The sequence below is a fragment of the Xenopus tropicalis genome, chromosome 7 (genome assembly GCF_000004195.4).
Source record: "Xenopus tropicalis strain Nigerian chromosome 7, UCB_Xtro_10.0, whole genome shotgun sequence".
In the NCBI taxonomy this organism is placed as follows: Eukaryota; Metazoa; Chordata; class Amphibia; order Anura; family Pipidae; genus Xenopus; species Xenopus tropicalis.
Window position 1 is genome coordinate 86,065,074 of NC_030683.2, and position 288,358 is coordinate 86,353,431.

The 288,358-nt window shown below is 36.7% G+C and overlaps 1 protein-coding gene across 1 annotated transcript; it reads left to right on the forward strand.

The window, feature by feature from the left end:
- The first annotated feature begins 87,093 nt into the window (after positions 1-87,093).
- drd2 (dopamine receptor D2) lies at positions 87,094-233,866 on the forward strand. The gene is made up of 8 exons (XM_031906502.1): positions 87,094-88,027; positions 180,105-180,402; positions 199,571-199,680; positions 205,254-205,390; positions 225,903-226,084; positions 227,203-227,289; positions 230,297-230,636; positions 232,922-233,866. Exons 2-8 carry the CDS (start codon positions 180,136-180,138, stop codon positions 233,113-233,115), a joined length of 1,317 nt encoding a protein of 438 aa, XP_031762362.1. The 5' UTR covers positions 87,094-88,027; positions 180,105-180,135; the 3' UTR covers positions 233,116-233,866.
- Positions 233,867-288,358: the final 54,492 nt, after the last annotated feature.

The following is a 288,358-nucleotide window of genomic DNA, read 5'->3' on the forward strand; positions in this document are numbered from 1 at the left end:
TAATCTGGCGAATTGTCAAATTCGGATTTTTAGCCATTTCGACGGGTAGTAAATCTTGGAAAAGTCGCAGTGTTTTTTCTCTGCAACTTTTTTAAAAAAAAAATCTGAATCGAGTTTAAAATAAAAAATCAGTGGTAAGTAAATGAGCCCCTATATGTGGAGCAATATTCTTCACCCTATTATACATCACTGATATATATATATATATATATATATATATATATATATATATATATATAATATTTCATATATAGGATCTGTTATCCGCAAACCCATTAAGAAAAAAGCTTTGAATTACAGGAAAGCTATCTCCCATATTTTAATTAAATAATTTAAATGTAATTTTTTTCTTGGTAATAATGAAACATTACCTTGTATTTGATCCCAACTAAGATATAATTAAACCTTACTGGAGGCAAAATAATCGGGTTTATTTAATGATATAACAAAATAAAGCAGCAGAAAAATCACACTTCTTTCTTAAAGAGATACTTTGATACTTTATGTTGCATGGTTCCCATAAACTATAATAGGTACTGTGGATAAAAATAACTAGAATAAAGCAGTGTTTATATAATTCATATAATTTAGGGGTAATGCAACCCAGAGAAACAGACCATGACAAGTAAATCCCACCTGCTTATTGGCTGCAATGGGCTACTAGTCCTTGTGCTTTTTACTACATTAGTCACTAAGTGGCTCACAGCCTCCTTGCACCTCTGCTTAATGGTTTAAAATTTAGTGGTGAGCACAACTTTCCCCTAGTAGGTGAACCCTTAACCCACCCCCCCAAAATATCTCTACAGTAGTGTAACAGATCTCTGTTATATTCGTGATACCTGCTATTCAGTTCCCATTCTATTACTACCTTAAAGGAGAAGCAAAGGCAAAGTCACTTGGGGGTGCCAAAATGTTAGGCAAAAAGTACGGGATAGATCGACTGTAAATACAGGTAATACAACCCTTCCTGTATCTAGGCATTGTCTGAAAATGGGACATACATCAGAAGATCTAAAATTTCGGGTTCTACAACATGTTCCGCCCCCTAGGTGGGTGGCGACCGTGTTTCTAAAAAAACTGAAGTTGAATGTATACACCGATTGGATGCATTGGCCCCCAAAGGATTGAATAGGGACTTTGATTTACATTTGTTCTTGTGATAGTAATTGGGTCACAATGCCATTACTCTATTGTACAATGGTTTGCAGAAATACCTTTGTATATGCTTCAAGAAAACTGTGTGCACCGCAAGTTGGATTGTTTATATATATATATATATATATATATATATATATAACATAATAAGGAGAGGGTACACACCATCAAAAAAGCTGCCTGGGTGCCGGGTAAGGTAGCCACCATGTAAAGAAACAAAGGACTCAGCACTCACAGGATTTGCAGAAAAAATCTCTAATGTGCAAAATCAATGTTTCGGTCACATCTTGAGTTTTTTTGTCTATTTTGTCAGATGCAAAATACCATGAATAACTACCCCTGCCAATTGCTTAGGGAAATGCATGTGTTCATTAGCATCCTGTATTTTGTTCTTCTGTTGAGAAACTAAGCACAGTCAACACCTCACTGAAAAAAATATATTACTTGAATGATTAAAAAAACAAAACATCAACAACAGATACAGTATTACATGATTAATAGTAATACCAATGTGGAATCCCTCTGTTAAATCTTAGGATTTATGTACTCGAGATAACAATAAAACATTCCCCAAATGATGCAAACATTTTATTTATTATGACAAAAACATCCCATTAATTTAAACAGAGCAAGCACTGAGTGTGAGGTAAGTGTGATGCGGTTCCTCTCATTTAAGAGAAACAATCACATATGGAGGGGTATTTTAAGGGAATCACTTTTTCCTGTGAATGATATTACCTAGCTTTTCACCTCCTAATTTCTTTTAATTATTTGGTCCTGGCAAGAGACTGTAGTGGTGCAATAAGCAGTTTAGTGGACATAAACAATTCCTTTGCTAGCAAGAAGCATGCAAATAGCTGTGACTACCACAAAAACTCCAGACATATTATTTAGATGTGTAATTTGAACAATCAAAAAAGCTTATTCGAATTTGTGTTGTTCACAAGAAACAGTGGTTCAGCCTTTGGTAAGGGCCTACCTTCAAGGTCAGGAACATGAGAACATATATAGGAAAATATTTTAGTATCAGCCATCGTTATAAGAATATCTAGCCTGCAAAAATACATTCCAGGCATATCTATGAGACCCAATGACCATTTTCCCCAAACAATTCAGCGGTTTCCAGAAAAACAGTGGTTCAGGCAGGAACCACTGGTGTAAGTTAAGTGTTATAGAGTTTAATATTTGACTAAATTGGCCCAAAAAATGTTGAGCCAATTCAACAGGAATGCCAGTAAAAGCATTCAATTATCCTGTGGCCCATGCAGAGCCATGAAAGACCTTATGTAAGGTATGATACTGTACTCCATTTCCCAGCTTTCTTAATCAATATCTAGTCAGATAACATTGTTTGGGAAAACCATTATTTTTACCCCAGTTGTGGGCCAATAATCTGCTGATTGAAAAGAATTGCTGAAGAAAAGAATTGTAGTGAATACAGGAATGGGGCCCATTATCCAGAATGCTTGGGACCTGGGGTTTTCCGGATAAGTGGTCTTTCTGTAATTCAGATCTCCTACCTTAAGTCTGCTAATAAAATTATTTAAACAGTAATTAAACTCAATAGGATTGTTTTGGCCTCAATAAGGATTAATTATATCTTCGTTGGAATCAAGTACAAGGTACTGTTTTATTATTCCAGAGAAACAGGAAATCATTTTTAAAAATGTGAATTTGATTAAAATGGAGTCTATGGCAGATGGCCTTTGCGTAATTCGGAGCTTTCTGGATAATGGGTTTCCAGGTAAGGGGTCCGATACCTACAGTATATAGTGATTTGTCTGCCAATCAATCTCTTACTGGAACTATACATAGATTATTTCAGGTTTTATAACCAACTTTCATTTATTCTAATGAGGTCTAGAGTCTACAGTAATAAGGGGAATAATTTAAAACCTAAGGAAGACAAAAACAAAACATTAATAAAGATCAGCACCATCTGTAGGGCTGTGCAAATGTCAGTGCTTAATGTGGGGTGGCGTATACCATTGGCACATTGCTTGCTAAACATGCAACTAAAGATAAAAGCTTCCATAATATTTAATTGACATAGATTTCTGTTTAGCATAACAGCAGGGGGTTATATCCTCTTATATATGTTATGCTTTTATGCCTTTCTTGTAATATGGATAATAAAGCATATGGTTTAAGTATGAGATCAGTCATTTAGGAGATCAGTACAGGAAGTGTCTAATATGTTAACGGAGTGCTTAATTCACAATTCTTTGTGAAATGTGCAAGATATTTCAAGAATATATTTCATTTTTCATACATGCACAAATTATGCAAATTTGTTTGATTTTTCTTAAAACAACACACTAACAATTTCAGAACTTTAATCAATATTTGATATTGTTTAGTAAAGATTTTAGAACTCACCAAAGAGTTCCTTGACCATATAAAGGCACAAAATCGAAGGTTAAGTGCCTTTATAAAGGTCATGGAACTTTGAGGTGACATTTTTATTATCCTTATATCTTACATGGGGGGTACATTATTATAATACACAAGTTTCAGTCATGTGACAGAAATTTCTTCATCAATTATAACTGATACTATCCCTATGCATTGTTTATATAGTAAATAATGTAAACCTTATTGTAAAAAATAAGGATATTATACATCACCAAGGAGTACCGAGACCATACCAAGACACAAGGCTGAAGGCCAACTACTGTTGTACAGGCTGTGGAACTCCGAGGTGGCTTCTAACATCCTCATATTTTACAGTAGGTGGTACATTATTTATTATTATTATACACAAGTTTCAGTGAGTCATGTGACAGTTATTACATCACTAAGTGGCAAATTTAATTGACAACATAACCAAGCACCGTTCATAAGGATATCATTTACAGGATATTCATGGCTCTTATGTATTATGATGATAAAACATGAGTAGGAGGCACAAGCATATGCAGCAGACACTTAGCTGACCGTCTTCACAGTCAGGGAGTAGAGCTCACAAAAAGGGGGCGGAGCTTCACGCTAGACTAGGAAGTAGCTAAAATGAGTTGCACTTTAGCTGCTTGTGCTGTAGACATGATACTCAATGCAGGGAGAAGATTATGTTTTTCTGGGGCTTACTTATCCAAATTGCAAAGTTACCATTTATATAAATAAGAATGCAATTAAACAATGAATATAAATACCAAATACATTTCTGTTTTGATGATAGTAAACTATCCTCATGTAGGAAAATGAGATAAGGAGAAATAAATAGTTAAGCATTGTTAAAGTGTCTGGTCATTTGTAATTACTGCAGCTGCCATTGACTAATCAAATCACTTCTCAGTTTGTTGCTGGAAGCATTCCCATATATGTGCCAGCAAATTGGATCAAAACCATATATTTTTGTTTTGTGATTGGAGATCACCCAAATTCTTCTCATTCTGTCCACATTACTGAATCTGAATAATCCCCTATGCATCTACTGCCTGGATGAATCTATCTAGTTTGGTCATCACAAGTATTTAAGGGGGTAGCTTATCTTTACAAAATGAATGTTTCAAATAATACACAGTAAATAACACAAGTAATTACTTTTTGTTTATTATTTTGTACTGTTTTTACACTTTAGAAATCGATTATTAATGGTTTTCCCTCTAATGTTTCCCAGTAGCAGCTGACTAAGCCGGTCTTCCACTCTCTAAACTCTTGCAGTTCAAAACATTAGTTGTACTCGTTTTCATTTTACATGATCCCCACCCAAAAACTGTTCTTACATAATGAAAAAAATGCATTTCTAAACAGTTATCAACTATAGATCACTAATACATTTTCAATGGGTTTTAAGTTATTTGTAAATGTAATTGTAATTAAAGCATTGTTCGGACTCTTCAAACAATGTACAATAACTTAAAAAACACTGAAAATTGTTTGTTTAGGATTACATTTTCTTTCTTCATGCAAAAACTGCTTTTGGGTTAAGCGTTACTTACAGAGTAAGTCCTTTTTTTGTATTTTGCAATTCAGTTCTGAATTTGACTCATGAGATTGGGTGATTAAATGTTGCTTCTAAAACAAAGGGATTGAAGATATGAATCTTAAGAAGAAATTTCACATTAAAAATCCTTTCAGCTGATCAATGAGTCAAGTCACATAGAACATCATAAGTAATAACCTCCAACAAGAAGACTCCCTTATCTACTTACTGTATATTGTGTCCAAGACACAGTGCTACATTAATGACCTTTTCTGACTGAAATGATTCATAGATCTTTGTCTGGCTATACAATAACATTGACATCAAGTATTCTGCAAGCAACAGCTATGGTAGGACAGAGATGACAGGGTGTTTATCTATGGTCCTTGGCCCCAGGTAACCCATTAGTTAGAAGTGCATAATAACAATTTATGCAATGCTCCATTAGCATTGTATAAATTGCTTCACACCTATAGTATTCCTTGTTTTGTGCCATTATATTCACCTTGAATGCACATAGTTTTTAACCTGCTTAACATAATAAAATATGCATTCTCGATAGAAAATCATAAAATCATAAAGCAGCAAAATGCCCCACTGCAGAAAAAGGAGTAATTTGAATAAAACAAGGCATGGGAGGTTAATAATTGTGGACAAGCCCTTCAGTGTAACACACTTGAAGAATAATTTCTGCACTCCCTAAAACACACATGTTTAAATGGGAAAGGTTGGGGATATGAAGGTGTCTGTCTTCCCCATCTGATCATGAATACAGTGCTGAAGAACATAAGCAAAGCTGTATTTACAGGGCATTTGCAGGTCTCTGAGTTCTGCTTTGCAGTGCAATGACCTGTGGCAATTCCTGCGCAGCACAGGGTGCATAGGGCAAAAACATGTCAAACTGCGCTAATTTTTTTCACTTTGTACCCTGCCCTGCTTGTAGTAAATGACCCCACTGTCTTCGCTAAAATTCATTCGGTATCATCTGTCTCTGGAACGATTGTTTCTCACATAATGCTGAACATCTCTCCAGAACCTTTCTGCTAATTTAGATTTTCTATCAGCTAATTCAGTATAAACAGAATTTTTTTGGATTATATTTAATCTATTTATCTACAACTACTGTATATATCAGTGTTGAACCTCTTCATTTGATTTGTCCTACATGCCCTAAATTTAGATAATCATTACTGGAAGAAATGTAAACAAACAACCCAAGATACAAAAATGTATTTGTGATAAATAAAGATTATGTCTTGGTTAGAAAATCAAACTGGGTCAAGCAACCACTGATGTTCTTCTGGGGAAAGAAAGTCTCATTTGTAATTATTTACATGACAATCAGTAGGTTGTGGAAAGCTTTTTGTGTGAGAAATGAATTATCCATGTGATCCTTAAACATCAAAACATCATCTACAGCCAGAAACCTTTTGTCATACATTAGTTGATTTAAAGCATGTGCTCATTGCACTTTCATTTCTTCAACGAGGCATACTGTTTATTTATCTGTGCAATAAAGTAGAGGATTATGTATTTTATGAAGATTATTCGATTTGCCGTTTTGAAATATGATATAGATCTATAAAAAATAAATGAGAAATTTATATTATATCCAATATACATATAAATCAAAAATATATGAGAAATATCAGTGCCATAGATAAGATCCCAATTTTCCACATGACTGTGCTATGCTAGGGATATTTCTTGGATACCAGTGATCTAGGTATTTTAGTGCAAGGTGCTCTGGTTAAAGGGCCAGGAGCAGCAAAACAATTAAAGGTTTCTGTAGACATTTAAGTATAAAGGAAAGCCCTAGAGCTGTAAGCGCATTGGCTGCATGACATAGGATCCAAATGACCAGCAGCTATATTACACTGGTTTATTTAAGGGACTGGTAGAATCAGATGTAGCTGTGATTAGGTGAGAAGGAAAGAGTTAAGGCAGGAGAAAGCTGGGCTGGGGGTGGAGAAAGAGGGGGATGTGATGTCAAGGGAAGAAACAGTTCACTTTCTTCTTCTGAGCAGGTAGAAACATCCTACCCTCCCCCCCTTTTTGCATATTTTGCGAAAATGTCAGGAGTTTCCTCTTTTTTTATGTTCTCATATTATTTATTAATAACTGAATGTGTATTTTTTTCTGAATGCACTATTATATGGTGGTTTCTGTACCGAAAGTCTGCATTGTTTGCATTATGTTACATGACTGTCAAATGCTATCCTATCGCGATTGGCATCAGGAAGGAATTTTCCCCTTTTGAGGCATAATTAGAACTGGCTTCAGGCTGGGTTTTTAGCCTTCCTCTGGATCAAAGCAGTGCATATATGATATTGTATTTTTATTTGTCACAGCAGCGGTACTGCAAAGGTAATTTTGGAAGAGGGAGAAAGGAGGTTCTCTCCTGTGACTGTACGGTGGGTTGATAGATTGATAGATACAGACGCTACTACTGCTTGTGCTAGGTGACAGCCTGCTTGGAATTCCTATCATCGACACACTGCAGATTCATGACAAAGGGACTCCTCAATTGACACTTTGCCTTGAGGCACCCCACTGAACTCCCTTGTTACATACCTTAATGAAACACCAGGAGACAGAGGTGGAGAAAATGACCACAGCATTTATTCACATTTTATCAAATAGGACCTTGCCAACCTAACCCAAGGCAATATTCTAAAGCCATAATTCCATAAGAGGTCGCTACTATGCTCTGCCGTTCCTCACTGAAGACTTGAATGAGTATTAGACTAGCTAAAATGACCTGTGCAGTACTCTGGCAAGGTCCTACCTCTGCTGTGACAAATAAAACTTAAAATATATTATCATATATCCACTGTTTTGATCCAGAGGAAAGCAAAAAAAAACAACCTGAAGCTAGTGCCAATTATGCTTCAAGAGGGAAAAAATTTCTTCCTGACCCCCTTGGCTTTTGGAAACATTCACTGGATCAAGCAATCGTCGTTAACATGAATTAAATACAATGCTGACTCTCAAGTTTATACCGTATAAAGATACAGAAAGCACAATATAACAATGCATTCAGGAAAACATCCACATTCAGTTATTAATAGATAATATGAATACAAAAAGAAGAGAAACGCCTGACATTTTGCAAAATATGCAAAAAGGGGGAGGGTGGCTGCGATATATCTACCTGCTCAGAAGATACGGAAGTGAGTGCTTCTTTTTCTGACATCCCATCCCTCTCATTTTCTCCGCCCCCCCAGGCCAGCTTTCTCCTGCCTTAACTCTTTCCTTCTCACCTAATCACAGTTGAACCTAGTTCTGCCAATCTCTAAACATAAACCAGTGTAATCTGGCTGCTGGTTATTCAGATCCCTTGTCATGCAGCCCCTGTGCTTATAGCTCCAGGGTTTTCCTGGACCGGCAACAGGGCTGCTGAACTTCACTCATGGTGGGAGATACAGCTCCTGCACGTAGCAGAGTATTACAGGCAGTCTAATACTCAGTGGTGAATATAATGACATAGTGCTGATCTCAAGTGTTCAGTGAAGAACAGCAGAGCATAGTAGCGATCTATTATGGAATTCTGGCTTTAGAATATTGCCTTGGGATAGACTGGCAAAGTCCTATTTGTTTGATAAAATGTTGTCCCATTTCTGGCTCCAGGTGTTTCATTAAGGTGTGTAACAATGGGGTTTAGTGGGATGGGTAAGATGAAGGGTCAGTTGAGGAGTTCCCTTGTCACGCACTTTAACTCTGCAAAGATTATAAACAGTGTCCTGTAGAAAAACTACTTCTGTTTATAGAAATACGCTGTTGTAAAGTCATGGAGGTAGTACTTCAAATTTAAATTGCACTGAAGGGCACACATTTTGTAGAATACAATTTTTTATTTCTCACTCAGGAAGAAGGGAGGATTTATTAAATTATTATTAAATTCAGACAGGGAATCATAATGGTTTTCCAACAGTTTGATTCACCTTTGAGCTAACTTTTAGTATGATGTAATAAGACAATTTACAATTGATCTTCATTTTTTGAGTTTTTTTGTTTAGTAACTCTGCAGTCTGTAATTGTAGCAGTTGCTAAGGTTCAAAATACCCTAGTGACCAGGGAGTGGTTTGAATGAGAGACAGGAATATAAATAGGAGAGGACCTGAATAGAAAAATAAATAATAAAAAGTAACAATAACAATAAAACTATAGCCTCAGAGAGCAATCATTTGAAAGTTTGCAAAAGTCAGCAGATGAAGGCAAATAATTAAAAAAAATATATAACAAAGTAAATAATGAAGACTAAATTAAAAGTTACTTAGAAATGGTCTTTCTATATACAAGAAGTTAAAGTAACGGTGAACCATCCCTTTAACACTCTCCAGATAACAAGAAAAGGAATTTACACAGAAAACAGGTTGTAAGGCCTTGAATTATAACGTTTTCAGGGTCCCTTTATTACAAATGTTGAATTGCGCTCAGTACAAGCCTCTTTTACTTCTTTACTTTAAACAAGTGCAATGTTTCTAAAAAGTAGCTTTCATATGGGGTTAAGTACATATCCTCAGATATAAAGCCATCTTCATAGTTTGGCTCATCCTAACCGTTCTAACCATCTGCAAAGCACACACGGATGAAAATTCTTCTGCTGCAGCATATGATGCCTTCATGGTGCAGGGGATTTTATTATATTATTGATGATATTTCTTTTTTGCCAGTCACTCTTGGCTGACACTGTAGCCTTTGTGATATGGACCTGTACATACTGTAGATCATTTAAGTAAATAAAAGTGCCTAAGAACATTGTCTCCCTTAAACTTAAATTCCCATAGCTTAACCTTGGTTATCTATTTCAACATGGAGGATTTCAGGAGAAACATATTAACTGAAGAATCTACATGATAAGAAGGTGCATACACCAGAATTTAAAGCAGTTTTACAAAATGGTAATCAAGAGGTATTTATCAATGTTTTGTGCATGACAGCCATACTAGATCAAAATTAGAGTATGGTTACACCTCCAGCATTCAAATGCAAAAATATGGACTTGTTTAGAAGTGATAATGAAAAGACCTTTCATGGTCTAAACCAGTGCTGTCCAACTTCTGTGAGATGAATGAGAATGAATATAAGTTGGTATGGAGAAGGTACCAGGGCTTGGAGAGACATCCCCTGCACAGATACCAGAGTCCTCTGTAATGGCTCTTTGTAGCTCTCCTTGTTAAAGGAGAAAGAAAGGTAAAAACTAAGTAAGCTTTATCAGAAAGGCCTATGTAAATACAGCCATAAGCACTCACAGAAACGCTGCACTGACTTCTCTGTAAAAAGATTAGTAGTGTCTGTTTTCCTCTGCCACAGACACGCAGCTTTCAGCTTCCTGCTCTCTCCTGCTCCCCCCTCCCTCAAGAATGCTAAGAACTCACTCCCCCCCCCTTAGAAATGTGGATCTGAGCCAATCAGCAGGAAGCTGACTCATAGTCTAACTAACTGAGCATGTGCAATTGGTCCCGATGTCTGTGCAGGAGTGAGGCATTATGGGAACTTTCTTTACACAGCTCAGCGTTTTTTCTTCCTGGTAGGCTTCTGATCATCTGAATGGGAGAAATATGGGGCGACTTAAGGGCACTACTGAGACAACTAAAGGTATGCCTGCAGCTTGAGATTAACTCTTTACTAGCCTTTCCTTCTCCTTTAAACTAATTCAGATCACTCGTAAACTAATGACTTTGGAACAAATCACCATTGCAAATGCCGACCCCCAGCAAATGCTCTCCAATAAGGATTTCTTAATAAATAGTGAGAGGGAAACCCAAGTACTGCTGCAAACAAGTCTGGGGAATTACAACTGATTGTAATTGCTCAAGCATCAAACTAATCACCCAACTGGGAAAGAGGAGAGAGCAGAGCAGAAGTGAAGATGACCACTGAGATAAAGTGACTTACAAAGTTTGCTTATAGAGGAGTTTATGGGGGTGGTCTACAGGGACTACAGGGAGAACTGATCATCAGAATGATTTTAAGATTAGATTAGAAAGTAAAAAAAGTACACTATGGACTTATAGCACATATAAACAGAGTTGTCAAAGGTGAATGCAGATCACAAATTTACCAATAAAGGTGCAAAAATGCAGACAACAGGGCCACATCAATGATGGAGGGGAATGTAGATAGCATATTTACGAATAAAAGTGCCAAAAATGCAGACATTAGGGCCATAGCAATGATCGAAGTGAATGTAGATAGCATATTTACCAATAAAATTGCAAAAATGCAGACAAACAGGGCCACAGCAATAGTGGAAGTGAATGTAGATATCATATTTACCAATAAAAGTGCAAAAATGCAGACATCAGGGCCACAGCACAGCAAGCAGACAGGCACCATTTGGTGGACACTATTATTAAGGTAAATTTTTGCATTATGTCAAAATCTTGCATATGCCCCAGAAAGGGGGACCCATGCACAGGCTACACAATTATAGGCTGTGATCAGGGGAAAGCTTGGAGCACAGTGATATCTAGGAAGTGCTGAATGAAAACTGAAAGTATTTGACAGCTCAGATTTTCAAATATGTTAATAACAGGTATAAATGTTTCAATTTATGGCACAAATGGGACAGGGGTGCATATGAAGTTACAAGGGTCAAATGTCCATCAAAGTACCCCTCTAATGACAAATGCTTGCATAAAGATATATCTAAAAATATCTAAATCAGTCAAATTTTGTCAATCAGTACTCTGTATTTCTGTTATATCTAGGTGCATTAAATTCTCTTGACTGCTGGATGTTTCTAGGTCACTTGTTTCTCCTTCCCTCTTCCTACTGCCATACCATCGATTTGCTGCATTTTTTTTTTATTCAGCTTAAGTTCTTGAAGGTGTTGATACTGTAAGTTTATTGATGGCAGCTGAAACAGCAGTCACTTTGTTTGCATACACAACACTATAAATTTCTTTTAACAAATAACATATTACATCACACAGCAGGTAATAAAAAACAAAGTGATGATTGCAGCAAGGATCAATAAAGTGTAATATCCATTATAAACACAACATGTGGTGCAGGGCAGGTGAAAATGAGGCATAGAACTCTGTCACCTTTGGTCTACAGTTGTGCTTTTAGCAGAAATAAGTATTTCATATTTGCATCACTCTTTGTTATTTATATGCTCAATGTTCTTTTTATACAGTGTTGTAGCTCTGGATACAGTTCATTTCCCAATGAATGTTTCTTCTGAACCCTATAATAATCCACTGAGTGTCAGTCGCTGCCCTACTGTTCATTGAAATTTCAGTAGCATGAAGCAAAAATACATTTTCTACAGTAGTGCAGTAGATTCACTGTTGCATAAATAGAGGACAATGATTGCATATTTTAGTGCCATATTTAATTGAGAAGCAGTTGTGTTGTAAAGCAGTGAGCTGATTCTATATCGCTGTGCTCATCCTTAATATCTATTTAAATATCTATTGTAAAATAATGTGAGATGGACACCCTATGTGAAGGTGAAAGAAACAAATTTTTTTGCTAATTAACATATCAGTAGTTAAAAAAATAAACATAACTATATATTTATATATATACTTTGACAAAAGCTGAGGACCCAGCTGAAATATTAGTCTCCCAAATAGATGCAGGTTTAAAATCTTATAAGCCCTGTGAATGTGTATCTTTTTTGAAACACTGGAGTATATATATGTATATATATATATATATAAAATAGTCGATAGGGTGCACACCATTTGCAGCAACAAAACCTGGGTGCTAGTACAAAAAAATGCACTGGAACAAGGACTCCAGATGAAGGTTTCTGTGTAAGACCGAAACGTTGAGTAATAAACCTTTCTATTTTTGCATTTATATTTTGCTCACAATTCTTTAAATCCTAGGAGTGCTGTCCTTGTTCCAGTATATATATATATATATATATATATATATACAGTATATATAGTAGGAAAAATGGATCGCATCTCCTACTATCTACACCGATGAGGACTGCACCCAGGCATTCGTTGATTATTGGTTTCGTGAGTGCTGATCATTCTGAACTGTATATATATATATATATATATATATATATATATAGAGTCCAGATATCGGCACTCACCAAAATAATAGCCACTGTCCGGGTGCTAACCCTATGTTCATGCACCTTCTCCAAGAAAGCACTCACGGACCAATATAAAAATAAAATAATTTATTAAACAAAAAAGTCTACGCGTTTCAATCCATATAGGATCGTCATCAGGACGATCCTATATGGATTGAAACGCGTAGACTTTTTTGTTTAATAAATTATTTTATTTTTATATTGGTCCGTGAGTGCTTTCTTGGAGAAGGTATATATATATATATATATATATATATATATATATATATATATAGAGTTTTTGTTGTTGTTCTGAATATAAAGCTGTGGCCTTTCAAATTCATCCTGGACTTGTGTGAATTTATTTTGTGATGAGCAAGACCAAAAGGGTACTTATTTTGGTTTAGTTCTGAGACCAGAGATCTCAATGCTGCCCTGGTTATGTTTTTTTTTTTTTAATGAAAGCGGCTGCATCTTTCAGTAGCATCCACAAGGAGATGAATTGGTACTGCACTGCCTAATGACTAAAGCAGGATCCCAAGGAAAATGAGTTGATGTGTTTATAAAGATGTCTTTTAAAACTCCTTCATGTAACATTTGTAATGATGATGCAAAACATATATGGACAGTTTCTGGAAAACCCATGCTGCTTATACAGGAGACAAGAGAACAGACATTTAAGACCCAGAGTCATCCCCTCCTCATTATTGTCGGAGTGACATTGGTGAAACAAAAAAAAAACAAAAAAAACCTAATGACTTCTATAGGCAAAAGACATGCTTTTAAATAAATATGTGATATTATATATTAAATATAAAATTGCTTGATACTAGGGGGCTGATTTACTTACCCACGAACGGGTCGAATGGAGTCCGATTGCGTTTTTTTCGTAATGATCGGTACTTTGCGATTTTTTCGTATGTTTTGCGATTTTTTCGGATTCTTTACGAATTTTTCGGATCCAATACGATTTTTGCGTAAAAACGCGAGTTTTCCTATCCATTACGAAAGTTGGATCCGAAAAATTCGTACAGAATCCGAAAAAATCGCAAAACATACGAAAAAGTCGCAAAATATTCGTTTTCAAGTCGGAACTTTTCCAATTCGGGTCGGATTCGTGGGTTAGTAAATCAGCCCCTAGGTTTCCTTTAAAAAAATGACAAACAATTTTTCTATCAAGTGCAATGTGCTTGTTAAAATGGTAAGGTATTTACAAATGTACAGTGGGTTAAATCTTTTGGTAAAAAAACCCTGAATTATTCTAAATTTGCCATCCCTCAACCACGATGAACGCAATTGCCCTTCAGACCCTCTGTAGAATGGATTAATGTGCCCTGTGTTTAGGCATATCCAATTGTTCTGCTCATGCTCACTTCGTAGCAGAAAGCACGACCATGAAATTGTTAGAAGATTAAGTCCTTGTCAGCTTAACACCAGATGTTTAACACCTTCATTGAAAGGTGGTCCAAAGGAAAATTTAAATCTAAATTCTAAAAAGGGAAGTGAGAGGTTTTAGATGTGATGTGTTTTGTGCAGGTAAGGCATATCATTGTGATTGTGATGTTCCCAGACAATCAGCACATACTGTATCTCACCAAGGGAGCTAAATCAGCAGCAACAGAACAGCTCAAGTACACTTGTCTGCCAAAACGCACTTCTTGATCTGTATTTTAGAATTGCTCTATAGTGTAGTTAAATAGTAGTGCTCACTGTATTAAAGGAAAGGTCAGTAACTCTAAAGCCAACTCTCCAGCACCCTCAAATAAATACTGTATCAGCAGCGACAGTAATATTTAATGAAAAAAAAGCCTTTCATCCTGCATGTTTTTGTGCCAGATACCATCTGTTTCTGATGGTGACACTGGTTTTGACAGAGCACAATGGGGTTTCAAGTAATTCTCACTGGTATAAAATGTGCTGATGGACACCAAGCATGCCTTTAACTGAACAGCTCATCTGTTATCAGCTATGCAAATGTGGGTGAATTAATGCATATTAATATTCCAAATATTAATGGTTTGATAAAAGTTTAATGAATAATAGGAATTTAAAGCCTTTTGGCTTTGAAGAATGCTTAGGTGTACACATGGCAGTAGCAATTTGTTTTCCTCCTGTTTTACTGGTATGCTATTATTATTTGTGTGTAGATTTTATTTAATGTAAATCTTGTATTCATTGTTTGATTACTGTTAAACCTAGTGCATTAAGATCAATGGGAGAGGTAGGCTGGTTGACTTGCAATATACATGACAGTGGCAATGTGTTTCTGTGCTATAGAATATATATATATATATATAAAAACTAAGTAACGTTTATCAGAAAGGTCTATGTAACTACAGCCTCTTACAGTAATGATGCACTCTATCAAAAGAAATACAGGATTTCTTGTCTCTTTTTTGTAGACATGATGTTTCATTGTCTGACTTGTTCTCTCAGAAACATCCTTAATTCCTGTGGCCAGAGTCTGTGCAGCTCTCTCCCCTCTCCTGCTCCCCCCTCCCACCAGAATGCTAAGAACCTCCCCCATCTGAGCTATAATGGCTAGACTGCAGGAAGGAAGCTACTTAAAATGGCAGCTGCTATCTTAAGCAAAGGTAGAAAGCTTCTAAAGCTGTTTACTCAGGTATGGTAATGGTTTCTGCAGAATAAATATATTGTTCTAGGTGGCACTAATGTGGCAAATCTATTGGCAGTAAAATGCCAGAATTACTTTCCTTCTCCTTTAAAGGATTGCAGTCAAGTACCTTAATAAAAGTGCTGGAAACCCAAAATATGTCTGCTTACGCCTCAAGTGCTTTCATTAGCAGCTGTGTGCCTATATGTTGATTAAGGGTATCAGGTAGCCGCACAGGCTGGTGTAAGAAAAGGTGAAGTACATGGGCACTACAGCCATACGGGGTCTCGAACGGCGGCTTATAATTTGAACAGGCCTTTTCCTTTTGCCTGTATGCACTTACATACCTATAGCATACTATGTTATATTGTATTTCAAAGGCTTAGTGGTTTAAACTGAGTCCTAGGTTCATTTGCAGTCATGGCACTGTATCTGTGTGTATCCTCCAGGTACTGGAGTTTTCCTCTATGCAGAAGCATACAAACAGGTTAAATGCCTCAGAATTGTCTATAGTCTGTGTGAATGTGATAGGGAGCATAGATCAGATTAAGTAGGGTAGCTACTGATTTGAATGATGTATGATCTCTGTAAACCCGATGTACAATACATTAACACTATAACTAAGGTAAATAATGTACATTATTTTTCCTTCAATTGATTTTAAGCAGGTTCTTGAAATGTAACCAAAGGTAAGATTATAATTCCACAAAACACTCAAGTAGCCAATACATTTAAAAGTGTAAATGTTACTGGATAGATGTCTTTATTTTACTCTTTGATAAATGTGCCTTAGTTGCTGTGCTAGTCCTTGGCTCACTCTTGTCATTTATTTTACTTATAGGATTTGCTTACACATCGTATTTCTGTAGTTGTAAGTTTCTGCTTTAGCTCATGCAGTTTTATTCATGACAAAACAGCCATGGGAAAAATGTTCCTTGGGCAATACACTAAAACTGAAAATTTTATTTATGCTTGCTCATTTTTTTTCAACCTTTCCTGTCATGTTTTTGATAAAGGAGTTTATAAAGGACAGTGCAGCTTTCTTTGAAAATCCACCTAAACAAATTACATAATATGTGAACGCTTTTAACTTTATTTAAGGAGATTTACACAACTTTAGGGAGAAAACTGAAGAAACTGCAGTATAAGCAGTTGCATGACTTGAAATATTAAAGGATACATAGTGAATAAATGGAAAAAACCCTAATTTTGTAGGCAATTATGAATAATATATGGTGCTGGTTTTACTTCAGGCTAAACATTAATCCTATCTGTAAAAATGACCCCTTTATTGGAGCTCCCTATAGATCCTATCTATTCTCTGTCTGTGTTTCAAATGAAGGGTGGGTGTGTCCTAACAGTCCCTGCCAGAAGCACAGCAGGAGGGGGATAGCCAATGACAGCCTTGCACAGTTCCTATCAGGGCAGGCTAGCTGCTGATTGGTTCCTATCCTACAGGGCCATGTACTGAGATCCGCCGCCCCCCCTGCACATCCAGAGAATTCAGCCAGCAGGAAGTGGAACAGATGGGCGGGACTAGTGAGGTTTTAGGGGTCCTTAATCATACTGTATTTTATAAACTGAACGTGGTCACTGAGTACCCGGCAACAAAAAAAGGATGCCCAAAACACTACATAATGCCAGCTCATAGAAACTGAAAATGATATATGTATCACTAATGGCATGTCCCTATTGTAAAGCCCAATTAAGCATGATAACATAAAGTGCACAGAACAACAAATGAATCAATGTAAGAGTGACAAAAATACAAATGACCCATATATCAAAGAAAATAAATCTCTACAAAAATTTTGATTAGGCTGAACATTAACCTTCACTGAATCTCACCATCATCAAAAATAAATAAATTAGTTAGGTTCCATCAATCCCATTAAGAAACAATAGCCCAATGCGCATTTTGCCCATTAACACAGACATCCTCAGGGGTACTGCTAGCTAATAGGCGCATACTGTAAGCGGAAGAGGAAGCAATGTATCATCAAGGGATGATTCATCAAGTTGCTGTCCATCACCAATGACATCACAGTGAGGCAGCCTCTTAGGTTTGTGACACCGTCATCTCCATGGTCACATATTCTTATTCACAGGGGTGGCAAAAAGATAACATGTTGGGGAACTAAGTATTAATCCCAAAAATCCATTTCAGACCACTGAGACAATTTTTTACCAGATGGCAGGAGAAATTCCAAACAAATTAATATGTACACATTCATACCATCTGGAGGGTCATTATCACTAGTACTGTTACAGGTGATCCATCTAGGAGTCAAAAGACACAATGGACCTGATTCACTAAAGTGCGATAAAACGTGCGCTATTTTTAGCGTGTGCTAAAAATTTTACCGCATCTTAATTTTGGCGACTTTTTTGCACGATTCACTATAAGCATACTTGCGCTTTTTTACGCGCGATATTGCATGCGTTATTTAACTCGCGAAGACTATTTCAATGCGGTATTTGCCGGTACATGCGCTAAATTACACACGCGAATAGTCACCGCATATGAATGGTAGCTTAAAAATAGTGTATAAAAATTGTCGCCGCATATAAATGGTGTATATAAATATTAGCCACATATAAATGGTAGCATATAAATGGTATCATATAAATAGTAGATGCTTATAAATAGTAGCCACTAGTGATGAGCAAATGTGTTCTGGTTATCTTTAGTGAAAAATTAGCAAATCTTTCGAAAGATCCACAAAACGGCAAAAATGTTGTGCGGGCAAAAAAATGAATGCCCGTGACTATTATTTTTTGACGCTTGTATAAATTTTTGGATGTGCGGTGAATTTTTGCGTGGCAAATTTTTTCATGCGTTTTGCCATTGGCGGATTGTTTTGCGAAACGCATGAAAAAATCCGCTGCGAAAAAATTCAACGCACCTCCAAAAATTCGCTGCGAATCCATGCCTGGCGAAACATTTCATCACTTGTAGCCAAATATAAATAGTCGCGCAAATGAACGCACGCCATGTTAGCCATACACGCCAATACTTGCGGAAAATTACTGTTTTAAAAATGAACATTTCGCTGCAAACTGGCGGCTGCATTACTCTAGGGGAAACACAGACTTCAATAAATAACACTGCAAAGTCCATATTTTATTGCAAAAAACTCATTTACTGTACTTTTCTATAATTATCGCCTGTCTGTAGTAGGTGTTAATTTTCGCATAGCCGAATGCGATATTTAGTAAGTTATAGTGAATCATGCTATCGTATTCTTTTCAGCGTGGAAATTAACGCATGCGGTAAAACCAGCGCAAGAAATACCGCATGCGAAAATGGCGATTTATCGCACGCGATAATACTATGGTGAATCGCGCGCAAATTATTTTTTTTACCGCAAAAAAGCGTGCGATAATTTTTCTCGCACTTTAGTGAATCAGGCCCAATGTAACACAAATACCAATATTATGAAACTAGTTAGTGAGTAAATAAAAAAAAAATAATTGTCTGACCAAAAAGTTTGGTAAATAATGCTAACCCAAGAACCCTTAAAGGAGCTCCTCATTCAAATGTGGAGCAACTTGAAGCCCTCAAACTGAAAATCCATTGACTTTCTTCCTGCATCAAATTGCATTGCAAATTACTACCCTTAAGGCTACAACTTACTTTATCCAAAGCCACCACACTCACGAGCATCTCATTGCTTGCATAGGTTAAATAAAAAATCTTTGGCTAAGAGAGACTAATTCCATTTAACCTTTTTGACATCATATCTAGTGATGAGCGAATGTTTTCGCCATGCATGGATTTGCAGCGAATTTCCGCATTTCGCCATTGGCAAATTGATTTGCAAAACCTCCGTGAAAATTCTCCGCAGAAAAATTAGTCGCGCTGAAATGTTTTGTTCCAATCCTCCACTGACGTTCAGGGCTGAATCGTCAGATATGGAGGTAGAAACAGTAGGATTTCTATCTCCTTCTGCCGATTCATCCCTGAAGGCAGATTTTGCTCACGCGCCTTCTATCAAAATTTTTAACCTGCCCGATCGGCGAGTTGACTGATATCAGCAGCCTCCATATTCGCCATACACGCACCGAATATCGTACGAAAGAAGGTTTTGTACGATATTATCGGAGCGTGTATGGCCAGCTTTAGAAAGATACAGATTGGTGTATTAAAATAGAAACAAATTCACATACTTCACTGGCAGCTGCCATGTGTGAAATCCTTTGATAAGACCAATAGAATTTTGCAAGGACTACATTGTGGCTTACTCCATGAATTCATGTGTTCAAAAGATATTCTTGAAGAAATTAATTATTGATTTCTAAAAAGAAAACAAATGTCAGCAAAAACTATTGTGTTTGCTTTTAGTTTCCCTTTACTGCTCACTAAAAATATAGCAAAAATATAGCATGAATATAGCATGAAACCTTAAATACTTTTTCAGATTGTTTTTCACCAATATATTTATTTCTAATGTTGCTAGTGTCCTGTATGTCTGCAACTTGTTCTCTGTGCTATCCCTAAGAAAGGATTACACAGTATACTTCTGGTGCTCATCTGTTGGCATTTAGGCAAACATGGAGATACTTCAAAAGGGAAACCTAGTTACTGTTTATATGGTGCTGCTGCTTAATGGGTTCTAGGTGATACATCTTGAGAAGTCCCATTAGTAATACAGCTATGGGACCTGTTATCCAGAATGTGCTTTGGACCTGGGGTTTTCCAGATAAAGGATATTTCTGTAATTTGGATACTTTGTGGGGTAGATTTCTCAAAATGTGAGATTAGAGTTCACCTCAGAAAAACTGACCCACTTTCTATTCATTTCTACGTGGTGTCCAAGTCTCCTTCTGGCCATGCTCAGAAGGGGTACCTTCTTCCCTATTTCCTCTGACATTAATTTTTTGAGACTCTTTTATCAACAAGTTAAACCTAGGCAGCAATTCATAGCAACCGCTCAGGGAATATTTTTAATCAGTCGCTTTCCATGTGCATACTTACCCATTGTTGACGCATAATCAAATTTTTCTTATTTTTCCTGTTTCTACAGGATGGCTGCTTTAAATCATCTGGGGGTACCTTCCTACTACTCATTCTGATTCGCCTCACTTCAGCAGGGGGTAAGAATTATTGACCATTTAAGAAACTTCTAACCAAAAATTTGTACTCAGAATGATTAAATACAAATTTAAAACTCTACATTTACAACGTACGTTAAAATGTGTAATTTTGTTGCTGTTAAAATAAGTGCTTTATTTTTGATTTTGCTTATGTAAGTCTATTTTGAATAACTGAAGTGAAGCAACACATAAGGGTGTCTTTGAAATGTTTTAATTTTTACTTTAGGGACTAATTAAGCCAGCAAATATTAAATAGTTTACAGGCATCCGAGAACAAAAGCATCTGATTTTCCGTAAATATTTGTATCGCTAGTCCTTCGGTAAACATGTGGCCTGTGTATATGAATCCCAAGTCAGAAACTACCGGGATGAAGCAAAAATTCAGTAAGAATCAAGTGTACGTGGTTATTAGGAAACAGTTGCTCTGAGCATACCTGTGGGATGTTTAAAGCAGAATGCTGCTACTTTCACTTGTCTCTGCTGAGATATTTGGAACAAACAGCACAGAAAAGAAAGAGGTGAAAATTAAAATTCTATGATTTAACTCACATTGCACAACATTTGATTGCATACTCTGTCAATTGTATACAAATAGTATGTTTTAGCTGACTAAAAGGAAACAAAAAAGCAAATAAAAAGGACCTGTGACCACACTCTGATGCTGAAGGAAGCAAAAATCATTTATTACCCAGAAGCTAAATGTGTTCATCAGGGACTTTTGCTGTAGATTGAGAAAAGTTATTTAATGCAACAAGGATCAGTGCAGTTTCTTTTATTCAAGCGTTTGTGAGAAGAGGCTGAAAGTGAATAAGATGCTTAGGAAAAGAGAGGCTCCCACCAACTTTGTGTTAAGATAAATTTCACTGTAAAAGATTTAGGTCTCATTTAAGCAAATGCAAGTACAGCTTAGCTAAACTTTATGGAATGCTGTGCATATATTTGATGTTACCATACTTGCATCCAAGCAAGCGCTTGCACTGTCACATAGATGAGTGTCCATTTGTATGTTATCGCTGCTTTAACCCTGCATGCCACAACTCTACATTATGGTTAAAAAACTCAGCTATGTGAACAAAACATTAGCATACTTTGCAAACTACACTCTCACTCATAAATTACCATTCTTCTGGGACCATGATTAAGTGTATAGATGTCTGCTATGAGCAATCAATTGGTCCTGGGCTTTAGAACAACGACAGTACTATTGCTACACCTGCATTACTACCTCATGCAACATGCCTTATTATTATTTGTACTGTTGTCCTTTTGTTATTTTGCACCTACATGTTAGACGTCACTTTAGACATCTGGTCATCATTACATTATTCCCTTTCCTACGAAGCTTAACACATTCATGTACAACAAAACCTCTTAATCTGCTTTTATGTTTTCGGAAAGTGAAAGGCATATCAGCTAGTCACAACACACAAAAACACAGGGAGAACCAAAAAACTTCTTGCAGACAGAACCCTGGAGAGGATTTAACTCAGAACTCAATGCATCCCTCAGTAAGAATAGGTATGTACTGGTTTACAAATCAAAAACTAAATAAATCCATAATTAATAATTCTAAAATAACTCAATCATTATTTTCCAACAATTCAGTCGGGAATAATTTCAATAAACAACGTATGTATTCTTTACTGTTCTGCTGTATTGTGCCTTTCTTGCTAGAATACTGTATAGGGGTCTGCAAAGTACGAGGTAAAGGTTACCCTTAGGGTGAATTTAACAGCTTCCTACTAAGAAATTCATAGTGTGTCACCAGTCACCAAAATGTATTTATTTTTAGCAGCTTTTATAGCTTAAACCTATAAATCATCAACATCATAAATCTAATGAGGGGGGAAAGATCTCCTTTGTCCTTTTTTGCACTAACAACAAAGATAAATATTCACCTTTGTTCCTGATTCCAAGTAAAACACTAAAAATACTTAAGGGCTCTGGCACACGGGGGAGATTAGTCGCCCGCGACAAAACTCCCTGTTCGCGGGCGACTAATCTCCCCGAGTTGCCATGACCCGCCATCCCGCCGGCGAACATGTAAGTTGCCGGCGGGATGGCACACGCGGTGGCGCGATTTCCCGAAATCGCAGGAAAAGACTCGCGTGTCTTTTTCGGCAATTTCGGGAAATCGCGCTGCCACGTGTGCCATCCCACCGGCGACTTACATGTTTGCCGGCGGGATGGCGGGTTATGGCAACTCGGGGAGATTAGTCGCCCGCGAACAGGGAGTTTTGTCGCGGGCGACTAATCTCCCCGAGTTGCCTGACCCGCCATCCCGCCGGCGAACATGTAAGTCGCCGGCGGGATGGCACACGTGGCAGCGCGATTTCCCGAAATCGCCGAAAAAGACACGCGAGTCTTTTTCGGCGATTTCGGGAAATCGCGCCACCGCGTGTGCCATCCCGCCGGCAACTTACATGTTCGCCGGCGGGTCATGGCAACTCGGGGAGATTAGTCGCCCGCGAACAGGGAGTTTTGTCGCGGGCTACTAATCTCCCCCGTGTGCCAGAGCCCTAAAGGACATCTAAAATCCTGTAGGCAATTAAAGCACAGACAGATTTAATCTTACATTGCTTCAGTACAACACTGGGGTACAGCAGACACACAAAAGTATTGTAGGTATAGATTGTGCTTCAGTACTGCAGTGGGGTACATTGACCACAGTAGGTATAAAACGTTATTGTGGGTTTTCCCTTCTAGTATGCCAAATGTTCTAGTAATTTCTTCTCTACTGAGCTGCCCCTTCATATAAAGAAACACTGATATCAACTATTCATTTCTGGGAACTCACATACGCAAGAAGCAGAAGTCCACTTTCTTAATTACTTGTTGCTTTAACTATAACAAAGTAGGAATGAGCCAACTTTTTTACCTAGTACATTTTCATGCAAAATTCATGTTCTCACTAGTAGCAAATATTTTTGGGAATCCACACTAGAATTTTGCCATGGATTTTGTTTCATTGGAAAGGAAACACAGCTATTATCACTGGAGGAATGCAGAAAAAGACATTGTTAGAATTTATGGAAAAAGTGCATGAAAAAACACCGGTAGTAACATTAGAATTTCTCCATGTGTTTTGTTTTATTGGGAAAATTTTTTTTTTTGTGATCTGACAAACACAGAAAAAAACATTGATTGCAAGGCATTTGACGATTTTTTTTCTGCAGTTTTGCACATTTTTTTGAGAAGTGACAAACAAGTTTCTCTCAAAAATTCTGCAAGAGAAAACATCCAATGCAGGTTGCCAGTACAGAGGCAGAAAGGATGCTACACGTTGTATATTTATAAATGATTAATATTGGCTGATATATTATCCACAGACTTAGCACTAAATGTAAAAGGAATATCAGTCAAACAAGCCAATTATTATGGTACTTATAGGATATCCTGTTACATTATGCTGGTTTGGCTTCAGTGTAATATCAACAAAGAAGCTGCTTCTACAGTTGTCCTAGATATGTTTTATTGATTTTTTTTTACTATGCAAGTACGCAGTTTAATCAAAGTCTGTCAAGGCTTCCTTTTTATTAAATACTTCCAATTATGAATAAAAGAAGGAAATGTCTGTGTGTACATGCATTTTTTTTTCAACTGGTAAAATTGTAATGTAGAATACATACTGTACATAAATATAAACACACATAACTCAGAACCCTCATTAGATCCCTTATATTTCAGGCTGGTCTGGAAGCAAGTAAGTCTGCTGTCCCTCTGTCTTTGTTGCTATGTATTGTTAGCAACTTCTCCTTGCATCTGATATTTTTTCTTTTGCAAATGAGATCTTGTCATAAAAAGCACAACATTTTTTTGCAATTTGCTCCAAGCCAGTTGCAAGATTGAGCTCAAATTTATAATAGAATCTGAAGAGCTTGTGGATGATAATGGAGTTTGTGAATGAGAAGCGCCAGCAGCATTTACTTGTATTGCATATATATGGGCATACAGAAAAAAGTCCAGAGGGCAAGGTGCATAGCAGAGACATTGCATCAGATGCACTTAACAACACTTAATAGTAAAACTGCTAAGTGTGAGACAATTTTAATTTTAGACTACATCCAAGCTACACTTGATATGACTCACTAACATATACCTTATGCCTCAGTCACCTTCTGTTTCAGACTGTAAGCTCTTTGAGTAGAGCCGTCCCCTGTGTCCTTAATACTGTGCAAATTCTCAAGTATGTAGATGTCATTGTTTGTCATTCTAAATTATTAGAGTTGTTTTTCTATCCCCTTGCTCTGTATAAAGCACTGCAGGAGACAATGACACCAAATAAACACTAGTAATGAGCTCATTTACAAATGGTAGCACAACAGAAATATGTTAAAATGCACAGAAAAGTGAATGCTCATTGACGCAATTCATTTTTACCGTGTCTATGCACTCAGCCTGCTCTAATTAATTGTATGCAGTAGTGTCCATGGATACAAGGGAAACCTGGAATTAACACCAGCAAGGTTCTGCTTCTAATTCAAAAGATAACCAAGGGAATCAAACACTAATGCTATTATTGACACTACAGACTAAGGGGCACATTTACTTACTCACGAACGGGCCGAATGCGTCCGATTGCGTTTTTTTTTCGCAATGATCGGTATTTGGCGATTTTTCGGAAAATTGTCACGACTTTTTCGTAGCCATTCCGAATGTTGTGCAAAATGTTGCGATTTTTTCGTAGCGTTACTACTTGCGCGAAAAGTCGCAACTTTTTCGCAGCTTTCGTGCCGAGTAAGAAAGATTCGGATTCATTCAAGCTTCAGTATGGTGACTTTTCTTGGGCCAGGTTGGAGCTGCAGGGTGCCATTGAGTCCTATGGGAGGCTTCCAAAATCATGCTAAGTCTGAAAGTTTCGCCCGCCGCTTCCGAGCGCTCAATACGAAAAAGTCGCGACAAGATACGAGCGAATCGTAATGGCTACGAAAAACTCAAGTTTTTTCGCGCAAATCGTATTGGTAACTAAAAAGTCGCGACAATTTCCGAAAAGTCGTAAAGGCAACGAAAAAAATCGCAAAAAATACGAAAAAGTCGCAAAATGTTCGTTTTCGAATCGGAATTTTTCCAATTTGGATTCGTGGGTTAGTAAATGTGCCCCTAAGGGTAAGATTTATCATACAGTGTAAAAAATGGCAACAAAAGTCACCACACATCACCTGGCTTAGTCTTGTAAAAAAACTGTATAATTTTTTTACACATTTTTTCTTAGAGCAACTTCCTCCGGAAATAACAAAATCTGACGTTCGGACACCAGATTCTGCAAATATTTTTACACAGCATAATAAATAATGAATATACAATAAGCAAAATACTTTTAATTTTATTTATACTGAAGATTTTAAAGTAACCAAAACACCATTAATTATGGTGATGTTGTTTTCAGGCATTATTTACTCTTGTTACTAAATGTAAAAGACTTTGAATGTCTATAAACTGTCTTGTGACAACAAGCAAAATGCCTGGCCCAGGGGACTCAAATGACATGGACCTATTAATGAGGTGCAATGCTAAAAAACTTAATAGCTTTTTTCTTTTTCATTTTCTTGTGTTTATGGTACTACAGGTAAGTGAGCTCTTATCCAGAATGCTAGGGGCCTGGAGTTATAAAGGGGTCTTTATGTTATTTAGCTCTCCATACCTAAAAAATATTTTAAACATTCGTTAAACTCAATAGGACAGATTTCCAATAGCCTCCAAGGCCTCCAATAATGATTAATCAAAACTTAGTTGGGATTCAGTTCAAGCTACTGTCTTATCATTACAAAGAAAAAGGAAATCAAAAATTATTTAATTAAAATGGAGTCTCTGGGAGATGGCCTTCCTGTAATATGGAGCATTCTAGATAACAGGTTTCCGAATAATGGATCCCATACATGTATTTGTAAGTGGCTTACACCATTAATCATTTCCCTTTTAAAATTCTAGTGTCTCAAATGAGGGCTAAGGGCATGGTTATACTTCAATTTGTAATTGGCTAACACCATTGATCTCATCCTTTCCAAACTCTAGTGCAGGGGCCCCTAACCTTTCTGAGCCATAGTCAAATGTAATGACTTGGAGAGCATCACAAGCATCATAAAAGTTCATGAAGGTGCCAAATAAGGGCTAAGATTGGCTATTAGGCAGCCTCTATGCACACTATCAGCTTACGGGAGGCTTTATTTGGTACTAAATCTTGTTTTTATTCAACCAAAACTTGCCACCAAGTCAGGAATTCAAAAATAACTACCTGGTTTGGGGGCTCTGAGAGCAACATCCAAGGGGTTGATGAGAAACATGTTGCCCCCGAGCCACTGGTTAGGGATCACTGCTCTAGTGTCTTTTAAAATAATAACCTATGCTGTGTCCTGCACAATGGTTAGCAATAGATACTTGCGTATTTGCTTCTTACCAAGTCGCCATCAACTTGGATATGATATAGGGTAGCTGCCACAGTAACATTGTTACATAGTTACATAGTTACATACGGTTGAAAAAAGACCAGTGTCCATCAAGTTCAACCCATCCAAGTAAACCCAGCACACCTAACCCCCACCTACCAATCTATACACTCACATACATAAACTATAAATACAACCACTAATACTAACTGTAGATATTAGTATCACAATAGCCTTGGATATTCTGATTGTTCAAGAACTCATCTAGGCCCCTCTTAAAGGCATTAACAGAATCTGCCATTACCACATCTCTAGGAAGGGCATTCCACAACCTCACTGCCCTCACCGTGAAAAACCACCTACGCTGCTTCAAATGGAAGCTCCGTTCCTCTAATCTAAAGGAGTGACCTCAGGTGCGCTGATCATTTTTATGGGAAAAAAGAACACCCCCTATCTGCCTATAATCCCCTCTAATGTACTTGTACAGAGTAATCATGTCCCCTCGCAAGCGCCTCTTTTCCAGAGAAAACAACCTCAACCTCGACAGTCTCACCTCATAGTTTAAATCTTCCATCCCCTTTACCAGTTTAGTTGCAGTCTCTGCACTCTCTCCAGCTCATTAATATCATTCTTAAGGACTGGAGCCCAAAACTGCACTGCATACTCAAGGTGAGGCCTTACCAGGGACCTATAAAGGGGCAAAATTATGTTCTCATCCCTTGAGTCAATGCCCTTTTTTATACAAGACAGCACTTTATTTGCTTTAGTAGCCACAGAATGACACTGCCTGGAATTAGACAATTTGTTATCAACAAAAACCCCTAGCACACTTGATCTAGTCCTAAATTCAAATATGGCAGTACAATAGGTTAAGAATTTCAAAGTATTCTGTAATTATAACAAATTGATATGATGCAGAACAATGCTGTTCTACATTAAAAGAAAAACTATTTTAATAGTTATACAGGTATGAGACCTGTTGTCAAAATACTCAGGATCTGGGTTTTCTTCAAGTAAGGAATCCTTCTATAATTTAGATTGCCATACCTTGTGTACTAAAAAAAATTGAAACATTAAATAAACCCAATAAGATTGCATAGCCTCCAATAATGATTCATTTTATCTTAGTTGGGATCAAGTACAATGTACTAGTTGATTATTACAGAGAAAAAGGAAAATGTGAATTATTTTCCTAAAATGAAGTCTATGGGGGGGGGGGGTGGAGTGATATAATTTGGAGCTTTCTAGATAACAGGTTTCTGCATAATGGAGCCCATACCTGTACTTTTGTAATGCGATCCAAGGGCTTGGTTTATCTAATAACTCTGCATACAAATCTAAAGCCAGCATAAGGGAAAAAAAAAATCTTGTTCTCCCTTCAGAAATGCTAATAGTTGAAACATGGAACAGTTCCAGAATAAATCTATAAATCAGATTTGCTTGTCAGTGAATACATTTATAGAAATATTAAACATGCCTTGATTCATTTTCATATCATTGGCACCAATACCTATTTCTTCTCTCACCACCCACCCCCAAGAATGTTCTGGATTTCTTAATTTAAATGAGTAAAAATTTCTATTTTATGTTTTGAGAGTTTTTAAAACCTTTACGCTAGACTAGAAAGACGGAAAGCCCAATTTCTCAAAATCAATGAAGTTTGACCCACCAGTATGTTGGCTCATATCTTGACAAAGTAAGAAGAAAAATTACACAAAACAAATTATTTCATGGTAGTCTGCTTCCATATTGCCATGTTACAGGCAGAAGAAAAATGTTGACATTCCCAACTGGAGAGCTGTACTATTGAGTTTTGAGTCACAGTATGTGTCCAAACGACCATCCTGCTGTTAAATCTTCACGAAAACTGCAGCTAGTGGGATTTAAATCATTTTATATATATTTGACTGTTAGAAAAATAAATTGTATATCTTTTAACATTTATCATTTACATGTTTTTTACCAAAATCATTAGACGAGGGTCCCACCACAGACAAAATAGTAGTACACAGAGTTCATTATTCTAGGCAAACCCTACTGTAGGCATGTTCACTTTTTGATGGAGATCCAAATTATGGAAAGACCATTTATCCAGAAAACCCCAGGTTCCAAGCATTCTAGATAACAGGTCCTATACCAGTATCCGTAAAGTAGTCCAAAAGGTGCACACCATATACAGGAACAAGGCCTGGGTGCTAATATAAAAAAAAGACACAGGAACAAGACAGCACTTATAGGATTTAAAGAATTATCAAACAAAGAAAAGAATGATATAAACTATAAAACTGAACAGTGACACAGTGACTATAACAAGCAAAATACATATTCTAGTAGTCAAAAGTGCTAATTTATGACAGTAAGCTCAGTGTGCAAATTGCAATTTTGGATGCAATTCACAGTTCACAATACTCTGATTTCTACAGTGTCAAAATGGGCAACATTGCAAATGCATTTCTTTATGTATTTATTTCTCAGAGTGCAGATTGTGTCTTTTCCGGTGCTTAACATTGATATAACATTTGCGTGTTTGTCACTGCTGTGCCTGTTAATGAAGCCCAAAGAGGGAGACATGGTATAGTGATAGCTCCAGGGTTCTGAAGTGTCAATAGACGCAATAGGTGGAAAGGCATCAATAGGTGCATAATTCATAAGAGGACGGACGCAGTAGTGCTGAGTAGTGGGCAAATTTTTTCACCCGTGATGGATTTGCAATGAAAGTCTGCATTTCGCCATTGGCGAATTGTTTCACAAAGCTTGTGTGAAAATTTGTTGCACGGAATTTTTTGTCGCGCGTCAATTTGGGCGCAGTCGCAGCAAAATTAGGCACGGTCCCGTCAAAAAAGTGCGGGCAACAAAAAAATAGAAGCAGGGGGCAAAAAAGACACGAGAGACCAAAAAATTGCGTGACAAATGCGCTTTGCAAATTTTTCGGCAATTTTATGGTGAAGCGACAGATTTGGGACAGATTCGCTCATCACTAGTGCTGAGCACTACTATAAAGATGTGCATTAAGGACCTTTCGACCACGTACCTTGAGCACTAATGAATTGTGTCAATGCATGAAAAAAATTGTTTTTGTTCTACTCCAACTGCAAATTATTGGTAAATGAATCATAGAGACTGTGAAAGTGGACATTTCATTTAAAGCCATTCCAATAAAAAAAATCAAAATGCCACATAATCAGTCCATTTGATGTTGGCCATTTCAGAATTGTTGATTAAACGGTGAATACTACAAGCAAAACTGATAAAACAAACATGGTGGTTTTTAAGAAAAACAATCAATTACTATTTTATCCCAAACTGGCTTACTTTAAGCATTCTATTAATTTCCTTTTGACATGGCCAGCATGGTGAATTTTAAATTTGATCTATCGGAAGGAAATAATTAAACAACATAAAAGCCATCAGGATACAGCTAATGGGAGAATCTTATGACTAATAAGAGGAACAAATTGATTATCTACTTGTTTTCAGTACATTCAGAAAATTAAATATATACTTTTGTAGCTGGAGAATGATGTTGCTAGATTGAACACTAAAATAGAATTCTAAATACCAAAACAAGGCCCACAATAATCAAGTCATAGTCATAGCCCTAAGGCGAATAATGCTATAGAAAAATGCACCAGGGAGGTTGGCTGGATAAACTGCAGTGGGAACAAATACAACATGAGAACATGAATTGCCCACATAAAGGCACACATTATCCATTAATGCTATATACTGAATTGCTTAAACAAAGAATTATTCATTTGAATAAATCAATTTACCTGTGCAATATTAAGACAATCATTTAAAATCTGATGTTTAAATTAAATGTTGAGGGCATAAAATAATTTTTACTAATTCAAAATAGATGCTCCTGGGCGTTCTGTTATTTGTTATTATCCAGTGCCTGACCCTTCAGCCTGATTCTGACTATTCTGATAGCTGCCAGTCTCTAATATTTTCTGCATATTGACCAGGGGACTTTTTAACTTTAACCCCAAAACAAATGTGTGGTCCTGACAATATAATCAGAGCATAGAATCTTTAGAGGAAGCACCGTCTGGCCTGAAGGCACATTGGTCAGGTTTTGAAGCCAATACTTGCCTACCTGCCAATTGTTGCTTTGGCATTTGTAAATCCTGCTGTACCTGCTTAGACCCATAGGGGCATATTTATTAAAGTGCGGTAAAAACGGCGTTATAACACAGAAAACTTACGTACTGGCGGCTATTTCTGCATTGCGTAAAACCACCGTGTATATGGCGTTCTTTCTTAGGCGATGACCGCGAACGCATGAATGTAATTTAGCGCATGCGCATTCTATTTCTTCAAGCTATTGTTTTCATTTATAGGTTGGTTAAAAACGGCGTTATTTATTAAAGTTTCCTCAAGTTGTTTTCATTGGTTGGTTAAAAACAGCATTATTAATTTAATTTATATAAAACGTGATAATTACGCCCATTGAAATGAATGGGCTTTGATGATTACAGCGGAAAAGATTACGGCCGCTGGCGGACGTGTGTAAATGAATAAGATCGCCGTGCTATTTTCCGCGATGGCGAATAACGGCGGGAAAAGAAGTGGTAGAAGAACGGAGGAACCAATGGCGTAAGTTTAGGTTTACGCCGCGTTTAACACCGAAAAAACGGCGTAAATCATTTTACGCGCTTTAATAAATATGCCCCTAAGTCTTTCAGGGGTTTCACCAATCATGTCTTATTTAATTGTAACTTTAGTCATCTCATTATGTGTCTGAACCTGCCAAAGTGGTCTATATTAATGCTATGTTAATAGGCAGAGAATCTCCATTATGGGAATGTATGAACCCCCTGCTAAAAATATTCTAAACTTTTTGCCCTGTCTCTAGTGTACCCAGCCCTGTGGTGGTGAGCTCTTTTTGCCCCCTGCAGGTCAGTTAAGGCAGTTGTAGAGCCAGACAGTATGCCATTGAGTTCCTCATCCTTTCTTCTGGAACTGTCTGGAACAATGGTGGTTTAGCTGCAGAATTCTTGGTTGAGGATGACCAAATATCCAGAAACTTGTTTAAAAGGTGGATGGCTTGATTGATCTTATCATAAAATTTGAGCCACCTCTTTGAAAGCCAGAATAAAAAATAAATCATGGTAAACTATTTTAAGCTATACGGGCCCCATGATTTCAAAGGCAGATGATCCCATCTCTAGCAACACCTCCTTCCACCAAATGTAAAAACCCATTGGGCCTAATCAAAAAAAGCTTTACAGATACTCTGTGGATTTATGTCTATACTGTGGAGGTAAAGCTCACTTTACCTATAATTTCCCTGAGCGTACGAGTCAGTGGTACTCCATAAATGCACACCAAGGTTTCCTATATGGCAGCACCCTGGTTTATTTCTTGATTGTAGAAATTACTTAGTAAGTTACTGGGTGCTCTTTTATTTGTGACTAATGCCTGACTAATGGCCAAAAGTCTCTTCTGGTAATTTATGTTTCTGCTTGCTATCCAAGTGTCAGACTTTCACCCTAAAATATCCCTAAAGAACAGACACCAATATATGAATAAGTTGTAATGGTATCACACGTTTATTTATCTATTTCTGAAACAAATACAACAGTGTATACATTAACAATTAGAGATGTAGCGAACCTCGCAAAAAAAGTTCGCGAACCGGTTCGCGAACTTCCGCCAAAAAGTGCGAACGTTCGCGAACTTTGCAAACCCCATAGACTTCAATGGGAAGGCGAACTTTAAAACCTAGAAAAGCCATTTCTGCCCAGAAAACTGATTTTAAAGTTGTTTAAAGGGTGCCACGACCTGGACAGTGACATGCCGGAGGGGGATCAAGGGCAAAAATGTCTCTGAAAAATACGTTTTTGACATAGCATTGCGTTTTGTGCTGTAAAGGGCACAAATCACACTACATTCCTAAACTTGTGTAATAAACTGCTTTAAAACGTCCGGATACATGGTATCACAACCATACCGCAGGCAGAACCTTTAAAATATACTAAGATAGCGTACCAAGCACTGATCAACCATGTTTTAACAGCGACTCGAATTTCGATAGCTGCACATTGGAAAACTCCAACGCCAGCCTGACTGTCCCTTCTCAGCCTGTCAGTTACAGCTTCTAATGCTAACAGACATCTACTGCACAAATATGGCCACCCCCTCATAGAGGGACATGGGGGATCAGATAGGGAATGTAAAAGCTTGGACAAATATATGTTAGATAAATGTTGAAAATATTTGTTTTTTTGTTGTCGCAGCCACTGAAGCACAGAGGCCAGAAAAACTCAGGATTTACCTGTTCAAAAAGGAGGACGCTAAAGGACAGCTGTGTGTGGAGTCATGCGGCGTGCAGAGAAGGTCAGCTGCATGGGGAGTCAGAACAAGTCTTCCGGCGTGCAGTAACCCTCTGAGATCCATGCCTCAAACCAGTAGGATTTGCACCCTAGTTTGTACGGTGGCGGAAGAGGACGCTAAAGGACAGCTGTGAGTGGTGTCAAGCGACTTGCAGAGAAGGACAGCTGCATGGGCAGTCAGAACAAGTCTTCCAGCGTGCAGTAACCCTCTGAGATCCATGCCTCAAACCAGTAGGATTTGCACCCTAGTTTGTACGGTGGAGGAGGAGGACGCTAAAGGACAGCTGTGAGTGGTGTCAAGCGACTTGCAGAGAAGGACAGCTGCATGGGCAGTCAGAACAAGTCTTCCGGCGTGCAGTAACCCTCCGAGATCCATGCCTCATTCATTTTAATAAAGGTCAGGTAATCCACACTTTTGTGACCTAGGCGAGTTCTCTTCTCAGTTACAATCCCTCCTGCTGCACTGAAGGTCCTTTCTGAGAGGACACTTGAGGCGGGGCAAGACAAGAGGTTTATGGCAAATTGTGACAGCTCTGGCCACAGATCAAGCCTGCGCACCCAGTAGTCCAGGGGTTCATCGCTCCTCAGAGTGTCGATATCTGCAGTTAATGCCAGGTAGTCCGCTACCTGCCGGTCGAGGCGTTCTCTGAGGTTGGATCCAGAAGGGTTCTGGCGCTGCCTTGGACTGAAAAAACTTTGCATGTCTGATGTTACAGAGTGGCCAAAGTGCATTGTCCTTGCAGGTGTGCTCGTGGGAGGATTACCGGCAGCCCTGCCCCTGGAATGTGGAGTGACATCACCCTTAAAAGCATTGTACAACATGTTTTGCAGGCTGGTTTGGAAATGCAGCATCCTTTCGGACTTGTGGTACGTTGGTAACATTTCTGCCACTTTATGCTTGTAACGAGGGTCTAGTAGCGTTGCCACCCAGTACAGGTCCTTCTCCTTAAGCCTCTTGATACGGGGGTCCTTCAACAGGCATGACAGCATGAAAGACCCCATTCTCACAAGGTTGGATGCAGAGGTATCCATCTCCCCTTCCTCGTTATCAAGGACTACGTCCTCATCCACCACCGTCTCCTCCCCCCAGCCACGTACAAGACCAGGGCTCCCCAAAAGGTGACCACAAGCCCCCCGGGAAGCCTGCTCCTGTTGGTCTTCCACCTCCACAAAGCCACCTTCCTCCTCTGACTCCACTTCTGACAGCTCTCCCTGCGTTGCAGCAGGTGCCTGGGAACGTTCTGGTGATTCCGCCCAGAAATCATGCTCTTCCTGCTCCTGGTCATGCTGGTCTACGGCCTCATCTGTCACTCGTCGCACGGCACGCTCCAGGAAGAACACAAAGGGTACTAGGTCGCTGATGGTGCCTTCAGTGCGACTAACCATATTTGTGACCTCGTCAAAAGGGCGCATGAGCCTGCAGGCATCACGCATAAGCACCCAGTAATGGGGGAAAAAAATCCCCAGCTCTGCAGATCCAGTCCTACCACCCAGTTCAAATGGATATTCGTTAATGGCTCTTTGTTGTTGCAGCAGACGTTCAAACATGAGGAGCGTTGAATTCCAGCGAGTCTGGCTGTCACAAATTAAACGCCTGACTGGCAAGTTGTGCCGCCGCTGAATGTCATGCCATGGCTGTGTAGGAACGTCTGAAATGGCCAGACACCTTCCTGGACTGCCTGAGAATGTCCTGCAATCCTGGGTACTTTGAGACAAACCGTTGGACTATTAAATTTAGAACATGTGCCATGCAGGGCACATGTGTTAAATTGCCCAGTCTAAGTGCTGCCAACAGATTGCTTCCGTTGTCACACACCACTTTTCCAATTTTCAGTTGGTGTGGGGCCAGCCACCGATCGGCCTGTGAGTGCAGAGATGACAGGAGTGCAGATCCAGTATGGTTTTTGCTTTCCAGGCACGTCATGCCCAAGACAGCATGACAACGGCGTACCTGGCACGTCGAATAGCCTATGGGAAGCTGGGGGTGCACAGGTGTGAAGGAGGACACAGCAGCAGAGGAGGAAGAAGCCGAGGAAGAAGCCAAGTTAGAAGACGAGTTAGAAGATGACTTAGAAGACGAGTTAGAGAGCAAAGGAGGAGTAGAGGTGGTGGCAGACCCGCATGCAACCCGTGGCGGTGACACCAACTCCACTGTTGTTGAACCACGTGTAGGGAGGTAGTGCTGGGTCCCTGCACTTACCCCCCTCCTGCTGCTGTTCCCTGTAGGGGAGCTGGCACTGAGACTTTGTGCTGTGAGCTGCTGCCTAGCAACAAGGTGAACAGCAAGCTCAGGGCTGCCGGAAGTTGCAAAGCAGCCTGGGAGAGGAAGCCAGAGGGAGGAGACAGAAAGTCCCAGAGCTCCAGAAGCTGCACGTGGGCTCAGAGAGAGGAGCTGCACAAAGAGAAGCTGGCCTTTGGAACAGGCTGGTACAGGGAAGGCAGACCCTGTACCTGGAGAGACAGAGATCCTGTGAGGAGTCCTGACTGGAGGAACAAACACCTGCAGGGGAGTCCCATCTGAGCACCTAAAGGGGCTAGTAGTCGCACTGCATGGCTGTAAGTGCTGGACTCGCCTGAAGATTCTGTGTGAATCACCCAAAGAGATCCCTGGAGGGAGTATCATTAAAGTGAAACTAATAAAGGAGCGCTTGAAGATTTAAAGTATATAAACTTTCCTTTGGACTGAGCTAAAGGACTGTACATAGTTAGTGAGACAGCTTGCGCTGGCAAAGCTAGTTAGTAAGGCCCTTATTGCCACTTTGATAGGAGTGTTATATGTATTAGTTTCCCCTTTATTTCAGATAAAAGTTATTTCGTTTATCAAGTACTGTGTGTGCATTATTATTGTTCCTAGTGGGGCCACCCGTAGGTGCACTCCCGGATCCCACTAGGTGGAGGCACTGCGCTAATAAGTACCAGGTACCCAGTCTCTCCCAATACCACTGCGGAGTGATTCAGGTTTGTCCCGTGCCATCAGGTAAGCACCACACGTGGAGTGTAACACTGTCAAAAGTGCCAGAAGTGGTGAGGATAGGGTTACACACGCATTCCCTGCTTCCCAGCCATAACCAGATTCACCCAGTGGGCAGTGTAGGTGACATACCTGCCCTGACCATGCTTGGAGGACCATGTGTCAGTAGTCATATGGACCTTTGCCCCAACACTAAATGACAGAGATTCGGTGACTTGGCTCTGCACATGCTGGTACAGGTGTGGTATTCCCTTCTGGGAAAAAAAATTGCGGCTGGGTACCTTCCACTGCGGTGTCCCAATTGCTACAAATTTGTGGAAGGCCTCAGAGTCCACCAGCTGGTATGGTAAAAGCTGGCGGGCTAAGAGCGCAGACAAGCCAGCTGTCAGACGCCGGGCAAGGGGGTGACTCGGAGGCATTGGCTTTTTACGCTCAAACATGGCCCTCAAAGAAACTTGGCTAGGGGCAGATGAGCAAGAACTTGTGGTCAAGGTGGAAGGCGGAGTGGAGGGTGGTTGAGACGGGTCAAGGACAGCAGAGGTAGAGCAGTAAGATGCTGGACCAGAAGGAGGGTGGCTTTGAGTTTGGCTGCTGCCTTTGAGGTGTTGCTCCCATAGTGCTTTGTGTTTGGCGTTCATGTGCCTTCGCATAGCAGTTGTACCTATGTGGGTGTTGGGCTTCCCAAGACTCAGTTTCTGACTGCACTCATTGCAAATTACAGCGCTTTTGTCAGAGGCACAAACATTAAAAAAATGCCACACTGCTGAGCCTTTTGATGCGGGCTTTCTAGCGGTAACACAGCGGGTGTGTTGGCTGGCTGACCACAGGTGCCGATTCATGTTGTTGCCCTACTGTTCCCTGCGAGCTGTCCTTGCTTCTTCTAAGTCTTATTCTCCTCCTGCCTCTCTGACTCTCCATCTCTCCATCTGAACTATCCTCCTCTTGCTCTCTTCTTGTGGGCACCCACAAAACATCAATCTCCTCATCATCATTCTCCTCAGATGCATCAATTTCTTCTGACAGCTCACAGAAGGCAGCAGCAGCGGGGACCTCATCACACCTTATGTCCATCTCTGTTGTGTTGCCCGCCTGAGTTATATCTGGTGTAACGTCCTCATCTCCTTCATCTTCTTCTGGCAATAATGGTTGTGCATCACTCATTTCAACAAACTCATGAGTAAATAACTCCTCTGACTCCAGTGAAGAAGGGGCGGCGGTGGTGGAGGAAGTGGTAGGTGGGGTGTCCATAGCAGAGGAGGATGAGGATGTTGTGGCAAAGTTAGAGGAGAAACGGTAGAGGATGGGGTGTGCTGTGTAAGCCAGTCAACTACCTCTTCAGCATTTTGGGAGTTCAGGGTAAGTGCCTTCGGAACACTGGGCAATTTCCTAGGGCCACAGGATATCATAGCAGCACGGCCCCTAGTGCCTCTGCGTGGCGGCCTGCCTTTGCCTGGCATTTTTTTTATTTTTACAAAACAACAACAACTTGGGTGATGTTTCTGGACACGGAAGTATTATTGTTATTTAGACAAATTGTGAAAAAGATCACACAGCTAGGTGGCACTTGGTTGCAGACACCGGGCAACAAGGCCTGCAAGGGCAACGTATACAGTAGTGGATACGGAATATTTTATTGCTGGTGGAAAACCGTCACTCAGGTAATGTTTCTGGACACGGAATTATTATTGTTATTTAGACAAATTGTGAAAAAGATCACACAGCTAGGTGGCACTTGGTTGCAGACACCGGGCAACAAGGCCTGCAAGGGCAACGTATACAGTAGTGGATACGGAATATTTTATTGCTGGTGGAAAACCGTCACTCAGGTGATGTTTCTGGACACGGAATTATTATTGTTATTTAGACAAATTGTTATTTAGACAAAAAATACAGAGCAGTAGAAAGTAGATTACTAGCCAGAAAACCTACTTAAACTCTCCCTCAAATCAATACACACAGCTCTCTCCCCACACAAATACAGAGCAGTAGAAAGTAGATTACTATCCAGAAATCCTACTTAAACTCTCCCTCAAATCAATACACACAGCTCTCTCCCCACACAAATACAGAGCAGTAGAAAGTAGATTACTATCCAGAAATCCTACTTAAACTCTGCCTCACATCAATGCACAGCTCCTATCCCCACACAAATACAGAGCAGTAGTAGATTACTAGCCAGAAAACCTACTTAAACTCTCCCTCAAATCAATACACAGCTCCTCTCCCCACACAAATACAGAGCAGTAGAAAGTAGATTACTATCCAGAAATCCTACTTAAACTCTGCCTCACATCAATGCACAGCTCCTATCCCCACACAAATACAGAGCAGTAGTAGATTACTAGCCAGAAAACCTACTTAAACTCTCCCTCAAATCAATACACAGCTCTCTCCCTACACTATCTCTTCAAGCACACACAGGCAGAATGTAAAATGGCTGCTGGGCTTCGGTTTATATATGGAAGGGAGTGGTCCAAGGGGGGGGGTGGCCCAGGAGGGAGAGCTGCCTGATTGGCTGACATGTATCTGCTGGTCTGGGGTGAGAGGTCAAAATTTGGCGCCAGCTAAGGCGAACCCAAATGGCGAACATCGCCAAAAGTTCGCGAATTTGCGGACTTGCGAACACACGATGTTCGTGCGAATTAGTTCGCCGGCAAACAGTTCGCTACATCCCTATTAACAATTTGAATTAAAAATGTTTAAGTGAGCCTTCGTCACAATAATTTACATTTATACTTAGAAATAATGGAGCAAAATACACAGAGGAAATGAACAATAATTGCAAAATTGTCTAATAAATTATTCATATCTAACTAATATTTAGTGATGAGTGAATCTGTTCCAATTTGCCTCAGCGAAAAATATGTGAAACTGCTTAAAAAGTTGCAAAATGGTGGAAAATTTGAGAAACACGGCTACCTCACAACTTTTTTGACGAGCACAACTTTTTTTTTTTACAACACAACTTTTTTGACGCAACCGTAATTTATTTTCTCACTCTACAAATTGTTGTTGCTGCAAATTTTTGCACCCAATTCCGGAAAATATTTGCCAATGGCGAAATGCAGAATTTTGCTGCAAATCCATGCCTGGTGAAACATTTTGCTCATCATTGCATTATTATTAATGTGCAAAATGGTACAGAAAATATCAAAATACAACAAAAATACTATTACAAACTAATTTTTGACAATATGGTTGCCAGTTTGTTCTTAAGGCAGTTGAAAACATTCTGACAAAACACTAACCGCCTGGAAAGTGTTAATAAAATTGATAAAAATACAAACTGCTGGAAATATGCCTCTTGGACTAAAAAAGATATTGTTAGTCCCACATATGGATACAATATTGGGCTTATTTATCAGTTTTCGGATTTGTGAATTCGAGAGTGTTTTCTAATTTGAAAATACTCACATTTTAAAAAAAATCAAAGGCTTACTTATTTATTAATATGGAAACACAATCATATAACAAAACTCGAATAACTCGAATTTGCGAGTTTACAAACTTGAATAAAACTCGAACAACTCTTGAATTGAAAATAGGGCTTGACAGCTTCCATTGACTTCTACAAGTCATAAAATAAATATCAGGCATTCAAAATTTTTAACCATAATTCAAATTTAGTAAATTTTAGTGCAAAAAACTCAAATTGTGAACAAAATTAAACATTGATAAAGCACCCCCTATGTGTGCTACCAATGCCAAAGCATACTATCAGAAACTGATATCATAGAATACCATATTCATAACAAAATATTGTTTTTTAATTATTGTTGTTGATATTTTTACATCTATCATAACATTGTCTTTGCATGAGCTTTATAATTTTGCCATCGAAGTACTTGCTGATGCTTTTACATTCCCTATCTGATCCCCCATGTTCCTCTATGAGGGTGCTGCCATATTTGTGCAGCAGGAGGCCGTTAGCATTAGAAGCTATAACTGACAGGCTGAGAAGGGACAGTCAGGTTGGCTAAACAGTCAGGTTTTGGGATTTCAAGTAACAATTACTTACAAAAGCAAACCTATCAGTGAAAAATGATCAACATGACCTATAGATAACTTTTTATGTTGATTCATAATTTAAAAAGTAGTTTTTTTCGTGTCAATATCACTTTAAAATTCCTACATCCCACCCTATCCCTTCACCCTAAAACATTTCTAGATTTCTACATTTAACTAAGTGAAAAGTTTTAAAACGATTTTTGCTTGACTACAAAGACACACAAGCCCAATTTCTCAAACCCAATGAAGTTTGACTCACCAATATGCTGCCTCATATCTTGACAAAGTAAGAAGAGAAATTACACAAAACAAATGATTTCATGGTATTCTGCCTCCATATTGCCATGTTACAGGGGTCAAAAATCTTGGCATCCCAAACTAGAGATCCTCTCCAGTTCTAAATGTGTTGGCAGGTACAATTTTAACTAAAGGAAGAACAGTAAGGAGAAACTAAATGGGCACAAAAACAGGTGCCTGGGAATGCTTTTTAGACATTATACTTGAAATAATCAATTGTGTTTTATTTTTCATGTGCTTTAAGGTGCCACATAAAATATATACGTAGAAAAGGCAATTTTCTTTGTGATGAGGAATTTTCATCTAAATGTTCTTATGCAGCTGTGTACTCCAGAAAAATAATATTCATTGTCTGCTTGTTTTTTCCAAGTAATAATGGTATATAATGGTATACAGTCATTTCAGCTTCTGCAAAATCAACACATTTACATCATTATATGTGGGATAACGCTAGTAAAAAGTACATTCCCCCCAAGAAAGTCATATATTTTTGGAAAGTGCTCTATTTGCTTTTACCAGGGGGTAATCTTAATCACTCTTAGCACTTCCCACATTCCAGAAACATACAGATAAGGCAGCAGTGTCAAAGTGGACCCCCTACTGTGCACGTTACTTTCCAGGCACCACCTGCTGTCTGAAAACAGAATCACAGCCTAATAAGGCTTTTTTTCTCCTGACACAGCAAGGAGATGGCACGAGATAACACAACAGGATAGCCTGTGTTATCTTGTAACTAGTTAAGTTTTGGGAAAACCTGCGCTTCATCTGTAGTTCTGGCCAGCTAAGTTGTGATAAGCGAATCTGTCCCATTTAGCTTCGCTGAGAAACTTGCAAAATTTTGGAAAAATTTGCAAAACGCATCTGTTTTTTTTTACATAACCGCAACTTTTTTTTAATGCAACTGTGATTTTTTTTGACGTGACCATAAATTCTCCGTGGCGAATTTCAGTGCAGATGCATGCCTGCTGAAAAAGTTTGCTCATCACTACAGCTAAGCCTTATGGGATGTTTTCAGTGCAGCTGCATTCTGTTGGAGAAAAGCAGGTTCAAATTCACTTATTTGTCTGTCAGGGCTCTTTTCTTTAGCAGTAGTAGGAGAGGTGACAGGCAGGCAGGCATTGTTTTCCACCACTTCCTTCTGCCAGAGGACAGCAGTGGACAAAAAGCTCTGTGTAGCACTGGCCTAACTCATGAACTGCTGAGTAATAAACATGGATAAAAAAAAACAAAATGCTGAAATACTTTTTAATGACATCTTCACGCTCTGCCATTTATTCATTTGATTCACTGCCAGTAACATTTAAGATGAAGGTGGCGGGTTTAATTTTGTTTCAGACATGGATTAAAAGTGAATTTCTTTCTATATGCTTCATCATAGCCCTTTCATGTTTTAAAACTTAAAAAATCCTTGAATGAAATCTTATAATCTTTTTTTATTTTTAGACACAACTTTAACTAACGCAGTTGCATAGCTACATCCATGAGATTAGATTGTATTAAATGAACTGTAGCACAGACTGAAACAGAAAAATGCTAATTTGACATTTGATTACAGGAGGATTTTGTACATGAAAGTATTTGAAAATATATTTATAATGAATCTTTTTCTGCAATTCTAAATACATAGTGCAAATACTGAACTGTGGTCATCTCTTTTACCAGAATGAATGGTGACTGACCAACCTCAGGATCAGATCTGCTGTGACTTGTGTGCTATGTAGGCTTAATTAATTGCCTAATGACAAGGTTGTAATACATGGATCATATCGGTATAATTAATAGATCAAACATTAGACAGGAAACACATCATGGCTACCTCCTGGGCATGTGCACAAACCCTACATTTAATTACAAAAATAGAAAAAAAACATTTCAGCATTGTCACAGGTGAAAAAAGAGGGTGCTTAAAGTTCACTTACTTTAACCATTCCTCTTGTCAATAAAGTCTATACAATAAGGCAAAGTTTATACATAAAATGGTAGGCCTCAATCCGTGTAACTAATGGCTATAAGAACACTACATAGCTGCTTACGGATTTCTGTATAAGACTTGGGAGTGATATGTGACAGCGTGTTGGGTAGTCTATATTCCTTGAATAAGCAATGTACTCGGTAAGCAAGATGCATGCATGCAGTGCAATTCTTATTGGCTTCATTAACCTACAACCACAGCAATGGCTGATAAATTCTCATCCACAACCATTATTAAAACCCAGTGTCTTGTTGTATGAAAAATATTAGTGACAACATAAACTTTTTTGTATTAATGTTGTTTACGCTTTACAAGCATCAGAATCTTAAAAAAAATCAGGAATGCAGGAAGAAGAGGGGGCAGGTGGGAAAAGGCAAAGATAATTTCCTGCCAATAAAATAAATAAATAGTAAAGACAGAAACATCTTAATAAGTTTAAAAGTTTTGCTCTACATTACATGTGTTTAACTGTACAAGTGTGCATTTAATTCTTGCTATATATTTAACTAAACTGGTAAAGGGGATGGAAGATTTAAACTATGAGGTTAGACTGTCGAGGTTGGGGTTGTTTTCTCTGGAAAAGAGGCGCTTGCGAGGGGACATGATTACTCTGTACAAGTACATTAGAGGGGATTATAGGCAGATAGGGGATGTTCTTTTTTTCCCATTAATACAATCAAGGCACCAATCAACAACCCTTTAGATTAGAGGAGTGGAATTTTTATTTGCAAAAGTGTAGGTGTTTTTTATGGTGAGGGCAGTGAGGTTGTGGAATGCCCTTCCTAGTGATGTAATGGCAGATTCTGTTAATGCCTTTAAAGGACAAGGAAAGGTTAATATAAATTAAAAGTAAGTCTAAAGGCATTCTTTTTAAGTACTTACTGCATATCTAAATTCCCAGATCCCTGCTTGCTTCTCTGAGATATGGTGCTGGCAGCCTACAGCAGTGTGAAGACTACAGTGACATCACTGAAATCTCTCTCCCCTTCCTGTAGGCTTCAGTAGCAATGCACATGTGTGTAACTTGATCCTGTCTCCTGTTCTGATCTACACATGCACAGGGAGGGAATGAAACACATGTGCAGTATGAAGCAAGGAGGGAAAGGAAGGGAAAATACCTTTTTAAAGATGGCTGCCTGTTCTAGAAAACAGATTGAAAATGTGATGTAAGTTTGAAGTGTGAAGTAAATAAAGTAAATATTTAATTAGGTGAGCCCCTGCTCACCTGCTGCCTTCCTTCTGGATTGGTCGCCTTGATTGCCTGCCTGCATTGTGTGAGCTGAACTACAACTCTCTAACCACTGTTTATTTTGCTTATTTCTATCTCAACTGTCTAAAAATTTTTTTTTTTTCCCATTTCTTCTTCTATCTTTGTCATTATTACACTTTTACACACATACACACTTATTTACAACTTTCCCAAGCACACACAGACACTTACACACACACTTACACTTAGAAAAAAAAAAAAAAAATCTTTCTTTCTTTTCTTTTCTTTCTTTCTTTGCTTTCTTTGGCAGTCTTTTTTTTTACTAAAACTTTATTTCTGATCTTGCTCTATAATTATCTGATTTATTTGGTTGCATTTTAGTGTTTTTTTTGCATTTTCATAATTGATTTCTGTTTTTGAATTATTCTATTGCACTGTAACTTTTTTATTGCTATTGGGTGCTGAATTTGCAGTGACGTTGGTGGATCCAGGGCTCTGGCCACTGATTTCATTGCAATAATTGTTCTTCTGTTGGTTTGAGTGGTTTTATTTGAATTTACTGATTTTATGGTGTTTTATCTTTCCATTGTTCTTTATTGTGTATTTAGTGCCCCTAAAAGGTTGCTTTTGCAGTGACATTGGTGGATCCAGGGCTCTGACCACCGATTTCATTGCAATTATTGTTCTTTTGTAGGTTTGGGTGGTTTTATTTGAATTTACTGATTTTATGGTGTTTTATCTTTGCATTGTTCTTTATTGTGTATTTAGTGCCCCTAAAAGGTTGCTTTTGCAGTGACATTGGTGGATCCAGGGCTCTGACCACCGATTTCATTGCAATTATTGTTCTTTTGTAGGTTTGGGTGGTTTTATTTGAATTTACTGATTTTATGGTGTTTTATCTTTGCATTGTTCTTTATTGTGTATTTAGTGCCCCTAAAAGGTTGCTTTTGCAGTGACATTGGTGGATCCAGGGCTCTGACCACCGATTTCATTGCAATTATTGTTCTTTTGTAGGTTTGGGTGGTTTTATTTGAATTTACTGATTTTATGGTGTTTTATCTTTGCATTGTTCTTTATTGTGTATTTAGTGCCCCTAAAAGGTTGCTTTTGTAGTGACATTGGTGGATCCAGGGCTCTGACCACCAATTTCATTGCAATTATTGTTCTTTTGTAGGTTTGGGTGGTTTTATTTGAATTTATTGATTTTATGGTGTTTTATCTTTGCATTGTTCTTTATTGTGTATTTAGTGCCCCTAAAAGGTTGCTTTTGCAGTGACATTGGTGGATCCAGGGCTCTGACCACCGATTTCATTGCAATTATTGTTCTTTTGTTGGTTTGGGTGGTTTTATTGGAATTTACTGATTTTATGGTGTTTTATCTTTGCATTGTTCTTTATTGTGTATTTAGTGCCCCTAAAAGGTTGCTTTTGCAGTGACATTGGTGGATCCAGGGCTCTGACCACCGATTTCATTGTAATTATTGTTCTTTGATTGCTTTTAGTGGTTTTATTCCATTTGGTTTCAGTTGTTCTAGAAAGATCCAGAGGTGCTAAGTTCAGATTGTTCTAGTAGTTTCTATTGCCAAAGGTTAACTCCTGGTCATCCCTTGCTGGCTTGAGTTTATCAAAAGGTTACAGTGAGGTTTTTTTTTCTAGCTTCTCCTATTACAAGTGTTGTCTTGCTTGCTGCTTTTTTTTTTTTTTTTTTTTTTTGCTTGCTTGTTTTCACTTTGCCTGCTGATTGCTAGATTTGCAGTTGTCGGTATATTTCTGGCACAATGGCCAAACGGTTTTACAGCACCGAGGAAGCTGCTAGGTATTGCATGGACTCCAGCTCAGAAGAATTTAGCGATTCTGGGTCTGAGTATGTGCCATCTGACCACTCTACTGAGGAATCAGAGATAGACGATAGTGACACGGTTAGCGCAGAGGTTAGTAGTGGTGGCACGCTTACTGCTGAAGAGGCAGAGGCTGGTGGTAGTGCCCAAGATGTACCCATGGAAGTAGAAGAGGGTGAGGGTAGCACTGATGCAGCAGTTGGAGAGCCTGCGTGGGGGCCTCCCTGTAATTATGTCCCTGAAATTCCCCCTTTCACTGCAGTCCCTGGCATCAGTGTGGACACCACTAATTTTGAAATTATAGATTTTTTTAATCTCTATATTACAGAGGCCATCCTACAGGACATGGTCCGTTACACAAATTTGTATGCTGAGCAGTATCTTGCCAGCAAACCTTTACCGGGTTTTTCAAGAGCCCAGGCATGGTATCCCACAAATATAAACGAAATAAAAGATTCCTGGCTCTTACATTGGCAATGGGACTCGTAGAACGTAATTCTTTAGCTTCCTACTGGGATACCAATACAGTCCTTTCCATCCCTCTTTTTTCAGCCGTTATGCCAAGAAACCGTTATCAAATTTTATTGCGGTTTCTTCACTTTAACGACAACACAACGGCTGTTGCCCCTAATGAGCCCGGTTATGACAGGCTTTATAAATTGAGGCCCCTTATAGATAGCCTGTCTCAGCGCTTCGCAGAGGTTTACACCCCCTCCCAAAATGTCTGTGTTGATGAGTCCCTTTTGCTCTTCAAAGGGCGCCTAAAATTTCGCCAATATATCCCAAGTAAGCGTTCTCGCTATGGGATGAAATTTTACAAACTCTGTGAAAGCAGCACGGGCTACACTAGTTATTTCATGCTGTATGAGGGAAAGGACACTAATTTGGACCCCCCCGGTTGTCCCACTGACTTGACTACCAGTGGTAAAATTGTTTGGGAGCTCATAACTCCACTGCTGGGCCGAGGTTACCACTTATACGTGGATAACTTTTACACAAGCATCCCTTTATTTAGAGCCCTAAATTCTTTGGACACCCCAGCCTGCGGCACAGTCAACCGTAACCGCAAAGGACTGCCCAGGGAATTGCTGGATAAGAAACTGAAGCGTGGAGAAGTACATGCTCTAAGAAGCAATGAGCTCTTGGCCATAAAATATTCAGACACCAAAGTTGTTTTTATGCTTACTACTATCCACGATGAGACCATGATTGTCCAACACAGAAGTGGCGGTAGGCCCTCAAAAACAAAGCCACTGTGTAGTAAAGAATATAGTAAGCATATGGGTGGTGTTGAAAAATCCGACCAAATACAACATTATTATAATGCCACCCGAAAAACCAGGGCCTGGTACAAAAAAGCAGCAATTTATATGATCCAAATGGCCCTTTATAATTCTTATGTCGTTTACAAGGCGGCAGTACCAGGCCCCAGATTGTCTTATTACAATTATTTGCTGCAGTTGCTCCCTGCCTTGTTGTTTGGTGATGTAGAGGAGGTTCCTGACATGCCAGGTAACGACAATGTTGCCCGAATGGTGGGTAAGCATTTTATAGCACAAATTCCACCAACACCTAAAAAAACATATGCCCAGAGAAAATGTAAGGTTTGCCGTTCCAAGGGTGTTAGGCGAGATGTCCGGTATTATTGTCCCAAGTGTCCTAGCAAGCCTGCTTTGTGTTTCCACCCATGTTTTGAAGTGTACCATACTGTGGTACACTATGAGAGGACTTGAATTTTGTGTTTTTATAGGTAGGTTATGGTTCTCTGGGTTTGTTGGTGGAATAAGGATTTAGCATATCAGAATAGTGAACTTGGCATGTTCTAGGTTTTTATGCACAAGGTTTCAGGACTCCAAACTTAGCTGTGCTGGCAAAGTGACGCTGTTTTTTATTTATTGAGTTTATCTATTCTGGCAGGTCCGTACTTTACTTATAACTAGGTTATAGATATATGTGATGAAAAGTTTGGTAAGGTGTGTCATATTGGCAAAAATGTTGTTTTTTTTTTAGTAAAGTAGGGATTTATGGTGTGTGATTTTGTTTTTTGCACAGATTGTCAGAAAAACAAAGTGTGCTTGTAGCTTGTGGTTGTTTAGACTTGTTCTTGGGCATTCAGATTTTTGTGTTTGAGCTATGGTTATTCAGGCTAGTTGCAGTGTTTCTTTGGTTATGGGGTAGGACTTATATTGTGCTGTTGGTATAGCGAACTGAGGTGCTGGGTGACTGACAGGGCGCATGATAAAACTTGTGGTGTGTGATGAATCAATGAGATGTTTTTATCTCTAAAGCTGATGCCACAAGTCCTTTTACTGGCACCTCAAAAGCTTGCCTGTCAGCGCAGTTATCTGTGCATAGTTTTGTATATTACTTTGTATTTCTGGGCAGCATTTAACTACTGTAAGTGTAGGCCTTGAGTTTTTTGCAAAGGTTCTTGAGCACAGGATGACAGATACATTATGGTTTTTTGTGCTTGTAGTACAAATTGAATATCTACTGTATGTTCTGGTTAGGTTACACAAGTTGCAGTGGCTCTCTAAATATAAAAACTTTGCGTAATACTGGTGTGCCACTGGTGACTGCTGCACGGCACGTAATGGTGCACATAATTTTATCTCTGATGCTAATGCCCCAAGCTTTATTGTTGGCACCTAAATTCCTAACCTTTAGTGCAACTTCTAAGGACATTTGCATCATTTATGGGCCAAATTACTATGGATTTTTTGGCAAATATCCTTCTAAATGTGGTGCAGATTTTGTCATTTCTAAAGTAGTGTAGGAAGAAGCAAAAAACTGGTATCATAACACCACAGGAAAGATGGAACTCAAATCAAAGATGCTCCACAAAACAGAAATAGGTGAGTAAAGTACAATTTAGGGGTTTATTTGGGGGGGGGGTAAAGTAAAAAACTGCAAGGGGTGCATAGAGTGCATTTTCAGGTTTGGCGGCCATGTACTTATGTGCAACCAGACATATGGGGTGTAATTTTATTCAGGGTAACTTGCTAATTGATACTGAGCAAGTTTTTTGATAGTTGCCGTTGAGATTTTGGGGAGAAATCTAACTTTATATTTTTTTTCAGACCAAGAATGGTGTCTCTAAATAGCTGAAGTTGTCTATTTTTAATCAATGTATAGTTTATATGGGTTTTTTTACAGTTAAGGGGCAATTTTGTCTGAAAAACTTTGAGATGTGCACATAAATTGCAGCCCCATTATTATGCATTGCCCCTGTTTTGGGGCATTTGGTGGCCACGTCTTTATGTGCACCCATACATATGGGGTATCGTTTTATTCAGGGAAACTTGCAGATTGATGTTTAGTAAGTTTTTGGTAGTTGCCATAGAGATTTTGGGGAGAAATCTAGGTTTGTATCTGTTTTTTCCTTGATTTCTGACCAAAGCACCGACTTCTGCAAGGGACTGCGGCCGCAATTTTCCATGTAGAAAGAGGAGAGTGGTGTCTCTGAATAGCTGATGGTGTGCACTTTTCAGAAATATATAGTTTGTGGGGGTTATTTAACAGGTATGGTGGGTTAACACTGAAAAACTGCAGGAAGTGCACATAGAGCTCAGTGAAATTGCCCTTTTGCATTGCCCCTGTTTTGGGGCATTTGGTGGCCACGTCTTTATGTGCACCCATACATATGGGGTATCGTTTTATTCAGGGGAACTTGCAAATTGATGTTTAGTAAGTTTTTGGTAGTTGCTATAGAGATTTTGGGGAGAAATCTAGGTTTGTATCTGTTTTTTCCTTGATTTCTGACCAAAGCGCTGACTTCTGCAAGGTACTGCGGCCGCAATTTTCCATGTAGAAAGAGGAGAGTGGCATCTCTGAATAGCTAATGGTGTGCACTTTTCAGAAATATATAGTTTGTGGGGGGTTTTTTACAGGTATGGGGGGTTAACACTGAAAAACTGCAGGAAGTGCACATAGAGCGCAGCCCCCAAAATTTCAACTGAAATTGCCCTTTTGCATTGCCCCTGTTTTGGGGCATTTGGTGGCCACGTCTTTATGTGCACCCATACATAGGGGGTATCGTTTTATTCAGGAGAACTTGCAGATTGATGTTTAGTAAGTTTTTGGTAGTTGCCATAGAGATTTTGGGGAGAAATCTAGGTTTGTATCTGTTTTTTCCTTGATTTCTGACCAAAGCGCTGACTTCTGCAAGGGACTGCGGCCGCAATTTTCCATGTAGAAAGAGGAGAGTGGCGTCTCTGAATAGCTAATGGTGTGCACTTTTCAGAAATATATAGTTTGTGGGGGTTTTTTTTACAGGTATGGGGGGTTAACATTGAAAAACTGCAGGAAGTGCACATAGAGCGCAGCCCCCAAAATTTCAACTGAAATTGCCCTTTTGCATTGCCCCTGTTTTGGGGCATTTGGTGGCCACGTCTTTATGTGCACCCATACATAGGGGGTATCGTTTTATTCAGGGGAACTTGCAGATTGATGTTTAGTAAGTTTTTGGTAGTTGCCATAGAGATTTTGGGGAGAAATCTAGGTTTGTATCTGTTTTTTCCTTGATTTCTGACCAAAGCGCTGACTTCTGCAAGGAACTACGGCCACAATTTTCCATGTAGAAAGAGGAGAGTGGCGTCTCTGAATAGCTGAAGGTGTGCACTTTTCAGAAATATATAGTTTGTGAGGGTTATTTCACAATTAGGGGGGGTTAACACTGAAAAACTGCAGGTAGTGCACATAGAGCGCAGCCCCCAAAATTTCAACTGAAATTGCCCTTTTGCATTGCCCCTGTTTTGGGGCATTTAGTGGCCACGTCTTTATGTGCACCCATACATATGGGGTATCGTTTTATTCAGGGGAACTTGCAGATTGATGTTTAGTAAGTTTTTGGTAGTTGCCATGGAGATTTTGGGGAGAAATCTAGGTTTTTTATCTGTTTTTTCCTTGATTTCTGACCAAAGCGCTGACTTCTGCAAGGGACTGCGGCCACAATTTTCCATGTAGAAAGAGAAGAGTGGTGTCTCTGAATAGCTGAAGGTGTGCACTTTTCAGAAATATATAGTTTGTGGGGATTATTTCACAGGTAGGGGGGGTTAACACTGAAAAACTGCAGGAAGTACACATAGAGCGCAGCCCCCACATTTTTAGCTGTAATTGCCCTTGTGCATTGCCCCTGCTTTGGAGTGTTTGGTGCCCATGTCTTTATGTGCACCCATACATATGGGGCATCATTTTATTCAGGAGAAGTTTGTCTTTCAAATATGCCTTTGTTAGAAAATTTTTATGAGATTTTTTTTTGTCAAATCCACATTTGATCATGCGTCCAAGTTTACGTTTTAGAAAAAAAAAAAAATTTCATAAAAAGTTCCAAATTTCACAATGCACTGACAAAAGGTATTTGGCTTTTGAGTGAAAACTACATTGCACCTAGAAACCTGAAGGTCTGTAGTTTCTAAAGATACCAAACATGAGGGGATATTTTAGATTTACATATAAGTTATGCTGCATTAACTGTTACAAGCGCTTTTCTGCTTTGTTCTGGTGTGATATTGTACAAAGTATTGCTTTAGTTTGGGGGTTAGTTCTGGACAGGAACTGTGGGGTACCACCACATATTTGGTATCGTTGGACTTGGGAGTATCAGGGCTTTTACAAACAACAAAAAAAAGTGTGTAAAATTAACTTTTCTATGGAAAAAAAACTCAAAATATACAGAAATTTTTCATAATTTTATTTTTTTTTACATATTTCACCCAAAATACACATCATATCTCCAGAAAAGTTATAAAATTTGGTATGTATGTCGAAGCCCAATTAGTGACGAAAAAAACGATATATAATTTCCCTAGTTTCATGGAGGTTTTCCTACCAAAAAACATTGTTAAAGTGAATGAGTACAAAATGCTTAAAAAACGTCTGGCACTGGGAGGAACCGAAATGACGAATTCGGCTGGCACTTAAAGGGTTAATCGATGAAAGAGGAATCTCCTACTTTGTCAGATATCTGATCTTTTCTAAGAGGCCTTTGTCTTAAAGAGGCTGTTAGATTTATATATGGTAATCTAACATTAAGAGAATTTTTCTTAAATAACTGGTCTTTATATGGGTATTTAATTTAAAATTTTATTTTTTCTCCATTTTGGAGGCATGGAGGCTTGGATTTGATTGCTTTCCATTGTGAAATTTTATGATACATAAATGTCATAACATTGTACATGTATGATTTTATTATATTTCTTAAATTATATATTTAGGATAAATACAACATTTGTTTCCTATTATCACACAATTCATGTCTGGTCATGTTTTTTATAGACTGGTGCCTCCCTACTATATGGTTTAGAAAATGAATGATGGTCCCGTTTTGGAATATTTGCTTGAACCTGCAAAGAGCTAGTGTTTGCACTGATAAATACCTTTTGTGTTTTTAATCAAAACTTTACTTTGGAAAATATCCCAACCCTGGTACTTTGTAACTAGAGGATGAGGAGTCATAATGAAGTCTTCTATGCTGAGCAGTGTAAACATACATTGGGAATCATTCATAAATAATAGTAGAATGCAAACAATTAGTTATGTTAATCAGTCAATATTTCTATGCAATCTGTATATTCACCCATCAATTCTACAGCACTGCTCATTATAAATAAGTTTTTAATATAATAATAGTGACAATTTTAATTTTTATTGACAGATCATAATTCCCCATTGCATAAATTAATTTGTGACTACCACAAAAGGTGCACGCTGCCATGTTAAAAGCACACTGTAACTATTATGTAGTTAGTTATAAAGAAACAACTGAAAGTTATAATGATAGTACCCTCCTGGGATACAACAAAGCCAGCAGTCTTGACTGAATTGGTTTAATAAAGATCTCTTTCCATCAAAAAACAGAAATTCATTACCAAAAAAAAAATTGTAAATCAAGTGCTCAGTGTGTTGTATGAAGGTCATTCTATAATTGTTCTTTGTATTATATTTTATATCTTTGTATTCTGAAACCCACAAGAGGGATGAGAAAAATATCCTTATCCACCTTTGGTATAAAAATGCATTTTATATTGCAGAGATCAAATATCAGTGCTTTTTGACATGAATATCAACAATTCTTCAACGAAAGCTTAAAGTGCTTGCCTATGGTAATTTCTCAAACTCTTTCTATTTACAATTGTGGTATGAGGTATAATATTATAATTCTCATGATTTTTTTTCACAGACTAAAAAAATGTCCTTTGACAGTCTAAATTCCTTTGACTTTTAAAATTCTACAATGAATGTACAATATATATTTCAATAACAAGGTCTCTTTATTCTGCATTATTACCGTATATACTAGAGTATAAGCCAATCAAAATATAAGCCGAGGTACCTAATTTTACCTAAGAAAACTGGAAAAACTTATTGTCACAAGTATAAACCTAGGGTGGGAAATGCAGCAGCTTCTGCTTTCAAAATAAATACCAATAAAATGACATTAATCTAGGCATCAGTGGGGTATATGTTTTTAAATATTTCTTTCAAATAAAAACAGTAAACTAGCTCTGTGGAGAAGAGGGTCAACAAATCAATATGGTATAAACAATGATACCTTAAGAGTACTACCCCCTTAGCTCAATCAGCAACCAAGCTAAAACACAAAGAGTTAAAATCCTTCAAATCTATATATAGTTTATATAGAATATAAAGTGCAATGTCTAGTGCAGAATGGGACAGGTGAGGATGGTACATGCAGCAACTGTAGGTGAAAAAGTTGCAGCCAGTGTCTATAGAAGGATGCCTGTGGGTAGAGCATAGAGAGAAGGGGACAGTTCAGGCATAAAGATTAAAAAAAAAATGTGGGACAGCAAACTAGACTTTTGGGGTTTAAAAATAAAATTGAATTAAAGAAGCTGCCTGGTAAAGAAGGTGGCCGTAGGTCATGGGCATTATGGAATACTAAACCCCCCACCCCCAAAGTTTGCTGCAGCATGTTAGGTTAGCTCACCAAAGCAGCAGCAAGAAGATCCACCAGCAGACTTCAGATTAGAAGGCCCTGCCCTGCCTACAGTAAGGGATGATGTAGAAGGGAGTACTAGAAGGATGGAAGGCAGGCAGCGACTCCCTCCCTCCCTTAAGCATCAGCACCTCTGTGTCCAACACGAAGGACGCCAGCATCACGTGAGTGATGTCATCACGCTCATTGCGCATCGGCATATTGGCACCAGATCTGATCCCGGAGGACAAGTAAGGGTAAATAAGTATTGTGACTGGGAGCGGGCCAGGGCACTGGAGGGTCTGGTTACGGGTGGCCTTATTTGCACTCAAAGGAAGGACCCATGGCACCTGACTCGAGTATAAGCCGAGGGTGACTTTTTTTTTTATGCACATTTTGGGTGCTGAAAAAATTAGGCTTATACTTGAGTATATACAGTAAGTATTATGTTTATTATATTTAAATAGAAAATGGCAAAATATGCCAAGATTATGTAACAGAAAAAGGATGTATTAATTAGGTTATGCAGATTGCATACAAATATAGGCCAATACAGGAGTTAAAGGAGCACTGCCGCTTACAATGTAAAAAAAAAAGGATATTTGAGGTGCAAATGTAAAAACAGGTGTCTCATAAAGTATTGGAAACAAAACAAAAAAAATAATGGTAAGGTTTGCTGAAGAAATTCTTCTTAATGATTATTTGATTAGAATTGCTGTCTTCATTCTAACTGAAGATATTCCATTTTGTAGGCCATGCTTGAAAAATGTACAAAAGTCACACTGCATAATCTAAATAATGAACAATATTACAGGATAGTATTGGCCAACTACCTGATTTGCTGGTCTCGAAAAGGAAAAGAAAAGCTGTATATATAAAATTGCATATGCTTTTTGTGGGTATATATGTACGTATGTAAGTATAAAAAAAAGTTACATTTAGAATAATGTGTCTGTTTTCCAAGATATGGCAGAAGGAGAGGAGGGCCATATATATTATATATATATATATATATATATAGGACACCACGCCGCGAGTCCTCCTTCAGAGCGTTACCAAAACTATTCTCTGAGTGTCGGGTGCTGGGAAATATCTCGATATTTAATATAAGCAAATAGCGCACTTTACAGACTTTCCATAAAATTCCGTCTTTATTCCATTCTTGCCATATGATCAACGTTTCAGCTCTGTTCTAGAGCCTTTCTCAAGATAAAATGGCTACTAAAACAGATTGCATTTAATAGACGTATACACATGGGTGTGTCCCAACCACTCCACCAATCACTTCCCCCTCTATGTGATATCATCACCTATTATAACAAAAATATGTAGATTCATGTATATTTATGTACATTTATACTATTTTTTGAAACATTTTTTAATTATTACAGGTATGGGACCTGTTATCTAAAATGCTTGGTTAATTTGGATATCCATACCTTAAGTCTACTAAAAAACATTTAAACATCATTTAAACCCAATAGGATTGTTTAAACTCCAATAAGGATTAATTATATATCTTAGTTGGGATCAAGTACAAGGTACTGTTTTATTAATACAGAAAAAAAGGAAATCATTTTTAAAAATTAGAATTATTTTTTTATAATGGAGCCTATGGGAGATGGCCTTTCTGTAATTCGGAACTTTCTGCATAATGGGTTTCCGGATAACAGATCCCATACCTGTACAATGAAATTTCTAAAATTCATTTTGATTTTGATTCTATTTTAAAAAATCCCTTCAAGAGAAGGTTGTGCAAGTAACGTACAGCAGCATTATAGTGAATCCAAATGGTTTATAAAATGCAAAGCTTGTAAGAAGTTTCAGTATAGCAGCGTTTAAATTTCAATATGCTCAAAATACTAAAATTCCTCTGTGTCAGTGGATACAGCAATAACAGGTCTTTAGACAATGCAGTTCTGTATAACTGGTTTATATATGTGAGTGTATAGATTGGTTAGTATAGGTTGTGTGCTGGGTTTACTCGGATGGGTTGAACTTGATGGACAATGGTCTTTTTTCAACCCTATGTAACTCTGTAACTATGTAACTATGTAACTGGTGCCTACTTCATTTGTACTGAGTCCACGGATGGACCCTTTAACAAGAATTAAGTACTTAGAACTTCATTTTATTCTAGACATGGAAAGATTTTTTTTATGCGTGACAACCCTCTGTATTTAAGCAACTGAAAAAGTCAAGCAGAAGAACTGCCCTTCATTATATAATAGAGAAAAAAATCCTCTTTTCTTTAACTTAATTAGCTAGTCACTCATAACAAAGAGCAAGTGAAAAGCCTTATTTATCTGATGCCTTAATGTGCAATTTAAATAGCACATTTTCTTCCACCCACCTTTTTAATAAACTACTCAGTTAAAAGTATTACAACAAAAGCTTTATTGTTCCAAAGTAAATCTTTCTCATTACATTGATTTTAATTTGTTTTCTGCTCAAAGACACTGCATCTAAAGTGCCTGAAGGACTACCACAATGCAAAATTAGCAGTTGAGCCTTGCAATTTCTATAGATACAATTGTTATATAAACAAAAAAACTGTTGAACAAAAGAACCACAAATAAAAGGATCAAAATAGTCCCTATTTCATTATGCAGGACATGCTCATCATCCAGATAACTGAATGAACCTGGGGTAATAGAGCACACGTCTCATCTCTTCCCAGTCCTTCCTGCCTTCCATTTCCAAACTGAGCGGTGCTATGCCTATTGTCACAGGGAACCTTGGAGCTACAGGCACTTCCTGATCAGGCAGTAAGTTCCCTCAGTGACCAGCTCAATTGCTGCAGTTGCACAGAATAATTGGGCGGACACGTCACTTGCACACCAAACACCAGAAATGACAGGCAAACTTCAAAAATATTTGCCTCAGCTACACCTGATTTGCATTAATTTTGTTGCATTGGACACACTTTTGGTAGGCACAGTACAACTGCATTAACTGCACTGCCCCTGCAATTAGCATTGTGACCACAATAATACTGGAATTCTGGGGAAAAATTTTGGAGAGAAAACATGGCAACGTGGCTTGAAATTGCACTTGATTTACTGCACTTGCGGATGGGGATATTTAAAACAGCTGAGATTTTACTTGTTTATTGCTTTTTTATTTGCTTTTTAACTTTGCATAGAAAGTACTGTTTCTATTTTTGCTGACAATACTGAATTGTGCAAAACTATAAGTTCCATGCCGGATGCTTCCAATTCTTGTATAAAAAAGGGCATTGACTCAAGGGATGAAACCAAAATTTTACCTCTTTATAGGTCCCTGGTAAGGCCTCACCTTGAGTATGCAGTGCAGTTTTGGGCTCCAGTCCTTAAGAAGGATATTAATGAGCTGGAGAGAGTGCAGAGACGTGCAACTAAACTGGTTAAGGGGATGGAAGATTTAAACTATGAGGTTAGACTGTCGAGGTTGCGGTTGTTTTCTCTGTAAAAGAGGCGCTTGCGAGGGGACATGATTACTCTGTACCAGTACATTAGAGGGGATTATAGGCAGATAGGGGGTGTTCTTTTTTCCAGTAAAAACGATCAACGCACCAGAGGTCACCCCTTTAGATTAGAGGAACGGAGCTTCCATTTGAAGCAGCCTTGGTGGTTTTTCACGGCGAGGGCAGTGAGGTTGGGGAATGCCCTTCCTAGAGATGTGGTAATGGCAGATTCTGTTATTGCCTTTAAGAGGGGCCTGGATGAGTTCTTGAACAAGCATAATATCCAAGGCTATTGTGATACTAATATCTACAGTAAGTATTGATGTTAGTATATATAGTTTATATATGTGAGTATTTAGATAGGTCAGTATAGGTTTGTGTGTGCTGGGTTCACTTGAAAGGGTTGAACTTGATTGACTTTTTCAACCCAACTTAACTATGTAATGGAACAATGATTACCATTGGCAGTCAAAAATGTATTACCCAATTGCTTTTGATACAATCATAACATGAAAGAAGTGGAGATGGGTAAAACTGCAACTGTATTTTTTGTGGGATATTGCCACCCTACAATACTATTTGTCTTTAGAAACTTTGCTTAATTGAAAGAATTTGTTTAGCTCATATCATGGAATCTTTTCAGCACTGATGTACCTTAATAAATAAATTAAGTAACTGGATCATCCTGCAAGTCATTTAAGAATGGCCAATGCAGGCCGTAGCCGTATTGTCACATAGATAAGTGCTTTCATAAATGTCATAAGCTATTCTACAGCCTCATCACCCTCACCATAAAGATACATTTGAATTGATTCAGGTGAAAATTCTGTTATATAGTATAGTAATATAAAATGGTTACCTTTTTGTTCTCTTCTTCATACAAATCAAACCTCCCACTATCTGGCTATAAATATAAAGAGCAATCATTAAATGTTTTAGCAAAATCCAGATTGCATCAACTGCCAAAGGCTGAGGGTGTTTTTTGTATTTGAGAAGGCTGGATATTGCCTCAGAATACAACACATGGTAGATTATCAAATGAATGAGATAAATCCTAGCTTCATGTGGTAGGCACCTGGTTAAATAAATACAGTCCAAAGCTCATGGGTGAAGAAATGCAGTGCCAGCTTCTATTTATACAGCATAATAAACTCAGTTTCAGTCCAATGTATAAAACCATGGGACCGTGACATATTAATTGCAGAGCCTGTAGGTATATATATATATATATATATATATATATATATATATATACATATACATATATATATATATATACATACAGTATATATATATATATTGCTTAAATAACATGGCATCCAAAACATATAACTGCAAAGATAGGTAAAATGGGGAATTTATAAAGGTGCATATTTTCTATTTACACTGCCCAATTACCACATTTAATTCAGCTATATTCTGCCACTTTTTTTTGTTGTAACCCATTAAATCAAAGAAAATAGTACAAATGGGAAATAAATTCATGCTTTTTTTTAAAAAGCATTAAGCAGCTGGAAATTTTACATGTCTCATCCTAAATGAATGCACAGCTTGATAAATATGAAGTCTGTAAAAAAAACAGTATTGCCTAATAAGTAGTGATGAGCGAATTTTTTCACCAGGCATGGATTTACAGCGGATTTCACACAAATCACAAATAGATAATCTGCATGCTGACTTACGGTGTTCCTGCTCCATGACTTATCTCTAAAAATATGGCTTTCCTCTAGGGCTCAATGCTTCTGGGCCTAGTTGGTCAAGGCTCCCTGTATCACAACCTTCTGCTGGAAAGAGGAAGGCCAAAGAGAAAGTGATCACCCTCTGTCTGACACTATATTACAGTGTGCAGGAAGTGGTCATCCCATCTAAGGGCCAATAAATAGAATTGGTAACATGTACTTCTGCATAGTAACAGCAAACTAGGAAGTGGTAGGGAATAAGGCCATGGAGATTGCCAACCCTATGGGTCCCTACATGTCCTTTGTGTAATAAAAATATACTTGCATTGCTAGACTATTGGTTAAGCCATGTGCATAGGTTAAATACTAAATGTGATTCAGTAACTCACTTATACAGCACACACTGATACACATCCCAGTGTGTCTCTGCACTTGTTCGTCTCTGCACTTGTTCCCTGACTTCCTGTGCTTTGGTGTGAACAGGTTTTCCAAGGCTTAACATGTTGGTGGTTCTTGTTCTTGGCATCTCATTCACTGTACACATTTTTCCCACTTGAAATTTATCTTTTCAGCAATTTCTCCTCTTTGCCCAACACACCCTGTACTGTGCAGAGCCTTGAAGGGCTTGTCCACCTTTTCCTGCTACTTCTCCTTCTTCTCTTCACAGTATGAGTTCCTTATTCCTTGGTCAGCTGTTCTAGATTCAAGGTATAAACCCAGCTGTTGTTTTGAGCACAGTGAAGTAGCATTTGTCTGCTGGTCATTGAAAACTTAGCTGAAACCTTTATTCAAATCTGCCCATGTGAACTCCAAGGTCTGTTTTTTTTTTCATCTACTCACAGAAAGCAATAAAAATAGGCTTTACCTTTACTGTTTGTAAAAATGAGGCATTTTCATTTTATAGTTTATATGCAAGTAACTAACAATATCACCATCTGCTGAAAATATGTTTGGTATTACTGATTCAAAGGTAGTTTAGGATATGAACTGTGATTTAAGATCATACTGACGTGTTGGAACAGTAAATATTACATCTGCTAAAAGTGCATTAAAGTCTTACAGTATTTTTATTTTTGTTAATATTCCCATCTGCAAATGCAAGCTTCCAGTGCAGCTGATCTGATAAGTAGCACTACACTAGCACTTGCCTCCTATACACAGTTGGAAACTGCCTACATATTTAATAAAACAATGAAATAAACAGTAGTTAAACTGTCAGAGAAGATTCCTTGGGCAGAGAGCTTGTTTTTAACATTTTGAGTAATTACGCCAGTTGAAAATTTGACATTTATTGCTGCTTTACTACACGAACAGTTTTTTCTTTCCAAATAGACATAGTGAACCATCCAGTAGTATTTAGTGTGCTATGATGTGATTTAAAGGTCTACATAAACAGCCACTTATAAATGCTGAAACCCTAAGATCCATTCACGAAGTACTTGTGCCAAAGGGATTTCAGCACAGGCACTTTGCACATTGAAATGAATCCAGTTAGAAACAAAAGAGCTTTTTGCTTCTTGCACCAATTGAGCCCCCAGCATGCACATACTGTATAAAGCACCGAGGAGCCGAAAGTGTCCATCAAATGTTCTTGCAATGCAGGTATCCCATTTTTACTTGTAATTTTGTTTATATCCCCTTATCAAAAAGGGATCAATTAAAAGCTTATAAGTAATATATATTAGACCCTTCTGTGGGAGACCATGGGCAGCAAAGTGTTTAAAAGGAGTGATAAGGTCTTCCCTATCTGCTAGCAGTATAGGAATAAAATAATATCCTAGTTACAGATATTTGTACCACAGTAGAGAAAGGCCCAGGGCTTTATCATTCAGGGCTTCTCATGTTAAAAAGGTACCACAAGCCCAGTTGGTCATGTCTCCCAGTGTAAAAAAGTGGTATGTTTCCAGCATTGCAAATATTGTAAAGTTAGAACTGGTTTAAAATAGGGGATTACATAAATGGGATATTAGCATAGAATGGGCTGACTATAGCTTAAATTTAATCTAAGCTTCTGCAAAAGTTTTAAGGTATGCTTTGATGCCTTAAAGGAAAAGTAACTCTAACATTTTTTAGGTGAAAAAGCTATTCTACCCTGCACCAATAACTGCCCTACCCTGCAAACCCCTTAATATTTTGAATGCTTTAAAAGAAAATACCTGTTAAAACTTGGCTTCCTGTCAATTAAACTAAAGAGATATGATGAAGGAAGGAGCAGGCATCAACTATGCGACGATCGATTGATCGAGTCTAGGCTGACTCCTTCCTATACAGAAGAAAGGCTAGACTCTATCAATCGATCGTTGCATAGTGATTGCTGCTCCTTCCTTCGCCGTATCGCCTTAGTTCAATTAACAGGAAGCCAAGTTTTAACAGGTATTTTCTTTTAAAGCATTCAAAATACTAAGGGGTTTGCAGGATAGGGCAGCTATTGGTGCAGGGTAGAATAGCTTTTTCACTTAAAAAATAAAAATCTTTCCCCAGAGCAGACCAAACTCATGGATTGGATTGGTAAGGCAGGAACTGCTGTTCCTCAAAGTTCCCCAATATAATATTGGAGAATTATGTCAGTATTTGGCAGATCTGAAGTGCTGAAGGTTTGGGAGCCAGACGGTTGGCTAGAATTTTAGAAAATAACTACAGATCTGTGTTCTCTAAAGCAATAGGTCTGTACTTTGTTCAGATAGTTGAATCCTACCTTGGGGATATAAGTGAGGAAAGATATAAGGTTTGTAGAGGGAATCAAGGTTCCTTGGAGATACCTATTGTAAAGTTTGGTAAAATAAGGTAGAAGAGTGTGTGAAACTGTTTATTGTACTGCTAGGGGAGACCATCTGGGCCAGGGGCCTAGCCATTGGGAAGATTTTGCTAGGGGGGGTTCATATTGTGATTCTGCCTTAAATTGTATAGAGTAATGTAGTATTTATGGAATTGAGCAGCTATGTGGTCGTGGTTGTAGACTAAATCTCCAATGATTGTGAAATGAGCCTGTTGCATGCTAGGAGGTTTGTACTGTGTGTCTACTTTTTCATTATAGATTTGCTTACTCCATATCAGTGCTATTTCAACTTCCTGTGCTTTTTGAGCTTAAAGTTGATTGCGTGTGTCTATGATCTGATTAAGTATTGTATCTGATTGGTTCTTGTGGGATTCTAGGTTTCCTAGTTGTGACAACAAATTTTGTTGTTCTTGAATTTGTTGTCTTTTCCTGGCAGAGAATAAAGCTATAAGCTAAGTGTCCTTTAATAGCAGCCTTGTGGGTTTCCCAGAGAGAAATAAGACATTAAACTGGATTTTCATTCATAGTAAAATATTTTTTTAGCAGTGCTTCCATTTTGTTAAAATTTTCTGGATCATGTAATGTAGATTCATTAAGTCTCCAGTGTGGTGTTTTAGGGGGAATGGTGCATAGATCAAGGTTCACTGTGACCAGTGAGTGGTATGACCATGCTATTGCTGATATGTCAGAAGTATAGCAAAGTCTGAGGGAAGGCTGAGAGATAAAGATGTAGTCCAAATGGGTGCAGACCTTGTACATGGCAGAATAGAATGTGCATTGCCAACCAATTGGGTAATCAATTCACCAGGAGTCATATAAGGCTACATTTTGTATTAGCTGTCTAAAATACAATATATGAGAAGTATTGTCAGGTGAAGGGCATGATCAGCAAATAGAAAGGCAGTCTCCTTCAACAATTTTGTAAAGGGCTGTTTAAACAGAGATTACTGTATATACTTGAGTACAAGCCTAGTTTTTCAGCACCCAAAATGTGCTGAAAAAGTAACCCTCGGCTTATACTCGAGTCGGGTGCCATGGGTCCCTCTAGACTAGCACCCTCTCTTCTTTGTGTGAAAATTAAGCCACCTGCAACCAGACCCTCCAGTGCCCTGGCCTAGGCTCCCACTAGCAATACTTATTTCCCCTTACATCTCCTCTGGGACTGGGTCTGCTGCCAGTTTGCCAATGTGCAATGAGCGTGGGGTAGTACTCATATTGTTTTTGTTGACCCTCTTCTCCGCTTACAGAGATAGTTTACTGTTTTTCTTTCAAATGAATATTGAAAAACATATACCCCACTGATGCCTCAATTAATGTAATTTTATTGGTATTTATTTTGATTGTTAAAACTTAGCAGTAGCTGCTGCATTTCCCACCCTAGGCTTATACTCGAGTCAATAAGTTTTTCTAATTTTCTTAGGTAAAATTAGGTACCTCGGCTTATATTCGAATCGGCTTATACTCGAGTATATACGGTATGTTAAAAACCTTTTTAAGAAGTAAGGTATCTTTACGTCTTTCGGGTGCTAAGTAACCGGCTTCTGTTCTCTCCATTTACTCAGAGTGAATATTTGCATCTTGTGATTTAGGTAAATGATTTCTGTAGTAGAGCAGGCATAAGTTAGGATCAACTCTTCCTGTGAGGCTTAATTGAAGGAGATTTTTGGCCTAGAGACCAATACTCTCCATTGAGCCAGATGCAAGTTGAGGCATTTTGTAGAGAAAAGCCTGCTAAGATAGTTTGGTATGTCCTCTGCCAGTATATCCTCAGGTACTCCCTGAAATCTAAGATATTGCCTTCCAGACCTTTTCCAATTCCTCACATATATTTTGCAGTTTTTGTAGTTTATCTTTTAAAGAATGAATTATCTTCCTTTAGTGTATATTGTCTCTGTATGAGATCATCAGTGAGGGATTCTAATTCCTCTGTGTGGCTGCCTAATTTGAAAAGATCAGTATGGATTTCTTTATCAGCCAAGGCAACAGTGTCTTTGTTTAGGCCTGCCTTAAAGTTGCTTTTTAGTGTAGGTGCGCTTTAAGAGTATAAGTAGTAACTGGGTCAGAGTCAATAACAAGCTCTAATAAGAATTGTAGAGATGTGTCAGAGGTGTGTGTGTGCAGGGGCTGGGGACATGGTAGCTTCTGACCGGAAGGTGATCTTTGAGAGAGTTGCCATCGCATTGTGAAGAAGCTGGGGAAGAGTGTGGGGACAGTTCACCAAATGCATCTCCATCATCGGTGCCATTGACTGTGTCAATGAAGTGGGTTTTGGGGCTAGTTGTTGGAGATATTGTACACCCGAGGCACAAAGCACTCAGCAATAGTGATGAGCGAATCTGTTCCGCTTCGCTTTGCTGAAAAATTTGCGAATGTTTCAAAAGATCCGCGAAACGGCAAAAAATTCGAAAATATCATGCGGCAAAAAAAATGTCGCCTGTGGCTATTATTTTGTCGCCCTTGGCTATTATTTTGTCGCGCGGCTATTCTTTTGACGTCCGCGACTATTCTTTTTTGATGTCCGCGACAATTTTTGGACGTTTGGCAAATTTTTCTGCAGCAAATTTTTTCATCTGTTTCGCAAAACAGTCTGCCAATGGCGTCTGGCGCATCACTACTCAGCAAACAAGTGCTCCACCAGTGCTCCACAATGTCAGGCCACACCACACTCATGTCTATACATTATTAAGCTTACGGACCTAGAGAAAACATAATTTATTTAGCAACACCTTAAGTGGAGATTACATTACATGTCACACTATGGAGATATTAAAGGCAATTATAGTATAAGTATAAAGGCATAATCCTTTAGTCACCCTATCACTATTACTTAATGATATTTACATAAAATGTGTTGTTGTAAACTTTTACAATCTAGAATTAGATTTCCCTCTTAGCTCAGTGTGTTGGACCATAACAAACTGTTCCCATTCACTGCATCGGTTTAAGGTGGAGAACCTTAAAGAGTGAGTTCAGGGATCTAGGCTCTAAGATTAAAGAAAGGTCCTCCAATGTCATTTTTTCAGAAGTTTTGTCGGTGCCACGTGCAAGTTTAGGAAGACAGCGGGAGCTTAGGGAGCTAAATGCATGGCTAAAGTCTTGGTGTAGGAAGGAAGGGTTTGGGTTCCTAGAGCACTAAGCTGACTCTTCTTTGGGGTACAATCCATACAGCCATGACGGATTGCACCTCAATGGAAGGGGGTCTGCTGTGCTAGGGGAGAGAATGGCTGGAGGAGTGTTTAAACTAGACAAGGGGGGTGGGTGAGCTAGAGAGTTTTATGGGAAAGCTAGTGTAGACTGGGCAGTGGGATTAGAAAAGGGTTGTGGGGGAGGAGTGAGGGGGCATATAGTTTATCAGATAAGGAGCTTCCGTTGTTACAAGGGAAACAGACTAATATTCACCTTAGCTCTTAAGGTCCCCATACACATTGAGTTTCGCTCGCTTGGTGAGATATCGGTTAGGCGGCCCCCTCGTTTCTGCCCCTACACGGGCCGATAAGCTGCCGAAGTTGGTAAGAAAAAAATGTGCTTTTAAAGCATTCAAGTAAGCTGGGACAGCGGAAACTTTCATCAGGTACAAGGAAGCAAATAAAGCATGCAAAAAAGCTACCAGGCAAGCTAGAATAGAGATGGAAAGGGATATTGCAGCTAGGAGTAAAAAGAATCCAAAATTTTTTTTTAATTATGTGGATAGTAAAAAAAATTAAGCAAGAAGGGGTGGGAACCTTATTATCACACGGGGGGGGGGGTAAGTTGGTTGATAAGAACTGGGAAAAAGCAGAAATTTTGAACTCTTATTTTTCATCTGTCTATACATCTAGGAGTCAGCTAATGAAGGCTTCACTTTTAATATGCCCAGTTCTAGTAATTTAGCTACTGACGCATGGGCTACTCAGGAGGAAATTCAAAAGAGACTTAAGCTGGCCATACACGTGGCGATCTCACGATGTTTCGTACGACCGTCGGTCGCACGAAACATCGTCAGATCCGCCACACACCATTCAGGGCTGAATCGGCAGGTAAGGAGGTAGAAACAATAGGATTTCTACCTCCTTCTGCCGATTCAGCTCTGAAGGGAGAATTTTGGTCAGGCGCCTTCTATGGCGCCCGATCAAAATTTTCTAACCTGGCCGATCGGCGAGTCGACCGATATCAGCAGCTTCCTGCGATATCGGTCGGCTCGCTGACATGCCATACACGCACCGATTATCGTACGAAACGAGGTTTCGTACGATAATATCGGTGCGTGTATGGCCACCTTTAGACATGTAAAGGTAAACAAAGGTCCAGGACCGGATGGGATTAATCTCAGGGTATTAAATGAGCTGAGCGCTGTGATTGCCAAACCTCTTCAATTAATTTTTCAGGATTCGTTGAGGTCTGGCATGGTGCCGAGAGACTGCCGAATTGCTAATGTGGTGCCGTTATTTAAAAAGGGATCCCGTTCTCAGCCTGAAAAATATAGGCTTGTTAGTCATCATCAGTAGTAGGAAAGCTTTTGGAAGGGGTAATAAGGGATAGGGTACTTGAATACATTGCAGTTCACAATACTATTAGTTTGTGCCAGGACGGTTTTATGCGTAACAGATCTTGCCAGACTAATTTAGTCGCCTTTTATGAGGAGGTGAGCAGGAACCTCAATGCTGGAATGGCAGTTGATGTCATCTACTTGGACTTTGCTAAAGCGTTTGATACAGTACCTCACAGAAGGTTAATGATCAAATTGAGGAATATTGGCCTAGAACATATTTGTAATTGGATAGAGAGCTGGCTGAAGGATAGAGTACAAAGAGTGGTGGTAAAAGGAAAATCTTCTAATTGGACCAGTGTTGTTAGTGGAGTACCGCAGGGGTCAGTCCTTGGTCCTTTGCTTTTTAACTTGTTTATTAATGACCTGGAGGTGGGCATAGAGAGTATTGTTTCTATTTTTGCTGATGACACTAAATTGTGCAAAACTGTAAGTTCCATGCAGGATGCTGCCGCTTTGCAGAGCGATTTGACAAAATTGGAAAACTGGGCAGCAAACTGGAAAATGAGGTTCAATGTTGATAAGTTATGCATTTTGGTAGAAATAATATAAACGCAAACTATCTACTGAATGGTAGTATGTTGTTATAGATAACAAATTGTCTAATTCCAGGCAGTGTCATTCAGTGGCAACTAAAGCAAAAAAAGTGCTGTCTTGTATAAAAAAGGGCATTGACTCGAGGGATGAAAACATAATTTTGCCCCTTTATAGGTCCCTGGTAAGGCCTCACCTTGAGTATACAGTGCAGTTTTGGGCTCCAGTCCTTAAGAAGGATATTAATGAGCTGGAGACAGTGCAGAGACGTGCAACTAAACTGGTAAAGGGAATGGAAGATTTAAGCTATGAGGTGAGACTGTCGAGGTTGGGGTTGTTTTCTCTGGAAAAGAGGAGCTTGCAAGAGGACATGATTACTCTGTACAAGTACATTAGAGGGGATTATAGGCAGATGGGGGATTTTCTTTTTTCCCATAAAAACTATCAATGCACCAGAGGCTCCCCCTTTAGATTAGTGGAATGGAGCTTCCATTTGAAGCAGCGTAGGTGGTTTTTCACGGTGAGGGCAGTGAGGTTGGGGAATGCCCTTCCTAGAGATGTTGTAATGGCAGATTCTGTTAATGCCTTTAAGAGGGGCCTGGATGAGTTCTTGAACAAGCATAGTATGCAAGGCTATTGTGATACTAATATCTACAGTTAGTATTAGTTGTTGTATAAATAGTTTATGTATGTGTGTGTATAGATTGGTAAGTATAGGTTGTGTGTGCTGGGTTTACTTGGAGGGGTTGAACTTGATGGACTCTGGTCTTTTTTCATCCCTATGTAACCTCAGCTCTTAGCATGGAAGAATCGCAGCAGCCATGCTGTTACAAGCATTATGACATTTTATTTAAAAAATCTCCCAGATAAAAAGCTGCATCTTTACATTTCTCATCCACTCACAAATATTTCTTTTTAACTGCCAAACGATTAGAATTCCCTTACTCCCCAAACAATCCATTCAGTTACCTTCTTATCTGGCTGTTATACTTGCTTGAAACTGAAGGTTAATTTCACCTTTGTATATAGAATATTTTCAACAGTATATGATATTTCCATTTTAAAGATATATTTCAACTATTTTCCAAGCCACTCAAACCCTTACTGCATTATTAGAGAGTTTAAGTTGACCTGAAATTTATCAAGCAGTAAACAGCTAGTCCAGGATTCAAAAGTTGTCAAGAAATCACACAATACTTTTGCATTTGACTTACAAATAACTGCTTTGTTTTGATCACTTCTCATTTTTGATAAAAGAGATAACAAAGATTAGGAGACTACAAATATCCAGATTTTAGGGTTTATTTATTAATATCATGCACATTTGCAAAGCAATTCCTTTCAAATGGGAAGGACAAAACAACTTGATAATATAAACATGTATGATGAATGCAATACAATGCAATGGAAAATATTAATTACAAAATCAAAACTTGCAGGACAAGGATAAATACAAACACTAACAGTCTTCTATGTAGATTTTGCTAAAACATTTGATACAGTACTGCATCAAGTATGTGATTACTGATTAGATTACAAAGGGTGGTGATAAACTGAGAGTTTTCCAGGTACCATTATTGTTAGTGGAGTACTGCACAAATCTGTCCTTCACTCTTTGCTTTTGAAGCATAGAGTCAGGGGCAACAAGTCTTTTGGCAAAAACACAGGTTTATTTTAGGCAAACTCCCAATGTAAAGGTCACTTGAACACAGTTCAATAGCATTTCAACAAAACTTATTCATGACTTGTCTGTGACTCTTACCATACAGGGTAAGTTTCATACTCTGGAACCTTTCGGGGCTTATAACCATCCCTAGTAATCTTCACACATCCACGGTGACTCTCACACTCATGAACGCTCAGGCTTCTCATTAAGCCGTGCTGACTCTACCCTCCAGGGATACCAGCTCTCCAGCCTTTGGCCAGGCTCACCTGCTGGCAGCACCACACCCCCATCCAACAACAAGGGGTGTCTGTAAAGCCTCACACCTCCCTCCAACAGGCAGCTACCGACAGCTGGGCAACTGAAAACAAAAACTGGAGTACAGAATGGAAGGCCCATGCTGCTCTCCTTCATCCACTCCAGGAACACATGCATCCAGCTTACTTGCTGCAAACCAGGCATTTTCTCTGGAGCTAATTGTGTATCAACTTCAACACTGGTGAAAATACACCTAACAATGATCTTTTCCATTGCATCTCTTACAGTGTCCTAAGCACAAAAACAGGGAGCACTCACCGGATAGGTTCCGCGTACATAGTGTTCCGTGCTAACACATCCAAAAATGCCCCCGATCCAGGCGTGGTGGGATGCAACACAATAGGTATAGTAGGATGGAGCACGCCAGGACAGCTATGTTAGTAAAAATAAAATAAACTTTTATTTCTAGCTTCCATTAAAAACATATTACAAAAATAGAAGAACTGAAACCCCCCACCTTGACGCGTTTCTTGGCTCAAGGCCACTTGAGCCACATAGCTTCTGATGAAGTTGCCTTGAGCCATGAAACGCGTCAAGCTGGGGGGTTTCAGTTCTTCTATTTTTGTAATATGTTTTTAATGGAAGCTATAAATAAAAGTTTATTTTATTTTTACTAACATAGCTGTCCTGGCGTGCTCCATCCTACTATACCTATTGTGTTGCATCTCTTACAGTGTAAAAGTCCACAAGTTGCATGACAGTGTGTTTGTGTGTACATAAGTGCGTAAAATAAAAAAACACATTTTGTTAAAATGTGTGTGTGTGTTTAAATAAGAGCCACTTACCATTACTGGAGCAGAAGGGAGCCTGCTGTGCAAAGGGAATAGCTCTAACTGTGGAGAAAGCATTAGATATTTGCTTGGCAGGGAAGGATTAAACACCGGGTGTGCTAACATACATACAGTATCTACAGGAATATCTATCCATTACATACATAACTAGAAAAAGGGTTTGATCAATGCATATTTCCTGGACCCCTGTTTTATTAGTAATTAATTTTTTACAAGAGCATACATTTTTAAAAACAGGGGTTTTATTAACAAATGTATAATATTATATTTGCCTAGTCTATATATCAAGTCAATGTAAAACCCATATGGTGGTCCTTACTATTGCCCATATTTGTCATAGGCAGGTATCTTCCTGCCTGGTTGCATTCCTTTAAAAAAGTGTCTCTTAACCATATTTTGGTCTTACAAGCTGAACCTCCCCATTACAAAGGGGAAGATCTCCAAGACCAAAACCCATGTATAAAGACCTGTGACAAAGGGACATGGGTGTTATAGGCATAAAAATTTCTCAACCAGGGGTTTTACTGGGGCATGTTGTTCTTATTAATATATCTTCCTTGTCTATTCAAGAATTCTTGATACCCACTGGCACAAGCCTTCTTATTAAACCAAAAACCCTTCCTTTATTGTAAAGGACCATCAGTGTAATCTGTGATCTATCATGAGTCAGGCATAAAGTGTGCAATTTGGTAACCAAGAATGCATTATACAAATGCAATATGTAATTTTTATTTCAGTGTCTAGCAGAGAGGACCAAACAGAATTTACAATACACTATACTAAAAATTCCAAGCCTTCTGGCTACATCTAGCATAAATCAGAAGTACAGATGATGAAAAATATATATCTTTACATAATAAGTACCTCTTTTAAAACACTGAGCATGGATAGCTCTGACTGACATTTTCCCTGGGACTCAGTATATGATTTTGCGAACTAATATTTCCACGTTTTTTCATGTAACATCTTTATGGAACAGCTTGCCAGCTATGACACTGTTTGAAAAAAGTGCATAAAATATTCGTGATTTGCATAGCCTTACTCATATTTTCTCTTTCATATCTGAAGTTAGCATACACTCATACTTAAAGATTGACTGGTGCCTTAAAAACGAGAAAATCATCATGTGTAACATATTCCAAACCTAAGAGACATGCATTATATGTTTCAGTTTTGTAATACAATGTTAAAAGAAATAGTTCCCATTTAGAATAATCAAATCCCATTAAGTTACAATGAGTGTCTTCATTTTGAAAATATAGGTATGGGTCCTGTTATCCAGAATGCTCGGGACCTGGTGTTTTCTGGATAAGGGATCTTTCCATAATTTGGATTTCCATAACTTAAGTCTGTTAAAAATCATTTAAGTATTGAATCAACCCAATGGGCTTGTTTTGCCTACAATAAGGATTAATTATATCTTAGTTTGGATCAAGCACAAGGTTCTGATTTTTTATAACAGCGAAAAAGGAAATCATTTTTAAAAATGAGTATTATTTGCTTATAATGGAGTCTATGGGCCTTTCCGTAATTCAGAATTTTCTGGATAACGGTTTCCGGATAAGGGATACCATACCTGTACTTTACTTATGTAATCATTTGTACTTTTTTAGTCATTGAGCGGATTATGTAATAAAATGTGGAAGTTTGTTACAGCACTAGTCACCTATGCCAGCCAATCAGCAGGTAACATTTACTGGTCACCTGTTTAAAAGCAAACATCTCATTGGTAGCTATGGGTTACTGCACCTGGGCAAACTCTGTGTTCTTATTACATAATAATCTTTATGGCTTTTTAAATTATAAATAATGCTTTTTGTATTAACTATGGAGAAGACTCAGTCCTCCCCAAATCTATATCCACAAGTGGGAAACAATAGGTTAAGTAAGAATTAATAGGGGACAAGAGCACCATTTATACCTGGTGCTCATTTCAAATGTACAGTATGTTTGTGATTTTGCAGGTAATCTTGCATAATATGTGCAAGTCATAATGATTTTGTGGGATTAAAGAACCTTTAGTTTCACTACTGCCCAAGTACGACTAGTAGAGGGAAAGCTAGGAAACTTGCATTTGCTTCATACAAATCATTTTAATCCATTAAACTGGGGTCTTATTATGCATCAAGGAACCTGCTGAATCTTCCAAAGCTTTGGTCTTCTTCTAGTATCCCCATCTTCTTCCTCATTGTAAATGAGCCCTCTTGTCTCTGTAGCTTATGCAGAGTTAAATATTGGTGGAGCAAAAGGTGTTTATGCACAGGTAAAGACATGGTAAGTGCATACCAAGTAAAAAAACAGTGTGACCTGCAGTATCACTGTGTGGCATCAGTTCTTTGTATCAGCCTGTTCCAGAGCATACTGCGGTCACATTCAAAAATATCAATTATGGCTGCTGAATTACCATTCAGATCATCCAGACTCTTTTGTATAGATGTTAGTAGAGTGGCTGCCAACGTCTTTTCACTGGGGACAGTGAGATGCCTTTTAGATGCTGTAACCATGAGGGCAACTCTCAGGTGACCAAGGATTCCTAAAAGTATACTGTATATGCCTAGGCTATTACACATTGCTTAATTTAACACTGAGGGAACATTCATTAAAGTACGACAGGGATTACAAAAAATGTGTATTTTTTCTAAAGTTTACAACTTTTGCGTATTTTCTCTGAGTACAAAAGTTCCGGATTAATTTAAGCTTCATTATTGTGACTTTCCTTGGGCCAGGTTGGAGCTGCAGAGTGCGATTGAGTCCTATGGGAGGCTTCCAAAATCATGCACAGAAGGATCAAAGTCAGAAAGGTTGTCCTGCCGTTTACGAGATTTCAGATCGCCATTCGCAAACGATCGTTTCGATATGAAAGTTTCAGAACATTCGGATCATAAGTACAAAATTTTCGTATTCAAACGAACAGAATTTTCGTGACTTTTGCAATCATCAGAAATGATCGGATTTTGTGATTCGGATTCGTACTTTTATGAATGTGTCCCTTGGACTAGAAATGATGTACTGTACCTAATACACAGGGCTGTTGTACCAGAGGAAAAATGCCTACTCACATGCCTATTTATGTTTACACTTCTTCAGTAAGATTCATACAAATTATTCAGGCTTTAAATTTGCCATTTACATTTCATTGGCTTATTGAAATGTATGTATGTTATTGTACATACTATCAGTTCTCTCATCCAAATGCAACATGTACTGCTGATTAATCCAAAGCACCATTTTATTATATTGCAACTTTTGTTTTTTCATATATGGACCCCGAGGCCATGTTGATTGAAATAGACACTGCGAGAAAGTGTTTTTGAAGATAACAACAAAATGACCTGAAATAAAATATTGAAAATACACATTGTGTTTCATACGAAGCAAAAAGAAAGAGTCAGATAATCTGCTCGCAAATAAAAGAGAAGCTGATTTCTGAAAATGTTCTGGAAATAAATCATTGTCTTTTCTACATTGTATGTACCAGCTTTACATATATACCTGACAGTTGGCAATGGGTCACTTTCCATAATTTCAAGGAATTTTTCTTAATGCTTTAATTTAGAAAAAATGTTCAATTTATAAACAAAATTCTGTGTAGTTATATCCTCAACAATTTTACCACATGGTTAGTAACTAGCACAGCTGTTCCATGCACAAGCAACAAGTGAAAAGCATAAACTTGTGTTTACATTCATCATTTTCATTTGAAAAACTAGTGATAAGACGCCAATGGCTGCGGAATGGAAAAAGTCACCACAAAAAATCGACTTCAAAGCAATATGGGACAGATTTGCTTGTCACTATGGAGAAAAGTTTACTTAACCATATAGTCCTGATTTCCATCAGTCAACAATAATACATTGCATGCTACTTATTACTAGAGTTAATTGTCTGCCAAGCAATTATCATATGGACATGATGCTACAATAAAAAAAATAGATTACTTGACATATTAAATGTGAGGCCAAATCTATAATTTCTTTTTAAAATACAGCCTGCTCCTATGATCTTAGTCATATTTCATGAACAGTTGATATTGATTTTTAGCAATCTTTAAAGCGCTCTTACAAAGTGTAGCAAAACATAAATCAGCATTTACTAGAGTTTAGAGTTTATCTGGGTGATTATCTGGCTAGGTGCAAGTGCAGAAGTGTTAATGACCACAAAATCATAGTCTTCAGAGCCTACACGTGTACCTAAACTTTCCAGTGCTTCCATCTGTCGTATGCAACTTGTGCCAAATGAAAAGACTGTGGGGAGGCAGGTGCAGCTCATATAAATTAATAAATCTTAATAAACAGCACTAAGTGGTAAAAAGAAATATGAAAAAGACACTGAGACCAGAGTTTCCTTTTGTATGGGTTGAGGTGCGCCAGAGCTTTATTGAACTGTTATTAATATTAAACCAGATAACCTGCCTTTGCCATGCTGTAACAAAATCATCAAATACACAACTGCCAGCCTCTTCAGCCACAGTGGGCATGTAAAGTAAACCATGTTAGGCAATACCAAATGGCAAGGACATAATTCGCTGTGACATATTGCTGAAATTACCAAATGTGAAAATACAGTACAAGTAAAGCACAAGTTATGAGCCATGGTTGCCTTAACAGTATACAATAATCATAATCAGAGGAGGGTGGGAGAAGGACCAGAGTGGTGTTCCAGTGCCCAAATGGGGGAAAAGCAACAGGGTAAAAGAGAAGTGTTTTAGTGCCCAGATGGGGAAAACAGCGACAGGGTAAGGTGCTTCCTGTGGGCCAATCCCTGCATAATTTACATTTCTCGCCCACCAAAATACCTCCCATTAGTGATGAGTGAATTTTTTCTGCAGGCATTGATTTGCTGTGAATTTTCCGCATTTTGCCATTGGCAAATTGTTTTGAGAAACCCCAGCAAAAATTCAGAAAGGAAAAATTTGTCACATGTAAAAAGAAGTCGCGGGCATGTCAAAAAAAAAGATGCATGCCCTGGGCCAGGCATTATGTTTGATTTAAACGTGCTCAAAAAAAAGTTGCGCAACAAACGCATTTCGTGGATTTTTCATTGTTTTTTTCCTGTCGTTTCAGCGAAGCGAAACGGGACAGATTCACTTATCACTACTCCCCATAGTTACAGACACCTTCATTAACCACTTTGGTAGAAAATCTGACAGGTGCAGGAACGCCCTTTACTAAAATCTTGCCATAAGCAGGCAGTACGCACAGGGATACTTGTGCCTTGCATCCTCCAATGTCCAAACTAGGAACATGCCAGGGATGTATCTTGAAGCTCAAAGGGACAGAAACCTATAAAGGAAGCTACTGTGCAACCTTGAGCAACCATGAGTAGGAAGCTGTTTGCCATTACTGTGTGTGTGGATATTTGTCTAGATGATCAGCTTCATCACCATTATTACCATTATTATTAGATAAACTTCTTATTGACTTAATTACTGCAGTCTGCCTCAATAGGTGCAATAAAGCTTGACACAAAATAGAAGGCAAACAAAAGGCAGTGGTGTAGACTGCAAACTATGTACCCATGTGCTATGTGAAATATTAATTGTAGTAAATGCAAGTGAGCTTGTTTTGCCCGACAACAATGCTCAAAGCATGATAATAAACCCATTCAAGTCCTAGTTGAGATTATCATTAGAAATTCTAGCTACAATTTAAAAGAAAAAGAAAACCCACAGTGAAACAGCTTCAGTGCAGTAATTTTCTTTTCAGCAGAAGATCCAGACCATGAATAGCTGTAGCTATCTGCCCTTTGAGCATAGCGCTCTGCCTTTCCAATTATGAGCCGCTGAAAATGATTTAGGAAATCAGTTAACATTCAGCTAGAGAATTGCTTCCAAGTGATATAGTAGGTACACATACATAACTGTGCCGTTTATGCAAAGCATTTCTATTTGGCTTGTTGCCCTGAAACCACATTTTATTTTAAGTTGCCTAAGGATGTCTTAGTCCTGGTGAGTTTATTAAAAAAGAGGGGAACTGTATTTAACTGCCTGGAATGTAATTAACCATTAAATTATGTTGAGTGTTTAATTATAATATGCATATAACAGAGAATATATGTTAATATAATGATGTCACATCAACCTATAATTGTCCTTTAATATGGCTATTAAAGGAACCAGACAGGAGAAACAGTCTCTCTGTAGGGATGAGGAATAACTTAGCTGATTGCAGCTGGAAAGTCAAACTCATAATATGATGGTGTAACTTGGACAAACAATTTGTAAAGATATTTGCCCATTTAGCTCCTGTGCCAGCCCCAGTCTGTTTAACAAGTGGCATACACAAATCTAGCTGTACATACATCTAGCTGTACATAAATCTAGCTGTAAACTGCTTGTCAATGCATCAAAAGTGCAGTTCAGTGTAAAAGAAGTAATTGTAACTCTCTGGAGTCTAATCATCCCTAACATTTCATTCATATGATACATTTATAAAAAAAGACCCTATACATTTTTATTTTAACTGATGCAAAGGATTGTAAAATCAGCCTGACAAAAAGCCTCTTGTAGAGGAAACAGGAAGTGGAAGTGACATATACATATTCCTCGCAGGTATTTTAGTGCTTACACAGTCAGAAAAGCAGCAGTTCTTGTATTTATTTAAAGAATGGGGCCTATTTATTAAACTCTCTAAAAAAAAAAAATTGACCGCACACAGAACACATCAGGCATCGGTGTTTAAAGGAGAAGGAAAGGCTAATAAAGAGTTAATCTCAAGCTGCAGGCATACCTTTAGTTCTCTCAATAGTGCCCTTAAGTCTCCCCATATTTCACCTGTTCAGATGATCAGAAGCAAAACAGGAAGAAAAAACGCTGAGCTGTGTAAAGAAAGTTCCCATAATGCCTCACTCCTGCACCAAAAGCAAGACCGGTGTACATGCTCAGTTAGTTAGACTATGGGGCCGATATACTAATCCATGAACGGATCGAAAGCATCCAAATGTGTTTTTTCCGTAATGATCGGTATTTTGCGATTTTTTTTCGTCGCCGCCGCGACTTTTGCGTAAATTGTCGCCACTTTTTAGTAGCCGTTACGACTTGCACGAATTGTCACAACTTTTTCGTAGCCCTTTGCCCGCCGTTTACTAGAGCTCAATACGAAAAAGTTGCGACAATTCGCGCAAGTTGTAACGGCAAGTCGCATAAAATACAAAAAAGTCGCAAAATGTTCGTTTCCAATCCGATTTTTTCCCATTCGGGATTCGGAATGGGAGTCAGCTTCCTGCTGATTGGCTCAGATCCACATTCCTAAGGGGGGGAGTGAGTTTTAAGTGAGTTTTAAGCATTCTTGAGGGAAGGGGGAGCAGGAGAGCTGTGAGGAGAGAACAGAGAGCTGTGTGTCTCTGGCAGAGGAAAACAGACACAACAAATCTTTTGACAGAGAAGTCAGTGCAGCATTTCTGGAGTGCTTATGGCTGTATTTACATAGACCTTTCTGATAAAGCTTACTTAGTTTTTACCTTTCTTTCTCCTTTAAATACAGCATATTTATCAAACTGTATATTTTTTTTTTTCTACTTAAAATTCTGGCATGAAAACCAATGCACACTTAAAATGAAAAAGGGCTATCATCCATCATTAGTTTTGTATGCCTTCTAACTGGTGAATATTTAAACTTTAAATAGTTTAAGTTTGCAAAAAAGTATGTACATTGGGGCTCAAGCCATATTGCAGCTATCCATTTTCTGCCAATGTAAATGCGTATATATTTCATTGCTTTTATCCCGTCAAGGTTAGATAAATTGAATGTAATGTGTGTGTAAATGTTCATTACTGTATTATTACTTCTCCCTCACTTTAAAAAGCCCAATAGTTCTATGAATGGGTTGTTCTGCCCTTATGCTGATTAAGATCCTAAAGAACAATTTAAGATAAATGCTGATCTTTTGTCTTTCACTAGTGTTGTGTCAGATTTTAGATACAAAAGTGAATGTGTTTCAAGTCTAATTAGAGGGGAACTCCGGCTTCCGAACCAAAATTTGTTAAAGAGCCCCACACAACACAGAAACCCCAATATACCTATCACTGTAATCTGTTCCTTCAAAAAGTATGAATAAATACCATTTTTATATGCTGACAGGTCTTCTCTTCCTGTATCATTTTAAATCCAGCAAGAGGAGGAGGGACTAAAATAGTGATGTTAAAAATTGTAACAATTTTCCACAGCTTACAGACAGCATGCAGGATCTACATAACCCACAATGCATTGCACTGTAATGTTACTTTCCTTATGGACTTCACATGTCCAGGGTGAGTAAGATCAGCAGGGGAACAGGGGGCCAGGCTTAGGTAACTGTTCAAAACCATATTATTACATTAAAATAATTAAAAGGCTGCATATTTTTTGATTGATATATATTGTAAAGTTGCTTGAAATTATATTTACTTTTCAAAAAGCTTAAAGGAGTGGTTCACCTTTAAGTTGACTTTTAGTATAATCTATTCCTAGCAACTTTGCTTCTGGTTTTCATTATTTATTTTTTATAGTTTTTGAATTATTTGCCTTTCTCTTTTGCCTCCTTCCAGCATATAAGGGGGGTCACTGACTGGAACTATTGCTCTGTAAGGCTACAAATGTATTATTATTGTTACTTTGTATTACTTATCGTTTTATGCAGGCCCTCTACTATTCATATTCACATCTCTTGTTTAAACCACTGTCTGGTTGCTAGGGTAAATAAGACCATAGCAACCACATATCTGGTAAAATAACAAAGGGATAGCTGCTGGACAAAACTCTAAATAAAACCATAAAAAATGAAGACCAATTGTAAATTGTCTCAGAATATCAATGTCTACATCATATTAAAAGCTATTTTAAATTATTTTTGGATGGCATTTCCCCTTTAAGTATATGCAGGTGAATTGGGGTGGGATTCAGTGGGATGCTATTCGGTGTCTGATTTGTAAAAACATGCAACCATACTTTAAGTCGGTTTGACTCCATTCTGGAGTAAAAAAACTGCATTGTGGATAAAAGGCAATACAATATTTTTATATTTTTAAATGGCCCTTTTGAACTGAGGGGGCACTCCTGTTTAGCACTGTTTTGTGAAAAGTGAATACTTTTTTAACTGGAAGTTGGCGCATTTGGCGCATTTAATGTGCAAACAGAATTGCAAAATTTTATTCACAGGGTGATTGTCCTCAAGAGCTTTTTAAATATGGGATAATTGCAAGTTGTGAATATTTATGCAAACACTTTGGGCCACACTTATTTGAAGTAACCACGATTATTTCTGATGTGCGTAAATTGTGCGAAAATTGTGTTGTGGTCGTATAAAAATATTGTCGTTGCGTTCCAAAAGTTACAAAATTTTCGTATCCGAACGATTGTAAAAGGCTAGTGATGAGCGGGAGACAAAAAAAAAAAGACACGGGCAACAAATAAGACACGGGCGACAAAAAAAATCGCACAACAAATGTGTTTCACAAATTTTTCGCTGTTTCGCGAAACGGGACAGATTCGCTCATCACTATAAATGGCACAAAAACCTTTCTGACTTGAAACTTCAATGCATGACTTTGGAAGCCTTCCATAGGACTCAATGGCACTCTGCGGCTTCAACCTGGCCAAAAGATAGTCACAATATGAAAGCTTGAATGAATTTCGAAATGTTCTTAGTCATTATGAAAAATACGACTTTTTTGTGCAAATTTACTCAAAAAGTGAAAATGTCGTGTAATTTTAACGATATTTTTCGTGGTCTGTACGAAAAGTTCTAAAAATTAGAAAACCTAGTTTATTTTTGGCCAGACTCACGCTTTCTCAGCCTCTGAGAGCAATGCCGGTAGTTTATGGGCTGCTGGGGTCTGTGACCCACATTTGAGAGGCACCAAAATAGGATAGTTAAAGGCCCAAGACAGAAGTCAGGGCATAATTAGGAACAAACAGGAACAATTTAATAAAACTAAATAACTGACAAACATACACACTTATGGCACTGTCAGTCTGTCTGGACTCAGGACTTGCTGTTTTGCTTTGCCGTAAAATTAGCGAAACTTTTCAAAATTCGGGAAACAGCTGAAAATTTCGGAAATGTGTAAAATGACGCACATAAAAAAATGACATGCGTGGCAATTTTTTTGTCGACAAACTTATTTTTTTTGATGCTCACCAGTAGATTTTTGTGGCCATTTTGCAAGGCAATCCACTAATGGCGAAATGCAGAAATTCCCTGCAAAAAATTTCGCTCATCCCTAAAAACTACTCAAAAATCATATTTTGTATTACATTAACAAAGCTTCCATACAGTATATCTATGTACTTGTACACATCTATATCAAGTGAAATTCAATAGAGAGAAGATATTAACAGGAATAAAGCAAAATGCATTCTTTGTACTTGGTTAATCCCAGCATGGACCTCAAACATATCGAATATCCACCCTACAAATGTTTCCAGTATTAACAAACCGTCTCAGATCCACCTTCAGCAGTCTGTACACATTTATTACCTTTTTATTATTTATTTACAGGATTTCCTGCTGTCTTATACAGTATTATATTGATTCTGTATTCACCCCTCTACAATGCATATTGATTCATCTAATGCACATTGCCTTTTGGTTAGCACCTTGTTTTTGTATGAATAAAATATTTACTTGCTTTCTGAATAAAATATTATTTAGATAAACTTTCCCTTAGGCTGGCTCTACATCATTTTATCATTCATGTCAGCAGCACTGCACAAAGTAATTTTCCAAACCTTTGTCTGCATGGCCTCATCTTCTGTTCCACACAGTTATATGCAGAAAGGAGAATGGCAGCATGTATGTACTGTATTAGAGCACATCACGTTACACAATACATGGTTCTTACCTAGACTGGTATAGGTATAGTGAAGTTACTTATTGCCTGTTTGTTTCGGAAGAAAATAAATCTAATTCTTCTCTCCACGCAGACTCTCTTAAAAAAACAACAAGGGAGAAACCTCAGGCAGAAAAGCTTACTTAGAATTAGGATCTTTCCAGATTTTTAGCCATTAGCCAAGTGCAGAATTTTATAGCTATCTAAATCATTCTGCTCTATAATTATTACAAGTAGCGATGAGTGAGTTGTTCCCCTAAAAAATTAGCAGAAACACAGGAAGATTTCACAACACATTGAAGTCAATGGACATTTTTTCTTGGTGGCTTTTTTTGTGGCAGCTTTTCCCATGCATTGGAGTCTACAGGCTACAGAGATTTTTTAATGTCACACATTTTTGCAGCAAAATTTTCCTGAAGTTGTGCAAAAATATTCCTCTAAGGTCTTTTATCTGAAGATTTTTTTGTTTGTGTAGTGCTTGGTGGCGTCACCTGTTGTTTTTTGTGTACCCCACCTTTAAAAATGAGCATATTAGAAGTCATGACCTGTATATAAGCACCTGTATATAAGCACTCGTATATACTCACAGTTTATCCTTATATTTTACATGCTCGATTATGTGTATATTATAGTGAATAGGGGTACTCTATTCACTATATTATACACATAATCGAGCATGAGTGTGTTAGTTAATGTTATTCAGTAAGGGGCACTTCCATGTCTAACATTGCTTATAGACTGACAATGCTAATATAACATGTAATTACTGCTTGCACATGAGTTTGTTGATCTGTGTTTGAAAGGAAATTTATCAAATCTGCAACCATTCCCTCTGTTCCTTCTAATGATTCATTTAGACTGAGCTATTATCAGTGGCAGGTATTGAAAACATTTCATCTGCAGATGTAGTCACGTTTATCTTCTAACTAAATATGCCTTGTGGGATAGTCAAAATTTCCTGTCATCCTGAGTTACCTGATGTAATTAACACGCCAGGATAAATGGAATTTTACACAAAAGTGTGTTGAGATAACACTATGGATCAATATATATCATTCACTAAATAAACATCTACCATAATTATATAGAATGTAAATAAACAATGGCAACGTATATACAAGTACCTATCTCTTCATGGACAGAACTTGGTTTTGCCATTATGAAATATATGATATGTTAAAGCAATAAATTCCAGAGAACATGGAGTGAAAATAGCTTATCACTATTGGGAAACGGTATAGGATCAGTTATCCTGAATGGTTGAGACCTGGAGTTTTCCGGATAAGGGATCTTTCTGTAATTTGGATTACCATACTTTGTCTGCTAAAAACAATGAAATAAACCCAATAGGATTGTTTTTCCACCAATATGAATTCTTGCAGAATATTTACGATCAAGTACAAGCTACTGTTTTATTATTTCAGAAAAAAATTAAATCATTTTTAAAAATTAGAATTACTGGCTTAAAATAAACTCTATGGGAGATGGTCTTCTTGTAATTTGGAGCTTTCTTGATAAAGGAAAGCCCTGGAGCTATAAGCACAGGGGCTTCATGACAAGGGATCTGAATGACCAGCAGCCAGATTACACTGGTTAATGTTCAGAGATTGGCAGAATTGGGTGTAGCTGAGATAAGGTGAGAAGGAAAGAGTTAAGGCAGAAGATAGCTGGGCCAGGGGGTGGAGAAAGGGAGGGATGTGATGTCAGAGGAAGAAACACTCACTTCCTTATTGTCTGAGCAGGTAGATACCCAACCTCCCCTTTTTTGCTTATTTTGCAAAAATGTCAGGATTTATTTTTTTATGTTCTCATATTATCTATTAACTGAATGTGGATGTTTTCCTGAATACATTGATTTATTGTGGTTTCTGCATCTCTATACAGTATAAACTTGCGAGTCAGCATTGTTAATGTTTCTGATTGCCATTGGGGTCAGGAATTTTTTTCCCTTTTGAGGCATAATTGGCACTGGCTTCAGGTTGCATTTTTTGCCTTCCTCTGGATCACAACAGTAGATATATGATAATGTATTTAAAGTTTTATTTGTCACAGCAATGGTAGGACCTTGGCAAAGTACTGCAGAGGGAGAAAGGAGGTTCTCTTCTGTGACTGCACGGCAGACTGATAGATACAGATTTATAGATACTACTGCTTATGCTAGGTGACAGCCTGCTTGGATTTCCTATCATAGAGACGCTGCAGATTCAGGGCCAGCAGCAGGGCTGCTGAACTTCTCAAATGGTGGGAGATGCAGCTCCTGCTGGTAGCAGAGTTTGGGGCCATCCTCTCTGTAGTTATAGGCAATCTAATACTCAGTGGTTTATATAATGACATAGTGCTGATTTAAAATGGCAACTATGGAAGTAAACTTCAAGTCTTCAGTGAGGAATGGAAGAGCAAAAGTAGCGATCTCTTATGAAATTCTAGCTTTAAAATGTTACCTTGAGTTATGCTGTCATTGTCCTATTTATTTGAGAAAATGTGAATAAATGTTGTGGCCATTTTACCCCATCTTTGTCTCCTGTTGTTTCATTAAGGCATATAACAAGGCTTTCAGTGGGCTGGCTCAAGGTAAAGAGTCAATTGAGGAGTCCCTTTCTCATGGGATTCCTGAAGGTATCCCACTTCATGCAGATTGCTGCAACTCTCCAAACTATTTTCTTTATGTCTCTTTGTCTATCCAAGGACCTTTTAGTCCAAGAAGCACAATGGTCTTACAAAACAATGTATATGTTGTGTTTCTGTGAGTGTGTGGCAGATACTGTAGACTATGGGCAGAATATGAGAGAATGTGAGATTATATTGTATGAACAGCCAGAAACTGTATTTCTCTTTGGCCCTGGGTTAATCATTCCTTATTTCCCATGATCTGTTTACATCTCTATAAAGGCATTTTAACTGCCATTTTATGCAATATATGAGAAGTTAAAAACAAAAATCTATTTAGAAAAAAAATGTTTTTGCTGCTTTTAAAAATTAAGGTATTTCTTTTAGCTATGCCAAATTATACAATTATTTTGGGTTTTAAAACAACATAGGAAAATGTAATGCACAATACTTTGTATATTAGTAAAAAAAATAATTGATTTACTGGAAAAAGAAAATAGTTATCTAGATGGCTAATCATTACCATGACCCTGACTGTTAGCCTGATGTTTATATTTTATAAGAGGTATAAAAAAATCTTTGTTGACTGGATACTTCCTCTGGATTACACACTCTATAGAGAATGCATGGATTTTTGCCTAAGAGCATTGTGCATGTACAGTATACAATTTGCTGTGAAGGCTAAGCAATGTCATTAGATTACTGAAAACTTCTACATACCACTGCCTACTGTTATGCTGGATGTTGCTATATGTGCACTGTTATATACTTCAATTTCAAACATTTATATAGTATAGTGACAACAAATTCCATAATGCTTTTCAGAGATTGTTACAATCTATTTTCTTGACAACACAGACAGGCAAACACTGGTTGTTTTTATAAAAAGTGAATTAACCTGCCTGTATGTTTTTCAGAGTAGAAAGAAATCCTTTAGACATGTCTAGCTCCTCACAGATAGGAACTGGCTGGACTGCACCCTTGGACCACAGTGAAAAAGGGCAGAGATACTAAACATTGCACCACTGTGTATATATGTGTGTTATAAATGGAGTACAGTACGCAAGTCTATAATACATTGTAGGTATGCACCAAACCCAGTTTTTCAGGTTCGGCCGAACTCCCGAATCCATGCTAAGGGATTCGGCCGAATACTGAACCGAATCCTGATTAGCATATGCTAATTAGGATTTGGAAGGGTTAAATCTCGTTGGAAGGGTTAAATCTCACAGCAAAAAATGTTACACTTCTGTGATTATACGGCGACATTAACCCGAATCCGAGCCATGCCAAAAAATTCAGAATCCTGGCCAAATACCGAACCAAATTCTGGATTCGGTACATCCCTAATACATTGTATCAGATTGTATTGACAGGAAATCTTGGCCGCTATTTATGGTAACACTTTTGTTCAAGGATTGTGCATCTAGGAAAGCTGTTCAAAATTCATTGACCAGCTTCACACTATATTATGTGTGTGTGTGTAACATGTATTCTTTGTGCATTTTAGTAACCATAACACAGGGCCTATACAGAAATCGGGAACAGAGGTCAGGGCCTTGTAAACGCAGGGAAATTTTATTGCCACCAAATGTATACTGACAAAGCTAGCAACATCCAGATGCAGGTTCAGAATGTTTCCTGCATTCCCAATATGCTTGGCGTTTGTTACTATTATGGAGTCTGGATTTTGTTGTGGATTTTTGGACTACTTAATTTTAGAGAGCTGAGTTACATATTATATTATTATTACATATTATATTTATATACTACATTGCATTGGAACACAAAATGATATTGAAATGAACACCCAGTTAGCATTGGATACATAGCTAGTGGCAACTTTTTAGGGCTGCCAAACTGTCACTCTGTATGTCAATAAACACTGTTATATACAAAGGAAGCAGCTTCTGACTTCCTAACCACCTGGTACCAAAAAGTACATAGTCAATGTAATATAACGCTAAACCCTACAAAATGATACAGGGGTTGCCAGATGCCAAATTATCAAGTTAAACCAGGAGTTTTCTAACCCCATTTATTATAGTCTGCACATAAGCCTTATACATTTGACAAACCATTCCCAGGTGTCTGCAAACATTACTGGTATATTAGATTTGAAATTGCCCCAAAAACAGGTTTGTAACCAGAAAAATTGGAATTCAATGTTAAAATTGTCTGCAGGGGACTACCTACATGGGAAAGTGTATTAAAAGTACAGAAACTAATAACTTCACTGATAGGTGAGGATAACCTTAATATCTGAGAACATTTGATTCTGGTCTAGACAACAATCCCTGTAGTGGGTCATTTCTATCAATAATGTTGGTATGAATTAGAATCCCAGACTAATTAGATGCATTACTTATAAACAATAAATATTTTTAACACAATATTATAGAAAAGTACTATATTAACATAAATATGCCTGATGATGATAATGCTGATGTTCACAAAATGAGAATGCAGCTATTTCCTTTTTCCTATATTCCATGGCTTTGGGTGAGATTGGAAAAGTCTTGATATTCCTATACACACCGGATTTCCTAAAATTGGGGTGTTTTGTGTTGCTGCAATAGCTGCTTTAAATTCCTTGTTGCAGTTTACTCTGTATGATGTTTGTCAGAGTTGTGGGATCTGGGGCTTTCCATCTGCTAGATATTGCTACTCTAGCTTTAATAAGGATTTGGTTGCCCAAGCCTGTGATTTTTTTTGAAAGTTCTGGAAATGACTGCCAAAGGATTGGATTGAGGGATAGTTCCAGAATGTATAGTCAAAAGTGCCTCATGCTTCACAGTTTGGGTAGCATTTGGATGGATAGGGAAAAGCTTATGTAGTTTATCAGGGGTATGATATCATCACATCATAGTCTTATAGACATGGTTCTTATGTTTAGTACATGTAACCATTTTTTCTTGCATTAGTCCAGATTAATGATGAATGAATCTGTCTTTTGCCAAAAAAAATTGTAAAACAACAACTGTGGACTTATTTTTGTGCTACTTTTTCGTCACTCAGCAAATTTTTTCGAATACATGTCAGAGTTGTTTTGGAGCTTTCTGGATATCGGGTTTTTAGATAAAAGTTCATATGCTTGTACTAATGAAAATATCAGGGTTCCTAGTTTTACAATATATAAATAGGTCTGTGATAATAAACCTTTACCCTTTTAAATGCTGCAATAATAAAAATGAGGTAAAAAAAAACCTCCTTTCACTGTGAGGCAGATTTACTAAAACTCAAATATTTCCAGGGAAAGGAAGGGACATCTGCCATTGACGTTTACATGATCTTGACAGGTTATAGATGGAGTATTGTTGGATTCTGAATTGTTGCAACTTTTTTCTGTGACTTTTTCAATTTTTAGCACAAAATAATTTGAGCTGAAAAATATGCATGTTAGTAAATTCTTCCCTTTGGAATAAAGCATGAGGGAAATGTATTTTTAGTGTGTATAACACTACATTATTAACCTAGCTGGCTGTTATAGTGCAATTAATATATTTACACTATTGCTGCAGTTAATGGAAATACATGGTTTAAATTCTGCTGCAAATAAAGTATACACAATGACACATTGCTCTGAAATAGTCAGTAATTCACTTGACTATAACAGAGTGGTGCTGTTCCTGCCATGATTTTAACCAGTTGTATCTGTTTAGCCTCGAGTAATCCAATCTGTTCCTATTATAGTGTATATAATTGGACATCCTCCTTACTGCATTTAACTACAGGGCTTTATTGTACAGATAATCAAAGGAGAAAGGGTTTAAAGCAATATTTGGTACTGTGCTGGTGTTGTGAACAGTGGGATCATGATGATGATGAAGAAGCAGCAGCAGCAAGAGGGTAAGTTCAAATAAATATTATTTTGTTTATAATTTTATAATTTTGCAATTCACTAAACAAAATTAAATAGTGTACAAATGACTAATTAATGTAGAGGTAGACCAATACCTGTTGAGATTATAAAATAATAATATAAACATCTATGCAGGAAAGGTATATAAAGCAATGCATGAAAGGGAGACTGGCTGAACAGAGAGGGGGAGAACAAGCCAGGAGGGGGAGTGCTGATGACAAGGAAACCAGAAGCATAGAATCAGTGTATAAAATCATGAGTACAACACATTGATCAAGCTCAACAGCAAACATTTTGCTTACAGTAGAAAGGACAGATAACAATACAGAAATAGAAAGTGCAAGGCTTAATTGTTAATCACTGCTGAGGGTGTAATACATTCCAGAAGAATAAAACTAAGTGAAAGAGAAGAATGAGGATTGCATAAAGACTAACAGGAGTAACTAGCAAAGAGCATGAGTGAGCTGGGAAGATAGATGGAGTGCCTACTGAAGCCAGACTCCACCTCTGCTGCACCTGAGGGCTTAAGGGAGCTGTCCATCCCTCAGTGCTGGATGTTCATTCTGCTAGTAACACTCAAGAGCTCCTGCCTGATTCTGTAAATTCATATAATCCCCAAATCTCCAGAGAAGAGCAACTTCCTAACCTACTGAATTTAATGAAGAATATAACACCAGAACCACTGAGAAAAATCTGTCTGAAAAGGATCTTTGCTGCATGAAAATTGTAACTGGAATTCAGAGCAAGAGTACCACATCTAACCCAGTTCCGAACAGATCTGCTGCTTTTCAAGATTCAGACTCTGAAAGAAACTTTGATGAGGTTGGCTGAACTGACACAGATAAATCAGCCACAGGGAAAAAAAACTGACGTTGGATTGTCAGGTATTTATTTTTAGTCAGAACACAGAGGAAATTGCATTGCTGACACAGCGTAGTGTTAAATGTCCTACAGAGACTTCTAATAGGATAATTGGAATGTGCACCTTTTAATCTACAGGACACTGGTCATATCCAAATTTAAGCTTAAAAAACAGTCACTTATTTTAACCATTTACCTAGAAACCTAATTTGAAGGTATATAAGTTGTAAGGTTGTGCTCACATTTGCCTACAAGGACCATGGAAACTCTCTAAAGAAGGTGCTGAACTTAAAGATCAGGAAAACAGTTGTGGATCTACCGGTGGCTTTACTGTAAAGCAATATATCAGATGAGTCTTATGGCTTGAAGGTAAGAAAACATACTGCTGATGAGCTAATGTTTCTTTGCATGATAAAAAATGCTACTTATGTGTTAATGCTAAAAATTTGCAGCATTCTATAAATGTATGCCATTAAACAATAAATTAAGTTCATCTTCACTAATCAAATGATAAATTATTTATCTGTAATGCTGCTTCTTTTCATTAAATACCTTGATATGTTTAAAAACCATTACTTCTAGTTGTGGAAAGGGTCAGAATGTCTTAAATGAGGTTCATCTCCATCATCTCACAATAAGTAAACATAAAGCATTAACAGTAAGTGACTCATTGTCATTTAGTGAGGAAAACATTCTCACTGAATAGTTTACTACTGGGTCATACATTATCACATCCAGATGCACACAAATCACACTCAGACAGATTTTTTTTAAATCTCCTTCTCTCTTTCCTCGATGTGTATGTCTCTCCCTGTGTCTGTCTGTCTCTGTTCATAGATCAAGTTTGACAAGAGATCAAAGTGGATGGATTATTCCTAAAATTATATGCGTTGTAAAAATGTCACTTATACACACACACACACACACACATGCCTTAAATAGATTGCATTGGTGTGTTGTTGCTTCAGTTACTCTAATAAATGACAAATATATAGACAGGCTCATAATTATGTGTGTCTGTGTGCGATGTGCAAAGAGAAATGTTAATAAGACATGGAGGTGAACTGACAGTGAGGAAGTGAGTTAATTTAAAAACAACGGTTTCTATAGCAATAGGAACTGTGGCTCTTTTATGTTGGTGGAAGATGCAAAGAATGCAAATGGCTTTTGTCTCGTATAACAACCTTTCAATGAACTCTAATTAATAGGGCAAAGTGTGTTTCCTGTGATGATAATTGAGCACTGATTCCTTTGGGGTGGATAACCGATATAGTATAAGCATTTCTAAATGCAGCTATTAAAAATAATCCAAAGTTTTATCAAACCATGAATGCCTGATTCTGATTCTTTACCCTGATTTTAAAAATACCATGTTTATAAAGTCAAGTTTTCCTGAATCAGCAAGGTACCCTATTTCATATAACACATGATTAAGCATGTACTTTAGTTTTGTGCTGTATTGTAATCAATGTTTGCTTTAAAATGGTAATTATGCCTAGTTATTTATGTAAATGTTAGAGGTAACAATAGTAATAACAGTAACAACAACAGGGATGTTATCCTTGTTAATTGAGTTCATTTTAATGCAATGCTGGGGCTTAACAATTCAGAAGGGTGTTAGACCAAACACTGCCACCAAGCACTAACACCAGAGAGAATAAAGTTCAACTGCTTTGCCCATTAAGGCTAATTGACACACCAATCAAAGCAGTGGTGGTTTGATATATGTATGAATTCATTAAACACTTGCCTGTCAGAAAAATGTTCCTTTCTGTCAGGAAAGTGTTAACATAAAAATGCTGAGAATTCTTCTGGGTTCACCAGTTTAACATATAATATGTCTGCCATAATTCAACAAACAAAACATATTATGTCACGTTGTTCTTTGTATGAAGATTACGTTGAATTTACATTAATGATTTGGACATGGAGCTATTAGGAGATAAATAATAAAGGGGAAGTTTAATTGCAGGAACATAGATTGCTAACCCTTTGTTTTCAAACAGCAGGGGATACTAGGACAACATAGGCAGTCAAAATAAGTGTTCTTTTAAGTGGTAGTTTGTCTGTCAACCCACCATGTGCTTCACTCACAGCTCTTCAGTAGCATTAGCAGCAGTGACAGGCTGACACAGGTACATTGACTGTTACTGTTTTCTGCTGGGCGACAGTGGAGGTCAAGCAGCTCAGGTGCCACAGGGCAAATTATACTGTTGCTCAAGTTGTGGCGCAGTTTTACATGTAACATGTACTACAGAAGATATCATGTTAGGCCAAGTTATATCGAGTTGGCTTTCCCCAGTGTACCCTGTAAAGCATTAGCTTTGATTGCAAATTTAAAGAAATGAAATTGTTGGTGAGCTCATTTATCTTTCTCTTGAGACTTTCTCACTTCTATTAGAATGAGGTGGTGAAACTGTTCTTGAATACCTAAGGGAGATTTTTATAATGCTGCCTCAGTTAACTCTACTTGTTTTACTTCTGTCCTATATTGAAATGGAGTCACTAGCATAAACAAGCACACACATAAACAATGTTATGTTGTGTTATTATATGTGAAAAGAAGCAAATACATTTTACAAAACCAGAGTACTGGCATAGCTGCCTATCGATCAAACTATTTCTAGAAACTGCAAAAAATATTCTCCTAAGGGCATATTAAACAGTCTATTAATTTTGTATTGTACAAAACAGCTAGCAAGCAGGTTTGTTAATACTTTGCTAAATTAGGACTGGAAGAGAAATCTTGGGCAAGGAGCAATATCAGGAACAAACTTTTTTTTTTTTTAAGCTTATGGTTATAGGTGGTACCCTACATTCTTCTTCAGCATCTCATTGTTAATCAAATAACTTTTGTCCTGCATCTACAAAGAGGTCCAAATAGTGCTCACAGTTCTATTTGCTATGAACCCTAACATCTTTGAAACAGTATATGTTTGCTATAGGAAATTAAATTACTGTATATCTTCTTTTATTTTTTGTACAGTGTATTCTTTATTGATTGCAGTTCCAAAATATACAATTAATGTGCATTATTCTAAGGCAGTTATACCTTACATTAAAGTATATGAAAAAAGTATTTAATTGGTTGTAATGTGCTGTTTTATTATTCATTTATCCCTATAAAAATATAAATCATATACATGTATGGGATTCCTTATACACTATCCAGAAAGCTTTGAATATATTAAAGCCCAACTCCTACAGATCAAATAATCTTAATTTTATAAAATTGTTCCCAAGTATCTTGAACTTGAGGGTAACTAAGTGGTATGAATCCAAAACTATCCTGTTAGGGCTTAAGGTATGGTGATCCAAATTATGCAAAGATCCCTTATCCAGAAAATCCTTGGTCCCAAGTATTCTTGATAATAAAGGCTATACTTTACCTTATAAATGGCATTTCTAGGTATAAGCAATAATATATATTATATTTTTCACTTGAAAATTGTGATAGGTAATAGGTTTTGTAAACTGCAGCCTGAATAATGCTGTGAGCCTGTTTTTTGCAGTTTTGTAGTTTTTAAAATTATTTTGCAGGAAACAGTTATACTCTAGACTGAATGATACCTTCTTTGAATTAACATATGGATGCTTTTGAACCCTTAAAACATGAAGAGGAGCACTGTGGTGTTTGGAACAGCATTCCACCTCCCAACATTACAAATATTGTTAAACCCTCCATAAAACTACTTCTCTACAGGATGTAACCAAAAGCGTAATTACCGATGTAAGAGAATGCTGCATGTCAGTCATCTTACTGTTATCTTACATACAAAGATTATTTTGTAATTTTTATCTTATGTATATTACACTTCAATCAGACATGAGATGAAAAACCATTTAACTGTTAATGATTCAAACTTCAAATGTAGAAATGAAGACCATGAAACCAGATTTTCATTTATCAGGAGGGGTTTTCATTGGAGGACTTTTTTACATTTGAATGCAACTCCTGGCTGTGGAGATCTGGAGGCAAGTTTTGTTGAGCTACAGTATATTGCTTTAAAGGGGTTGTTCACCTTAAAGTTAACTATTAGTATGATGTAGAGAGTGATATTCCATGACAATTTGCAATTGCTCTTTCTATTATTTGAGATTTTTGAATTATTTAGCTTCAGTGCAGCAACTATTCAGTTTGGAATTTCAGCACCTATCTGGTTGCTATGGTTTGAATGAAAACTGCAATATGAATAATCAAAATAAAGAAAATGACCAAGCTTATCTCATACACAACTGTATCTGGCATACTCAAACTCTATTTACAGGCAATGAAAATAATAGCATCTAGTCAATGCCAAATCATGGCCCTTCAAATTTAACATCAGTCTTACTTACGCCTCTGTGGTGCTTCAAAATGGTTCAAATAGAAACACTCGCTTGTATTAAATGTCAAGAGCAAGAAACCACCATGGTTCACTGTCTATGGCTTTGTCCAATTAATTGTTTTTGGCTGGAAATTTACAATACTGGGAAACATTAACAAGTCACGACCTGCTCTAAAGCTTGACTTACTATATAAATTATGGACAGAGTTTCAGTAACAAATTAATATGTCCTCATGTATTACATCGGTGAACCCCAACCAGTGGCTCATGAGCAACGTTTTTTTTCCCCAACCCCTTGGATGTTGCTCTCAGTCTCCCCAAACCAGGTAGTTATTTTTGAATTCCTGACTTGGGGGCAAGTTTTGGTTGAATAAAAACAAGATTTACTACCAAATAAAAGCCCCCTGTAATCAGATAGTGTGCATAGAGGCTGCCTAATAGCCAATCTTAGCCCTTATTTAGCACCTCCATGAGCTTTTATGATGCTTGTGTTGCTCTCCAAGTTTTTTTACAATTAACTGTGGCTCATGAGTAAGAAAGGTTGGGGATTACATCTAACTTACATCTATGTTTTTATGTATATGTAGCCACTATATTTAATGCAGTATGGAAACCGCTCACACAGGACTTAGAATTCATTTTTAGTGCTTTATTGAAGTGAACAGGCAACTGTAGTAGTCTGTTCACTTCAATAAAGCACAAAAATGAATTCTAAGTCCTGTGTATCTAACCATTTGATTCTATTCATTCAAAAATCTTCGGGGACTGCACCCAGGCGAAGTATACCGATGTAACGTGAGTGCTGGCTACCTATGTAGCCATATATATATAGTTTTCAAAAATGGAATAAATAAAGAGCTTGAGCTACCCATGTAAATATAAGAAGACACATTTGAAACACTTTTAATTGAAAGTTTTAACGAGAGAATGAGTAATTCATTTGAATTAATTCATTATTATTCTGCATACTTACTCTGCATATGCAATGGAAATTACCAGTGCACTGCAAGTTAAAGCATCCATATAACACATCACAAGGGTTGTTAAACCAAACAAACCTTAAGATTTATATAAAAAAATATAAATAGAACTTTTAAACCATATAAATGTGCTTCTCTATATTTCTATCTATCTGCATTTTCCAAATAGACTTAAAAAGCAGCTTATGGTTCCAATACCACAAAATTTATAAATATAGGAGCCAACTAGGGTATTCTCATATGATGTCAACAACATATTTTAAAGTACAAAGGATAAGCTTTCAAAATAGCACATTTCAGTAAAGCTGGCCTTTTGTGATTATTACTTCTCAGTTATCAAAGATCATCACTTTTCCCACAATGTGTAATATAATCCTTTGTGACTAAATAGATCAATATGCTGTAGCCTTTGAACTTTTTTCTCATGACCAAAACCAATGGTAAAGTTCTTTTCAAAAAGAATTAAGAACATTTTTGTGGTGTCCACCATATAATATGATAGTATGATATAGTGTAATAGTATGAAATGATATATTAATGTCATAAAATGCTTATTATATTGCTCACACTCACTTTTAGTCTATGCAAAGTTTTGATAAAACAAATTAATGATCACCTTGATTTATTTATTTGAACTTCTGAGAATAACTCTCAACTCTACACAATACATCTTGGTTTAATGACAGTGACATTTCATAGAGCAACTCAGAGTAGTAGTATAGTGTATTAATGAAATTCACATTTGTGAGAGACCACTCATTATTTCTTTCTTGGTGCAGAGGGTGGGGGCACTCATTGTTATACTGGCAGTGCTAGAGATGTGTTGGGCAAAGGTCATTGAAGATAAGTATGTAGCAAAATGCAGTGCTATATCTATTAGCTAATTTGCTGGTATAAGGGTCAACAACTCATTGTTAATAATTGATTTCTTTCTGTAACTGTGTTATTTCATTAAAAAAATCATATTGAGGTTTACCAGTAAACAGGAAAAAACTAATTTTCATAATAGCCCAAATAACATAGGCCCACAAACCTATTTATCCTGCCCCCCTTCATAATTCTAGAATATTAACAATTATGGAAATGAGAGATTCTGAAAATATTTAGCATAGAAATTCAATAAAATCCATGAAACGTGACCACAAAATGAGCAGTATTTAACAAAACTGAGCTGAGGTAGTCAACAGTGTTCTTGGTAGCCCAAGTGTCAGTAATTCAAGATGTAGAGATATTCATCTTTTCTCATAATCTTCCTGTTACTGCTGGTCCTTAGGTTTGTGCCCATTAAAAAAGTGAGTATTTGTATTATGCAGGTTAACCAACAGTACAAAAAAAATGGAATTCTATTTTCACCTTCCACGAAAGCAAAGATCCCAGAGTATTTTCTTTTTCCTTCAAATTAATTTCCCCTGCATTCCTGTCAATTTCAATGGAAGCATTTTTAATAGGGAAGTAGGCAAGTAGGGAATCTGCAAAGCATGAAAAGCTTGATGTTGTCTCAGTACAGACTCAAACAATACTATATCTGCTTTGTGTTATTACCAGTCCGTTCAGTTATAGAGACACTATCAATCATATCTCCCATTCTAATGCTAAGGTTCTATACCATTCTATTCTTTAGAATTATTACCCACTCATAGATTGGCAGTTGGACCTTAAAAAAGCAGAATCTTCCAAACAGAGATTTAAAAAAAATGCATGAAATACAAAAAATGGATATCATGGTACATTACATAAAATGTAAAGAGGAAATGTTAAGGGAACGGGATACATATTTTTTTCCTGCATTAAAATCCATTTTTCAAAAACGCAAACACATTTTTTTGCAATTTAATTTTGAAATTTCACATGGGGCTAGCCATATTCTTCATTTCCCAGGGTGCCACAGACATGTGATCTGTGCTCTGATAAACTTCAGTTACACTTTACTGCTGAGCTGCAAGTTGGAGTGATATCCCCCCCCTTCCCCCCCAGCAGCCGATCAGCAGAACAATGGGAAGGTAGCAAGATAGCAGCCTGAATCTGAGGTGCGAACCATGCAGGGGGCCAGTTAATATCAGTACTGATACCATTTAAAGCTAACACAAAGTTAAGCCATCAAATCAGCCAGACAGGTGGGGGGGCCACACAGAGGGGGGTCGAGGGCCGCATGCGGCCCACGGGCCGCCAGTTGGACAGTACTGGGTTACACCATAAAATCATGACTGAATCCCTTTAAGTGGTTAGTTTACCTTTTGCTAGTTTGGAAACATTTACATATATGCCAGTGCTTTTTTGGTGTATATATTATTTCAGCATGTAGTGGTACAGAGATAGTGTATGTGAATTACATAGTAGTCCTGATCTATTAAGGTTTAGACACAGATATTCTTTTTCAGTGATGTTATACACAAGACTATAGTAATATAAGCCTTGTTAAATATGTTGTGGGAATAAAAACTTTGCAGCAAAATTTCGTTTGCTTGTATCCACAACTTTTACAATTATACTTTGTGGACAGAAGCAGTGGGATAATTACAAGAACTACAAAGTTACAATTGCAGCTGGTGTTATGTATATGCATAAGCTGTGTTATGTTTTATAAAGTTATAGGCTTTTGAAGGATATTAGAATGTTGAAGCCTTGGGAAATAGTGGGAGGAGACTGGGAAGCTAGTCTCTGTGTGTAAGAAATAAAGATGGTCAACTGTTAACAACCTGCCGGCATTACTGATATAACAGCTTGTCAAACCTTGAATATACTGTTACAAATCTTGTTTCATGTGTTCAAGCATTTGAATAGATGGGTAACAGGTACTTATTGTTATACAGGGATAGATCTACCAAAACTCTCGTTATCTCTGAATACTGGCCTGATACAGATCAGTAGCACTAATGGTGCCATACAAAGTATGGTTTCCTAAACATACTTACAGTACTTTGAATCATAATAAAAGGCAAACTTTTTGGGGGAAAAACAGCATTAATTTGTTAAGCATTCCTGATATTCCATTAGAAATCAGTATGTCATGGATGGCTCAGAATGTTAGATGTAATAGTCTAGAATATATGCCAGGATTTGGATGAAAAAGTACCACCCTATACACCCTTGAAATGTCAGCAGGTGGCACCTAAATTCTTTTACAAGAGAATCCCTGCAACACTTCTAAATGCACATGTTACATTTAAGTTTTCTCTTCCCTGGGCAAAACTGATTTTTACGTCTATTTTTATAATAACTGAATGAGCAGGTAAATGTAAAAGTACACATTCAAAGTTATTTTTGGTGATCTGGAGTTATTTTTGGAGAGTGACCAAAACAAACTAGAAAACTAGGTGTCAACAATAGCCATCATGCTGTGTAACACTGGGTAATGTTAGAAATATAGTATGGCGTTAAACCCCAGTATAAGACAACCTCATAAAAAAGGAAGACTCAAACATCTTAAGTACAAAGATCAAGCTGTTGTCTCATACTGTCCATCACCACTTTGGTTAAATGTTTCTGCAGTTTAATAGTATATTATCAGCACTGTCCATCTGTTTTTTTAAGTAATAAAAAGATTCATTCTGTAGCAGTTGTAGCCCAGGTCAACTCATCTTCTAAGCTTTTAGCTCTACAACATATCCGCATAGGCCCCCAAACTCTATACTCAAAAGATCTAGCTTCAAGCTTTCTTAAAACTAAAGGGCAAATATTCTATGTTTTCCAAACCATATCTAGTGAAAGTCCAGGCACTTTTCAAGTTGCAGCTTGTTCAACTGTCCACCCTGCTACCAATGAATGACCCTTAAACCATTTAGAAACCTAGTAAACCCTCGGGCACTAAAAACATGAAAGAAGACTGGTTCCAGGCACTAGAGTACAACAATAATAATGCATTAATAATAAAGCTTGCTCCTAAAGTAGATATCCAGATATGCTATGCAGATCATTTGACCTTAATTCAATAAGGGTTACTGTGAAACTGACCTACTAAAATGTCTTCATAGCATATATATAGATCACCCTTTTTCATCCAAAATAATGGTGTGTATATGAGAAGGAAATTACATCTTTCCCAGGAAATGTCAAACTACTTTTTCCTTATATCTGCATGGCCCTGAATGCACCAAACTGCCTTAAAATTATTATTATTTAGTTTAGAGCATGACATGACATTAAAACAAAAAAAAAATACTTCTTCAAATATGTATTTAGATATACATGCATAAAAGAGGGTGAACGCAGAGCTGTCCCAGTGTCAGCAAAGAATAATCTTCCCTTCATGTTTGAAATACTGTACAAGACAGATTACCATTTAGTAGAAAGTTGAAACATGCAATTAAAGCAAATGAAAACACATATTCTTTGATGTTTTAAAAGTAGATAACTAAAAAGTTATCAGTGTTATTTGGAATTTCCTGGATTATTGTAACCTTGTAATCTTTACTGCACTAATACACCAATTAAAACAGATTTATGTCTAAGCTTAGACTACGATAGCCGTCATTAGGCAAATTTAGTTCTGGAAGAAATATGATAGTCATTTGCAAGTGTAATGAAACTATCGCATTCATAAAATTCTATCAAAGAAAGCTCCAGCCTTAGAAGATTATTAATGCCTGCTATTAATAAATGTATAAAGTGGCACAATGTCTGAAGTATATAAGATACAAGTCGGTGATGTTCATCACTGCCAAAATGCATCAGTTTCTGATGTTAATATGCTTAGGGGTAGGTTTAGTAAAGTTTAAGTATTTTTTCCTATTCACATTAAAATTGGTGTTTTTTTTCCTGAAGTTGAAATATTTTCCCTTTTAAGTCTTTTAAAAACTATTGTCACCAAAAATAAATGATACATTGATACAAACAATATCTGATGAGATTTTTCTTTTCAAGTTTTTTTCTCAGTGTGAGTAAATTTGCTCCATATAAGGGGTGATATTATAAAAGGCACTAAGTTTGCCCAGAAGCAGTAACCCATAGCAACCAGTCAGCAGGTAGCATTTCCTGGTTCACCTGTTTAAAAGCAAACATATTATTGGTTGCTATGGGTTACTGCACATGGGCAAACTTAGTTCCTTTTATTTCATCGCCCCCATAGTATACATACAAGTAGGGGTGCTATAAGGGTAAAATTCTAGCCAAATTTGGCAAACTTCTATTAGCTCATTCATTTAAAAATCTGCGGTTTTTGATAAATGCCTAGTACAAAGATGCAATCAGGAAAAATAAATGATACATTTTTGCAGTTGTAAACACTTATGTCAATAAGTGGAAATTGCAGAATAACTTTTTTTTCTATCTGCCAAAGATAATTTTCCAGGGGAAAAAGGGAACAGTGAAAAGTTTTTTTCTCAGTGTGCCCAGGTGCAGTAACCCATAGCAACCAATCAGCAGGTAGCATTTACTGGTCACTTGTTTAAAAGCAAACATCTTATTGGTTGCTATGGGTTACTGCACAAGGGCAAACTTAGTTTCTTTTATTACATCACCCCCATAGTATACATACAAGTAGGGGTGCTATAAGGGTTAAGTCCTGGGCAGATTTTCATTAAGGCTAGAGGAAGCTAAGCCTCCCCAAACCTATCTGACACCTAAAATAAAAAAATAAAACCACAAGAAAAATCCTGCTCCCTTGCTGACCGAGCTGAACCTTTAATCAGCAGTGAAAAGCTTGGGTTCTGCCTGCAAACTCGATGCTGTAGAGATCAGCTGTACTATTAGCAGCTTGCCCATTTACTTTACAGACAGCAAAATGTACCAACCAGGTGCAGAGGTAGGCGGAGCTGAGGAAACTTTTCAGGCTGAAAGCATTGCTGAAGTAAAACTGATAAGGAGCTGAAATATTTGGTCCTTTCTAACTGAGAATTAGAGATGTAGCGAACTGTTCGCCGGCAAACTAATTCGCGCGAACATCGGGTGTTCGCAAGTCCGCAAATTCGCGAACTTTTCGTGATGTTCGCAATTTGGGTTCGCCGGCACCGAAAAAATCGCAAAACTTACGATAACGGTACGAATTCTCCGAAAAAATCGCAAAACTTACGATAACGGTACGAAAAAGTCGCAAAACTTACGATAACGTTACGAATGATCCGAAACAGTCGCAAAACTTACGATAACGGTACGAATGATCCGAAAAAGACGCAAAACTTACGATAACGTTACGAATGATCCGAAAAAGTCGCAAAACTTACGATAACGGTACGAATGATCCGAAAAAGTCGCAAAACTTACGATAACGGTACGAATGATCCGAAAAAGTCGCAAAACTTACGATAACGTTACGAAAGCTCCGAAAAAGTCGCAAAACTTACGATAACGTTACGAAAGCTCCGAAAAAGTCGCAAAACTTACGATAACTTTACGAAAGCGCCGAAAAATACGAAAAAGTCGCAAAATTACCGATCATTTCGAAAAACGGCGTGTGTCAATTTTTCAGAGGTTTTTGCCCTTGATCCCCCTCCTGCATGCCACTGTCCAGGTCGTGGCACCCTTTAAACAACTTTAAAATCAGTTTTCTGGGCAGAAATGGCTTTTCTATTTTTTAAAGTTAGCCTTCCCATTGAAGTCTATGGGGTTCGCAAAGTTCGCGAATATTCGCAATTTTCGGCGGAAGTTCGCGAACAGGTTCGCGAACTTTTTTTTTGAGGTTCGCTACATCCCTACTGAGAATACTTTCAGCAACTTCAGTTTCAATCTGACAGGTACTATATACATTCTAAGGGTTAAGGGTCACCTACGTACATAAAAACATAAATGTTTTTTGTCAGCTGGAGTCAGTCCCATCCCTGTCACAGTTCATGAATTACCCAGTTCCTTAAAAAAAGAAAATTGTTTTAAAGTTTTTTTTTACTTGTAGTTCTTACTTTTTAATTATTTTGTTCATTTTGTACTAGTTCAGGAACATCCATGGGACTGCATTATCCTGATATATGTGCTGAGGGTCATGTACATGAATTTGTATGTATATCTTCATTTATAAAGCAATTTATGTGCGCAGCGCTGTACAGTAGAATACATTAATACAAACAGGGTGTTAATAAGATAATAATAGATAAATACAAAGTGCAACAATAAATACAGATAGATACAAGATAAATACAGCTGAAATAAGTTAAGAGTCGAGGACACAAGAGGAAGGAGGTCCCTGCCCCGTAGAGCTTACAATCTATATGGGAGGGTAACTTACAGACACAAATAGGCAAATGTAGTATAAGTGCTGTAGGTCACAGTGGTTGACATTACAATATAAGTGCCAGTTCCCAGATCAGGTGCTGGGTGATTAAACTGGTACTGCTTTTATTCTGTCTTTTAAAGGGAATATAATAGTTCAAATTTGCAACTCATTTACCCTAGCCCATTTGTCTCTCATTTCATATAATGTGCTGGTGTGACAGTGCCTTCTGTCTCTCACTCTATATAATGTTCTTGGGGCACCAGTACCCACTGTGTATAATGTGCTTGGGGTGCCAGTACCCACTGCATATAATGTAGCTGGTGTGCCAGTGCCCACTGTCTTCCACTGTGTATAATGTGCATGGGGTTCCAGTACCCACTGTGTATAATGTGCATGGGGTGCCAGTACCCACTGCATATAATGTGGCTGGTTTGCCAGTACTCACTGTCTTCCACTGTGTATAATGTGCATGGGGTTCCAGTACCCACTGTGTATAATGTGCATGGGGTACCAGTACCCACTGCATATAATGTGGCTGGTTTGCCAGTACTCACTGTCTTCCACTGTGTATAATGTGCATGGGGTTCCAGTACCCACTGTGTATAATGTGCATGGGGTGCCAGTACCCACTGCATATAATGTGGCTGGTTTGCCAGTACTCACTGTCTTCCACTATGTATAATGTGCATGGGCCGCCACTACAGTACTGTCTGGTGTGAACATTTTTCACCCTGAGCTTTATAGGCTGGAAAAGGAATGAATGGTTATGCTTAGGATATAATTAGGAGAGTAGAAGATTAAATACAAGAACTGAGATTAAAAGTTTTCACTTGTTCTTATTTCTTTAAGATGCCTATCAATTTGTGCAGAAAGTTTCAAAGCAAGCCTGCAATTTCAAAGGATAACATACAGAAATTAAAAATGCAATATAAAGAAAAAAACATTGTCTTCTGTCACCATAGGCAAGCCTGGCTCAGGGGGGCCATACCATTTCCCTCACTGTATGTGTTCCCTAAAATTCTGTTCTGTAAACTGCAACATGTTCCATTTCCAACAAGCAGGGCCATAGTATGTATGGGAAAAAAACAAGCAGGGCCATAGTATGTATGGGAAAAAAACAAGCAGGGCCATAGTAAGTATATATGGGAGCAGTACTAACAGGGGCATTGTTTCTCTGCTGCACAGAACTTGCTCTTTGACATCAGTACTATAGGTAGCAGCGTTCTCTGCTTAACCCTGCCCTGCTGTGGAACACGGATGTCTTTAGCAGTATATTAAAGAAAACCTGCCTTCCTATAGATATACTTGTGGAAGTCAATACTCTACCAATTACGAACACTGTGTGGATTCTAGATTTTAGGTAGTGTGCAGATCTACAGTATGTGAAACTAATATAGATGTTAAAACAAAAGGAGTAAAATTGTAAATATTCCTCACTGTGGTCATGCAAATATGAATTCAAATTCTTATTTGTCAGGTCAAATGAATTTGACATCTGGTATGCATGATCAAACTAGAGCTTTTAGACCATAACATGATAAATTTGGAACTATTTTTTGGAGGAAAGGAACATAGCAATTACTAACTAGAAAGGGAAGTTTGAGAATAAACTTCATGTTGGGTTGAGAAACAGGAATTCACTAAATGAAATCTGATCTGTTGTTGGCTTCGCCCACTTTTTCTAACCTTGGACCACAGTTATATAGTAAAAACCACTGTGTAAAGTTTGGAGACCCTGGTTTTAATAGTGTCTAAATGGCAGCAATTTAAATTTCCGCCCACTTTTTATAACCTGGATCTGCAGTTACCCAGTGACTAACTCTGCAAACTTTAGGGCCCCAAGATTAATAGTGGAAGAATGGCAGCAATTTAAATTTAAATCAATAAAAGCCAATAGGTAAATTGTGATTGGTGGTTGGTAGGTGTGCCCACTTTTTCTAACCTTGAGTCAAAGTCACCCAGTGACAAACAGTGGGCACCCTGGCATAAATAGTGTGAGAATGGCAGCATTTTAAATCGAAACCAATAAAATTCAATGGATGAAATCTGATTGGCTGTTTGTGGCCCAACCCACTTTTCCTAATTTTGAACTGTAGTCCCCCGGTGACCAACTTTGCAAAGTTTGGGGACTCAGGCATAAAAACACTTCACCATTGAAAGTAAATGTGATTGGCTGTTGGTGGCTCCGCCCACTTTTTTCTAACTTTGAATGGCAAATACCCAGTGACTAACTTTGGAAAGTTAAACAACCCTGAAATTAATACTTAAATAATGGCATTAGTTTAAATATAAACTAATGTTTATATGCTCCGCCCACTTGTTGTAACCCTGAATATGTAGTCAGCCAGTGACTGTGCAAAGTTTGGAAACCCTGACATAAATAGTGTGAGAAAAGTAGCATTTTGAATTTAAACCAAAAACATGCAATAGGTGAAGTCTGATTGGCTGTTGGTGGCTCCACCCACTTTACTAAACTTGGAACATAGTCACCCAGTGACAAACTGTGCAAAGTTTGGGTACCCTGGCATTAAACATGTGAGTATAGCACCAGTTAAAATTTCCCCACTGAAAACAATGAAAGAAATGTGATTGGCTTTTGGCGGCCCCGCCCACTTTTTCTAACCTCCAGTACGAAGTCACCCAGTGACTGACTGTGCAAAGTTTGGGAGCCCTGGCATCAAACCAATAAATTCAATAGGTAAAATTTGATTGGCTGTTGGTGGCTCTGCCCACTTTTCAAAACTAAAACTGCAGTCCCCTAGTGACCAACTGGGAACAGTTTGGGGACCCTGGGGTTAATACTGTGAGAATGGCAGCAGGGTGAATTCCTGCCAAGTCAAGAGGTAAAATCTGATTGGCTGTTCACAGCTCCGCCCACTTTTGGGCATCCAACAATCATATTTTTATTTAGGCTGACCCCATGACTATGTGATTCAAGTTTTGGGGAGTGCAGCCTCAAAGCTGTAAGATTGGCAGCAGTTTCAATTTCCACATAAAAGTCAAGAGGTGAAATTTGATTGGCTGTTGTTGGCCCCTCCCAATTTGGAGTCATCCAACAAATGTTACTGTTTCATTCGGGGTGACCCCATTATTATGTTATTCAAGTTTGGGGGGTGTAGCTTCAAAGCTGTAAGTGTGGCAGCAGTTTGAAAATCTTCCCTGTCAAGTCAATGGGAAAATTGGGGGGTTCGGAGCGGCGCCACAAAAAGACAGGGGCCGGGATCACTTAGAAAAGCACAAGCAACCTGCTCCGCTATGGGGCAAAGAAGTGTGGAGAGTTTGGGTGTTGTACCCTATAGGAGGAGTAGCGCTAAGAATAAGAAGAAGAAAAAGCGGAAGAATAAACTGAAGTTGCAGAACAGTATGTTGGGTTTTCAAACCAACATAACTACAGAGGTCTATTTGTTTAGACAGAGAGTTAGCTGCACTTGTACAAGTATCTATACTGAATGTCATGTTGCCTTTTTTCCATTCATGACCAAGCAATGTTACATGGTCTCCAAGCTATTGCTAAAACATTTTCATCCAATAAAAATAAACAAGATGGCAACAAATCATATTGTTGTTCTCATTATTCTTGAGTATCAACAGTGAATGTTACAGCTGGGTACATGACATATAAAAAAGGGTGTTAAGATACATTTCTCCATCTTCTATCTGTATATGCCTTACAGGCTTACTTTAACACCCTTTCAACAGTACATGGTAACTATCAAATTCAGGCTCAGCTCATAAAAGCTTTCAGGAAAATGCTATCTGCTTCTCACATTAGGGGATTCCTTTTCACCCTGCCCATTTAGTATAAAACTCTGGTTCTGAATGAAATCTGACAAATTGCTTCTGGCATGCTAGTTTAGTCTTTTTAGTCATGGGCTTTTTTCATATATTTTGTTTTGGGGCATTTATAATTGAGCTAGACATTTATGAGCTTGTTTAGAAAGGCAGGATAAATAATCTCTAAGCCAGATCGGCATCATTTAACAAAATTTCCATCTGTTCCGTCTGATACAATAAATGTTTCTTTCTTTTATATTGAGATACATTTTGTTTGTAAGAGACAGTAGTGTTTGTAAGAGACAGTAGTGTTTGTAAGAGACAGTAGTGTTTGTAAGAGACAGTAGTGTTTGTAAGAGACAGTAGTGTTTGTAAGAGACAGTAGTGTTTGTATGCGTAAAAATCATGTAAAATTGTACATGATTTGATATAAAAAACAGATGGACATATATGCCTCATACTTCATGCTAAATTGGTCTGCCAGTTCTGAGTCTTACTGAACAATATTTCCTTTATAATAACCTTTGTCCTATTACAAAATGGGTAAAGTCATACATAAATTGATATTCTATCGCTGGTAATATAGCTTTGAAGTACTACAGTACTATGCAAATTATTACTTTATTTTTCTTTTGATCTCAAACATAAAATATCATAGTATGCCATTTGCAATTAAGTCTATGCAATATCAGGGCTGTGGCACTAAGTACGGCTAATTCATCTCTTTAATAGTTGACTAAAGCAAGCATTTTATTAAAATGTCTCTGCATACCTCCCAGTTTGCAAGAGACTGTGACTGGGAGCTTAAATTTAGCTCATTGATGACATCCAATGGAAGGACAACTTTATCCCTTAGCTAAGGTAACTTAAGACATCTACCAACTGCAGGTTTAAAGAGAAGTGATTAATAAGTGACCACAGGTCCAGCAATTACTTAAAGGAGAACTAAAGTTTAACAAGGAAGAAGGGTGGAAATGATGTAAACCAGCACTGACCAACTTCTGCGGTGCCGAGGGCCAGAATTTCTCTAGCATACATGGTGGAGGGCCGCTAATGGAAGCCGGTTTTGACCACTCCCCCCTTTTAACCACACCCATTTTATCACAATGGTGGTAGTGCAGTAAAAACCCAAATGCTTGGTCCTCACTGCTGGGATATCAACCATCATTGATATGTGAAAGAATTATATTATGTCATATTAAGACATATGCCTTAAATCCATATGCCTCCCCTTAAATCTATCCACCTCCCCTGTGGATAGCACAGCAACCACCAGCACAGAATTACACCCCTTAGGGACCATTTAATGCTAACAAACTCCCAGAACAAACCCCTGCCAGGTTCACCTCCCACAGGCAGCATAGGGCAGGCAGAGTATGGCACACATAGGCAGCACTCTACCTGCCCTATGCTGCCTGTGTGTTCCATACTCTGCCTTCTCTATGCTGCCTGTGTGTGCCATACTCTGCCTGCCCTATGCTGCCTGTGTGTTCCATACTCTGCCTGTTCTATGCTGCCTGTGTGTGCCATACACACAGGCAGCATAGGTCAGGCAGTACATACAATGTCTGAAGTGTGAACGGGTGAACAATGTGGGTGATTACAGCCTGAGCCTGAGGTGTGAACACTGCAGGGGATGAACAATGCAGAGATTAAAAGGTGTGAACAGTACAGGGGATTACATTTTTAAACAATACAGGGGGATTACAGCCTGAATTTGAGATGAGAACCATGCAGGGGGCCAGTTAATCTCAGTAGTGATAGCATTTAAAGTTTACTGAAAAGTAAGCCATCAAAGCAGCCAGACAGGTGGGGGGCCACAAAGAGGGGGGTCGCGGGCCCCCAGTTGGACAGCACTGATGTAAACGGATGGTGCATTATATTTGGGGTTCTGTACCAGCCTAGGGTAATCACAGCCCTTTAGCAGAGAAGATATGTGCCTCTAATGATGCCCCTGTAGCTCCCCATCTTCTTTTCTGCTGCTTCATGCCTTGTGATAACCCCTTACCTCAGCTTCTTAACAGCTGTTGGGGCAACACTATGGGGCACATTCATCAAAGTACGAGTTTGAAAATTCGGATCAGATATGATAATTTCTGATGATTGCAAATATCACTTATGGAAAAATCGGAATAGTCACGATAATATCATTTTGGCGATCCGAAAGTCACGTAATTTTCGTATTGAACTATTGTAAACAGCCTCTCATAGGACTCAATGGCACTCTGCAACTCCAACCTGTCCCAAGGAAAGTCACGATACCGAAGATTGAATGAATCTGAAACTTTCGTACTCGGCGCTACAATACGATTTTGTTGCACAAATTTTGTTGCAAATGTACGAAAAAGTCGCACAAAGTACGAGAAAGTCGCAGAAAATACGCACAGTACGACCAAATATGAATTTTTTGTATTTTGTACCTGTCATACTTTGATAAATGTGCCCCTATAAGTAAGTAAGTGTCACTGAAACTTGTAAAAAAATCTAAAAGGGGGAGCTCCCGTCACAAGTTTAAAGGTCTGGATCATTATTGGTACAGGTATAGGACCTGTTATCCAGAATGCTCGGGACCTGGGGTTTTCTGGATAAGGGATCTTTCTGTATTTGGATCTCCATACCTTAAGTCTGCTAAAATGCATTTAAATATTAAATAAACCCGATAGGCTTGTTTTGCCTCCAATAAGGATTAATTATATCTTAGTTGGGATCAAGTACAAGGTACTGTTTTATAATTACAGGGAAATAGGAAATCATTATTTAAAATTAGAATTATTTGCTTACAATGGAGTCTATGGAAGATGGCCTTTCCGTAATTTGAGAACTTTCTGGATAATGGGTTTCCACATAAAGGATCCCATACCTGATGCTGAGCTGATTCAGTAAGTTTGGTATATAAAATACACCATTTCTATCCATATTCATTTTTAGGGTTTATTTCTATTAATATGGGAATTTAATATGGGAATTTATGCTAAAGGTGCCAGGAACCACTTCAGAAGCTTGCAAGGGCACTGCTGCCATGAAGCCAGTTCAGAAACTCGCCTCAGGCGACAGCTCACGGCAAGTTAACAGTGGCGGCAAAGGGTGGTAACTTATGAGCTGAAATTCTCATATTTAAATAGGAATTTTGGCTCTTCTTGTGCGGAGAGTGCAGTAGTGATGCGCCCCCTCCTCACCCACCTTTGATGCATCAAAGCTAAATGCATGGGGAGCAGGGCAGCATCAACTTGGCTGCTTCATAGCCGCCTGAGGCAGTGCTGGAAGCTTGCATACTGTCTTCCTATGTAATGATTATAAAACTGAACCTTAACCTAACTTTATTAACCCTTTATTCAAATTCTACAAGAAGGGACTAAAGCTTAAACCTTCATTGAGTCCATTTGGACTTCAGGAAATGAATACTGGAACATGCAGTCCACTGAATTACAATATCTTTTTAGTCATTTGCCTGCACCATCTAAAGAATTATTTTTAAGGAGTCTATATAGAATTGTATTCATTTGGGCATATTTGTTCTTGATTTTGTCTAACTTTATATAATCATCTAATTTATTTTAAAGGAGAACTAAACCCTCCAAAATAAATATGGCTAGAAATGCCATATTTTATATACTGAACTTATTGCACCAGCATAAAGGTTCGGCATCTCTATATTAGTAATGATCCAGGCCTTCAAAATTGTCACAGAAGCTTCCCATCTTGGATTCTGCTAGAAGTGTCAGTGACACACACATGCTCAGTGTGCTCTGAGCAGCTGTTGAAAATCTAAGCTTAGGGGTTGTCGCAAAATCAAGCTAACAATAAGGATTGCCTGTCATATAATCTGATATTACAGGGCTGATTATTAAAGTCTGCAGCCAACTGAGCTGTCATGTAATGAGAACCTTAGTTAATTAAAGGTGTATTTGCAATGATGGTTTAAATATAGTATTATCCTGAAAATAAATGAAACAGTAGAAATGTTCACTCCTCTAAAAAGATAAGCTTAGTTTTTGTATTATTTTATTATTAGTGGTTGCACATAGGTTAGAGTTTTGGAATTCTGGCTTCTACACAAATTAGTTTGTCACTAGCCAATAGATAGGGAGATATTTAAAATACTGCATGGGTCTAGCCATGACTGAGAGTGTGCAATCTGCTTCTTATGTTTTAGTTTAATAACAAGTAGAAACATAAGGCAAAACATGTTACCTTATCATGTACGGTACATTTAATGCTGCTCTCTAAATTGCCCATTCATTTTCTAAGCACTAAGCCCTGGAGATACTCCTATTCCTTTCCCAGTAACATTGTTTGCAGCTATATTGACATTCTATTTGCCTCTGTTTCAGAATGTACACTTGTTTTTGTTTTAAGTTCTCACTGTTGTCTTTCTACATATTTGCCAAGAAATTTCAACATAAGTCCTGTTCCATTGATACCATGAAATACTGTAACACTTTTCTTCCCTCTATCTTTAATATCAACAAATGTCTAACATATTATGGAACACTGCAAAAATGAAATGCTCTACTTTTATAATTAGTGTAGTTTTATGTGTTAAGATGCAAATAGAATATTGTACATTAGTTGAACACATTCTGGTAAGTGGTATACATGCTTAAGTGCCTTACATTGAGCTGAGTAACCTTGACTTGCAATACTTGGTTACTAATAAACAGCAGTACATATACATATAGTTTATTTATTTTTCATTCATAGGTATTACTTACATACTTTATAGCAAAAACTCCTTTGTTTTGTAGGAAGCAGTTATTTATGCAACTGTAACATTAAATACATTAATAAAGGTAAAAGAAAGCTGCAATAGCATAAAAAAAAATAGTCCTAGTAGGAAAAAAAAGGGGCGCTAAACCAATTAGGAATCTTTTCAGAAGTATATTGGACTGTACCATTTGAGATGCTGATTGTACTGCTTAAATGTGTAAATGCAATATATTTTAATTAATAAATTGTATTATTGATTTTACACCATGGGAGTGCACTCCTCTCTTCTCTTTTGAATGGGAAGCATAATAACAGAATAAACAAATTTATAAAATGAAATAGGAAAGTCAAAGTTGAGACTTTTTATATAAGCAGGTCTGCTGGTGGCCAGCATACACAGATCTGATAGGGGTGGGCTGGAAAAATTTCTATGTGGGGGGGCTCCTGACCTTTAAATAGTATGTAAAAATAATGGTTAAGGAAACTTTTATCCTTTAAAATAAATTACCCTATTTAAAGCAAAGCAAGTGGGCATGGTGTAACGTTGGCTAGAACTGCAGACACATATGCTGATTATTTCCTCTTGGCTGGGACACTATCTTGTCTAAATTTATATTGTGTGTTTCCCTATTTTGCCTCATCACATTAAAATTCCAATGCTCTCATTCCATTTCTGTGGGACCCCTCTATTGAAATGAATAGAGAGCGGCAGGCTTTAATTTCACATTTTAATAAATCTGCCTGTAAGCATTAAAAATAGTAAAGGGATAGTTCACCTTTAAGTTAACTTTCAGCATATTATATAATGTTCTGTTCTTAGTAACATTTCAGTTAGTCTTCACTTTTTTATTATTTGCCTTCCACTTCTGACTCTTTCCAGCTTTTCAAGAGTGGGCACTGACACTATAATTTAGTTTCTTTATAGGAAGAAACATGTTTGACATTTATGTTTTAAATGGCTTAATAATAATTGGATTATTGTATCCCTTCTGGTTCCTTCTGCTGCTTGTGTTCTGGAGGTACACCAGACAGTGAGGACTTCATAAACCTTAAGTAAGGGGTGGCAGAATTTGGACCACAATTATGATATGGTGAATTACTCTATGGTATCCATTATAACACAGGATCTATGGCGAGTTGCCAAGAGCAAATTGTCTCAGAACATCGCTGTCCACATGATATAAAAAAGGTACTTTCAGTTGCCAAACTTCTGCCCGGTTTTCAAAATTCTGAAAACCCTGTGGAACCCTTAGAATTGCATCCGACAGGCACAGTAACCCCACCCATGACACCATCACGTCGGTAATTTTCGTGATGATGTCAGTATTTCCCAGTGCTGATGTAATCACTTGTGCCTTTTTGTCTGGGTTAAAAGCCTTGCAAAGGTGGCAACCATAGAAGTACCCCTTTGATGATCCATAATTGGAAGTGTAGAAACACTAAAGAAATAACTGTAGGAGAAAAACATTGAGAGTGCATACAATTATTGATTAGGAGAGGATTGTTAGCTGTATAAAAAGAAGTGGGTCAAAAACATTACCTAAAGTAAATATACAATAAATGAACATTAGTGACTTTAATGAATGGTTATAGCTACATGCATAATGCAACTGAATGCAGCTCATTAACAAAAGTCTTGGCAGACTGATTGCTTCAAGGTACAGGTATCGGACCCCTTATCCGGAAACCCGTTATCCAGAAAGCTCCGAATTATGGAAAGCCCGTCTCCCATAGACTCCATTATAAGCAAATAATTCAGAATTTTAAAACTGATTTCCTTTTTTTATGTAGAAATAAAACAGAACCTTGTAATTGATCCCAACTAAGATATAAATAATCCTTATTGGATGCAAAACAATCCTATTGGGTTTAATTAATGTTTTATTAATTTTTTAGTAAACTTAAGGTATGGAGATCCAAATTACGGAAAGACCCCTTATCCGGAATACCCTTGGTCCCGAGCATTCTGGATAATGGGTCCTATACCTGTACAATGTTTATGGAACATGTATAGTTACAAATACATGTGTGAATAACACTTGCGCATGGAATTGCACTTTGCAGCTGGTCTTGCATTTATTAATTTATTAATGAGCCCCTTTGTGTGTAAATGATCTTTGAGAGCTTAAGAAAAGTAGATAGACTTTTGTGAGGTTTAGGGAATAATCTGACATTTGTATAAACACTACATGCCCATATAATTGTGGAAATCACTTTTCAAAACTTGACTTTTAAAAAATTATTTGCTTATAATGGAGTCTATGGGAGATGGTCTTCCTGTAATTCGGAACTTTCTGGATAACAGGTTTCCAGATAACGGATCCGATAACTGTATGTTTAAGCTTGTGTTTCAAACACCCATCAAACACATACATAAAATACCCATGTATGAAAGATTAGGCCTTATATATGATTAGGTTCAAAATAATTTACCTGCTGTTTAAGGCTGCTGTACTCCTGAAAACACAAGATCACTCTTGTAGAAATAATGAAAACTGATCATTTTTTAAGCAACTTGTACTGGCATTGTTAGCATTACAATTAAAATAATAAAAGACACAAAGAAAAAAATATGTGGTGAGAAAAAGACATATCAAAATTCAGAGCTTATTAAACAGATCTCAAAATCTTAATTTTGTTCAGTAATGAAACCTACCTCTTACATGGCATTCACATCCCTGGAAATGAGCCCTGCTGCATTAAAAAAACATATGCACTGGTGGTGCTCATTTATAAACACTTGGGCCCCTGCCTGTGGCGCTCATTTATCTGAAGAAAGCGGCTCGCAAAGCACCATGGTCAGCCAGAAAATGAATAAAACTCGAACTTTATTTACATTCTAAAAAACCCAGAACGCCTGACGCGTTTTGTGAGTACCCGCACTTAATCATAGGCATGTGGCGCTCATTTATAAATACTTTGGCACCTGGCTGTGACACTCATTTATAAACACTTGGGCACCTGGCTGTGGCGCTCATTTATAAACACTTGGGCACCTGGCTGTGGCGCTCATTTATAAACACTTGGGCAGCTGGCTGGGGCGCTCATTTATAAACACTTGGGCACCTGGCTGTGACACTCATTTATAAACACTTGGGCACCTGGCTGTGGCGCTCATTTATAAACACTTGGGCAGCTGGCTGTGGCGCTCATTTATAAACACTTGGGCAGCTGGCTGTGGCGCTCATTTATAAATACTTGGGCACCTGGCTGTGGCGCTCATTTATAAACACTTGGGCACGTGGCTGTGACACTCATTTATAAACACTTGGGCACCTGGCTGTGGCGCTCATTTATAAACACTTGGGCACCTGGCTGTGGCGCTCATTTATAAACACTTGGGCAGCTGGCTGTGGCGCTCATTTATAAACACTTGGGCAGCTGGCTGTGGCGCTCATTTATAAATACTTGGGCACCTGGCTGTGGCGCTCATTTATAAACACTTGGGCACGTGGCTGTGGCGCTCATTTATAAACACTTGGGCACCTGGCTGTGACACTCATTTATAAACACTTGGGCACCTGGCTGTGGCGCTCATTTATAAACACTTGGGCACCTGGCTGTGGCGCTCATTTATAAACACTTGGGCACCTGGCTGTGGCGCTCATTTATAAACACTTGGGCAGCTGGCTGTGGCGCTCATTTATAAACACTTGGGCAGCTGGCTGTGGCGCTCATTTATAAACACTTGGGCAGCTGGCTGTGGTGCTCATTTATAAACACTTGGGCACCTGGCTCTGGCGCTCATTTATAAACACTTGGGCACCTGGCTGTGGCACTCATTTATAAACACTTGGGCACCTGGCTGTGGCACTCATTTATAAACACTTGGGCAGCTGGCTGTGGCGCTCATTTATAAACACTTGGGCACCTGGCTGTGGCGCTCATTTATAAACACTTGGGCACCTGGCTGTGGCGCTCATTTATAAACACTTGGGCACCTGGCTGTGGCGCTCATTTATAAACACTTGGGCACCTGGCTGTGGCGCTCATTTATAAACACTTGGGCAGCTGGCTGTGGCGCTCATTTATAAACACTTGGGCACCTGGCTGTGGCGCTCATTTATAAACACTTGGGCACCTGGCTGTGGCACTCATTTATAAACACTTGGGCAGCTGGCTGTGGCACTCATTTATAAACACTTGGGCAGTGGCTGTGGCACTCATTTATAAACACTTGGGCAGTGGCTGTGGTGCTCATTTATAAACACTTGGGCACCTGGCTGTGGCACTCATTTATAAACACTTGGGCAGCTGGCTGTGGCGCTCATTTATAAACACTTGGGCACCTGGCTGTGGCGCTCATTTATAAACACTTGGGCAGCTGGCTGTGGCGCTCATTTATAAATACTTGGGCACCTGGCTGTGGCACTCATTTATAAACACTTGGGCACCTGGCTTTGGCACTCATTTATAAACACTTGGGCAGCTGGCTGTGGCGCTCATTTATAAACACTTGGGCAGCTGGCTGTGGCGCTCATTTATAAACACTTGGGCAGCTGGCTGTGACACCATGTAAGGAAGATTATTACTATAAATTCACTAACCTTCTGTCAAAGCAGTTGAAATGCACACAACTGCTCACTCCCACAAACACTTATACAGAATCATGCTGCTAAATCTGAGCTTTGTGCTTTGGATCAATCATTTTATTGAGAAGAACAACCAGATATAATAAATGAATTCCTCAGAGACAATCATTTTTGGAAGAACGGTGAGTCACAAGCTGACATTTACAATAAGAGTGTAATTTCGGTCTAGATTTTGTATGACAAATGTTTGCTTTCAACCCAAGTATAGATCCTGCACAGCAGAAGGTAGGATTAAGAAGTATGACCAGGAAAGAATCCTAGTTTTGTTCCAAATATTTGCTTTTTTAAGACATATTACCTTTCTCCTCCATAACCTAGGCATCTACAAATCCAAGCAGTTTTAGACTTAGAGCAGGGATGCAATATTAAATGATTAGAGGAATTAGATTTTTTGAGAGAAAGTCTATTCCTTAACATGTTTAGTTTATCACATCTTTTAGCTGATTTATAAGTTACAATAAAAAACATTAATATATATGCTGACAGAACTACTTACATTTTCATACACTCAATGCCACCCTCCATTAAATGTTTACAAACTGTCATTCAGGTGATGCCATATCTATATATATTATATATACTACAAATAAGTAGTATCATGTTATAAATAGATATTTGCACTTGATTTCCATTTCACAGTTTGCTAATAATACCTTCATCTAGTCCAACAGAAACTCCTATACATTTTTTGTCTCTGAGCTTCTAATTTTCATATCTGGTTCAAATAATAAACATGTTCACACCTGTGCACTAGATCTCTATTAAATCTGTAATGTTTAACTAATTACTATGTCCAGGGAAGAGTGCAATCTGCTCCTTGCACCCTGCCCTGCATGTAGGAGAATTGATAGGAGATCCCTGCATTTCAAAAAAGATTGTTGCCCTAATGAAAGCAGCGCTACCTGCATTTAGCAGCTATGTATTATTCATGAGAGGCAGGTGGGAGAAGGCACACAAGCATCTTCCGTCTCGTTCCTCTACAGTTCCCTAACTTGCATGTCATGCAGATGTACAAGTTAGGGGGTTTCAGCAGTCCATTGCCACAACAGGGCCCTGCACTTACTGATTGCCTTAGTAGGCGGTAAGGAAAGTGAAATTGTAGAGTGCTGTATAGATGAGTTTTGAGATTGTTTAAGTATGCACCGGGCTGCTGAAGCATCACAACACCGAATAGTCCAATCTTAGAAATGACTATTTCAACCCAACTGGGAGAATTAACAGCAGAGAACAAGCAAAGCCAAGGATATATAGATGAAGCTAAATTTAAACTTGATATACTTCATTCTTGTAAAGACTTTCTCGCCAACTTTCGCACGTTTGGCTTGGTCTGTTAGCCTTGAGCCTCTGTGCAATGGTCTACAAAATAACCACCAAGAAGCAAGCATATGCCTATGCAAATCTGCTATTATAGGGTAATAACACACACATATATACACACACATACTGTATATATAGATAGGAAAAGTATTGCACTTACAAGAACTTCTCGAAAAGAAAAGCGTTTTACTAACAAAAATTCCAATGTTTCAAGCACCAGCTGTGCTCTTCCTCAGGGAAACCTTGTCCCTGAGGAAGAGCATAATTTTCATTACCTGCACCTGTGCACCAAGGACAGTTGGCTCCTCTTATATATATATACTGTATATATATATATGTGTGTGTGTGTGTGTGTATGTGTAATAACACACATATATATATATAAAAATCTGAATATGTAATAATTGTTTTATGCCATTGTAAATCAACTACTACAGTTTTTTATTAGCAGTTTTAAAATCACATCATGCTGAATCTCACTGTAAGCATGCATTTATAAGCTGTAGACAGAAGCCCAAAAGCCAACAACAAGAAGGAAAATAAGACCTTTATATAAGAAATGCAGCTACATTAATTTTAAACAGTGATTTATAACCAGTGACTTATAGCCATGATTAATAATGTACAGCCAAAGGGCACACCATTTTGAAACTATACTGAATAAATAAGGGTGGCCCTTGCTGTTTTAATAAATTGCCTTGGATGACTAGTCAACTGTGGAATACATGTACAAAATGGTAAATAAAAGAAAAATAATGATTAAAAAGTATTAAAGGGATGGAATAGTTTGGCAGGTTTTTCAGTGCTTTTCTTCTTGAAAGCATTTCTCTTTTTTTTTTAGGAAACTTTTTGGATGAGACATATTGTGACTGCTCCCACTTACATAATTAAAGCTAAATATACATTTAAATAAGGGTACATGTGTAGAATAACGTCTACCAACACGTTTTAATCAGCATTTATAGAAAAACAAAAATAAAGGGGGTGTGGAGCCTTTTATTAAGGGAGAATGTCTTCTCATTTTTAGAATTATACAGAAAAGCATTGTGATATTGTAGGGACCCATAGGGTTAAGCTCCCTATGGCTTTATCCCCTACCTCTTCTCACCTTTATTGTTATTGGGTAAGAGTCTCTGTACTTAAGTTACAGTTCTAACACTATGCCCTATAGGTCTATACAGGTTGACTACTCCCCCTGCAGACTGATATAGTGTCTAGCAGGAGGGTGTGACTTTCTCTTTTGGCTGCATGCTGTGTCCCAAGCAGAGCTCCATCTGAGCCTGGGTGCAGCAAGGCCCCAGTAACACTACTGGAACAACTAAAGTCGGGACAGGGCCTCATGAATGAGGAAAAGACAGCATAGCAGTAATTGTAATAGCACCCTCTAGGAGGTGTGAGATCAGTCAGACTTATTTAGCAAGGGCAGTCTTGGCCCCATTCAGAATAAAAGGAAAGGAGTAGTCTTCCTACCAGGCCTCAATTGCCTTATCGTAGGGACACAGAAGTGCTAGGGACTTAGGTTAGCAAATATGCCTTGCCCAACCTCTTGATGAGAAGGGACTACGCCGGTGAGCTGCCTCTGCCTATCACTCTGTTGGTGTTTTACCTACCCAACCTCTTGATGAGAAGGGACAACTAGGGCAACATCATATTCTACCTATTGATCATCTGTAATATCAATTGTACTTCTGTATGCTGTTCTACCTCAACTCTGAGTGAGTATTTACTGATCCCTGCATTAATAACATCTGTCTTGGACAATAAAGTGTTAACTAGTTCATCTGCAAGAGCTCCTGGCGTCCTATTACTTAACACACTACACAGTACCAGTGGGAGTTGTAGTACAACTACATCGTGCAAGTATCCTTCCACTTGCCCACTCCTAAGAAAGGGGGTCGCATGTAACACATGCTCTACCATATTCTAGTCTGGATTAACCCCTTGTAAGGCAAACAAGTGTTACAATATATACACACTGCTCTTGTGTTTTTCCCTTTGAGATAACAGCTAAAGAAAGGGCCAGTGGCTGTACATTTACAGTTAAACTAAAATACAGGTATGGGATCACATATCTGGAAACCTGTCATCTAGAAAGCACCATATTACAGGTTAGCCATGTTCCATAGAGCCTATTTTAAGAAAATAATTCTAATTTGTTATGCTGATTTCTTTTCAATAACAACAATGATATTTTGTGCTTGATGATAACATGAATCTATATTGGTGGCAACAACAATATGCACAACTATATAATATAATAATCATGTATATTATGTAATAATTATAAGACAAATATAATTAGTGTGCAATAAATAGTTAAATATATGAAGCCACTACTACTTCTCACCCACCACACTGCACATGTTCTGAACTGAGAGACCATTGCTAGTATATAGAAGATTTTTTTCAGAATATTGTCTGTCCTCATTTCATACTATCTAACTAGCTCTCCATTTTCTATTATAGCGCTTAAATACCTGAATGCCACCACTAAATTACTGGTACTGTACAATAAAACTCGTAAAGCTATTTCCTTTTTAACAACATGAATCTTTTTGTATTATCATTCAATTCCAAAAGAAAGCAAACAATATTTTTATGGAATAATGTGTGATTATATATATTTTTTTTGCAAACGTCTATGTGCTACAATTCATTTACTGATATGAAAAGTTTGAAAGGAGCAAATGACTACAAAACAAATTAAGGTGAGTACATTTAGTACATTATGAATAAGTCAGCAAGTTCAGTTTTGGTGCACATTGTAACTCCTGAGGCTATGGGAACATTCATTATGCTCTTGGAATAATGAAAAAAAGACGATTCTATGGTGCATGACACAACCAACAGAAAGAAAAACCTGAGAATATGACTGGAATGGTCAATGATACAATTAGCTTTGAATAAAACCTATGAGAGATCACTACATTTGTCCAGATATATTGCACAAGGATCTGACAATGCAAAACTGGAGAAGGAGAGCTTAGACTTCTTATTAGAGTTGAAAAGACTTCTTATTAGAGCCGCTCCTCATGCAAAATGTGTGGCTTATTAATGGTGACATTTTGCCCAATGTCCAAAAAAGAGAACCAGCACTACTGCAAAATAAATGAAGGTGCAGTTGTACTTTGTGTTGCAAATCACATAACTTGTCCCATATGTAAATGTGAAAAAAAAAAATATTACACAATGGTTAGAACCGCAGCATTCCACGGTAATTTGCACCTAACAAGCAATATATAGTTATACTAGAGTACATTTTTAATAAGATTGGAAGGTATCCAGTTTGACATAACCAGTGTAAGGTAGAATTGTGATCATTTTTATTTACACCGGCCCTGAATATAAACTCTGCACCTTGTCTAATTAAATGAGCGCAACATGTATTTTTGTTTTTATATGTGCTACTTATTTTGTAATATAACATATATCATATATATTCCTAAACAATAAAAAAGACATAGTTGCACTAGTATTCCTTTTCTGCTTATAAATCTGGGACACACGTACACTTTGATTATTCTACTTCCAACAGATAAATGTTTCCTTTGGGATTTCTTGAAAAAGAGAACAGCTTCTTTATATCAAAACTGCAATTCTAAAGGCCACAGCAATGCAAGGATTTTAATGTAATCTCTGACTTATAACACTGGGCTCATATCAGCTTTTGGGATGGCATTTTAGATACTGAGGTAGCAGACATTTGAAATCCAGGGAAATAAACCAGTATAAAGCCTGGTTTCATAAAAAGATAACAGCATAATATATGGAATGTTCTGGATTTAAATCCAAATGTGGTACAACCAACTTCTATATTTTCTATTAAAAAAAAAAAAAAAATATATATATATATATATATATATATATATAAAAACATATAAAAATAAAGTAGTATAGGATAAATATAGGTTCATTTAAATTACCAGATATAAACCAACAGATATCAATTCATTTAATAAAAGCAGTTTCATAACTGCTTATAAAGCCTAAATTACTGTATGGCTAACAATGAATGCCATTTTTTAAACAATTTAAAAAAATGTTTTTGAAACAGAAGCTGGACTATGAGTGACATTCTTTCTGCAGAGATGATGGTCCCAAGAGGTTGCATGGGGCGTTTGCCCAGTTTATCTCACACTGCACAGGCACTACATGCAATAGCGAAAGCAAGAAAATCTATTGTAGTGGTCACAAACCTATTTTGTATTCCATAGTTACATAAAAACAGCGGGCATGTATGGAAACTGGAACACAGAAATATGAAAAGATAAATGAAAAAAATATGACAAAACAAATTATTATATGTACAGGTATGGGATCTGTTATCCAGAAACCCCTTATGCAGAAAGCTCCGAATTACGGAAGGCCATTTCCCATAGACTCTATTTTCAGAATATTATTCTAATATTTAAAAATAATCTCCTTTTTCTTTGTAATAATTAAACAGGACCCTGTACTTGATTCCAACTAAGATATAAGTAATCCCCATTGGAGGCAAAATAGTCCTTTTAGATTTATTTAATGTTTTAAATATTTTTTTAGTAAACTTAAGGTATAAAGATCCAAATTATAAAGAGACCTGAAAATTCTGAATAATATTCATAAATTCTGAATGCATTCATATTTGCTCATGCATTTTAACAGATAGGTGACTTTATTATACTTTTATCAACACAGACTAGCGATTCCACATTTCGCCATTGGCGAATTGTTTCATGAAACTTCAGCAAAATTTTATGGTCCATCGATCTGTGGTTTTCTCCTTACCTGCCTTTATGTCTGTGTCTAACCAAGTTTTAAATGAAATGCATACCAAAAATAAGCAAAATGAGGAATAATAAACATAAATATTACATAGATTGTTTGATTGGAAATTAATACCATTGATGGAGCACAATGCTACAATGAAGGCATTGCACATAATAATAATAATAATAATAATAATAATAATAATAATAATAATAATAATAATAATAATAATAATTCCACATTATAATAGCTGTGGTGGCGTGTATTAAAACTACTATTCCAGAGTTGAAACATTACCAAAATGCTTCCAACTTGCAGCAAATAACAAAGAGAAAATGGCAAATAGAATATTTCATACCTGTCATCAGCCTGCAAGTATATGTTTTTACAGACTTTAAAATGGGCTGGAGGGATTCTCACCTTTTTTACTCTTTTAATGGTCAGTCAATCTCATACTCTGATTTCATGTACATTTTATACAAAGGCCATCAAATGAACATTTATTATTGACCTATTCTAAAAATCATTATTAAATATAGAATTGCAAAATGATTTGAGGAAATAAGTGACACAAGTGATTTTAAAACATATCTGGCTGTTGGCTGTGCCAGAAAATGCAAACTATCAGGTCATCAAAAGCTTAGGGAGATTAGAACTGGGAAGAACCTAAAGTTAGTAGGTATTAGTATTTAAGTTGAGTTAATTTAAAGTGGTAAATACACTTGAACAGGTTGGAAGATGGTAATGACCCTTTAAGATCATGTTTTCAGACAGGAGGGAGAACATATATATATATATATATATATATCTGTGTATCACCATTTCCTCATTATTGTGAGTGTCCTGGGATCTTGCAAACCCAAGAGGGGGGTCAATGCCAGATATGCAGCTTTATTTTTGTTTTACAAATGTTTGCCATTGCTCCAAATGCTTTACCATTGTACCATGGATGACTTCCATCCTATATCCCATCTTAGCATGAATTTCAGTATAAGGAATGGGTTTGGGGAGTCTTGATAGGTTGTCTGACTTATACAAGGTTAGAGCTCTTTAAGAAGAGCCTCTGATGCTAAACATTTTAAATGATATCTATAATGTGTGATTATGGGAGAATCAATTCTTTCATAACAATAAATGAAAGCAAAAAGAAAAATAGCTGAAAACATGCTGTATTATGTTATGTTAAGTTTGCATCATCGTTCTGTGAGTGTCTGTCTTCACTTATTCTTACTGTTTTGTAAATAATTTTCTTTTAAAATGGAGGCAGAGGGACATGAGAGAGGAATTCTGGACTAGTATTTCTTATATATTGTAAATAGAATATAATGCAATATCCTGGTGGAAATGGAGAAATTGTTTCCAGTTTTGAATACTGAACAGACTTGTCAAAAGGTCAAAATATTCTTGATCATTCGTGTTAGAAAGTTGGGCTTCAGTAAGATTGGGGTCAGCTTTGATTTTAAGGGAAGAGGGTTGGTTCTAGTTCTAATGATTTTCTCCACAGTAGAAGAATAAATTTGACTTATAACTGGAGTATAAGGGGACATTTTGGGGTATTCAGTACCAACCAACTTAGTACTAGTAACTAGTTTTATCTTTCTTCTTTACATCTGCTTGTATATATAAATTAATTTAATCGACAGAGCTATTTCCTGGGGCTGTAGGGAAGAGAGAGTAATAGTAAAGTTGTGCCAGGCAAATATGTATTTGTAATATACAAATTTTGTAAGTATTTATTTAGCATGGGGTTTAGAAACATATGTATTGCTTTTCTCTAGAGTGTCTTTTATACCACATATCTAATAAGACTCCTTTATTAATTATTTTCTAAACCTCTGTTTTACGAGAGTGTTACAATGCTTACTCCAAATACAGTCCTTGAGCTTCTGTATAATTGATCTAAGCAACATTGTGCCTGTTTTACTCTGTTCTGCTTAATTGTGTGCAAGTGCACCTGCTAATGCTGGGGAACCCTAGAGCATCCTCAACCCAGAACATTGCAGTAATTCCAGCATTTTCACTGTAGGTTCCATCAATAGGCACAGCAGACTTAAGCAAAAAGAATTACATACTAAAGTTATTTTAGCACTGAAAACATATGGTCTTTAATCTTTTTTTTTTTTTTTTATTTCTGCTGTAGGACTGCATTATTATCCAAGAAATGAATAAAAAGATTCTAAGGTAAATCTACCAAAAGAAATTACTTAAATCTTCTGCAGCAGTGCTCATCAGAGCTTGGTAGAACACATAGGGGTTGATTCACTAAAGGTCGATAAAACGAGCGCTATTTATAGCATGCGTTAAAAATTTTATCGCTTCTTATTTTTTGCGACTTAACGCTCGATTCACTAAAAGGACAGGCGTCATAATTAAGATGAGATGTTCTTTGCGTTATTTAACTCGTGATGAGCGTTTTTCTTGTGTTAATTCCCACCGTGTGCGTTATTTACCACTGTGCGCAATATATTTTGCCGCTTGCTATATTAGCGCACGATTTTACGCACGTAACCATTACTTTTACTTACTGTTCTGAAAATTTCCCTGAAAACTGGAGGATGCAACACTCTAGGGCCAACACATACTTGAAAAAATCTGACTGCAAAGTCCATGTTGTGTTGCCAAAAGCTCACGGACCACAATTTTCTGTAAGTACCGACTGCCCCAAGTAGGTGTTAATATTCGCACAGACTAATGTGATATTTAGCGCGTTTAAGGCTTCATATGTGTTTGTGAATCATGCTTTAGTATTATTTCTATGCAAGAATTAACGCAATGCGAGGTAAATAACACATTGCGATATGCGTCTTAACGCATGCAAAATGCCTGATGAATTGGGACTTAATTATCGCAAGCTTTTTAAAGCAAAAAAGCATGTGATAAGCGTTACCGACCTTTAGTGAATCGGCCCCAACATTATTTATCAGTTTTCAAGTTTATGAATTTGAGAGCTCTTTTCTAATTCGAATAGACTCACATTTTAAAAAAAACTTGAATCCTTGCTTATTTATTGCTTGTTAAATAAACTCATTAAGGTAAACTCAAATTGAAATACCTTTGATTTTCGAATTGAAAGTATGGGTTGACTTTGCTAGGCCAACTCCCATAGATGATGATGGACACAGGGCAGTTACAGTGGAAAAGGGCTGTATTTGGTAGAGCCTATTGTGTGGTTAAGGGGGCTGTGCAGGCAACAATAGTTAAATATCATCCAGGGGGAAGTTATTCTTTAAAGTTTGCTAAACATAGTACAAAAGGAGCAATTATGTTGTAAGACAACTATGGTACATGGCATGAAAACCATATCAAGAATAGTGGAAAATATGAAAATATAAATGCTATTGTTCAGTACAGAGCTATAGAAATAATATTTTGGGAACCAGTGGGAGGTCTCTGACAAAAGCAATAAAGGAATTATCTGAGCTAGACAGCACCTGGCATCCCACAGCTTGATTCTGTTGTCTTTGGATCCCTGCTGTGACTTGTATGTAAAAGTGACTGAGTACATTATGAAAAGATACTGACAGTTTTATAAGGAAGAGGCATAGCCATACACCCCTCCTAGCCATGCTGAATTTGCATCAGAGATCCTTCTTTCTTGCACCTGGGACCAACAATCCAAAAACGCTGACAGTCGAAGTTCCAAGCAGCAAGCATATCTGTTAACTTGAAACAAATGAATTATCTTCATCTAAGAGGTGAAAACTACAGCAGCCCCAACCTGTTTCTTTTTAATACTAAACCATATATGTATCATTTGTTTTATTGTATGAGTTCCCAAGAGAACTCATTGTCAGGGCTTCAAAGAGACTATATTATGGTGCCCTTATTTATCAGTGGTCAGTGAAATAATGTGACCTAAACGATTCTGCCAACCGGCTTTGAATGTATGCAGCAGCCAACCAACCATAGAGATAGCCTTGTTTCTTATTCAGGAATAGGATAATATGAAGCCAAAGACACAACACAACATTTAATTGTTAGTGGGTTTCATGTAGAGTGTTGCATAGAGGATGTTAACTCCATGATTTAAAAAATGACATGTAAAGTAATTGCAAAGCTTTGTTTGACTTGTGTAACAGATAAAGGGTGTACATCTATATCTAGAGAACTATATATATGTATATATAGTTATACAATTCATAAGCAGGAAGAGAATGAAAATTATGTGTGTCTACTAGCTCTGATATTGATGTTAGATTCTGCATTACAGATTTTTGTTAGTATGTAATCCAAATGGAGTGTCAGACTGATAAATTATAGTGGCAAACTCACCCAGCCTTAGTAATAGTTTGTATCTGGTGTAGGTCACATACTGTCTATGAAATAGCACATTTGAAGTGACATCTCTTGAGCTATTTTGCCATATTTGTCTTCCAAGTCAGTGAACGGCGTCAGCTATTATTGATTGAATGTTTAAAGGCAGTAAAATCCCCCAAAAACTATTGCTGCTGTTGTCTGTGTCAGTTAATTATTAAATCCCACTCAGAAAATGATGAAGGTTTCTCTTTATTATTGCAATTTGCATTAGACGTACATGGAAAAATCTGAATTTTAGAATTTTACATATACGGTAGGCAGGACCAAAACTGGGGATAGGCAGAAGAGGCACCTGCCTAGGGTGCAACACGTCTTCAACCGCATGCGAGGGGGTAGGGAGCAGGAGCGAGGGGGCTGGCCTGGGTTGGCTAGGGTGTCCATTTGGCTTGGCCCGTCCCTGACAGTAGGATCCACATAGATTTGTTTGTGATTGAACATTCTGCAGAAAGACAACACTTTTCAGTTTCAGAAGCCATATTATTAGCTTTCTCTACTACATTGCAATTTCTCAGCTGCATACCTTAAAAACTAATTGTGTTTTTTGTTTTTTTACTTTGAATATGAAGAAAAATTGGGTAGAACCTTTATTTACTCATGTATGGCTTATTTTGCAGATAATTAAGCTCCAGTGTATGTATTTGTGTGTGAGGCAACTCAGTCTCCCTAGCACAGCCCATGGGATTACATGTACAATATGTGTCAATTTCCTAATTGCATTTGTGTCTGATTGTAACATCGAGTTCTTACCTTCCCACAGGATTTTTTTCTTAATTATTGTTGAAGGTATCTAAATTCCATGTTTGTGAATTGTTTTTTTTATGTGTGTCCTAAATGTAACTTTGCTATTTAACAGTTCTAGAAAAAGCATTACATTATAAATATCCACTTTGTGTCTTACCTTTTTGATCAGAGTTATGCCATGTACTGAATAACACAGTGTTAAATGTTTATTGAGTCATTCAGATTTTTGTAGGTGTTTTAACTTAAATTCAGCTGTAAACAAAATTCAGTTTATCTGTTGATCATATATATATTTGATAGTTTCCTTTTGGCTTCTTGTAGTCTACAGTATAAGAGAGTCCCACCACAAGCTGGCACAGACAGCAGAAGATAAAATTGGAGGACATCTCCCTCTTCTAATGTTAAATGTTTTCTGAGTCATTCAGATTTTTGTAGGCGTTTTAACTTAAATTCAGCTGTAAACAAAATTATGCATAAGGATTATGTATACAGACATAAGCATATAGAGACCTTGCACACTAAAAAAGAACACGGTGGTACTGCAATGAAAAAACAAAAACATTAACACAATGTTTAACAAGGTTATTCACATACATACCACCCAGCATTAAACAGCAAAAAGAACATGAAAGCTTATACAGGTATGTAACCTTTTATCCAGAATGCTTGTGACCTGGGGTCTTCCGAATAATGGGTCTTTTCATAATTTGAATTTCCATTATATACAAAAAATATATCTAAGCAATAAATACACCCAATAAGATTATTTGCCTCCAATATGGATTAATTATATCTTAGTTGGGATTAAGTATAAGCTACTGTTTTATTATTACAGAAAAAAGGGAAATCAGTTTTAAAAAAAATGAATTATTTGATTATGTGAGATAACCTTCCCATAATTAGCAGCTTTCTGGATAATGAGTTCCCAGATAAAAGATCCTATACAAATACATACCAGTTTTAAAACATCATATCTATCCCCCCATGCAGAAACCTGTTTCAGTCCTCTGATGTCAGCTCCCACACGTGATCTGCTAAGACACATATTCAGAGATATTAGGCAAAAGGTAACTGATGAAGATGATATGAGGTCAACAATGGAGCGACTGAGCGACTGAGCAACTCCAAATTCTGTTCCCCCTATTATTGATACCTTCTCTTTTTCCCTTTTTCTGGTTTATTTTTTTTATCTTGTTCTTCTCCCTCAGTACTATATCAGGCAATAGCACTGTAATAATGGCAGCAATAGGAGACACCATTGCTAAAGTTTAACTAGGTATAATAAATATTAAAGCTATCTTAGACAACTATGCTAAAGCAGAATGATACGAAAATTGTTACTGCATTTTGTTCGGTGGTAAACAATCTAAATATGCCTGTCTCACTCCGACATATAGAAGTGTTCATTATGCCTATTGTAAAAAGCTTTCTGGCTCTGATATGTACTGTTTGCATATAAAACTGAAAATAAAGAATATACAAAAAAAAAATTAGGCAAAAGGTAACCATGATCAAAACAAAGGTTTGTATGGAAGGATCCTTCCAGTTTACTCAGCACAGCATGCAGTCCTGAATGGGCAGAGCAGCTTGTAATGTAAAATAAAAGCAGAGCTGTATAAGTTACTAAAAATTTGTGGTATTGTTATTTTTGTTTCCTATAATGGATGTCCCTGAATGCCTTAGTCAACAGCCACATGCCATTCCTGACTTTCTCAGCTCAGTGAGCTCATAAGCAGATGTTTTTTTCTGTTTTTTGGTTTTATCCCAGCTGAAGCTCAGCACGCAGTGGCGAAATGTCATTAGAATGATATGAAAGCAGCCAGTGGAACCATTGATTTCCTTATTTCACACCTATACACTCTATACATTTATTGGCTGTTGCAGTTAAATGTTCATTTTCCAATCATTGTTTTTTTATGTGTAAAGGATTTTTTAATAACTTGACTCAAATAATAGGAACTCATGACTTCATGATTTTAGGAATATATTTTTGTTTTATTGAACTTTTTTGAGGGTGTATTGTGTTAAAATGATTTAGTACTTGCAGTTCCAGCGAGATCAACTTTATTACATTTGTAAGAATGAAAAATCATTGGCTTTAATTTAAGTTTTAAGTCAAGCCATATATATTTACCCAGAAGCATTTTTCTACCATTCATGTATGAGTTGCATTAATTTTCAAGAGCTGTTATTTATTTATTGATATTTATATCTGAGCTTAATATATAACCATGGCAAGCCCTGCCTGTCGAAGCCAATATCTTGTCCACTACACAATCCCATAGCTACATATTTTTACAGATTTCTCTAACTTTTTTTGTGCAGCCTGACAGAATGACATATCATATACAAATAGCTCTGGTATTGCTCTCAGCATTTATCATTTTCATTTGAATGAGTCCAGTACCATTAAGTCATTATCATCATCATCATGTACTTATATAGTACCAGTAAAGCCTGGATTATATTAGTCTCAGCTGGCTACAGGGAATTTCAGACTGCTATTAATAACAGAGTATGTTTTTGTTTTAAATACTCGTGTCCCCTAGCATTGTAAAGACTTTCCTACCTCTTGTCAGTACTCTATAGTATTACAGTCACAGACACAGGAGTTTTAACAATTGTGACACTTCTTTAGACATTCTTATATAGTCACAACATAATAAATATTTAGGGAACAGTATTACATTGCAAGCAGCACTAAACTTTTGCAAAAAGGTGATTTTTATTGTACAAATAACACCAACATTTTCTGCTTGTTTCATGTATTCCATAAGCAAGGTAAGCAAGGTTATGCAAAATCTTGATTGGTTCAGTGACTTTCAAGCAGACAAAATAATCCCTAGCACTTCAATTCAGCCTTTATAAATATGGGCATTAAATATGGCGACTGAACCTTATGACCCATTTATAATCTTCTATCATGAAAGTAACCATTAAAACCATATGCACATTACTTTACTCAGGGATTTTAAGTGGGGCTGACAAGAAAGCTTTTAAGCCCCCAAAAATCGATATATACACCTCTAAAGAAATGCATACACTAAAGGCATAATTTAATCTAGAAACAGTATTTGGCTACATTTATAATAAAAAGAGAAATTGCCAGTGATTGGTCTAAAGCAGAGTGGAGTTGACCAGATAATAGAACAATCCATATCTCAACAATATCTGCCATTGATGTCTACATGATCTCAGCAAGTTTTAGCTGATGATTTGTAGAATTTGGATTTCTAGCCACATAGTAAATCTGGAAAAAAGTCACAATTTTTTGTTCTGTGACTTTTACCTCTAAAAATCCAAATCGGAGGAAAAAAAATAACTATATGGTTAGTAAATGACCCATTTAGTATTCACAGACAGATAATGTAATGCTTCCTTTTTTTATAAAGCACTCCATCTAGATAATATAGCACAGTTATGGAATCCAGTAAAGCAAAACTGACATTATTGAAACAGAAAGTATCCAGACAAGGGTATCAAAGTGAATGAAGCTATGGAGATCTCATTCATGGAGACAATCAGGTGAAGTTGGTATTGTTTATAGAGAAGAAGAAGTGCTTAAAAGGGATATGATTTCAATGTATAATTATGCAATAAGATGATACAGTTAACTCTCTGTTGCCTTATCCACCAACCGATCTCTCCAGAAGGCCATGGGCATATATTGAGATTAGAATTGTGGAATATTTAGCATAGATGAACTAACACTTTCAGTTAAATACATTGTACAGTTTAAGTAAATGTAAATTAAGCTGTGAGTAAACTGGTAATGTATTTACCTATGTACCTAGCATTTTGTCTCTCTTAAGAAAAACATTAAATCATCTTTTACTTTGTAAGGTACCCTAAGAAAGGTTTGAAAAATGTTCTTGTCATTTAAATGCATGCATTATGCCTCATTGGGACAAGTGTTACAGTTTTGTTGAAGAAAAAAATACTGCCTTTTGTACTGAAACTTAATATATTCTGTTTATCTAAGAATGGTGGGCCGAAAGGCTATTTAGTCATTTGCAAAAAATATTCAAACTTCCCTTGTAGATAAATTGTGATTTTTTTTGGTTTACAATACGCTTATTTGTTAAACAATTAAATCATGGTGAAATTAACAAAAGAACATTAACGACCATTATGATCAGCGAGCAAATGTTCAGAACATAATGCATTTCCTTCAGGAACTCCTAATCTACCTTTGTTAACTCTTCCCCTGTATCTGTTGGAAATATTGACAAAATGGTGGAGATGTGGAGTCTTCAGACATGTATTGGAGTATAAGGCAAAGGTTAAGTAGAAAATGTAGGGACTCAAAATAAGATTTATAAGGGAAAAGCATGATTTTTATTTGTATCGTTACAATAGTCACTTTTGATTTGGTAAAAGTGAATCTTGAAGGTATTTGCATAATGGGATTTCAGGCAAGGTTAGGTGGATTAAGTAAATCATCAAGCATCAACAGTTATCATGGAATGGGATTAGACAGGTCACTGGCATATTAGCATGAAGGGTATGATGTGATTAGAATCTTTATAGAATCTTTAAAACTAAATTACTAACAAAAGTACTTGTTTGTAATAGGGTAAATGTTTGGGGCACTCACCGTATATTGTAGGCATAGATTTCTTGTCTTTCTGGAAGTAAACTCTGTCATTCAAAAGGAAGAGAACTTTCTAGACTAGCGGGTAGTATTTGATATATTTGTCAGTCTTTCTTTTGAGTTGCTTTCCTGACTCTTTCAATTAGGTGCCCATTGTTCTATGTGCTGATACCACTTATTTGGGTAGTGTAAGCTTTGTAGTGTGACCTGTAGTTTGAAACAAAGGCCAAAGCTAGTACTTTAAAGAAAGTGGTGTTAAAGGAACAGTAACACCAAAAAATGAAAGAGCTTTAAAGTAATAAAAATATAATGCACTGTTGCCCTGCACTGGTAAAACTGGTGTGTTTGCTACAGTAACACAACTATAATTTATATAATAAGCTGCTGTGTAGCCACGGGGGCAGCCATTCAAGCTGGAAAAAAGGAGAAAAGGCACAGGTTACATAGCAGATAACAGATAAGCTCTGTAGAATACAATAGTGTTTTATCTGTTATCTTCTAAGTGCCTGTGCCTTTTCTCCTTTGAATGGCTGCCTCCATGGCTACATAGCAGCTTATTTATATAAATTATAGTAGATTTTCTGAAGTAAACACACAACTTTTACCAGTGCAGGGCAGCAGCACATTATATTTTAGTTACTTTTATACACTTTCATTTTTTGGTGTTACTGTTCCTTTAAGATAAACTTGCAATAAACTGAATTTGTGTAAGCATGAGCACATAAGTATATTCACAATGAGTACAAGCCGACATGATAAAACACACCAGGGTCATTTACTCGCAAATGTTATTAATTCAGGCATCATTTGGGCCTTTGTGCATATTTAAGACTGGTGAGTCACTAGGGGACCATTTACTAACGGTCACATTTTTTTTAATATTTGTTAGTCAAAAAAAAAAATCACTTTTCAAGATTTACTATGCAACAAAACTGAGACAATTCTGAATCTGACAATATGCCATCTAAAACGTGTTGAGATCATGTAGAAGTCAAAGGCAGATGTCCCTTCCCTCCCCTGGAAGATCTTTCTCTGCTTCAAAATTTTAGAAGTTTTTGGATTTTTGATGCCTGTTTTTGTGCAACAAAAAATGCGCGACTTTCTTTTTCAATTCACATTTCTTGATAAATGTCAGACATCCGTGTTTATTCGAACACGAATATTTTTTTCAGGCACAATAAATTCCTGCTTGCAAACGTGGGAGCTTACTGGACTTGTTATCTGTCACACTGGACAAACCAGACCCCTTGCACTCAGTAGGGTAAAGGTGGGGTTATATTGCTGTATGTTCACTAATACAGGTATGGAATATGAATTTGGAAACCTGTTATAAAGCAAGTTCTGAATTATGAGCAGGCCATCCCCCATAGACATAAATTTTAATCAAATAATTCACAGTTGAAAAAAAAATGTTGGCAAAACAATCCTATTGGGCTTACAGTATTTAATGTTTAAATTAATTTTTAGTATGATGACCTGAATTACTGAAAGACCCCTTATTCACAAAAATCTATGTCCTGAGCATTTTTGGATAAAAGCTCCTATACCTGTATAGAAATGCCAAACATATATTCTAGAGCAGAACCTATAAACCATATTTTTATATAAATGCTGCAAACTACTACAACCTTCAGTTTTACACTTCTACAAATGTAAAGTTAAACTATTTTCTTGACCATGGTAACCTGCAATATTGACCAATCTCTTTATTTTGTTTGTCAGGAAAAGCTGTCCCAGTGCATTTTCTGTTATTAAATTACTGTTTGCCTGACCAAAACAAATTCCCCAACTTTATTTACTCTCCATCAACTGACAGATAGTTTGGTGTACGCACAACTAAGTTGCAAGTGAGACGAATATTATAGAGTCCATTTATCATGCTTGACAGTACCCTAACTGGTATGTGATTTAGAAAATCAGTCAGTTTCATGGACTACATTGCAGCTGATGGACCATCTCAGCTAGGTAGAAAAATCCAAACTAATAGCTTGCATTTTTTCCGCCTGGAAATGTATTATACTGGCCACAAATAATCTGTTCCTTCACATCTCCCAAAATATTCACTTGTAAGAATGATATCTTGTAAACTTCCTTTGTAGTATATCCATGTAATAGAAAATACATGATATGCTTTAAAATATAATTGTTTGCTTGTTTTTTTTTGCATTATTTTGTGCCTTTTATAATGTTGCATCAAAGGGTCATTATATTTTCAAAATTTTCATTAGATATCCAGGTATGGGATCCATTATTCGGAAACCCGTTATCCAGAAAGTTCCAAATTACAAAAATGCCATCTCCCGTAGACTCCATTATAAGCAAATAATTCAAATTTTTGAAAATATTTTCCCTTTTCTTTGTAATTTTAAAACAGTTCCTTGTACTTGATCTCAACTAAGATATAATTAATCCTTATTGTAGGCAAAATAATTCTATTGAGTTTAGTCAATGTATAAATGATTTTTAGCAGACTTAAGTTATGGAGATCCAAATTGCGGAAATATCCCTTATCCGGAAAACCCCAGGTCCTGAGCATTCTGGATAACAGGTCCCATACCTGTATTTATTTATGCTTGGTAGTTTGCATAGTTTGCACTGTACCCTGCACTATGTAAAGGAGGCCCTTTACCTTCATACTGTAATTAGGGATGAGTAAATCTATCCTGTTTTGCTTCCCTAAAATTTGCAAAACGCAAAAAGTTGCAGAATACATTAAAATCAATGGGCATTTTTTCAAGAGACAATTTCCCTCATCAATACTCAGGGTGTGCAGAAGATTTGAAGTCACATTCACAGTAGTAACACAGGAATGATAATGTAAATAACTTCCCTTGGCTTTTCCCACAATAGCTAAGAAGAACAAACAAAATAGGCTCCAGAGTAAATTAAAAGTGCTTTCAGTGTCGCTATAACACATCGTTCAATGCAACAAATAAAATGTTAGATATTTTGAATTAATACAAGAGGCAACAGGCATGTCCAATATTAGCCCCATTTAGCAGACTCATACTGAACACAGATACAGTATATATTGCACCTCTAACTTTCTGCAGAAGTAAAATGCTATGATTAAAAAATATTCTGCACTGATTAAAACAAACAATAATACTAGACTGTCTGTATGTTATATTTCTCTCACCATGTACTTCTATCCGCCATCATTTTTGCAACATTTTTGTGTAGCCAAACACTTAGGAAGCTAGGCACCAAGTTTTTGGTTGTTTATTAGGTTTAGCTGAAATTTGTATATTCTCTCCTGTCACTGTTCTATATTAAATCTTTTAACTTGAGTATGCTTTTTGAGAAGTTACAGCCAGATTCTTCAGGATATAAATATTGCCTGAGAGTTCCTATTAGTGCTTTCACATTAAACACCTCTCATTTAACACCCCTTGAAAGATACATATCAATGAGCTTTCAGTTAAGGGGTTATAAGTGTACAAAAATAAATTGATATCCTGCTGTTCTTGCTAAATGGATTTTATGTTACAGAACAAACATGCCAGTTGGTTTAAAGTCTAGCTCCCTTTTAAGAACATACATGCTACAATATTTAATATTAGGCTCTCATTTATCTAAGGGGCACATTTACTTAGACACGAATCTGAACTGAATTGGAAAAATTCCGATTTGAAAACGAACATTTTGCGACTTTTTCCTTTTTTGCGATTTTTTCGGCGTCTTTACGACTTTTCGGAAATTGTCGCGACTTTTTCATTACCAATACGATTTGCGCGAAAACGCAAGTTTTTCGTAGCCATTCCGAAAGTTGCGCAAAATCTGCCGATTTTTTCGTAGCGTTAAAACTTGCGCGAAAAGTTGCGCCTTTTTCATAGCGTTAAAACTTAAAAGGTGCGACTTTTCGCGCAAGTTTTAACGCTACGAAAAAATCAAGTTTTAACGCTACGAAAAATCGCCAGATTTTGCTCAACTTTCGGAATGGCTACGAAAAACTTACGTTTTTTCGCACAAATCGTATTAGTAACGAAAAAGTCGCGACATTTTTCCGAAAAAATCGCAAAATACCGATCATTACGAAAAAACCGCAATTGGACGCATTCGGCCCGTTCGTGGGTTAGTAAATGTGCCCCTAAATGTTTAAAACAGTTAGGGATTCTATACTAAAGATATTAACTGCCCCCATCTGTAGTGTTCTAATGTACCTTCATTTGATAAATAGTTTGTAAAAGGATTCCTAACGTTTATGATTGCATTTAGAAAATAAAAACTGCTAATACTACTTGAGAACCTATATTCATTGGCACAAATATTCCAAATAAATATACACATCTGCATATAACTACACACATAGGGGCAGATTTATTAAAATGTGAGTTTAGAGCTTGATACATAAAAACTCACCCATGTTCTATTCATTCCTAGGGGATTTTTTACCATTTGATAAATAAGCTTTTAAAAATTCCCTAGGAATAAATAAAATGTTGGTGAATTTTTATGTATTAAGCTCTAAACTCACATTTTGATAAATCTACCCCCTTAAGAGTGGGTTATTCTTCTATATACATGTGCCCATGGTGCAGTGAACCTCTATAGATCCACAAATGACATTTCATCGCCATACTGGAGAAGTCATGACATTATATGACAACCTTTGCCCCCTTTTAACACCTGTGCTGATAATGCATATTGGAATCTTGCTTGCATATTGATGACATCAACCATTGTAATTAATCTGTTAAGCTTGCTTTTATCTATTGGAAGCATAAATTTCTATGAAGGTGTCAATGACCTGACACTTTAACCAAGACTGCAACACATTAGCTAACCGCAATCTTCCTTATTGACATCATGAGGCCTCTAGTATTATAATTCACTTACAACATTGTTTCCCCTATAGGGTCCTATGCAGTGAATGGTGGGACTCTGTATCAAAGTTATTAAGGATGATGTTTAGGGGCAGAAAAGTGTATTTATCAATGGGTGAAAGTTAGAATTCACCATTTGATAAATACACCATGCGTAATGCCAATAAGGCCAAGTGTTGAGTAGAGGAGTATAAAGGTCATTTGACTCTGCAATGTTAAACACCACTTCACCATCTCCCAGTCATGGTGTGAAAGAGTCCAGAAAAACACTACCTGCCTGTATGCATAATACAGATGGTAAAGTTTGGTGTAGGACGAGTAATGATCAGAATAATTTACATCGCTCCTGCAGTACTTTACTGAAAAGTAAATAGTTACTATTTGCCAAGCCAGGCAGGATCCCTTTGCAACCCAGCTGAGCACTTCAACCATGTACCCTCGCTCATCTGCGACATCAAAGACTCATGCAAGAAAACACAGAATAGGGATTGGCATAAAAGGTACCTGCCTGGTGCCCCCCCATCATTACGCCCTAGCCTACAATGAGGGGGCCTACCCTTGCTATTATATATGAACCAGGGAATAGGCAACTTTACTCCTGTGCTAGCTGATCTCTGCCAGACAGTCCCAAACTGCAAAAGCAACTGACTGAAGTTTAAAGAAAGATGGTTGGGATAAATAATTCCTGTTTCAGTCATTAACTTTTAAAAACAAAATTCATGGAAAGACACAAATTTAATAAATATGTGTCATATAACCTTTATAAATGTTCTATGTGTATCTCTTCAACTTGCATGCTAATGAAAGCTGTTTCACTAATTAAGTCAAACAAAAGGAATTCTGGGAATGAATTCCAAACTCTTTAAAAAAATCCCATTTACATGGATTTATCCTATAGGCTACAGCTCACCCACTGGGTTTGAAGCTGAAGCCAGCATAATAGCTGATCAGATTCCCAACTAAAGACCGGTTTCGCCTTTCTTGAGGCTCATCAGTGTAGTGCAGGGTTTTCTGATCAGCTTAGGTAGAGTCACCATGTGGTTCTACAAACAAATTAAGTCCTTATTTTTGTGCAGTGTGTCAGGAAAAAATAATTTTAAAAGCTATGGCTATGGTCCAGAGAACATATTCTGACCCATTTTATATCAAATTTGGGAGTGAGGTATTTTATCATATAAATATATCTTGCATGTTTAATTTATTTCTGCACATTCATATAGCATTTTGTTAATTCCTTGTAACTTTGAATATTTTATGGAAACGGATCACTATTTTCTGTTCATCCCCTCATCCTATTTAATAAAAACCATTACATTGAGACCTCATATATTCAATGTAATGAAGACTGTGTGGCTCATTTATCAACACTGGGCACATTTGCAAATGGGCATAGGGACCAATAAGTGATTGGCTTTTATTATACAGCTGCAGGTAGAACAATGAATGTAACAATGTTGTTGCCATGGGTTACTGCCCATGGGCAAATGTGCCCAGTGTTGATAAATGAGCCCCACTGTGTGTAACTGGCAACCGATATTTTTTACTCATTATTAAATCTGATCATTCCTTTCTAGTCTTTCAAACATCTCCATCATTTCTGACGAATATACACAATTAAGCAATGCAACATGTTAACAGATGTGTATTCAAAGTTTAATTTACATTATATAGTTTATAGTGTATAAATCAACGTCAGTATTCTCTTATTCACACTGAAAATTCTGCAATAAGGCAAGCAATTTAAATTACAGTATTCCATTTTCTAGGCCACTGAATATTAATTTTACCAAGTGGAAGCAGGTGAAAGCATCTGCACAGTAAAACACATTCATGTTTATATTTCCTTCCTGCAAATATTGTTAAATCAGCCAGTTATATGAATGTAATTTCATGAGGCTCAGGTGGTATATGCAGAAACATTTAGATGGGAACATTGTTATACATTTAATATTTTGCACCTGGTGGGGTAGGGGGTGTGAACTAATTGCAAAGGATAATTAACTGAAAAAATAAATAAATATATCAAGCATGATCAAGTATCATCTACAACTAGGACCTCAAAGGCCATACATAATATTGCACCCACTATTGCTCCTGCTCTCATCACTGCCTTTGACACATCCAGAGCAGAGAACTCAGTGCAGTGCTGTTTGCTCAACAAATCATGTACAGGCCTTATGTTGGACCTTGCATTGAGAGACAGGTGTTGCAATTATTGTATACAAATGTACATTTTATACTTTAATTTTCAGTAGTGCTGTGTTAAATTATTGAAAAATTGACAGTTAGTCTAGTGCATTCTTATAATGTATCTTAAAATCTGTCTTGCATTCTACTCTCAGTCCTTGGCAGCTGTTTGGTTTGAGGTTTAATTGGTCTCTTTACTTTGAGAAAAGGCAAGTATTTATCCTAGTCCTCTTGTTTAGCGAAGCAAGTAATCCCCTCTCAATGGACTGACAGAATGCAATTATGCTTGCCACTAAGGAGTCATTTTTATATGAGGCGGAAAGAAGATCTCCTTCTGCTTCCTTCTATTGATGTCAGTGACAATTATCAGAATAACTACCCACTCTGTGTCCCCTTGAAACAGATAAGAGCAGCAAATTCAACATACACACCATCCTATCAACGCCCAAAAGGGAAAATTAACTTCAAAGAGATGAATTTCCTGACTTGGTTTTAGAACCTACAAGAAATATATTTAGCACTCAACAAAAATCCCTTATGCTGTATAAACCAGTGCTTTGTGTTCTTCTGCTTTTTGACTGTGCCAATTCATTTGAGATAATATAAAATCTGTTTTAGAAATGAATAACGTATTTCATAAAATAAAACTCTTATTATAACTGTGGCTATATCATATTTGGTACTGGTGGGGCCTGGAGGAGTAGCAGGGGAGCTTAGCCTTAAGATTGGGTAGACTGCCTTTTTTTGTTTTGATTAAGAATAGAAAATTTTAAATCTGTGGAGAATTACTCCCTAGATTTCCCATGTAGCCTATGTAGTGCACCACACATTTTAAACCACATCCATGTTTGACTGCTCCGATCGACTACACCCACTCATGGTCATTGACACATGCAATTCTTTCTATATATTTTTCAAGACAAGATGCATTATAGTGGAATTTTGTAGACTTTACCATAAAGAAAGAATGGAAAGTTTGTTACATGGTACCACTCACAAACACGGAACACAGAAAGGTTGAAGGAGCCATGGGCTAAGGGTGATAATAAAGATATAAAAGATATTGCTGTGGGTTTGTTCTTTTATGGGATGTCAAACTTAACAACTGCTGGGGTTATTTAAAGGATGAATTATAGTGGTTTTGATTTTCCTGCATAGCTGTGCTCTGTACAGAGAAGTACCTATAGCTAGCAATGAGCAAAATTTTTCGGTAGGCATGGATTCGCTGTGGAAAAATTTGTCGAGCGACAAAAAATCTTTTAGAAAATTCCCGAATTATTCGCCAAAGCAAAACGGGACAGATTCACTCATTGCTACCTATAGTCTGAGCTTTGAGCAAATGTAAAGGCTTAAGTCCTAGAAGACTTTTTACTGATTTCCAAATTTACATACAAATAAAGAGCCTTGAATTAATTTATTGCAAATTGCTTAAATAGAGAAAAAGAAATACAGTAAGGATGTTTATGGGGTAAACTAGTAGCTTAGGGGGCCCAGGTGCACATGCCCAGACCTTTAGCTTAGGGAAGATTTTTCCAAACACTTCACTTTCCCAGTAAAAGATGACTCACACAAAGCTGAAGCCATAAAAAAAGCGATAAAAAATATTTTATTTATGTATAAGCTTTACACATTTTGCGCCAAGAAGGGGCACTTAATCATAGGCTGAAGAAATTGTAAAATAGCAAGCAATAGTATTTAATGCTAAGAACACCAATCAACATTCACAACTAAGTATCCAATTGGAAGACCTGAACAGTCCACCAATCAAGACATGGTAAACAGGTATATATTAAACAAGCATAGAGATTCTGCATAGTTCTTCTAAAAAACACTGTAGTGTAATATGAAGTAATATAAGGTAAATAGTGGCCAGCTCCATCTGGTTAAATAACAAGTGTATATTTTGGACACTGTGCAATGCAATAATATAGGATGATTATACAAATCGGTGAAATCTTTTCCATATTATTTTGATCTCTAGTGAAAAGATTTGTAAATCCACAGTCTATTTCTTCCATGTGTACCATTCATTACCACTCAAAATATGATTCTTTGTGAAACTGCCTCTAAATGCTGTTACTGTAGATGTAAATGAAATTGATGTAAATACATGCATGTGTAAGTATATACCAATTAACATTTTGTCAAATGGATTTCTGCAGCGGATGCAGATTTGCCTACACAGACAGTTTTTTCTACTGAAATCAACATTGAATGATCCATGCCAGATGCTATAATCCCTGCTGCTTTATCTGTATACAGTGTACCCAACAGTTTGACATACATTCACCTTTTTTGTATTACACATTTTTGTTAAATATCTTTTGTGTGTGGAATTCTAACTGTGCCAGTATCAACTAAAGAAAATGAATAAAAGGGCCTTTCAATTCAGCAGCACTTCTCTTGGCTTTGCCAGTGGGTAAGGTTATCTCTCCGTATAACTAAAGCTGCAGGGTAATTACATTTTTCCAACTGTCATGACATCTTTTGTTTCTTTTGTTTATCTTTAGTCTGGGTTTGTATAACGCATTGTGTTAGGAATTATAATGATGAAATGTTTAATTAATTCTTTTGACTGTGACTAATTTATTACCTTTTAGCTCCTAAATTGGGCTGCGCACAAAAATATTTATAAACCACAATTTCGTTGTCAAATTATTTTTTCGCACTGTGGATTTAAAATAATGCTTGAGGAACTGTTAAAGGTGACCATTAATTTACCATTGCTAGTCATAATACCATATAAAATATTACGTTCACTGAAAGATCTATAATATATATATATACGTGCAGACCCAATGTGTTGGAAGCGCATGAAAAATAAAAAATAAAAATACGAAATAGTGCAATATGTTTCAAAAGTTAATGAAACTGAAATGAAAGAGTTATGCCACTAACTCCAAATAATAACAAAGTGCACATAAAATATACAAATCGCAGTGTGGTGTAGCTGCACACTCACCAGATGGTAAGTAAGATAAGCACAGGTAAATGAAATCCACTGTTGATAGAGGTAGGTTCAAGATCTCCATTCAATTCGGGAAAGCAAAAGATAAAAACAAAATATAGTGTAATACCCTTTATTAAAAGCAGTCCTGCTGCAGTACAGGCTATTTACAGTATCTGGATAAGAATAAAATGTATCACAAACAGCTCTACGCGTTTCACATGTCCGCCACGCTTCATCAGAAGAAAATATATATATATATATATAAATATATATATATATATATATATATAAAATACAGTGGTGTGAAAAACTATATGCCCCCTTCCTGATTTCTTATTCTTTTGCATGTTTGTCACACTTAAATGTTTCTGCTCATCAAAAACCGTTAACTATTAGTCAAAGATAACATAATTGAACACAAAATGCAGTTTTTAAATGAAGGTTTACGTTATTAAGGGAGAAAAAAAACTCCAAATCTACATGGCCCTGTGTGAAAAAGTGATTGCCCCCCTTGTTAAAAAATAACTTAACTGTGGTTTATCACACCCCCAGTTCAATTTCTGTAGTCACCCCCAGGCCTGATTACTGCCACACCTGTTTCAATCAAGAAATCACTTAAATAGGAGCTACCTGACACAGAGAAGTAGCCCAAAAGCACCTCAAAAGCTACACATCATGCCAAGATCCAAAGAAATTGAGGAACAAATGAGAACAACAACAAATGAGAACAGTAATTGAGATCTATCAGTCTGGTAAAGGTTACAAAGCCATTTCTAAAGCTTTGGGACTCCAGCGAACCACAGTGAGAGCCATTATCCACAAATGGCAAAAACATGGAACAGTGGTGAACCTTCCCAGGAGTGGCCGGCCAACCAAAATTACCCCAAGAGCGCAGAGACAACTCATCCGAGAGGCTACAAAAGACCCCAGGACAACATCTAAAGAACTGCAGGCCTCACTTGCCTCAATTAAGGTCAGTGTTCATGACTCCACCATAAGAAAGAGACTGGGCAAAAACGGCCTGCATGGCAGATTTCCAAGGCACAAACCACTTTTAAGCAAAAAGAACATTATGGCTCGTCTCAATTTTGCTAAAAAACATCTCAATGATTGCCAAGACTTTTGGGAAAATATTTTGTGGACCGACGAGACAAAAGTTGAACTTTTTGGAAGGTGCGTGTCCCGTTACATCTGGCGTAAAAGTAACACAGCATTTCAGAAAAAGAACATCATACCAACAGTAAAATATGGTGGCGGTAGTGTGATGGTCTGGGGTTGTTTTGCTGCTTCAGGACCTGGAAGGCTTGCTGTCATAGATGGAACCATGAATTCTACTGTCTACCAAAAAATCCTGAAGGAGAATGTCCGGCCATCTGTTCGTCAACTCAAGCTGAAGCGATCTTGGGTGCTGCAGCAGGACAATGACCCAAAACACACCAGCAAATCCACCTCTGAATGGCTGAAGAAAAACAAAATGAAGACTTTGGAGTGGCCTAGTCAAAGTCCTGACCTGAATCCTATTGAGATGTTGCGACATGACCTTAAAAAGACGGTTCATGCTAGAAAACCCTCAAATAAAGCTGAATTACAACAATTCTGCAAAGATGAGTGGGCCAAAATTCCTCCAGAGCGCTGTAAAAGACTCGTTGCAAGTTATCGCAAATGCTTGATTGCAGTTATTGCTGCTAAGGGTGGCCCAACCAGTTATTAGGTTCAGGGGGCAATTACTTTTTCACACAGGGCCATGTAGGTTTGGATTTTTTTTCTCCCTTAATAATAAAAACCCTCATTTAAAAACTGCATTTTGTGTTTACTTGTGTTATCTTTGACTAATAGTTAAATGTGTTTTATGAGCAGAAACATTTAAGTGTGACAAACATGCAAAAGAATAAGAAATCAGGAAGGGGGCAAATAGTTTTTCACACCACTGTATGTATTTTCAGGGACTATAAAATGTTGATAGTATCCACCAAAGTGTGATTAATTGTCCTTATATATCAAGGTATAAGAATGCAACTGTAGGCCAGGCCAGGACTGGGCACTTTAGGCAACGCAGCCACCACCTCGCAAAAATCCCAGGTCCCAAACATTCTGGATAATAGAACCAATACCTGTACCATCATATACATGGCATGATAATCATTTGCCCAAACACATGGATTATCATACAAAAGCTAAACTCCAAAGACAATATCCACAGGTGTATATCCATGTTTTATTATGTCTGGCCAACAATATACAGTATGTTATCAAAGATTTGCTTAGTTAGCATCAGAAATTATGCCACAAAAAAAAAGTTTTTTTTACTTATATCTCAGTAAGCTTGTTGTAGCTATTTGTATTGAAGTTATAATTCAAAACGTACAAATTATTTGACCACAAACAGTTATGAATATACTTCCCCTTTAAAAATGAAATGCATAAACATTATTACATGTACCTTGCTCATTGCTAACAGAACCAACAAAACTATTAACATTTTAGGTACAGTTTTTTTCATAGCTAGTTTTCTGAAAGATACATTTTCTTTTTTTAGTAAATAGCCCCCTCACTCAATCACGCTCTTTGAGTCGTTTGTTGCTAACATTTAATTAAATTGTGACAGCTAGCAAGCAGGAACACTTAGAATAATCAGAATAATCAGCTAAACTTTACAGGTTGTCAAAGGCCCTTTCAACTAGCTGTTATTTAGGGCTCACAAGAAAGCCATTGTGTTGCCCCCTTATAATACAAATAATCATCATAAAATAGAAAAGGGGGCACGAAGAGCAGTGAATGAATATTTAAATATATGTTTGAGTTTCTGTATTTGCATATATGGAATCTTATTTCTTAAGAGCTTTGAATACAAACGGAAATGATTGTTCTGGAATTAGAAGAGGTGTTTGGTCAGTTGCTAGTTCTTTGCATTCATTATACTGATTAGTAAACAGAGAAGACAAAATGCAATTATTACAATCTCAGATGCTTTACTTTACCACTAGGAAGATTGTATACCTCTCCTCCTAAATGAAGTAACAGCCTGGCAATATATAATGGCAAGCAGCAACCTACAAATTATAATTAATTGTTTGTATTTTTTTCTAAACATTGTGTCTATTGTGTTTTAGAGCTATATTAATATATTAATTAAAACAAATCTGAAACAAATATATATATATATTTTTTCTTTAAAGGGGATGTTCACCTTCAGACAATAGTCCAAAATTGAACAGCCTTGTAGTGTTGTTGCCTTGTCTCTGTAAATCATCTTTACTATTTTAAATGTTTAGTTTTAAAGCTACAGACCATATAAGTTGTGGATCAGCCCTTCTAAAACTCTTTCTGCTTTGCTCTCTGCTCTCATTGTAAGGGGTTCCTAGACCAGGACTTGACAGGCTGCCCTATCAGGAAGTTCACACTAAACTGGTTCTGCGAATGCCTTTCATCTCCTGCTTTATTAGCATATCTTTAATACCATTGGCTGGCAAGATTCAGGCGATCTGGTCAATGAAATGCAAGTGAAGTAGGAGAGGGAAGACATGCACAGTACCAGTTCAGTGTGGACTTCCTGTTAGGGCAGCATGTCAAGTCCTGGTTTTGAAAATCGCCTACAATGAGAGCAAAGAACAGAGTAGAGAGAGTTTTAGCAGTGCTGATCCACAGTTGATATCTGTAGCTTCAAAACTAATGAATTTAAAAAGTAAAAATGATTTACAAAAATGTTTTTTTCTCCCCTTTAATATACAAACCAGATGGAATTTAATTTGATCAACAAAAGTATCGCCATTATTATATTATATGCAGTATTTAAAACAATTTGTACAGATACTGGGAATAGGTTTTATAATGTCTTTGATGCCATAGATATGACATGAGGCGGCTGGATAAATGGAGATCCAGGTTCAATTCCTGGCGTGTTTTTATGCCAGTTTCTTCTGGAATGGGTCAGGTCTTAAGGGTTAATCTCAACAGCATTGAATTAAGCTTTAAAAAAGGGTGATGTTTGTAGGTTTTGCCATTTTTTTTCACCATTTTTTTTTACCAAGCTATAAATTAAAAAACTGACTGAATTAGTTTTAGAATGACACACTTTTGAACAAGTTATACAGACCTTTGCAATCCACTTTAAACTGTACAATTAAAGACTCTTACAATAAGGACACACAAGGGACATAACCACTTAGGCAAAGTGTTTTACTAAAGTGCAGATAAAGCTGGCCATAAACACACCAATATAATAGAACCGCATGTGTGCTCTGACTCATTGCCAGGACAATTTTCATAACAAGGCCATCGGTCATTTAGTCGATTGGACAGGATAGAACATTTCTGTCAGATAACAGTAATATCGGTGCATGTATTGTGTATCTGTGTCTATACATGGGTGACCTACAATGTATTTCCAGGACATAACTTTGATATGATTATTGTCTGGCAATTATTAATGGTAAGAACATCATCCAATTTGTTATTTTTAGGACTTTAATCCTACGCTTTCAATCTGAATGTTAGTTTTAGATCATTGCATTAAAATGTTCAATTTATATCCAAATGTTTGTCATAAGATAACAAAAACCAGTATGTGTATGGCCAGCATAACTCTATGGTGACTCCAATACTGCTTATATATATTTAAATTACTTTGTACATTAAGGGTACTTATCTATTATGATTCACAAGTTCCATTTTTAAAAATGACATTATTTATGTCTCTTGTGGTTTATGAAATTAATGTTAAAATAAACTAGATTTCCCTGTTGACAACTGTCGTCATTTTTAACGTTATGTGAGCATTGTTGCATATCTGTAATTTGCATTTTAATCAACATTTATTCAGCTTTTGTTTTGTTTTAATAATCCTCAGTGATGCATTTAGAACTAATGACATAAACAGTCTTTTCCACATTTTATAAAATAAACATATGGCTGCCTGTCACATCCTTGATTAGATTTAAGTGGTGCATCACTTGCAGCAAATAAATAATAGTATATATATAGTAGGCACTAGTTAAAAGATCAATACAGATGTAATGCAGCTACTCAATCAAACCCCCTCCCAAAATAAATAATAAATAAAATTCTTAACAAAGAGAGTATGGAGTATGTATCTACAAGCCTAATGACAAGCCAATTAAGCCTACATCAGTTGTGCACTTTGACATGTGACCCATATGTTTAATGATGCTTTTAATTATGTTTGATGGATACAGGTTCCATATATATTGCCAGTATGTACAGTACATGCATAATACGAACACAAATAAAGGTTTTTCTACATGTCTATTACTATCTAACATTAAGAGATTAAATTTCATTTACTTCATTGGGTTTTATGGCCTGGAGAGCATCAAATAAGTTGTGGTTGCATCAAAAAAGGTGCGGTCCCATAAAAAAAAGTTGTGTAGTAGCCACATTTCACAAATTTTTCAGCGAAGAAAACTGGGACAGATTCAATCAACACTAATCATAAAATACACTGTATTGCAGGTCAGGGTGCAAAGTGAAAAAATGGGGACAAACCGGTCATAATTTTGTGCTTTTGCAATACACCTTGCACCCCAAGCACTGGTAATTCTAAACTTCTTTTATGAATGCAGGTGCATTTGGCAGCCCTGTATTCATAAGGGGTGGTTTGGGGAAAGCACATAAGCCTCCCCTATCCCTCGCCATCTCCTAACTTGCACATCATTCAGAGGCAATGCCAGCCACGTTGCAGCAGAGCCCTGCCCATATTGCATACCTATGGCAGGCTTTTAGTACTAAGTTGCTCCCCACAGTACTGTGCTCTGCACCGTGCACCGTGCACCGTGCACATACACCAATGGCTGGATGCAAGTGCTGCAGAAATAAGCTCTAAAGTATGCAACTTTGTACTACGTAGGGGAACATTTATTAAAGTAAGACAGGTACGAAATACAAAAAATTTGTATTTGGTCGTAATGTGCGTATTTTCTGTAACTTTTTCGTACTTTGCATGACTTTTTCGTACATTTGCGCAACTTTTTTCGTACTTTGCGACAAAATCATATTGTCATGCCAAGCAAGAAAGTTTCGGATTCATTCAAGCTTCGGTATTGTGACTTTCATTGGGCCAGGTTGGAGCTGCAGAGTGCCATTGAGTCCTATGGGAGGCTTCCAAAATCATGCACTGAAGGATCAAAGTCGGAAAGGTTTTCCCGCTGTTTGATACAAAAATTTCGTGAGTTTCTGATTGCCGATACAATATTCCGAATTTTTCGTAAGCATTTTCGTGATATTCGCGATCATCAGAAATTATCGTATCTAATCCATTTCGGGATTCAAACTCGTACTTTGATGAGTGCGTGCCCCTTGGTGTCTTTTACTGGTATCTGAGACATAGATAAATCTAAATATATGTTCCATATTTTCTTCTTATTGTGGTATTTATTACACTTCCCCTAATGTGTAAAAAATGTACTTTTTTATCAACAACAGCACCCTAGACAATGCTGATTCTTACTGCACCAACTGTTCTACACACATAATTCAACTGGCCAAAAATCTGTTGCTATATTTTCCAAGCAGTCATTTTGCTGCATTAAGGAATTTAACTCCCCAAAAGTCAGAGGGCTTTATAAAACAAAATATAAACTTCTTTTAATAATAACAGTGAGGGGATAAGATCCAAAAACAAATGCCAAGTATGTCTTCCGCTACTCCTCTGAGCAGGTCATGCTGTAATGGAGGAGCAAAGTAGATGCTTTTACAATGCAAAGCTATAAAGAACAATCTATATTTAAATTGCTGCTGTGTTGGTAAAGGTGAAATTACTTTTGGGGAGGCTAACAATTGAAATATTTCCATTTCAAAACATACAGATGTCTTTTTTTGGGGACTTTTTGACACATGTAGCTCTATGTAATCTTGCTAGGAGGCTTTCATTTATTAGTGGTGTTGTCGTGCCACCAGTGTGGTTCTCAAGCTCCAGGCCACATTTGCAAACATTCTGAAGTGCTAGCCTCTCACAGCATGAACTTATATCAGAGATATGTTCAGTATTTAATGCGAACGTACTGTCCATAAAGAGTAGTAAGGCACTTCAGTACAAATAACAGATTTCAATTCCAACAGGAACACCATCTTTTTATCTAGCTGTTTGTAAATAGAATGTACTTATTTGTTTATTTATCCATTCCTGCAGTAAAACATTCTTAAAATATTGCTATACCTATAGCAGGGCCTCAAAAATAAAATAAAGCATAGAACATTTTAAAATTAGCCTGACTCATACACCAGTTAGCTCTAACAGTCTGTGTGTGACACTGAAGTATGGGCTCCCAGGCATATTATTTAGAGAAGAATATAGTTCAATTATCCCAAATGAGTCAAGTATAGTGAAACCTGTAAAACAAAATGTTTTCAAGTGAGTTTATCACAGATAGCGGAAAGTTACAATGCCCTTTCAAGCACTTTTGAAGAACAGGCCTGCACTCATTGTCCATAGCTTTTCACCAGGTGCAAATTAGATGGGGAATCTCAGTACTCCCCCTCCATTACCACAGTCCAAAAAATATTCTGATGCACTCAGGATTTTTTGTATCAAAATTGTAAAAACATTTTCCTTATTATATCAAAGTTTCAGCACCACAGAGGGCTTTCTTCAGGACAAAAACATATCATAAGTGTTGAAACAAACATTTATATCATAACATTAAGAACCACCCATAATAGGCTGGTCCAATGAACGACCCTTCCCTAAGTATAAAACATAACATATCCATCACCTGACATTTAAAAAGCAGTTAAAGGACAAGTATGAATTTAGTCCTTTAGGTTGTACTGTTTCCATCCTTTGTATCCAAAAGGATTCTCGACACAATAACTTCTTTCTTAGAGCAAATATATATACATATTATGTATATTATGTATGTCTGATAACTTCACACCTTACAAGGAGAAAAAGTTGCACTTTTGAAGAAGCCTTAAGCTTTTTCCCTGAATGAGTGGAAAATGAAGCATGGAATAGTTGAAACAATGATGGATAGACTATTGTATATGTTATAAAATATAAAAGAAGAATGTGATGATGTGTAAACGATGAATAAAAGAACTAATGGAATGGGACCAGAGTGATGTATTAGCAATTTAGTCAATGGCATGAGTATGAAAAGGATATTTTACAAAATTCAAAAAGAATTGAAAAATAACAGTTCAGATTTCTGTGGCAGAAAAATAATAAGTGATTGTGAATAGAAGTGATAAAGATAGGCTTGGGGTAAGCACGCAGGATCAGTGCTGAGAATAAAGGTAAATGGGTCACAGCAATGTTTTGTATGAAACCGAGCATGTTTGTAGCAAGAATTTGTTTTTAAAGGGTCTTTACAAGAAAGAGTTACAAACCTGCTGTATCTTTCATGAAGCACAAGTATTAAAATGATACCTGTCAATATTCTGTACTACAAGACCGATCATGTTGAAAGTTTTTCATATGTTGTGCAATTGGTTATTTGCTTTTGGTTTCTTTACAGCAGGTTTTTACCTTACGCTTTTGCTCCTTGTACATGCTTTTTTGTGTTCCAGCCATTTGGGCTTGTTTCAGCCCACATGCAGCTTCCTCAACACTGGGGCTTTCTTTCCCCTCCTATTGGCTTCCTCTGCCAGGCTTTCCAGCCTCCTTTTTCTTGTGTTGGCTCCCAGGCTGTGGAAACTTCCTGAAGCTCTGAGATTGCTGCTTATCTTGTTGCTAGGCAGCTGCCACACATGGAGAGAGCATAGAGCCTCAAACTCTCCACTGAGGCTGTCTATTCTTAGGCATGACCTTTCTCCAAACACAGTCTCCTCTCCTTAACACAGATCAGAGAGTCTAACACTCAGTACACAGGCAGCAGCAGCTATGGTTTGCAGGTTCAACTCTTTTAAGGGAGCAGCCCTTTACATACCTGCCACTTTACCCTAGCAACAAGGCAGTAGTTTGAAAAAACAAGTGGAAGATCAATAGTAGAGGATCTGAATAGAAAAATAAGTAATAAAATGTAACAATAACAATAAAATGATAGCCTTGCCTAGCGATAGCTTTTAGTTGCCAGGGTCTGTAACCCCAATGTGAAAGCTGGAAAGAGGCAGAAGACAAAATAAATTTGAAAAAAAATTCTATAACATACTAAAGTTTAACTTAAAGTGATACTGACACCAAAAAACTACTCTTCAAAATAATAATGTGCATTAAAACTCATGTTGATTGTTTTTCACTATTATGGCTGCTTTTGTAAGTAATTACCTAAAAACTGACTGTTTTGCCTAAAACTGCCATCCTGACTGTCCCTTCTTAAAGGGTTGGTTAACCTTTAAGTTACAATGGGCAATTATATGCAACTTTTCAAATGGTCTTTATTACTTATTTTTTATAGTTTTTAAATGATTTGCCTTCATCTTTCAACTACTTCCAGCTTTCAAATAGGGGTCACTGACCCCAGCAGCCACAAAGCTAATGATCTGTTTGATTGTTACTTTTACTTTGTATAGCTTATGTTTCTATTCAGGTACTCTCCTATTCATAAACAAGTCTCTCATTCAAACATCATCCTGGTTACTAAGGTAATTTGGACCATAGCAACAAGATAGCTTCTGAAACTCAATTGCAAATTGTCTCAGAATATGACTCTACTAGTGATGTCCTGTTTCACTTCGCCAAAAAATGTGCAAAACTTTGGAAAAATTTGCGAAAAAATGTCACATGAATTTTTCCGCTGCAAATTTTTGCACTCGTTTCATACAAAAATCCGCCAATGGCGAAATGTGGAAATTTGCAGCGAACCCATGCCTGCCAAAAAATTTTGCTCATCGCTACTCTCTACATTATACTTAAAGTTAACTCAAAGGTGAACAACCCCTTTAACCTGCCAGTTATAGCTTCTAATACTAACAGACTCCTGCTGCATAAATATGGCCGCCCCCGCATAGAGGAACATGGGGGATCAGATTAGGAATGTAAAAAATACTTTTAAGGCAAAATTATAAGCAGCATGCTAAATTGATTGATAAATGTAAAAAAGGTTTTATTTCTGGTGTCAGTATCTCAGGAAAGCCACCCCTATACATTTTTACCAAATCTTTATCCATTTGGATCTACATGTCTACAACTCCCTATATTACTTTCTAAAACTTATGTGCAAAAAAACAAAAATGAAGTCCCAGAAGTGAACAAAATGGTTTGTTTTTTTGCAAAATATAAAAGATCTGTCTTTTAATCCTGACTCATGCGCATATTGAGTGTTAGGAAATGAACTACATAACGATAAATATGAGAATAATAATATTAATATTATTCCTCCTTATTACCCACTTATAGTTTTGCTTCACAATCCTGAAAAAAACACCTAATAAAACAAAGGACCTAACAGCTGTACACTCAAATAGTTAACAGTAACATTGCTGTTAGTTACATAAACACACAATCCAAGCAAACTCATAATATGCTTTTTGCCCACATACAGTAGATGCTCTGTACTTCCCACACCTATTTCTGAAATCCTGACAATCTTTATTACACAGTCAGGCAACAAATAAGAACTAAAGTGGAGGAGATACATACAGAAGAGCTGGATGTGTGGGCTGCAATCTGATATAACTATTCAGTCTAGAGACAGTCTGTTCACTCCTTAAAATTATTCAATTCAATCACTTCAGCTATTAAAAAAGAAAATTACTTTTGTGCTCTGTTTAATGGTAAAATATAGCATTTGGGGGTTTGCTAAAAACTGTTAACATTTAACCTTCAGGAGGATTAAAAAGAAAAAAAAATATTTAATCGTAAACAGAGCAATGCAAATGTAGCAACATGACTTTGATAAACGTTATTCAGTATGATAACTCCAGAAGCATGCATCATTTATTATATTGTGTTTTGGCAAAGGCAGAAATGAAAGGATTTTCTTTGGATAAGTTCATTTATTATAGAAAGACATGACCATACCAGCTATGTTAATGTGCAATGCCATTTTTACAAATTGAACTGAGGCCCAGTGAGCAGTAAAATTAGTCACCTCTCTGTTACATTTAGTCTGGCCCTGACACTACAATAAGGGGCCTATTTATCATAGTTTATAACTATGTTAATAAAAAACCATAAAATGAATCACACCTCAGCATCTGATTACAGGTATGCCCATATATATATATATAAATATAAAGCTGTGTATTCATTTGTAATGTAAAATGTTTATACTTCAAATTCAGGTGTCAAAAGCAGCAGATGCTTGAAAATACTGTGTGATTACAAAACAGCAACTGTCCATTGTTTCTTTTTAACCCCGTTGGAATTTACTTACTGCCTGAATCAATCCCTTTGGTTTTAACTAGTTACACCATAAAAATATTGAGAAACATAAAAGAGAAGACACAGCTTTATAAATTTGCCATTTGTTTGATACTGCTTTTTGCACTTTTAGGGGCAGATTTTAGTTATGAGCGAATCTGTCCCATTTCGATTCGCCATAAAATTCACGAAACACATTTGACGAGTTTTTTTGTTGCTCACACTTTTTGTTGATGCAACCACGCCTTTTTTTACAAAACTGCGCCCTTTTTTGACACAACCGCGCCATTTTTTTACACAACCGCGCCCTTTTTTGACACGACCACGCCCAATTTGATGCACTACAAATGAAAATTCTGTGCAACAATTTTTACACAGCGAATTTTCATGGAAGTTTTGCAAAACAATTCGCCAATGGCGAATACTATTATTAAGTTTCGAGCTTAATATATAAAAACCCCCATTCTATTTATTCCTATGGGATTTTTAGAAGCATATTTATCAAAAATTCCATGGGAATGAATAAAACGTGGGTGAGTTTTCATGTATTATAGGAGCAATAACACTAAAAAATTAAAGTGTATAGAAGTAATTACAATAAATATATATATATATATATAAATTTGGATTTTTTTCAATACATTTTTTTCACTTTATTATTAAGTCCTTGTGTGTGCGTCTCTCTGTCCTTATACTGTATATATATATATATATATATATATATATATATGTTGTCCTGCACTTGTACAGCTGTCTTGTCTACTATAGTTTATATAAAACAAAGCTGCTGTGTCGCCATGGGGGCAGTCATTCAAAGAAATAAATGCATGGGTTACATAGCAGTTAACAGATAAAATACCACTGTATTACACAGAGCTTATCTGTTATCTGCTATGGAACCTTTTCTCCTTCTTTCCAGCTTGAATGGCTGCCCCCAGTGCTACAGCAGTATCTGTACTTTTATCAGTGCAGGGCAACAGTACATTATATTATAAATACTTTAAAACACTTTAAATTTGTTACTGTTCCTTTAAGTTTTAAACTCACATTTTGGTAAATCTGCCTTTTAGTGTGATGTCACATCTGAAGATTAGTTTCCCACCATAAATCTGTTTGAGTGGAGATGACTAATGTAAATAGCTGTTGGAGCACATATGTGCCGATTTCGGTTTCCGAAGTAGCCTGAAGTTACCCCCCCCAGTGAAATAATTTGGTTTCAATTATATTACTGAATGACCATTTTTTCCCCCAAAACACTCTGGCAAATCTGAAAACCATAGCAATATTAACGCCTTCATTTATTCACGTTGACTTGAAAACCCATCCCAAGCTGTATATTGCTCTTCCTGAGACCCTGGGCCAGTACTTATGTTAGCTAAAAACTGCTCCAGCCCAGGGTACTTGTATAGAAGCAGCATGTTGCTATATTTCCCTGTGTCTTTATTCTTCTTGGTGGCCCCGGGCTGGGAATACATATGCAGTAAATTGAAGATCAGATTTTTCCTTCTAAGTTCAGCTTTTCACTCTACAACATATGTGCACACGAACCAGAACAGAGTAAAGATGGCGACATGGCACCCCTGCAGTAGTTTCCCTGGTCTAGTGCAGTTTTCAGCAGTTTTAACAGGAACACCTGCCCTGGTACATAACATTTTGGCACCCCGGGTGATAACTTTTCATCAATTACTGAAAAGTGACAGCGGCTGAGTGTAAGTGCCCATCTGGCACTAGCCTTGTTTGTGATGTCCTAATTAAGTAATTTTTCAATTTTTCCACTATTTTTTGCAGACACAAATCTGTCACTTTTCAGTGTTATTCTGCTCTGACTAGGGCCTATTGTATTTGTGCAATTTTCCCCATATTTACTTTAGAAGATTTTCTATTTATTATTTTTTAGCATCACTCTTTTTTCTACACCGATTAAAAACCGAATAAGTTCTGCTATAATAAATATATGCAAAATTTATTTTGGCTTTCTTCAGATGACGAGAAAAAAAAACAAGAATCAAGTCTTTTTTTTTCTATTGCAGAAATCCAAGCTGCTTTATAACATAAAAATGCAAGCTCACACTGTGTTTTATATACTGCTTAAATTTCCTGCTTGTTTTTCTGATTAAAGATTCATGAAAACCAAGAGTTCCTCTTAGTGTGAAATTACAGTTATTGAGTACTGTGTGCATGTTCACTTCTTCGGCTGGCTGGTAAAAACTCAGGGGCAGTGAGTCAGTAAAAGCCCCATCTAATAAAAACCATTTTGCTCCGCACGCGCAAGGATTATTTCTTTCAAAAAAATATATACAGGATTTTGCATTAATTTTGTATATTTTGCTTTGCTGTATTTCTTTTCCTCGCAGCAGTTTCATTATTATGACTGATCTTGAACCACAGCAGTAATGCATGTTCAGTCCAAAAGAAGGTGACACAGTACTGACAAAACAGTACAGCACGTATATTGTTTATATCACTGGAGATTCTGTTAGAAGGGGTAGTTGAATCAGAACCTGACCGTTGGGTTCTATTGCACTGTAGAATTTTCTGCTTGGGAAATTAAATTAGTTTAGTGTCATAGGCTTTGACATACCATGTTCCCTTATACAGGCATCCACCGTTTTTTGTCAAAACCAATATGTTTCAAGAAAAATCTTTTTTTTTTCTTTTTTTTGAAACCTCAGTAAGTTACATGCTTCACAGCAAGTGCACGAACTGTTAAGCGAGTGCTGCATGTGATCTAAGTGTTGCATATGAAATACGTGTTTAGCAGGCATTAAAAACCAAAAGGTGTTTGGAAATAAAAAAAAAAAACACTTATACGAGGAATTGGACTACGGAGGCAGCAGTAAGTACCCAGTGTAAGGAGTTCCAATGGGTTTGATGATGTCATTTTATGTGTATCTTGTCGCATGTATGTGATATTGGAGCAGAAATTTCATTAAGTATTCACTTGTGAAGTATGCAGGTGGTTTTTCCTGTTTGAAGGTACATCGGAGAGGCTTCAGAACATTTTGTTTTACCTTCCTCTAGCAGTTAGGCATGTTTTATATAGACATAAAAGGCTGAATTCATTGGACATGCGTCTTTTCCAAGGTACTATGTATAATTGCAGTATTGCTGCCTAAACCTGCTCAAAACTGAAAGAGATAAAAATGATTACCTGGCTTTCATGTTCAAAGCAGGGAAGTTAAAAATATGATTTCTAATCAGAATGGAAATGGAAGGGAACAGAACAGGGTGACTTTCTATTGCACTTTGCTGGCAAATCTTTGCACTCTAGCACCATGTAGACGCAGGATTTAACACTTAAAAAATGGTGTCTGGACATGGTGGGACAAAATGTAAAAACTTGTTGACTGCATCTGTAGATCCATCATATTCCAACCTAGAACTCATGAAAGTAAGGTATCACAGCTATCAAGAATAACACTGATCTTAATTCTTTATATATATTGAAAATACCTGTGGGTTGTCTATATGGGGTTGCTCTGTAAGACTTGTAAGACTTGCTGAGATTTAATCTTCCCAGTGTCATTAATATTTATGTAAAGGGAATAATGTAATAGATTTTGTATGAAAGGAAAAACATTGCATAGACAATGTAATATTTAATGTTAATGAATCTGACATGTTAGGAGCAAATGTTAAAGATACATTTTGAACAATGCAAATCTATATGGTAGATGACTAATATGAGGCATTTTATCATATAAAGAAACTAAGGACACAATCTATAAAACACAAATTATAACTCCAAAATGACTGTGAAGAATATAATTTACTGTGATTTTTAATGGAAATACATATCTGGGGATGGATTATGAGTAATGTAGGCTTTTAATCATTTGGTTTAATAATTGAAAATGAAATTGCTATAAGATTCCCAAGGTTGGTGTGGAATAAAATAATTGAAGTCATTAGGATATATAGTACCTAAAGCCAATATATTTCAAGGAAGGCATGGGCATTCCTGTACAAAGAGAAATCTACTCATATAAACATATTAACACAAGCAGTAACTACTTTAGTAAAGTTATTGCAAATTATCATGCTACAATATTGTTATATACTGTAGAAATTCTCAAGTAATATTAAATGATTTTAACCTCCACTCCAACTCCAATTATTTGATAGCAAGATATCAGGAGGGAGAACTATTTTTCAATTGTTATTTCAAAGTAAAATATATTTAATGATTCCAGTTACAGGGTAAAAAGAACATTTCACAAGGTGTTAAACCTTATGGTAAATTGGTAGTCACACAACCATAAGCTACACCAACAGATGAATCTGTTTCACTCAGGTGTGTGCCCTTGCATATGGTGGAGGCCAGGGTGTTCACTATAACTCTCATAAACAAGGGTACCAGTTCTTGAACTTACTCATGAACTAATTTATTTCACTCAATCCACATAGGAATAAAAACAAGCAATAATGCAGGATTGAGTCATAGCACAGATCAGGTATGTGCTTACAATACTTAGGCAATAAGACTCTCTCCCCACAGGGTCAATCAAGGCACAATATTCAACATAAGAATGGGTTACCCCCAGCTTTTAGGAATTTCCTTCTAAGTGAAAAACAGGCAATTCTCTATCTATTACTGAGTCTGGAAAACTTGTTCCCTAATTCTGAGCAAAAGTAAACTCTGGATCCCTAAGCTGCTCTCTAGCTAATGATAACAATTTTCACACCTAGGGGCTGATTTACTTACCCACGAACGGGTCGAAATGAGTCCGATTGCGTTTTTTTCGTAATGATCGGTATTTTGCGATTTTTTCGTATGTTTTGCGATTTTTTCGGATTCTTTACGAATTTTTCGTTACCAATACGATTTTTGCGTAAAAACGCGAGTTTTTCGTATCCATTACGAAAGTTGCGTAAAAAGTTGCGCATTTTTCGTAGCGTTAAAACTTACGCGAAAAGTTGCGCATTTTTCGTAGCGTTAAGTTTTAACGCTACGAAAAATGCGCAACTTTTCGCGTAAGTTTTAACGCTACGAAAAATGCGCAACTTTTTACGCAACTTTCGTAATGGATACGAAAAACTCGCGTTTTTACGCAAAAATCGTATTGGTAACGAAAAATTCGTAAAGAATCCGAAAAAATCGCAAAACATACGAAAAAGTCGCAAAATGTTCGTTTTCAAGTCGGAACTTTTCCAATTCGGGTCGGATTCGTGGGTTAGTAAATCAGCCCCCTAGTGTGACCTTTAATAGAATATATCCTGATCTATTTAACCTATATAACCTAGGTTCCACCGTGGTCTCAACCAAGTAAACTACACTGGTCATACTTTAATCCAGGAAAAAGGGACTCACTTCCCCTTTAGGATAAGCTGTCTATGGTACTAGGGGACTACCAGGGAAAAGGAGCAACTATTTTACCGGGCCCCTACAGGTGGAATTAGAATTGCTGAAATCCTATGATTTGTAATTGAGATGCTGGCCTGACAAATGTTTTATAAAGAAATATTACTTTAAAGGGAATCTAAGCCCTCCAAAACTGACCCACCTTGATTCTCTAAAGAAGAACTTGCAAAAATGCAAATGTATGCGTAGTGAGAAAGCTGCTGACCAGCATTTTGTCGGGCATCTTGTTGATATATAACATATTTAGGTTATTGTAAAATTGTAAAATGGGCACGTGGGAAAGTAAGAATATGGCTAGCCCCATGGCAAAATTCAAAATTAAATGTAGGGACCCATAGGGTTAACACTCCCTATGATCTTAGCCCTACACTTCCTAGTTTGCTGTTACCAAGCAGAATATTATGTTTCAACTTTAGCTATTTGCATCTGTGCAATTATTGGCCCTTAGTTAAGATGACCACTTCCTGCACACTGAAATATATAGTGTTATGCAGGGCATGGACACTTCCTCTTTGGCCTTCCTTTCATCAGCAGAAGGTGGTGCACATTGAGCCTGGGACCCAACTAGGCCCAGAAGCATGTGCCCTAGAGAGGAAGCCATCCATCTATCTAGTGATTCTAAGTCGGTGATCAGGGACAGCATGAATGAGGTGAAGTCATTTGCAGGTGTGTAATAGCACACTCTAGGAGTGTGACTTAGCTTAGGGTTACTTAGCAAGAGCAGCTGTGTGCTCCAACAAAGGAGAGTTTAGTGGGTTTAGTACACCCAAGGCTCTGCTGCCTTATTGTAGGGACCACAGTTCAAACATAGGATTCAGGCTATCTCTAAACCCCAGTTGGCTGTAGGGATCCGGGCCAGTAAAAGTAGACACCCTTGGGACTACTGTCTATTACCCCTCATCTAACTCCACCATGGTGCTACACATAGTAACATAGTAACATAGTAAGTTGGGTTGAAAAAAGACATACGTCCATCAAGTTCAACCATAATGCCTATATATAACCTGCCTAACTACTAGTTGATCCAGAGGAAGGCAAAAAAACCCCATCTGAAGCCTCTCTAATTTGCCACAGAGGGGAAAAAATTCCTTCCTGACTCCAAGATGGCAATCGGACCAGTCCCTGGATCAACTAGTACTAAGAGCTATCTCCCATACCCCTGTATTCCCTCACTTGCTAAGAATCCATCCAGCCCCTTCTTAAAGTTATATAATGTATCAGCCAGCACGACTGATTCGGGGAGGGAATTCCAGAACTTCACAGCTCTCACTGTAAAAAATCCTTTCCGAATGTTTAAATGGAACCTCCCTTCTTCTAAACGGAGTGGGTGCCCTCGTGTCCGTTGGAAGGACCTACTGGTAAATAAAAAATTAGAAAGGTTATTATATGATCCCTTTATATATTTATACATAGTTATCATGTCACCTCTTAAGCGCCTCTTCTCCAGTGTAAACAGACCCAACTTGGCCAGTCTTTCTTCATAACTGAGACTTTCCATACCCTTTACCAGCTTAGTTGCCCTTCTCTGGACCCTCTCTAACTCAGTAATGTCCCGTTTGAGCACTGGAGACCAAAACTGAACAGCATATTCTAGATGGGGCCTTACCAGCGCTCTGTAAAGGAGAAGAATAACCCCCTCCTCCCGTGAATCTATACCCCTTTTAATACAGCTCAAAACCTTGTTTGCCCTTGCAGCTGCTGCCTGGCATTGCTTGCTACAGCCAAGTTTATTATCTACAAGGACTCCAAGGTCCTTCTCCATTATGGATTTGCCTAGTGCAGTCCCATTAAGGGTATACGGGGCTTGCATGTTTTTACATCCCAGGTGCATGACCTTACATTTATCCACATTAAATCTCATCTGCCACTTAGCTGCCCAGATTGCCAGTTGGTCAAGATCCTGCTGCAGGGGTGTCACATCCTGGATAGAATTGACTGGTCTGCAGAGTTTTGTGTCATCAGCAAACACTGATACATTACTCATAATACCCTCCCCTAAGTCATTTATGAACAAATTAAACAAAAGTGGACCCAGTACAGAACCCTGAGGGACCCCACTGAGGACCTTATTCCAAGTAGAGAATGTACCATTAACAACCACCCTCTGTACCCGATCCTGTAGCCAGTTTTCTATCCATGTGCAAACGGCTTCACTAAGACCAATAGACCTTAGCTTAGAAAGCAGTCGTTTGTGGGGAACAGTATCAAATGCTTTCGCAAAATCCAAATAGATGATATCTACTGCATCCCCACTGTCCAGCTTCTTACTTACCTCATCATAAAAAGCAATTAAATTGGTCTGACATGACCTGTCCTTCATAAAGCCATGCTGATTACTGCTCATAATGCCATTCTCCACTACATAATTTTGAATGTGATCCCTTAACAAGCCTTCAAATAACTTGCCCACCACGGATGTCAAACTTACAGGCCTATAATTGCCAGGCTGAGATCTTACTCCCTTTTTAAATATGGGAATGACATTCGCCTTCTTCCAATCCCTAGGTACCATACCTGATGAAAGAGAGTCTGAGAATATCAGAAACAAGGGCCACTGCAATTCTGCCCCTAGCTCTCTCAGTACCCGAGGGTGTATTCCATCTGGCCCAGGTGCCTTGTTTACATTTATCGTGTGTAACCCTTTAAGCACCATATCCTGTGCCAACCACTGTGTAGTTGGAGCTGAGGCAACAGTGCAGCTATTGGGTGGGACTTGGCCCACTGGCTCCTCTACTGTATACACAGAAGAAAAGAACTGGTTAAGCACATCTGCCTTTTCTGTATCCGCTGTAACCATATTGTTATTATAACTCAATGGGGCCACACCCTCAACCTGCATCTTTTTACTATTAATATACTTAAAAAACTTTTTGGGGTTAGTCTTGGCCTCGGCCGCGATGCGCTCCTCATTTTCTATCTTTGCCTTCCGGATTGCTGTTTTACAACACTTGTTATAGTGTTTATAATCATTAAACGCAGCTACTGTCCCCTCTGACTTATATTTCTTAAAAGCTTTCCTTTTTCTCCCTATTAACTTCTTTACCTCAGAGTTAAGCCACATAGGGTGATTCTTAACACTTCTACTTTTTCTTATTAATGGAATAAATTGAGAACAGTAATGATTTAATATCATTTTAAATGACAACCATTTCTGCTCTGTATTTTTATCAGAAAACATAATGCCCCAATCTATGCCCTGAAGCGCTGCCCTTAAGGAGCTAAAATTTGCCTTCCTAAAATTCATTGTCTTTGTTGCCCCCGTGTAAATTTGTTTCCTGCACCAAACATTAAATGAAATAACATTATGGTCACTATTACCCAGGGGTTCAACCACTTGCACATTTGCTATACGTTCTGGGTCATTAGAGATCACTAGATCTAGTATAGCATGGTTCCTGGTTGGCTCCTCAACAACTTGTGACATAAAGTTGTCATGCAGCAAGTTTATAAACTTGTTCCCATTTACTGTCCTGGCAGTACTATTGCCCCAGTCAATATCAGGGTAATTAAAATCCCCCATTATTATCACTTGCCCCAAACTAGCAGCTGACAGATGACACTGGTCTGCTCATCTTGCAACTGCATCTGACAATTGTACAACTACCTCAGTGCTATGCGTATTAACCCTGCATATGCTGTGCATTCCATCAATAAACCAAGTTCTAGTTCAATGCAAAAGAATCTCTGGAGTCCATAACTCCATCTTATACACCTTTGGCAGGGGTGAGTTGCAGTTCAGCAACATCTCATAAAAGTATTTCTTCCCATTTGCGAAGGCCTATCCTGCGTGTTTGAGTCACATGTGCCCATGCTCATAACCTCTAGCTGGACATTGGCAAATACTAGCCAAATTAGGGTTACATAAATATAAAAAAAATTGTTTGCTCTTTTAAAAAACAAATTTCAGTGCAGAGTTCTACTGGAGCAGCACTATTAACTGATGCTTTTTGAAAACAACATGTTTTCCTATGACAGTATTCCTTTAAAGTTCATAATAAAACTATGTCTATGAAGATTCCCATTCATCCAGATCATGATATACAGTGCCGCTTTGACATCCTTAGCCTGGCGGTTTCACAACAGCTCACACTTCCAGTCATGTACTTTGAAGGGTTAACACCTGCATCAATGAGAATCATGGTACCATTGTGACTGGATCATACCTTCTTACACCTGTCCGTTTCAGCTAACACCTAACAGAACCAGTTCAATGGAACCATTGTGATTGGATATCTGTGTCTGAACTACCATCATGGGTTTAATTACCAGGGAATTCCTTACCAGTCATTTGAACTGAAGAAGCCACGCGGATAAGTGGTGAAACGTTTTCAAGAAAAACTCGGAAAAGTCCAGTTGTTTTTAGACTTAATTCTACTAGATACTGCATAATAAAACTATATTTTAGCTATATTTTAACTTTATGCACTTTATATGCTTCAAAGTGCTTTGGACCAATTCACAACACTCTGTATAGAACTGAAAAAGGATTCTTATACTGTACAGCATTAAACCAAAGCAGGTTCAATTTGTAACTTCTGCAGTTTAATTTTTAATGATTATATTGCAATTATGAGAATGTTGGAATCAATTGGAATATTTTATTAGTCACTGTGATTTGCTGGTCATCTTTTGAAAATCAGAGTAGTCAAGATGTCTAATGATAATTTTTGGTCTGTCATTCAAATCTAAAAGAGGGAAACTGATAATAATGAAACCAGACACTGTTTGGGTAGTGGATAAAGAGGTGAGAAATGAAAGTGCATAACAGTGCTCAGTGTCCTCAGACAAACCTTCAGGTTATTTTAGTAAGTGCTGAGGACTGCTTTGCATCCCTTCCGACGCACTAACCCTACTTTATGTGAAATGCAAAAAATTATAGAAATTATAGATTCTTATTGGAAAAAAGGATCACTCAACCTATTCTTTTAAAAACCTATTTGTTTCCATGTCAAAACATACATGACTATAATTAGTGCTATTCGTTTTTAAAAATAAGATGATGAATACTTTGATTGGCTTATAACTCTCTTTCCTCCCAGTTTGAAATTATTGTTTCTCCTGTGTACCATTACCATAGAGGTCTTTCTCTCATTTTTGCATCGAATTGCAAGTCCCTTTTCTTTTCCATCCGTTCCCCAAGAATATATGGGTCTGATTACCACACCTATGTTTCGGTGGAAATTCCTGATTTTCCTGTCCAGCAGTGATGTCATCATAGGATGTAAAGCACAGTTTTTCTTTTTACTTGATTTCCTTAACAAAGGGTGGCTCAAATCTTTACCAAATAATAAAGTCTATGAGGAGAAAACCCACAGCACCATCTTCCAACCTCAATAAAATGTAGCAGACTCTGCAAGCTGTTCAAAATTAAATTCTAGAAAGGTAAAAATTTGACCCTGTTGCAAAGTTGTAAGAGAACATATGCCACACTACTCACATATATCATGTAGGAGATTATATAGATAGTATCTTTGATGGTTGTACAGGTATGGGATCCCTTATCCGGAAACCCGTTATCCAGAAAGCTCAGAATTACGGAAAGCCCGTCTCACATAGACTCCATTTTAATCAAATAATTTCTTTTTTATCTGTAATAATAAAAAAGAAAATTGTACTTGATCCCAACTAAGATATAATTAATCCTTACTGGATGAAAAACAATCCTATTGGGTTTAATTAATGTTTTATTGATTTCTTAGTAGACTTAAGGTAGGGAGATCCAAATTACAGAAAGACCCCTTATCCAGAATACCCTTGGTCCCAAGCATTCTTGGCATTCTATACCTGTACTTGATATGTTTGAAATCATAATAAAAAATAAATAACAAAAAACATTCCTGGCAAAAAAAGTTTACTGTTAACACACCTCCCTACACTTTCATTCACTAACTTTTGGGTAAGCCTTACACCTTTGACATTTGCAAATCAGCACTACTGCACCTTAAAACCTACGTGTCAGTTACTTTATCTCTAGCTCCACAAATTAGACAGAAATAGTCTGATTACATGCACAGCTAGCAGTGTTAACCACTATACTTTAATTAAATATTGAGGGATTACTTTGGCTTGCAGATTTTGCATATTAACCAAACATTAGACGTGTGGGGAAGTGTTGCAGTTTAGGTGTTTGGTGCGTGTAATGCCTTTAACATTAATCATAAAACAATTCTAATTGAAGGATCTTGCATTTATTGGAACCCTAGTGAATTCATTTTGATGCATGTTTTGCCTTTTAGAATCTATCCCTGATGTCTCCTAAATATATAACTCATGAAGAAGTTAATGGGACTTGTACTAGGCAAAATATGGGATTTTTTTTCAATTTGAGTTTTTCCATTTTTGCAATTTTTTGAAAGGTTGTAGATCCATTGAAATAATGAGTAGAATACTCGTTTCATGCATTTGAGCTTTTTCATGAATTTACTTGATTGAGTTATTTAGATTCAAATTCATTTATAAATTAGAAATTGGAGTTTATGCAAACTGAAAAAAAAGCTCTAACTCAAATCACAGATTCAAAATTTGGTAAATAAGTCTGACACATCCTATTCCCAATGATTAAGCTAAGATAATGTTCTTATGGAAAATGTAGTTAGTGTAGGCTTTATGATAGTTTTTAGTGGACCAAGTGAACCCCCGAAAACTCGAATGTAAAACTTCACCATCTAAAAGCTTGTGAGTTTCTATAGAAGTCAATGGGAGTTGTCCTAGGCAAAGTCAAGCCATATTTTCAAACTCAAATTTTTATTTCTTATTAATAAATAAGGGAGAATTCAATATGCGAGTTTATTCTATTCAGAAAAACAAACTCAAATTCACAAACTTGAAAATTGCTAGAGATATAATTCAAGCTTTGCAGAGATCATTTTAAACTATAAAAAGCACTTAGTAGAATGTCATGTATAATGAGAAACTACATGAGAATTGTCATGCTTTTTTCTCAGACTTTTCAATTCTTTAGGAATGCGCCAAGGCTCATAGGATTTTCAGAATGCAAGGATGAGTTCATTTGGATTTTTCCTCAGCAATGAACACCCAATGAATTTGCTCAATGAAGAATGATTATTGCTTTATATGAATACTTCTCCTAGTAATCTTTCTAAGACATTGACTTTTAAGAAGATATGTTATTCTGACTGATACTTAAGTTAAATAATTATCTGTATGCAAAGTACAAAATACTTTGCATTTTGGGAGATCACCCAAATTTCTCTCATTAATTGACTTTTTATTACATTTATGTGGAGTTCTCTAGATAATGGGATTTTTAAAATAAATTCCCTTAGGCAACATACTTACGTTCTCTTTAAACAGAAGCTAGACAGTGAAAAAATAGTAAAGATAACCAAAACCCATTGGTAGTGCAACTACATTTTAGTAACTGTCAGCCAGCTAATGCATTTTGTGGCAACTTTTTTATGCCCAGTACATTTCTCACACAAATATGCCACAAATGAAAAATCAAAACACATTATGGAATATATTGGCGCCATTTAACTTCTGTCTACAGCCAAATAGCTCCCACCTGCCCTTGAATAGGTTAGGGTTGGGGTTTGTTCATTCTGAGGGAATGCTTGCCAGTTGGGGCTTAGGCCCGAGTCTATTTATGGCAAGATAGCTGACTGGTATAGAATACAATTCTGTGGGCATAGGTCCTACGAGGAGATGACAATTGGTTTCTTGTTTTCACTTGTAAACCTGACCCCTTTGGTTGTGTGGCTGGCATGACAGGTAGCCTGCAGTTGGATGTGGAGGTTAATTGCGGCAAGCATTCCAGGGTCTGGTTGATTCTGCACAAATAAAGGAATTTGAGTTTATCCTGATTTGAGTTTCACATTCAAGTACACAGCACCCAGGCAGAGAACTTTTACAGTGTGTGCCCTCCCTCTACTATGTTAAGAACTTGATACACACATTCCAACCCCCACCCCTGATGCCCAGTTATTACCACAAGTATTTATACATATTTATTGTATTTATCATAACACTTGTCCTCCCTGTGTGTTATTTTGTATATTGTAAGGTTGTACAGTGCTGCATACTCTTGTAGCACTTTATAAATAAAATTATACATACATACAAGTACAAGAAGCATGTTTAGGCACACATTTACAGTGATTGTGTCTTTATAAGAAACAACAAAGAACTATTTATTGATGAAGAGAATGATAATTGGATGACTGAGAAAAGGGATCATAACAGATATCAAAAGGAGTATCGGAAAGGTATTAATTATAAGAAGACAAATAGCGTAGGATTCGCCATTAGCAGGACCCACTGTGCATTCCAGTTAGAAAAGAGGAAAAAGCAAGTACTGCAGTTAGCAAATGATTCTAGCTTCTGAATGCTGAAACCAGCTTCAGCAATCCACTCTTATAGACCATCTGCATATATCAGCATAATGCACTCATACATTTTTAAGCCTTTTGTAAGACCAAACGTGTGTCAAATGTAGAAAAGTATTGCTGTTGATCTGCTGCTATTGCCAATTTTTAAGTCAAGGCATTATTTAATATACAGATCTGTTCATATTTCCTATGTCCTTAAAATAGATTAAAGGGTCATTACCACCAAAAAAAGTAAATAATTCATTTACATAGATATGCCATATCTGTGAGTACTTGTGTAAATAGATCTTTGAAATTCAAGCCTGAGTTCTGATTGCCTCGTGTCTACACACATATTTATTCTGCAGCATGAACTGTCATCTAAGCTTTAGATAATGCATGAACAGCAAATACGGAAATTATAATAGCTTTGAATAGAAATATTGTACGTTCTCAAAATTTGTATTGGGCACTAACATAGGTTAAATGACTGGGCTAAATCACCCACACTATTTGGTCACAGTTCACAGTAAGAGTAAGATTGCCAGGGGATCAGAGGTATATCCCTAAGCTAAAAGCACAAGGTTGATTTTGGATTCAGTGGTCACAGGGCCCCGTATGGCGGGAGATCTTTATGGTTACTGTTACTGTTGCCCACCTGATGTGACTGCAGAAGGTGCAGAAGATGATCAGCATGGCAGGTAGCCCAGTTGGATGTGTTGCTAAGCATTCCAGGAGAGGAGTCAGGTTATTCAAAATGTTTGCAATGCCAGTTTTACACTTTTGTGGAAATTTACACCCCAACCTGTTGTTTTGTGCTTCTGTGGGGCGGGGAAGCTATTCAAGAGAAAGTGGGGTTGTGTTCTAGACCCTAAACCTTGATGCTGCTCTAGTCACAACTCTAAACAGATTGCTACTTAGTCATAAAATATGCCTCTTGTGTGCAGTCCTCTAAATTAGGTATGTATGATATATATATATACAGGTCCTTTTCAAAAAATTAGCATATTGTGATAAAGTTCATTATTTTCTGTAATGTACTGATAAACATTAGACTTTCATATATTTTAGATTCATTACACACAACTGAAGTAGTTCAAGCCTTTTCTTGTTTTAATATTGATGATTGTGGCATACAGCTCATGAAAACCCAAAATTCCTATCTCAAAAAATTAGCATATCATGAAAAGGTTCTCTAAATGAGCTATTAACCTAATCATCTGAATCAACAAATTAACTCTAAAAACCTGCAAAAGATTCCTGAGGCTTTTAAAAACTCCCAGCCTGGTTCATTACTCAAAACCGCAATCATGGGTAAGACTGCCGACCTGACTGCTGTCCAGAAGGCCATCATTGACACCCTCAAGCAAGAGGGTAAGACACAAAAAGAAATTTCTGAACAAATAGGCTGTTCCCAGAGTGCTGTATCAAGGCACCTCAGTGGGAAGTCTGTGGGAAGGAAAAAGTGTGGCAGAAAACGCTGCACAACGAGAAGAGGTGACTGGGCCCTGAGGAAGATTGTGGAGAAGGACCGATTCCTGACCTTGGGGGACCTGCGGAAGCAGTGGACTGAGTCTGGAGTAGAAACATCCAGAGCCACCATGTACAGGCGCGTGCAGGAAATGGGCTACAGGTGCTGCATTCCCCAGGTCAAGCCACTTTTGAACCAGAAACAGCGGCAGAAGCGCCTGACCTGGGCTACAGAGAAGCAGCACTGGACTGTTGCTCAGTGGTCCAAAGTATGTCATTCGGAAATCAAGGTGCCAGAGTCTGGAGGAAGACTGGGGAGAGGGAAATGCCAAAATGCCTGAAGTCCAGTGTCAAGTACCCACAGTCAGTGATGGTCTGGGGTGCCATGTCAGCTGCTGGTGTTGGTCCACTGTGTTTTATCAAGGGCAGGGTCAATGCAGCTAGCTATCAGGAGATTTTGGAGCACTTCATGCTTCCATCTGCTGAAAAGCTTTATGGAGATGAAGATTTCATTTTTCAGCACGACCTGGCACCTGCTCACAGTGCCAAAACCACTGGTAAATGGTTTACTGACCATGGTATTACTGTGCTCAATTGGCCTGCCAACTCTCCTGACCTGAACCCCATAGAGAATCTGTGGGATATTGTGAAGAGAAAGTTGAGAGACACAAGACCCAACACTCTGGATGAGCTTAAGGCCGCTATTGAAGCATCCTGGGCCTCCATAACACCTGAGCAGTGCCACAGGCTGATTGCCTCCATGCCACGCCACATTGAAGCAGTCATTTCTGCAAAAGGATTCCCGACCAAGTATTGAGTGCATAACTGAACATAATTATTTGAAGGTTGACTTTTTTTGTATTAAAAACACTTTTTTTTTATTGGGCGGATGAAATATGCTAATTTTTTGAGATAGGAATTTTGGGTTTTCATGAGCTGTATGCCACAATCATCAATATTAAAACAAGAAAAGGCTTGAACTACTTCAGTTGTGTGTAATGAATCTAAAATATATGAAAGTCTAATGTTTATCAGTACATTACAGAAAATAATGAACTTTATCACAATATGCTAATTTTTTGAAAAGGACCTGTATATAATGATATAGAAATGTTTTTTTTCCACAATTTTTTTGCATGAAAACTTCCCAAAATTCTAATTTTAATTAATTTAAATGTGCGATATTTATTAAGTGCAAAAAAGCAGAAAACTCAAATGTAAAACATTGGCATCTAAAAACCTGCAAGTTTATGTAGAAGTCAAGGGAAGTTGGCCTAGGCAAAGACAAGCCATATTTTCATTTCGAGTTTTTCGAGTTGTTTGAGTTTGTAAACTCACAAATTTGAGTTTTTTTATTCAAACAAGTTTTCCTTATTAAATGTAAGTTTATTCGTATTAGAAAAATACTCTCCAATTCACAAACTCAAAAACTGAGAAATAAGCCCATAAATGTATTATTGTATATACAAATTTCACTTCCTTTGGGGAAAGTAGTGCATGATGGTCCCAAACTAATAAAACATATGAAACATATTTCTTTCTATTTCTTCTTTTTTCTACAAATAGCAGCTTTATAGTTCAAAGTTGCATGCAAGGACCAATTTCTCAGTAATATATAGATTATTTAAAAAAATCTAGATATAAGATGGTGAAAAAAAATAGCAACCATCAAGCCTTACTTTTTGATGTTATAATATAAAAGTGCTGCTGTTTATCTAAATCTTTTACTTTTTGATTGACATGCTTTTAAACATCAGCTTGGAAATGCATTTGTGTCAGGATACTATGTCAGCATTGTGCAAAAGGAATAAGGTTATCCATTGAGAGCTTTAGTGTTGTTTGAAGTATGCAATGTCAGGGAAAATGTTCTATGAAATATATCCCCAAGGAAAAACAGAGTTTTAAAAAAGATTATAGTAGAAACAATGACAGATTCAACACACTCAAAGGCTCAAATCACAAAATTAACACATGGTAGCCATAAGTCAAATGCCTAAAGATGAACAATGACATGCTCATTAAATAGAAATAGTTTTGTTTATCATACTACTTATTTGCTTTGCCTATAGCAATATAAAATAAATGTACATGTAAAGTCCAGGAATCTAAGCTGACAAAAATATGGCCCTATCCTGTTTACAGGGTCGGACTGAGCCACTGGGGCACCAGGAAAAAAATGGTCCCTGACGCTGCTCCCCTGGCACCCGGTGTCCCTCCCCATATGCATTGAAAGTAAGTTTTGTGCTCAGGGGAGGACGTCGGGCGGGTGCCTCTGAGGGGGGTTAGGGGGCATGGCCCCTGTGGGGGTGGGAGGTAATGCGGCGGGGACACCCATTTTGACCCTGCCTGTTTAACTCATTACATAATTTAGGAATTAAGAACATGTAACATGATGTTCTGCTTCCTAGGAGAAGAAAGAAAAGCTTCTTCTCTACTATTGGCGACCAGATTACAGTTTAGGTTCCTAAAATCCTGTAAAGGAAAATTTGACTAAGAAAGTTTATTGGCATTAAACTGGTATAAAAGTAATATCACATTCATAAATGATACATTTGGATTACCACTGAAGAATCATGCAAATATGATAAAACAACATTTGAGCTAAAAGGCTCGAACAATCTTAAATCTGTCCCAATTGTTAGAAGATAATTATATCTGGCTAACATATTTTTTTTTTAAATTCCACCAAAACCATGGTTATTTTGAAAGTAAGGACTGGGAAACAATGAGCAAACTGCAAAAAAACGTAATTGGCTATAGCATTCATTTTGGCAACCAGAAAATTAACGACTAACAGTACTACTGTATACAAGGCAGGAAGTGTCACATTAATTACATGGAATATCAATTCTAATAATTTCTATTTCTACACTATTCATAAATGTGGAGTGAAACTTCCATGGTCCTTCTCTTACCTTCCAGTTTGTGCCTGTATGTTACCCAACCACTCAGATTGTAAGCTCTACAGGGCAGGGACCTCCTTCCTACTGTGTCTCCTACCACATGGCACTTATATATATATATATATATATATACATATATGTATTTATTGTATTTATTTATTATATCACTCGTCCTCCCTGTGTGTAATTTTGTATTCTGTAAGATTGTACAGCGCTGCGTACCCTTGTGGCGCTTTATAAATAAAGTTATACATACATACATACATACATACATACATGGTCCCTATTTTGCCCAATGATGCGGAAGTCAGAAAAACTGCAAATCTACCAAAATTAGATATTAATTTTTCTCTAGCGTTACATAATTACTGAGAGTTAGAGGCAGTGAACGTATAAAACATTCTCTCACATGGGCATTTAAGGAGTGGGTTTTTCCAGTTTAACTATTGTTAAACTTTCACAGTTGTTGCTGAAATTCCATAGTTATAGATGTTTAAAAAGTCAGATTTTCAGTTTAACACACATCTTACATACAGTTTGATCAATCTAATTAAAGGGGTAGTAATATTACATTTTTGATATTTAAATGTTATATCTACATATCTACATATATTATATACATAATTACATGATTAGTATTTGAATCCTGTTAATTTTCCTGTGTTAGAACTAAAGCCATTGTATTCTACACAGCATATGTGTTATCTACTATGTAAACCTGTGCCCTTGAACCAAACTATAGAAATGGTTCTGGCACGAATGCCTAGTTTTCACCAGTTTGTCTGCAACATGCATTGTGCTGATAACTAAGTAGCCATGCAATATGTGGATTTTAGCTGTAGCAGCCATCGAAGGGATAAAGTGGCAGCAAGCCCAGCACTGAACAGAGAGCTGAGAACATATACAAACATATACCCTAAGGGCTCTGGCACACGGGGAGATTAGTCGCCCAAATCTCCCTTGTCACGGGCGACTAATCTCCCCGAACTACCATCCCACCGGCGAACATGTAAGTCGCTGGTGGCATGGTACACGCTGCGCAGGCGATTTCGGCAAATCGCTGAAGTTTCTAAAATGATACCAGAAGACAGGATTATGCCCTTAATGAGGAAAGCCAGTGACAACAACTGCTGACTGCCAGTGTGAAATATTTGTTTTACAATGATTTCTCTATTTCAATCTGCACTGTATCTGAAACAAGCAGTTTTGCTACTGTACTCCATTTAGCCTCTTCTAGCAATATTATTGCTAGCATCTCCAATTCTCATTAACACTTCTCCTTAGAAGTCCATTAACTACTTTTGCTAAAACCAAGTAAATGATCAGTAAATGTGAAGAAGAGCAGGAATTCTAATTATTCAGCATAATAAATAATAATCACCGCAGTAGGGAAATCATTAGCAGAATGAACAGCATGGCTTGAAGTCTAATGTTTGTTCACAGTACAGATTCGATTTTAAAGTGGACATATTAAATATTTCTAAACAAGTAATGATACTTCACAAGAGTCCACTGAGTGCCTGCCACAGAAAAGGCCTGGCTAAACAATGACATTATGACATAGCTTAATTTCATGTATAAAAATATTATTAACATGTGAAAACATGTAATTATATCGCTATTAGTTGTCAGATCTTAGATGATGAATATATATATATGGTTCTTAAAATCCTGGTTCTTTGTACCATGTAATCAACTATTAAATACATAGATGTAACTGATATTTACAGAAGGTTAAGATTTGTCACTTGTACACTGTGAAGTATTCACCTTATTAAAATTGTTATTTCTTGGGGGGGGGTGTGGCTTGGCATGCAATGGAGTAACTACTACCTACACTGTAGCTCCTGGGCAGGTTCATCAAATAAGGTCGATCCAACTCTCAAGCTGAATCCAGTTCCCATTACAATCTTTTTCAAGTCTGGATCCAGGACCAGAATTGGACACAGCAAAAAGAAGCACTATCTGCTAAAACTCGCCTCCTTCTACATGAAGAAACCCAAGCTGGAGATGATACAAGATGGCGTCAAAAAGAATTGTCACACATCACAAAAAATTGTCACGGGCGTCAAAAGAATTGTTGCACATTCCAAGAATTGTCACAGACATTAAAAGAAATGTTGCACATTGCTAGAATTGTCACGGGTGGCAATTGTTTTGTTTTTTTACGCCCAACATTTTCGGTGTTTCGTGAATCTTTTGAAAAATTCACAAATTTTTCGGCAAAGTGAAATTGGACAGATTCACTCATCACTACTGCTTAAAGGACTTGTGAACCCCCTCAAATAATAATAATAATAATAAACATAATTCTTAGCAACTTTCAAATATGAATTTGAAAAAAATGCTTGAAAAGTTATTTGGAAATGTAATTGCTGTTGAAAGCAACATTTGCTTAACTTCTGGTTGTTTCTTTTTAAACAATGTTGTGAAGGTCAGTCTCCTCCAGCAAGACAGGTCTGTCAGTCTGCTGCATTGTGTTGCATTGTTTCAAGAGTCAGAGCCACCAGGGCAGAGAATATAAAAGGACAGACCAACACTGTTTTTAATAGCAGTTATATATACACATAACTCAAAAACATTACAAATTTGGACGAGGACATTGAACTATTCACAGATCTCTCCCAGATGACCTTACAAGCTAGGAGAGAATTTCAACCAGTTACTACGCTACTAAGACAAAACCACATCCCTTACAGATGGGGCTTACTACTATGCTTCATAATTCATAAAGATGGAGCCACAACAACAGTCCTAAATCCAGCTCAATGGGTTTTCTTATTGCTTACATGGGATCAAGGTTCACTAACCAAAACATGAACAAAAGGATGAAATTGAAACTTCTGATTTCTTCCCCTTTTAACATATAGTTTATTGTTCTTTCAACTAATACCAAGGGACTGAATGGTCCTTACTGCATGAAGCATGAAACATTTAGAGATTTGCAAAAAACTTCTTAAGCTCTAGAGACCAGGGTTCTTTGAATATCTGCAGATAAAACACCTTATGACCATATCAAACATATTGTCTTTAAGGAAACTCACCCAATGGAGTGGCTAACCACTTTAATACCACTGAAAGGCAGAATCCCTATACGGTACAAAACACAACTATTCCCCACAGCTATTACACCCATGGTTGAAATATGGGAAAAAAACGCCTGAACATGAACCTAAAAAAGACAGATTTAAAAAAAAAAATTCTTAGCCCATCTACACATATACAGTAGAAACTTCCAGGAAAATAACATTTACAAAAATGTGCCTAATACATGCTGGAGAGGATGCCACTTGAAAAAAACTGTCCCAGCATATAAAGGACACCTGGAATCTGCAGTTGCCTATCACCCAGCCTACTAATTTTGGGTTGATCCAACAGCAGTCATTCCACACCATCTTTTCTCATGTGGTCTATGAGATTTGCCATTAATTGCATGTAAATTGAGACCCTGACTATTTCAAATATCGTCAGGAAATTGGACTTGCACTACAAATACAAAAAATTGCAGCCACAGCTAATGAATCCTCCATTACCTTTTATTAAAAATGGGGAAAATGGACAAGGCTCAGACAGACTTCTCCAAACACTGCTACCCCTGGTCCCATTTTCTTTTGTTTTCCTTCTATCTTTTGCTATTTTCATAGATATAAAAATTAGGTATTTTATTGTTAATATTCTTCCTATTTGGTTGTAGTGTTTCCCTTTTTTCATAAATGTCTGTTCAACAGTTATTTTCCCTAATTGCTTTTGTCCACTGTAATTTCTTGGCATCATTTCTGGAGTGGTCTGCCATTTTCTTCTCCAATTTTCTTGTCTTTAGTCTGGTCCCTTTGCTATGACATGCTGGCTGTGGCCTTAATTGATATAGCATATAACTTTGCTGAGCTGTTCAACACACATAAATTCATAGTGTTATCCTATGTATGTTATTTTGTTCCTTTTAAAACTATTAAAAGAAAGGTCTTTTGCTTTATCATTATTGTGATGGTTTTCTGGAGAAAACACACATGAAAAATTTTAGCAGGATTCAAGCTGACGCTTCTCCTGGGAAATCATATATTTATGCTGTAATTCTTATTTTTTTCATATATCCAAAGCTTGTGTTTCTCCACTTGTATATTGAAGAATCAGGTATTAAGTTTGAAGAATGAGCAATGCAGTGGTAGGAAAGATCAAATAACCAAGCATTTGCACGCTTACAAAGGTCAATATGTGAAACGTTTGTAATTCAGCTGGGGAATGACTTAAATATATTTTATTGAGGCTATAACTCTAGTCTGAATATCACATGCAATATATTATCCACAATGCAACTAATAAGGAGTGCTTTTTAAAGTGATATGTTCTACCATTTATTAATCAAATTTATCTGTAGGTGAATGCTCTAGCAAAAAATGAAGGGCAATTATTTGGATTATATGAATAAAGGTCTACCCACTTTTTTTATTTTCAAAATTTATTGCATTTTTTAAAAGCAAAAAAAAAAAACCTTAGATAGTCAAAAGAGAGATACTATATATATATATATATATATATATATATATATATATATATATATATACATATATATATTCTTCAGGCATTATTCAAGGTCATTTTAGATAGGGATTCAGTGTGGAGTTTCCTGTTCTATCATTTATGAATTTATTCTAATATGCTAAGGAGGTTCTAAATCATATGTGACATATAGCACTGTTTAAAAATAAAAGTCTTAATCCCATGCGACATATTATATTTGAAGTGCTAATAGTCTTCTCCCTTCAGCAAATACTCAGTATTCTGTCAAACTATTTTATCTTAAAAAGCCATAGCTTTATTAATTTCATATCAGTTTTTATTGGTTGAAGGGAGAGGTATTGATTGAATCATAGTTTACTCCTGTAGTGTTTTTGCAAATATTTTACAAATAAAATACTAATATTTACACATCTGCAAAAATACCAGTAAGTCAGACAAATATTTACCACCTTGTACCAACATGACTTATGATGATAGTACCTATTGAATAATATTTATATTTTCCTAAAATTCACAGTCACAACCTGTTGAATTTTAACTATAATATATAATTCTAGATAAAATGAATAAAGTCATGCAGACTTGAGGAACTGAACTTTCATTTGAAGCAGCATAGGTGGTTTTTCAAGGTGAGGGCAGTGAGGTTGGGGAATGCCCTTCCTAGTGATGTTGTAATGGCAGATTCTCTTAATGCCTTTAGATGATTTCTTGAACAAGCACAATATCCAAGGCTATTATGATCTTAAGACCTACAGTTAGTTATTGATTGCCCTTTTTGTACCCAGAAATTGCAGCAAATCGCACATCTTCATTGCTCTTATACAATCAATAAATACAGAATCATAATAAAAAGACAAAGTCACAAGGTTAGCATGGAGATCTTTTTTGTATAACACAATTGCAAGATGAAGAAGTTAATCAAAATAATATAAAATAATGAAAGTATCTGTTAATATTTCATGCTGGAGAGAAAAATTCAATATTGTTGTGTGTTTTTATATATATATATATATATATATATATATATATATATATATATATTCAGATGGCCTGTGTTTTTAAAGGAAAAAATAAAAGTTTTTTTTATGCTGAATATGTTCCCAGTGTGCACCTATTTACTTAGGATTTTATATATATATATATATATATACAGGAACAAACGAAGCACACGCTATAAAAGATCAAAAGCCCTGGGTGCTGGCAAAAGTAATAATAAAGAAGCAGAGAGCTGCACACCCAAAGAACTTTGCAAAAAGTATTTATTGAAAAAGATCCAATGTTTCGAGCACTAACTAAATCTGTTCTTCTTCAGGGACATCCGCTGAGCACCGTTATTGCTCGAAACGTTGGGTCTTTTTCAATAAATACTTTTTCTTTTTGCAAAATCCCTGTGTGTGCGGCTCTCTGCTTCTTTATATATATATATATATATATATATAGGTTTAATAATTTTTCTTTCACTTTTATGGGCTCATTTATCATTTTTCGTGTTTGTGAATTCAAATTTGTTTCTTTGAATTGAATAAACTTGCATATCAAATGGTCACTTAATTATTAAAAAGCAAACCTTGTTCAAATAAAAAACTCAACAAAATTGAGTTTGTGAATATGGCTTGACTTTGCCTATGATACACCCATTGACTTCTATAGAAACTCGCAAGCTTTTACATGGTGAATTTTTACATTCAAGTTTTCTAAGTGCAAAAAAAATAAAACTCAACCAATGAGAAATCACCCCCTACAAGTCCTGTGAGGGTAGTTTTGATTTGCTGGTTTATTCTAAAAGACTCTCACACCCAGGCACTTGTTTTCTAAACGGAGTGCAAACTTTTGGCTGCGCCCCCCGTAATATATATATCTCAACCCACAATTAATTGAATATTTCTCCTGCTAAGGTGAGAACCTTAGCTTGGTGCCAATAATGTAGAGGAAGAGCAGTGTAAAAACATCCAGTCTGCACTACTACAGGCAAGACTATAGGCTCAGGCTATAGGATAGCATCTTAAATTAGCATTTTTCAATACAAATATATTTGTAGTCTAGATAGTTAAAGACAGATAGACAGAGAGTTGGATAGAGATAAAGAAAGATACAAATAAAGCTTTACTTATTGCAATATTTATTAGAGGAGGATTAATCCTTTTTTACCATAATATTTATCAAAAAATCTAAGAAGTTCAATTAATTTACCGTGATATACTCTTTTGCCTAAAGAGCACCATTCATCTGTCACAATTAGAGATACGTGTCAGGTTTTGAAATTTGAATGAATCATGCCTTCTCTGAGTTTTTGGTAAATTCAATTCAATGCTATTCGTAAACATTCTGCAACAAAACAAAAGTTTAAAACAAATAAAAAGTAAATATAAATAATAAAGAATAGATAAATCATTTAAAAAAAATAATACCATGCTACTGAATTAATGTGCTTTGCAAAGTGCTATGTGTAATATTAGAATTCTGTTCACTTTTTAGTTTTTTTTTTAATATGTTTATCACTTTCCTTTTTTTCAAATGAACAATATCATGACAACAAAGCAACAACAGTAGTTATAGTTATAGGAAAACTCCACCCCATGACATCACAGAAATGGTCCCAGTTTTATTTGTTAAATTCTTGTGCTTGAGAATAAATAAAATGGCTCAGAAAAATAGTATACAATTTGCTATTTTTTTCCCTTTAACTTCGAAATTTGATTAATCTCCCTTCAGCTTTTTTGCCTATATGCATTTGGAAGATAGGATCAACCTATAAGATTGAACAGCATTTCTTTAATATAGTAATTCATCTAATAGACTTTTGGCTTTTCTTGCTTCTAATTTTTACCACTGGTGTCTCCTCATGCATCATGTATCTTGCCCTCTGCTATTCCCTATGTATACTTTTATGGCTGTAGCCAGAAAGCTCATTTGCTTTTCCCTAATGGGCATAGCTTATGTAGTTGATTTAACATGGTGGCTGGTAAAATGTAATTTGTTGATGTAGTTTTGCAGAACAAGTCCACTTCCAAATGACCATCAACACCCTTACTTATGTTAATGTCTAAAAAAAATACACAGTTACAACTGGCAGTGAAAGCTAGTCAGGCGTATATTGAGATAATTGTTGTTGAGTTTATCAAAACATTTGTTCAGTAGCTCCCAAATGCCTTCCCATATGATGAATAAATCATCAGTGTACCTTTGCCACCATTGTACCTTAAATGACCCAGAATGACTCCCAATAACACAAACAATTATTAGAATTGATTAGATTGAAAGAGGCTCCCATTGCTTTGTCTTGTATACGAAAGTAATACTTTTCATTTAAAACAAAACAATTATGTAATTGGCAGAATACCACATTATTAAAATTGCTTATACTGTAACTAAAAGATACTCTCACTATCTATATTGAGTGTACTCAGAAGACCTTGTCTGTGCTGTATGGATGTGTACAGTTACCTCACTTGTGACCAAGAGTGTGTCTTGTGTGACTCGAATATCCTTAATTTTGTTGATGTCATCTGGATCCCTTCAATAGGATTGTAAGGTCACCAGTGGTGCAGATCTAGATGAAGAAAGAGGCATCTCAAACATGTTGCCATTGCCTGAAGTAATGGCCAACCAGAATCTAAATTTGTTCTTGTGCCCTGTTGGTAGCATATAAAAAAATTTCAAGGGTAGGAACTGTGCTCCAATGCTGAGGCATACTTGGTGGTAGGCATGAAGATGGACTTCAGTGTAGCCCAAAAATAGGGTTGTGTAGAGTGCATATCAAGGATTTTAACCAAATAGCAGCACAGGACTGCTGTTCTCTTGCCATGTGGAAAACCCAAATAGCTATGTGACAGCCAGGCAAGTAACCTTTGCAAATTAACCTATTTCCACACTTTGTAAAGTAAACTCAGAAGACCTTGTCTGTGCTGTATGGATGTGTACAGTTACCTCACTTGTGACCAAGAGTGTGTCTTGTGTGACTCGAATATCCTTAATTTTGTTGATGTCACCTGGATCCCTTCAATAGGATTGTAAGGTCGCCAGAGTAGAGTGCATATCAAGAATTCTAACCAAATAGCAGCACAGGACTGCTGTTCTCTTGCCATGTGGAAAACCCAAATAGCTATGTGACAGCCAGGCAAGTAACCTTTGCAAATTAACCTATTTCCACACTTAAAAGTAAACTCCCTGTATTATGATAACAGCATTAGCTTAAATTACATTTTTGTGTAACAATATCAAAATGTCTGGTTAGGTAAGCCTAAGATTGTTGCTTGATAAAATGGAAAGAAGACATGGTATAGTGCAGAATTAGGGGTATATTTATCATGCTGTGTAAAAAGTGGAGTGACGCATTACCGGTGATGTTGCCCAGGGCAACCAATCAGCAATTAGATTTCAACAGTTAGAAAACCAAAGCAAAGCATCTGATTGGCTGCCATGAGCAGCATCACCAGTAATGTTTTACTCCACTTTTTACACAGCATGATAAATATACCCCTTAGTTTCTATTAAATGGATAATTTATTTGCATTGATATGTTATTTAGAAATGTTAAGAATCAGTGTCTTCATTATCTTCCTGATTTTTCTCATTAAATGTGTTGTAGCATAATCACACAACATCTTGGCACAGGTACAGATATTCCTAATCAGCACAATCATTACACATTTAAAATTGCTTTAAAAACATGCATTTGGGCCTTTTGGTACTGATCTGATTATTTTTAGCTTTGTGCAATTAGAGCTGATTGTAGGCCTGCAAAGGGCCTTTCTAAACAGAGGAAATTACAATTTTACAGGAAGATAGTCAATAGCTCATTGAGATTTCATCTGATGACATACACCAGATTTAAGCAAACTATGAGGAAAAACTTCTATCTATGTATGAAATGTAGTATGAAAATAACTTGCTTTCAATTTGTGGCTGACATTAAGATGGAATAGCAGCATTATTGATGATTTTTAGACATAAAATGCAAAATGCAGTTCTCAGAAATACTACAAACACTGAGATACTATATACAAGACAATTGATTGCTGATATAAAATGTCAAGAATAAACATTCTGAAAGCTATTGATTCATACAGTAATTTCCCACCAGCCCACCAGCAGTGTACTCTGCACCTAGCACTAAATTTTCAATCGAGAGCTAGATGCAAAACCAGAAGTTTAAAAATACTATTTAAATACTAAAAATACTAGTTTAAATACTGCTTTCATTTGTAGTTCAAATACAAATTGTTAAAAAACCTCAGGGGCAAATTTACGATTGCTCAAGCCTTTCGGCTAGAGCAACTGTAAAGGAAACCTCTTGTGAGCTAAGGAGCTCAAGTGGGGTTTCGGCAAAAATACCTCATTCGTTTTTCCTCAAGTGGGCTTTCTTAATAAAAAGTTTGGCACCTAAAAGCTGCTGAACTTTTTATCATTTAAGAACTACTGAGGTATTTTTGCCTGAAACAGCGTGTGACTTCCTTAACTCACACAGGTTTTCCTTTATGGTTGCTTAAGCCAAAAGACTTGAGCAGTAATAAATGTGCTCCCTCTGTTTGCAATATACATTGGACAATTTCTTAGATTTACATTTTCTTTCATTAGACAAAATTATTTTTAGGTTTTAGGTTTATAATCACAATTTTTTTTTCTTTCTTTTATTGCACATCCCCTTAATTTCTTTGAGGTTACTGTATATTCATCTCTGTCTGCATGGGGTGCTGTTTCTCTATGTTTGTTAATGCTTTGCACTCAGTGATGGGTTCTCTATCCCCAATTAGCATGCAGTCACTAATTGGATTCCCCCAAAGGGTCAACAACAGGGCAACTGTCATATGTGGAACAAATCCCATCAAAAGCATTTACAGTACAGGTATAGGACCCATCATCCAGAAAGCTTGGAACCAAGGGTATTCTGGATAACGGGTCTTTCCATAATTTGGATCTCCATACCTTAAGACTACTAAAAAAATCAATAAACTATTAATTAAACCCAATAGGATTGTTTTTTCATCCAATAACGATTAATTATATCTTAGTTGGGATCAAGTACAAAGTATTGTTTTATTATTACAGTTTGCCCTAATTTGGAGCGTTCTGGATAATGGGTTTCCAGATAATGGAACCCATTCCTGTACTTATTTATTTATCCATCATTTTAATTATGCAATATATAGTGTCCAAGTGTCACTGTGGCAGCAGAATAAACTTAGGCTATTTGTGGCCTATACTTTTCCATAATTAGAATACTTACAAAAGCTAAATGTTGCAGATTTAGAGAAAGTGTGTCTATCAGAGGTGCCTGAAGAAACCACAAAAAGAAAATGCATACAGGTACAGGAAAGTTAAATACTATAATCTCAATGTGTGATGCTTAATGCATTTGTTCTGCTCGTGGCAATCATGATTATAGTGAATCTTTCCTGGGAGACACTATTTCCAGCTGCAGCAGGCATTATGTTCCAAATGTCATTCGAGTAATTGGATATATCCTTTTAGATTCAACTAAATTGCTCATCAGAAGTACTCTTCTGATGAAGCATTCTTTACCGTTATTTTTTCCTCTTTGTAAATGTTTTTATGGATATAAGACTAGTTCTGAACCCTCTAACCTTATAGCTTATACCAGTAAAATGATCTGTCTGTTTATTTTATAGTAAATTTAACCATTGATTTCCAGCATTTTCAATAGTATATTAATTGTGTAAGGGGAAAGTACAGTCTATCATTCTTCTGAGTGACTAGTTTGATTTGGCCATTCAGCTAAGGATTTAATGAAACAGACCTCTGACTAAGTGGGTCTTTGGATAAACAAATGTGGAATAAAGAGCAAGTGCTTGAAATAGTTTCTGTGTAACCTTTGCATGAGCTTTTCTAGCAAACAGCCAACTGACATCAAAATGAATTAGTTTACTGATTTTTTTTATATGATATCTTGAGCAAATATATTTAAGATCAATGTGCAGCTGGGAGTCTGGAACTACATCATTGCTTAGGGACAATAAGTAATTTTGAACTGCATCTAATTGGAGCAATACTTGAATCACTTTGTTGATTGCTGGTTTTGCCCACCCCCCATACCTTGTGTTTGAAATCAAAACTCTTGTATACAAAACACATATTGTGCCTTCCCACTTTATATATCTATTATATTTAAAGAGTTTCTCTTGCGTACATCAATAACCCCCTGTATGTATTTAGCATTTTCAGTACCTTGTACTTGATGGTAACAAAGCTGCATGAATCTATTTTGGTGTATCACAAGCATTCTGTAATGTGTGCACATCCTGTTCACAATGTTGGGTTCCTTGCAGATATTCTAATATATAAATTAATACTGTTATATGAACAACAAACTGTATCTTTTACCCAATCCCAATATTTAATCATCTCTTAGATGCATATTTATTTGCTCTTTTCTGTTTTCTCCCTAGAGCTGAGCTTCAGAGGGGCCTACTCACCTTCATGGATACCCACAACCTGTCCATGTACAATGATGACATTAACAATGGAACCAATGGAACTGCTGTTGATCAGAAGCCTCATTACAATTACTATGCCATGCTCCTTACTCTTCTTATATTTGTCATTGTCTTTGGCAATGTGTTGGTGTGCATTGCAGTTTCTAGAGAAAAAGCTCTACAAACCACAACCAATTACCTAATTGTCAGCTTGGCTGTGGCAGATCTCTTGGTGGCCACATTGGTGATGCCTTGGGTAGTTTACATGGAGGTATGTAAGTTTAATTACTCAACATTTTTAGTTCAATGCCAGTGACAATACATTTATTGTAATTGCATTTCTAGTCAGAATATAGAAGGGAAGTTTTATATATCTGTTGGTGACTTTAAGAATTGACACAAATATATTAACAAATCTTATGTCTCTTAGGATTTGCAGGTAGGCAGGATAGCACAACTTAAATTATTGTTATAAATTATCTTATAAAGGGATATTAACATGTACCTGACAAATGTTGAAAGATCACTATGCCAGAAGGGAAACAGTTGTTTTTTGTTGTTGTTGTGGTTTTGAACATGTAAAAGCTTTAACCTTTTATGTTCAATATTCTTGTAGTGTAGGATATGTTTTGATAAAAATATGAAAATTATCTCCTGTGATTAAAGTGATCCTGGTACATTCAGGATTAGTGATGAGCGTAATTTTTCAGCAGGCATGGATTTGCAGAGAATTTCCCCATTTCGTCATTGTCAGACAAATAGAAATTTGCATGCGTCAAAAAAATGATGCTTGCCAATTGACACGCATCATGTTCCTCGTTTCGCAAATTTTTCACCGTTTCACTAATTTTTTGGCTATGCGAAACAGATTTGCTCATCACTATTCAGGATATTTATAGGAATTTACCTCTCTTAAAACCTTCCAGTTGTGAGTATACCATCCTACAACCATGTAAACTGTGCCAGAGCAAAAACCTTATAGGCTAGCACACCAATGAGTAAACATTGTATTTTCCCTGCCTACAAGCCCAGGGCAATAGAAGAAGGCATATCAGAGTCTGACATAGTTAAGTGAAGGGAATGGGGAGAAGCACTAGAAAATTAGAAGATATGAAGACTAGAAAGATTGTTATAGTGATACCCACACATTCCTGTAAAAAGCTGAAAACATCAAAAACAAAGCCTAGCTCAATAAGCTAATCTGGAAACAAGTCAGAGTGCATTAGCTTTGCCGTGTGAATCAACCACTTACTGATGCTAATCAGTAAATGTATTTGTGGTTATTGGGCACTCCATCACGCAAGGCCAATATCTCTCACTGCTGCTGTAATTATGACTTAAATGTGAAGGCATGCACATAATCCCTTGTAAAACCTTATCTGTTTTAATATTAATGTGATATTGTTTCCTGTTCTTCATTTCACCTAACAAAATAGAAAGGATTAGTTTTTTCATTCTTCTTGGCAACACCATACACAAAGAGGGCAAGAGGGTTAATTTATAAATAGAAATGGCTAATCTTTGTGATTTGACATTTAAAGCACAAGCATGAAAAAAATCTTGTGCATCAAAACTAAAATTACAAGGAACTTATAGCATGGCTGCTATATTAAAAGGATTATTAGCAAGGGAGGCACCAAAACTCATGAATCGGTTTACATTTTATATAGTCAAGGGATAAAGGATCTAGTCCCATTTCAATAAAAGTATTAACCTCTTGGAAATGTTTCATGTTTTATTGTCATTTTGATCAACAAAAACAGACTGTAAAAACAGATCTCTGCAAATTGATTACAATTATTCCAGTAGAAAAAAACTTATTGCATAGGTACAGGCTCCTGATTTTATAGGTACAGACTTTCTAACTGCCCATGTTGCCAAAAAAGTATCCTGACTGATAACAGAATGAAAGTTATGTAAAGAATTGTGCTTAGTAAAAGACTCTGGAGGAGAAATATGATGTCACAGTATTTCTGACACATGTTTGAATGATGGCCATATTGAAGGCTATACCATTTTCCAAGGGACAGGTTAAATGGTAATGAGAGATGTTTGCACATTAAGAAAAAAAAAATCTAAAACCCAGTTTAAAGGAAATGTTGAGGCAACAATTAATGATAAGTTTGAAATCATGTGGGTAGAACATAGAAGAAAGTTGGCCAATTCCTGTTGCAAATAGAAAAGAGTGCAAGTTTGGGCAAAGTCTTAATAATGTTCCAGATATTGCTCAGAGTAACAACTTAATAGAAAGAAGTTTGTAAATTTTCTGCATGGAAGGTTATATCACATTGTTTTAGGAAAAAAAGAGAAAAGAAAAAGGGGCCACAATCCTTCTCTAAAACACAATACTTTATTCAAAGTTAAAAGCACGAGTGACTACTGTGATGCAGACAGCCTTGACACATTTTGGGAACCACAGGCTATGAGCTGTCTGCATCACAGTAACCACTCATGGTTTTAACTGTTGAATAAAGGATTGTTTTTTAGAGACTGAGTGCGGTCCCTTTCTCTTTTTTCCCCAAATATGTACCAGCATTGGAATGAGTATTGGGACAGCACCAATCTCATTTACCTGGTTTATTATGGACACTTCATAAGGTAAGTCTGTGCAGAGCTATATTTTTTTCTTGTTCACATTGTTTTAGGTCCCAATCACAAATTGTACCGAATTGTAGCACTTTGCAAGTAAATAATTTGGGTAGATAATAGGAAGGGTATTTGGGAAGATAATATGAAAGGTGTATAAAGCATTTAAAATATGCAAATAACAGAAAATATACCATCAGATATAAAATATATGGGTTGAGAATATGGGTCAGTTAGTTCAGTTTTTGTCCGGTTCTGTCACGCTATTATTTCTTGTTTTCTCCTCTCATCTGGAATTCAAAGAAAACAAATGTAATTCCAATATTAAAAATGTGCTTATAATCTTGATTTGGCAAGTTGTAGTCAACTTTTTTTGCTCTCTCAACTAAATCATCCTGTCTTGGTGGTGCTATTTGTATTTGTGTGTTTGAATAAACTCATTCCCATGAATGTCTGACATTCTGACAAATTCTGAACTGGAAATGTATGTGCGGTAAAAACCAGCATCAAAAATCTGAAAACCTTTTGAAGCAAAGAAGGCTGCTCCAGGGAAGAGGAATCTGCCATTCACATCTACATGATCTCAACAAGTTTTAGTTGGCAAATTGTCAGATTTGAATTTTTAGAAGCTTTTTTCTGCCGACTTTTAGCACTAAAATCTGAATAAAAAAACCCCCACCGTTAGTACCTGGCCCCCTAGATGTCAAAAGTACATTGTCTTATTGGATTAGGTTTGTAACTGTTTTGCCAAAAGGTTCGGTATTGGGTACATTTTTATTTTATTTGCTTAATTATGACTTTGAGAAGGAAATTGATTTTTCAGTGTAGATAAACAGAGCTGCGTTAGAAATTGGTGCAACTAGCAGATAAATTGTAGATAAAAGCACTTGGGATTTATAAGCAAACAGATCCTCAATAGGTTAAGATAAGTGACTTGTCTGTACTTGTAAATAATAAACATATCTGTAGCAATGCCATTCATCAGAAGCAAAGGACAACAAGATAAAGATATTAGAATTTAAGGATGAAGACACATGGAACTACTAGTAGAAGTTACTTGTCATGGCTACTAAACACCAGAAAATACCCTGCCATAGACAATACTTAGAATTGCCTCTGCTAAAACACACATACAGACAATTATTAGTTAATGATCAGCATTGTCTATTTTTGTAGCCGTGAAAAGTAGCTGCTACTAGTAGCCCCGTGTGTCTTCACCCTAAGGCAGATGGTCCACAGAGTGACTCACTGATCCACAAGGACATCCCTTCAGAAGAAATTAGTTTTCTTATGTGGTTGATCCGCTTTCTTCTGCCTGTGTTTTCAGAGTGAAATCTGTTTAGTTTAGCTGCACAAAGGCCAACGCTGTGCCTGTAAGTGGAGATGTATGCCAATTTGGAGACTTTTACAGTAAAATGTTTTGTACAAAATACAATTACATTTGAAATCAATTTCAGAGACAAAAAAGTTAATCCAAAAAGCCATATGAGTTGCAGTTTGAAAGTTCATGACACCATTACCAAATATGAAGAAACATTATCAAATATGCCTGTGTTGTTGCCTGTATTAAGGCTTTGTTTGCACTATTTGCACTTGTTCTTCCTTTATCTAAACACTATATTAAAGTAGTTCAAGCCAACACTAGCAACTAATATTTGTTTTTATATATTTAAGGAGGGGATATGGAGAGTTTAGCATGGCAGTTACTTAATAGATTATATAGTGTTTGGCTTAGTTTTTAATGCAAAAGGTTTCAGTTTAGAAGTAATTTTAACCAGTGATTCATGAATTCTGATTTCAATGATAACTGAAGAAAAAGCAATGGCAATAGCAGCTAATACAATGTCATATATCATTGTGAAGGATGTTAGAGGGGTATTGCAACTTGGATGATAACATTAGGCAAATGTCACTCCAATTAATCATTTTTTGCTCTTTTTAACTAGTAGTGTAATATTTTCTGTTGGATAAGATGCTGGGTTCTAATTAAATTACTTATTCAAAAGATAGTGATGCCTTGTTCATTCCACCTGCATCTTACTGTAAGTATTGCACAGGTTACATTACTATCCCTCTAGAGTAACTTCACACCAGCTGTTCTTTTTTGGATTTCTTTCATAAATTAATAAAATAATTGCCTCTATGGCTTCACAGATTGAAAATGTTTAGATGTCAATGTAAGAATGAATTTAGAATCCCCCCATTTAAGTCCTGTTTTTGCCCAAGTGATATTTTTTCTGGCTGAGGCAAAGGCCTTGCAGGCTTAGCTTTGCATTTAACAAAGTTAAAATAAATAAGGACCAAGTGGATATGGATACAATTGTGGTAGTTTGAAGGTTTCTGGGATATTTAAGCATTATACGGTGGAAGAATGGAATGGAAGATATGGAACAGGAGGATATCCAAGGCCTATATTTTAAGGCATAACATATAAACACTGAATTACTGCAAGTATCTACAACCTGTACCACCACATTTAGTTGGTGGATAAAAATGTAATGCATCATATGGTTGTAGTTGAGCATATCTGAGCAATCTTGAGTACTCTATTTACAGTAAACCCACAAAATATTGAATTATATAAACTTGGTCTGTGTTCTATGGAGATACAAGACTGCTTAATTTTTACCTTTGTAATGTTCTCATTAATTATTTATAGTACAGTACAGTAGGCTGACCAGCCATTTATCGGTTGGTGTTTACTACTGTATAGTAGTTGTAGTAGTGTGTAATTATGCTGCATCAATGGAACTTGGTTGTCTAAATCTGCCTTTATTTTGAACCCCTGTTTCATCCAATAATGTGGCTTGGTCCTGCATTCTTTCTTCATCCTGTATCTGCACCTTGTTCTGGAGATCCTACTTGTAGGTCCTCAGTCCCATACCTGAACTTCACTCTTGACTCTGTTGTCCTTTTTTCCTGTTTCTGACAACTTTCATAGCTCTGAACCATGTTTGTTCATGGTTTGCTCCTATGTTCTCCATAATGGATTCCAGCAACCCCAACACTCTCTCAGTGGGTCCGCCTGCACAGCTATGCACTGAGGCCTCTCCTCTACCTGCAACTCAGTGTCTCTGCACTACCTTCAACCGCTACTTGTCTACACAAAGGGAAAGACTGGAGCTTAAAGATGAACATTTTAAGGGAGGGTGGAATTGACTAGGCTAGGAAGATAGTAAGGGAGGTTGTGTTAAAAAGAGTAAATAGCAAGGGTTCACAGGAAGTCAGTTCTCTTCCATTTAAGCAACATGGGTGCAGCATCCCACCCCCCACCCAGTTTATCTTATGCAGGGGTTGGTGTGTTTCCTTGTATAGGATACTTGTCACAGCAGTGGGCAGCATGGGGCAAGCATGGGGAAATGCTTCCTGGTGTTGGAGGAGACTGTTTTTCCCCTGCTTAGTGAAGTTTGTATACAACCTCCCTCAGTATTGATCCCAGGAGATAAGGGGCTGAATTGAAGCTTGCCTTGCCTTTACTCCTGTGAAGTTCTAGCAAGTATTCCCATAGTGTTTAGAAATCCAACCTGGATTATCAGTGTGTTATGTTAGTTTGGCACCACAATCAGCCTTGACGCTGCCCAGGTTATTGTTATTTCATTGCAATGGCAAAGCATTTATCTTGAAACTGTAATGTTTTGTAACTCTTGTATATATCTGATTTAGAGTAAAGTTAAAAACAATAAAAAAAACTCAAATACAAAAGTATTGTAGAAACGATACCTATATTGGCTGACAATAAAAACACATTGCAAACTTTCGGAGCTCTAAGGCCCCTTTGTCAGGCAAAATACAAATGAAAACTGGAATGGCACAACATTTATACTGTTAGATCAGATAGAAGTGTTCACGAGCAATAAATTAGGAAGTTACAGATAGATAGAGATAACTTGTGAATATAATAAAAGTAATTAATATTTATTACGATGGGTTGTAAATAGTCCAAGGGTCTGGATTCAGTCAGGTACTACAGTTTTTGTTTCGATAGTTATTATTCAGGACTACTTGCCAATTTTTTGCCTGTTACCAGCCTAAGGGCTCTTTACACTTGTTAGGACATGGTGTGAGCTTACTTCTTTCTTTCAGTTACCAGACATTAATATGTCATTGTATGTTTTGGGGGTATAATAACATTGTGGTTTAAATGTTATGGCATGATAACACTATGGGGCCCATTCATTAAAGCACAATGACCACGATTGCGAAAAAATCGTATTTTTTTCTAAAGTTTAGAAGTTTTCGTAATGACCACGAAAATATTGTTAAAATTATGTGACTTTTTAGTGTTTTGTGTAAATTTGCACAAAGAAGTCGTATTTTTCACGATGACTATGAACATTTTGGAATTAATTCAAGCTTTGCTATCGTGAATATCTTTTGGCCAGGTTGGAGCTGCAGAGTGCCATTGAGTCCTATGGAAGGCTTCCAAAATCATGCACTGAAGTTTCAAAGTCAGAAAGGTTTTCATTATTATCACTCTTTATTACAGCTAGAATGACAGATAAGTTAGTACAAAAAAAATCAGCCAGAAAGTTGAACCATTAGTTCACAAAGCCTGGACTGCACCTAGGTGCTTTCATTAGTAGCTTCAAACAATGCTAGCATAGTACAGATTTGCGTCAACAGAAAAGACCAGGGACACCAGCAAACTCACTCCATGCATATCATTCAACCTTGCTCTTCATCAGGATTAACATAATAAAAGTGCCTGGAACTGCATGCGCTGGCATGCGGTACTTGATGCGGTACATGGTGTGGATGGGAGCAAGAGCTTTGGGCTGGGATGGGGGGCCCCCAAGTGGCGGTCCCAGTGGGCCCCTTTTTTATTATTCCTTTTTTCCAAACAGTACAGGTAAAAGTAACACCTTTTTATAAAATCACAGTGGGATAATTTTGTCTAGTGTTCTAGTTACATCTGTGCATTAAGCATGAAAAATATTTGTGCGTTCAGTCATGTGATCCCTTTCTTTCAGCCTGATATTTCATTTAATCTTGGGTGTAATATGAAACTGCTCTTTGATTCACTGTAATGCCTGCAAATGAAACCTGCATATTACATTCCCTTTACTCCTTAATTGTTATTATTTGTTATTTTGGAAAGCAGACAATAATCCGTTCAATCTAAATGTCTTTCCATTTATCTTCTTGAGAAGGTAATCAATTCAAGGCTTGCAGAACAATTGAAGGTCCCAGTTTACTTTAGTCACTAAGGTTTAAAAACATTTATAGTAAAATACTAAAAATATAAATTTGTATTATATTTTGTTTATGTTAGAATTAGAGGTAATGAAAAAGAGGGACAAGCAGTGATAGAGATTGGATGAAGAAGAGAAATAGGAAGTAAGGAAATTAGATACTTAAATTTCATCATCTATAAAAAAAGCTCCAGTGGCAATGGTTATCAAATTGTTTACCATATTTACTTCAAAAACTGTTAGAAATGTGTCAAAGTGTTTCCACAGAGTTGTATATTCACCTCAGTTTGCGAGTTATGCTTATGAACATTTATTCATGTGAGAAGCATTGACTAATGTTTGACCTATGATATAAACATACTAGGTGACTATATTCAGCCAAGTGGCTTTACCCATAATCATCATCAGCTTGATTTATATTTATAGCACCAGTAAGTAATTATTCTTAATGATATATTGACTGTTGGATGACTGCATAAAATAGGCATCTTCAAATGGGTGGGGTCTATAGGGGTTTCCAGTCGATAATGGGGTGAGATAATGAGAGAAGTAAAAAAGTGAATGTCATATGCAAAGCATAGCATATATGAATAAGTATGAGGAAAGAGCTAACCAATAATCTTGATTATGACTACTACTTCTCAGCATTTTCACCAACAGAAGGTTACATTAATGCATTAAAAAGACCATTGCATTATTGTCCCTTGACTTGAAAAGCTTTGGAAAGGTACTTTTTAAGTACAGTTATGATTATTCTGTTTACCAACATACTAATTGCTGAAGAAGGGATGCAGCGCATGCAGAGTTGCATGCTACTACACATTAATATCTACTGTGAGAAGCATTTCTTCTTGCAAGATACATCACTTGAGGATAGGACTGTGCATTCAAATTGACCCCAGTATTCATTAAAATTAACTCATGCAAAAAACGTATGGATTTAGAAAAGTTACATGTTAGATAGATATGATCAGAGGAACAAATGCATACTGAAACTGACAATGTCATATTGCATTAGTTACTGTATAGAAGCAGCTGCAGGTACATTTCCATGGGTGTGATTCTGTATTCAATAATACATTCATTATGTCTATATAAAATCTGCATACCTGCTAGCTGATCCACAAGAAGGCAAAAAACCCTAACTAAAGTCTTTCAAATTTTCCTCAGAGGGCAAAGAAAATCCCTTCCTGACTCCAACATGGCAATTAGATCAGTCCCCTAGATCAGCTTTGTACTAAGGTATTTTCAATAACCCTGTATTTTTTCACTTGCTAAAAAGCCATCCATTCCCTACTTGAAGTTATCTGATTTAACTGGCAGACTGAGTAGGAGAGAATTCCACAACTTCATAGCTCTCACTGTAAAGAAAACATTTCTGAATACTAAGATGGAACGTTCTTTCTTCTAACTGGAATGGATGCCCTCGTGTCTGATGAAAGAACCTGAGAGTTTATTATATGGACCCCTTATATATTTATAACTTAGACTTCCTAGCATCGTTACACCAGACTTTTTTAATTCAATAATATCTCATTTGAGCATGAGCACTGGAGACCAAAACTGCACAGCATATTCTTATCAATATTCTGTAAAGTAGAAGAATTATCCTCTCCTTCCACAAATCTATGCCCCTTTAATACAGCTCAGAATCTTGTTTGCCCTTAAAGTTGCTGCCTGGCATTGCCTGCTACAGCCAAATTCTCTATCTACAAGGACTCCAGGGTCCTTCTCCATTATGGATTTCCCTTGTGCAGTCCCATAAAGGGTATAAGTGGCTTGCATATTTTTACATCTCAGGTGCATGACCTTACATTTATCAACACTGAATCTCATTTGCTTCCCAGATTGCCAGTTTGTCAAAATTCTGCTGCAAGGTTGCCACATCCTGAAATCCTGAATTAATTGGCTTGCATAGTTTTGTGTCATCTGCAAACATTGATATATTACTTACAATACCCTCCCCCAAGTAATTAATGAACAAGTTACAGATGAAACCATCACGATTTCACATTTTGGCGGACCGTGTCCGGGCACAATTTCTTAGTGCTGCCTCTAGATGATGCCAGACATTGCTACGTTGCTTCTGATTGACTAAGTTCATTGCACTCTACCACCATCCAGAGGCAAGACATAGCACTAAAAAAATTGCACAGTGCAACAAAATGGGAAATCCTGATGGCTTCATCTGTAAATAAGAGTGGACCCAATACAGAACCTTGTGGGACCCCACTAAGAAACCTTCTACAAGAATAGAATGTACCTTTGACAACTATCCTCTGTACACAATCCTGTAGTCAGTTTCCTATCCAGGTACAGACAGCATTACCAAGACCAATGCAATATTTCATGTCCTTTAGACCTTTGATCATGAAACCAAATGTTAAAGGCGAAGTAAAGGCAAAATCACTTGGGGGTACCAAAATGTTAGGCACCCCCAAGTGACTTAAATCACCTACCTTGTACCCCGGGCTGGTGCCCCTGTTGGGAGAGAACAGCGCCAGCCCGGAGTAGCTGCAGCGCTTCCTCCTTTCTGCTGCGCTCAAGTGCGCGCATGCGCAATAGAGTAAAAAAGCCGAAATTTAACAGAAAAGTCAGCTTTTCAATAGTCTGTACTATTCAAGAGGAAAGTGGTTAAGGGTTGGCTTTTGTTCTTCTTTAACTTGCATTTAGGGACACCTACCACACATTTGTATTTTATTATGGTAATGACCCCCTGTTTGTTCTATTAACGTATTGTCCTACTGTAGAGCCATGCGTGTGAATTAGTACTATATAAATAAATATATACCTACATGGAAAATGCAGGTAGTGTATTGTTTTTTCAGTACCTAAATTGGTAGAAAAAAAACATTTGAATGGTTAATCGCTAATTTTTCAGCAAATCAAAACAGGACAGATTTTATTTTATGCCCCAAGAAACACTGCATTTTAAAATACACCACTCCAGGTACCACTTAATCCACTCTTTAGTGGAAGAAATCTGTTCTCCAATACCCCCTATTTCTTAACCCTGTTTTATTTCCCACTCATTATTGACCCTCCCAGCTCCTTTGTGCCAATTAAAAAAAGGACTGTAAAATGTACTGTTCATTAATAATGAGCTGTTACTAATCCTTTTATATTTGACAAATTGACCTCTTGACTAGTGCACAAATAGTAGTGCTCAATCACTTGGTTTTCAGCTCATCCTTTAGTTTTGTCAGGTAGCTATCTATGTCCCAAACTCCCATGCAGTCTGTGAAAACGCTGCCGCCATCTTGCTAAACTCAGTGCTGCTTACGTCGTCTCATTAATCAATAATGCGCATGCGCGAAAATTCCCTTTACCTGATTCCAGGTGCAACTCATTTTAATGAACATCGCTTCAGATTTCAAGCATGTGCAGAGATATGAAAATGCACCCAACATGACTCTAGCCTGCCAGCGGCAGTGGGTCGGAAGAATCAGAAATTCTAGTGACGTCACTCAACTTCTTAACTTGGTTGCTCATGAGGGAGCGTTTTCTACTACAGGACACCAGGGACACTGGACTAACTCTGCCCGTGAGTGCTAACATAAGACGCTTTTAGAATAGGAGGGATTCATAACTAACATTTCATTGTCCTTTAACCCCCAAAAAACATAGGGGTCATTTATAAAGTCCCAGGACACAATAGCTGCAGCAGTATAAATTGAAATTATTAAAACGAAAAATAGCCATGTCCTCATAGAAATTTAGACTATAAAACAAAATATGTGCTATATCATTGGCCATGAATACATACATTCATTCTAAAGCTAGTGGAAAACACACTTTTTTAAAGTTTAACATAACTGATAACAGATGACAAATATAGATGACAAACAGACATGCAATTAAAAATGTTTATATTAACACATTTCTTATATTTTCTAAATGTCATACAATGCATTTTCTAAATAGACAAAGAGCAAAAAATATTTTCATTTGGAAATAAAAACATGATTTTTTTTATTTTATTAGAAGGTAAATAACTACTAAGATATTTATTCAAATTGTTAACCTTTCTGTTCTGCTTTAAAATCTATATTTAAAAGACAAAACTATTATGTCAGTTGATCTTTTAAATAAGCCACAACAAATAAACACTGTTTACGCTTTTAAGAAATGCAGAAGAAATAATTTCTTTTAAATACTTGATTGAAGTCGGTGTTTTAAAATCATTTGAGCTTTTTCTCCCTTTTAGTTGATGAATCACTAAAAGTAATGAGTGAATCTGTCCTGTTTCGCTTTGCCATAAAATTCGCAAAACGGCAAGAAAATTTGCGAAACGCATTTTTTTTGTCAAGAGCATTAAATTTTTTCTTCTGCATAACCCATATATAGTTTTGTGAATATATTACAGATACGGAAATCATTTTGCTGGTAGTTTTGACACTTTATAGTTTGTGTGTGTTTGACGTCATCCTTTCTGCCTCTATTCTGCAATTTTTGGTCACATCAATGCCCATTTTAAAACATACAGATACTCCCTATGCTTCATGGATGAATCAAATAATTATAGTAAATCAAAATATACAGATCCTCTTACTCCTTGCCACAGAAAACCAGATGAGACTTATATACTGCTTTGTCAAAGATTTTCTCTGGCTACCTAGTAATCAAGAAGATCCCTCCTTAAAGGAACAGTAACACTAAAAAATAAAAATGTTTTAAAATAATTAAAATATAGTGTACTGTTGCCCTGCACTGGTAAAAGTTGTGTGTTTGCTTCAGAAAGACTACTATAGTTAATAGAAATAGCTGCTGTGTAGCCATGGGGGCAGCCATTTAAATTGAAAAAAGGAGAAAAGGCACAGGTTACATAAGAAGATACCAGATAAACTTTGTAGAATACAATGGGAATCTATGCTACTTATCTGTTATCTGCTTAGTAACCTGTGCCTTTTCTCCTTTTTTCAATTTAAATGGCTGCCCCCATGGCTACACAGCAGAATATTTATATAAACTGTAGTAGTGTTTATGAAGAAAACACACAACTTTTACAAGTGCAGAGCAATAGTATATAAGATATTAATTATTTTTATACACTTTCATTTTTTGGTGTTACTGTTCCTTTAATGATGCCACAAAAGGAAAGATGAACATAGTCCGCTCCAAATGCCACCAAATTATAGATGCTGTTTCCCAGCTGAGTTAATTATTATGTTGAAAAGGTCTCTCACAAGTTTTTAGTTCCTGAGGGTTAAGATACACATTTATGAATGTATATCCATTAATAGACTCCAAAAAGGAATATATAAATGGTATATTGGCTGTTTTCTTATCCTGTAGATAGTTTTTACCTCCTCGGACATTGTGTAACCTATCAAGTTCCATAAAGCAAAGAATTTTGGGTCTGAAATGGTGTATAAAAGTAATGCCTACATGTCCAGATTTTCCAGGAAAACTGTTTTTTTTATTATAGATTATTACACTTGGCTGCTCATTCTCATAAAAGTAATAATAATAATAATAATTAAAATAAAAATAATAATAAAATACAAAGGAACCTTTACAGTGTACATTTGTGGTAAAGCACAACAGTTTATTACCACCCATTTATAAATATGCCCCTTAGTAAGGTAAGATGATGCCAAAGACACAAGGGACAGAGCTTATGCTGTTTAAAGAGAAATAGAATTTACAAGCATCTGCTGGTAAGCAAAATGTACTGCAGTAGAGCAGTGGATGCTCTGTTAGAGAAAATCATTCCTTAGCCTAAAGGCTATGAAATAGGATGAGAGACCTTTTCTGCATACAGTAATTTGTAGTTCAGAGATTTTCATTTATTTTTTCATTTCAAGTCTTCCATATTCAAAAAATTTTGTCTTTCAGAGTCTTTCCATTTCAACATATAATCCTTACAGCATTTCATAATCAAGATGTAAACTGGCAGTCCATGACTTGTTATTTCAACTCAGCAACTATTTCTGTTTGGTGGTGTGGTGATATAAATGAAGTTCAGTAAGCGCTACGCTTTGAGATGCAGCGGCATGAATGGGATATTTACATAACAACATTCCTTAGTAAGTAAGATAGAGTAAGTAGTGGAGTAGAGTAAGATAAAGTACAAAGACCGTTCATTGGTGTTTGGAAATGCAGTATTTAAATAGCAAGAAATAAATAGGTAAATTATTATCAGTTCATTAAGCACTATATATATATATATATATATATTTTAAAATATTTAATATACTACATAAATTAGGGCTGGGTGTAAATTACTGTAAGTGCACATAGGTTTGGAAACAAATTTAAAAAGCAGTATAATTTCCAAAAAAATTGTGAGCCCTGCTAAAGTAAAAGTAAATAACTTGTATTTTGTTTATGTTTAGAGATCCAGAGTTTTGTTTGTGTTATTGTGATTATCTAAGTCAACATTTGTCAAGTTAAGTTAGTTAATAGCCAGCCTGCTGTCACTAAACAGTGAATTCTAACTTAAGGTGGCCATACACGTTGAGATCTGCAAGACTGCCAAACGAGAGTATCTTCTCCTGAAATTCCCACCTAAATTGGTTGATACTTAGATCGTTTGGCCCTAGGGCATAGGCGCTGTCAGACCGAGGACCACATCAATGTACAGTACCAAAGCAACCCTCAATCCAAAGGGAAAAGCAAGCCTGCCCGATGGAATGCTGCCCAGTTTTTGCCTATATATCAATCAGGGAGGCCATACATGGGAAGATAAGCTACCAAACCAGTTTAAAGGACTGGAATTGACAATTCAAATTTGAAATTTTTTTAAATATTTGATTAAAATGGAGTCTATGGGAGTTGGCCTTCCTGTAATTCAGGTTTTTCTGGATAATGGGTTTCCTGATAACAGATCCCATATCTGTATCTTGCTTTCTGTATTATTTGCAACATGACTATTAGGTTTTCCTTCCTTAAAAATGCAGAATTTTTAACCATGCCCAAACTTTCCTTTAAACTAATGGGAATTTTTGAGCTGTACCAAACATGCTGTATATTAGCACCTTTCAGAAGACCACAGTATCTTTCTAAGGCCTCTCCAACTCTTAGTCTGCATACAGAACATGATATAGGGTCCTCAGCCTATATATATATATATATATATATTTATTTTTTTTTTGTTATATATATAATATATTATATATAGAGTCCACAGGTATAGCGGTGCACACCGGGAATCCTTTAAAAGTTAGCTTTTATTGAACTATATAAAACTTAATACATGGAGAAATAGGTTATATATATATATATATATATACTAGTAGAAAGAAGCCGCTCTCACAGGTCTTATATGCAAAAAAATGTATCTTTTAATGTATGGTGAACTATATACTTATATATATATAAATGCTGGCCAATGGTTTACAAAGTACATCTGGCTCTTCATTGGTATCACATTTTAGAGACATTGCTGAATAAAACATCTAAACATTCCACAAACTAGGGAGACATTTAATGACAATATCTGTCACAGTGAGCTTCTTTATGATGAATCAGTGTCTTTGTTCCTTGCACATGTGTACCTGGATATTTTAAAGCCCCACTTGCTTCATGGTATCCTCAGAGTACTGCATATCTGCAATAACTTACATTCTGTTTCACCATTATATGATGCCTTTTTATATAGCAAGATGTTCTTTGGTGAATACACTCTAAACAAGATAACACAGGTACCACATTAATCAAAAATGTAGAACACAATAAAGTCCCATTTGTACAATTTCCTTCCCACTGACCATTTTTTGCAGTAATTCAAAATCTAGTTGGTATTATAACACTAGGTTCCAAAATCTGCTTAAGTCCAGAGAAACCTGCCAGCCAGGTATCAGCAGGAAACATTGACTGGTCTGTTGCTCTATCAAGCAAGGCAGATTAACTAGGATACCTGTCACAGCTATTTGTTATAGTGAACTTGCACAGCAATTTATCTAAAAGAGTCATTTCTAACCCAAAGTCACTTATTTAAACATATCAACCAGCCACCAATGAAGTCATTCAAAGTTCTAAAAAAATAAATTTTCACCAAGTCACCCTACAGTGGATGCACTACTGTAGAGCAGCTATTGCAGCTATAAAACTCCACATGGGAAATATAACAAAATGGCACCCACTGTGGCAACATCACAGTAATTTCATTGCAAAATAATAAAATGTTGGTATTTAGCCATATACAGTAGTGACTTTATTCTATTGCCTTTTGCAAATGACTTATGGCTTGTTGTTACCAATACAGCAAGCAAACTGCATAGACATTTGTATGCATATGTGCCAGCATGTTATTCTGTTATGAAGGAACTCAGTGTATGTCAGCAGGGTGAAAAAAATGTCAGAGAAACAACACTTCTAATAAAGGCCTCTTGTAACTGAATACTGTGTATCTGATTTTTTATAGTGATAAAATGCCACATGTTATATTCTCTTTTCCCCTAGAGTGACAGCAACACTTGCAGTTTCCATGTGATCTGAATGCAAATAATTTTCATTATACAGCCCTTTTTTAAAAGCAAGAGTGAAATGGTAAAATTGTTCATAAGGAGTATGTGTCTCTGTACAGTGTCAGACTGGGGTGGCTGGTGCCTACCAGGAAAGCTTGGACTACAGGCCCACTCTGCAATAATTTTTCTTTTTCACTTTAATCACTTTCTTTATTCTCTTAATCGCTTCTCCTTACAGAATATCATTGATTCTTCTTCCTTCCAAACAAATTGTTAGGTGAGCAGGAAGGCCCGGTGGTAATTGGCCCACCGGGAGTTTTCCTACTATTCCATAGGTCAATCAGATATTGATCCTGTAGTATTTAATTTACATGGACACATTTTTAATGTGTTCACATTTTGTCATGAAAAAAAGTTGCACACCAGCTAGATTCCTTTCAATTCCAATGAGTCTGTTTCATGCCTCATTTACATGAGGCTGTTTTAACATTCTGGAAAAATAAATAAAGTTGTTAGAAATAGTGATGAGCACATTTTTTCAGCAGGCATGGTTTCGCTGTGAAATTCTGCATTTCTCCAATGGTGAATTTTTTTGTGAAACTGTCACAATTGACCACGACTAAATAACATTGCAAATTAATAAACTGAACATTCATAAAAAGTGAACTTTCTGAGATGCACCTGGTAAGAAATGACTACACACAGCCCTATAAGCAAAACTTTATAATAAACCACATATTTACCAGCTGAAATATACCTTTGTTGCTTTAGTCCTCAAGAACATTCCAGACTTCATGGTCAAGTTAAACAACCCTCTCAGCCATCTTACCTCACTTGAAGTCCAGTGGCCTTGCCCCATAACCATTTCTAACATTTCTCATTATTCACAAAGAAATTATTCTATGCATTAGTCACCTTCTGGTAACATATACCAGAAATAAAAGCCAATTTGTACAAACTGGCACTTGTAGAATGAAGACCTGACAGACTCATAAACCAGTTGTAGAATATTTCTTTCAATCCCAGTATTCTGACTTTATGCTAGACAAGGCATAAATCAATCTCCATGATGAACAATCCAGTAAAATGCTGGTGTGGAAACAAAATCAGTATCTTCTCTCTTCACCTACCAGCTTCCTTCAAAACCCCACCAAGGAAGACTACTTTAGCCTTACTTGCTCTTTGACAAAATATGTTTTGTTACTTTGACTGTACACAGAGAACATTAATTAGAATGTAACTTTAGAGCAAGAACAAAAACCATACATAAATGTTAATTAGATGAATAGGCAACAATTATTTTCAGCACAAGCCCTATTCATTTAGGGCACTTTCAACGACATTCTTAAATGAAAAGAGGTAACATTTCTAAAACTAAATGTGGAATTCCAATTAAATTAATTTGTGGTTCTAAGCCAAACTTCAACTTCTGGAAGACTATACCAAATATCTGGCATGATATGGATACATTTACTTCATTCAGATGACTTCCAATGTTGCTGTTTCCCTTTAGGGTTCTTCTGGTCCAACTAAACAATGAAGACCATAAGAAATGTATAAATATTACCACAAGATATGTCAAAATCACAACGATAACCAGACCCCATCACAGGGGGTTACTGGTCCACCAGACTTCTTTGAGGCATGGTGTGATGTACACATAAGTAAATTGAAGGACAGAGACAAGCTGCACATTTAATTACTAATAACTTTATTAGATAGGAACACTTGCTTCTAATTTGTATGTAAACACTTCCACTGCAAGATGTTACTGTGATTGAATTTGAATTCCAAAAGGAGCCTAAAGCATTAATAAGTGCAGGAGCATCATGATTTAAGAGTAATGGAACATAACCAATGCTTACATAATGAAATGATCCAGAAACAATTCAGTTGCAATTCAGCAATAGCTACATGTTCATGTTTATAAACTTATATTATGGGTAGAACACTTGGAAAAATGCTTTTCTGGTTTGATGCTTTTTTGCTGTGTTTTTTTGGCTGGGAAAATATATATGGTTCTCCTGCAATTTACTGTCACCCTAAGCAGGTTTCTTTGCTTTTAAGCAAACTAATATACTGTATATTCTCTTTCATGTAAGACTTTCATTATAAGAAAAATTCTCCATGAGTGAAAACATATTTTTGTTCAGCTTTTTGAATAGATATTTATATTGAAGGGATACATTTGCCAAAGGTTATCAGCTACCTCATAGGAGGTAGAACAACTATGGGGGTTGGAGCTTTTGTAAACTGCAAGAACATACGTTAAAAACAAAATGTCCCAAAAGCAACTGTCTTCTTTTTACTTAGTAAAAGGTTTTTCAATTTAGTTAATGTGGTCCCATATGTCCTAGATTTGATGTGTTTGTACATGTATCAAAGACAAAGTAGTGATTATTCAGTAAGCAATATTTGCAGCAGTTAAAGCCAAAACCTATAGTTAACTTTTAATGGATATATTATAGTATCTTGGCAATAATGTAACAAAAACCCAGCATTGCAAATTAAGATTCTCTCTATAATTAGAGGAGATACAGTACATTACCACTAAATGTATCTAATTCAATTTGGATTTCCAAACTAATTTACTGAATGTGGACTAGATATAACAATGTCAAGCTGAAATCAGGCTAACAATTAACTTGCTAAAATGTAAAATAGAAAAAGAGAACATCAAAAAATGTGGTTATGTTATTCATATCGCTTTACAACAATGCATCTTGTTTTATTAAGGTGCTTTTTCTATCCTGAGACCTAACCTCAAAGACTGTATGTTGGGATTGCTTAGAAAATGTGTAGCCTAGTTGTGTCAGTAGAGTTTATGTTTGGGGAAATATATTAACAGGAAAAGGTTAGGTTAATGGTCATTGGTGGTGGGTTTAGCATAGGCAATAAATGTGTCAGAAAATGATTGCCATACTGGTCATGCATGTAGTTGCCTGTAATTAGAGATGCACTTAAAGATGTGTATTTTCCTGTTGTCATTATAATAGGTTGCTAACATTACTTAACTTCAGGTCCTGAAGTCATTTTTGTCAGTAATACATTACTTTATTGTTTTTCTGTAAGGCAGAGAATATTCTTTTAACAGTAACATACTGTTCATCTCTTTTATCTCTCCTTTAAAGATATTGTATAAGCTTCCAACGGGTTTTCTAATTCAGAATCTCTAAAAGTTAATTCTCTTTTATCAGATAAACATCTGCACTATTGATTTTCTGTTCTGGCGGCTCTTTCTACTTCCTAGGTGGTTGGCGAGTGGAGGTTTAGTCGGATCCACTGTGATATCTTTGTCACCCTTGATGTTATGATGTGTACAGCAAGTATCCTTAATCTATGTGCCATCAGCATCGACAGGTAAGAGGCACCACAATGGGCTGCACTTCATTTTTGACACAGGTCGCTTTTTATTTTATGTTCACCACATCCATATTAACATCCAAATATACGTATGCACTAGTCTGAAGTGATTGCAAGAAATATGTTTTGTAAATTCATGGCTAAATCTGCTCATAAATTCACTGTCTGACTAGAGTTGATACAGGCTAGCACAATGATCCCTAACCAGTGGATCGGGGGCAACATGTTGCTCCCCAACCCCTTGGATGTTGCTCTCAGTGCCCCCAGACAAGGTAGTTATTTTTGAATTCCTGACTTGGTGGCAAGTTTTGGTTGAATAAAAACAGGAACTTCTACCAAATAAACCAAATAAAACCTCCTGTAAGCTGATAGTGTGCATAGAGGCTACCTAATAGCCAATTTTAGCCCTTATTTGGCACCTCCATGAACTTTTGTGTTGCTCTCCTAGTCTTTTTACATTTGACTGTGGCTCACAAGTGAGAAAGGTTGGGGACCCCTGGGCTAGCATACATTTTTATTCAAATAGTAGCTCTGATATATTTTTGACAACAAATAAAATAGATAAGATATTACAGACAAATTCCATATTATTTTCCTATGTTTCTCAAGCTGATGTGAATATACTCTATAATTACTGATGAGCAAATTTGACCTGTTTCGCTTCTCTGAAAAATTTGTGAAACAATTTGCAACTTTTTTGACCCATGCAACAATTTTTTTTGGCACATGCACCTTTTTTTTTTTTGTTGTGCCGCAAACATTTATCAATGTTCGAAATTAACTCACAAATTCAAACTGAAGTTTCAAAAACTCAAATATTCAATATTTAATTATTTAAGTGCAAGAATTTTGAATAAAACAATTGAGCGTGAAACTTTCTTCTAAAAGCTTATGAGTTCATGTAGAAGTCAATGGGAATTGTTCTAGTGAAACTGAAAATGATTGTAGAATGCAAATTTACTGCAGTCAAGATTTTTTTTTACAGTTTTATTTGAGGAAGTTGGAGAAGTTCAAATCTTTTTAACAAATAAGCAAATATTCAAGTTTGGTAAATTTTGAGTTTATTGGAATTTAAAAAAAAAAAAAAACTCAAACAAAAATGTCACAAATTTAAATTCAGATATATAGGCCTCCCATTGTTAAGTACTGATATTGAGACTAAAACCAGTAGACTGGTAACATGACACAAGGCAATAGGCATTGCAGTAGACTATAGACTGTAGTGATTTAGCTTGTTTATACTATGAAGTTGAACTGAACATTCATTCAGTTATATAGTATAGTATGAAGCTGAAATAGACATTTATTAAGATTTGTTGTTTCAAGTACTTATGATTTAATCATTATTGATAACTTTAATTTGTTGGAATAGTCAAGAATAGCAATGAATTGCTCTGAGTAGTAGTAACAATCAAGTACAAGCTATTGTCTTATTATTACAGAGAAAATGGAAATATGTTTTAATTTAAAATGATTTGCTTATAATGGAGTCTATGGGAGATGACCTTTCCATAATTTAGAGCTTTCCAGATAACAAGGGTTTCCGTATAATGGATCCCATATCTGTATTTACAACTATATTTTTTTATTTTGCCTTCTGGAGATACAAGTCCATTACCAGCCTCCTTAAACAAATATTATGTTAGCCTTCTCTGCAATTGGTTTTGGACTGCTCTGCAACAGTGGACCTAATTAGTTTTAAGGGGACCTATCACTCAAAGCTGTGTAATCAATGTCCTTTTCAAACTAAACATGAAACCCATTTTAATTAAAACATCCATACCATTTGAAAATCTGAGCTGTCAATCATATTTTGCCTTCTCCACCTCTGTGCCTCAGGCACAGAGTCAGGGCAGGCAGCTACTTTTATTTTACACACTGCAATTTACTTATTCCCCCGTCCTCCTCACAGTCTAAAATTTTGAATTATTTCCTAGGGTGGCAGGCCACTTTAAATGTTTAAAAAATACTAACAAATGCATGCATGTTCAGTGTCAGACTGGCCCACCAGGATACCAGGAAAACTCCCGATAGGCCCAGGTGTCAGTGAGCCCTCCTGCAACCATTTGCCTTGTATGCCTATACAATGGCCATTACTCAATTCTATATGAGAAGAAACAGAAGAAATGAAGGAATGGATAGATAATAGTTTGTAAAAAAAAAAGTAATTAAGAAACTAAAGAAAGTGAGCGAACAGAGAAAGGGAGAGTGGACCTAACGTCTAAGGTTTTCTGGTGGGCTTGTGCACCCCAGTCCAACACGGTGCTTGTTTGTATTATTTTCTGTTTATTGTTCCTAATGTTTGCACTAATGACATGTTTTTGCTCCTCTCATGAGTGGCTGACCATGAGATAAACACATTGTTCTTTGAGCCAATGTCTATTAACTTTACCAATGAGCCATTTGCCCGATATATATCTTCAGTGGAATCCTGATCTATAACTGCTGCTTCATTGAAGTGGTCTCTCAATGAACTTATTGTTGTTTTGAATCAATAAAAGTGATTTACTTTATACTTTCATTTATGCCAGAGAAATTATTAACAGACAAGTCTGGTTTGCTAAGCCCAGGGTGATAATTGCTAAAGAGAGAGCTGTTTTTTATATGCAGAAATGAGTTTTTGTACCCATATCTGCTAAATGCTGTAACTGCCAATATACAATTATTTTAATCGAAAAGAAATGCAGGTCCCTTTGCTTATCAGCTGAAGTTATAGGAATTGAGTTTAATATGGATTTGCATAGCTTTAGTTCATTATACAGAATTGGTTTTGAAATACTGTGAAAACAAACGTAAAAAAAAACCTCTTCCTGGTGTGAAACACATTTCCTGTGTGATATGCATGCAAAAAAGGTGATACAGAGGCATATCAGAAAGAAACAATAAATAAATCTGTGCAGTGTTATAATAAAAATATAACAGGTAGGCATCCCTTCCCAAGGGGTTCAGGGTCAGTCAACAGGGTGGGCATTGATTAATCAGCCCTTAGATTGCTAAAAGCCCACTCTCTTAAACATCTAAATGTGTAAGCTACAAGAATAGGATCTATTATCCATAATGCTTGGGACCTGAGGCTTTCCAGATAAGGGTCTTTCTGTAGTTTGGATAACACCTTAAGTCTGCTTATAAAAAACTGAAAACATTAAATAATAGGGTTATTTTGCCACTAACATGGATTCATGCAGATTAGTTGGGATAAAGTAAAAAATACTGTTTTAATATTACAGAGAAAAAGAAAATAATTAAAAAAAAAATTAATTATAAACTTGAACGGACTCTATGGGTGATGGCCTTCCTATAATTTGAAGCTTTCTGGATAATGGGTTTTCAGATAAGGGATTCCATTCCTGTAGTAAATAAAATGAGTTTCATTGTTCTTATATCTCAGATCTAATTTTTTTCTTAGGACCCCGTGTCTAGTAGGGATGCACCGAATCCAGGATTCAGTTCAGGATTCGGCCAAGATTCTGCCTTTTTTGGCAGAATTTGGTTTCGGATGAATCCGAATCCTAAAAATCATGTGACTTTTTGTCACATAAACATGGAAGTTGATCATTTTCCGCCACGGGCTGCACGTGCACCGGCATTTAACCCATCCAAAACCTAATTAGCATATGCTAATTCAGATTTGGTTCTGTATTTGGCCGAATCCTTTACGAAGGATTTGGGGGTTTGGTGGAATCCGTAAAAGTGGATTTGGTGCATTCCTAGGGGCACATTTACAAAAGCACGAATGCACGAGCGTTCATGCGAACGCTCCAAGCGTATTTTCGCCGATTTTTCCGGGCGTCCGCACGACTTTTTCGTACGGCGCACGACTTTTTCATACGGCGCGCGACTTTTTCGGACGTTTGCACGAAAAAATCGGAAAGGTTTTACCGCTGTTTACAATTGTTCGGTACGAAAATTTCGTGACTTTCGGATCGCCAATGCGATATTATCGTGACTAATACGATTTTTTCGTAAGCATTTTCGTGATATTTGCGATCTTACGAAATTTTCGTTTCCAATACGATTTTTTCCCATTCGTGATTCGGATTCGTGGATTAGTAAATGTGCCCCCTAGTGTCTAGGGCCATAAATGGAATGGTGAAATAATTATTTCTTTTTTCCATTCAACCCACCACAGAAGCTAGAGCCCCACAAAGAATCATCCAATGATTTTCTTAAATGTGATTTTTTTAAGGGTAGATCAAGATTCAGTTTTTTACCCTGCAGTTGGCAAATGACATATTTGTATTACCATATTACCATCACATGAACAAAAGGACACACATCAAAAATAGGAAAACTGGTAATATATGATTTATAGGAACAGTACAAATAGTTTCATTTTCTTTTAGGCCATGTCCCTGTGGAATGTTCCTACATTAAAGTCCTAGTTTTTGCCCTTTTACTTGGAATATATCTATGATTTTGTTTCCTGGAGTTTCTGTAGCTCTGCTATTCCATTCACACTGAGCAGAGAAACACATGTAACCCACACAGTAAGCTGCCCCAATGTTTCTAAATAGGCAAATGAATACAGTACTATGATCTCCTTGATAGCCGAATAATTTTTATTAAGCATGTGTCTCTTTAATAACAAAGTGAGCAACATTACTTGTGACATTTTAAGACACATTTGGAGAAAACGTACAATGTACAGTGCATTTGTATTCCTCCAGGTTTCAAGCACTATGAGAGTATTGATTTTCTGAATGATTTGATTGCTATTTGCAGCAACCAGAACGTTATTTTCTCTCTGAAGCATGTACCACTTGACAAATATCAGACTTGGATTCAAACCTGAAGATTTTTGTTTTTTACCTTTTTTTAACATATTATATAAAAAAATGTTGCTCTTCAGCACATCATTATTGATTATTCTATTTATTTCTATGCAACACAATACATGAATAATCTTACAGATTGTTTTCTGAAATTGAACAGACAATTTTTTAACCACTTTGCATCTGAAAAAGATGTTGGTACCTTATTTCCAGCATGTCTGCCTGCACTCAGCTATTTATATTGTCTTAGAAAACTTGTCTGTGCACCCCAATTCTGTAGAGAAAACAGATCCCCATAACTGTATATAGAAAGCTTAGAGTATGAACCTAATTCCATATTGTTGCTACAGACAGTAAGAGTTGGTATGTTTGTATAGCGGACAGTCAGTCATAGTTTATCAGATGCCAGTGCAACCAAACTGAATTTTAGAGAATAGGACTAGGTAGGCCATCCTTCCTATTAACATGCTTTGATTGGACGGGCATCTAAGGAGTGGTGTTTTTATACTATACTATACTCCTTTCTTTAAACGTTTCAAACCACATACCACAAGAAATTAATCCATTATTCTCAACCTGACAACTTTGATCTGGAAGTACTTATTGGGGTACAAAAGCTGGTAATAAAAAGTAGTACAGGAGCTGAAATGAAAAAAAAACATACTCAGATAAGAGAAATCCTTCTGCTACTCACTGTTAATGTTATGGAAATGAAAAATGCAGAAAACACAGAATAGCTTCCAGATTTCATTTGAATTAACTTATATGCAATGTTACTAAGCAGTGTGTTTATTTTAGGTATACAGCGGTGGCGATGCCTATGTTATATAATACACGCTACAGTTCCAAGCGCAGAGTGACTGTAATGATATCTGTGGTTTGGGTCCTGTCATTTGCAATATCCTGCCCCCTTCTGTTTGGGCTCAACAATACAGGTAAGGATTATTACTCCCTTAATAATCATATTTGTTGTTGACCAAGGATATATTTATGTAAATATGTATATTTATTCTTATATACACATATACATGAATATTCCTGGTTATAAAGGTTCTTTAATAAAAGAGATAGTTCAATCAAAAATATACATTTATTAACAAGCTATTGACACATATATACAGAAGTTACAAATATACAAAATACAAAACAACACTAAATCTAAATACAGTATATAACTGCTATTTAGAAAGATACTTATAAAGGTGGATTTGTTACATAGAATCCCACTGCTTCCCTTATACTCATCCTTTCATTGAGTCAGGCATCTGTGTCCTCACTCCAGGAACTCCAGGAACACACTACTAAAACTTAACTCATGCTATTAACCTAGAGATTGGTCATAGTTGATGTGGCAAGTTCTGATTTGTCAATGACCATTAAGTTAACTTTAGGGAGTTGACCATAGATTCCTGAGGCAGGTTGGACAAATGGAAGTTGGGAATTGCAGTTGGAGACAAAGGGAATTGAATTTCCAACCACACTTGGTCAAAGGGGAGGAGACTTAGCAACTGTGTGCTAGATAGGATGTGTTTGAAGCTGGCATCTGTTGTAACCTAATTATATATAATATGTTAATTACTCAACATCCTTAAATACACAAGTTACAATATATATATATATAAAATACACGCACATTCTATTTAATAGAAATATGACGCAAGCAAGTCTCCCCGGGTTAACATTTGTGATACAGTTAATTTTGGTAGAGTGGTAGGTTATGATGCAGGGATTCATTATTAATCCTATAGCACAACCAAAACTGGATTCAGCTCACATAATTGCTTTAAATCACAGGGCGACAGGATGGCTGTGTGTTGGGCCTTTGGTACCAAAAGAATTTGGTCTGGTGCTGATTTCACAGCTCATACGATCCCCCATAATGTGGGGAACTCTGCCATACTGGTCAAACAAGCTTAGTAAAAAAGGGAAGGTAGTATATCCCCTTAGTTCTCCCTATGGACCAGATGTTGAGATAGTGGGTTGTTTTGTAAGGAAGATATGCTAGACTCAAAAAGTCTATTATCATTGACTCTTTTTTGGATTTCAGCAATATTTGAAAGCTTGAAAGCTATTGCTAGGTGAGTAGATTAAATAGTGCCTGGATGTGACTGCGTATGTCAAAGTGTTTGCCAAGCAGGAAGGTTGGTAACTCTTTAGGGATGGGGGAGCATAGAAGGTGGCTCAGTAAACTGGCTTTTTCAGTCCATAGTGGTTGGATGAGTGGGCAGTTCCAAAATATGTGAAGTAAGTAAATATGTGAACATATAGTATAGTGAACATAGTAGTTTGTAGATGCTTTCTCTTTGTCTTACGTGTATCACCAACTTTTTGACATTGGCCCAAATGGATTCCCAGGCCAATTAAGAAAAGGGCTCCTGTAAAGCAGAGTCCCATTTAGTTTGCAGGAATGATGGGGAGGGACTAGTCGGAGAAGGTTGGACCAGCATTTTATATATGGTTTTTTTCGAACTATGACAATTTCAAATATGAAAATATGCCATGTCTAGATCATGTAGAAATCAATGGCAGATGCCCCTTTTACAAATGGAAGATCCTTCTTTACTTTGTGGTTTTTAAGGTTTTCAGTATTTGGTGTTGGCTTTTGCAAGACAAAATGAAAAAGTTACCATACGAAAAGTAAAAGTCATGGTTTTCACAACTTTTTCCATTCATGCTTTTTCAATTCAGATATTTTGATAAATGAATTGATCAGTGCAATGAACAGACTGTGAACTTTTGGACAGAGTCACCATGTTTTCAACCCCCAATGTGAGCAACAGCATTTAAAAATAATACCTTTAGCACCCTGGATTTTCAAAAACTGCAGGCAAATTTGTGCAACAGCCACTGAATGGCCCCTTTTATCTTATTTGATTATGATTTAATTGAAATGGTGGAGACTCCCTCTTTCTAGTCTGGAATTTGATATTGCACCATGTAAATATTCTGTATGATTTTCATAGTCCAGTTCTGTAAAACTGGATCCTATTATTATTCTTAGTATTAAATATTTTAAGAATGCGCAATTGTATTTGCAAGTATAATAAAAGTGGCTTACAGCTGTAAATCTACTACTGCTGCTCATATATGTATGGCCAAGCAGAGTGGAACTATATCATTTTCATCTGTGAAAATTCATCTGGATCTTAAAGTTTAATCACATAGAGTTAATTCATTGCTCTTGGGAAATAATTCAGTTGCTTTCTACTGAATCACTTGAAGTATGCAGGATATTAAAATAGCATATTATGGCTTTATGTTGACTGACGTGACGCATTACCTTGGATACCATTAAACTATAGCCTTCCTTTGTTACTTATAAATAGCACTGGTTTCATGTAAAATGCCACCTAAAATATTTAAAGAGGCACAATTATATTATATTATTTTATATTGTGCTATTTAGATACTAACATATAATGCAAGTTATGGAACAAAGTATGATTTGGTCTATGATACAATACTAAATTAATCACTCAGGAGTTTCACTTAAGGAATTTGCTCTCCATTAACCCATTTGGGAGATAAGTTACTACTCAGTCACATTGTTTTCTGGGGGACTTTATTTTAATTGCATCACAGACTCAAAGTCATTAGACAGTGTAGGACTCACGTACAATGAGGGGCCTTGACGTGGCACGTGAGCTTACATATTTTGGCCAAAGTGTGGAACTAACACCTAATTTTTTGTAAAAGGCAAACTAAGCGCTGGCAAACTTTCTTTCTCTTTGTGTATAATTAATGGCTTTTTATCGTTTATAGCAGCTGGTCAACTCCAGATTGTGGGTTAGACCGAGCGCTGGCACAATAGTGTGTTTCTAGCAGCTGGTCAACACTACAGCGTGGGTTAGACCGAGCGCTGGCGATTTCTTTCTGTGTTTTGTAGATATAGAAGGATGACTTTTGTTTGGTCATCCCTGACAATGATCTACTAGTAGGCTGCGTTTGGCTGCTTGCAGTATGAACCACTGTATACATTGTTTTTGGTGACAATCTGTGACAAGATACACATCATCACACAAGGGCACTTTTGTCAAAAATATTTTTTTCAGTAGATGGTGATTCAAATTATCCAGGAACCCCAGGTCCCATACCTATGCTACTATATTTTTAAAGCAAAAAAAAAAAAAAGATCCAATCAAAGGGTCAGATTCTTTTCAATGAGAAAACGTAATGACATGTTTTATCATGTGAAAACTCATGGACAAGATTAAATTCAAGGAGAAAAACCTTTTCTCCAAATTCAGTTCCAGTTGTTTACCCATAGATTCAATATAGTTTTCAATTGATAAACTGAGATAAGTCTTTCTGAACTGACTTGCATCTCGATTTGAATCCATCAGTTTTCATGTGATAAACCTTTTCTGTCACTGCATTGAATTTGGCTCAAAATGTTCATATTAAGTTGCCAGGACTTTTGCCATGTAGGAGCCTGACATTTAAGGAGTTTTTGGTTTTTTTTCCCAAACATATTCAGTACATTCTTCCTGTTGTTATTTATGGCCCTTACTTAGAGTTAAGTGAAAATGAGGGTGTTGTTTGCAGCAACTTTTTTATGAAAAATACACTGCAGTCTATGGGTGTTTTTTTGTGGTGACTTTTCCCATTAAAAATTCTGGCAGCCAATTTTTCCCTTGGTAGTAAAAATATTCATTACTGGCAAAATGCAGAATTTCACTGCAAATCCATACCTGGTGAAACACTCATTGCTACTCTTAATACATGATGCTACATAGTTTGGGGGTCATGCTAAATTATTTCAGAGGTTTGTTTTTTCTATCTGTTTAGGGCTAGAAACATAATGAGTTACTCAGTGTTACTTTTGAACATTTAAAAGATCCTGTTATCCTCTTTCCTACTAATAAGATCTTTAAAGCAATTAAGACGGCCCATTTTCATAGTCAGATTCAAGTAGTGATTGGTTGTCAGAATAGCAAAACAACTAATGTCTGTGTGAAAAAGTTGGCTATGGGGCACATTTACTAAAATACAATTTTTTTCGTGGCGATATGGTAAAAGTTCAGAGTATCCACAATAACTTCTGACGTTCTAAAATGTCTCGACAATGTTTTTATCGTTCTTAAAAAAATATTGCAGTTGCGTTCTGAAAGCCACAATATTTTCGTGCCAAAAAGTTTGTTATGCCACAAGATCCTTTCTGGCTTTGATGCCTTCCATGTCTGGCTTTGGAAGCCTTCCATAGAACTCAATGGTACTCGACAGATCAAAACTGGTGAAAAGATAGTCCAGAGGAAAGTGTAACCAAAGCGTTAACAAATTCTGAAATGTTCATATTCTTTGCGCAAAGTACGATTTTTTCGGGGAAATTTAACCAAAACCAAAAAGAGTTAGAATGGGCCCCTAAGTCTTATTGGGTTACAAGCTATTTTATACTGCCAAGATACCACATTTCTAACTATAATTGAATGTTGATGATCTGGACAATGGAAGATTTTATTGGCTGACATTTATTCGTGTGTTTTGTTCTACTGAATACACTTTAAAATGTTTGATTCAATATACTTATACTTTGATTATCCTTCCTGTGTAGTGCACAACAATGGTCCAATGCATTACCCCAGGACGAGATATGTTATTGTAATCAATGCTAGCATCTTTCCCTGCAGTTATAATTATACATTCATTTAGAACAGAAGCTTTACTAGCATGCATTTGAAAAGATATTGTTTTATCAGCTCGAGATTACAGAGATGAAAATGACAACATCAGACTAGAAATATCATTTGGGATGTTTGCAAAATATACAAATCAGTGTGGAATTGTTGATTTGTATGCAAATCATTATACTAATATAATCATTTGCATGATAATTAAATGCTACTCTTTTGACATTCTGTACTATTTTTCAATAAATTTGCAGCTGGAAAGAATGCATACTAATGTGTATGATGGTGGAGAAGGCCGGAAAATGCCTAAAATGTATAAACTGAGCAACAAGAGCAATTATACTGTGCTGATGTAGAATATGTGCAGAAGTATATAAATGGATAAACAATTATAGTTGTTCTTCATTGGGGTTTTGAACAGACTGAATTTTGAACTGGTACTTTAAATTCTGCATCTGCATTTTGTTACCATGGTGTCATGCAGTCTGCACAATAATACATACTACACATCAAGTGCACTATTAAGAATAGTGATAAACATTTATATTTATATAAGACTGCTTCTGTAAATAAATATTTTAGTTTCAATAGTTGTTAAGACAGGGATGGTTTCTAAATATGTATAACATTTTCACATTTTAATATGAAAGACTCTTTAAAGTGGAGATTCAGCTGAATTATATTTTTTTTAAACAAAAGCAATCAAAGAAAAAAAGTGTGTTTGTGGCTTTTGATTTTGTTGTCTTTCCACTCAGGATTTAGCAGTTATGTAGACACTTACATAATTAAGTTAAGTTGGGCTGAAAAAAAATAAAAGGCCAAAAGTCCATCAAGTTCAACCCTTCCAAACGAACCCCAGTGCACACACATAGACCTATACCAACCTATATACATCACATACATAAACTATATATACATGATAGCCTTGGATACAATGCTTGTTTAAAGGAGAATGCAAGACAAAATTTAAAAAGCATACTGCCCAATAGTCCTCCTATTGTTTAGTAAAAATGCTACACTTTTGGCTCACCTAATCAAATATTTACTCAGTCACACTTTCTTCACATTTTCTAGAACAGGCAGCCATCTCTAAAAAGGTATTCTCCCTTCCTTTCCCTCCTTGCTTCATACTGCACATGTGTTTCATTCCCTCCCCCGCCTCCCCTCTGCCAGATCCGCTTCTGATTGGCTGGTGGGCATGTGTAGCTCAGAACAGGAGACAGGATCAAGTTACACACATGCTCAGAGAATAGGAAGGCTGCCGCTGGCACCTACAGGAAGGGGAGAGAGATTTCAGTGATGTCACTGTAATCACACTACTGTAGGCTGCCAGCACCATATCTCAGAGAAGCAAGCAGGGATCTGGGAATTTAGATATGCAGTAAGTAATTAAAAAGAATGCCTTTAGACTTACTTTAAATTTATATTAACCTTTCCTTGTCCTTTAAGAAACATTCAAGCCTATCTTAAAGGTATTAACAGAATCTGCCATCACAACATCACTAGGAAGGGCATTCCACAGCCTCACTGCCCTCACCATAAAAAAACATAAAAAAGAGCAAAGTGGCAGCATCCTGCATGGAAATTATAGTTTTGAACAATTTAGTATCATCTGCAAAAATAGAACCAGTACTTTCAATGCTAGGTCATTTATAAACAAGCAAAGGACCAAGGACTGACCCCTGCGGTACTCCTCTTACAACACTGGTCCAATAAGAAAATATTCCATTTACCCCCACTTTTTTTTCAGCCAGTTCACTATCCAATTACAAATATTATGTTTCAGGCAAATGTAACTTAATTTTATTAACTTTCTGTGTGGTTCTTTATCAAATGCTTTAGCAAAGTCCAAGTAGATGACATCCACTGCCATCCCAGAGTTGAGGTTCCTGCTCACCTTCTCATAAAAGCCAATTAAACTAGTCTGGCATGATTTATTATGCATAAAACCATGCTGGCACAAATTTATAGTATTGTGATGTGCAATATCCCTTATTACCTTCCAAAAACTTTCGTACCACTGATGTCAGACTTTTTCTCTGTTCTCATTGACCAACCGACCCCCTGTGATAATAAGGGCCCCATCCCTTCTTGCCTCATTTTTTCAGTATTTACATATTTAAAAAATAATTTTAGCTTGCTTGATAGCTTTTTTGCATGCTTTATTTGCTTCCTTGTACCCGATGAAAGTTTCTGCTGTCCCAGCTAACTTGAATGCTTTAAAAGCATGTTTTTTCTTACAAACCTCGATATTAACACTTTTATCAAACCATAAAGGTTTTGGTTTGCGATGCCTCTTCTTGCTTACAAGGGGAATATACTGACATGTAGCTTTTCCCAGTTAATATATTGCAGTGATGCCTTTATACTTGCAAAGTCTGCACGTCTAAAATTTAGTGCTTTAGTTAATACCTTATAGAGCTGTCTCTGCAGCATTATCTCAGGAGACCATGTTGTGATCACTGTTCCCCAAATGCTCACCCACACAAATGTTAGAGATGATTTCATTATTATTAGTTATTACTAGGTCCAAAATAGAATCATTCCTAGTAGGTTTTTGGACTGCATGAAATATAAAGTTGCCATTTAGCATATATACAAACTTGACTTGGCCACCCCATTACTCCAGTCAATGTCTGGATAACTGATGTCCCCCGTAATTAATTATCTAAGTGAATTAATTATCTAAGTGAAAGCTGGAATAACAGTGCTTAAGTGAAAGTGCATTGTTTTAATGAAGCATAGTGAGTAGTGATAATAGGATGAGGTAAATATCTCTAAGCATATCATTTTTGAATTTTACACAGATAAAAAAAGCCAACTATGGTAATGCAATAAGAGTTACTACCAGGTCTAATATTCTGCAGCCAGTCAGATATTTTCATTCCTATCGATGGCCAGTACATGCCCTATATAATAATTCTCCCAGTGGCAGCATTCAACATCTTCCATTGGCCACCATAGGAATAAGGAGAAATAGGATATATCGGTGCCTAAGGCAATTAGAAGTGGAAATAAAGATTTAAGATAGTCCTGTAACTACGCTGATTTCTCAGTTATGCATTTTTCTATGCATCGCATATATTTTCAAGTACAAATATTGTTCATCAGATGTGCTTGATTCACCATATTATTGCAAACCTATGTGAAATGAGGTCTTACAGACAATGGATAATTAGTCATGAGACAGGCTGAAAGTCTAGAACTGCTCCAATAGAGAAATTCGAGGAATTAGAATACACTTTGGTTATAATGTTTTACAAGAAAAAAAGAAATATTTTGGGTATTTGGGCAATCATAGATGTAGCCTACATGTTATCAAGTGATTAGATTATGTTTTAATGACCAATTTAATATAAGTTTTTCTCCTTATATCATCTACTGCTAATTCCTGTGAAACAGGACACAGATATATTTTATGCTTAGTGTGCTGAATGAATAAAGCTTCTTTCTTTGATAAGTCTCAGCCTCAGCTCCTGGTGATTTGTTCGAATTGAGGCAAGTATGAATTTATAAACATGAATATAACATATAAACATTTATATAACATGAATGGAAAAGCCAACCTACTTAAACTGCATAGTTACATAGTTACATAGGGTTGATAAAAGATCATCAAGTTCAATCCTTCCAAGTAAACCCAGCACACACAAACCTATACTGACCTATCTCTATACACTCACATACATAAACTATATATACCAACATCAATACTAATGGTAGATTTTAGTATAACAATAGCCATTGAACACTATGCTTTTTAAATAACTCATCCAGGCCCCTCTTAAAGGCGTTAACAGAATCTGCCATTACCACATCACTAGGAAGGGCATTCCACAACCTCACTGCCCTCACCGTGAAAAATCACCTACGCTGCTTCAAATGGAAGCTCCGTTCCTCTAATCTAAAGGGGTGGCCTCTGGTGCGTTGATTGTTTTTATGGGAAAAAGAACATCCCCTATCTGCCTATAATCCCCTCTAATTTACTTTTAGATGAGTTAATGCCCTTTTTTCTGCAAGACAGTACAGGTATAGGACTTATCTGAAAAACTATTAGCCAGAAAGTTCTGAATTACTTTACTTTACCTTACTGAAGGCCCATATAAGCAAATAATTCTAATTTTGTAAAATGATTTCCTTTTTCTCTGTAATAAAACAGTATTTTGTACTTGATCCCAAGATATAATTAATCCTCATTAAAGGCAAAACAATCCTATTGGGTTTGTTTAATGTATAGGTTTTTTTAGGAAATTAAAATATGGAGATCTAAATTACAGAAAGGTTCCCTTTTCCAGCACTCTGGATAACAGGTCCCATACCTGTACTTTATTGCTTTAGTAGCCACAGAATGACACTGCCTGGAATTAGACAACTTGTTATCAACAAAAATCCCCAGATCCTTCTCAATTAAGGATCCCCGCAGTACTACCATTGAACTGGCTGTAATAGAGAAACGCAATAAATCTGGATGCAGGGAAAAGGTTTGTTATTCTGGGGGCTGGGCAGAGTAATTTTAGAAATTAAAAAAAAAAGTTTACTTATTCTTTAAGATCTACTGTTAGTTTAGCATCAGTATATGTGTGTGGTGACTGTACTGAATTATACTGAATTATACTGAATTGTACTGAATTATCCCAGACCTGAAGTTAGCAGGTCAATTACCAGTGCTTTACTAACCCTTTAGAAAAGAAATCACTGCAGTATAAGTATAAAGAAGATGAATCAAATAAACTGCAAAAAATAAGTATTGGCAAGAAATAAAACTTTGCACCCAAATGTTAATATTTTAAACTCACTTTGCACAAAATATATTTTTATTTCTTCCTCCTTAAGTACCTTTATGAATTCTAATAAATAGGAACAATTGCATTTTGATTTAAACAAATACACCTGTAGCCTTGAAGATAAGGCTATAACAGAGTAGGCCATTGCAGAGTATCCATGCATGAACAGGAAAGGATAGGAAAACATGATTGTAAAAAAATTAATGAAAAGATTTTCAATACATCTTTAGGTTGCACTAAGATCTCCAGACCAAGGATCTTATAGCTACAAAAGCAATGTCTCAGAAGTGTCATTTTTATATATTTTAATAACATTTCCATAGTGCTTTTGCTGACCCTATTCACCTAGCATAGAAAAAAATGAATCCAATATATTTTGTACTATGTGCCAAAACCAGATAATCAGCCATAGCAAGGATACTCTTAGGCTCAGTAATAACACTGCAGAGAATCAGTAAGGCAGAAAAACTGTAGGACCTTATTTCAGTTATTTTGTAGAGCTGCTTTTTAAAGTAACATGACTAAACAAAAAACTCAGAAAGAATATGCAATGTGTAAAACAGAGAAAAGTACAAACATGTAAATAGGCACACATTCAAACTTGGTGAGTTTTCTTGTTTTTTTTTTAACTGCCGCAACAATTCGCCATGGCAATAATTTGTAGAGTGAAGAAAAAGTTAAAAAAAAGCGTAAAAAAAGTCATGGTCGCAGCACAAAAAGTTGCGTCACAAAATGCTGTTGTAGCATCAATAGATTGCAGTTGCGCCAAAACAGTCACGCTTATGTCAAAAAAGTCATGAGGAAGCTGCATTTTGCAAAATTTTCATAGACAGATTTGCTTATCACTAGTTTTTTTTCAAATTAAAAAAAAAAGTTGAAAATGTATTTCAAATATGAATCTAAGGGGCTGATTTATTACTGATCAAGCCCCTGCACTCTGGGCACATGTGGTTTAAGCAACCGATTGCTCAAGGAAGAATACTTAAACAATTATAAATCAGCCCCTTTTTGTCATGTGGTAGGAGACATAGGAAGAAGGAGGTGCATGTCTTGTAGAGTTTATAATCTCAGTTGGTGAATAACATACATTCACAGGTGAGTAAAATGTTTGGGCATTATGTGCCAATACTGGACCAACGGTAATAGGTTCCAATAGTGAGTGGGATAGAATAAGGGCTGTGGAGTGAGGTTTTTTTTTCTAGAAAGGTTTTGGCAATATTAAGAAGTGGAAAAAGTGGCAAGTTGTGGTGGTGATATTAATTTAATTTGAGAAGGATAGGGAACAGTCAAAGACTACACCCAGAGAACATGGTGAATCAACAGGGTTGAGGGTATGACATAGTAGTAATTGTAAATGGAAAGAAAGAGCCAGATGTGGGTAGGGAGTCTATTTCTTTCATTTGGTTTGCAATGTCATTAAATAATGAAGATATTTCTAAATATATCATCAAGCTGATGTCATCAGTTTATAAATGATATTTAGGACAAATGAATGGAAGAGGTCTATCAAAAGGTAGTTTTCAGAAATAGCAACAGAAGGCCAAGAACCCTGATGCATCCCACAACAAAAATTTTTTTTAAGGAAGTAAAATAACAAAAAGGCAGTTCCAAAGTCCCACAGAAAAATATTGGTCAAAGAGTAACTGAAGCAGTTGATCCGAAGTGCATGAGACCTTTCCTCTCTCTCTGAAGACTGACTCCCAAGCTCTCTTTGAGACTTTTTTATGTCCTTTTTGACCCAGCCTCCCAGCAAGCCCCTATCGTTATTATGGGTGGTGAGGCATACTGTATAGGTGCCAGGGTAACTGATTTATCTGCCCCAGCTGGCTCTGTCTACTGTTTCCAATAAGGCCATGGCAGACTTGTTAGAACCTTTGGGTATCAGTCCCTAATCTATTTAGAGAGAAATGAAATCTATTCCACCATTGTTTATTACAGACCCGTCACAATAGTTACAATAGTGTACATAGTTACACAGGGTTGAAAAAAGACCAGAGCCCATAAAGCCTTCCAAGTTAACCCAGCACACACAAACCTATACTGACCAATCTATACACTCACATACATAAACCATATATACCAACATCAGTACTAACTGTAGATATTAGTATCACAATAGCCTTGAATATTATGCTTGTTCAAGAACTCATCCAGGCCCCTCTTAAAGGCATTAACAGAATCTGCCATCACAACATCACTAGGAAGGGCATTCCACAACCTCACTGCCCTCACCATGAAAAACCACCCACGCTGCTTCAAATGAAAGTTCCATTCATCTGATCTAAAGGGGTGGACTCTGCTGATCGCTTTTATGGGAAAAAAGAACACCCCCATCTGTCTATAATCCACTCTAATGTAGCCACCAAATTACTCCAATTGTGAAGCCTCCTTCATTTGCAATAGTAGCTGGGCCTCATCCTCCTCACTTATTCGAGGTGGTTTATAGCATACATCAGTGCTATGCAACTGGCGGCCCGTGACTCCCCTCTGTGTGGCTCCCACCTGTCTGGCTGCTTTGATGGCTTACCTTTGTGTAAGCTTTAAATGGTATTAGTACTGAGATTAACTGGCAGGCAGAGTATGGCACACACAGGCAGGGTAGGACAGGCAGAGTATGGCACACAGGCAGCATAGGGCAGGCAATACTGCCTGTGTATGCCATACTCTCCCTGCCCTATGCTGCCTGTGTGTGCCATACTCTCCCTGCCCTACCCTGCCTGTATGTGCCATACTTTGCCTGCCCTATGCTGCCTGTGTGTGCCATACTCTGCCTGCCCTGTTCTGCCTGTGGGAGGTGAACCTGGCAGGGGTTTGTTCTGTGAGTTTGTAAGCAGTTTGAAATAGTCATTATATGGTCCCTAAGGTGTGTAAGTATGTTCTGGGGTTGCTGTACTATCCACAGGGGAGGAAGAGGCATATGGATTTAAAGGAGAAGGAATGGTAAAAATCACTGGGGGGTGCCAACCCCCAGTGATTGTAATCGCTTACCTTTTTAGCCTCGGGCTGGTGCTTCTGTTAGGAGAAAACTGCACCAGCACGGGCTACCTGCAATGAGTGTTTCCTCTTCCTTCTTTCTTTTGTCTTCTAAATCCCAGCCAGCTCATGTGCAACAGAGTGAAAAAGAGGACATAATGACATAATATAATTCTTTGACATATTAATGATGGTTTCTGACCAAGCATTTGGGTTTTTTCTATGCTACCACCATTGTGATAACATGGGTGTGGTTTGAAGTAGGTGTGGTTTAAAAAGGGGAGTGGTCAAAACTGGCTTCCTTTAGCAGCCCTCCGCCATGTATGCTAACAAAATTCTGCCCATCAGCACCACAGAAGTTGGACAGCACTGGCATACACCAAGGATAATTTTCTTTGTAACCTTAAACCCTGCTGAAATCTCTACCCAAATGGGTTCCACACTGTCCCTAGCAATGTCTTTAGCACATGGCTGTAAATCTGACTTCACAAAAAGACAAACCCCTCCACCCTTTTTAATCCCTCTCTCCCTCCTAAACAGGGTTTAACCATTTAAATTCACATCCCAGTCACATGTCTCATCTCACCAGGTCTCAGTGATACCAATTCAATTATAATTTTCAGTACAAGCAATAGACTCCAGCTCCCCTAATTCCCCTGACAAGCTCCATGCATTAGCCAGCATGCAGCGGAGATTACTACTTCTCCCACTGATAATTACATTAGGTAACAGTGAGTTAGATCTAAGTGCAGCAATTGGCAGTAAAGGGGCAGGAATGCCACTGATAATTACATTAGGTAACAGTGAGTTAGATCTAAGTGCAGCAATTGGCAGTAAAGGGGCAGGAATGCATACTGTAGGGCCACAGTACAGATGAAAATGTAAGAAATAGTGCGGCAATTGGCAGTAAAGGGGCCAGGCCCGGATTTGTGGCGAGGCCACAAAGGCCTGGGACTAGGGCGACACAAACATAGGGGTGGCATGCCGCAGGCAAATTTTCAAATTTTGTTCCCATACGGAGCAATGGGGACCTCTCCCCATAACTTTATTTGTATAGTACTATTGTATATGTGTACATTTTTACAATACAGTAAAAGAAGAAGGATTGCTAAACACTGCAATAAATATATAGCATTACAAAGATTGAGTGCCATGTGCTAACAAATACTGAAGAAAGGAGGGTTCTGCCCCATCGATCTTACAGTCTACTAAGTGGGTGGGCAGCATGCAGGCACCAATATAAGAGAAGCGAAAGCCATTCATTTTAATATTACATTTTCTATAAAACTTTGTATTGAAGTAATTAACATTAGTGAAATGACTGTTTTGTTGATGCATCAAGTATCTAAATTATAGCTGAAGGAAACAGTTTGCTGCTAAATTATGTTTTTGTACATTGGCATAAGACAAAATAAACTGAAAACCTAACCGTGATTATACCGTGCTTTGAAGCCTGTTTACCACACGAAAGACTTCTATATAAAAAAGAAAACTTAAAGATACATACAGTAGCACAAACAATATGTTTTTTCCTAGAAATATTTTCAAAGTAGATATAACAATCAGCATACAGTATCATCCCATTTTTAGTACAGGTATGGGACCTATTATCCAGAAGCGAGGGACTTGGGGTTTTCCGGATAGGGATCTTTCTGTAATTTAGATCACCATACCTTAAGTCTACTAAAAAATAATTTAAATATTGAATAAACCCGATAGGATTGTTTTGCCTCCAATAATGATTAATTATATCTTAGTTAGGATCAAGTACAAGGCTATTATTACAGAGAAAGGGAAATCATTTTTAAAAATTAGAACTATTTGCTTATATGGGAGATGGCCTCTCCATAATTCTGAACTTTCTGGATAATGGGTTTCCAGATAACAGATCCCATACCTGTACTGGCAAAATGCAATTTCTTTTTCTTTTAATTTTACTGGACAGCAAAGCATAAGTTTATAATAACTTGTTCTCTGGTAAAAGCAATTTTCTAGGGATGCTATAGTTATTAATTAGACATGCTATACTGTTTCTTTTGGAAGAGTCAGGAAAGTCTGTATAAGTCAATCTCTACTGTAGAAAGTTAATGAAAAGAAAGTACTGTGCTGCCCACCAAGATAGACTAGTAATTTCAAAGGTGCAAGTGTAGTTAAAGGGATAACATACCTCCTTTTTCAGCATGAGTTCAATAAATAGGGTTTATATCTAAAATTCTAAAGCTGTTTTTAATGCAATCGTTTCCTTATTGCCCATATAAAAAAAAGCTCAGCATATTGAATCTGCTGTTCTCAATTCCCCACAACGATTTGAATTCCCAATTAAAACAAATAAAAAAATGCCCTTGATGAGCTTTATCAGTATTTCTTTTGGAAATGTCTTTTAGCATTTATGGCCAACATTGTTGAAAGACATCTGCCCTGTTTGGAGTTTTGCACATTCCCTTCTTATTCAGAAAATTCATAAGCATGGTACTTTAGTCAACCAGGTAGAAGTCTGTGACCACCTATATACCAGTGATTTTGCAGTAGAAGGGGGGAAGTCTGTAGAGCTGCCTTGAAGATGGTGCTGAGGTAAATACATGTACCTACAGGTGCTGGACTCCTCCCTGGGTCTAGATATTATAATGTAACTAGTGATGAGCGAATCTGTCCCGTTTTGCTTCACGGAAAAATTCGCAAATCTTTCAAAAGATTCGCGAAACGGCGAAAAATTAGCGAAATGGTGAAAATGTTGAGCGTCAAAAAAATTGTTGCCCGCGGCTATTATTTTGTCACCCAGCTATTCTTTTGTTGCCCGCGGCTATTGTTTTGTTGCCCGCGACAATTTTTGGGCGCGCGGCAAATTATTCCGCGGTGAATTTTTGCAGTGATGAGCGAATCTGTCCCGTTTCGCTTCGCCGAAAAATTCGCAAATCTTTCAAAAGATTCGCGAAACGGCGAAAAATTAGCGAAACGGTGAAAAAATTGTCGCCCGTGGCTATTATTTTGTCACCCAGCTATTCTTTTCTCGCCCGCGACTATTGTTTTGTCGCGCAGCTATTCTTTTGTCAATTTTTGGGCGCGCGACAAATTATTCCACAGTGAATTTTTTCAGCCGTTTCACAAAACAATCCGCCAATGGCGAAACGCGGAAATTCACCACGAATACATGCCTGGCAAAACATTTCGCCCATCACTAAATGTAACCTAAAACCAATAACCTTTTACTTTCTTATGTGCTGAAAAAGATTTTTTGACTGCTTTGTGACACAACCTAATAGACTTTGCAGAGTCTCTTTACTGAGAAAATAGGTTTAACATAATACTTGGATATTACCTGACCAGTATATACACCTTCAAATTCTTTGTATGTTGAAGGGAGCAATCTATTATATTTAAGATATATCTGAATATGGTGCATTTTAACAATAAATCATATTAGATTAAAATTGAAAGTTTCTATTGAACTAATAGCATTGAGCTTCCATTAGTGATAACATGACTGTTGTGTTTCTGAATGTTTGCTGGAGCAGAATATAATAGCAGCGCTTCCTCCTTTTTATAAATTACTTTGTGTTGTCCCCAGGAGGTTGTCATGTTTTCTGAAACATTTTCTGCCTTGCATTCACATATTCATTTTACAAGGGATACATTTTAAAATGTGTGTGCAAAAAATGAATGTCTTTTTTTGTTATCCTGTAACTGTGATGCCTACTATCAGCTAAGTGGTACTGGGATCCTTATTTGTCCCAATCTAGTAGCCAATAGAAACCAATAACATTTTTTTGCCATTTTCTGACTAGATTAGACCAGGCATCACCATTACCATTTAGTAAAACAACTAGTAGGCAGTCTCATACATGAAGTGTTTAGTAAGTGCACAAAACAATCATAACCAATTTATCCAAAATAAAATCCTCCCTCCTAACACATTTTGTGTCATTGGACACTTCATTAGAGAAGGTGAAAGGTCTAATAACATGAAAGTGTTAGGAGGAAGGAGCTCAGGGACCATGGAGCAGGGAGGTACCTTTGGCCTTTTGGTATGGATATTTTTAATTTTAAATAAATCTTTGATTGTTTTGTGCACCAAATATACATTTCATGCATGAGACTGCCTACTATTTGTAGTACTATGGTTCAGGGTCTCCTGCCCCAGGGGCCCTGCAGGTGCCCATGCCCCTCCTCCCGCAGGTGCCCCCCCAACCCCCTTGCAGGGCCCACCACCCAACGTCCTCCCCCAAGCGCGTAAATTTAACGCGTCAGGGCAGGAGCGGTCGGGCAGGGGGAGCGTGGGAAAGGGTTGGGTCTGGGCTGCCGTGGCCCACTAGAGCTGGGGCCCACTGGGATTTTTCCCGGTTTCCCTGTGGCCCAGTCCGACCCTGCTATGGTTGATTCAAGGTCTAGGACATTATTCACATGTATGTGTATCAGGTAGCTTACTGCTATGTAGTAGTTATAATTATAGTTGTTATACTCATCTGAGCCATTATGGAAGAGTACATATGCTGAGGACTTCCCATACCAGTCAGTTGAACTGAAGAAGCTGCTCGGATGAGTAGTGAAATGTCTTCAATGATTACTTAACAAGTCCAGTTGCTTTAGATTTATTTATACAAGATATAATCATCTATGTAATTTTGCATACGTGTAAAATAAACATGTTTACTATTTTGTATATTGTATACAAAGTGTTCATTAATAAATATGTATTACTTCTATAATGATATAGGTATTGTGGTAATATATATTCATAAAGATATATTCATGTGGTTATTTTTTCATAATTTTTCAGACCATAAATAGAAATTTTATCTGACTCACTCTTTATACTGTACATCCTAGTGTCTGTTCCTGAAAATAGGGTTATTTGGAGAGCAAATTCCTAGCTGCAGTAGTTTTTCTGTGAGAATAAAGAGGATAATTTGCCCAAGTAACCTCATAGCTGCCTCTGGTCAAATGGTAAATATTGCATTTTTAAACTATTAAACATTAGAATCCCATTCTAAAATATATATTCAATGTACATGGATTTATCCATTGCTGGTCAGTGCAGGTAAGTTTATTAATTAACTTCTGTATCACTTACAGTGTGTGCAAGTGCGTTAAATAAGGTGCAGGCAACCCTATAGGTTACTACATATATATTACTGTCTTCCACTGTTCTCGTATCTAGTGCTAAGCACAGTATAAATCATATAACATTCACAGCTTCACATCAATAGCTACTCTTGTTTTTTGTTTCCCTTTCTTCTCTTACTCGTCCTTTCTTACCTGAGAACACAGAATGCAACTGCCCCATGGCAGCTGGAGAGGAAGTTTCTAAAGCTTTACCTGCTGCCATTTGTTTAACACAAACATTCATGCTGTTATTTCAAACAATCCTTCAACTTCAGTGCGCTTTTATCTTTTTGTTCTCTGTATACAGTTTACTACTGTACCAAGTACAGTATTTATTCCATGTCCAACTCTCTTTTTGCACTGGTTTCAGAGGTCTTCTGTTTATATTTTGTGTGTACTGTAAGTCTTACCATAACCTCTGTTTATTTTCAGTTTTCAAATAAAGTTGGGTGGGGTGGCAGGTGTGTAATATGTCATGTTATTATTATTCATACCATGGGCATATTGTTCAGAAATAATCTTGCTTACGTTTTCTTGCAATGATTGCTTTTTTGTCCAAATTTTTTTTATTCCTCAAATGGATAAAATAATATGAATTGTAGAGGGGAAAACAGGTATGTTACTGGCCTCCTCCACCGCCAGTATATACATCCAAATTATGAAAATGCAACAATACATATATAATCACAGTGGGGCGTTCCCAGTATTTTATTATGGTGTTTCAGACACAAACTGCTTGATCCTGCTGTTTGTGCTTGAAGCACCATAATAAAATACTGGGAACACCCCATTGTGATTAAACAAACAAACAAACTACTAAAAACTGGGCTTAATGCTATACAATTCCCCCTTGTGTTAATGTTAACTCTTCCAACATTCCTACAGTTTCCTTTTCAGCTTGGAAAGAGTTGTTTCTTTAAAATAGGAAGGGATTTGTTGGCTTCCAACTGTTTAAAAACATAATTTATGAAATGTTAAAAAGCCCCTGTGGTTGCAGAGTCCTACAATTACTTATAAATATGAAAGTGCTTTTTCATCAAAGTGAGTACAGCACAAACCAGTATGTAAAATATCAAAAACACTATTCTCTCTTAGTAAGTAAAGTATGCTGATAATTACAGTGTAAGGCGCTTAAGGAGAAATTTTCGACTGCAATGTCTTGAATACAGGATGAACCTTTAATAACATAATGACAAGTAGTGTTTAGAATTTAACCTTTTTTTAATCAAGTTGCCTTATAGGCAAGATGATCACTGCATTGATGTCTATCTGTACATTACATCAGCAATTAGAAGATTATAAGTGAAATGTAATGATTTTTTTTAATATACATATTTTTTACATTTCATGGGCAGATGCCTGTATTTCATCCAGAGATATTTTGCTATGCATTTAAATCCCTTTACATTAAAACGTTTTTCCTTTCTACACATGTCTATCCATTGACCCATATGCACAGATGTGTTTCTTCAAGATGACTTCTTCTGCCAGTTTTATTAATTCATAACATAATGGAAATATGTTTAACCAACTTGTTAAACTGGAAAAAAAACAAATATTTCATACTGTAGATGACTGCAAGGAAATGTAATAATCATACATAATGTATGTGATTCATGTTTTATCATGCATTAGTGGTCACTTTAGTTAAACACAAAGATAGGACCCAAACTTGGGTCTGTTTTCACATATTACAGAAAATTACATATATCCCCTCTTTAAAAAGTAAAAATGTAGAATTATGCAGATGCAGAACCCTTATTTAGCCATTATTAAAAAGAAAAGCCAAGTTCAATATTCAGACCCAATGATTTGTATTAGACTCTGATGGGTCTCTTTACCATATGCAACCAAACTCCACTCTATTCTATGTAATATATTGTTAAAATAAACATTCAGATTGTTAGTTGCCTAAGGGTGTGGTGTGCATGAAGCCTTAAGGAGGAAGAGTTGGTGCTGTGGGTTTACTGCCTTTCTCTTTGCTATAACTTTACATTAGATACTGCATTGAACTTTGTCATCCAACTATGGAAATCAGCCCCAATTTACATTTAATGAATTCCCTTTAAATTGAGCTACCTCAATTCATGCTTCGCCATTTTTTGGCTCATCTCAGTGTTGAAGGAGAGTTAAATGGATGGAGCAGTTTGGAGGGGAAAACATATATAATAAAACAATAAGGAGTAGAGATAAAATAAAGGAATTGGCTGTACAAAGCAAAAAGTATAAAGTAATTAAATATGTGAATCCATTGTTTTCCAATGTATAGTTACAGGTTACAGGATACTTGCCTCTTGGTAATTATTATTAGTTTTTGACGCCTCACAATGGATGCATTTTGTCAATTTTTGCACAAAAAGTCACATAATGCTATTACATATCCCCCCAAATCTACTTCATTAAGCAATTCATGTAGTAGAATGACTGATCTAATTTTAATGAAATGAAGAGTATTTATACCAGGCCAGTGTTATGATGAGCACTTTTGGCCTTACACTGTCTTTTTTTGGACAGAATTATTTTTTGGCTACATTCACACCACTTCCAGCACTGGAAGGTGTGAGCCAAACATGTCCTTACCACCTGCTATATTATCATGCCCTTTTGTGGCCTATGTTCATTGCCACTTCCTAGCTTGCACATCTGAATGCCACACAAGTTAGGGCACAGGAAACAGACAAAAATGCCTATGTGCCACCCCACTCACACACTACATAAATCTTTAGAAGTTTCAGGGCACATACATTTTTACAAATAAACTAAATAACCCGTTTTTATTACTGTTTGGTTTCCTTTGTAATCTGGAACTGAATATATTTTCCAGTCTTTATTTAATCATTTGTTTGTGAGGTTAATTAGGAAGTATAAATACAACATTATGCAGGAAGATTTCTAAGGCAATGCATTTACAATGAGATGGTGTAAAACATGAAGACTAATCTACTTTTGGTCTTATTTTTCAGCTTCCAAAGTTTGCATCATTGATAATCCAGCATTTGTCATCTATTCATCCATCGTATCCTTCTATGTTCCTTTTATTGTTACACTCTTGGTGTATGTTCAAATTTATATAGTACTAAGGAAGCGCAGGAAGAGGGTAAACACCAAGCGCAACAGTCATGGAGTAGAAGTAAATGCCCACAAGGTAAGCCAAGCATGTTAAATAATTTTCATCAGAAAGTGATATTTACACTTCTATACTAAGCAAAACAAAAATCAGTTGTTGGTTAGTACATTTTTATCTGGCAGATTTCATTTTTAATGTAGTGCAGCAGGGTATGTATATTGATTATTAAGACAAAAATAGGGATAGAACACTTCCCTTATCTATTATAAAAGGGAAATATTGTTACAATTGGAGGGGTATATCCACTGTTTTAATTAGGTTTTTGCTGTCATGCATATCTACTTAGAAAATTATTATATTATATATTACACTATATAGTGCACCTACTGTGTTAGATCTTAAAATTCCCCTTTTTGGCCTGTAAGAGCATATCTTGTACATACAAAATCTGAAAGTTTGTACCTGTTTTAAGACTTTAAGACTTGTGGCTTACTTGGAAGACGATTAACATATGTGAGAAAGACAAATGAGATAACTAAGGGGAATGATTGAGGAGGTTTGATAACTGCATGTTAATACTGATCGGATAATCAGTAATACAAATGATTTATCATGCTATCACTCAGGAATTTATCTGTAGGAATTGTCTTAGCTTTTTGCCTAGTTATTAATTTAGTTAAGATGACCCAAGATAAGCTGATTTCCCCTGACACAAGGAACAAGGTTGGGGAATTGTTTCTTAATTGGTGTGATAATGGCTAATTCTGTAGCTAAACTAAATACAGAATGAATAGATGGATTTTTATCTAGAAAAAAACATTTGCAAGGATAAGTCAAGTGATTGGCACAGTTGCCTTATTAAAAAGGATAAGTGCAAGCAGAAGGGTTCTTTCTATAGTAAACACTGTATGAAGTACCACAAGTAGCAAATGTAGTGTGTGATAGTGATAGGTACCTTAGACTGTAAAATCCACGCAGACATCAAATGATATGAATCTTTGTAAGGCCTCATAGAATATGTCAGTGTTATATAAATAGAAGATAATAACCTGTGTATGTGTATCATACTGTTATCTGTAATAAAAGCTAAGTAGAGGAACAGATGAATCCTATGCATTTTTTTTTCATACATCAATTAATGCTTTTCTAAGGTAACAGACACATTTACTTGACATGTTTTCGTGGTATTTCCTTAGGACAAGTGCACTCATCCTGAAGATGTAAAGCTATGTGCTGTATTTGTAAAGTCCAATGGGAGCTTCCCAACAGATAAAAAGAAAGTGGTAAGTGTTAAAATCCTTAAGCTTTATTTAGAGATTATTTTGATCTGACTTAATTCGTACTGCTTCTCTATATAGGCTTAATTAAAAAATTAATAACAAGTCCTGGTTCTTCATGATGATCTAAAACTGTATACAAATACAATTCTTCTACATATACATCCTTTTTTATCATGGCTACCTGAAGCAGAGATCAACATGTCTCTTGTGGAATAGTCCTACATATATCTGTATTTAAAACTAACAGTATTAAGTTTCATGAATTATTTAGCAAAATTGCACTTGAATTTATGGGTTTAGAGCATAAGGCTTCTAAAAGGGAGTATGGATATGCAGTGCCCTGTTTCACAGCACTATTTATCAATTGTTGAAAAATAGTGAAATTAAATCATGTAATCAAATAGCTTTTTATTTTCAAAGATCACCTGTAAAAAATAATTTCCTACTAAGACAACTGAAACCATTTTGGCCTGGGTGTTCTCAAGCAAATCCAACCATGTCAAATTCACCTTGAAAATGGTTAAATATATTTGCAGCAAAATAGTAATATATTATTTGGAAAATGGATTTCTTTGACTACAACATGAAGTCTAAAATATGCCAAGGTACTTAGTTCATTACTCATTACCTAGCAGTGTTTGCATTTTTCTTATTTTCCTAAAAGGATTCAAGTAACCTAAAGCTTTTATATGAACATTTCAGGCCTGAACAGTTCTAAATATAGAGAAAGTGTCATGCCCCAGCATAATGACCGTGGAACATAAAACTAACATGTCAAGTTCAATACTCCATGCCCAATTCAATTAAAGATCAAGGTCAGTGGCCTTTGAGCTTATTAGTGAATATTGTCCCTCTGACTAATGACAGAAAATACTTTCATTCTTTATTTGGAATGACAACCTTGGTCCAGGAGTAAGTGATTCTTCAAAAAATCCTTCTGTATAATTGAATGTAACAAGTCAAGAGTTGCACAAAGGTATAGATATTATAAGTGCAGGTATAAAATCTGTTACACATAAATCTGGTATACCAAAAAGTCTAAAATAAGACAAAGCCATTTCCATTAGTGTCCTAATTAAACAAACAGTTATTAAATTACATTATGGAAGGACCCATGGTTTCCAGATTATGGACTCCATAACTCTTTTTATCTATACAGAAAGTATATTTGAAAATCTGCATTAGAACACTCTAAATATAATATATTAGTTTTTTAAATCTAAAAACCCCATAGGTATCATGTACATATGCATGTTAGTTGTTTATATGAACCAACATTATGGTGCAGTAAAAAGAAGAGAGAGGGCCAGGGTTTGAATCTAGCTAGAGCACTATGGCTGCAAATGTAATATGGGTAAATTGAAATTAATCTTGAGCAGATGAATTTGATTTCCGAAAAAAATCACTAAACACTAAAATGCTATAGACTGATGATTTTTGTAATAGATTTAGTTAAAAATGTTTATTATTTCACCTTAAATTCAATATTATTCAGACTATGAATACATTTAGATTACAAGAACCCCGCAATATTGGGATTTGGCCACTATAAATGGAAATTACATCTTGCAGAAAAACAGGAGATTAATGAAATCAGCATGTTATTTTTTCTTGGTGCTTTGTAGCAGATTGCACAGGCAGCCCTCAAACAGTTACAACATAATGAGGGAAATTGTTCCGTGGGTTTTTTTAAAACCTGCCTTTATATGCCATAAAGGAGAATCTTGATGAACTAAAATGCTATATAAATGCTATATCTTAATGCAGCAAAACCAGGTGAGTTATTATTATCAAAAATGTCAAGATGATATTAGCACCTAAATATTATTCCAAGTTCTTCATGTTAAGACTATTTATAATACAAATAATTTGAGTTATTGCTTAAAAATTGGCATTAAATACATATTAAATTAGTCTATTTTTACTTAGGTACTTTTGTGGCTGGTTCCACCTCTTTTTATTCTACTGGTAAATAGAGATTGTGGCCTATAAAATACTAATTTATGGAAATAATAATTTCATGGATATTTGAGTTAACTGACATTTGATATTTGGACTAATAAATACAATTTTAATGCTTGTTCATCCATCTGAGTTGGCACTAGAAAATAATGCCATTTTTATCTTGAAAAATGTAAAAAAATTACATGTTTTGTAATTGTATCTCTTGTTTTAGTAACATAAGGTGTATATGTCTATCATGAGCTTCCATGATATTCCTATTTATCTTGTATTTATAAGTTGATTTTATGTGGGTGATTATTTGCCATGTCTTGCAGGATATAAAGAGTTAAATGAGTCCGTAATTTGGCTATACTCTTAGACACACTGCGGAATCTAATACCTTTCAACCGCCAGGCTGCTGTGTGTATTTCCTGTCCATGGCTTCACACTAGTGATGAGAGATTTTTCTCGACAGGTTTTCCATTGAAAAAACACCAGTAGACTCCAATGTATTGTAAAAAAGAATTATGCTGCCTAGAAATTTTGCTGCCTAGAGAGCTAGTTGACTTCTATTCATTTACCCAATTTTGCCTTTCAGTATTAAATCCCAAAATGGGTATTAGAACAAAGGGATGAAATAGCATCCAATTCCCTTGAGCATAACCCCTTGGTCAGCTTTAGTTCAACATATTGGCTTATATGAACCATACTTTCTGCTTATTGTTTTAATAATGAAAATTAGTTTTTAGCCCTGTTTAATTCAAGAATAAACAAAAACCATAGATTGTTCCTGTTTAATACAATAAACAAAAAGCATATAGAGCCCAAGTCCCATTCATTGTACTCATGTTGAACAAGAGGGTTTACTGCACCATTAATATATTGATAAATCCAGAATAAAAATGTTGTAAACTTGTCCCTGAAAACTTTCCACTTAATATGAATATTAATCCGTGATCATCAATTTTTATTATCATGTATATATTATGGTAGGGTCATACTATAACCTGTAATATGAACTAGTTATTTATTTATCTTTGTTATTGAATATTTGATCCTTGTCCAGGAGGCTGGCAACCACCCAGAGGATATGGACGTGGAGATGATGTCAAGCACATCTCCACCAGAAAAAACCAAACACAAGTCTGCTTCTCCTAATCATCACCAACTTGCTGTGCCAGCCACATCAAACCAGTGCAACAATGCCAACCTACCTTCACCGGTGGATAGTCCTTACAAAGCTGAAAAGAATGGACATCCAAAAGACAGTACAAAGCCTGCCAAAGTTTTTGAAATTCAGACAATGCCTAATGGGAAAACACGGACCTCCATTAAAACAATGAGCAAGAGAAAGCTTTCGCAACATAAGGAAAAAAAAGCTACACAAATGTTAGCCATTGTATTGGGTAGGTATCCACTTTATTGTGAAAATTAAAGTCATATTTAAACAATAATTGCATGAAGTTCCTCTGAAAGGATAATTAAAACTTAATTTTAATATGTTTTAATTTGTACCAAATTGTGCCTAATTAAACATCATATCTGCTCTTTTATCTTTATATCTCATGCTTCATAACATAAGTACAACTATGACAGATCATTTTTTAAACTTATATTGTTCATCTATATGTTTGGTTTGATCAAACTTGCCAAACATCTCCCCATATTATTACTTATTCACATATTTTTCACATTATGACATGTGGTCAAAATCTGTTTTGGATTTAATAGATTCTGATCAGCTTTGCTATAAAATTATCAATATCATTTATTTATATAGCACCAGAAAGTTACACAACACTTTGGGGCACATTTACTAACCCACGAACGGGCCGAATGCGTCCGATTGCGTTTTTTTCGTAATGATCGGTATTTTGCGATTTTTTCGGAAAATTGACGCGACTTTTTCGTTACCAATACGATTTTTGCGAAAAAACGCGAGTTTTTCGTAGCCATTCCGAAAGTTGCGATTTTTTCGTAGCGTTAAAACTTGCGCAAAAAGTTGCGATTTTTTCATAGTGTTAAAACTTGCGCGAAACGTCGCGCCTTTTAAGTTTTAACGCTACGAAAAAAGCGCAACTTTTCACGCAAGTTTTAACGCTACGAAAAAATCGCAACTTTCGGAATGTCTACGAAAAAGTCGCGTTTTTTCGCGCAAATCGTATTGGTAACGAAAAAGTCGCGATAATTTCCAAAAGGTCGTAAAGGCGCCGAAAAAATCGCAAAAAATACGAAAAAGTCGCAAAATGTTCGTTTTCAAATCGGATTTTTCCAATTCGGACTCGGATTCGACCCATAGTAAATGTGCCCCTACGTATTCCTTTCTAACAGACAGTTGTGAATAGTTAAAAATATAACTAGAGTTACAGAGCACAAAGGAGCACAAAGCACAGGAGGCCCCTACTCACAGTCTAAATTGGGTACATTTGAAAAATAAAGAAGATAAAAATAATAGGTGAATTATGATAAGTTGATGTCTTATCAGTCAGGATGCATTGAATATGCGTCTTTAAATTGGTGGGTCTTTTGAAGTTTTTGAAAGTTTGGAAGGATGGGGAGAATCTAAAAACAGACAGAGGATTCCAGGGACAGGCAGAAGCCCGATAAATATACAGCAGCAGATGTGAAGTTGTGATAGATAAATTAATCTAGCAGCAGGTTTAAGATCAGGTTGGAGTTGTGAAACACAATATTGGAATGCCTGCAAGGAGTAAGAAATAGTAAGAAATGATGTCTAGGAAGAGTAGCAGTAGTCAAGGTAGGAAATAATAAGAAGTGTTTAGTTGTATCTGAGCTGAGGTAAGGTTGCATGCAAGCAATGTTGTGGTACAGGGGAATATGTTGGAGGAAAAATAATAAGACTCCATAGCAATTGACACTGTCACATTGAGATAGAGATAGCAAAAAGGCATTCTGTATCTTGAGAAAAGACAGAAGGAGACAAATCAGGAGTTTACAGGTAGATTTGGGTGTCATCAGCATAAAGGTGATACTAAAGTCCAAATGACTAAGTTTTCTAGAGAAGTGAAAAAATCAGAGGCCTAAGAAACAGCCTTAAGAAACTCCAACAAAGACAGGTAATCATGTGAAAGTAAAGTTGGAGAGAGCAACTTTAAGGCTATTGTCCCACAGATCGAGTTTTCGTGAAATTTACTCCTGCAGCCAGACTTTGATGTGACTCCTATTGTTGCCTAGATTTTGGAGTGGTTAGGTGCCTGCGGTAGCAGAGATCACAGGTGACAAACTCGCTCCATGGGACATTAGCCTAAAGGAACAATTAGAATGATCGGATTTAAACCATGAGTAGAAACCAGCTGAGTAGAAAATGTCTAGGAGGAGTGGGTAAACAACATTACATGTTTATGGTCATAAGCTGCATGGGTTTTTCCAAATGTATTCATGTTTAATTGCCTTTACCGTCAATTGTGCCTTTCTACTTATGTTACCAATTTTCCCTAACTTATAGGACTAGACCTGCCCATGCATCATAAAATGCTTTGTTGTTCAATATGTAAAGATGCAAAATCTCAGCATACATTTTACTAACTACCCCAGTGATTTAACAACAGCGGCACTAATGAGATTTCAGTGGTACTTATTAGAACAACCAATTACAAATCAGCTCTTTTGAGTTAAACTTTGGTATCTGTATTGTAACTATTATAGTTATAATTATTATTTTGTCTTGCAGGTGTTTTCATTATTTGCTGGCTTCCTTTCTTCATAATTCACATACTAAATATGCATTGCAATTGTAACATTCCACAAGCCTTGTACAGCGCCTTCACTTGGCTTGGTTATGTGAACAGTGCTGTCAATCCAATTATCTATACTACATTTAATGTGGAGTTCAGAAAGGCCTTCATTAAAATACTTCATTGTTAAAAGACAAGATAGAAGAATAATGCAGTAATCAATAACAAGAAGATACAAGACACAGAAGAAACAAGCACGTCCTGGGTTCCCTTGGACTGGTGAAAATGGTGCTTTGTGAGCAATTATAGCAGCTGAATGCTGTTATGTGGAGAGGTCTGTAAAAGGGTCAAGCTGATGTAACTAAAACATAGTACTGCATTTTAAGCAATTGTTTTGGAATGGGGGATAAGAGTTCTTACCAACAAGCAACATTAAGAAGAAAATCAATTTCAACTGAATTCAGCCATCAATAATGACCTTACTTAATGGTTTCAGGACACTGTATGTCACTGCAGTCTCACCAAAGACGTTGCTATTTTTTGCTATTCCTCTTTTTCATAGCAGAAAAGTTACGATTTGCAGGGACAACACTGTGAATACCAGTGAAACTATATATTTTTCTGGAAACTGAACACCCTACACACTTCTGGTTGTGTGCCTTGGGTTTCTATGGAAGTGATGTTAACGTAAGCTTTCTTAATCATTTGACCCAAAAGAGTAAAAATCAACACAAGACAACAATGTTGAGGCAGCCTTATGCTTACAAGTGTAAATATAGCAAGAATAATTTGAAAGAAGCCCAAGCAAAAAAGTATATATATATATATATTATATAGAAAAATAAAATCTGTACTGCATGGTGTGTGTTACATTAAAGGACTACCATTGTCACACCATATCTATACCGTTGGGATTTAATACTAAACACCTTTTACAATCATTTCTTCTTTGTCCTACTTTTACATGTATGGTACAGTAAGATACAATATCGCTGAGATGTTAACCATAGCACCAGTGCAGTATATCACAGAGGTTTTCTACATCAAGTTGAAGTTGTTGCCTATTTATTTTAAAACTATACTTTTCAATTTCAAATGCTACAGACAGGGCTGTATTTAGGTTTGGTGCCACCCTAGGCACTGGAAATAAATATGCGCCTATGTTGCAAAAGTGAAATCACGCATAGCGTGTACGTGACATCCCTTCCTGTGCCGTGTGACATCACTTCCGCAGTGTGTTTGCCAGTCTTGCCACTATTTACTCCACATTTTTCTCAATCAAATAATTCTCAGTAAAGTTATGGAAGCCTGAAATGATCCAAAAACCAGATAGCCCAAATTCCCATAGCCCCAGGTGTATGTACTACATAGATAAAAAGGCAACATATAGCCCCTTCCAAAGCTGCTTCCAAAGGACTCCAGACCTATACTGGTGTGTGGGTTGCACACATTTACATGGATTTTTGCTTACCAAATCATATATATTTATATGTATGTATAAATTAATGGGTTACTGAATCAACGAGTTCATCAAAAGTAATGGGTGAACGTGGTGCCGATATCAACATTAAATTAATATTAGAGATCTAATAGAAAAGATTTGGATATTTAGTGTTAATTTTAATATGTATTCTTTTTTAATATAAACTATTCATTTTATGATACATCACAAGTCATGTACCTACAATTACTCTACCTACTTAATTAGTGGCATTAGGACACAAGCCAAGCAGTCAAGTGCTTCTTTATTGCTTATGGTAGAGTTGTGCACAGTTAGCCACTGAATACCTCCAAAGCAATTGGGATTTGAGAAGAAAATCCCAAACCTTTTACTATTATGTGGCTTGCGGCTTCTTGCAAGAAGAGCAGGATGGGCCTATAATAAAAAAAAAAAATGTTTTCTTCCTGACAGATGCTCCCCAAGAATGTCACATCTGTGTTATACTGAAGGGAAATAATTTCATGGGTTATACAGCACTTTGGGGTTGGGATGTATAGTGTGCAAACATTCTTTGGGAATTAGATCACTGGGTCTTATAACACAATTTTTCATCTTTCTTAAAAGCAGCCTATAGCATAACACTGATCCAGATACAATTCTTTTCTGTGAAATCTTCATATATTGGCAGTGGTCAGAGCCCAAGGATTGGTGGATGTACAAATATAAAAAAAAAAAACAATTACATGTTTCCTCAACTCATCCTTTACACAAACCCCTACATCATCAGCAACCTTAAATCATTTAATGGAGAATGTTTTTGGTTTTTTTTGCATCATTCACATTGTTTTGCCATCATTCACATTGTTTTGCCATATTTCATATAACTAGCCACACTAAGGGGCTGATTTACTTACCCACGAACGGGTCGAATGGAGTCCGATTGCGTTTTTTTCGTAATGATCGGTACTTTGCGATTTTTTCGTATGTTTTGCGATTTTTTCGGATTCTTTACGAATTTTTCGGATCCAATACGATTTTTGCGTAAAAACGCGAGTTTTCCTATCCATTACGAAAGTTGCGTAAAAAGTTGCGCATTTTGCGTAGCGTTAAAACTTACGCGAAAAGTTGCGCATTTTTCGTAGCGTTAAGTTTTAAAAAGTCGCAAAATGTTCGTTTTCAAGTCGGAACTTTTCCAATTCGGGTCGGATTCGTGGGTTAGTAAATCAGCCCCTAAAAGTTAATAGAAATGCCTGACTGCCTCTGATTAATTTACAAACAAAGTATTTATATCCATATGACCTGTTGTTTGAGCTAATAGGCAATAAACCTGTATAAAGTGCATTCAATTATAGACTTTAGCTCAGGAAACAACAACCTGTTTAGCATTCTGTAGGCATGCCAGTAGCGGATCCCCAATAACCAGATCCCCCAGTTTCCGTAATCATGTAAAAAATTAAAGAATGTTCTCATAAATGAAGAACAGATATGAATGTTAAGATGATCAGTTTATCTGTGCTTAAGTGAATATAGCCTAAAGCTGCTAAAATATGCAAAGTATAGAAGTAGAGGTGTATTATTTTAATATATTCATCATACACTATGTATACTGCAATATTAATTTAAACAGGCACATAGGGTGTACATGTACAGGACAGTACTTCATAGTGAAGTTTTCATATAAACATACAGCATCAGTAAATAAACAATGTTTGCATTGTATATGCTCCTTATTGTATATGCCTTCTTGCATACTGTAGTTTATGCTTTATCTGATTTTTTATGTTTACAAGTTATGTATTTTATGTTCAACAGCTGTAACAGCTGGTTATATGCCAGTGTAGTGTCAGTGTAGTTAAACCTATTCCTGCTGTATAGAACTGCCTCATTCTAAAACTGAAGTCAAGTTCAGTACTAGTTTAGACATTAAAGATTTAGCAATTTTGCAATACTAGAAACCCTTCTGTCAGGGTTTATCAACCCTGTCATATTTACTGAAAAATAGGAGATTATTCAGTTATATGAGTACAACTTGGCCTTTACCACATAGCACTCAGAAGTAAGGGAAATGGAGGCTAACAACTAACTAAATATCTTGGGTCACTGGACTATGACCTGGGTTTCTATATAACTCCAAAAAGACTGAAACATACTGTATCTATGATTTAGAGCAGTGATCCCCAACTAGTGGCTTGTGAGCAACATGCTGCTCACCAACCCCTTGGATGTTGCTCTCAGTGCCCCCAAACCAGGTAGTTATTTTTGAATTCCTGACTTGGTGGCAAGTTTTGGTTGAATAAAAACACGATTTACTACCAAATAAAGCCTCCTGTAAGCTGATAGTGTGCATAGAGGCTACCTAATAGCCAATATTAGCCCTTATTTGGCACCTCCATGAACTTGCATGATGCTTGTGTTGCTGTTGAAGTGTTTTTACATTTGACTGTGGCTCATGAGTAAAAAAAAGTTTGGGACCCCTGATTTAGAGGATGTTTATTCTATAGTTATTCCCAAATAAAACCAGAAAATGTGTTTTGGTGTTTATAAAAAAACTTTATTTAAATGAAGTTAGTGAATGGGCTTGTTTCCAAAAACACACACACAAAATTTTTTTATATTGAAGTCCTTGATTTTGAGTTAGACCAAGTGTGAATGCCTATTTTATAAGTTAAAGGGTTGATCATGACGCTGGTAAGGGTTGAACTTGATGGACTCTTCGATGGTCTTTTTGCAACCCTATGTAACTATGTAACAATGTAAAGTTGAATTGTAATACTGGCAAATGCCCAATTTGTAAGACATTCGCCCCTTTCACTATGGTGGTTTGTGAAGTTGTATTTCTTATGGTAAGCCACTTTAAAAACCACTTTGCATACCTGTCAAATATGCACTGCACCCTAGCAGTCTTTTATTGTAAATATGCACTGCACCCAAGCAGTCTTTTATTGTAAATATGCACTGCACCCAAGCAGTCTTTTATTGTAAATATGCACTGCACCCAAGCAGTCTTTTATTCTAAATATGCACGGCACCCTAGCAGTCTTTTATTGTAAATATGCACGGCACCCTAGCAGTCTTTTATTGTAAATATGCACTGCACCCAAGCAGTCTTTTATTGTAAATATGCACTGCACCCAAGCAGTCTTTTATTGTAAATTTGAACTGCACCCTAGCAGTCTTTTATTCTAAATATGCACTGCACCCTAGCAGTCTTTTATTCTAAATATGCACTGCACCCTAGCAGTCTTTTATTCTAAATAGGCACTGCACCCTAGCATCCTTTATTCTAAATAGGCACTGCACCCTAGCAGTCTTTTATTCTAAATAGGCACTGCACCCTAGCAGTCTTTTATTCTAAATAGGCACTGCACCCTAGCAGTCTTTTATTCTAAATAGGCACTGCACCCTAGCAGTCTTTTATTCTAAATAGGCACTGCACCCTAGCAGTCTTTTATTCTAAATATTCACTGCAACCAAGCAGTCTTTTATTGTAAATATACACTGCACCATATCTCTAGCCAGGAGGAGACATTCCTTTTATAAAAGGGGGAAACCATTTAGCATTAAAATCACTGTGGTAATGGGAAGTCACTGGCAATATTGTATAGTCACTTGTTCTAATTTATAGTTTTTTGGGTGGTTTTGTACATATCAAAGCAAATTTACTCAATAGACAAACTACTAAATACACTTTACCATTATAGGAAAATCTATTATATGCATGCTATTCATGATATAATTTTTTATAACCTAAACACATTTTTTAAATCAAACAAGTTCTTGTTGATGTCTTACACACATCATGAATAATTATATGGAAGGAAGATGTGCAGGCCTACTATTCCAAAAAGATGCATGACAAGGGGACTCCTCAATTGACCCTTCGCCTTGAGGCACCCCACTGAACCCCCTTGTTACATATCTTAATGAAACACCAGGAGACAGAGATGGAGCAAATGGCCACAGCATTTATTCACATTTTATCAAATAAATAGGACCTTGCCAGCCTAACCCAAGGCAATATTCTAAAGTCATAATTCCATAAGAGGTCGCTACTATGCTCTGCCATTCCTCGCTGAAGACTTGAATGAGTATTAGACTGCCTCTACCTACAGAGAGGATGGCCCCAAACTCTGCTACCAGCAGGAGCTGCATTACCAACCATGAGAGAAGTTCAGCAGCCCTGCTGCCGGTCCTGGATCTGCAGTGTCTCGATGATAGGAAATCCAAGCAGGCTGTCACCTAGCACAAGCAGTAGTAGCGCCTGTATCTATCAATCCACCGTGCAGTCACAGGAGAGAACCTCCTTTCTCCCTCTGCTAAAATGACCTGTGCAGTACTCTGGCAAGGTCCTACCGCTGCTGTGACAAATAAAACTTAAAATATATTATCATATATCCACTATTTTGATCCAGAGGAAGGCAAAAAACCCAACCTGAAGCTAGTGCCAATTATGCCTCAAGAGGGAAAAAAATTCCTTCCTGACCCCCTGGGTGATCGGAAACATTCCCTGGATCAAGAAATCGTTAACATGAATTAAACACAAAGCTGACTCTCAATTTTATACCATATAATGATACAGAAAGCACAATATAACAATGCATTCAGGTAAAATTCCACATTCAGTTATTAATAGAAAATATGAAAACAATAAGAAGAGAAACTCCTGACATTTCGCAAAATATGCAAAAAGAGGGAGGGTGGGTGGGATGTTTCTACCTGCTCAGAAGATAAGGAAATGCGTGCTTTTCTGACATCACATCCCTCTCTTTCTCCGCCCCTCCCCAGGCCAGCCTTCTCCTGCCTTAACTCTTTCCTTCTCACCTAATCACAGTTGCACCTGGTTCTGCCAATCTCTAAACATAAACCAGTGTAATCTGGCTGCTGGTTATTCGGATCCCTTGTCATGCAGCCCCTGCGTTTATATCTCCAGGGCTTTCCTTTTCTTTTCTAGACTTATTGCAAAATCTTGCATAAGTCATATATTCACCATATCGCCATTTCATAAAGTCCATTTTTCACATTTATTTAAAAAAAAGTGTGACAAGTCCAAAAGGAAAAAAGGTTATGTTGAATCTATAAATAGCAAAAAATAACAAGCTGATTGGTCATTATTGCAAAAAGGTTAAAAGAGGAAATATCACCTTCCAAGAGACAGACATGATGTGATATAACTTGCTCAGTAGCAAATGTCAATATTTATACAGTGCTTACCCCATGTTATATTAAAATTAACTATTTCTTTTTTGGTGTATAAGTATAATACGTTTTCCTGCAAAGGTGGAAATACACGAATATTAAATTCTACCTGTTCTACTTGCTATAAATAGTAGATGTTACCATTTGCCATTAACTAGGCAGTATTGTGAACTACTGTGCAAACACTGACATTGTAGACTAAAATCTGTAAATGTTGTCAAACAATAAATGGCAGAGGTTCTGCTATGTGCCACATTAAATGTAACTGAATTATTAAGATTCTATTGTTATGTAGGTGAGGTCTCTCTGTCTAGAGCAGTGCTGTCCAACTGGCGGCCCGCGACCCCCCTCTGTGTGGCCCCCCCACCTGTCTGGCTGCTTTGATGGCTTACTCTTGTGTAAACTTTAAATGGTATCAGTACTGTGATTAACTGCCCCCCCTGCATGGTTCTCACCTCAGATTCAGGATGTAATCAGGCTGTATTGTTTAAATATGTAATCCCCTGTGTTGTTCACACCTTTTAATCTCTGCATTGTTCCGCCCCTGCAGTGTTCACACCTCAGGCTCAGGCTGTAATCACCCACATTGTTCCCCTGTTCACACCTCAGGAGCAGTAGAAACCCACAAATAATCCCTGCATACTACAAAAAGAACATATACTGAGGTGGTACTGCAATTAAAAAGTTTTTTAATATATAGTTATTGTGCAGACTGTAGGAGCAGTGCCAGCATTGTGTCACTATAGGCTGCCTGTGTGTGCCATAGGATAGCATAGGGCAAGCAGAGTATGGACACACAGGCAGGGTAGGGAAGGCAGAGTATGGCACACACAGGCAGGGTAGGGAAGGCAGAGTGTGGCACACACAGGCAGGGTAGGGCAGGCAGAGTATTGCACACACAGGCCAAGTATGGCACAAACCAGCCAAGAATGGCACACACAGTGAAAGTATGGCACACACAGGCAGGGTAGGGCAGGCAGAGTATGGCACACACAGGCAGGGTAGGGCAGGCAGAGTATGGCACACACAGGCAGGGTAGGGCAGGCAGAGTATGGCACACACACAGGCAGGGTAGGGCAGGCAGAGTATGGGAGGTTTTTGCTGTACTACAACCATTAATATGGGTATGGTCATGTGATAACATGGGTGTGGTTTAAAGTGGGTGCGGTTTCAAAAAGGGGAGTGGTCAAAACTGACTTCCATTATCGGCCCTCCACCACGTAGGTCGGTAAAATTCCGGCCCTCGGTACAACAGAAGTTGGACAGCACTGGTCTAGAGCATTCAGTTTATCCATTTGCATCTATCTATCATCTATCTATCAAGCAAATGATCAGTGGTTCCTAAATTGAGACACAGTCCCTAGTGGAGGGTCTTGAACAGTGGTATTGGGGGAGTTTCAGTCTAAAGTCCAGTTATGGGGAGTAATTTGAATAATAGCAATATGATCTATTAGATGTAAATGAAAGCCCAGCTTCAAATTCAGGGTGAGATTTGGGGTAAATGTTTATTTGCTGTCCTAGCTTCCTATCTATTTTTGAAACTATGAATGAATGCCCAATACACCAGTATTTCACTATATTTTATTCTTTGTTTATTTATTTATTTATTTTTTCAGAAAATGTTTCCAAAGCCAAACCATAACAAGTATGTTAATACACATAACATATTTTCTAGAAATAGTGGTGACTAAGCTAGAATAATGTGTAAATGTATTTTAGGGCATTCTTTTTATTTCCTTTTAATGTTAATGGCCATTGTATGCTATTGTTAGAGCAGTTTGTCTAGAAATCCAAAGCAACCCATAAGCAGGTGCCATCTATTGGCCAGCTATTTAAAAATCAACATCTAATTGGATGCTATGGTTTATTAGATGTGAGTAAACCTAAGACCGTTGATTACATTGCCATTGATACATTACCCCCAAAAAGATCTACCTATAGCATTAAAGGGACAGTAACATAAAATACATTAACACATTTTTCTTGCTTTTCCAAATTAAAAAAAACAACTTAAATCAGCACTATTTCTAAACATTGTTCCTTCAACATACTTCATTCAAATTTTGCTGAACTACAGATTTAGCATACCTTTACATATTATCAAGTATTAAACCATGCTGGAGGTGCTGTAGCCCAGCAATATTGGCAGAAAACTGTTTAAATATATTTATTAAAAAAAAAACAGACTATTCACTGGTACATTAAAAAGAACATGAATATTACAACATATACAGTATCTAATAGATATGCTTATAGAAACATGCAAACTCCACTCCTCATTAAGGCCAACAAGGGATAAGTCATTTAATCCAGTGATCAAAAATGCTTCTCTCTCTCTATAAAGTCCTCTCAAGGGGGCATTTTTCAATTTCCATTTTAAGCAATTTAATACTTAGAACTGCGGTCATCTTTTTTTTCCTAATCAAATCATTGATGCTATTTAAATTCTCCTTTATTCCAGTTTCCCTTGCCTTTATGCCTAGTCAACAAGAATTCGCTATAGGGACATTTACATTTATAAATTATGGCCCAACACCCCCTACTCCTTCTATGATTTTACACATGTATGGACAACAAATGAAAAGATTTTTATGCTATTTAATATTATATTTTTTTATAATATTAATACATCTACGTAAACATACACAGAATGTACATTAAACATACGTTAAGTGTCATTGAAATCTTCATAGGTTGAAACTGACACTAATAATGTTTATATAAACCAAATAAATTGTATTTATAAAAGTAATTATGTCTGTAGATGCACAAAGAGTTAGAAGTGGAATGCTATGGAAATTACATAGAATTCAGAAGATGATTAAGTTTCAAGTATTTTTGGGAACCCTGTTATATCACAACTTACCAGGAAAAAAATGATGGATATCACACCACTGATGACACCATTGTACAATTTACATCACATCCAATCAGCAGGCAGGTTCCTTTTAAATACAACAAACAATATGATGTTTAGAGTGTTAGCTGAGGGAATGGTCACAGAGCCTCCTTCACTACAGTAACTTGTAGTGATGAGTGAATTTGTCTCGTTTTGCTTTGCTGAAAACTTAACAAATCTTAAAAAGCGGAAAATTCTCGTGAAAATAACTATATACATGTCAAAAAATTACGCTCATGACAATTTATTTTTTTTGCCACTCAATACTTTTTTTTACGCCCATTAATAGTAACTTGTACAGTACTCAATCAGACTTTGTACCCATCAGTCAAAGAGAGTTATCCACTTTACTTTTGGAAATATAGACAGATGTAATGAGCCTCCTCTTTCCATATCCCCCCCTCACACACACTTTCCACTGAGTACTTTTAGAATATTGGGAATTTCATTGGAAACAATATTTTTCCTGGATACACATTGCCTCTGATGTATTCAAAATCCATTACTGATTCTTATATTCCTGTGAGAGTTAAGCAGGTGTAGCTCTATCAACATGCTCTTTAATTCATCCCTCTTACCTCTTATCAAAAATGTATAATTTAAACACAATCACCATAAACCTATTCAAGTGATACTTATAGAGCATTGTAAATGCTGTTTACACAACCAATTTTTTTCTGAACTGCAAATCCCACCAAACATCACCATATTATCAATGTTACAAAATGAACCTTAAGTCCAGCAAGATCAGGGTTGTATGCTTAAAACAACATTGCACAATACAACTTTACTGCAACTGCCCAGTCCATTAAAAATCCTGCATGATGTATAAATCTAGCTTTGTTCTTACTATTCGAGGTGGAACAACTGAATAAATATTTTATAGCACTGACAGTTGGGCTGATAGTTGCAAAGGCATCCTCATATCTATATATATATATAGTGTAAAAAAGACGAGCAACATGAACAGCCAACGTAACGTTTCGGTCCCCATTGGGACCTTTCTCAAGGCCCGATGGGGACTGAAATGTTACGTTGACTGTTCATGTTACTCTAAATACATGTTTTTCACTTTTCACTTTTAGTCTTTTTTACACTATTGGAACCCTTTACCAAGAATCCGAGGTATGTTATGTAGCGGTGTGCCATCCTTTGTGTACGTATATATATATATAAATAAATATATATATAGATATACTGAAACAAGGACAACACTCCTAGGATTTAAAGAATTGTGAGCAAAATGTAAATGCAAAAAAAAAAAAGGTTTATAACTCGACGTTTCTCACACAGAAACCTTCATCTGGAGTGAAAAACTTTTTTTTTTTTGTACTAGCACCCAGGTTTTGTTGCTGCACATGGTGTGCACCCTATGGACAATTTATATATATATATATATATAGCGGACACGCTTGTGGACACGCTTGTACACACATGCACAGTGACTCTCTATGGAGGGTTCAGAGTTGTATTGTGAAACCATGAGAATGCACATACTGTATGCACTAACATTTGATTGAGCAGAACATTATAGAAAAGCATGAGCCTTCTGTGCACAAGTTGGAAGGAACATTAATTGAGATACATTCAACAATTTTTCCAGGCACAAACCATTCTCAGTGGGAAGGAAGTGCAGCTGCAGAGTGATGTATTTTGGGAATTTTACAGCAGTTAGATATTTGATGGTTCTACTTGAGCTAGATGGCACTGAGTGTATATATAGTACAGGGGTGGGCAAACTACGGCCCGCGGGCCACATCCGGCCTGTTGGCCTTTTTAATCCGGCCCGCACAACCATAAAAAAGGATGCAGCGGGGAGCCGGGGACAGACGCAGCGGAACGATGGAGGGAGCTGCAGGTCGGAGAGATGGAGGATGCTGGTGGAGGGGGAGCTGGTGGGAGGATGTTGGCCCGGCCCGGCCCGCCTGTGAGTAAATGTGGCCCCCGAGCCAAAAACTTTGCCCACCCCTTATATAGTATATAGTATACACAATGCAAGTTAGGGGCTTGCACAGAAGTAAAGGGAAACTCCTATCCAGGATTATATAGTGCTATTTTCTGTCTTATCTGGTTTTAATGTAATGAAAAACATTTTTGCATTTTAAATGCTAAATGGATTTATGTACTCTGCTTCAGCTAATCTTACTTCTTGTAGCTAATCTTTCACTTAATTAGGGTCTCTCTATGCTGCAGTGATTTAAATTAAAATCCTGAAGTGCTCCTTGAATCAGCTGCTGAATAAGTAGCATAAGAAAAGATACCCTGTGACTGCAGTGGCAAGAAAAAGTAGGTAATCCATGATTTGTTTAGGTCGGGGGACCTGTAACAATTTTTCAGGTTTGGGGGCCTATTAGTAGTGATGAGTGAATCTGTTCCATTTCATTGTCGAAAAAATTGCGAAATGTTGAAAAAAATCATGAAATGTTGAAAAATTTGCGAAACACATAAAATGTCACGCGTCAAAAAAAATGCCATGCATATCATTAATTTTTGCATCAGTTTAGCAAAACTATCCACCAATGGCGGAATGAGAAAATTCCCTGCGAATCCACTACCTATTAGCACTATGACATGTTAAAGGGCTAAATGTCCATTCCTAATATGCTTGATATGTAATTTTTGCAGTTATTATACTGGCATGCCATGGGGTGCCCATTATCCATTGAATTGCAGTGATCTTGCTTGCATGGGTTAATGTGTTCAATGTCAATTTCTGCATTAATTTTACTGGCACATCTGGGTTTAATGGAGTGTCCATTGTGCATTTTATGCAGTAATCATTCTGGCATGTCTGTTTAATTATAGATAAAAGGAGTACCAAAGGGAAAATGGACTAAAACTTAAATTTTCATTCATATTTTGCTGAAATGGCCCCAGTATGCCATTAGCTGAAGAATCTCAGACTTTTTTTTCAATGGCAAAGGGCTAATCATGGATGCATATAGCACATTCATTTATATATTAAAACGCACTAAATAAATCAATAATTGCCCAAAGGGCCACAGCCTATTACTAGAATTGCAATATTATCCAGAATATCAAACAGCACATAAAAAAATGGAATGAAAATTGGATGTTTGTTTTATGGCCCGCCCATAAAATTACAATTTGTCAATATTCATTATTCTCTTTTAATTTCTTTCCCCTATTCATTCTATTAATTCCCCTTAGGCCACTTTCAAGTTGTCACAGTACAAATTTCTGAAGATCACCATTTAAATCTATGTTTTACTTTTTCAGTTCACGATATCATTATGTTTTACTTTTTCAGTTTACACTATCATGCATTATTGTGCAGTGCTGCAAAAGTCAAGAGGCAAACTGTTCAGGAATTAAATTATACATCATGACAATCAAAGGACTGCTGATACCTGAAAGTGTGTAATCTAAATGTAACTGAATTGCAGTCTGACATCTCATGACACGGAATAATTGAGATTAGACAGGGGGTACAGTAATAGAGAGGGACAACAATATCCACCGCACAGATTGAGAATAATAATGATAGAAATACTGTATTCTAGACATCTTAAAAGAAACAATTACTTTGTGCCAATGTGGTTTTATGTGCAATAGATCTTGTCAAACAAATTGAATTTCCTTCTATGCAGAGGTGAGAAGAAACCTAGAGATTGGGGTTGCAGTGGATGTGATCAACATAGATGTTGCTAAAGCATTTGGTACAGTACCACACAAAAGCTTGGACATGAAACATAATATTTGTTTTTGAGTAGAGAACTAGCTGATTCTGATGATTTTGATTGCTCTGTATACTGGGAATTTTAAGTAACGTGACTTCTTAAACCAAAGTCCTCACCTCTCGCTAATAGAGATGTAGCGAACTGTTCGCCGGCCAACAAATTCGCGCGAACATCGGGTGTTCGCGAACGCGTATGTTCGCGAGCTTTCAGCGTTTGTTCGCAGTTTGGGTTCGCGCGGCGTTTTCCGCGTTTTTTTTATCGCCGCAAAAAATATTGCACAAATCACACATGGCGTTTTTCCGCAAATCCCGTTTTCAGGGTGTTTAGCGCGAAAGAAAAAAAGCTGCGTATTTTCGCTACAATATCTTGTGTTTTTTTTTTGCGCAACGCTGTGCCAACAAAGTATTTTTTAGAGAAGTTTTTGCCCTTGATCCCCCTCCTGCATGCCCCTGTCCAGGTCGTGGCACCCTTTAAACAAATTTAAAATCAGTTTTCTGGCCAGAAATGGCTTTTCTAGTTTTTAAAGTTCGCCTTCCCATTGAAGTCTATGGGGTTCGCAAAGTCCGCGAATATTCGCGAGTTTTGGCGTAAGTTCGCGAACGGGTCCGCAAATTTTTTTTTTCAGGTTCGCTACATCCCTAGTGGTATATATAACATTTTCTAATTGGACCAGTGTTGTTAGTAGAGAACCACAGGGTGCTGGTCTTGGTTCTTTGCTTTTTTATTTGTTTATTATGACCTTGAGGTTGGCATTGTAAGAACAATCTCTATTTTTGCTGATGATACTAAATTAGTATGGCTAAGCTTGAGAAATGGACAACAAACTGGCAACCGATATTTAATATCGAAAAATCAAGGTCATGCACTTCAGTAGAAATAACGAAACAAGTTATATACTAAATTGTAGGGTGTTGAGGGGCTCCTTAATTGAGAAGGATTTGGTGATATTTGTTAATAACAAACTGTGTAACTCGGCAGATACAGTAAGTGGCTAGGTAAGTGGCTTCAGTAAGTGTAACTAGGCAGATTCAGTAAGTGGCTACTTAAGCAAATCTAATGCAAATGTCTTGCAGAAAAAAGGGTATTAACTTGAAAGAATAAAGCATAATTTTGCCCTTTTATAGTTCCTTGTAAGGCTTTACGTTAAGCATGAATTGTCCCCACTCCCTAACAAGGATATTAATAAGCTGGAAAGAGTGTATAGAAATGCAACTTAACTGGTAAAAGAAATGGAACAATTTAAATATGGAGCGACTGTTTATAGTTGGGGTTGGGGCTGTGTTCTCTGGAGAAATCGTACTTTTAGAAGGGACCTGATTAAAAAAGATTAAAGAACCAGAGGCCACCCTTTGGACTTAAGTGACTAAACTTTCAGTGAGGTTGTGGAATACTCTAAGGTGGATACAGTTGTGAAAAACAAGAAGGGAAAGTAAAGGATAATGTTAGAGGGCAATACAATTGTACAAATAAAAAGACTACTACTACTGCTGCTGCTGAGTGGGGACAAAATATATTAAATATATTACATCCTAAGTGTGTTAAAGGAGAAGGAAAGGTAAAATGTAAGTAAGCTTTATCAGAACGGTCTATGTAAATACAGCCAAAAGCACTTACAGAAACGCTGCTCTGAATCCTCTGTAAAATGAAACAATGCATTTATTTCCTTCTGTTCTGCTGCACATGATCTCCTCTCAGCAAAAACCTTTCAGGGCACAGCATGAGCCTGTGCAGCTTGCTCCTCTCTTCCCCTTCCTTCCCCTCCTCCCCCCTCCCCTCCCTCCTGTAATCTGAGCTGTAAGCTGTTGCAGGCAGCAGTGTACAGGCAAGTAACTAAAGTCAGACCAAGCTAAAATGGCAGCTGCTATCTTAAACAGAGAGAGTTTCTTGGGTTTTACTCAGGTATTGTAAAGCATTCTGTAGAATAAATATAGTGTTCTAGCTTGCACTATTGTGGTTAATGTATAGGCAATAAACTGCCAAGTAGCTTTCCTTCTCTTTAAATACTATTAAATCAGCTAATTGTACCTTCCTGCAGAAAAAAAATGATATAGCTGTAATTTTAGTAGTAATGTTTTACATGGGTGAAAGTGTTAATTATAATAATCATATAATGCTGTCTGAAAGAAAAGCAAAGAACGATTAATCCCCAGTTTAAAAGAAGATTAAAAGTGGGATCTGAGATTTTTCAGAAAACAAAATTATGAAGCATATCTTTTTCTTGAAAGATATCTTTTTTATGAAAGAATGCCTCCTTTGGAAACAGTAATTAAGTCCAAATGGCTTCATATTATGGTATCTTTTGACCAATTCAATTTATAGGTCAACATTTTCTGTGGCTACTTTTCATGCAATATATGGTCTTAGAAAAAAAATTTTCTCCGCAATATTACCCCTTAAATTTACTGGATAGGGGTTTTCTTTTAAATACATTAAAATCCTGTGATGTATATACAGGTTCCTAATTTGTGATAAATGTAACCATTAGCAGTATAAAAGTAAATCATTTTTTCCTATTATATTTAGTCACAGTTTTACAGCAGGTAAAGTTTAAGTCTTTGAAACAAATTCTAAGGCTCATAACATTATGGTCACATATTGCTAAAGGAATAACATAATTTTGACTCAGAGACATTTTGGGAAGAGAAGGTGATGAATAATTTAAACAAAAACAGAGATGATCCATGCAATGAATTAATCATGGGATGCTCCTGCATAGAGTAACTGCTTTAAATGTGTTAGTTGCCAGCAAAGCCTTTAAACTTCATTTTTACTAGTAACAAGCCAAGGAAAGAAAACAAAGACTAATCAAAATCTGTCAGTATAGGTATTGCTAAAATGGAAACAGTTTGCTACAAATAACATCTATTAACTATGATTTGTTTGATTATTTTGTACATTGCACAATCAATACAATTTATTTTGCAAGTCAAAGAATTACAGTTTGCTATATAAACATTCTCATAGGGTCTATTCTAGAAGAACAATAAGTGCAAATCATTTCAGCGTTACATTTTCATACTAACATATTTAATAACATATTAAAAATCTGCTGATTTTGTTAATCACCAGAACTAACAACACAGTCTAAAATTCCATGTGCCTCATCCCATAAGCAAGGCTATTTTAATTACTACTGGGCAAATTTGGGAAGCCAACTGTTTCCCTTATGATCACTTATTTATTTATATAGTACAGGTTTAGGACCCGTTATCCAGAATGCTCGGGACCGAGGGTATTCCGGATAAGGGGTCTTTCTGTAATTTGTATCTCCATACCTTAAGTCTACTAAAAAATCAATAAAACATTGATTAAACCCAATAGGATTGTTTTGCCTCCAATAAGGATTATTTGTATCTTAGTTGGGATCAATTACAAGATGCTGTTTTATTATTACAGAGAAAAAGGAAATTGGTAGTAAAATTCTGAATTATTTGATTAAAATTGAGTCTATGGGAGATGGGGTTTCTGTAATTCGGAGCTTTCTGGATAATGGGTTTCCGGATAAGGGATCTCATACCTGTATCAGCAAGTTACGCAGCACATAGTAAGGAAAGCATAGAGGTGAAATATAAGGAACAATACAAAATCTAATGAAGGTGTAAAGGAAAATAACTGAATTGTAAGCTTAATGGAGTTCTGTTGATGAATCTCTTCTAATCAGTGTCTGACTACATTAATAAATAATGCCCAACAGATGTCCAGCAGACATTGGGACTCATTTATTATTGGGGACACAAACAGTGTGCAAGTTTCAACTGTTAAAGGCACAGTAAGCCCAACTGTAATGCTTTTTCACTGCACTTCCTAGTTCTTTATAGAACATTGCATGAGAAAATCTTATAGATAAGACCACATACCATATTTTATTTAAACATCTTTAAAAATGTACTTCCCTTTCCCATAAAAACATGAATTGGAGAATACAGGGAGGCTACCTATTAGTAGTAAAAATAAAGTAGTGGGGTATTACCCAAGCACAATTTTTAAACACAGTACTGGAACTTTTGAATCCAGTACTGTGCTTGGGTGATACCCGACTACTTCTTTTTTACTAGTAATTGGTAGCACATTGTCATTGGTAGGGAGGGGCCCCTCCCTGTATTTATGAGAAAGGGAACTACTTTTTAAAGATGTTTAGATAAAATATAACATGCACTCTTATCTATAAGATATTCTCATGCAATAAAGGGGAAAGTTGTGCTCAACCACTAAATTGTAAACCATTAGGCAATGAGGCTGCAATGAGGCTGTGACCACAAAATACATATAGACAACAACAAGAGATCCTCTGCACTCACCATTATCAATATATAGGACATTAAGACATTCTGTGCTTTAAGCTACTAAGAAATGCCCTCCCCTTTAAACAAAACAGGGATTGTTTGTCCATACATTGCAATATACTTCAAGCTGACCAACTGCGTCAAAGTCATCCCTTAATGCACAGAATGTCTTAATGTCCTATATATATATTGATAATGAGTGAGTGCAGAGGATCTCTTGTTGTTGTCTATATGTATTTTGTGGTCACAGCCGCATTGCAACCCCACCTAATGGTTTAAAATTTAGTGGTTGAGCACAACTTTCCCCTTTTTTGCTATAGTTTATACAGGAGCAGTGGCCAGCTCCATGTTGTAGCTCCCACCCTTCCCAGCTACAGTCAGGTGATCCCAGTGGAGCCAATAAAAGGGCAACCATATGGGGGGTTTTAACCTTGAAAGCAAGTAAGTTGCAGGTAAAATTTAGTCCCTTTGCTAAACGTATATTGAAGCAGCAGAATTCTTAATGAATTGCATAAGTTAGTGTAGGACTGGCCAGAAGGGATGACTTTGACGTAGTTGGCCAGCTTGAAGTATATTGCAATGTATGGACAAACAATCCCTGTTTTGTTTAAAGGGGAGGGCATTTCTTGGTAGCTTAATGCACAGAATGTCTTAATGTCCTATATATATTGATAATGGGTGAGTGCAGAGGATCTCTTGTTGTCTATATTCTCAATGTTTGATAGTGGCCTTATGACTACCATTGTTATTATTCCATTATTTTTAGCTCATATTTAATGCCACATAGATTGTAATTATTTTGCCAAGGTCAAGTGTATATATCTGTACAAAGATTCCAGTTGTGTTGTTCATATTGGAAAAAAATTTAGAAAGTTCCTTTCTTAAAATGAATGAACACAGATTATCTTATTGACAAATTTTGACCTGATAGTTCAGCCATACCTGCTTCCAATAAGCAGATACAATAAACTTCATTAAAGAGATGTTTGAACACCAAATCTTCTTTATCTGTTTAATCAAGAGTAAATAACCTTCTGAATTGGATTCTGTCATGGGAAAACATGTCAAAATGCATCAGTTAATAGTGCTCCTCCAACAGAATCCTTCCTTAAAACCTGACTTTTTTATACAATTCATTTTGGTATTTAACATGGGGCTAGAGATATTCTTAGTTTCCCAGGTGCCCTCAGTCATGCTCTGGTAAACTTCAGTCTCTCTTTATTCCTGCAGTGCCCCAAAGTGGATTAAGACAACTATAACTGTGGATGGTGTAAGAGCTTCTCATTATTACTTCAGTATATTAGACTATATGAGCAGATGAATCTATCCTTCCAAAACCCTACTTTTTGCCTCCTGTCCCATGTTCCTGTCAGCAAACAATCTTTGTCTATTAGCCTTTCACTGCCCATTGGACAGAAGCTGGCAAACAGCAAATTGGTTAACCTCTCCAACAAAAGTAAAGTTGAACTGACTCTGAGAACAAAGGTCCCTTTAATGATAAAACCTTACTAGATGCTGATGTCCTGACACTGCCAGAGGTAAAGGTTAATCTTGATGATGATTAGCAGTCATAATAATAATAAGTTTCCCATGAAATGGCAGAAATTTAGGCAATATAGGCTTGCTTTCACCAGTTAGTTTACCATTTATCATTAGTAGTATTAACCCATAGGAACCAATAAGATGTATTGATTAGAACTCATGATGCACTTACACTGAACTACATTTAGCAAGTAGGGTTTTTTTAGCTCACAGAGGCCCCTGATGATGCATGAAATACAGAGCATGCAGCCAATGCATAAACCCCTCTATGCAAAATGTTATAGAAAAACTATACAATTGTTTGTTTATTCTGTGTGTAGATGCATTTTTTCGCTTTAACAAGTGAAAAGCAACACATTTTAACATTCAGGGTACAGTTTAAGAAAAGTAAATGGAATTCTATGTGGGTAAAGCTGTGCATATGGATAAATATTCATTGAAACCAAGGTAGAATTCATCTGGTTGATGCAGAATTTGATTGTTTTGACGTCAGGATTGGTTTTGGTGTCAGTTTTTTTTTTAATCTCATGAATCATATATGGAAGAACAACCACTTTTTTAATGCTGAAAACACTTTCCATTTACTGCAAAAACATTGCTGAAAAAAAAAATCAAACTGAAATATTAATAAACTAGCCCCATAGGGATGAATGCCAGTGAAAGAGCAGGATCGCAGACCATTACTACTTAACTGCATACTACTTTACGTTTCTGTTGTCCAAGCAACAGAAACTGGTGACTGAGTTGACCAGTATTTTAGATGATTATGTAAACTTTGTCTTTCAAATGAATTAGTTAAGCTCTGCTGTTTTGAAGGGATAAGCAGCCTATTTAATGTGTGGGTCTCAGATGGGTTTGCAAATCTCTAGCAATCCATTTAATCCAAATACATTTTTTCCTGTTGTTTCTTTAGAATGTTAGATTGGATAAATAAAATATTCCAATAAGAGGGCAGACACTACAATATTGTTTGTAACATACAAATGCTTTTGTTGACATTCCTAGCTTGCCATGTATCTCTGACAATATTTTTCTGCCTATCAGGATTAAGCAGAATACCCCATGGGAATCCAGATCTCTCTCTATCAGCTTCTACATGCCATTGATTTCACACAGATAAACAAAATAAGCCTAGCATTATCTAATCATGAATAAATCCACTTTTCTGCATTGTATAAATTACCAGCACCTGAGCTCCTTGAAAAAAAAAAAGTTGATTTAGAAAAAACACCACAAATGCTTACACGTTATTTTTTAATTCATCATTCTAATAACCTGGTAAAAATTGTATGACGTTTATATCTGTTTGTCTTGCTCTGATGAATCAGGTATTTCTATAGTGGGAAATGATTTATAAAGACAAGGTCATAAAGAGTAGTTAAGGGGAGTAATTAATCAAGAAGAGACCCTTTTTGACACGTGTTAGCTTTGCCTCTATACACTGCAATGCAAGAGAATGCATATGTCAGGTAGTGTGCTGGCATCAATCAGCTGAATAACGGTTGAATGTAAAGTAGAAAATGAAATGTAATAAGTTTAACATACTTGCGTCTACCTACATGATGCTATTATTTAATGCCAAATGATCTACGTAGTCTACCTTTTTTTATCCAAAATAATAGGAGTAATTTACAACTGGACAGTGCAGGCAAAAACGCTACTTGTGCTTGAAACTGTGCTTTGCACCCTGCACTTTCTCTTGGTAAATGAGCCCTACAATGCACATGCAATATTACATTGATGTTGTGTTCATATAAGAAAACTGATGCAGTAACTGATGTAAAACATATTTCTATTGATGAGAGAACCTGTCCCATTTTGGTTCGCCGAAAAAAATAAAAAAATTAGTGAAATGGCAAAAAATAAGTGAAATGCAGCTATGTTTTTGCAAATAAATTCACGAATGGTGAAATGTGGAAATGCGCAGCAAATCCATCCCTGGTGAAAAAGTTCACTATGTATTTTTTCATTACAGAGCATTCTGTGTTGCAGATATTTCAGAATAATCATTAGTGTTTTCTTAATGCAGGAGTGTACTGAAAAAATACCTTTAACACAGGATGCTCTGCAATATAGAAATATGTTTAGCATCAATTACTGCATCAATTTCCTTATATGAGTGTGGCATTCAGGTACTATCTACATAAAAATATTGCTTTGTCCCCTACTTTTCTGTTACTGACTTATTAACTTTCAAGATTTTCCCATGATTTGTAGCCTGATCGTTTGGGGGGTTTGTCTATATCATTTTTTTCTAAAGAATTTTAACAGATTTTAAGGTGCCAAGATATATAATTTTTGTGATTTGCAAAAAATCCTAATCACACCAAACTTTAGGGGGACATTTATTAATGCACGAATGCTCCGAGCGTATTTTCTGCGACTTTTTCGTACCTTGCGCGACTTTTTCGTACTTTGCGACAAAATTTGTTTGACAAAATCAAATTTTTGCGCCGAGTATGAAAGTTTTGGATTCATTCAAGTTTCATTATCATGACTTTCCTTGGGCCGGGTTGGAGCTGCAGAGTGCCATTGAGCCCTATGGGAGACATTCCTTGGGCCAGGTTGGAGCTGCAGAGTGCCATTGAGTCCTATGGGAGACTTTCCTTGGGCCAGGTTGGAGCTGCAGAGTGCCATTGAGTCCTATGGGAGACTTTCCTTGGGCCAGGTTGGAGCTGCAGAGTGCCATTGAGTCCTATGGGAGGCTTCCAAAATCATGCACAGAAGGATCAAAGTCGGAAAGGTTTTCCCGCTGTTTACAATCGTTCGGTACGAAAATTTTGGATCGCCAATATGATATTATCGTGACTAATGCGATTTTTTCATAAGCATTTTCATGAAATTTGCGATCTGTATGCAATACGAATTTTTCCCATTCAGGATTCAAACTCATGATTTCATGAATGTGCCCCTTAGTCTTGTAAATTAATATATCAGTCCTAATTGTGGTAAGACCTATACTATTAAGAAAAAGCTAAGCTATTTATTATGTAAAGTGCTACGTAAATTGCTGGTACTCCACTGTTCTTTATATTCTAAAGGGTGGAATAGTAAATTACAGTATGTGTATTATACAGTATTTGTATAAATGTGTTGTTGTTGTTGTTGTTATAAATGTACAGACCATTCATTATCCCAGATCGATCACTAGAGATAAGATATCTAAGTAAGTTATTTCTGTGTTTTATAACCTGTATTTGCTGTCAGTTTGATTAGTTCACAAAAACTGAACTCTGGTGGGGTCCAAAAAGTTATTTTAAACCATCTTTTACTCAGATCAAGAGCACAATATTTTTGAAAAATGTTTCTAGATAGTACTTAGGATAGCCAAAAATCATGCATATTGCATATTGAGTAAGTCAAGTAGACTTACTCAAGAATTCTAAAGTTGAGTTAGTAATTCTGTTTAACAGAAACCTATAGAAATTTCACATAACCAGAATAATTTTATTCGACAACTTGTGCTGTGAAAATTGGCATGTTTTGGCACATTTCTTCAGAGATGCAAGGAACCATCCTATACAATGGGCCCCAGCAGTGGGCTTACTCAAGAATTCTCAAATTGGGTTAATAATTAATAACAGAACAGAAACCTATAGGAATGTCACATAACACCAGGAATATTTTCTTGCATAGCTTTGTGCTTGTGAAACTTGGCGCGTGAAATAATAAATGTAAAAAACAAATGTTCATCTAAAAAATCTGACAAAAATGCAGAAAAATGGTACTTGGGATTTTTTAATGAAAAAAAATTAGAAAGTTACTTAGATTTTGATAAATATTCCATTAACTTTATTTCTTTCTTTCTTTTTTTAAATGAACAATATTTTGTTTGGTTGCTTTTGTATACTGGTTATGAACAATAATAACCAGCTCGTCATTTTTCTTTGTTGTTTTTTTTTACCAATGTAACTTTTATACCAATTCATCACTCTTTACATTAATTGTAATTGGTTGCTCCCTGCTCATCGTTTGCTACATCCATCTGTGTTAAATGGCCAAGGTTTACATATATGTTTTTTAACATAAATATGATATTGTATTGCATTTTGTGACATGTTAGCCATAAACACTGCATCATAAGCCCAGTTGATCTCTTAGATGCCCAAATCTGTTTAGCTGCAATGCCATATTTATCCCTCTACATCAGTACCCTTGCAGTGGTATTAACTACATTTTAACTACATAACTACATATAGTTTTACCACATGGGTTCAGTCCCCTAATTCAAATATTGTGACGGTTTCCTTCTATAGATAAGATTATACCCATCAATAAGAGTGAGCTGATGGCCCTGCATTTCAGTTTTTTGGAGAAAGAAATGATTGAGCTGCGCAGTGTCTCTTAGTATGAAGTGGAAAAGAGAAATGCAGTCTGTGCAGCCTGGTATTCGTATAACTAAGATTGCAGCCCTTGAACAAAAGAGAAGCATTTGAGATATCACACTACTCAAACACCTACACCCAGAATGTTCAGGGTCATGGGTAACCAACAACTATGTAATTGTACATTTATATTATGGAGCTAGACAAAAGAAAAGCAAAAATCTTTGTTTCTAACAGAGTAGAGTTTAGATAAAGGATTGTGTTTTTTAAGATGCTAGAATATATTTAGATAGAACAGTAGCTTGCATATATCAACTGATTTTCTGTTATGAGTGAAAATGAAGAGAATCAAAACTTGGTTTAGCTGTACTTGAAAAAAACACATCTAAATTTGGAGCACTGGGATTGGATGAAGTGTAGTGTGAGTATGTGCTGGTGAAAGGGAACTTGCATCTTGCATGTTTGTCTCCCTTGAACATTGGTATGATCACTAAAGGGAATGTTCTACTGGTTTTACAAGTATTTTCAAATAAAATTGCCATTGAAAGCAGCATCTGTCTGATATTAGCTATTCTCTGTACTAGTGGTTCTTATTTTTGAAATAATGTGATAGAAGCATACAAGGCACAGAGGAAAATGGAGTTTTGGCTGGAGAAGAACTGTCTTCCGGTAAACAGGTTAAAGAGACCAGGAGTTAAGAACAGAAAATGCTCTCAGTTGCAATTGCCTTTGAAATAATTGTAAAACCACTGATACAATTGTTCTGTATAATTGGATACTGAAAAGTTGCTTAGAATTACATTTTCGTTTATTAGGCAACTTTTATTTTTGGTTTACATTCACTTTGAGAGGCAAGAGCAGAAGATACATTATGGTAACTAGAGCAAAGCAAACAATCCAGCAATCCCGTGGGTAACATTATCCTATTTAATACAGTACTCTACAGTAGTACAATGTTTATTTAATTCTTAGGTTGCGTGGTGACCCCTCCCCAAATATCAAGTTCAAAAACCCTACAACAAAACACCTGCATATTACTATTTAGGACGAATCTACAGTTCTAAATAACTGGGAAATCCAGACATATTTATAAGGAAGTTAATGGTTTTTCAAACTAAAGTGCTTTATTGCTTTATTATTAGTAATGTGGCCATGTGTTGTCATTCTATTGCCATTTGCCTTACCTTTCTAATGCACACTATTCATTTTAACTTAGTTTATCATTCTGAAATAAAACACCATGACATTTGTCCTAGATGCCCATATAATGGCTCCTATAAAGATCTCTTATTTAAAAATATATAAAAACATTATGAATTTCTAAGTAACTGCATGTTGCAATAAATATTGTTTTTCTGTGTGATGTACAATGTTAAACCACAAATGAAACATAACACTAACTGAATATCTTTGCCAAAGTCCTTGGCTACATTCAAAGACTGGCAGCTGAAAACCACATCAAGGTGGCTTAATGTTTTTTTTACAAAGCAATAGATAAAAATATAAACATGATTTTGTTTATGTGATAAAGCCATGACACTCAAATAAAAAATATGCCATTGTAAGCAATGTATCTGTGTTTGCCACTGACACAAAACCATGCTATCTAATTCATTGAAACCAGGATGGGACAATCTTGCATGCGGACATGTGGATTAATCTAAGTAGCAAATTAGATTCAGCACTGATAATGGAAGGTTATGCATGCAAGATTATGCAAAACTACTTGTAGTAAAGGAGAACTAAAGCCTAACTAGAAGTAAGGCAGAAATGTTGTACATTACATTTCGGGCTTCTTTAGAAGCCCAAGGCAACCACAGCCCTTTAGCAGGGAAGATCTGTGCCTCCAAATATGCCCCAGTAGCTCTCCATTTTCATTTTACTGATTTCTTGCACATGCTCTGTGCTGCTGTCAGTTACTGATCTTAGGGATTGACCACAATATACAATATATATAGAATATAAATGTCATAATACAAAGCTGAATAGTCATTTATACAGATTACTGCATGGCAGCTCACATACCAGTGCAATTAGCATCAGAATGTAATAATCAGCCCTGTAGCATCAGTTTATATGGCAGATGAACATCAATTTCTGCTTGATGTTTTGTTACGACCCCTAAGCTTGGCTTTTCAACAACTGAGCATATCAGTGCCGTAGACACTTTGCAAGATGGGCAGCTCCCATGACAAGTTTGAAGTCCTGAATCATTGCTGCTATTGAGATGCTGAAACTTTAGGCTGGTGCAGAACGTAAAGTATATAAAATATGGCATTTTTAGCAATATTTATTTTTAGAGTTTAGATCTCCTTTAATGGGTCTAATTAGAAGGACCTGGGGAAAGCTGCGTATAAACTTACATGTAGCAAGCAATGCCACCCAGCATTAGTAAGGGTCAGCAAGGTATTGTTCTGTGTTCTAGATTAATAGATTAATATGCAGTTCAGTGTTGGCTTCCTGTGCTCAAAAGGGATATTAATGAATCAGAGAAAGTTTAAAGAAGACCAACTAAGTTGAAAAAGGGTATGGAAGGCCTCAGGTATAAGGAAAGGTTGCACAAGTTTGGATTATGTACACAGAAGAAGAGGCACTTTAGTGGGTGAAAGAAGAGGCTTTATCTTAAGATGTGAAAATGGTTTCACACTGAGACCTGAGAAATTGGGTTATTACCCCAAAGTGGTTGCACTGGCAGATACATAATATAGTATCAAGAAAGGATTGAATACTTTCTTTTGCAAGGGAGAAAATATAGAGTAAGGGCATACAAAGTTGTTCCAGGGACTAATCTGATCATTTAGAAGTCAGGAAGGGATTTTATTTCTTCCTTTGAGACAAATTAGGTAATCAAATATGAGGATATCTGTCACATCATTTCCTACCATAAACCTTCATTTTCATTTATAATAATTATCTGGCAATTAAATGAGAAACACCAGAAGAGCCTTGAGGCAAGGTTCCCCTCACAAATTATTTATTTTGAGTATAAATTAAGCAATATTCATTTAGCATCTATTTAATTAAATTATTAGGATATGTTGCTATTATTAAAACTATTAAAGTTTATTTATAAAGCACCAACACAAACAACAGTGCTGTAAAATGAATTGGGGAAAACACTAACAGTATGACAGGCAGAAACAAAACAATTAAAAGTGATGGAAGAAGCATACATCATGAGATCAAAGGGACCTGAACATGAGAACTTGAAATCTATGTTGAAGTTTTAGCAACTCAAATTAATTTTGAAGCAAGTATGTTCACTGCTGTCATCTTTGGCTCATGATAAACATACCTGAGGGTTTTAAGTATGTTGTATTTAACTAGATAATATTTCTTGGGAATACATTTGTGTAATAAAAGTGCTTTAGGAAAAAGTGGGCCACATTCAAAATTATTTTTTCATATTACTATATATATATATATAACTAACCTTAGCCATGTTGTGACTATTTATACCTGTAGCAAAGATTTCAGCATGATTCCCTGCTGTACTATATCGCAGTTACTGTATGTAATTCTCCCCAGGGGACTAAAAATCAGGGGAAACTTCAGACCGCCATCATTATATGTCTTCTCAGAATATGAAGGTCTATTTTTATATTATCTAATTAAACAGAAATTGAATGTTTTTTGAGTGTAAAATACTCTGTAATGAAGCATCCAGTTTATAAATAATGCTGCATTGGATAGAGCTACACAGTTGAGTTACCCATGTTGCCCTGACAATTGTGTTTCTGTGAAAAGAGCGCATCAAAAATTATAGTACAGACAATTGCAAAAATGGACACAATCAGTAAGTGTATGGACACTGCACTTGTGCTATTAAAAAACCTAAAAGGAGTAATTTGCAAATGCAGCCCCAGTGTGCAAAGGGCATGTTCACATACAATATAGCCATAATGCAGCATTTTTTCGGTAACTCCAACATAATTGCAGCCACAAAGTGGTAAGAAGCTTGACACAATTGCTGCCACTGAATCAGGCACCTTGAGCTTTGATGTTAATCGGACTCAATTGCACTTAAAACCATCTGATGTCACCATAATTAGATCTGTGTTTAGTGCAACAGTGTTTGATATGTTGGAGCATGCAACTGCAGTTGTGCGTTTTTGAGCATCATTGCACATGTTCTCTTATAGATTGTAGGCTCATTTGGGAAGGGCTCTCTTCACCTCTTGTATCAGTTATTGGTTGTTGTGTATGTTAATTTGTATATAACTCAGTAAGTATAAACCCTCTTATTGTACAGCTCTGTGGAATATGTAGGCACTTTATAAATACATGTTAATAATAAAATAAAAAATGTCCAGTCTGTCTGATGGTAACTTAGGTATAATGCATCCTTATTGGAAACAAAACAATCCTATTGGGTTTATTTAATGTTCAAATTATTTTTTAATCTGGAAAACCCCAGGTCCCAAACATTCTGGATAACCGGTCCCACACAATAATAAAGGCTGCATACCCTCCATTCATTAAAGCACTTGTATATAAGTGTAATGCACGCAAAAACATATACAGATATTCAACACCTAGCTGTTTTTTTGGTGCAGGCATGGGATCTCTCTATAATTTGGATCTCCATATATTAAGTCTCTTAAAAATCAAACTCAGTGGCATTGTTTTGCCTCCAGAATGACATTTCTTGCATTTTCACACAGGAAAAGTTAATATTTTAGACTAAAAAGCCACCTTTAAGCATTCAGCCTTCGGGTCTATCAGTTGGTTATCCTACATACGGCACCTGCAGCCTCCCCCAACAAAATTATCACCCTCCTCCTATGATTCAAGTACCATTTTAGTTGACAAAGAGTGTTGATATTAATGTTTTTGTATAAATTTGTTTCTATACAAATAAAGAACTTTATGTCAGTTACTAGGACACTCATTTTATAGCCAGAGATCCAAAGAAGTATGTCAAAGGATCTCTTGTTACATTCCCCAGTGGATATAGACATACACAACACATACACACAAACACTTTCCCCTTTATTGTAAGGACCCAGAGGATTTTTAAGTTAGTTTGGATTCTGGCATAGTTTTGGATATAGATGCTGCACTTCTTTAATCATGACCTTATGATAAACTGCCTATGGTCTCAGTAAGAAAAAGATAAAAAACACAAAACCATAGAACTTGTTTGATCCCCTTTAGAAGTGCTAATACTTTGATGAAGCATACCATTTTTGTTAAAATGATCTTTTTATTGAGTTTTAGTGCAGTTACAGGAAGTCCAACTGAACACATTACATGTACAAGAAATTAGCGGATACAAAAATTCTCAACACATGTTAATACAACAAGCAAAAGTTTATCTGGGTTGTTATATCGAGTTTTCAGGGTATATTTCCAGTTGGTGTAGTCTGTTACAGAGTGATGTATAAGACTCCAGTGGGTCTGGGCATGTAAGAAGCAATCATATGGTAGTGGATAGCAATCCAGGTGGTAAAAGGTATTATAGCAAAGTAGGAAAGAAGCATGATAGAGAGACGTAGCATACATTTTTAACAACGATTAAATAAATATTATAAACTGACTCCAATTTTAGAAAGTAATCATAGGTAACCACTGCAAGGTTGCAGTTTTACTCAGATAGAGGAATCTTTTGTTTAATATTTTGATTAAGAAATAAAAATGCAGATGACTTTTTATAAGAAAGGTAAGAAAACGCACAACCTTTACGGCTGCTCCCATGGCTGAAGCCTAAACACCGAGAAGGTCCCTGGAATAAACATCCATTATTATCTTATTCATTGGATACTTGGGACTCATTAAAACACAAACTCAAACTAGAGGCAGACTACTCTTTACTAACCCCGCTGACACATAATCCCGCTTTCCGACCCGGGTTACAAAAAGGCTACTTTACCAATTGGAGCCAGGATACAATATCACAAGTTTTTCACTTATGTCCTAAAGCCTCCCTACCCCGATGGGAACAAATCCAGAGGACATTCGCTTTGCCAAGTTCGGAACAGTTCAAATACCAACAAATTCTAAGTTTTATATCACCTATTCTTAAAGGCATCACGGATGATCAAATCTATACAAGCTTTGAAAATATATGCCGCCAAGAGCTACCTCCCTCCCGCAGTATTTCCTCCATATATCAAATTTTACTCTCCCAAACGATCTCCTTTGTTCCAAAATTACCACACTTTACAAAATGGGAAAAAGACCTAAATAAACAATTCTCGGAACAAGAACTAGAAGAAATCACATTAAAATCATTTACCGGACAAAGGAGTTGCAGGATATTGGAAAACAATTACAAAATCATCACAAGATGGTACAACACACCAACGAAACTGAGCAAAATGTTCCCAGGAACATCGGACATCTGCTGGCGGTGCGGACTAACAGCAGGCACCTTAATACACATATTCTGGACCTGTTCTGCAATACAAGAATTTTGGACTGCAATACTCCAAATATGCAACGATAAACTCCAATTGGAAATAGACAAAAACCCGGCTACAGTTCTCCTGCATTTCAACCTCCAATCCGTCTCATCATACAAAAAATCTCTCACACAATATGCACTCAATGCGGCCAAACTGTTAATTCCCCGCAAATGGAAATCTACAACTCTGCCTACCATTGCGGAATGGACCCAAGAAATGGAGGACATCCGCAAATTTGAGGAAACACATACGGACTCATATAAAGCCAAACAAACTCATTGGGCTACTTGGAGACCTTGGCGAGCCTTCTTGGAAACGAAAATATCAAACCCAACAAATCATCCAAATTAACAACTAATGGAGTGTTTGCTCTGCTGACCGAGTCAAAGGCAACAGGAGTAATAAATGGCAGCATATAGACTCCATAGGCCTGGGTAATGGAAGCTAGTACAAGAGATGGACCCACGACTGCTCTACACCTGACGCTCCTTCTGTCTGACACCCCCTTTTCCCCCTCCCTTCCCCGGTTACCTTAACTCAATCCAACAGCTATAAGCAATACACAACAACGGACAGTCTCTTCCCTAATACAATTTTATGCTTTAAGTATTATGTATAATAGATAGCATCGTCAAACCACTTTCTGTAATATTCACTATGCTTTTTCTCATTATCCTTGAACCAATGCTCGACTATGTCTATTGCTTGTTTGGATTGTACATAAAACCCAATAAAAATTTCAAAAATTAAAAAAAAAAAAAGAAAGGTAAGAAAATAATTCCATATAACCCCGTTCCATTTATAATTCATAATGAAACGTTCATTTTATCAGTTACAGTAGCTAAGAACACCAGAAACTCTGTGTTTTGTAAGCTTATATAGGAGGATCCTTCACCTTTTTATTTGGTGTATTGTTCTATCATGCCTGGGAGAAATGGTTTTTGAGCATCAATATATAATCAGCAGCACAAAATCGGACTCTGATAGTGTTTATGTGCAGCCATATGGCAACAAATGACTGTTGGATGAAACTTGTGAGAAGTTGTTGCTGATTCCAATACACTTAAAGGAAACCCTCAAACGGAAAAAAATTCTCTTCATTTCCTGTCCAAGTATTTACACTCAATAAGTCGTTGAATTCTTTGACATATTTTATAGAAGATCTTTAGTGCAAAATACATAGAAATTTAGCTGATCCTTTTTATGGTGCAGAGGCACTTACCTCTGAGTTACGTGACTCCCTTATACTGAAGAGCTCCAACTGTTCTTATGAACAGGAAAATCAACATATTGTAATTTGTATTGAATCTATTTTGTTTAAAAAAAATTAAAATGCCCTTGCAATCCTTTAAAACACATGTACCAAAATACTTTCTATGTATGGCTATTTAGACAGTCCTGAAAGAAGTTTTGGTAAAGAAAATAAAATAGTAAAAAAATAAATGTGTGTGTGTGTATAGAGAGTAGCGATGAGAGAATTTTTTCGCCAGGCATCGATCCAAGCGAATTTCCTCATTTCGCCATTGGCGAATAGTTTTGCGAAACTTCTGTGAAAATTCGCAGCGGTAAAATTCACCGCGCTGGAATTTTTTTTGTTGTGCGTCAAATTTGGTGCGGTCCCGCAAAAAGCACGGGTGACAAAAAGAATATATGCGGGCAACAAAAAAAAATTGCGCAACAAATGCTTTTTACTAATTTTGTTGTTCCGCGAATTTTCTTGCCGTTTCGCAAATTTTAGGCCGAAGCGAAACGGGACAGATTCACTCATCACTAATAGAGAGATGTAAGGTGCACACCATGAACAGCTGTTTTACCTGGGTGCCTAGACAAGAAACAACTGGCACTGGTGCCTAGAGGACGTGGTGTTAATATTCCCTCTCAGTCAGGTAATCAGGTAGCAGCTGAGAAAAGAGCTGCCAGTAGAAGTATAAGAGGTGTGCTCCAATACCCAGTGGTTCTGGTTATCCATAGTGTGTGTTAGGAACCCTGAGAGAGAGAGTGCCTGAGCTTGAAAGAGTGCAAATGGGCATGTGACTGGCGAGAGTGTGACTGTACTTGGTGAAAGGCCGTAGTGATTTTGGCTTGGAAGTAGTACAGTGGGGACCTGTTGCTTGGTCTGCCAGCAGACCCGAGTGAGGTGGCCACAGGCAGTGGCAAGGAAGTTAGCAGCACAACTCAGAAGTATGTGTTGTGGAGGAAACAGTACAGCTCAAAGGTAGGTGTTTGACAGAAGGGTGCACTGGGGGCATACAAGATGGTGGCAGGGGCCTCCCTGGCTGGGCTGGAGGGCCCTCAATGTGGCAACCACCATGAGTTCTGGACACCACAGTCCAACACTAGTATGCTGTGTTGCCTGACTAATAGGGGTTGTTGATCTCTGAACTGTAGTCAGAAAGTCTATATTCTCACGTGTGAGAGACTGTATAATCTGGATACTGTGTGAAGACAAGAACCCTGTTGACAAGACAAGAACCCTATGCGATTTGTCGAATGAATATAGTCCTATTGTTTCTGCATTTTTGAGTCCTTGTCTCTCCTCTGCATAAGATATAAATCTTAGTACTCCACTAGGAAATTAAGTTTAGCTGAATTGTCTACAAAGATATAAATATATAGAGTGTTATTTAGTTATACATTGACCTCAGTCAACTCACAAACAAATGAAAATTATTTTAAAAAGCATTTAAGTAACTGGATGCCAGAATACTAAAAAAATAAATTTTCTTACATGTGAGTTCTGTTATGCTTCTACCACCACAGAGTTTTTCCTTATGTAAAGAAAGGCTTATACGGAGCCATAGTCTTTCCATCCCTTTCCATTTCCCTGTGTAATCTAACAGATCCTAGTGCTCACCTTGCAATATGTGAATAAGAACATATTGTTAAATGCACAATAGCTGCCATGGAAACTCTGGAGCTGTTGAAGGCAGTTAAGGGTCTTCAGAAATAGTACACTAAAAAAACAGAGAGACAGTAATCCTCCCCTAAAGGGCTTTTAGTCACAGTCTTTTTAAATAGGTTCCAGTACTGTATATTTGTTTCCATGGGTACATGGAAAACCTAAAAATCAGGCAACTTTTTAACCATTTACTGCAGATGGGCATAAACCATTTCCAATAAACAAATTATGATAAAAAAGACAATCATTCTAGATGCAAGAATAACTCATGGTTCACCATAGCAAACTAGAGCTGCAAGGATGATCCTGCTGCGGTGACGTCAGTCCCTGTCCGGGATCTTCCAGTGCGCAGACGTGTGCATTGCCATAGCGAGTTCGTATGCGTGCTGATGCTGAAGCGAAATCGGGACGTCATGATGCATCATTACACGGTGCGTCATTGCGCAGTGCGTTCATAGCGCAGTGCACTAAACTTTGTGCTGTCCTAACCCTAGCTGGTGAGGCCCGGTGACCCCGGCTACTGAGCGACCTGGTAAGCCTAACAAGATCAGTTAAAAGGAATAGAAAGCTGTTTTGATCATATTTTTTCTGTATATATTAACTAAAACATTGTGAAATATGTAATGAGACAAAGGGGCCTATTTATTATGCTGTGTAAAATGAAATTCGATGGGAGAAGTGTGAAGTCCAAACGCCAGATTTTACTCCATTATTTCCTGTAAGTTCCTACTGAAGAAAAACTCGTAAAAATTCCGCTGATTTTATGCCATTTTTACACAGCAAATCCTGGCAATGTGTGGCAAATTTTGTCACCGTTTTTTTATACAGTATAATAAATAGCCCCTGCAAGGTCTCAATTACAAAAGAGCACAGTTGCGGTCACGCAAAGTTTGCCACGGTCGTTTTGCAAATTGACACCAATCCTAAAAGATACTTGTGTCTAAAGCCGTTTTATGCACTTTCGCATATTTATGATCAGCGCTGCTAGGTCCATACCATGCCCTTCTCTGAGTGCAGTAAGCCTATTGATGCAGGGAAACCCTGGAGATGCAAGGTTCCCACAGCACCCTGGATCAATTGACAAGTGAATATGTGGCAAGCAAGATTTTCCACATATTTGCATCCGATTCACATGAAGTGCATTTCATCAGTTTCAGGAATTTTTTCAGCAAAGGGAAATGGGACAGATTCGCTTATCACTATTCATCACGTGTGTGTGGACAATAAATATACTTTTTGAGGTTTTTTCTGCATCAATTCTTGTTACTTTAGGTTGTTTCTAAACATATTATTATTAGAATATATACAGTATATTATTGGTTAGTAATTTTATTGAATGTTTACAGCTGGTTTATATATATATATATGTGAGCCAAAAGGCATTTATGTTTTATCCCTTGGTTTCAAGAATGCAACTCAGTTTCTTAGTATTCTTGAGGAAGCAGTAGGTCTCTGCACACTGAAATTTGTTTCAAGTGTATTAATCAATGTCAATTAAACTCACTTTCCTTGAAGCATGAACATGCTTTAAAGGGTTTTGATACATTGCAATGAATATTATGGATTGATCATAATCGATTTTGTTGATACACCTGCTACCAAAACATTCTGTTATTATGAACACCATTAGATATCCTTAGATTTTGTTTTTTTCTGATTTGACCACTGGTAAATGTAAGTGTAAGAAAAAGTTAAAATTAAGAAACTCCCAATATTTAAATTATGCTTCAAATGCTTGAATGTTTGATATTATTTTGATATTTTTTAAAGGCAAACAATCCGAAAAACTCAAAAATATGTGACAAAGAATAAATATAAACAGGACCAAAAAAATGTGAGAAACTTAACATGTCATTTCTAGTGTTTGTTATGCTCCTAGATGAGCGAATCTGTCCCGTTTTCGTGAAACGGTGAAAAATTTGTGAAACCACTTGTCGTGCAAATTTTTTGTCATGCGCATCTTTTTATTTTGAGTAGACCACACCCATTTTGATGCCACTGCACCAAATTTTCGTGAAAGTTTCGAGAAACAATTTGCCAATGGCGAAATGTGGAAATTTACTGCAAATCCAAGCCTGGTGAAAAATTCACTCTTCACTATTCCTAGACAAAGGATTGATTAATTTGTCCCTATATTTTTATTTTGGACTTTCAAAATTACACTGTTTTAGAAAAGTTAATTATATTATAAAGTAACTCAGTATCTAAGTATTAAGCATTAAATTACAATACAAACTTTAAATATCTTTATAATAATCAGTTTTAATAATGTATCCATGCTGCTTATTTTTAATCTTAGAACTAGGAAATGAAAACTTCATTGTAAAAAAAGTGGTGTCAATTATGCATACATTGTTCATTTCTCTGTGGCTATCCAATTTATTTTATCTGTCCAAAAACTAAAGAATAATTACCTTTCAGTAAATGATATTACCATGCCTAATTATTCATGCAGACCTTTCAGCTGAGATATTATGATGGAAAAATAAAATCCCTGAATAATATTACATCAAAATAACTGCCATTTTTTATATTTTTTTTTTATAGTTGAGTGCAAACTTAAACATAATTGCTTCACTGAAATCCTAAAGTTGTTAAAACAACAATTTATAAATATATAAAATGCATCTAAAAGGTCTTGGGGTAGTATTTCTGTCTGAATTGTGAGCAAACATTTTGAATTGGCAGATTGAAAGTGATATTAATACCATTTCTGCACAGAAAACTGATCTGATTGAAGTGCTAATGTTCCTGTTACACTAACTCATTTATTTATATGCATAATTGAATTAGGGAGCTCAGATTTAAGTTTCTTAATAGGGCTATAATCATTAAAACTGCGCTCTGACAGCTGTATTATTGCTACTTGTTCTTGTAATTTTGGGATCCATTCAGAGTAAAGAATACAGATACTTGACTCATGGCTAATACAAAAGAGGTTTTTCATGCATATTTAATATTGTTTGCTACTCAATTCATAAATGATTTATGCAAACAAATAATTATAGATCTATAGCCAAAGCTTTAAAAAAGTGTCTATAATAGATAAGAACTTTGTAGCTGCCAACTCCTCAATTAACCTATAAACTTTCATGGACTGGCCACTTGTCTTCCTTCTGCATCATGTGGGCCCCTATTAACCATATTGGTTAAAGTATGTGGGTGTATAACCAATAGTAATAAGTGAGATTTCACTGTGAAAAAAAGAAATGCCCATTGTACAGTATGCTGTAAGAAAACTCTGCTGCAGTTTACTGTGAAAACACCCATTGTCTCATTGGGACAGATTCGCCTATGACTGAAAACCACTTTGTGCTGGAAAATGAGTTAGAGAAAAAAAAAAGGTAAAGTTGTGCTCACCACTAAATTTTAAACTATTGGGCGATGGTGCAATGAGGCTATAACCACATTGCAATATACTTCAAGTTGTCCAGCTGCGTCAAAGTCATCCCTGGTCTGGCCAGTCCTACACGCACTTCCATCTGACTAATTAATTCTACTGCTTCAGTATACATTTAACAACTTGCTTGTATTCAAGGTTAAAAACCTTTTTATTGGCCCATTGGGATCACCTGACTGTAACTGGAAAGGATACAACATGGAGCTGACCACTGCTCCTGTATAAACTATAACAAAAAAGGGGATGATGTGCTTATCACAAACCCTTAGGCAGGGGTGCAATGAGGCTGTGACCAAAAAATTTATATAGACAACAAGAGGTCCTCTGCACTCATAGGACATTATTTCCAAAAATATTTTATTAAAAAATTGCGAAATGCATAAAACAACATGCATTACAAGAAAATTGTAGGCACGTCAAAACAATGACACGCACAACATTTGTTTAACACACAGCATTTTTTTACTTTTTTAGTCTCACAGCAAATTTTCTGCTGAAAATTTTTGCTCCTGTTTTGTGAAACAATCCACAGATGATGAAACGCTGATATTCGCCACTAAAAATTTCGCTCATCACTACACCTTAATCCACTGGCTATTTTGTTTATGTGGATATAGTCAAACACAAAGTGCAAGGAGCTTATTACCATCAAGAGGGACAGAACCTCAGTGTACTCTGTATGGCTACTGAAATCTAGGGGGTGAGATCAGGGGTTGGTAAATCCCAAATGTAAGCCTTTATCTTTCTTCTATAGGTATGAGTAGGGAGAGTATGGGTCCACAGGATAACATTCTTTTTTTCACTTTTTGATGCAACCGTGCCTATTTTGATGCAACCACATCTTTTTTTGACACGCAACAAATTTTTCTGCTGTGATTTTTCTCGGAAGTTTCGTGAACCCATTCACCAATGGCGACACGCGGAAATTTGCCGCGAATCTATGCCTGCCGAAAAAATTCACTACTGCTTACCCTAATTTATGTAGGCAGGAGAGTGAACTTTAAGGCATGACTCCTCCCACGTCACTGATGTAGGTGTCTGTACCCACAGAAATGACACGAAGGAAAAAGAACAGCATTAAGTGTAAAGAACAAATGTAGCATATTATTTAAATATCAAAACATTTACCAAGAAACACACACTGGTACATTTAATGCTGTTTGAGTGGGGACATATATATTAACTTTGGTTTATCATAAAAGTCATTTTTTGGGGGACATTTCCGGTCTTTGCAAGCAGCAAAAACACATTTCTTTTGTAAAATCAAATCGAGTCAAACGTGCTATAAAATTTTCCCGTAATCTCAAGCATTTCAAAATGGGCATTTTTTCATCTTTTTAATTAGAGGTTTAGAAGATTATGCTAACTGATGCAAAAAGAAATCATCTTAACACAGACATATTAACGCAAAAGGCTGTAAAAGAAGAAACTATATCTAAACTGTCATAAAACGTGCTTCACTGTTCAATCTCATAAGCAAAAAGCGTTTCCTTTCTTAAAAAATACATTTTTAAGAAACTAATGAAACCTGAGAAACTTTGCGTCTACTAAAAATTCCATGATATTACATGTTCATACAAAAATGTAAAAAGGAAAAAAAGCACCTGCAGCATTATTTGTATTTATTTTCTATGCAGATCTATGCAGTACATTAACTGGCAGCCAGCTGATAGGCTTGATTATGCTTTAAGGTACAACATTTTTACTTTTTACATGTACACAAATAGCCCTGTCACTTTTATAATCCTGTGGCTCCACATTTTTACTACAGCTACTAATTAAACCCTTCACGAGACAATGTGAATACCTGAGGGCAGGCGCCATCCCTACAAACTGTATGTGCTGAAAGCATCCAAATCATCCCCCATTCCTTTCTTAGGTTTTGCTAAAGATATCAAGCAGAGAGAGGTGTTTTTATTGATGTTGTATAGCAGGTGTCATCTAAATTGCATTGCCAACATTTCAGACCCAGAGGACATATAAATAAGTCAAAAGAGATAGTTTCAGTCATGTTGCTATCCTGGTGAGTTGTGAGGTAGCTAATGCACTATGCTCTATCTTTTATGGTATGAAAAGGTGAACGTAATCTTCAAAGAAAAAACATATAGGAACATATAGAAATATTTACTGCTACTAATATTAATATGATTATTAATCATAGTACTATACAATAAGGAGGCTCTCAACCTATCTTGGGTTAAAACAACCTTTTAATATATAAAGGAACTTGTTGGGTACCAGTTACAATTTTAATCAGTTTATAAATACGGAGACAAGCTCACCAAATTAAATGGAGGGCTCGCATGCCCATGCCCCAAGCTTTTCACTAGAACTGTTAATTCCATTCAATTAGCCACACAACTCAAAAAAACTTTAAAAGAATCAGGTCGCTCCTTATCGGTGGTCTTTTCACTAATTGTTTGGTGAAGCAAAACAGGACAGAATAGTTCATCACTAATAGTAAGTGCAGAAGTATAGATACACCATCAAGTTAAAATTAGTACTGTACAGTACCATGCACTTACAGTGCGTCATTAATCCGCACTTACACCTAACTAACACACCGGAGTCTGTGCAGTTGTGATAGAAAGATGCCAGTACCACATTACTTAAGCTTCCAAAATGATGGCACACATCACTTAGCCCCTGATAAAGCTGTAAACTGCGAAGGGCAGCAAAGGTGGACTGAGCACTTGTGGTGACTAGCCTCACCAGTTCCAACATAGACAAACAGAAATGGAAGAAAATAAAGTACCAGTTGAATTTGGTTTTGCTACAATATGGAAGTCCACTGTGTGTTTGTTTGAATCTGTTTTTAAGAGCATGGTCCCACAGCATACTAATTTTAAAGTGATAGTGTATCTGTACTTATAAGTGGAGTTGCAGTTTTTAAGGTGTTTATTAAAAGTTACGTTTTAAGGTTCTGCGAGCCACTTAGGGGCAGATTTAATCTCTAATAAACTCTAATATTTCTCTTTTGAAAAATTTGAATTAATTCATTTCCACGAATGTCTTTACTAGAAAATTTGAACTGAAAAAGACACATTGCAGCATTTTATCCATAGTTCCAGAGTTATTCCATTATCAGGGGAAGTTGATGCTGTTGGCCCAGCAAAACTAATATTGCATTATTTCAACTGTATTTTTTCCAGGATAGAAAAATAACTCAAAACATTTTTTTTTTATAAAATTACATTTTGTTTTTTCACAGTAATTTGTGATAGTTCTCAACTACAGATATGGCTAAAATGACCAGCATACTGTAAAGTACTTATTTCCAAAGGGACAGAGGCGACATTAATGTTTAGATTTAGGAAGACATGCTCTGACATGACAAACCAGCATGTCAAGACTAATTTAAACTGACCATTTTCAAAAATGTAACAGAGCAGAAGCCCCCACTTTGCAGGGTCAAGGTTTCATATTTAAGCGTCTATGTTCCTGATACAATTTGTCTAGTCAAGGAAGAATGTGATTTTACAAGTGTATCTGTCATGAATCTAAGTGCATAGAAGGGATAAACAGAGAAAAATACAGTATGATATTTTTATATTTTCTGAGGCAATAGGCCAAGCAGAATGTACTACATAGAATGTGTGAATATAATTTATAATAAGCCCTAAAGATTCTGTCCTGAACAACAATACTGCACAAAGGTTTTGACACTTTGCAAGCCAACACTTGTGTACTTTCTTTGGTATCCCACTATAATGCGTCCACTAAACAAGTACTTGTGAATCACCTTCTGTTGCACATGAAGCAAGCTCTAATTTCCAAATAAAAGAATAACCCCCCCCCCCCAACTCTTATTAAATGGCTATTATCCATAAAGGTTATTAAGAAATATGAAGAAATCAAGGCACTGAGACATGGAACTTTAACTAAATTCAGGAATACATGTGAGTATTGGATCAACAGCAAAACCCACTTATAATAATATAGAACATTGGCATACCAATGAGATTTCCACTATCCTAGACTACTAATAGGGTATATTCTATTACTTGATTAAGTGGATTCCCTCCCTTTTCTCTAATTTTCTTAGACATCATATTACTGTCAAGTATGCAACTTTCCCATCTTTTTTCTTCGCCCTTCTATGTAATGTGTTAGACTATTATTCTACATGTATTTATGTATGAATGTATGTATGTATGTATGTATAACTTTATTTATAAAGCGCTACAAGCATACACAGCGCTGTACAATCTTACACACAGGGAGGAGGACAAATGTTATAATAAATACAATAAATAAGTATAAATACACAGAGATTAATTGCCATGTGGTATGAGACACAGTAGGAAGGAGGAACCTGCCCCATAGAGCTTACAATCTAAGTCTACATGCATAGCCCCCCCTTTTTCTTTTCTGTTTTCCCCTCCAAAATCTTGCAAAAAACGAAATAAAGATTATATTAAAAAATGGTTCAATGGATTTGTGGATATGGGTATACCCAAATCTTGGGCTATTCCCAAATCTATATATAAAGATGATAAGGCCCCAGAATGCAAACAGAACAGTAAATTACTTCTGGCAGCACAGCCTTTGTTCCCTTTTAAATTGTTGGTTTCATTCAAGCTAATGAAATAAAATCATTAAAGGACATGTCAATCCAAACAATTATTTTTTGCCTAATAAGAGAAAATATAATTGTATGTTACTTTGCAATATACAGTCATTACAGTCATTGGGCCCGATTCACTAAAGTGCGATAAAAATTATCGCAAGCTTTTTTGCGGTAAAAAAGACGTGAAAATTAAGATGCGATAAAATTTTTAACGCACGCTAAAAATAGCGCACGTTAAATCGCACTTTAGTGAATCGGGCCCCCAATATGTGTAATCGTTTTTAAGTTATTTAAATATATATATAGGTATGGGACCTGTTATCCAGAATGTTTGGGACCTGGGGTTTTCTGGATAAAGAATCTTTCCATAATTAGGATTTTCATACTAATAAATCATTTAAACATTACATAATAACAAAGGGATTGTTTTGCCCCAATAAGGATTAATTATATCAAGTATGCAACTTAAATGATGGATGTTAGAAGGCATGTGATAAAGGGGCCTGTGCAAACATAACACTAAGGTGATCACTTAGATGAACATCTCTTTGGGGCTATTAAATGGCTGATCAATATACAGTATCCTATACCTGTTTATTTATGCTATTAAAAGCAACGTTTGTCTGTCCTCTTCTATTCTCTGCCCTGGTGGCTCTGACTTGTGAAACAATAAAACACAATCCAGCAGACTGACAGACCCGTATTGCTGGAGGAAATTGGCTTTTGCAACATTGTTTAAAAAGTTATAACCAAGAGTTAAAAGCAAATGCTGTTTTCAATGGCAATTACATTTACAATTAATTTTTAAAGCACTAAAAATGTGTAATAAATTCATATTGGTTAGTGTTATCTTTTTTAACAGTGTTGACATCCTTTAAAAGTAAGGTATTTGGCTGTTAATTCCATTGTATATGCTGTCTGTGATTATTTGAACTTAACTCTTGTAATCATTAGAAATACTAGAAACCATTAAAAAAAAACCCTGAAATCCTAGTTATAAACAAAGTGTAGACCTCCCTCCCACTCCTTTCGAAGAATTATGCTTACAACCAACTCCTGTGAATCATGCAGTCTCTATACTACATCAGTTACTCACCACCAACAAAAACACTACGTTACCTAAATTTACCAAGAAGTGGGAGAAGGAGCAACAAATTCAACTCACAGGAGACCAGTGGGGAAATCTCTTTTATCTCACACACAAATTCTCTATAGCATGTAAAGCTCAAGAGACAAACTATAAAATAATTTCAAGGTGGTATAAATGCCCTGAAATTTTACATAAAATTGACCCCCCGGTCACGGACCAGTGCTGAAGATGTGGGAACGAAATAGGGACCCCCTTGTGCATTTGGTGGTCATGTCACTTACTGATCGCATTCTGCGAACAAATATTCAAGGTTATCAATTCCTGTACAGGCTTAAGGTCCCCATACACGTGAAGATCCGCTCGCTTGCCGATCTTCACCCGATATCCCCACCTACGGGGTGGGCGATATCAGGGAACGTGTAGGCTAATTCGGGGCCAAACTAATTCCTCCCTGGGGCCAAATGATCGAATTATATTGGCGGCAAAGGGTCAGTCGGTTTGGGGACTGCATCAACGAGCCAATGCGGTCCCCGATCCGACTAGATTTTTAAACCAGCCCGATCGAGATCTGGCCAATTTCAGGCCAGATATTGGTCGGTCAGTCCCATCGGTAATGCCCATACACGGGCCTATTAGCTGCCGAATTGGTCTAAGGGACTGACATTGGCAGCTAGAATCGGCTAGTATATGGGGACCTTTAGACCTGAAACCAGATCCCTCGATAGGCATTTTATCAATCCTCCCGGGCTCAATTATCAAATATAGGAGGTCACTCTTAGGTTACTGCCGGGGGGCTGCCAGGACAGTGATACCACGAAGATCTATCACTCCCCCAACTATAAGCAAATGGGTCAAAGAGATGGGAAATGTTATGTGAATGGAGGAGCAGCTTAGCAATGTCCAAGGGACACCAGACAACTTTGTATCAACATGGTCTCCATATATATAGAGATAAACAAATGACATCGGACTAGGGGCACTAATAGATATAAATATAAAGGTCTAACGTCAATTATGAAGATGACATGAGGTCAATAACAGAGCGATTTTACTTTGTAGAAAGTTCTCCGGCTTTGATATGTACTGTTTGCATATAAAACTGAAAATAAAGAATATACAAAAAAAACCCTGAAATATACTAATGTACAAACAAACAAACAGAAAAAACATAAATACACACATTAACAATTGCAAAAAAATTCACAGTTCATATCACTCTCGCATTCCCTTCTGCGCACACATTAAACTTTGGAACAAACTGAAAGAAATGTGGCCTCAGTATTATCCTATTTATTGTCACAGGGTAAAGTATTTTCTTTTCTGCTGCAGTACTCAGGCTTGTGCTTTTTTAAACTCCTACAAAGATAGCTCAAATGTGTTTAAAAATGTGATAAATGTTCTAACTGAATTCAAGCAGGAAGTTACAAGTCACCTTGGTAGGACATTTATATATAACAGCTCTTTAGGGTGTCAGAACTCCTGAGGGATTCACATGTTATTCTATATATAGTCTAAGAAATTGTATAAAATGTTTTATATATATATGTTCCGGTATAGGATTCCTTATTCGGAAACCCATTATCCAGAAAGTTCTGAATTACGGAAAGGCCATCTCCCATAGACTCCATTATAAGCAAATAATTTTAATTTTATAAAATGATTTCCTTTTTCTCTGTAATAATAAAACAGAACCTTGTACTTGATCCTAACTAAGATATAATTAATCCTTATTGGGGGCAAAACAAGCCTATTGGTTTTTTCATTATTTAAATTATTTTTAGCAGACTGAAGTTATGGAGATCCAAATTACAGAAAAATCTCTTATCCAGAAAACCCCAGGTCCCAAGCATTCTGGATAACAGGTCCCATACCTGTATATATATTAAAAAACACAATAGGATTGAAACCTTACAACAGTTTATGGATCCAAATTACACAGGTGGCCATATAGCTTAGGTGAGTTGTGGGAGATTGTTTCAGATTGTAAATGATGGGTAGTAGAAGGCATGTGATAAAAGTGGCCTATGCAAACATAACACTTAGGTGATCAAGATGAACATCACTTTGGTGCTAATAAATTGATGATAAAATTTGCCAACTCTAGACCGTTTATTAGACAATGTATGCAAGTATCCCAATACCCTGCCAGACTAATATCTGGCTGAAAATCAGACAGATTTCTACTGGCCAGATTTGAAAATCCTATCTCTATATATCTGGAGTATGATCTAATTGTTTGTTCAGATTGGATCAGCCTGATTTGGCCAGCACGGGGGTGGATAAGTCAGACATAGATAAGTTCAATTGGCAAGGTCTTTCTGTGCTGGGCAGCTTTAGAATGCCCTTCTTCTTTTAATGTCTCTGATTTGCCAAATTGATACACAAAGTAGAATTTCTAGTCTTTATTTGCCTTCCCATGTGTACACATTAAGAGGAGCAGATATGTGGTAGTAGCTACAATGCATCATAAGAAAGAAATAAGGCAAGCAAAAGAGAAGAAATGTTCTCTTCACACAAACTATGCTTGCCCCAATATTTTAGTTTTCTTGCACTTCACATGCTGCATTTCACTCTTGTGAGTTTTCAACTTCAATACAGATAAAAAAAGCATTTGACATATTTTATATCTTCAACAAGTCATTCCAATGGTGTTCAATATTTATAAATCCAAAGGGGCGACCACTAAAGTACAATCAGTTCTCAGAACGATGTGTTTTTCTTCCATTCTTTTTTTGGCAGGTCAACATAGTGAATATCTAATAGGCGGAATGATTTATGATAGACAGATATACCTAACAAATAAAATTCATGGTTTCTCTGTTCACTTTAGGGATATGGCAACTTTCTGAAATTCATTGGATGTTATTGTCGGCTGACACTGGTGAGGTAAAGCACAGCGGTAATACTCAAAACACACAATATTAAATCAGAGTCCTAAAAATGACTAACTATTATGTTCATTTATAATAAAACATACTGTAATTCATAGTATGAAAAGCATTTTTATTAGGATTCACCTATCTACCTTCACTATATATTTTTAATTATTTATATATTATTATATTTTTTTATTTTTATTTTTTTAAAGGATGGTCAAAATGAATATGAAGGCAAATGCATTAATGTCCCACTGGTACTTAAAAATGAAATAAGATATAACACCTTTTCACCTTTGAAGCTGTATTTTCCCAATAGGACACTGTGCGTTCTGCCTACATGCGGGGCAAGAAGAAGGAGGCAGTGAAAGCCTAAAACTGGATAGGACCCCAGTATAAATCATTATATGTTGGGATTTTTTTTAATACAGAAGGATACTTTACACTCCAGTATCAAATTCAGGAAATACTTTACAACATTTGATTAATACTATATACGGTTTAATGACTTTTATCATAAGGGCTAATTTAAGAACACCTATGAAAGTGTAATGTTTTTTGTCCAAAATGTAAGATGTGCATGATGCATAAAACCCATGCAATTGCATTTGTGCTGCAACACAAGTCAAAAAAAATTGTGCTGAAAATTTTCATTGTTGGGGTTGCATAATTCCTGCTCTCTGCAAAAAAATGAAGGATCAGCATGTTTCTTTAAATACAAGTACGCTGCATATATTGATTTAGGCCACTGTGGCCTTCAGAGGTGGCAGTAGCTCCACGGTTCCTCTGAGTCAATATGGCACTTGTACAGGTATGGGACCTGTTATCTATAATGCTAGGGACCAAGGATATTCTGGATAAGGGATCTTTCCGTTATTTGGATCTCCATAACTTATGTCTGCTAAAAATCATTTTAATATTGAATAAACCCAATAGGCTTGTTCTGTCTCCTATAAGGATGAATTATACCTTAGTTGGGATCAAGTACAAGGTACTGTTTTATTATTACAGAGAAAAAGAAAATAATTTTTAAAAATTGGAATTATTTGCTTATAATAGAGTCTATGGGAGATGACCTTTCCGTAATTTGGAGCTTTCTAAATAATGGGTTTCCGGATAAGGGTTCCTATACCTGTACTACTAAAATTCAAACAAATTATTTAATGACGAGAGTCTGTTTTGTTATACGTTATTGTTTCTACAATGGAAATTTCCCTTTGACACCCACAGATGTGCATAATGACACCCACAGCAATATTTTGTTTATGCAATAATTTATACTTTAAAGTTTTACTGTCTTTTAATGTAAATAAATGAATACCAATACTCTGTAAGTAAAGATTTCTTTTTTTAATAAATGCACAGTCCTTCAGAAAGTCTTTAAAATTCCTTTTTTCAGCAATGTCAGTATCATCATCATCCAGTTTCAGCTGCAGGAGCCTGAAATAAAATTGTTCTTATTAAAATTATAATTTTCTGGGTAATTGAACATTTCAAAGTACATTGCCTCCCTCCTTTAACAAGCTATATTCTGATGAAACAAGGCAGGAAAATATAATTTCATTGCAATAATTACATTCTAATTTTCCAAAAAAGAAATACCAGAGACAGAGATAATTGTCTGATGACAGATATTTCAATAAAAATATAGAAGACAACAGGCGCATAATTAAAACCTTAATAGTGATCGTCACTAATGATTATCATTAACGATCAGGGAACATTTATTGCACTTTATACAATGTATGTCAATGTCAAACAGCATACCTACCTTATTAACTGCCTGCTTCACATGGCTAAAATTGCTCTTCCTGAACAGATTCTTATTTCTTACTGTTTGTTTCTGTGTGGATCGATGATAGATGGACAGACAGACAAACAGATAGATTGATAGATAGATAGATAGATAGATAGATAGTTTATTGGGAGAAGGTTACTTGGGATAAACATGTGGTATAAAATAACTTTCAGAGAAATTTATGGCCACATTAATAATAGGGGCAAATTATTTAGCAAAGCAAAAATGTTCAGGGTTACTCACGTAACCCCATAACCCCATACACAGTAAAACACCTCTGTTTGCAGTCCACAGAACAGATACATTTTTATTTCACAATGGTACTAATATTTGTAGTATGTTCCCTGGTTCTATTCATGTAAAACTTAATAAAAAGGGACCTGTCTAGTGATGAGCAAATCTGACAGGAAAATTTGTGAAACAATCCAGGAATCGCATTTATCGCGCAAGTTTTTTTTATACGTGACATCGCTCCTTTTTTACACTACGGTGTCAAATTGTGCTCAGTCACGTCAAATTGGGCACAGTCGCAACAATTACCCTGCTGCACATTTGCGCAACACAACTTGCCAATGGTGAAATGCTGAAATTCATTGCGAATGTCCATTTTCTCATCACTAGACCTGTCCTTTTCTATCATGTTAGTCAAGAAAAATGAACTTATACTATACAAATTATTTACATTTGGTTTACATCAGTCTTGGAATTTACAATCACAGCAAGCAGGCAGGCAGCATTTTGTGGACACTGTTATTAAGAAACGTTTTGTATAACCCCAAAATCTTGTGAATGTGCCATATCGGCAATATATAGTAAGTGCTGAATGAAAAGTTCAAGTCATTGTAATTAAAAATCTGATCTATTAATCAATTATTGTTTGTTCCGCCCATATCAATATATGAATGAAAGATACATTTATTACCAGTATGGATGATTTAATAAAATAAATAATTTGGGTTTCATGTTTAATTTGCAAAGGACTTTTATTATACAGCTTTTTATGTGTGGGTAACAGGTCCCCTTTAAATTATCATTTATGGGTTCTCCCCATTGTAAAGCAAGAATCAGTGAATATCTCACTAACATCTATAAACCACAACCAAACCATAATAGTTCTATATTGCTCCCTCTCCTCAACCTTGGCAAAGCATATGTTACCCTTAACTTTAATTCACTCCAAATAGGCTTTTTCTGTAAAATGTCTGAATATTTGGATTTTAGTCAAGCCTTGTAAATATCTACCATTTGTCCTGGATACTGTAAAAATGAAAAAGGAAAGCACTGTCTGTCAAACAAACAGTTTATGATCAAAGCAATAAGGAATATACAAATATATTGATTTATTTGTAGAAACAACATTGGAGGTTTTGTTTGTAATGGAGCGTGTTAGTCACTAAACTGTAGGATTTCCTCTTTTGATCAAAAAATATGAAGACTAGTGATGAGAAAAATTTTGAGTCCTGCCCAGGGCCAGATTTTTAAATAGGGGCCCCGAGAACACCCCCTTTAGCCGCCCACCTTGGCCGACCAGCACCCAAGCGTCAAGCGTGCGACACCACACCACCCGCACATGCAAGACACTTAATTCATATGGAGCCGTGGGGAGAGTACGCGCTAAAGTTTCTGCGTGTCCTCTCCCCATTGCTCTGTATGCGGGCAAAATATTCTGGTGCGGCTGGGCGGCATGCCGTCCCTAAATCTCTGCCGCCCAAGGCCTGGGCCTTTGTGGCCTAGGCCACAAATCCAGGCCTGGTTTTGCCAAAATGCCCCAATACACCTTTACAGCCAGACAAAAGCTAAGCACAAGACCAGCTTTTGAGCTGCATATTTGTAAAGAGTCGTTATCTACTTGTGTTGTTTGGTATAGTTGTTCTTTGCTATAAAGTATTTTGTGAAAATTGATTTAAGGAGAAGGAAGGGGAGGAGCTCTGGTCACTCTAGCTCTACTAATGTCAAGGCAACCTATTCTTTAAGTGTAAGGTAGGCCTGAGATTCCTAGCAACTGACAACTATGGAGTAAACCTACTAGCAAAAGGTCCGAGGTTTAAGGTGCACAAGTTAACAACCATGAAGTAAACCCACTAGCAGAGAGAGATAGAGAGAGAAAAAACAACTGTGCTATTTCACTGCTGGATTGTGCAATAAAAATATTCTGTTCTCCTTAATGGTGGGAATGAAAGATAAATAATCTCTTGGGGGATCTAATAGTATAGCTAACCACCTCAGTCTAGGTAAAGGCTTGCATCTCCACAGCACAGAAAATCCTTTGTGGACAAGATTAGTATGGGGAGTGTACTGTACTTTCCTGACAGTTTTAGTACTATCCCAAAAAGTCTGTTTCCTTAAAAAAAAAAAAAACCTATAATATTATTCATGGTTTTACAAGGACTTTTTATCATATTCCCTATAATATGTACTGAGTACATACTTTTTAAAAAAGGCATGTACCTTTACCTATGAAACAATTAATATAATGTGAAATGAATAGGAATAAACATATGTTCATTTAGTAATATTATGAATTAAAATGGAGCAGAATTGCATTTTATTATTAACTTTCAAAATTAGTTTTTTTCCAGAACAAGCAATTCAATAAGCTTTTATGATTTAGAATCATTTAATGGCTCATTAAATATTCCTTAGCATTTGGCATTTTAACTTTAGCTTTCTTTATTAAAATTGTGTATTGTCATGTAACATTTTTTTCCCACATCTAACAACAATTGCCTTTTTATGTTATGACTTCAAACTGACTGAAATGTTCACTGCTTTTCAATAGCTGAAGATTATTTCAGCAAAGCTGAAGGCATATATCCCATAAATACACCACAGTGTATATAATGAGCACCCAAGGTATGCTATTCAGGCTCGCAGTATTGTGATCATTACAGCTGATTTTAATGAAAGTGACATTTGCTTATATTTTGCCAAGTATTAGTTAATAGGGTTTTAATAAACATAAATGTAAGCTTTAGATGAATGCACTTTCAACCTCATCTCAAACTTCCATTGAAATGTTATCAGGGTTTAGTGTGCTAAGGGAAAGTGCCGCAAAATTTGTATTTTCTTGATGTGTTATTTATTCTCTAATTTAGCTTCTCTGATAATGGTATGGTAATTTTAGGCCTCCCTTGGATTATTCTTGAAATGGTGGCCCTCTATCTTGAATTCTTCAATAGTAAATAAATAGTATTATAATTATTATAATGTAGGAGCTACAGCCACCCCCTTTAACAATAGTCAGTGCCACATACAGTTCTGTACATTTAGCAATAACACTTGAGAAAGAATTACCGTATGTTTTAAAGGGGTTACAACCCAAATAGAAAATGCTGCATAAAAAAATTAAAATAAATTCTATGAAACTTTTAAATATACTTTAGTTTAAAATGTCAACAGTATTTGAAAATGTAATTGTTAGAGAAAAATGTTAGTGTTTACAAGACAAGTATCATACAATTATGACACTCTATTCCTTTCTGCCATATACATCTTGTACATCTTACAGAACCTGTAACTTGAATTGTGCTTGCTATTTATGAAAATACTTAAAAAAAAAATATTGTTGCTAGAGTGTGAGATTTCTGGAAATAGTATTATTTGCATAAAAATAATCTAATCTAACATTATTCTGGGTTGTTCTTCAAACCCATATGTAAAGACAAAATGATAACCAGTGCTATAGCCACAAATGCTGTTTGTGCTATTTGTTTCTGCAATAAATGAGTTAAAGCCATTGCCGGCTTCTTCCCTTTACAAAGATATAGCCACAAATGCACTTATAGTATAGGAGTTAAGCAATGTGCTTAAAAGGATTCTATTGAAAACAACAAGAGATCCTCTGCACTCACCCATTATCAGTGTTAACAGGACATTAAGCCATTCTGTGTAGTGATGAGCGAATCTGTTCCGTTTCGCTTCGCCGAAAAATTTGCGAATCTTTGAAAAGATCCGCGAAACGGCGAAAATGTCGTGCGACAAAAAAATTGTCGCCCGCGGCTATTATTTTGTCGCGCGGCTATTGTTTCGTCTCCCGCGGCTATTGTTTTGTCGCGCGGCTCTTGTTTCGTCGCCCGCAGCTCTTGTTTCGTCGCCCGCAGCTCTTGTTTCGTTGCCCGCGGCTATTGTTTTGTCGCGCGGCTATTATTTCGTCGCGCGTGGCTCTTGTTTCGTCACCCGCGGCTCTTGTTTCGTCGCCCGGTGCTATTGTTTTGTCGCGCGGCTATTATTTCGTCGCCCGCAGCTATTATTTTGTCGCACAGCTATTGTTTCGTCGCGCGCGGCTATTGTTTCGTCGCCCGCGGCTCTTGTTTCGTCGCGCGGCTCTTGTTTTCTTACATGTCAGGCTGTCTTGGGGTGCGGCATCCAGGGGTGTCCCGGGATTGTCCTCCGGTGGTGAGTAGGGCGGCTGTGCATGGGCCTGGCCCCTGGTGGATCTGGTCTGTCGGGGCAGGGCCTGGGCAGTTGCTCCCCCCGGTCGGGTTGTGCCAGGGCAAGATAGTGCTGCCTCTCCTCTCTGGTTGCTCCGCCCTCCTGGATCCGATGCCGGATGACGTCACAGGCATCAGGGAGCCAGGAAGTGGAAGGTGTCCCAGAGGGGACCGGGGGAGTCTTGTCTGCACCTACGGCACACCAGGCAACATCTCACTAGTGTGCCGCGGAACAGCGGTTGAAAAACGCTGCATTAGACTACCAAGATATGCCCTTCCCTTTAAGTAACAGGTAATTTTTGTTCATATATTGCTATATACGTCAAGCTGGCCAACTACGTCAAAGTCATCTCAACTTTCCCTTTTCTTTGTTATAGCTTAAAAGGATTCTGTCATGGGAAAACCATTATTCAAAAGAACAAACAGATTTTGTATATTTCATTTTAAAATGTGATGTGGGGCTAGCCATATTCTTAGTTTCTCAGGTGCCCTCAGCCATGTGACCTGTGCTCTGATAAACTTAAGTCACTCTTTACCACTGCGCTGCAAGTTGGAGTGATATCTCCCCCCTCCTTTTCACCCCCAGCAGCTGATCGGCAGAACAATGGGATAATAGCAATATAACAGCTCCCTGACACCTATATTGCTAAAGATCCTCCCATGCCCCACCTAATGGTAGATATGATATCAACACTTAATAATAAAAATCAAGGCCGGCTCACCCAGTTTATGGAGCAGGAGAAACAACAGGTTACCTGAAAGCTGTTCCATCATGTAGCGCTGGCTCCTTCTGAAAGCCCAAGATCAGGCACAATGACCTGAGATGGCTGCCTACACACTAATATTACAGATAAGAAAAGATACATGTTTTGGTTCAATAAAATTTTAAATGGTAGAATTAATTATTTGTAATGTAATTTAGTATTAAAAACTACACCATAAAAATCATGATATAATCCCTTTAATAGTACACATGTTTAATGAATGACTTGAATTACAAGAATCATGGTTAAAGATATTTGCAAAAACAACTTCCAAGGTAAGCCACCTGATTTGGTACCACACCCCCAGGTTGAGGTTAAATAAGGATCAATGCAAACATTCTTGTTTGTGCTTAGTGCTGGCAAATAACCAAATCAATCCATTAATGTTTAAAGTTCCCCATTGCTGTGTTTGATTTTTTGCAAGATATCAAAAACCTTCTTATTCTCCTTAAGGGCGAAGACACATGCAGTGATTAGTTTCTAAAAAGTAGGTTGCGGCGACTAATGGTGCCACTTTTCCACCGTAGGTTATTGCATGAGTCACTGCGACGAATCGTGCACGGTTTCCCTCTGCATGGATTAGTCACCGCAACTTTTGTCGCTAATTGACAAGTGTGTCTTCGTCCTAAATTATTGAACTTATACATTATACAGTATGTCAGGGTACAGATTCCTGCAACATAGATGACAAAACTTGTGGGAAAAAAACAAAAAATAAAAAATGTGAACACATTTAAGGGTAGCATGTGGTAGCGTGGTGCAACAATGAATATAGTATTTTTTTTTGTTGTTGTTGTTGTTATTCCTCCCCATGTGGTTATAGCTAGTGATGAGCAAATCTGTCCCATTTCACTTTGCCGAAAAATTCGCAAATCTTTCAAAAGTTTTGCGAAACGCCAAAAAATTCAACAAAAAAATGTTGCCTGCACGACTATTCTTGTAACAATTTTTGAACACACGACTAATCTTGTGACAATTTTTGGACGCGCAATGAATTTTTCCGCAGCAAATTTTTTCATCCCTTTTGCGAAACAATCTGCCAATGGTGAAACGTGGAAATTCACCTCTAATCCGCCCATCACAAATCATAGCTTCCTCTCCAGAACAAAAATGTACTGGCAGTCAATTAGTTTTTTTAAAGACCAGTACATTTGTGTGTTTTTTTTAGTTTTTTAATTTCTTTTTCCAGTATAATCATATCACTTACGCAATAAAATAAAGGCATACTTTAAATCTACACTTTAAAATAAAAGTTTAATTTCTGTGACCTTATTTCTTTTTACAAAATATCTATGGAGACAAATATTGGACATTTAATAGAGTTGAACATTTCTAATATTGCATGCTATGCTCTACCATCGAAAGAACATTACTTAGAACTTATACTTCATTAAATGCAGTACATTACCAAATGTTTAAATAATGCATCAACCCATACTTTCTATCTGAAAGAATGCGCTAGTCAGTTTGTAACCTTCAAAGAAACCCACAATGATATCGAACAAACTCAAATTCTTTTGTTTTATGCACGTGTAGTGTCATATTCACTTATATGGATACCCCTGAATGCTATTTATTTTACTTAGTGATAATTATAATTATTGCAGAACACATATGTACAGTGTGTTCTGTAGATCTTGCAGACAATGCACTACTGAGCCATCATTTCTACTTTATTATCAATTGAGTTATTTTTCAGCAAAACAAAGGATTTAGTTTAGATGAAAAGTTTTATGACAATTAGTGATGAGCTCATTTCTTCACCAGGCAAGGATACACAGCAAATTTCTGCAAAATTTTGCCATGAGAAATTTGCGGGTGTGTCAAAAAAAGACCAGGTCACATCAAAATAGGCACGGTTGTACCAAAATAGGCATGGTTGTACTAAAATAGGCATGGTTGTACCAAAATAGGCATGGTTGTACTAAAATAGGCATGGTTGTACCAAAATAGGCACGGTTGTACCAAAATAGGCACGGTTGCATCAAAATAGGCACATGTCAAAAAAAGTAGCATGCGTCAAAAAAAGACGCTACATCCAGGTTTCGCAAATTTTCCACTGTTTCGATAATTTTTCCATTAGTTTGCGAATTTTTCAGTGAAGCGAAACAGGACAGATTAGGTTATCACTAATCACAATTTAGCAGGTGTCTTCCCACCATTTTTATTTGTGCATGAAGTATTCCATGTGTACTTGATATTTAAGTATATTCAGTCAAAATGCAGCCAGAAACAAGTATTACTTTAGCCCTGGTTCATGTACATTTCATCCATATGCATTGGTCATGCTTATTAAATAAAACAGTAGAAAAATTGCCATTGCATCTTGTAAATTCTGACAAGTTACCTTCTTCCTTTGTGTTTTTGAATACTGATATACACTTTTTTTCTACAATATTTTGAATAATTGTAGGCTATGTTGTCCATGATAAGAACTATAAATGAACTAATTGAATCAAGCAATTTTGATTTTCCTATATATAATATGATTGTGGAATAATTCTGTTGTGCCAAGTACCTTAAAACATATCATTCTTTGTTCTGGTCTTCTCTTTATGAAGTTGACATTTAAATGCCCTTTTAACATCAACAGTCAAACCTCAAAGAACATTTTCTAAGCCAGACTGAAAAATCAATAACTACAGTATTTGTCTTTACTGTAGCTGCGCTTTGAAGCAAAGTTCCAACATCTGCCAATGCTTCATTGAGGACTGAGAGCAAACCTATGGTGGTATAACAGAGAAATTAAATTTAAAAAAACTCATGTGTTTCAATCACATAATAATAACTATTTTTAGAATGACACTTTCCCAAAATGTTAAAATATGGAAATAAGCTTAAATGTAGGAAAACCAGTCACAACTGACAGTAGATTATCTACCTTTGGCACTCATACCATATGGTACATTGACTTCAACCACATTTGGCATCTGTATTAATGTGGCAGTAATAGCTACAAACACATTTTTCATATGTTACCAGCGGATGACATAATGCAACTGATTATGGAAAAGGAGGATAACCGCACAGACATGCTGCAGTTAGAAAACAGAATGATCTTCTTTTCTCACTGCATGAAGATAGTATTACATTACACAGAACTGATCAGCCACTGTTGGGGAGGTTGGCCACCTCCTGGCTAACAAAAATATTATACAGTATACTATTCTGAAACTTAAAGGTCTAAACTGCTTAAGTGAATACTAACAGTGATGGCTGAAATGTTTCGCCAGGCATGGATTTGCGGTGAATTTCCGCGTTTCACCATTGGCGGATTGTTTTCCGAAACGGATGAAAAAATTCACTGCGGAAAAATTCGCTGAGCGTCCAAAAATTGTCGCCCACGACAAAAGAATAGCCGCGGTCGACAAAAGAATAGCCGTGCGACAAAAAAATAGCTGCGTGCGACAAAAGAATAGCCGCGGGCAACAAAAGAATAGCCGTGCGACAAAAAAATAGCTGCGTGCGACAAAAGAATAGCCGCGGGCAACAAAAGAATAGCCTAACGACAAAAAAAATAGCTGTGGGCAACAATTTTATTTGACGTGCAACATTTTCGCCGTTTCGCAAATCTTTCAAAAGTGTGTGAATTTTTCGGCGAAATGAAACGGGACAGATTCACTCATCACTAAATACTAACTGTCCCACAAAATCTGATTCTGGTTACTCTGATCTGTTTAGCTTAAACAATTTAGCTCAAAGCCTCTGTAGAACTGGTGACAAATTAAATGTTAGTAAAATGAAGCCAATGGTTGTTCCCTGAGACAATATAATTTGAATTTATATAACTTTACAATCCATAACCATAACAT

Coding starts and splice junctions, on each gene's coding strand:
- drd2 (XM_031906502.1), top strand. CDS start 180,136: ATGGATACCCACAACCTGTCCATGTACAATGATGACATTAACAATGGA. Junction 180,403..199,570: donor CTTGGGTAGTTTACATGGAG/GTATGTAAGTTT, acceptor TCTACTTCCTAG/GTGGTTGGCGAGTGGAGGTT. Junction 227,290..230,296: donor CAACAGATAAAAAGAAAGTG/GTAAGTGTTAAA, acceptor ATCCTTGTCCAG/GAGGCTGGCAACCACCCAGA.